At 47.4% G+C, this 260,046-nt stretch overlaps 3 protein-coding genes, 1 long non-coding RNA gene and 1 pseudogene across 19 annotated transcripts; 2 read left to right on the top strand and 3 right to left on the bottom strand.

Moving 5' to 3' along the window:
* Window positions 1-17,527: 17,527 nt before the first annotated feature.
* LOC139253807 (zinc finger protein 239-like) lies at window positions 17,528-52,759 on the bottom strand. 12 transcript variants are annotated; one of them, XM_070873565.1, is made up of 5 exons: window positions 52,619-52,759; window positions 46,876-47,001; window positions 44,002-44,090; window positions 38,396-39,323; window positions 17,528-17,712 (listed from the first exon to the last, which is right to left on the bottom strand). In XM_070873565.1, exons 4-5 carry the CDS (start codon window positions 38,972-38,974, stop codon window positions 17,668-17,670), a joined length of 624 nt encoding a protein of 207 aa, XP_070729666.1. In that variant the 5' UTR covers window positions 38,975-39,323; window positions 44,002-44,090; window positions 46,876-47,001; window positions 52,619-52,759; the 3' UTR covers window positions 17,528-17,667. The 12 variants fall into 12 exon arrangements, with proteins under 12 accessions (XP_070729666.1, XP_070729671.1, XP_070729663.1 ...); XM_070873570.1 differs by lacking the exon at window positions 46,876-47,001 and adding an exon at window positions 44,599-44,759; XM_070873562.1 differs by lacking the exon at window positions 52,619-52,759 and adding an exon at window positions 48,190-48,284.
* A 386-nt stretch (window positions 52,760-53,145) lies between these two features.
* Window positions 53,146-121,416, top strand: LOC139253804 (uncharacterized). Of its 2 annotated transcripts, XR_011591986.1 has the most exons (6): window positions 53,146-53,234; window positions 53,790-53,961; window positions 100,932-101,022; window positions 102,189-102,303; window positions 105,129-105,217; window positions 120,915-121,416. It is a non-coding gene; the product is annotated as an uncharacterized lncRNA (long non-coding RNA). The 2 variants fall into 2 exon arrangements; XR_011591987.1 differs by lacking the exon at window positions 100,932-101,022.
* Window positions 116,239-116,478, bottom strand: LOC139253808 (U2 spliceosomal RNA; annotated as a pseudogene).
* A 2,587-nt stretch (window positions 121,417-124,003) lies between the features above and the next one.
* Window positions 124,004-206,908, bottom strand: LOC139253803 (zinc finger protein 271-like). The gene is made up of 3 exons (XM_070873560.1): window positions 205,974-206,908; window positions 190,282-191,292; window positions 124,004-128,614 (listed from the first exon to the last, which is right to left on the bottom strand). Exons 2-3 carry the CDS (start codon window positions 190,950-190,952, stop codon window positions 127,765-127,767), a joined length of 1,521 nt encoding a protein of 506 aa, XP_070729661.1. The 5' UTR covers window positions 190,953-191,292; window positions 205,974-206,908; the 3' UTR covers window positions 124,004-127,764.
* Window positions 206,909-224,540: 17,632 nt separating this feature from the next.
* Window positions 224,541-247,507, top strand: LOC139253801 (zinc finger protein 432-like). Of its 4 annotated transcripts, none has more exons than XR_011591985.1 (2): window positions 224,541-224,619; window positions 234,537-235,578. XR_011591985.1 is itself a non-coding variant. In XM_070873556.1 (2 exons), the coding sequence occupies exon 2, from the start codon at window positions 246,337-246,339 to the stop codon at window positions 247,372-247,374; it is 1,038 nt and encodes a 345-aa protein (XP_070729657.1). In that variant the 5' UTR covers window positions 224,594-224,619; window positions 246,230-246,336; the 3' UTR covers window positions 247,375-247,507. The 4 variants fall into 4 exon arrangements, 3 of the variants coding, with proteins under 3 accessions (XP_070729657.1, XP_070729656.1, XP_070729658.1); XM_070873556.1 differs by lacking the exon at window positions 234,537-235,578 and adding an exon at window positions 246,230-247,507 and having other exon boundaries at window positions 224,594-224,619; XM_070873555.1 differs by lacking the exons at window positions 224,541-224,619; window positions 234,537-235,578 and adding exons at window positions 238,608-238,804; window positions 246,230-247,507.
* Window positions 247,508-260,046: the final 12,539 nt, after the last annotated feature.

Raw genomic sequence — 260,046 nt, 5'->3', positions numbered from 1 at the left:
GAGGGAAGGAGAGAGGAGGGAGGGAGGGAGGGAGGGAAGGAAGGAAGGAGAGAGGGAGGGAAGGAAGGAAGGAGAGAGGGAAGGAAGGAAGGAGAGAGGGAGGGAAGGAAGGTAGGAGAGAGGGAGGGAAGGAAGGAAGGAGAGAGGAGGGAGGGAGGGAGGGAAGGAAGGAAGGAGAGAGGGAGGGAAGGAAGGAAGGAAGGAAGGAGAGGGAAGGAAGGAAGGAGAGAGGGAGGGAGGGAAGGAAGGAGAGAGGAGGGAGGGAGGGAGGGAAGGGAGGGAAGGGAGGGAGGGAAGGAAGGAAGGAGAGAGGAGGGAGGGAGGGAAGGAAGGAGAGAGGAGGGAGGGAGGGAAGGAAGGAGAGAGGAGGGAGGGAGGGAAGGAAGGAGAGAGGAGGGAGGGAAGGAAGGAGAGAGGAGGGAGGGAGGGAAGGAAGGAGAGAGGAGGGAGGGAGGGAGGGAAGGAGAGAGGAGGGAGGGAGGGAAGGAAGGAAGGAGAGAGGAAGGAGAGAAGGAAGGAAGGAGAGAGGAGGGAGGGAGGGAAGGAAGGAGAGAGGAGGGAGGGAGGGAAGGAAGGAGAGAGGAGAGAGGATGGAGGGAAGGAAGGAGAGAGGAGAGAGGATGGAGGGAAGGAAGGAGAGAGGAGGGAGGGAAGGAAGGAGAGAGGAGGGAGGGAGGGAAGGAAGGAGAGAGGAGGGAGGGAGGGAGGGAGGGAAGGAAGGAGAGAGGAGGGAGGGAGGGAAGGAAGGAGAGAGGAGGGAGGGAGGGAAGGAAGGAGAGAGGAGGGAGGGAGGGAAGGAAGGAGAGAGGAGGGAGGGAGGGAAGGAAGGAGAGAGGAGGGAGGGCGGGAAGGAAGGAGAGAGGAGGGAGGGAGGGAAGGAAGGAGAGAGGAGGGAGGGAGGGAAGGAAGGAGAGAGGAGGGAGGGAGGGAAGGAAGGAGAGAGGAGGGAGGGAGGGAAGGAAGGAGAGAGGAGGGAGGGAGGGAGGGAAGGAGAGAGGAGGGAGGGAGGGAAGGAAGGAGAGAGGAGAGAGGGAGGGAAGGAAGGAGAGAGGAGGGAGGGAGGGAAGGAAGGAGAGAGGAGGGAGGGAGGGAAGGAAGGAGAGAGGAGGGAGGGAGGGAAGGAAGGAGAGAGGAGGGAGGGAAGGAAGGAGAGAGGAGGGAGGGAGGGAAGGAAGGAGAGAGGAGGGAGGGAGGGAAGGAAGGAGAGAGGAGGGAGGGAGGGAAGGAAGGAGAGAGGAGGGAGGGAGGGAAGGAAGGAGAGAGGAGGGAGGGAGGGAAGGAAGGAGAGAGGAGGGAGGGAGGGAAGGAAGGAGAGAGGAGGGAGGGAGGGAAGGAAGGAGAGAGGAGGGAGGGAGGGAAGGAAGGAGAGAGGAGGGAGGGAGGGAAGGAAGGAGAGAGGAGGGAGGGAGGGAAGGAAGGAGAGTGGAGGGAGGGAGGGAAGGAAGGAGAGAGGAGGGAGGGAGGGAAGGAAGGAGAGAGGAGGGAGGGAGGGAAGGAAGGAGAGAGGAGGGAGGGAGGGAAGGAAGGAGAGAGGAGGGAGGGAGGGAAGGAAGGAGAGAGGAGGGAGGGAGGGAAGGAAGGAGAGAGGAGGGAGGGAGGGAAGGAAGGAGAGAGGAGGGAGGGAGGGAAGGAAGGAGAGAGGAGGGAGGGAGGGAAGGAAGGAGAGAGGAGGGAGGGAGGGAAGGAAGGAGAGAGGAGGGAGGGAGGGAAGGAAGGAGAGAGGAGGGAGGGAGGGAAGGAAGGAGAGAGGAGGGAGGGAGGGAAGGAAGGAAGGAGAGAGGAGGGAGGGAAGGAAGGAGAGGAGGGAGGGAAGGAAGGAGAGGAGGGAGGGAAGGAAGGAGAGGAGGGAGGGAAGGAAGGAGAGAGGAGGGAGGGAGGGAAGGAAGGAGAGAGGAGGGAGGGAGGGAAGGAAGGAAGGAGAGAGGAGGGAGGGAAGGAAGTAGAGGAGGGAGGGAAGGAAGGAGAGGAGGGAGGGAAGGAAGGAGAGGAGGGAGGGAAGGAAGGAGAGGAGGGAGGGAAGGAAGGAGAGGAGGGAGGGAAGGAAGGAGAGGAGGGAGGGAAGGAAGGAGAGGAGGGAGGGAAGGAAGGAGAGGAGGGAGGGAAGGAAGGAGAGGAGGGAGGGATGGAAGGGAGGAGTGAGGAGGGAGGGATGGAAGGGAGGAGTGAGGAGGGAGGGATGGAAGGGAGGAGTGAGGAGGGGGGGATGGAAGGGAGGAGTGAGGAGGGAGGGAGGGAAGGAAGGAGAAAGGAGGGAGGGAGGGAAGGAGAGAGGGAGGGAGGGAAGGTAGAGGAGGAGGCTGAACGGCCGGGCCCAAGACTTAGGGCTGGATTTACAGGTAGGTGGCATCGGGTATCGCGGAGCGGATGGGGAGAGGAGAGAGTCAGGGAGCTCCAGAGGGGGCAGCAGAGGTCGGGTCGCCAGGGGGATGGGGGGGGGGCGGGGAAGGGCAGGCGTCGGGTCGGGTGCGATCGGGTGGCAGGAGCCTTATGCACGCAGCCCCAGTGAGGCCATTCGGCCAGGGCTAGGGGCTGCGTGCTTCGGGCCCCTCCCACAGTGCCTGGAGCTCGCATGTGCAGAGGTCCCGGCACTGTTTTCAGCGCAGGGACCTGGCTCCGCCCCCGACAGCTCGTGCTGCGCCGCGCCCAGCTCCAGAGGGCCTGCAGGGAGCCGGAGAATAGGTAAGTTTTTTTTAGGCGCACTTTCTGGCGCTAAAAACGGACGTCCAGGGGCGGCCCGAAACTTGGGCTCATATTGTGAGAAACAGGGAGGCTTCTATGGAGCCGCGGTGACACAAATGCATGGGGATAGGATGAGACCCGTAGCTTACTACTCGACACAGCAATCACCAGTGGCTGCCGGCCTGTCCAGATGCCTGGCCGCACTGGATTGTGCCACTTGGGCAGTCAAAATTAGTGAGTCTGTCATAATGACAGGAGAAATAATACTGCACACAAAACACACACTGGTGGAAATGCTAAATGGGAGGCAGTCCTATTACCACATGATTGGCTTGGATCAAGGGACTCATTTCACGGGTCAAGTGATGAAAGAAACTTGTAGAATATTCGGTATTAAGCAGAAGTTTCACATCCCATATCATCCCTAGACTTCAGCGATGGTAGAGAGAATGAATCGGACCCTTAAAACCGCCGAGTGAGGCAATGAAGGTACCAGAAGGAATAGTGACAGGAGGAGCCGACTTAGGCCCCCTACGAGACAGAATCAGAAAGTATGTGAGGGAATTGAGCGAGCAGTTGAAAGGTATGCGACAGGAGGTCCGAGAAAGGCAGAAGGAGGACGAAGGCAGTGAGATAACCGCCTCGGCTATAATCCCTGAGGTGGGGGCAAAGGTAATGGTTAAGGAGGTGGCAGAGAAACCAGGGTTCGCACCGAGGTGGAGCGGACCATATGAGGTATTAATTAGTGGAGATACGTGTGCTTGCGTTGATATGAAAGGTCGGGGTCGATGGAAACACTGGTCCCAGCTGAAAGAATATAAAGGTACGATAGATGGACTTTTAAGAGGATTAGGATGTATATTTGCAATATTAGGCGTACTGGCTATAATAAAGTGGATCTGGAAAAGGGCACATGCCCGGAGAAACGGTGCAAACAATCCAGTTGAAATAGAAATGGTAACACTAACTAAAAACCTGGAATATCCAGGATGTGTTTTATCAACAGAATACAAACATGATCACCACCGCCCTTCCGATTCTACAAGGACTAGCTACAAGGCTGCCCCTAGGGGGCCCAGAAGCATATACTCACACCAGAGGGTACAACAATTACTTAAAGCAGCCCAGAGTGTCAGGAGCATTTATCTTGAAGCCACAAGATAAGTGGGTAACAAAATGTTACCTGAATATTGTAAACCAGGGGAATTAACCTTGGGAAAGCACGTGGTAGTTAAACCTGGAACAGAAGCAATAGTACATTGTCTGGACCCAGAGAGGGACACGGTCTTAGAGCCGTCCTCGTTAATGGGTGATATGTCAGGAAGAGAGAAAGTATTCAGGTCCAGCAGTGATGATTAATAGTCATGACCCCAGGACCAACAACACTACCACCAATTACTTGACATCCCCTTACTGAAGGCCCGCCCGGCGGGTTGGTGACGAGATCGGAGGGAATGTTGTTATTTGACAATGTGCAGCATGAAATGTTACCTGTGAGCATAAATTTAACAGACCTATAGCTGACAGAAAAGTTTAGCCCGAAGACTAAAGTGCTGTACACACAATTGCTAGACATAATCCTGAGAAAAGCTAGCGACACATCAGGAGCAAGGGAGTATCATAAGCAGCTGAGACACAAAGGAGGGAAGACAGAGGAGATCTATAGGGAATGACGTATTAACTGAAGTACAGGGACCTCGCTAGTAGATGCATTAGCTATACAGGTGATCCAAGCAGGAGCAGATAGTTTGAGGAGAACGATGGAGGTACGATGAGGAAACAGGCCGTGATAGGGATAGAATCTTCAGAGTTAGGATCTAAAACACCCAAAATACTGCTGGAGGGTATATCCATATTGGAAGGCCATGCACGAACAATTAACGAGCTAAATAAGCAGGAATGAGAAGACGATGCCGAGGACAGGAAAAGAGACACATCATGCCTATGGGAGATGGATGATCGGTCAGGTGAGACACAATATGGATCAGATACAAACCGGGCGAGTTCCAGATTGGATAAATAACACCCAGTTGAAAGAAATGGCACAGCACACTGGGCCATTAGACGCCTGCACCCTGAAAGGAATGACTAGGGTGTATGCGGTTACAGGAGGATGTGAGGAGAAACAAACATAATACGAGGGGAAGAGTGCATCTGCGATGGACCAGTAGGAGATTAAAAAGAATGGAAATATAAGGGGAATATCTTTATCCGGATGCCGGAGAGAAGGAAATCTAACTATATGCCCTCACCCAGTGGGAGACTGGAGCAAGGATAGCTGTGGGTTTGACAATACTACGGAAGGATGTGTCATTGGAATAAGCCCTGGCCGAACCGAACCCACACATTAAGCCTATCAAGGGCGAAGAGAATATTGTGTGGTAACTAGCCTGGGAACTTACGATGATGGAGGCTTGACTTGTAACATTACAATGCCTAACTTTTGCTTTACTCCCAGAGTGTTGGTGGTAGTGGGAAGAACACACATGACGTATATAAACGCCAGGAAGACAATATAAGCGATGAGATTAAGCAAGATATTGATGATTACATGGAAGAGCAAGCACCACCAATTCCCGTTACTTGAAGATTTAACTGAGCTCAAAGGACCGTTAAGAAATTACATTATAAGATATTATGAGCTAAAGGATAAAGGCAAAGAACTGGACAGTGAGATAAAGGATAACCTGAAAAACCCGCCTTGATACTTGAGATTATACATCCGTGGATAAGGATCTTTTCACATACCCTAGTGGCAGTACAGGTAGTAATAGCCTTGAGTTGGTTGGTGATGTTATGTAACAAGTGCAAAAACAGGAGAGGCATACCCGAGTAAAATTACAAGATAGGGATTAGAATTATATCCCATGTGTTAGTCCTAGTGCAGCTGATAGTGGTGCTGATACTCCGGGGAGAATGTGCAGGCAGATACAAGAGACGCAGAGCAAAGACGCTGGCCAAGGCCCGTAACCAAGAACGTAGAAAGCCTTTGTTAGATCCAAAAAGGGGTAATCAAACACAAAGACGGCATGAATACCTGATACGAGTCGTGAGTGTCCCAATCCTATCGCCTGATCAACGAGACACACATGACAGGAAAAGGCAGGGAAAGGAAAATTGTTGTTCATGGTGGGTATTAGGGGTTACCACCTGATCAATTGGGAGATTGTAAGAGCGAAAAACCTTAATTAGGGGTAAAGTAATTTGGTGTAATTAAAATAAAGTAAGACTGAAAGTAAGGTTTACAATGTGTTCATGGTAGAATAGCTGAATTAGGCAGAAACACTAAGGTCAGAGAAATTCTCTTAGGAGATAAGAACACCCACAAGATTTATGTAAACAGTGCACAGAAATAATGAGAAGAGGCCACGATGTTCCAGCCACAGGAGATAACAGGGACAATGCCTCTTAAGCAGAGGGTAGCCATATGTCTGCCAAGGACATTAGTCTGAGAATTAGCCTGGGAAGACGTTCCTAGAAATGTAACACATAACCTGTAGGCAGCTATTCCCTAGCAACAGTCGTCAGAACTGAATGTACCAATGGAATCATTAGAAATTACTGTAACCAATAAAATTAATGTAACTGTAGCACCCAATGAGATTGTTGTAACCTGTATTAACCAATGGAACACTTTCCCACATAGTTCCACCATTTTGACTATCTCAACTGTATAAAAATGTAATTACACAGCTTGTCCTGAGAGATCAGCGTTGAGAGCACTCAGTAACGGTACTGATGAGGCCGGATCTCCCTTGATTAATCAGGTTTTAATAAACACTTTTCTCCATAAAAAATCTTTCATGTGAGTGTTATATTTTTTAATACTCCACAACATTAGCTCCAGACCCCCAGACTGAGCATTAATCCAGCCCGGGTAATTGACGGAAGCTCCAGACCAATAGGAAGAGCGGGGTAGTGGCTGGAGGACCGAGCAGGCGGCTGGTCCTCCAAACAATGGGAGTGAGGGGGCGGGGCTTGACACACCCAGTGGGTGGGGCTGAGCATGGATTGGCTGAAATGCTACCCCATTTTTAAAACTGGTTTCTCTCAAACTCCAGCAAAAACTGGACCTTTTGTTGTGGCTTTAGACAGATGGAACTCTGTGGGGTGGAGCAAACATTGCAACATTTGGTAGTGAAATGGGTTCATTCAGGACACACAGCAGGGATTATTTCAGGAAATAACACAGTGCAGTGAGAAATGAAATGCAGTGGATGTTGTGTAGATGGATTGTCAAACAATGTTTGATAAGATGCCGTACAGGAGGCTTGTTGATCAAATTAAGACTCACGGTATTAAATGGAGTGGGGCAGAGTGGAGAGGAAGCTAGGTAAAGAGCAGAAAACAGAGAGTAGTGGTTAATGGATGTTCTTCAGACTGGAGGGATGTAAACAGTGGTGTCCCCCAGGGTCAATGTGGGGACCATTGCTCCTCAATATAGAGAAATGATCTGGACTTGGGTATATGGGGCAAAAGATCAACATGTCCAGATGACGCCAAAAATGGGGAGCGTGGGAAACTGTGAAGATGACTGTAAGTGAGTTCAGTCTGAGTGCACAGGTTTGTAAATGGGGCAGGTAGATGTCAGATGAAATTTAGTGCAGAGAAATCTGATGAGATACATTTTGGCAGGAAGAAAAAGGGAGCAAATGAACATTAAATAGTAAAACTTTAAAATAAGCAGAAGAGTAGAGAGATTTTGGGATCACGAAGACATGGCTCCAAGGTGACCAAGGCTGGGAACTCAACATACAGGGACATTCAACATTTAGGAATGATAGACAGAAAGGAAAAGGAGGTGGGGTGGCATTGCTGGTTAAAGAGGAAATTAATGCAATAGTCAGAAAGGACATTAGCTTGGATGATGTGGAATCGGTATGGGTGGAGCTACGGAATACCAAAGGGCAAAAGACGCTAGTGGAGTTGTGTACAGACCACCAAACAGTAGTAGTGAGGTTGGGGACAGCATCAAACAAGAAATTAGGGATGCGTGCAATAAAGGTACAGCAGTCATCATGGGCGACTTTAATTTACATATTGATTGGGCTAACCAAACTGGTCACAATGCAGTGTAGAAGGATTTCCTGGAATGTATTAAGGATGGTTTTCTAGACCAATATGTTGAGGAACCAACTAGAGGGCTGGCCATCCTAGACTCGGTGATGTGTAATGAGAAAGGACTAATTAGCAATCTTGTTGTGCGAGGCCCCTTGGGGAAGAGTGACCATAATATGGTAGAATTCTTTATTAAGATGGCGAGTGACACAGTTAATTCAGAGACCAGGGTCCTGAACTTAAGGAAAGGTAACTTCGATGGTATGAGACGTGAATTGGCTAGAATAGACTGGCGAGTGATACTTAAAGGGTTGACGGTGGACAGGCAATGGCAAATATTTAAAGACCACATGGATGAACTTCAACAATTGTACATCCCTGAATGGAGTAAAAGTAAAACAGGGAAGGTGGCTCAACCATGGCGAACAAGGGAAATTAAGGATTGTGTTAAATCTAAGGAAGAGGCATATAAATTGGCCAGAAAAAGCAGCAAACCTGAGGACTGGGAGAATTTTATAATACAACAGAGGAGGACAAAGAGTTTAAATAAGAGGGGGAAAATAGAGTACGAGAGGAAGCTTGCTGGGAACATAAAAACTGACTGCAAAAGCTTCTATAGATATGTGAAGAGAAAAAGATTAGTGAAAACAAACGTAGGTCCCTTGTAGTCAGATTCAGGTGAATTTATAATGGGGAACAAAGAAATGGCGGACCAGTTAAACAAATACTTTGGTTCTGTCTTCACGAAGGAAGACACAATTAACCTTCCGGAAATACTAGGGGACCGAGGGTCTAGTGAGAAGGAGGAACTGAAGGAAATTCTTATTAGGTGGGAAATTGATGGGACTGAAGGCCGATAAGTCCCCAGGGCCTGATGGTCTGCATCCCAGAGTACTTAAGGAAGTAGCCCTAGAAATAGTGGATGCATTGGTGATCATTTTCCAACAGTCTATCGACTCTGGATCAGTTCCTCTGGACTGGAGGGTAGCTAATGTAACACCACTTTTTAAGAAACGAAGGAGAGAGAAAAGGGGTAATTATAGACTGGTTAGCCTGACATCAGTAGTGGGGAAAATGCTGGATTCAATTATTAAAGATGAAATAGCAACACATTTGGAAAGCAGTGACTAGATCGGTCCAAGTCAGCATGGATTTATGAAAGGGAAATCCTGCTTGACAAATCTTCGAGATTTTTTTTGAGGATGTAACTGGCGGAGTGGACAAGGCAGAACCAGTGGATGTGGTGTATTTGGACTTTCAAAAGGCTTTTGACAAGGTCCCATACAAGAGATTGGTGTGAAAAATCAAAGCGCATGGTATTGGGGGTAATGTACTGACATCGATAGAGAACTGGTTGGCACACAGGAAGCAGAGAGTTGGGATAAGCGGGTCCTTTTCAGAATGGCAGGCAATGACTAGTGGGATTCCGAAGGGCTCAGTCCTGGGACCCCAGCTATTTACAATATACATTAATGATTTGGACGAGGGAATTGAGTGTAAAATCTCCAAGTTTGCAGATGGCACTAAGCTGAGTGGCGGTGTGAGATGTGAGGAGGACGCTCAGAGGCTGCAGGGTGATTTGGACAGGCTAGGTGAGTGGGCAAATGCATGGCAGATGCAGCATAATGTGGATAAATGTGAGGTTATCCACTTTGGTGGCAAAAACATGAAGGCAGAATATTACCTGAATGGTGGCAGATTAGGAAAAGGGGAGGTGCAACGAGACCTGGGTGTTATGGTACAACAGTCATTGAAAGTTGGCATGCAGGTACAGTAGGCGGCGAAGGCAGCAAATGGTATGTTGGCCTTCATAGCTAGGAGATTTGAGTATAGGAGCAGGGAGGTCTTACTGCAGTTGTACAGGGCCTTGGTGAGGTCTCATCTGGAATATTGTGTTCAGTTTTGGGCTCTTCATCTGAGGAAGGACGTTCTTGTTATTGAGGGAGTGCAGCAAAGGTTCACCAGACTGATTCCCGGGATGGCAGGACTGACGTATGAGGAGGGACTGGATCGACTGTATTCACTGGAGTTAACAAGGATGAGAGGGGATCTCATAGAAACATATAAAATTCTGATGGGACTGGACAGGTTAGATGCAGGAAGAATTAAAGGCAATGTGGAATATTGGCCCCTATGACCCGAGTTCTAGACTCTCGAGCCAAGAGAAACAGCCTCTCAACATTTGAGAGAGGTAGTGCTTCGTGACATCACCCCTGAACGATCTTGTGGTGGACTCCCTCACTAAAGGAAATAGTTTTTCCTTTAATCATCGTAAACATCTTAATTAGGTCAATCATTAATCTTCTATATTCAAGGGAATACAAGCCTAGTCTGTGCAACCTGTCCTCATAATTTACGAAAGTCACCACTGCAAGTACAGGATCATAGAATTACAGAAATTTACAGCACAGAAGAAGAGCATTCGGCTCAACAAGTCCGCCGAATCCCACTTTCCAGCTCTTGGTCCATAACCTTATAGGTTACGGCACTTTAAGTGCGCATCGAAGTACGTTGAGGTATGCGATGAGTGTTTCTGCCTCCCTTTCAGGCGTGAGTTCCAGACTCCCACCACCCACTGCGTGAAAAATTATCTCCTCAAATCCCATCGGAACCTTCTACTGATTACTTTAAATCTATGCCCCCTGGTATTTGACCACTCTGCTAAGGGAAATAGGTCTTTCATATCCACTCTATCGAGGCCCTTCTTAATTCTATATACCTCAAATAGGGCTCCCCTCAGCCTCCTCTATTCCAAAGACCACAACCCCAGCCTATCCAATCTTTCCTCAGTTAAAATTCTCCAGTTGAGGCAGCATCCTCGTAAATCTCCTCTATACTGCACATCATTCCTGTAATGTGGTGATCATAACTGCACGCAGTACTCTAACTGTGGCATAACTAGAATTTTATATAGTTCAAGCATAACCTCCCTGCTTTTATATTCTATGCCTCGGCTAATAACCACCTTATCTACCCGTCCTGGTACCTTCAGGGATCTGTGGACATGCACTCCAAGGTCCCTCTCTTCCTCTACATTTCTCAGTATCCTACCATTTATTGTGTATTCACTTGTCTAGTTAGCCCTTCACAAATGCATTACCTCACATTTCTGCAGATTGAATTCCATTTGCCACTGTTGTGCCCACCTGACCAGTCCATTGATATCTTCCTGCAGTCTACAGCTTTCTTCTTCATTATCAACCATGCGGCCAATTTTCGTATCATCTGCAAACTTCTTAATCAAAACCCCTACATTGAAGTCCAATTCATTGATTATATACCACAAAAAGAAAGGGACCAAGTAGAGCCCTGTAGAACACCACTGGAAACATCCTCCCAGTCACAAAAACATCCATCAACCATTACACTTTGTTTCCTGCCTGAGCCAATTTTGGATGCAACTTGTCACTTTGTTCTGGATCCCATGAGCTTCAACTTTCGTGACCAGTCTGCCAATAGGACCTTATCAAAAGCCTTGCTAAAATCCATATAGACTGCATCAAACACACTACCCCTCATCGACCCTCCTTGTTATCTCCTCAAAAAATTCAATCAATTTAGTCAGACACTACCTTCCCTTAACAAATCCATGCTGACTTTCCTCGATTAATCCGTGACTTTCTAAATGAAGATTTATCCTGTCCTTCAGAATTTTTCCAATAATTTTCCCACCACCGAGGTTAGGCTGACTGTCCTGTAATTACCCCTTTCTCCCTTTTTAATCAATGGTACCACATTTGCAGTCCTCGTGTCCTCTAGCACCACACCGGTAGCCAGAGAGGATTGGAAATGATGGTCAGAGCCTCTGCTATTTCCTCTTTTGCTTCTCTTAACAGCATACATTTCATCCAGGTCTCAGGATTTATCTACTTTCAAAGCTGCTAAACCCCTTAATATTCCTCTCTCACTATGTTTATTTCATCTAATATTTCACACTCATTGTCCCCAATTACAATGTCCACATTGTACCTCTCTTTTGTGAAAACAGACACAAAGTATTAATGAACCATACCAAGCCTTCCCCCTCCACACAGGTTTGCTTTATGGTCCCTAATAGGCCCTTTTGTTATCCTCTTGCTCTTAATGTATTTATAAAACATCTCTGGGTTTTCCTTGCCATTATTTTTTCATGTCCTTTCTTTGCTTTCCTAATTTCCTTTTTAATTTCACCCCTGCACTTTCTACACTCCTCTAGGGGTTCTGCAGTATTGTGCGCTCGGTATCTGTCATAAGGTTGTCTTGATTTCTTTATCCTACCCTATATGCCCCTTATATTTTTGAGAGTGACTTACCCAAGTCTGAAACTAGGGTCTTAAACTTAAATAAAGCCAATTACATAGGTTTGAAGGGCAAGTTGGCCAAGGTAGATTGGAAAAATAGATTAAAAGGTATAGCAGTCAATAAGCAGTGGCTAGTATTTAAATATATAATTCTCAACAAAAATACATTCCATTGAGAAACAAAGGTCTAAGGGAAAAATGATCCGAGCGCACAATACTGCAGAACCCCTAGGGGTATAGAAAGTGCAGGGGGGAAATTAGGAAAGGAAATTAGGAAAGCAAAGAGAGGACATGGAAAAATAAAGGCAAGGAAAACCCAAAGATGTTTTATAAATACATTAAGAGCAAGAGGATAACAAAAGGGCTTGTTAGGGACCATAAAGCAAACCTGTGTGGAGGAGGAAGGCTTGGTGGCTAACTAAAGAAGTTAAATATAGCATTGGATTGAAAGAATGTTGCCAAGAATAAATGATAAGCCTGAGGATTGAGAGTTTCAGAAATCAGCAAAGGATGCCCAAAAAATTGATAAAAAAGGGAAAAAAGGGAAACAAGAGAAAACTAGTCAGAAATATGAAAACAGATTGTAAGGTCTTCTACAAGTATGCAAAAGTGGAATAGAAAAAATAAACATTGGTCTCTTAGAGGCTGAGACAGGAGAATTTTTATTTTTTATTATTCGTTCATGGGATGTGGGTGTCACTGGCAAGGCCAGCATTTATTGCCCATCCCTAATTGCCCTTGAGAAGATGGCGGTGAGCCATCTTCTTGAAATGCTGCAGTCCGTGTGTTGACGGAAGTCCCACATTATTATTGAATTATTATGGGGAATAAGGAAATGACAGAAACATTAAACAAATATTTTGTATCAGTAGAAGACGTACAAAACATACCTACAATGGTGGGGAACCTAAGGTCTAATGAGGGTGAGGAATGGGACTAAAAGCTGACAAATCACTGGACCCAACGGCCTACATCCTCGGGTTCTAAAAGAGATGGCTGCAGAGATAGTCGAGGCATTGGTTTTGATCTTCCAAAATTCCCTAGATTCTAGAACGGTCCCAGTGGATTGGAAATGTAACACCGCTATTCAAGAAATGAGGGAGAGAGAAAACAGGGAACAGGCCAGTTAGCCTAATAGCAGTCGTCTGAAAATACTGGAATCCATTGTTAAGGAAGTGGTATCAGGGCACTTAGAAAATCATAATATGATTAGGCAGAGTCAACATGGTTTTATGAAAGGGAAATCGTGTTTGACAAATTTATTAGAGTTTTTTGAGGATGTAACTAGCAGGGCAGATAAAGGGGAATCAGTGAATGTAGTATATTTGAATTTCTAAAAGGCATTCGATAAGGTGCCACATAAAAGGCTATTGCACAAGATGAGGGCTCATGGGATTGGAGGTAATGTATTCGCATGGATAGACGATTAGTTAACGGACAGAAAGCAGAGTAGGGAAACATAGAAAATAGGTGCAGGAGTAGGCCATTCGGCCCTTCTAGCCTGCACTGCCATTCAATGAGTTCATGGCTGAACATGCAACTTCAGTACCCCATTCCTGCTTTCTCGCCATACCCCTTGATCCCCCTAGTAGTAAGGACTTCATCTAACTCCTTTTTGAATATATTTAGTGAATTGGCCTCAACAACTTTCTGTGGTAGAGAATTCCACAGGTTCACCACTCTCTGGGTGAAGAAGTTTCTCCTCATCTCGGTCCTAAATGGCTTACCCCTTATCCTTCGACTGTGTCCCCTGGTTCTGGACTTCCCCAACATTGGGAACATTCTTCCTGCATCTAACTTGTCTAAACCCATCAGAATTTTAAAAGTTTCTATGAGGTCCCCTCTCATTCTTCTGAACTCCAGTGAATACAAGCCCAGTTGATCCAGTCTTTCTTGATAGGTCAGTCCTGCCATCCCGGGAATCAGTCTGGTGAACCTTCGCTGCACTCCCTCAATAGCAAGAATGTCCTTCCTTAGGTTAGGAGACCAAAACTGTACACAATACTCCAGGTGTGGCCTCACCAAGGCCCTGTCCAACTGTAGCAACACCTCCCTGCCCCTGTACTCAAATCCCCTCGCTATGAAGGCCAACATTACATTTGCTTTCTTAACCGCCTGCTGTACCTGCATGCCAACCTTCAATGACTGATGTACCATGACACCCAGGTCTCGTTGCATCTCCCCTTTTCCTAATCTGTCACCATTCAGATAATAGTTTGTCTCTGTTTTTAACCACCAAAGTGGATAACCTCACATTTATCCACATTATACTTTATCTGCCAAGCATTTGCCCACTCACCTAACCCATCCAAGTCGCTCTGCAGCCTCATAGCATCCTCCTCGCAGCTCACACTGCCACCCAACTTAGTGTCATCCGCAAATTTGGAGATAAACAGGTCCTTTGCAGGTTGGCAGGCTGTAACTACTGGGGTGCTGCAAAGATCAGTGCTGGGGCCTCAGCTATTTACAATCTATATTAATGACCTAGATATATAGATAGATGATGTGAGTGGGCAGTAAGGTGGAAGATGGAGTATAATGCAGGGAAATGTGAGGTTGTTCACTTTAGTAGGAAGAATAGAAAACCATAATATCTTTTAAATGGTGAGAAACTTTTAAATGTTGGTGTTCAGAGAGATTTGGGTATTCAGAGAGATTTAGGTGTCCTCGTGCAAGAAACACTGAAAGCTAGCATGCAGGTACAGCAAGCAATAAAGGCAAATGGCACGTTGTCCTTTATTGCAAGGGATGGAGTATAAGAGTAAGGAAGTCTTGCTACAATTGTACAGGGTCTTGGTGAGTCCACACCTGGAGTACTGTGCACAGTTTTGGTCTCCTTATCTAACGAAGGATATACTTGCCTTGGAGGCGGTGCAACAAAGGTTCATGATTGATTCCTGGGATGAGATGGCTTTCTTATGATGAGAGAGTGTGTAGAATGGGCTTATACGCTCTGGAGTTTAGAAGAATGAGAGGTGATCTCATTGAAACATACAAGATTCTGAAGGGGATTGATAGCATAGATGCTGAGTGGTTGTTTCCCCTGGATGGAACTAGGCCCAAGGGAAAGGCCATTTAAGACGGAAATGAGGAGGAATTTCTTCACTCAGAGGGTTGTGAATCTTTGGAATTCCCTGCTCCCGAGGGCTGTGGATGCTGAGTCTCTGAGTATATTCAAGGCTCAGATATATAGATTTTTGGTCTCTAGGGGAATCAAAGGATATGGAGATCAGAGAGAAAGTGGTGTTGAGGTCAATGATCTTATTGAATGGCAGAGCAGGCTCAAGGGGCTGTGTGGCCTATTCCTGCTCCTATTCCTTATGTTCTTAAATTGACATCCAAGGAGCTCTAGATTTATTAGTCCCATTCTTTTTCTTGAGGGTTCGTATGTTCCCTCACTATCTCCCTCCTTGAATGCCTCTCACTGCTCGGACGCTGATTTACCTTCAAGTTCCTGTTTCCAGTCCACTTTGGCTCAATCACATCTCGGCTTTTCCCAAAATTAACTTTTCCCCAATTGAGAACCTTTATTACTGGTCTATCTTAGTCCTTTTCCATAACTACCCTAAATCTAGCTAAATTATGATCACCAGCACGAAGATGTTGTCCCACTGATACCCCTTCCACCTGCCCAAACTTCATTCCCCAAAACTAAGTCCAGAACTGCGCCCTCTCTTGTTGGGCTTGCTACGTCCTGCCTAAAAAAGTTCTCCTGAATGCATTTTAAGAATTCTACTCCCTCTATACCTTTCACAGTTTATATTAGGGTAGTTGAAATCCCCTAGTATTATTGCCCTATTATTTTTTTTGCTTCGCAGAAATTTGTCTACATATTTGCTCTTCTATCTCCCTCTGACTGTTTGGGGGTCTATAGTACAACCCCAGCAGTGTGATTGCCCCTTTTTTGTTCTTCAGTTCATCCCACATGGCCTCATTTGATGACCTCTCTAACATATCGTCCCTCCTCACAGCTGTAATTGTTACTTTACTCAATATTGCGACCCCCCAACCTCCTTTTTTAATCCCCCTCTCTATCTCATCTTAAAACGCTGTAACCAAGAATGTTGAGCTGCCATTCCTGCAGTTCTTTTAGCCATGTCTCACTAATAGCTACAATATCATAATCACATGTGTCCATCAGTGCCCTCGTCTATCTGCCATCATTCCCTAGACTCCATGCACTGACATTGAAGTGTTTCTGAAGAGGGCTGTCTTATGATTAGAGATTGTGTAGAATGGGCCGAAACACTCTGGAGTTTAGAAGAATGAGAGGTGATCTCACCGAAACATACCGACACTGGCGTTTAGCACTGCCAAACTCCCTTGTTGTCTATTTTCTAGCCTTTGTTTCTTCTGCCTTCCAAACATTAGCAAAATCTCTGGTAAGGATATTGGTCCCGGTCCCGGTTGAGGGGCAACACGCCCGACACGTACAGGTCCCACCTCCTCCAGAAATGGTCCCAAAGCTTCCCTCCTGCACCATCTCTCCAGCCTTGCATTCATCTGCTCTATCTTCCTATTTCTGTACTCACTAGTACGTGGCATCAGGAGTAATCAAGAGATTATGACCTTTGAGGTCCTGCTTTTAATCACTTTCCTAGCTCCCTAAAATCTGCCTGCAGCTGAGCAACCCGTGGTGCATGGACTTGGCGCTGGTTGTACTCCCCAGAGCAAACATCGGGCTCACCAGTATCCAGAACTGAAAACCGGTTAGCAAGTCAGGGGACTCCTGCCCCACCTGCCTGGTCCTCCTTGTCTGTCTGGCGGTCACCCATTCCCTCCTATGCCTGCACACACTTAAGCTGCAGGGTGAACACTCCCTGAAACGTGCTATCCACAAAATTCTCAGCCACACTGATGCACTGTGGTGAGGGTTTCTGAACCTTCCACACTTTCAGGCAGTGAGTTCCATACCCCCACCACCTTCTGGGTGAAGAAATTTCCCCTCAAATCGCTTCTAAACCTCCCCCAAAATTACTTTAACCCTATACACCATAGTTGTTGACGCCTGTGCTGAAGGAAACAGGTCCTTCCTATCCGCTCTATCTAGGCCCCTCAAAATTTTAAAGACCTCATTAAGGTCTCCCCACATACTCCTCTATTTCAAAGAAAACAAACCCAGCCTAATTAAGAGGGTTGGTGGGCAGGAGGAGGTTGCAGAGATAGGGAGGGGCGAGACCCTGGAGAGATTTGAACAAGAGGATGACAATTTTAAAGGCTGATGCCACCAGCCATCTCGCCCAGCACAGAATGTGACGCAGTACCAACAGGAAGGATGTTACTTTAACTACTACAAATGCATAATAAGGGGAAATCAATCACTGTACATTTAACTAACAGCAACATGGAAAGAGGGAATTGAATGACCTTTAAATACCTAAGTTCACTTGGCACTAAAGGAACTCCAGGGACCCAAAATACTGACAAATGTTAAACTGTTTTGTTAAGAAATTGCGATCTAACTTTTTAAAAATAAATAGTTTAATAGAGATTCACACTGACTCACCTGACTGGCCGACTCATGATCCAACCCTCAAGCACCACGACTGGTTGCAGAACATTTTGCTCCCTGGGCCCTCCGGCTTCTGAGCTCTCTTCCTGTTAGTTCCCAGGGCAATCAATCACCACTCGCCAACATTATGCTGCCAGATTAAGTTGAGGGGCTCAGAGAAAGAAAGAAATTGAGGCCATGAATCTGAGTTAAGAAATAAAATTGGAGAAGCATGATTAAATGAACGAAGAGAGGCAATATAAACTAAAGGGTATAATCCTAAAGGGGGTGCATGAACAGTGAGACCTGCGGGTATATGTGCACAAATCTCTGAAGGTGACAAGATTGGTTGAGAAAGCAATTAAAAAAGCTTACGGGATCCTGGGCATCAGAGTACAAAAGCAAGGAGGTTATGATGAACCTTTATAAAACACTGGTTCGGCCTCAACTGGAGTATTGTATCCAATTCTAGGCACTGCACATTAGAATGTGAAGGTTTTAGTGGGTGCAGAAAAGATTTACAAGAATGATTCACGAGATGAGGGATATCAGTTACGTGGGTAGACTAAAGAAACTGGAGCTGTTCTCCTTGGAGCAGAAAAGGTTAAGAGGAGATTGGATAGAGGTGTTCAAAATCATGAGGGGTCAGGCTAGGGTAGAGAAACTGAGGAGGAGAGCTTTAAGGTGAGTGGCAAATGAACCAAAGGCGATGCAAGAAAAACTTTTGTACGCAGCGAGTGGTTAGGATCTGGAATGCACGGCCTGAAAGGGTGGTGGAGGCAGACTCAATCACAGCTTCCAAAAAGGAATCTGAAAGAAAAACATTTGCAAACTCGGGGGAAAGGGTGGAAGTGTGGGACCAGTTGGGAGCTGGCACGGGCTCGACGGGCCAAATGGGCTTCTTCCATTATCTGATTGGGTGAGCAGAACTACTCTGTTCCCTGACTCAATCTAAAGCCTTCCTGATTGTGACCACCTCTTTTAAACCTGCCCTGCACCTTCACTGCTCCAAGGAGAACCACTCCAGATGCTGCAGCCATCATCTTATTGAGTAGCGGAGCAGGCTCCAGGGACCAAATGGCCTATTCCGGCTCCTATTTCTTATATATTCATGTCACTGGTCACCATCCTGTACCTGAGGGCCTCCCTGCACTAAGATGGCCGCCACGCATGCTCCCTGCCCTGCAGCGGGACAAATTATGACGTCAAGAAACGCCTCGTCCCTCTCGCTCCCCGCGCTGCCAAAGATGGGGGCCGCACTCCCCCCGACAAACCGCCATCTCACTCTCCACCCACCAGTAACCAAGGCCCGTCGCCGCCCGAAGCTATCCTGCAACCGCCACCCACCGACGACCCAAACCTCGCCGCCCGCGGCGTCAGTGAGTGTGTGAGGCCGCACGGAGCCTGGGCCGCCCCTACCCCGCGGTGTCAGTGAGAGATAGCCCGCACAGAGCCTGGGCCTGGCCGCTCCTACCGCCGCCCCCCGCGGAGTCACTGAGTGAGACAGTCCGCGCGGCAATCTCCACAACGGCTCTCCGAACATCCGGGCCGCGAGCGGAGCCCGCCAGCCAACCGCTCTCTCGCGCGCCGCCGCCACTCAGCCCGCAGCCAATGGCGAGGTCGCACGGGGCATCAGCTGCTCTGCGCCAATCAGCGGCGGGGCGTGGGGCTACTGTACCAATCAGTGGGTGACCAATACAGGGCGCGCTCTTCCTGAGGGGGCAGGGTCACTGCGCCTGTTTAAAGGGGGCAGGGGCTTCTCTTCTGAGGCAGTCCCTCGGAGTCGAGGATGACTTGCTTCCACATTAAAAATGAATTCTCAGGTGACTGAAGAGTCCAATGCGTGACTTACAGTCTCTTTCACAGGTGGGAACAGATGGTGGTTGAAGGAACGGGTGTCACTGTCGCCTCTTGGCTTCAGCTTGCTCCCGGCGAAGAGACTCGAGGTGCTTAGCGCCTTCCCGGATGCTTTTCCTCCACTTAGGCCAGGGATTCCCAGGTGTCACTGGGGATGTTGCACTTGTTCTGCGTCGGCACACATTCAGAGACTGAACTCCAAGTCATAGTCAACATCTTCACTGAGGCGTAAGAAAGCATCGGCCTGACACTAAACATCCGTTAGACAAAGGTCCTCCACCAAGCTGACCCCACAACACACCACTGCTCTCCCAGTCATCAAGATCTACGGTGGACCATTGCCTAAACCTCGGAGCCTATTATTAGCAAGGGCAGACATCGACGACGAGATTCAACACCGCCTCCAGTGCATCAGCGCAGCCTTCGGGCGCCTGAGGAAAAGAGTGTTCGAAGATCATGCCCTCAAATCTGCCACCAAGCTCATAGTCTACAGGGCCAGTGATACCTGAGACGTGGACCATATACAGTAGACAGCTCAAATCGCTGGAGAATTACCACCAACGATGTCTCCACAAGATCCTACAAATCCCCTGGGAGGACAGACGCACCAACGTTAGCGTCCTCGATCAGGCCAACATCCCCAGCATCGAAGCACTGATTACACTTGACCAGCTCTGCTGGGCGGGCCACATCGTTCGCATGCCTGACAAGACTCCCAAAGCAAGCGCTCTACTCGGAACTCCTACATGGCAAGCGAGCCCCAGGTGGGCAGAGGAAGCGTTTCAAGGACACCCTCAAAGCCTCCATGATAAAATGGAACATCCCCACCAACACCTGGGAGTCTCTGGCCAAAGACCATCCTAAGTGGAGGCAGTGCATCCGGGAGGGTGCTGAGCACTTCGAGTCTCGTCACCTAGAGCATGCAGAAAACAAACTCGGGCAGCGGAAAGAACGTGCGGCAAACCAGTCCCACCCACCCATTCCTTCAACGATTGTCTGTCCCACCTGTGACAGAGACTGTAATACCCATATTAGACTGTTCCGTCATCTAAGAACTCACTTTTAGAGTGGAAGCAAATCTTTCTCGATTTCGAGGGACTGCCTATGATGATGATGATGATGATGATGCACTTGTTCAAGGAGGCTTTGAGGGTGTCACTGCCTGTTTTTAAAGAGACAGTATCCCTGGGATGGTTTAAAGGGGCAGTGTCTCTGAGACTCACAAAGGTGCAGTGTCCCTGTGCCTGTTTAAATGGGCAGTGTCTCTGTACATGTTTAAAGGGGAAGTGTATCTGCGTTTGTTTAAATTTGCAGTGTCTCTGTGCCTGTTTAAAGGGAGAGGGGGTGAAATTTTGCTACTTTGTATCTCCCATTAACACTCCCAGCTGGTGAAATGGGATGCAAATGAGTTTGCGACTGGGCGCAGTGAGAACAGCGCTTTCCGCTAAATTTGCCGGGAGTTTTGCAGCAACGGTAAGACGTTGCACCCCGCTCTGCTGTGCTCCGTGATGCTGACGTCATCACCATGAACAGTGCCCCGGAACAAAAATTGTCCCTCGCCCCCTGGTCCTGCGCCTGGCACTGATGACGATAGCAGTCGGGTTTCAGTCGGATGTCGGCTGGTGGAGCGCTACTTACAGGCCCCAGCATCTGGTTTACTTTTAGTTGGCCAATAATGCTTCTTTCTTAGTTTCACATAGTCTCTGTGCCTGTTTAAAGGGACAGTTTCTTTGGATTCTCTCATTACTTCAAACCGGTATGCCCCGCTTTGTGATTTGGAGAACACGACAGGCAGTGAGGTCAGCACCAGTGATACCGAACCTCAATCCTAATATCAGCATCTTGGAAAAGGTAAGAGGAAGGTTGAAAAGTTCAAGAGGACATTGTTTGAACAGCCAGAGCAAGAGCAAGAGGCAATGGGCAATCCTCATTGGGGACTCCACCATCAGGCACACAGACAGCAGCCTATGTAGAGGTAAGGCTCTGTCAAGAGCAGTCTTCTGTTTTCCAGAGACCAAGGTAACTGATCTCCAGCACCGTGTGGAAGAACTAATGAAAGGTGAGTGCCAAGATATTTAGTAGGTTTACATATTGGAACTAATGATATCATGGATAGAAGTCCATTTGTGATGCAGGATTCCTACAAAAGCCTCATAAATGTCCTTCAGCAAAGGGGTGCAAGGGTAGTAGTCTCCGGACTATGAGGGGGGAAAAGGGTACTGAGGTGAATGATCAGCCATGATCTTATTGAATGGTGGTGCAGGCTCGAAGGGCCGAACGGCCTACTCCTGCACTTATTTTCTATGTTTCTACGTTACCAGTCATGTCCAGATCGATGGAGAGAAATAGCCAAAACCTTGGGATTCAACATCTGGCTTCAGGACCTTTGCAAAAAGAAGCAGCTTCACTTCATCAATAATTGGGAGGTTTTCGCTGGACAAGGTAAGTTGTTTAGGAGAGACAACCTCCATCTTAACTTCTTGGGAGCTAAAAGGTTGGCAGAGGGTGCTGAATTATCCCAGAGTTCAGCAAGGGGATAGTGTAGATAAGTTCAAAGCTAGCCTTACTACGTGAAAATTACATAGAAGCAAAGCATGACGTTAAATCAGTTAGGAAGCAAACAAGAATTAATAACTAAGAAATAGATGGGAGACCTTTAAATTGCCTTCATGTAAATGCAAGGAGTGTTGGAAGCAAATTGTTAGAATTGTAATCCTGTGCTGTGTTGGAGAATTTAGATGTATTGTGTATTTCTGAGACATGACTAGATGACAATGATGGCAGACATTCACCTAAAGGTCTACAATGGTTTGAGAAAGGATAGTGTAGATCAAAGGGGAGCTGGGGTTGCTATTTCAATCAGTGAGAATCGAACAGCTAGAGAGACTTGATATTGCCTCATTAGGCACAGCTGAAGTGATCTGGGTTCAAGTGGACCAAGCTGACGGGCAAGGATTAATTATCGGTACTTGCCTGTATTTTTAATTGCTTACTGCACTCTGGAATGGTTCCTACAGATTGGAAGGAGACTAATGTAGTCCCCATTTTTAAAAAAGGTGACAATGCAGACCCGGGTAGCTATAGGCCCATCAGTTTGACATCAGTAATAGATAAAACTCCGGACCCCATGAAGTCTCATGGCTTCAGGTCAAGCATGGATAAGGAACTATCCTGCTGATTACCACCTACCGCCCTCCCTCAGCTGATGAATCAGTACTCCTCCATGTTGAACACCATGTGGAAGAGGCACTGAGAGCAGCAAGGTCACAGAATGTACTCTGGGTGAGGGACTTCAATGTCCATCATCGAGTGGCTCGGTAGCACCACTGCTGACCGAGTCCTGAAGGACATAACTGCTCGACTGGGCCTGCAGCAGATGGTGAGAACCAACTCGAGAGGAAAAACCTACTTGATGTCATCCTTACCAATCTACTTGTTGCAGATGCATCTGTCCATGACAGCACTGGTAGCAGCGACCACTGCAGAGTCATTGTGGAGATGAAGTCCCGTCTTGATACGGAGGACACCCTCCATTGTGTTGTGTGGCACTACCACCGTGCTAAATGGGATAGATGCAAAACATATCTAGCAGTTCAAAACTGGGCATCCATGAGGCGCTGTGGGCCATCAGCAGCAGCAGAATTGTATTCCATCACAATCTGTAACCTCAAGGCCCGGCATATCCCTCACTCTACCATTACTATCAAGCCTGGGGACCAATCCTGGTTCAATGAAGAGTGTAGAAGAGCATGCCAGGAACAGCACCAGGCACACCTGAAAATAAGGTGCCAACCTGGGGAAACTGCAACACAGGACTACATGCATGCTAAAAAGCAGAAGCAGCATACTATAGACAAGGCTAAGCAATCCCATAACCATCGGATCAGATAAAAGCTCTAGTCCTGCCACATCCAGTCGTGAATGGTGGTGGTCCATTAAACAGTTAATGGGAGGAGGAGGCTCCATGAATATCCCCATCCTCAATGATGGTGGAGCCTAGCAAATAAGTGCAAAAGAAAAAAGGCTGAAGTGTTTACAACCATCTTCAACCAGAAGTGTAAAGTGGTCCATATCGGCTTCCTCCTGAGGTCCCCACCATCACAGAAGCCAGTCTTCAGCCAATTCGATTCACCACGATATCAAGAAAAGGCTGAATGCACTGATACAGCAAAGGTTATGGGCCCCGACAACATCCCGGCTGTTGTGTTGAAGACGTGCTCCAGAACGAGCTGCAACTCTAGCCAAGCTTTTCCAGTACAGCTACAACACTGGCATTTACCCAACATATAGAAAACTGCTCAGGTATGTCTGGTCCACAAAAAGGACAAATCCAATCCAGCCAGTTACCGCCCCATCAGTCTACTCTCAATCATCAGCAAAGTGATGGAAGGTGTCAACAGTTCTATCAAGCAGCACTTACTCAGCAACAACCTGCTCAATGATACCCAGTTTGGGTTCTGCCAAGACCACTCAGTTCCAGACCTCATTACAGCCTTGGTCCAAACATGGACAAAAGAGCTGAATTCCAAAGGTGAGGTGAGAGTGACTGCCCTCGACATCAAGGCATTTGACCGAGTGTGACATCAAGGAGCCCGTGTAAAACTGAAGTCAATGGGAATCGGGGGAAACATTTTCCACTGGCTGGAGTCATACCTAGTATGAAGGAAGATGGTTGTGATGGTTGGAGGTCAATCATCACAGCCCCAGGACATCGCTGCAGGAGTTCCTCAGGGCAGTGTCCTAGGCCCAACCATCATCAGTTGTTTCATCAATGACCTTCCTTCCATCATAAGGTCAGAAGTGGGGATGTTTGCTGATGACTGCACAGTGTTCAGTTCCATTCGCAACTCCTCAGATAATGGAGCAGTCCATGCCCGCATACAGCAAGACCTGGACAACATTCAGGCTTGGGCTGATAAGTGGCAAATAAAATTTGTGTCACACAAGTGCCAGGCAATGACTATCTCCAACAAGCGAGAGTCTAACCACCGCCACTTAACATTCAATGGCATTACCCTCGCCGAATCCTCTACCATTAACATCCTGGGGGTCACCATTGACCAGAAACTTAACTGGATCAGCCACATAAATACTGTGACAACAAGAGCAGGTCAGAGGCTGGGTATTCTGCAGTGAGTGTCTCACCTGACTCCCCAAAGCCTCTCCATCGTCTACAAGGCATAAGTCAGGAGTGTGATGGAATTCTCTCCACTTGCCTGGATGAATGAAGCTCAACACCATCCAGGACAAAGCAGCCCGCTTGATTGACACCCCATCCACCACTTTAAACATCCACTCCCTCCACCACCGGCGCAACGTGGCTGCAGTGTGTACCATCTACAAGATACACTGCAGCAACTCGCCAAGGCTTCTTCAGTAGCACCGCCCAAACCCGCGAACTCTACCACCTAGAAGGACAAGGGCAGCAAGCACGTGGGAACACCACCACCTCCACGTTCCCCTCTAAGTCATACACCATCCTGATTTGGAAGTATATTGCCATTCCTTGATTGTCGCTGGGTCAAATTCCTGGAACTCCCTCCCTAACAGCACTGTGGGAGTACCTTCACCACATGGACTGCAGCGGTTCATGAAGGTGGCTTACCACCATCTTCTCAAGGGCAATTAATGATGAGCAATAAATGCTGGCCTTGCCAGTGACACCCACATCCCATGATCGAATAAAAAACTCGCAGCCCAGCAATGTGTTCAGCACAGAATGATCCCACACAAATCTATTCCCCACTAACACTTTCCACATTCATTCACTAGAAACAGCCCAGTGCCCGCGAGTAACTGCAGCTCTGTGTCTGACTTCAGTTAAACACACAACTCAAAACATTGCAAAGAGAAAACAAACCCCATTATAGTTCAACAGTCTATTCATGAGCAGTGAACCCTTCACCCCAACTCCTCATTCACTCCTACTCTCCAACCTCCTCACCCCAACTTCTCTCTCGTCTTCCATTGACTTGAATGGATCGTATACTGACAATTGATATGTCAGAATTTGAAAGATATTTACAAATGCATCGAGGGGCTTTTAGAGTTTGGATCTTTCTTTATTCTGTCCACTCGAGGAGTTAGATAAACAATTTTCCCCTCTGAATAAAAAGCTGGAGTATTGGGCCATGATGTGTTTACTTGTTCATCTTATTGTCTCTAAATATTTAATCTTGTGGTTTCAGACACAAGATAATCAAGCTCATAATAGATTGTCTTTTACTGATGTTATAAACAGCACTGCAAAATACAGACAGTATAGTTACCTGATCTGGAGAACGGGGATAATACAGTGAATTCAGAGCTCTCTGCTCCCCAGGTCTGTTCTAACAAGCTGCGGCTACACTGGTGATATTTATGTTTACTACATTCATGATCTAACCCTGCTCAAACCATAACCAGGATATCTGTGCATTGTTCTGACTGTGACCACATGGCTGTGTCTCTATCACACACAGACACCGTTTCCTTGTTTTACATCTCCATACACAGACCGTCTCTTTACACATTACACATCACCCAGTCCAGGATGGCCAGCTCTCTAGTTGGCTCTTGATATATTGGTCTAGAAAACCATCCCTTATACACTCCAGGGAATCCTCCTCCACCATATTGCTACCAGTTTAGTTAGCCCAATCCATATGTAGATTAAAGTCACCCATGATAACTGCTGTATCTTTATTGCACACATCCCTAATTTCCTGTTTGATGCCATCCCCAACCTCACTATTACATTTGGTGGTCCATACACAACTCCCACTAGCGTTTTCTGCCCTTTGGTGTTCCACAGCTCTACCCATTATAGATTCCAAATCATCCAAGCTAATGTTCTTCCTTATTCTATTGTATTAATCTACTCTTTAACCAGCAACGCTACCCCACGAGATTCGGCGGCAGTTAGTGAGGCGCGAGTCCGGGGTCGGAGGCCTATAAAAGGCCCAGCGGCAACGAGAGGCGTCGGCAGTTGGTGAGGTGCGAGTCCGGGGTCGGAGGCCTATAAAAGGCCCAGCGGCAGCGAGAGGCGGTGGCAGTTGGTGAGGCGTGAGTCCGGGGTCGGAGGCCTATAAGAGGCCCAGCGGCAGCGAGAGGCGTACTTGTGCAGCTACAGGGAGAAGGCAAAAAAAGAAGTAGAAAGAAACAGAAAGGTGATGTCACAGCCAAGGGGGTAAGTGATTGGCTGGTGATTGGTGAGTAGTTTTTCTTTTTTCTCTTCTATAACAGTAAGTAAACTTTAGCATTGTTGCCTATCTAAGGGTTAAATCATGACAGGACAGCTCGGCCGTGTGTTATGCTCCTCCTGTACCATGTGGGAACTCAGGGACGACTCCAGTGTTCCTGACAACTACGTGTGCGGGAAGTGTGTCTGCCTCCAGCTCCTGACGGACCGCGTTGCGGAGTTGGAGCTGAGGGTGAATTCGCTCTGGAGCATCCACGATGCTGAGAATGACGTGAGTAGCACATGTAGCGAGTTGGTCTTACCGCGGGTGAAGGGTCCACAGCCAGATAGGGAATGGAAGACCAGCAGGAAGAACAGTGCAAGGAAGGTAGTGCAGGGGTCCCCTGTGGTCATCCCCCTGCAAAACAGATACACTGCTTTGAGTACTGTTGAGGGGGATGACTCATCAGGGGAGGGCAGCAGCAGCCAAATTCATGGCATCGTGGCTGGCTCTGTTGAACAGGAGGGGAGGAAGAAGAGTGGGAGAGCGATAGTGATAGGGGATTCAATTGTAAGGGGAAAAGATGCGTTTCTGCGGCCGCAACCGAGACTCCAGGATGGTATGTTGCCTCCCTGGTGCAAGGGTCAAGGATGTCACTGAGCGGGTGCAGGACATTCGAAAAAAGGAGGGAGAACAGCCAGTTGTCATGGTGCACATTGGTACCAACGACATAGGTAAAAAAAAAGGGATGAGGTCCGACGAAACGAATTTAAGGAGCTAGGAGCTAAATTAAAAAGTAGGACCTCAAAAGTAGTAATCTCGGGTTTGCTACCAGTGCCACGTGCTAGTCAGAATAGGAATCGCAGGATAGCGCAGATAAATACATGGCTTGAGCAGTGGTGCAGCAGGGAGGGATTCAAATTCCTGGGGCATTGGAACCGGTTCTGGGGGAGGTGGGACCAGTACAAAGCAGACGGTCTGCACCTGGGCAGGACCGGAACCAATGTCCTAGGGGGAGTGTTTGCTAGTGCTGTTGGGGAGGAGTTAAACTAATATGGCAGGGGGATGGGAATCAATGCAGGGAGACAGAGGGAAACAAAAAGGAGACAAAAGCAAAAGACAGAAAGGAGATGAGGAAACGTGGAAGGCAGAGAAACACAAGACAAAAAACAAAAAGGGCCACTGTACAGCAAAATTCTAAAAGGAAAAAGGGTGTTAAAAAAACAAGCCTGAAGGCTTTGTGTCTTAATGCAAGGAGTATCCGTAATAAGGTGGATGAATTAACTGTGCAAATAGATGTTAACAAATATGATGTGATTGGGATTACGGAGACGTGGTTCCACGATGATCAGGGCTGGGAACTCAACATCCAGGGGTATTCAACATTCAGGAAGGATAGAATAAAAGGAAAAGGAGGTGGGGTAGCATTGCTGGTTAAAGAAGAGATTAATGCAATAGTTAGAATGGACATTAGCTTGGATGATGTGGAATCTATATGGGTAGAACTGCAGAACACCAAAGGGCAAAAAACGTTAGTGGGAGTTGTGTACAGATCTCCAAACAGTAGTGGTAATGTTGGGGAGGGCATCAAACAGGAAATTAGGGGTGCATGCAATAAGGGTGCAGCAGTTATAATGGGTGACTTTAATATGCATATAGATTGGGCTAACCAAACTGGAAGCAATACGGTGGAGGAGGATTTCCTGGAGTGCATAAGGGATGGTTTTCTAGACCAATATGTCGAGGAACCAACGAGAGGGGAGGCCATCTTAGACTGGGTGTTGTGTAATGAGAGAGAATTAATTAGCAATACCGTTGTGCAAGGCCCCTTGGGGAAGAGTGACCGTAATATGGTGGAATTCTGCATTAGGATGGAGATTGAAACAGTTAATTCAGAGACCATGGTCCAGAACTTAAAGAAGGGTAACTTTGAAGGTTTGAGGTGTGAATTAGCAAGGATTGATTGGCGAATGTTACTTAAGGGGTTGACTGTGGATGGGCAATGGCAGACATTTAGAGACTTCATGGATGAACTACAACAATTGTACATTCCTGTCTGTCGTAAAAATAAAAAAGGGAAGGTGGATCAACCGTGGCTATCAAGGGAAATCAGGGATAGTATTAAAGCCAAGGAAGTGGCATACAAATTCGCCAGAAATAGCAGTGAACCCGGAGACTGGGAGAAATTTAGAACTCAGCAGAGGAGAACAAAGGGTTTGATTAGGGCAGGGAAAATGGAGTACGAGAAGAAGCTTGCAGGGAACATTAAGACGGATTGCAAAAGTTTCTATAGATATGTAAAGAGAAAAAGGTTAGTAAAGAGAAAAAGGACCCCTGCAGTCAGAATCAGGGGAAGTCATAACGGGGAACAAAGAAATGGCGGACCAATTGAACAAGTACTTTGGTTCGGTACTCACTAAGGAGGACACTAACAACCTTCCGGATATAAGAGGGGTCAGAGGGTCTAGTAAGGAGGAGGAACTGAGGGAAATCCTTATTAGTCGGGAAATTGTGTTGGGGAAATTAATGAGATTGAAGGCCGATAAATCCCCAGGGCCTGATGGACTGCATCCCAGAGTACTTAAGGAGGTGGCCTTGGAAATAGCGGATACATTGACAGTCATTTTCCAACATTTCATTGACTCTGGATCAGTTCCTATCGAGTGGAGGGTAGCCAATGTAACCCTACTTTTTAAAAAAGGAGGGAGTGAGGAAACAGGGAATTATAGACCGGTAAGCCTGACATCGGTAGTGGGCAAGATGATGGAATCAATTATTAAGGATGTCATAGCAGCGCATTTGGAAAGAGGTGACATGATAGGTCCAAGTCAACATGGATTTGTGAAAGGGAAATCATGCTTAACAAATCTTCGAGAATTTTTTGAGGACAAGGGAGAACCAGTTGATGTGGTATATTTGGACTTTCAGAAGGCTTTCGACAAGGTCCCACACAAAAGATTAATGTGCAAAGTTAAAGCACATGGGATTGGGGGTAGTGTGATGACATGGATTGAGAACTGGTTGTCAGACAGGAAGCAAAGAGTAGGAGTAAATGGGTACTTTTCAGAATGGCAGGCGGTGACTAGTGGGGTACCGCAAGGTTCTGTGCTGGGACCCCAGCTGTTTACACTGTACATTAATGATTTAGACGAGGGGATTAAATGTAGGAGCTCCAAATTTGCGGATGACACTAAGTTAGGTGGCAGTGTGAGCTGCGAGGAGGATGCCGTGAGGCTGCAGAGCGACTTGGATAGGTTAGGTGAGTGGGCAAATGCATGGCAGATGAAGTATAATGTGGATAAATGTGAGGTTATCCACATTGGTGGTAAAAACAGAGAGACAGACTATTATCTGAATGGTGACAGATTAGGAAAAGGGGAGGTGCAACAAGACCTGGGTGTCATGGTACATCAGTCATTGAAGGTTGGCATGCAGGTACAGCAGGCGGTTAAGAAAGTAAATGGCATGTTGGCCTTCATAGCGAGGGGATTTGAGTACAGGGGCAGGGAGGTGTTGCTACAGGGCATTGGTGAGGCCACACCTGGAGTATTGTGTACAGTTTTGGTCTCCTAACCTGAGGAAGGACATTCTTGCTATTGAGGGAGTGCAGCGAAGGTTCACCAGACTGATTCCCGGGATGGCAGGACTGACCTATCAAGAAAGACTGGATCAACAGGGCTTGTATTCACTGGAGTTCAGAAGAATGAGAGGGGACCTCATAGAAACGTTTAAAATTCTGATGGGTTTAGACAGATTAGATGCAGGAAAAATGTTTCCAATGTTGGGGAAGTCCAGAACCAGGGGTCACAGTCTAAGGAGAAGGGGTAAACCATTTAAGATCGAGATGAGGAGGAACTTCTTCACCCAGAGAGTGGTGAACCCATGGAATTCTCTACCACAGAAAGTTGTTGAGGCCAATTCACTAAATATATTCAAAAAAGAGTTAGATGTAGTCCTTACTACTAAGGGGATCAAGGGGTATGGTGAGAAAGCAGGAATGGGGTACTGAAGTTGCATGTTCAGCCATGAACTCATTGAATGGCGGTGCAGGCTAGAAAGGCCGATTGGCCTATTCCTGCACCTATTTTCTATGTTTCTACCTCCTTTTCCTTTCTGTCTATCCTTCCTCAATATTGAATACCCCTGGATGTTGAGTTCCCAGCCTTGGTCACCCTGGAGCCTCGTCTCCGTAATTCCAATTACATCATATCCGTTAACAGCCATCTGCGCAGTTAATTCAGCCACCTTATTACGAATGCTCCTCACATTGAGACACAGAGCCTTCAGGCTTGTTTTTTTTAAAAACACTCTTTGTCCTTTTAGAATTATGTTGTAATGTGGCCCTTTTTGATTTTTGCCATTGATTTCTCTGCCCTCCACTTTTCCTTTTCTCCTTTCTACCTTTTGGTTCTGCCCCCATTTTACTCCCCTCTGTCTTCCTGCATAGATTGCCATCCCTCTAACATATTAGTTTAAACCCTCCCCAACAGCCTGAGCAAACACTCCCCCTAGGACATTAGTCCCGGTCCTGCCCAGGTGCAGACCGTCCGGTTTGCACTGGTCCCACCTCCCCCAGAACCAGTTCCAATGTCCCAGGAATTTGAATCACTCCCTCTTGCACCATTCCTCAAGCCACGTATTCATCTTAACTATCCTGTAATTCCTACTCTGACGAGCACGTGGCACCGGTAGCAATCCTGAGATTGCTACCTTCGAGGTCCTACTTTTAAAATTTAACTCCTAGCTCCCTAAATTCAGCTTGTAGGACCTCATCCCGTTTTTTACCTATATCGTTGGTACCTATATGCACCACGACAACTGGCTGTTCACCCTCCCCCTCCAGAATGCCCTGCAGCCGCTCCAAGACATCTTTGACCCTTGCACCAGGGAGGCAACATACCATCCTGGAGTCTCGATTGTGGCCGCAGAAACACCTATCTATTCCCCTACCACTATAGCTCTCCTACTCTTTTTCTTGCCCTCCTGTGCAGCATAGCCACCCATGGTGCCATGAACTTGGCTGCTGCTACCTTCCCCTGATGAGCCCCCCAACAGTACCCAAAATGGTATATCTGTTTTGGAGGGGGATGACCGCAGGGGATCCCTGCACTACCTACCTTCCTTCCACTGCTCTTCCAGCTGGTCACCCATTTCCTATCTGCCTGTGTAACCTTTACCTGCGGTGTGACCAACTCACTCAACATGCTATTCATGACATCCTCAGCATCGCGGATGCTCCAGAGTGAATCCATGTGCAGCTCCAGTGCCGCAATGCGGTCTGTCAGGAGCTGCAGCTGGACATACTTCCTGCACACATCGTAGTCAGGGACACTGGAAGCGTCCCCGATTTCCCATACAGCAAAGGAGGAGCATGGCAAAGGTAATCATGTTTGAAAAATTTGCTGGAGTTCTTTGAGGATGTAACGAGCAGGGTGGATAAGGGAGAATCAGTGGATGTGGTGTATTTAGATTTCCAGAAGGTATTCGATAAGGTGCCACATAAAAAGTTACTGCACAAGATAAAAGCTCACGGGGTTGGGGGTAATATAATTAGCATGGATAGAGGATTGGCAAACAGTGACTCGTGGTGTTCTGCAGGGATCGGTGCTGGGTCCTCAACTATTTACAATCTATATTAATGACTTGGATGAAGGGACAGAGTGTAATGTAGCCAAGTTTGCTGATGATACAAAGATGGGTGGGAAAGCAAATTGTGAGGAGGACACAAAAAATCTGCAAAGTGATATAGACAGGCTAAGTGAGTGGGCAAAAATTTGGCAGCTGGAGTATAAAGTAGAAAAATGTGAGGTTATCCACTTTGGCAGAAATAATAGAAAAGCAATTATAATTTAAACTGAGAAAAATTGCAAAGTGCTGCAGTACAGAGACCTGGGAGTTCTTATGCATGAAACACAAAAAGTTAGTATGCAGGTAGAGCAAGTAATCAGGAAGGCAAATGGAATGTTGGCCTTTATTTCAAGAGGGATAGAGTATAAAAGCAGAGAAGTCCTGCTACAACTTTACAGGGTATTGGTGAGGCCACACCTGGAGCACTCTGTACAGTTTTGGTCTCCGTATTTAAGGAAGGGTATACTTGCATTGAAGGCTATTCAGAGAAGGTTAACTAGGTCGATTCCAGAGATGAGGGGGCGGACTTATGATGATAGGTTGAGTAGGTTGGGCCTATACACATTGGAGTTCAGAAGAATGAGAGGTGATCTTATTGAAACTTATAAGATAGTGAGGGGCTTGACAAGGTGGATGCAGAGAGGATATTTACATTTATAGGGCAAACTAAAACTAGGGGACATAGTCTGAGAATAAGGGGCTGCCCATTTAAAACTGAGATGTGGAGAAATTTTTTCTCTGAGGGTTGTAAATCTGTGGAATTCTCTGAACCAGAGACCTATGGAGGCTGGGTCATTGAATATATTTAAGGCGGAGATAGACAGATTTTTGAGCAATAAGGGAGTAAAAGATTATGGGGGGCGGGCAGGGAAGTGGAGCTGAGCCCAAGATCAGATCAGCCATGATCATATTGAATGGTGGAGCAGACTCCAGGGGCCAAATGGCCTACTCCTGCTTATGTTTCTTTTGGAAGATCCCTCACCGCCCTGACATTGCCTTTTTGAGGGACTGTGGCCTGGTATGGCTGTGTTAGAGAAATAGGGGCCACGTGCCAGGGAGAGACCATAGAGAGAAAGGAGGAAAGGTAGAGAGGGACAGATGGGTAGAAAGTGGATGACTGTCAGAGAGAGCTGGCTGATCAGAAAAAGGAACAAAAAACAAAGGAAGAGACACACAGATAGAGAGGGAGAAGGGGGCAGAGGTGTCGAGGAGAGGTGACAGGAGAGATGGAAAACACAGAAACAGAAATAGCCAGATCTTATTCCTTGCACATTTTGGCACTCTATAAATTACAGACTGTTTCTATTGTGGCATCAATGAGGTTCAAAGTACTCGGTTACATCACGTCGAGCTCTCTTTATATAATGGGGGTGGAGATCTGCACTTCACCACAGAATCAGTCACAGACTATTTCATAACCAGGTATAGCTTTTGTTTTCCATTTCTGGCAGATAACCAATGAGGAACCATTTTTAGCAATTGATCCAACACAATGCTGATGTCGATGGCAGAATGGATAATTCGTGATGTCCAGCTGTGTCCTCTGGTCACTGGGCGGACTGACCCTGGGTTTTTACCCATACACGTGCTGTGTCCTCTGGTCACTGGGCAGACTGACCCCTGGGTTGTACCTGTAAACCTGCTGTGTCCTCTGGTCACTAGGCGGACTGACCCTGGGTTTGTACCTGTACACCAGCTGTGTCCTCTGGCTACTGGGCGGACTGACCCCTGGGTTGTACCTGTAAACCTGCTGTGTCCTCTGGTCACTGGGCGGACTGACCCTGGGTTTGTACCTGTAAACCTGCTGTGTCCTCTGGTCACTGGGTGGACTGACCCTGGGTTTGTACCTGTAAACCTGCTGTGTCCTCTGGCCACTGGGCGGACTGACCCCTGGGTTGTATCTGTACACCTGCAGTTTGGCTTTACCTATCCTGTTACTTACTGTCATCATAAAATAATAAATAGGAACAGGAGTAGGCCCTTTGACCCCTTGAGCCTTCAATGAGATCATGGCTGATCTTCTACCTCAACTTCATTTTCCTGCACTATCCCCATATCCCTCGATTCCCTTAATATCCAAAAATATATTGATGTCTGTCTTGAATATACATAACTTCTGAACATCCACAGCCCTCAGAGAGAATTCCAAAGATTCACCACCTTCTGAGCAAAGAAATTTCTCCTCATCTCAGTCCTAAATTGCTGACCCCTTGTTCTGAGACTAAGACACCTGGTTCTAGACTCCCTAGCCTGGGGAAACATCCTCCCTACAATTATCCTATCAAACCCTGTAAGAATTTTGCTGGTTTCAATGCAATCACCTCTCATTCTTCTAAACTGTAGAGAATGTAGGCCTAGTCTACTCAATCTCTAATAGGACAATCACCCCCATCCCCCAGAAACAGTCTGATGAACCTTCATTGCACCCCTTCTATGGTAAGTATATCCGTCTTTCGGTAAAGAGATCAAAACTGTACACAATACTCTAGGTGTGGTCTCACCAAGGCCCTATATAACTGCAGTAAGAAGCCTTTCCTCTTATACTTTAATCATCTTGTAATAAAGGCCAACATACAATTTGCTCTCTTAATTGATTGCTTGTTAATTGATGTTAAATTTGTGATTTTTGTACCCAGGTCCCTCTCCTTTTAAAAAATACTCTGCTTTTTTATTTTTCCTACCAAACTGGATATCTTCATATTTCTCCACTATATTCCATTTGTCATGTTCTTGCCCATTAACTTAGCCTGTCGATATCCCCTTGAAGCCTCTTTGTACCCTCCTCACAAATTGTATTCCCACCTAGCTTTGTATCATTAGCAAATGTAGATATACAGGTTGTACTCTCCAGTCTGGGTCTCTTTCGTCTGGAAACATCCTTGGTCCAGCATCAGTCCCGGCGTGGGTGGTGGTTCTGTCTCTCTCTCGGCTCCGTGGCTGAGCTCTCTCCCTGTCTCGCAGCTTCTCTCCCCTCCCCGCCATTTCTCTCCCCATGCATGCACAGAACATGTCTGGGTCGCTGTCAGCAGCTGACCTCCCGAGTACCGGAAAATGCTCTGATCCGGCCCGGTCAGGTCCCAAGGATGCCGGACCAGAGACGTCCAACTGTATAACATTTGGCCCCCTCATCCAAATTACTGATATATATTGTGAATAGCTGAGGTCCTTGGAGTACCCGACCAGTTACAGCCTGCCAACCTGAAAATTAACCGTTTATTCCTACTCTGTTTTCTGTCCATTAACCAATCCTCAATCCATGCTAGTATATTAACCCCCAATCCCTTGAGCCCTAATTTTGTTCAATAACCTCGTGTGACACCTTATCGAATGCCTTCTGAAAATCTAAATACACCACATCCACTGATTCCTCCTTAAATATTCTGCTAGTTACAACCTCAAAAAAGTCTCAACAGATTTGTCAAACATAATTTCCCTTTCATAAAGCAGTGTTGACTCTGCCCAATCTTATTATTTTTCTCTGAGTGCCTGTTACCACATCCTTATAATAGAATTGAGCATTTTCCCGACTACTGAGGTCAGGCTAACTGCTCTGTAGTTCCCTGTTTTCTTTCTCCCTCCTTTCTTAAATAGTCCAGTTACATTTGCCACCTTCCAAACCACAGGAACCATTGTAGAATCTATGGAATTTTGGAAGGTGATAACCAATGCATCCACTATTTCTATAGCTAACTTTTTCAATACCCTCGGATGTGGGCCATCAGATCCAAATGATTTATTGGCTTTCAGTCTCATTATTTTCTCCAGTACCATTTTTCTTTACTAATACTAATTTCTTTCAGTTCTTCATTCTCACTGGACCCTGGGTTCTCCAGTAGTGCTGGCAAATTTTTTGTGCTTTCTTCCATTAAGACAGACACAAAGTATGCATTTAATTTCTCTGCCATTTCCTTGTTCCCCATTATAATTTCTCCTGTCTCAGCCTGTAGGGGACCCACATTTACTTTTGCTAATATTTTCCTTTTCACATACCTATAGAAGCTTTTGCAGTCTGTTATTTTGTCTCTCGATAGTTTACTCTCATATTCTAGTTTCCGTTTCTTTATCAATTTCTTGGTCCTCCTTTGCTGAATTCTAAAATCTTCCCAGGCTTACTGCTCTTTTTGGCAACATTATAAGCATCTTCCTTTCATTTAATACTATATTTAACTTCTCTTGTTGGCCACGGTTGGATAACTATTCCTGTGGGATTTTTGTACCTTAAATTAATGTATGTTTGTTGTAAATTATAACTTAATTCTTTAAATGCTAGCCATTCCTTTTCTACCATCATACCTTTTGACATAGTTTCCCAATCTACTTATCCAACTCTCCCCTCATACCTACACAGTTTCCTTTGTTTAACTAAATCACTTTCAAATTTAATGCAAAATTTTATCATGTTATGGCTACTCTTCCCCAAGGGCCACTTTCCTACATTATTAATTAACCCTTTCTTATTGCACACTACTAGATCAAAAATAGCCTGTTCTCTCATTGGTTCCTCAAAATACTGATCTAGAAAACCATCTTGTATACCTTCCATTAATTCGTCCTCCACACTATTACTGCAAATTTGGTTTGCCCAGTCTATATGCAGATTAAAGTCCCCCATAATTATTGTATTACCTTTGTTACATGCACCTCTAATTTCCTGATTTATACAGTGCCTTACATTACCACTATGGTTTGGGGGCCTATAAACAACTCCCACCAATGTTTTCTGCCCTTGCTGTTTCTAAGCCACACCCAAACTGATCCTATTTCTTGATTTTCCGAGCTAAGACAGTAATCTTTATCCCATCCTTTATTATTAGGGCTACCACTTCTCCTTTTCAATTTTGCTATCTCTTCTAAAAGTTATGTATCCCGGAATATTTAGTTCTCAACCGTGGTCACTTTGCAACCACAGCTCCATAATGGTTATCAGATTAAACCTATTAATTTCTATCTGCGCTATTAATTCATCTATTTTCTTGTGAATACTTCATGCGCTCAGATATAGTGCCTTTAGCTTTGGCTTTTTTCTATTTTTCCTTAGTCAGTAATGCCCGATTACCTTTGTTACTCTCTCTATTCCTTCCTCACCCACTCTGCTTATTTTTACCCAAAACTCTGCTCTAGAGCCTTGACATGTCTCTTGTTGCTTTTTCTCTCGATCTAAACCGTGCTGTACTTTCCTGGATCTCTCCACCCAGCCTTCAATAGTTTAAAGCCCTGTTTACTGCCCTAGTTATTCGATTCGCCAGGACACTGGTTCCTGCCCAGCTCAAGTGGAACCCATGGCAAGGGAACAGCTCCCTCTTTGCCCAGTGCTGGTGCCAGTGCCTGTAAAGAAAAACCCCTGCCTCCCACACCACTCTTTGAGCCATGCATTTACTGTTCTAATCTGCTTATCCCTGTAACAATTGGTGTGGGGCTCAGGTAACAATCCAGAGATTATTACCTTTGACGTTCAGCTTTTTCATTTGAACCCCAACACCTCCATCTCTTTCAGCAGAACCTCATTCCTAGTACTACCTAGGTCATTGGTTCCTACATGGTCCACAACAACTGGAACCTCCCCTTTCCATTCCATGTTCTGCCTCTGATCTGCCCCAGGGAGGGGGCAGTGTGTGATGTCCCTGTGGGATGCAGTATTTTCAGTGTGTGACCCCGAGCTGCTTCAGGATGGGGACAGTGTGTGATGTCCCTGTGGGGTGCAGTATTTTCAGTGTCTGACCCCGAGCTGCCCCAGGGAGGGGGCACTGAGTGATGTCCCTGTGGGGTGCAGTATTTTCAGTGCCTGACCCTGAGCTGCCCTTATTCCTCTTGCTCTAGGGGGCAGTCACGCTCCTCTTAGTTGGAGTTAATAGGAGGGACCGCATCATCTACTGGATACCGGCGGTATTTCAACGCACATCACGTCCGGCTCCCTCCCAGAGAAATCCAAAATCAACCTGCAGATTCAATTCATTTTATTATCAATTGTTAACAACATTTAGCTCCATTTGATGCAGCTTTCAGTATTTGAAGAATCCCTTTAAAGAGTTAAGTATGCAAACACAAATTAGAATTATTTTTATCTGACCCTTTTCCCGTTGATTAATTGGTCAAATATCCAGAATATTAAACTCCAGTCCAGTTAGAGGGGGAAATCACTATCAGCAGAAAGAAACCCCAACTGTCAGAATGGACACAATTCAGTCTGGGGTAACAGCAGAATCCAAACCCTGCAGTCACTTGTGAACTCGCTGATGTCTTACCAGGTTGGATGACCGAGCGTATCCCTTCCCACACACGGAGCAGGTGAACGGCCTTTCCCCAGTGTGAACTCGCTGGTGTATCAGCAGCTGGGATGACTCAGTGAATCCCTTCCCACACTCAGAGCAGGTGAACGGCTTCTCCCTAGTGTGAACTCGCTGGTGTGTCAGCAGATGGGATGACCGAGCGAATCCCTCCCCACACACGGAGCAGGTGACCGGCCTTTTCCCAGAGTGAACTCGCTGGTGAGTTAGAAGGTTGGATGAACAAGTGAATTCCTCCCCACATTCAGAGCAGGTGAACAGCCTGTTCCCAGTGTGAACTCGCTGGTGAGTTAGAAGGTTGGAATAACAAGTGAATCCCTCCCCACACACGGTGCAAGTGTACGGCCTCTCCCCGGTGTGAATTCGCTGGTGTCCCATCAGGTGGCTTGACTGAGTGAATCGATCCCCACACACTGAGCAGATGAACAGCCTCTTCGCAGTGTGACTGCGCCGATGTTTTTCCAGCTCTGACGGATAATTAAATCTCTTCCCACAGTCCCCACATTCCCACGGTTTCTCCATGATGCGGGTGTCCATGTGTCTCTGCAGGTTGGATGATCAGTTGAAGCCTCGTCCACACACAACACGTGTACAGTTTCTCCCTGCTGTGAATGGTGTGATGTTTTTTCAGGCTGTGTAACTGGTTAAAGCTCTTTCAACAGGCAGTGCACTGGAACACTCTCACTCAGGTGTGTGTGTGTCTCGGTGCTTTTCCAGTCACAGTGATGTTTGAAATCTTTTCCCACAGACAGAACAGGCAAACATTTCTCCTTCCACAGTCAAAGGCCGATGACATTCAGGTCCGGAGGAATCGTGTTATTCTGTCAGATCTTGACGTGCTGTTTGGTTTGATTTTCCCATCTGCAAATCCTGCCCTTCTTATACCCTGCAAAAGGAGTTTACAAAAATCATTACTGCAAGTACCAGACACAAATTCAGAACAGACAATTCCAGATTCTATGGAACATTCTTTCCTCTCTCGTTCCTCCAAAGCTGTAAATTCCTGTCCCATACACTCTCTGTCCTCCCTGTCCTGAAATTCAAACACATCGCACGTCTGAAAACAACATGTCCTCCACTCCCAGTTTTCACCATCTACTTTGTCTAGGTTCAGTTCTACACTCACTGGTTCCCCTAACTTCCCCTGAAGGTACGGACTCTGGCTGGGTTTAGTTCTACACTCACTGGTTCCCCTCTCCTCCCCTGAAGGTGCTGACCCTGGGGACCCTGTCGCCCCACCCACACTTTGCTCCTCTGCAAAGATGGCCATACATGCACTCTACGCCTCGATGAATCGTGATGGTGACGCACAAACCTGCAGCTTTCCTTTTGTTAATAATAATTTTTATTTATATAGCAGCTTTAACATAGTACAACGTCCCAAGGCGCTTCACAACAGTGTCACAAGACCAGTTCGCCTAACATCTGTCGCAGGACATTTGGAAAAGCATAATTCAGTCAAGCAGAGTCAGCATGGTTTTGCTCCTGCTACGGCTCCAGTTTCCGGATACACTCTTATGTTTATAGATTCTGTCCCTTCCTGTCACGCTTTGGTTTTCGTTTCCCTCAATGCTACCCTGCTCTATTGCCTTCACCTTGTCCTTTAAGCTTTTAGGTTTCTGCTCACCTGAACCCTGCCCCGCCGTGCCCTGCCCCTGCCCCCACCCCCTCCCCCCGACTGATTAGTTAAAGCTCTCTCTGCAGCCCCAGTTATTCGGTTCGCCAGGACCCTAGCCCCAGTACATTCCAAGTGGAGTCTGTCCCGAATATAATGTGGGAAAATGTGAGGTTGTCAACTTTGGCAGAAAAAATAAAAAAGCAAATTATTATTTAAATGGAGAAAAATTGCAAAGTGCTGCAGTGCAGAGGGACCTGGGGGTACTTGTGCATGAAACACAAAAAGTTAGTATGCAGGTACAGCAAGTAATCAGGAAGGCAAATGGAATGTTGGCCTTTATTGCAAGGGGGTTGAAGTATAAAAGCAGAGAAGTCCTGCTACAACTGTACAGGGTATTGGTGAGGTCACACCTAGAGTATTGCATACAGTTTTAACCTCTGTATTTAAGGAAGGATATACTTGCATTGGAGGCAGTTCAGAGCAGGTTCACTAGGTTGATTGAGGGGGTTGATTATGAAGATAGGTTGAGTAGGTTGGGCCTATATTCATTGGAATTCAGAAGAATGAGAGGCGGTCTTATTGAAACATAAAAGATAATGAGGGGGCTCGACAAGGTAGATGCAATGAGGATATTTCCACTCATAGGGGGAAACTAGAACTAGGGGATGTAGTTTCAGAATAAGGGGTCACCCATTTAAAACTGAGATGAGAGGAATTTATTCTCTCAGGTGGTTGTAAATCTGTGGAATTCTCTGTCCCAGAGAGCTGTGGCGGCTGGGCCATTAAATATACTTAAGGTGAAAATAGACAGACTTTTGAGCATTAAGGGAATAAAGGATTATGGGGAGCGGACAGGGAAGTGGAGGTGAGGCCATGATCAGACCAGCCACGTTCTTACTAAATGGCAGAGCAGGCTCGAGGGGCCAAATGGCGTGCTCCTATTTCTTATGTTCTCATCACACAGTACCAGATCTAAGATAGCCTGCTCCCTGGTTGGTTCCGCAAAGTACTGTTCAAGGAAATTATCCCAGATACACACTATGAATTCTTCCTCAAGGCTACCTTGGCCAATTTGATTTGTTCAATCAATATGAAGATTAAAATTGCCCATGATTATTCCTGTTCCTTTTTTACAAGACTCCATTATTTCTTAATTTATACTCCATCCAATAGTGTAGCTACTGTTAGGGGGCCTATAGACTACGCCCACCAGTGAGTGTAGTATTTATTCTGTATCTGTTAGTCTCTGGTTAGCGAGTGTGGCTTTTCCTTTATACCTGTAAGTTTATGGTCTGGAAGAGAGGTTTTCACTCTGTACCTGTCAATTACTGGTAAGCGAGTGTGGGTTTCATTCTGTATCTTTCATTCTCTGGTATACAAGTGTGAATTTTACTCTGTATATAACAGTTTTTGGTGTGTGTGTGTGGATTTCACTCTACTTGTCAGTCTCTGGTATGTTAGTTTGCGATTCCTCTATTCCAGTCAGTTTCTATTATGTGAATGCGAGCTGTATTCTGTACCCATCGGTTTCTGAAATGTGAGTGCATTTTACTCTGTTCATGTCTGTTTCTACTCTGTGATTGTGGGTTTTCCTCCGGCACTGTCAATTTTTGGTATTTGAGTGTTGATTTTCTTTGAGAGTGCGGTTTTACTCTTTATTTGTCAGTGTTTGATATGTGAGTGTGGGTTGTGATCTGTATCCGTCAGTTACTGGTGTGTGTGTGTGTGGCTTTCACTCTCTACCTTTCAGTCTCTGGTATGTGTGGATTGTATCTGTAAATTTCAATCTCTGGTAGGCGAGTGTGGGTTTTACTCTCGGTCAGTTTCAGGTAATGTGGGCTTTTGTCTGTATCTGTCTGTTTCTGGTATTTGAGTGGGGCTTCATTCTGCAACTTTCAGTTTCTCTGATGTGAATGTGGGTTTTAGCGCTGTACCTGTCAGTTTCAGGAATGGGAGTGTGGGGTTTTACACTGTACCTGTCAGTTTGTGTTACATGAGTAAGTGTTCAATCAGTGCAATAACTCCCAGTTTCTGGTAAGGGAGTGCATATTTAAGTCTGTATCTATCACTCTCGAGGATGTGTGTGTGAGTTTTATTCTTTATCTGTCAGTCTCTGAGATTTGAGTGTGGTTTTTTTCTATCTCAGTTTCTGGTATATGTATTTGGGTATTATCTGTATGTATCAATCTCGGTAACATGATTGTGTATTTTTGTCTATCTTTCACTCTCTGGGATGTGAGTGCAGGTTTTATTCTTGATCTGTCACTCACTTTTTTGTGTGTGTGGATTTTACTCTACAGTGGTCATTCTCTGGGATGAGAGTGTGATCTTCACTCTATCTATTAGTCTTTGGTGTGAGTTTGGGGTTTACTCTGTATCCATCAGTCTATGGTATCTGAGTGTGGGTATTATTCTGTGAATGTCAGTCTATGGTATGTGTATGTGGGTTTTCCTCCTGTCAGTTTCTGTTATGTGAATGTGTGTTTTATTCAAGTGTGTGAATGTGGATTTCACTCTGTACCTGTCAGTCTCTTGTGTGTGAGTGTGGCACTTTTTAGCTGTACCTGTCTGTTTCTGTTATGAGTGGGGTTATATTCTATATGTCACAGTTTCTGTTATGACATTCTACCTGTCTGTCACTGGTATGTTAATGTGTGTATGTTTTCTGTACCCGTCAGTTGCTATTATATGAATGTTGATTTCATTCTGTGCCTTTAAGTGTCTGGTACAGCTGTGGTATTGTGGGTTTGACATTGAATCAGTCAGTCACTTTCAGGTGAGTGTTGATTTTGCTCTGTCACTCTCTGATATGTGTTTTATTCTGTATCTGTCCGTCTCTGAGAAGTGAGTGTGGGTTTCATTCTGTATCTATCGGTTTCTGATATTTGAGTAAGGGTTTTAATCAGTACCTGTAAGATTGTTACAGGAGTGTGGTTTTTAGTCTGTATTTGTCAGTCTCTGGAATGTGAGTGTGGGTATTACTCTGTATCTATCGGTCTCTGGAATGTGAGTGTGGGTATTACTCTGTATCTTTCAGTCTCTGGAATGTGAGTGTGGGTATTACTCTGTATCTATCAGTCTCTGGAATGTGAGTGTGGGTATTACTCTATCTATCAGTCTCTGGAATGCAAAAGTGTTTTTTTTCTGTACCTGTCAGTTTCTGGTGCGTGACTGTGGAGTTCACTCTCCAACTATCTGTCTCTGGTATGTGAGTGTGAGTATTTGTCTGTAGCTGTAGGGTTTCACTGTCAGTCAGGTACTGGAAATGATTGAATGACAGATTGTGATTTTTTTTCAATGTGTCTGAGTGTATGAATCATTGTTTCTCTCAGTCTCTGGTACTGTTTGAGAGTGAGGGATTGATTATGTATCTGTTAGACTGGTGATGTGAGAGAGTGTGGGATTGATTATGTATCTGTTAGACTGGTGGTGTGTGAGAGTGTGGGATTGATTATGTATCTGTTAGACTGGTGGTGTGTGAGAGTGTGGGATTGATTATGTAATTGACAGTCTCTTTACTGAGCTATTCTTGCTCTGTGTGAGTGTTGGATTTGGTTCCGTCTCACCTGCTGTAGGCGGATGATAGTTTGTGATTATCGATGACTGTCTCAGGAGGAGGTTTGATTCAGTCCATTACCTCAGTTTCTCTGCTCTTGTATGTTAGCTGTTGGGTTTGAGAGTCATTGTACAGACACGAGTGTGAATTGACACTGTCAGTGTCTATCTGTTCGTGTGTGTGAGTAAGGGAGTGAAATTGGATCTGCCTTTCAATGAGATATGATTGGACTTTGAAACAACACATTATTGTACTGCTCCAAGTGACTGTGGGATTCAAAATATAATTCTGGGAATTTGGATCACTGTGGGACTGACAGCTTCTGCTGCCTGTGACAATATGATTGAGGTCAGTTCTGTGTCTCTGCGCTCTGAGTGATAATGTACTTACTGTGTGTGAGAAGGAGCTGCCTGCACTGTTCCTTGTGTTCCGGGTTGAGGAAAGATCAAATTTATTCTGGCTTGGTGAAGTATTTTGCTCTGAGAATAATAATAGGAAAACACTTAGTTATGATATGGACAGCCAATGGAGAGATTATAAAAATAAAGTTATAATTCATGTGTTTGTGTTTAATAAAGTAAAGAATCTGGAGAGAGGAATCTGCGATACAAACAGTGTCCTTGTCTGATCTCACTGCAGTACAGCAGCACTCAGGTGTATAGGACGGTTCTATGGTAAGTTATCAGCATCCAGACACAACCCAAACCCAGCACTGGTCCATGAATGGGACCACCCGATTGGCACAGTTCAGGTTGATCTCTCCCGCTTCCATGGGACTACCTGTAAAATTCTGAATTGCTTCCTGGAATATAACCACAGGTACCTGTACAACAATTGTTCTCAGTCTATTGAAACAGAGTTAATGGCCTGTGTCATTAACAGAATGTCACAGTTACCAGATGCTGATGTATCTGAGGGGGTGACAATGTATCGCTCGATCACCAGCAACATGGTTCTGAAGAATTCAATGCACCAAAACAAAATTACCCATTTTTGAAATGTCTCCAATTACATTCCTCTTCTGGTGCCTGCAATAGATGCACTTTGTGACACTCCTCACATCCTCATTCTCAGGCTGTGTTTCCACTATTCAATGTCCAAGAACAACAGACACGGTGAGATTGGAACTGAATCAGGAACATTCACTACTGATTTGGGGAAAGAAAGCAGCACTGATTTGAAAGAGCGAGGTGATTTACTTTCTCTGTTACCTTACACCGTACACACACAGCCCGAGAATGGGCTCCCCCTTCCCCCATCACTCCATGCTCCAAAACTAGTTCCTACTCCACTCTGCCTCTTACAGACAGCCCCCGACTGCCGCTGAACTTATCCCGACTCAAAGCCCATCTGCGGACACAGTCCCAATGTGATGAGCTGCTGTAAGGTGGCTGCTGTTTGCTCCCTTGCTCGGGCCTGGGATATCTCCGCTCCCTGATGTGTTCAACGATCATCAGCCCGGCACAGAGGAAACGGCAGCCGCTGACAGAGCTGGAGGAGGGGAGCTCGCATGGGCCCTTCCTGTCAGTTTAAACACTGTGTGCGGAGGGGAGGAGCAGCATGTATTTAGCGCATGCTCATACCATCTTTTTGTCACAAATTAAATTAGCAAAAATGGGATTGTTTCACAAGTAGCTTTTATCACTAATTAAATGTGCTACATTAAAAAAAACGATTGTGTGAGCCTGACACTGGAGAAAGGGTGCCTAAACTGTTCTACTCGTTCCATCAGTCGCTGGTGTGTGTGTGTTTCCCGGTCAGTTTCCAATAGGCGAGTGTGGGTTTTACTTGCATATTATTGCTCAGATACGTGGGTGTGGGTTTCATACTGTACCTATCAGTTCCTGCTCTGTGCATGTGGGATTTATTCTGTACCTGTCAAGTTTTGATGTGAGTGTAGGTTTTATTCTGTATCTGTCAGTTTCTGGTATCTAAGCGAATCTTTATCATGTACCTGTCAGTTTCTGTTATGTGAGTGTGTCCTTTAACCTATATCATCAGCTTCTGGTATGTGAGTGGATATTGACCAGTATGTCAGTTTTTCGGATCGGAGTGTGCATTTTATTCTGTACCAATCAGATTCCGGTATGAGAGTATGGGGTTGAATCGGTACCCGTCAGTTTCTGATATGTGACTGTGGTTTTAATCTGTACCAGTCACTTTCTGGTATCTAAGTGTGGATTGCATTCTATACCTGTCAGTTTCTGGAATCTGGGTGTTGATTGTATTCTGTACCTGTCAGTTCCTGTTGTGTGAGTGTAGCAATTAATATGTACCTGTCAGTTTCTGGGATGTGATTGTGGGTTTTTTTCTGTACCGTCAGTTTGTAGTAGATGTGTGGGGTGTCAGTTTCTGGTATCTGAGTGTGGATTTTTACCTTTATATGTCAGTTTGTGCAATGTGAATGTGGGATTCATTATAGATCTCTCATTCTTGGGTAAGCGAGTGTGTGTTTCCTCTGTACATGTTAGTTTCTGGTATGAGAGTGTGGGATTTATTCTGTACCTGTTATTTTCTGGTATGAGAGAGTGGGTTTTATCCTATATTTGTGAAATTTACAGATCAGAGATGACCCCAACAGACAATAGTTTTGCACATTATATTGGACGAATGCGATTCAGAAATATTTGGAGTAGAGACGAGCTATTAGTACATTACATAAACCATATCTGTCAGTGATGCAGTGAGTGTCGGATTCATTCTGTATCTGTCAGTCTGTGGTACAGTGAGTGAGTGAGGGATTCACTCTGTATCTGTCATAAATGCAAGTGTTTGTTGTTGCTGTAGAAATGAAGATTTTCAGTTATTCACGTGGTTAACATTTACGCAGAAGAAAATGTCAGAAGCAGCCTCTTGGATAACAGTCGGGAAAGTGCTGTTACTGGTGGGATCACGATTTGCTTGATGCAAACTTGGCTAATAACCCTAGAGGTGATGGAAAAGAAAGCAACATTTTGGGACGTTTGAGTGAGATTATAAAATATAATCAGCGTTAGGAGCGCCGATCAGTGAGCTGGTGCACAAGAAGCATTGAGCTCCTGTTTACTGCCCAATGCTATTTCCAAAACAATGGGGAAGAACAGTCCCTGGATCTGGGAACTTGAGGAGGCCTTTCAGCACATGGAACCTGTTAGAGAAACAGAACTCCCTCCCTAACAGCACTGTGGGAGTACCATCATCACATGGACGGCAGCCGTTGATGAAGGTGGCTCACCACCATCTTCTCCAGGGCAATTAGTGATGGACAATAAATGCTGGCCTTACCAGCGACACCCACATCCAGTGAACAAATTTAAAAAAGGCTGTGTGTGAGGAGGAGCTGGTTGCACTGTTCCTTATGTCTCAGGTGGTGGAAACTTCACATTTGTTCCGGTTCCTTCAATTCCTTGCCTGTAGGAGGAGAAGGTATCTCTGATCATTCAAGAATAAGAGAGGTAGAAAAGACTAAAGTGATGAATGTAATCGTTCAATTAGTAATCATTTTGAACATTCACAAAGGGAAGCCAGCGATACAAACAGTGTCAGTGTCTGACTCCACTGCAGCACTCAGCTTCTACACACCAAGTGTGTTGGGCAGATTTACAGCAATTTACTGACATCCAGACACAACCCAACCCCTGCCCTGCTTCAGGAATGGGACGACCCGATGGAGCACGGACTTTTACACAGCTCAGATTGCTGCTCCCCTCTCCCAGGGCACTAACCGTTCAACCAAAAACAAAGAGCCGCTGTTTAAAACGTGTCCTTTACATTTCTCACCCGGTGCCTGCAATAGATGCTCCTTGTATAAATCCTCAGTGTCCGGCTCTGCTTCCACCGCTCACTGTCCAATGATCATCATCATAGGCAGTCCCTCGGAATCGAGAAAGACTTGCTTCCACTCCTGAAGTGAGTTCTTTGGTTTCTGAACAGTCCAATACGAGAGCCAGAGTCCCTATCACAGATGGGGCAGATAGTCGTTGAGGGAAGTGGGGTGGGGGGGCGAGACCGGTTTGTCGCACGCTCTTTCCGCTGCTTGCGTGTGATTTCTGAATGCTCTCGGCGATGAGAGTCGAGGTGCTCAGCGCCCACCTGGATGCACTTCCTTCACTTAGGGCGGTCTTGGGCCAGGGCCTCCCAGGTGTCAGTGGGGATGGCGTACTTTATCAGGGAGGCTTTGAGGGTGTCCTTGTAATGTTTCCGCTGCCCACCTTTGGTTCGTTTGGGGTGAAGGAGTTCCGAGTAGAGCACTTGCTTTGGGAGTCTCGGACAACAAACACGATGAGACTGGAACTAAAGCAGGAACGTTCACTACTGGTTTGGAGGGAGAAAGCAGCAATGATTGTAAACAGCAGATCCTTCCCATTCTGTCTCCCTTACCCGGGACACACGCTGTCCACACACAGCCCGAGAATAGCCTCTCCCTTCCCCCACTCACTCCACGCACTGAGACCAGTTCTTGCTCCACTCCGCCTGTTACACACAGCCTCCGACTCTCCCTGAACTTCCCCCGGACTCAGTGCTGATCTCTGAGCCCATCTGCGGACACGCTCCCAAAGCGATGTGCTGCTGTAAGGAGGCTGCTGCTCGCTGCCTTACCCCGGGGCCGTGGTGTCTCCATTCCCGGCTGTTTAAACCATCTTCTTCCGCTCACTGAGTGAATGACGATCACAGGCAGAGCTGGGGGAGGGGAGGGCGCATGTGCTCTTCTCACTGGAAATCGACACAGGGGGCGGGGCTTATCCACGCATGCGCAGTCTATAATCAGCAAAGTGAACTTTCCCAATTCATTTTAATCAGAGTATGAGCAAAGGAACTGGGCCTGGGGGAAAAGGACAGAGAATGTTTAAATTCCCTTTGAGATGCTCAATTTGGGATCATTCCGTGCACATTATTTTTCTATTCATGAGCCTGTCCTCACAAAGCAATCCTGCAGAAACATCAGAGGGACGGGGGAAGTAGGAGTGTTTGCTGGGACTGTGCAGGAGTTAATATGACAGAAACTGTCCCAGTTTAGTTTAATCAGAGTGAAACACTGGGTCATACCAAACGGCCCTTAGCTGTAAGATTACAGAGAGTACAACAGGCAAGTGAGGGTTAAATGTGGGACGTTGTTTCTCTCACTCTCTGACACTGTCCCGCAGTGTGGGATTAATAATGTGTCTGTCTGTGGTACAATATCAGTGAGAGACTTTAACTTCTGTCCCTCCAATGGGGACTTTCAGGATAAAAGTAGACTTCACAGGTCAGTCTTGAACTGATACTGTGCATGTTTCTGTGTCTCACCGTCCTGCCTCGATCTCGATCTCTCTTCTCTTTCTCTCTCTCTCTCTCTCTCAATCTCGTACTGTTTGTGAAGGCGGGATACTGTTATTTCACGTGATGTGGACACACTTGTGAGTACAACACTGACACATAGAAACATAGAAAATAGGTGCAGGAGTAGGCCATTCGGCCCTTCAAGCCTGCACCGCCATTCAATGAGTTCATGACTGAACATGCAATTTCAGTACCCCATTCCTGCTTTCTCGCCATACCCCTTGATCCCCCTGGTAATAAGGACTACATCTAACTCCTTTTTGAATATATTTAGTGAATTGGCCTCAACAACTTTCTGTGGTAGAGAATTCCACAGGTTCACCACTCTCTGGGTGAAGAAGTTTCTCCTCATCTCGGTCCTAAATGGCTTACCCCTTATCCTCAGACTGTGACCCCTGGCTCTAGACTTCCACAACATTGGGAACATTCTTCCTGCATCTAACCTGTCTAAACCCGTCAGAATTTTAAACGTTTCTATGAGATCCCTTCTCATTCTTCTGAACTCCAGTGAATACAAGCCCAGTTGATCCAGTCTTTCTTGATATGTCAGACACTGTTTCTCTCTCTGGTGCTATACATGACAATGTGGCACTGTTACTGAGTGTAATATGGAGACACTGATGCCAAGTGTAAGACTGATAATGTGTGTGTCTCTCTCCCCCCACTGGTGTTATACATGAATGTGTGATACTAGTATTGACCCTAATATGCAGACACAGTTCGGGTGTTTAAGGCTGATACTATGCCTGTCTCTCTGCCGCTCACTCTGATAGCTATCTCTGGATGATGAGGATGGGATGGATAGATCACTGTTAAATGTCCCTCAGTTTAGGAGGAGAGAGAGAGAGAGAGACAGACAAAGAAAGGCTGTTGGGGCGGTGAACACAATTTATATTTGCATATATGAAGGGGAAATAATGTTTGACAAATTTGCTAGAATTCTTTGAGGATGTAACGAGAAGGGTGGATTAAGGGGAACCAGTGGATGTGATGTATTTGGACTTCCAGAAGGCATTTAACAAGGTGCCACATAAAACATTACTGCACAAGATAAAAGTTCACGGGGTTGGGGTAATATATTAGCATGGATAGAGGCTCAGCTAACTAACAGAAAACAGAGAGTTGGGATAAATGGTTCATGCTCTGGTTGGCAATCAGTAACCAGTGGCATGCTGCAGGGATCAGTGCTGGGACCCCAACTATTTATAATCTATATTAACTTGGAAGAAAGGACCAAGTGTAATGTAGCCAAGTTTGCTGATGATACAAAGATGGGAGGGAAAAGCAATGTGTGAGGAGGACACAAAAAATCTGCAAAAGGACATAGACAGGAAACGTGAGTGGACAAAAATTTGGCAGATGGAGTATAATGTTGGAAATTGTGAAGTCATGCACTTTGGAGGAAAAAAAGCAAGTTATTTTATAAATGGAGAAAAATTGCAAAGTGCTGCAGTACAGCAGGACCTGGGGGTACTTGTGCATGAAACACAAAAGGTTAGTATGCAGGTACAGCAAGTAATCAGGAAGGCCAATGGAATCTTGGCCTTTATTGCAAAGGGGAAGTCTTGCTACAGTTATACAGGGTATTGGTGAGGCCACACCTGGAATACTGCGTACAGTTTTGGTTTCCTTATTTATGAAAGGATATACTTGCTTTGGAGGCTGCTCAGAGAAGGTACACGAGGTTGATTCCGGAGATGAGGTGGTTGACTTATGAGGAAAGGATGAGTAAGTTGAGCCTCGACTCATTGGAATTCGGAAGATTGAGAGGTGATCGTATCGAAACGTATAAGATTATGAGGGGGCTTGACAAGATGGATGCAGAGAGGATGTTTCCACTGATAGGAGAGACTAGAACTCGGGGGCATAATCTTAGAATAAGGGGCCACCCATTTAAAACTGAGATGAGGAGACATTTCTTTTCTCAGATGGTTGTAAATCTGTGGAATTTGCTGCCTCAGAGAGCTGTGAAAGTTGGGACATTGAATAAATTTAAAACAGAGATACACAGTTTCTTAACCGAGAAGGGAATAGGGGATTATGGCGAGCAGGCAGTGAAGTGGACTTGAGTCCATGATCAGATCAGCCATGATCGTATTAAATGGCAGAGCAGGCTCGAGGGGCCGTATGGCCATACTTTTGCTCCTATTTCTTATGTTCTTATGTAAATTTGAGGTCATCCAAAACTTGGCACGCCATGTCCTAACTTGCACCCCATGTCCTAACTTGCACCAAGTCCTGATCACCCATCACTCCTGTGCTCGCTGACCTACATTGGCTCCCAGTTATGCAACGCCTCGATTTCAAAATTCTCATCATTGTTTTCAAATCCCTCCATGGCCTTGCCCCTCCCTATCTCTGTAATCTCTTTCAGCCTCACAATGCCACGTGATGTCTGTGTTCCTCAAAATTAGCCCTCTTGAGCATTCCTGATTAGAACTGTTCAACATCGGTGGCCGTGCCTTCAGCTGCCTGGGCCCTAAGCTCTGGAACTCCCTCCCTAAGCCTCTCTGCCTCTGGGCATTTCTTTCCCCCTTTAAGATGCCCCTTAAAGCTACTCTTTGACCAACTTTTGGTCATCTGCTGTAATTTCTTCTTATGTGGCTCGGTGTCAAACTTATTTGCTTTGTCTTATAACACTGAAGTGCCTTGGGACATTTTACTCCGTTAAAAGCGGTATATAAATAAAGTTGTTGTTGTTGATAGCAATGGGAGCTCGTACAACCGGAGCTCCCATTATTATCAATGAGAATACTAGATGTTCATTGGTGGTTCAGGCCCACGTGATCCTAGGATACGAAAACATACCTGGAAGACATGTTCCTGTACACTGCACTACGAAACTCTGACTCCGACCGCAATCCTATGTTCCTCTGAGGCCAGGCAATTTTTTTTTAAATTCTGGTCGGCTGCGTTCGCCCAAAAGAAGCCTCCAACCACAATTTTCCACCTAAAGTATTGGTTTAATTTCTCTGCCATTTCCTTATTCCCCATTATAATTTCTCAGCCTGTAGGGGACCCACATTTACTTTTTCTATTTCCCTTTCTTTATCAGTTTCTTGGTCCTCCTTTGCTGAATTCTAAAATGTTCCCAATCCCCAGGCTTACTGCTCTTTTTGGCAACATTATAAGCTTCTTCCTTTTGATCTAAAACTATCTTTAACTTAACTGGTTAGCCACGGTTGGAGCACCTGTGGGGGTTTTGTAATTAGGTATGTAATTATTGTAAATTATGTATTAATTCTTTAAAGCGAGCCATTGCTAATCTGGCTCGATACCTTTTAATGTAGTTTCCTAATCTATCTTAGCCAACTCAACCCTCATACCTTGTTTAAATTTAAGACCCCAGTTTCGGATTTAACAAAATCACTTTCAAACTTAGTGTAACATTTTATATTATGGTCATTCTTCCGTTGCCAGAACGTCCCATGTACAAATAAACAAGACTCACGGTTAAAAGTTGTTGCTGTTAATAATCACAAATCACTTTTTACAAATCACTCCATGGCCGCGTCCATCCCGATCTCTGGAATCTGTTGCAGCCCACAAGATGTCTGCACTCCTCAAATTCTGCCCTTTTGACCATCCCTGATGATAATCGCTCCACCATCGGTGTCCGGCCCTTCAGCTGCCTGGGCCCCGAGCTCTGGAACTCCCTCCCTAAACCTCTCCGCCTCTTTCCTACTTTCAGACCCTCTTTCAAACCTACCTGTTTGACCCAGCTTTTGGTCACATGCCGCAATTTGTTCTTCTGTGGCTCGGTGTGAAATGTATGTGTTGTGTCCTGTAACACTGCTGTGAAGCGCCTTGGGACGTTTTACTACGTTAAAGGCGCTCTATAAAGAAAAGTTATTAATAATATTGCACGAGTGAAGGATTGAGTGAGCTGGGAGTCCGGCGCAGGCGCAATACGAACAACCAAGCCACTCAGCACCAACGCCACTTGTGACGTCACACGCGATGTGGGCGGGGCTGTGACGTCACAAGCGATGTGGGCGGGACTGTGACATCCCCGCCTGGCGCGCGGTGAGGCGGTTGAACGGTTTTCAAATCAGGAGCCACGTGACCCCCGAGCTGCCCTGAGTTCCTTCAACACAGTGGGCGGGGCTCTGTGGCGCTGCCGGTTCCTATTGGTGGGCGTGGCTGGCAATCTGCTGCGTGCAGCCAATAGACGGTCGGGACTATGCACCGAACGCGCTCTGTGGCGGCAGTGCGCATCCTCGGTACCGCCCTCCCCACCCCAAATTCCCGGATGCCGCGCAGTTTGCTGCAACCAGCGGTTGGACAATGTGAGGAACCGGGGGCCGCAGGGAACCGGACTGATGGTGGGCGGCTGGGGCCGGGGCAGAGCGGGCGGGCGCGGTGAGTCTGTGAGGGAAAACACCGGACTGAACACACAGCCCTGCAGCTCAGTGTTTGGGGACATGCGGGAGATAGACTGAAACTTCCAGTGAGATCAGACAGTGTGTAACCCGGGGGCCCAGTGAGATCAGACAGTGTGTAACCCGGGGGCCCAGTGAGATCAGACAGTGTGTAACCCGGGGGCCCAGTGAGATCAGACAGTGTGTAACCAGGGGGCCCGGTGAGCTCAGACAGTGTGTAACCCGGGGGCCCAGTGAGATCAGACAGTGTGTAACCCGGGGGCCCAGTGAGATCAGACAGTGTGTAACCCGGGGGCCCAGTGAGATCAGACAGCGTGTAACCCGGGGAGAATTCTGGTGATTTTCTGTCAGTCCAGATGGGCGGGACAGGAATCTTGAGGAAAAGGATAAAATCAAACAGAAATACTGGACATATACTTTTCTGAAACATTGGAAAAACACTTTACACTACATTCCACTTCACAACATTAATATTCTTCTAATTTTCTGCCCTGCCAGAATTAGATCTCCCGGTGAATGGCGGAGTGATTGAGAAAGTTCCACAGCTGGAAGGAAACCGGGATTGTGGACTGAGGAACAACAGCAGGTGAACCAGCACAGGATTGTGAGAGCACCAACCATGGAGCCCCTTCCGATTGAAAGCGCTTTAATAGATCGACTGGGGAGAAAGGTAAGAGAAAGTGCCATTTACTCAGATACACACCGGTCCTGTAGATAGTACACACAGGTTACAAGGTAAGACAGGAAATGAGACTGGGAGAGTCTGACCACCGAGCACAATTATCCAGCATGAGGCCGTGCAATGGGATGTGAAGTGAGATCACTTTCTGTCTCTGAACACAGTCACAGTGAATCTTGTGTGTGTTTTAGAGTAAAGGGCTTTGATCTAAGAGGTGACTCCAGTTTGAGGCAGAGCCCAGCAGATGGACCCGTCTCTGTACATTCGGTGGGACTGAACTCACACCGACACCATCAGATCTCAATGTTCAAATATTTCCCATCTGGTGAGAAAGCCATTGGAAAGATTGAACCGGAAGCACGTCGTCAATTCACTGATCACGATGCACAGACCAATCTGAAGTCCCAGCATGGTCTATCACTGACAGAATCAATTATTCATTCATGAACATTTAGAATTATAAGAAAATATATTGATAACTACTAATATTGAAGCATTTCCGATTAATTGATCACTAGAGATATGTAGTTTTCTAATATACTGAAACAGAGATACGGAGAGTTACAATTTATTTATTGGCGTTGTACTTGACCCCAAGCTGAGCTTCTGAACCCATATTCCCTCAATCACCGAGTACGCTTACTTCCAGCTCCATAACATCGCCGGTCTCTGCCCCTTCCTCATCCTTGCCTCTGTTACCACAACATTGGACTATTCCAATGCGCTCCTGATCGGCATCACACCACGCACTCTCCGTAAACTTAATCTTATCAAAAACACTCCTGCCCGTATCCTTACTCAGAAACACAAGAAATAGCAGGCATAGGCCATACGACCCCTCCCATCTACTCTGCCATATAGTAAGATCTCTATTCGATAGAGAATTTCAAAGATTCACAACTCTAAGAAATATCTTCTCATCTCAGTCTTAAATAGGCGATCTCATCCTAATACTAGGATCGATCCCTAGTTCAAGACTATCCGGCCCTTGTCAATTCTTCTAAGAATTCTATGTTTCAATGATATCACCTTCCATTCTTCTAAACTCCAGAGAATATAGGCCTATTCTACTCAATCTGTCCTCGGCCCTCTCATCCCAACTTGTATCAATTTCTCTTCACCCATCACCCCTGAGCTCGCTGAACTACATTGGTTCCTGCTCCATCAATGCCTCAATTTCAAAATTCTTATCCTTGTTTTGACATCTGACCAGGACCTTGTCCCTCCCTATTGCTATAACCTCCTCCAACCCTCCAACCCTCAGAGATCTTTCCATTCCTCCAATTCTGGCCTCTTGAGCAGCCCCAATTTTCATCCCTCCAATATTGGTGGCCGTACCTTCAGCTGCTGAGGCCATAAGCTCTGGAATTCCCTCCCTAAACCTCTCTATAACACTCCTTAATACCTACCCTTTTGAACAAGCTTTTAGTCACTTGTGCTAATATTTCCTTACGTGACTGGATGTCAAATTTTGTTTGATAATGGTCCTGTGAATTGCCTTGGGACATTTTACTACTTTTAAGGCACGATATTAATGCAATTTGTTGCTGATAACTGAAGATATTTCGAATTGTAATGACTCTCACTAGGGTACAGTTTCCTCTGGCACTGACTCTCACTGGGTACAGTTTCCTCTGACACCGACTCTCACTGGGGTACAGTTTCCTCTGGCACCGACTCTCACTGGGGTACAGTTCCTCTGACACAGATTTACTGTGTATCTAATTCGTGCTGTCCCTGCCCTGGGACAGTTTAGAGGGAGCTTTAACCTGAAACTGATCAGGAGCTGCGGGTGGAAAGTTCTCAGTGCAGTGACAGATCGTACTGCTGCTGAATTTTAATCGATAAGCTGCCCAGTGCACTCGGGCTGGACACTGAAGTTCGCCCAGTGGCAGTGTAGAGGGAACTTTACTCTGTATCCAACCCATACTCCCCCTAGTCTCTGGGAATTTAATGTGAATTTGAAAGCAACTGCTAGGGTAGATAGCGAGAAATTTATTCTGCTGCTTGGGGTGTCTAGGACAAGGGACATAACCTTAAAATCAGAGCCAGGCCATTCAAAAGAGATGTTAGGAAACATTTCTTCACTCAATGGATGGTTGAAGTGTGGAACTTCCCACAATAAGCAATCGATGTTTGCCCATTGAATAACTTTCGGCCGGTTGTGATTTCTGCCTAATGACCCGTTGCTTGTTCCCTTGGATTGGATCTTTATTTATTCCCTTTGGTTTGTTTTCAGTTTCATTGCTGGACCCACCACTCAAAGCACTTTGTCTGATCTGCCCCAGGGAATGAGCAGACTCCTCCCTCATCTCCCACACTGCACCGTCTCTCCTTCTCTTTCCCCCTTGGTTGTGTTCCACACTCTGGGCCCTGACCATTCCCCGGGGATTCTCAGTATGAACAGCGGGATGTGTGTTGAGACAGGATGTCCCAGCTCTCCACCTTTAAATGGCCCTGCTTTATGACATCACTGCAGTGCCTAGCGACTAACCTCACTGACCCCAGCTCATTATGGGCTGGCAGTGTCTGATGGGACAGTGTAGAGGGAGAAAGACTTGGATTTATTTGGTGCTTTTCACGACCACCAGACCTCTCAAAGCACTTTACAGCCAATGAAGTACTTTTGGATTGTAGTCACTGTTGTAATAAGGGAGATTTACTCTGCATCTAACCCATGCTGTACCTGTCCTGGGAGTGTTTGATGGGATAATGTCGATGGAGTTTTACTCTGTATCTGACCTGTGCTTTATCTGTCCTGCAAGTATTTGATGGCTCATTGCAGAGGGGACTTTACTTTGTATCTAACCCATGCTGTACCTTCCCTGGGAGTGATTGATGGGATAGTGTAGAGGAAGATTTCCTCTTTATCTATCCCATGCTGTACCTGCCCCTGGGACTGTTTGATGGGACAATGGATAGGGAGCTTTACTCTGTAACTAACCCGTGCTGTACCTGCTCTTGGAGTGTTTGATGGGATAATGTAGATGGAGATTTACTGTGTATCTAAACTGCTAACCTAGCAAGTTGTGACGACGACTCCAATAATTTACAAAGGGATATAGATAGGCTCAGTGAGTGGGCAATACTTTGGCAGATGGAGTATAATGTGGGAAAATGTGAGCTTATTCACTTTGGTAGGAGAAATAAAAAAGCAAATTATTATTTAAATGGGGAGAGAATACAAAATGCTGTGTACAGTGGGATCTGGGGATCCTTGTACATGAAACACAAGAATTTAGCATGCAGTTACAGCAATTAATTAGGAAGGCAAATGGAATGGTGGCCTTTATTGCAAGGGGGATGGAATATAAAATTAGGTAAGTCCTGCTGCAAATGTACATGGCATTGGTAAGACCACACCTGGAGTACTGCGTACAGTTTTGGTCTCCTTATTTCAGGAAGGATATACTTGTACTGGAGGCAGTTCAGAGAAGGTTCACGAGGTTCATTGCTGAGATGAAGGGGTTGTCATAATGAGAAAGGTTGGGCCTGTACTCATTGGAGTTTAGAAGACGTAGAGGTGATCTTATTGAAATGTATAAGATTCTGAGGGGGCTTGACAGGGTAGATACAGAGAGGATGTTTCCCCACGTGGGGGAATCTAACACTGGGGGGCATAGTTTCAGAATAAGGGCTCGCTCATTTAAAAGGGAAATCAGGAGCAATTTCTTGTCTGAGGGACGTGAATCTTTGGAATTCGCTACCTCAGAGAGCTGTGGGGGCTGGGTCATTGAATGTATTTAAGGTGGGGATAGGCAGATTTTTGAACGATAAGGGAGTCAAGGGTTATGGGGAGTGGGCGGGGAAGTGGAGTTGAGGCCTGGATCTGATCAGCCATGATCTTATTGAATGGCGGAGCAGGCTCGAGGGGTCAAATGGTCTACTCTGCTCCTATTTCTTATGTTCCATACCTGCCCTTGGAGTGTTTGATGGGACAGTGTAGAGGGAGATTTGCTCTGTACTTAATGCTTGCTGTACCTGCCCTTGGAGTCTCTGATGGGACAGTGTAGGTGGAGGTTTATTCTGTATCTAACCCATGCTGCACCTGCCCTGGGAGCATTTCATTAGACAGTACATAAGAAATAGGAACAGGAGTAGGCCATACGGCCCCTCGAGCCTGCTCCGCCATTCAATAAGATTATGGCTGATCTGATCATGGACTCAGCTCCACTTCCCCGCCTACTCCCCATAACCCCTTATCCCCTTATCGTTTAAGAAACTGTACAATTATGTCTTAAATTTATTCAATGTCCCAGCTTCCACAGCTCTCTGAGGCAGCGAATTCCACAGATTTACAACCCTCAGTGAACAAATTTCTCCTGATCTCCTTTTTAAATGGGCGGCCCCTTATTCTAAGATCATGACCTCTAGTTCTAGTCTCCCCATCAGTGGAAACATCCTCTCTGCATCCACCTTGTCGAGCCCCCTCAAAGTCTTATACGTTTCGATAAGATCGCCTCTCATTCTTCTGAACTCCAATGAGTAGAGGCCCAACCTACTCAACCTTTCCTCATAAGTCAACCCTCCCTCATCCCCGGAATCAACCTAATGAACCTTCTCTGAACTGCCTCCAAAGCAAGTATATCCTTTCGTAAATATGGAAACCAAAACTGCACACAGTATTCCAGTTGTGGCCTCACCAATACCTTGTATAGCTGTAGCAAGACTTACCTGCTTTTATACTCCATCCCCTTTGTAATAAAGGCCAAGATACCATTGGCCTTCCTGATCACTTGCTGTACCTGCATACTACCCTTTTGTGTTTAATGCACAAGTATCCCCAGGTCCCGCTGTACTGCGGCACTTGGCAATCTTTCTCCATTTAAATAATAACTTGCTCTTTGATTTTTTTTTCTGCCAAAGTGCATGACCTCACACTTTCCAACATTATACTCCATCTGCCAAATTTTTGCCCACTCACTTTGCCTGTCTATATCCTTCTCAGATTTTTTGTGTCCTCCTCACACGTTACTGTTCCTCCCATCTTTGTGTCGTCAGCAAACTTGGCTACGTTACACTCGATCCCTTCCTCCAAGTCATTAATATAAATTGTAAATAGTTGGGGTCACAGCACTGATCCCTGCGGCACCCCAGTAGTTACTGGTTGCCAACCAGAGAATGAACCATTTATCCTGACTCTCTGTTCTGTTAGTTAGCCAATCCTCTATCCATGCTAATATATTACCCCCAACACCGTGAACTTTTATTTTGTGCAGTAACCTTTTACGTGACACCTTGTCAAATGCCTTCTGGAAGTCCAAATACACCACACCCACTGGTTCCCCTTTATCCACCCTGTTCGTTACATCCTCTAAGAACTCAAGCAAATTTGTCAAACATGACTTCCCCTTCATAAATCCATGCTGACGCTACCTGACCGAATTTTGCTTATCCAAATGTCTTGCTACTGCTTCTTTAATAATGGACTCCAAAATTTTCCCAACCACAGATGTTAGGCTAACTGGTCTATAGTTTCCTGCTTTTTGTCTGCCTCCTTATTCAAATAGGGGTGTTACATTTGTAGTTTTTCAATCTGCTGGGACCTCCCCAGAATCCAGGGAATTTTGGTAAATTACAACCAATGCATCCACAATCCCTGCCGCTACTTCTCTTAAGACGCTCAGATGCAAGCCATCAGGTCCAGGGGATTTATTTGCCTTTAGTCCCATTATCTTACTGAGTACCACCTTCTTAGTGATTGTGATTGTGTTAAGTTCCTCCCCCCATATAGCCCCTTGACTATCCATTGTTGAAATATTGTGAGTGTCCTCTATCGTAAAGACTGATAGAAAATATCTGTTCAGAGTTTCTGCCATCTCCATGTTCCCCATTACTAATTATCCGGTCTCATCCTCTAAGGCACCAACATTTACTTTAGCCACTCTTTTCCTTTTTATATACCAGTAGAGACTGTTTTTATAGTTTGTGCTAGTTTACTTTCACCTGTATATCATCGGCCTTTGAATGTGGAAGGAGAAACGGTTGTCTGTTCTGTCTGTGAGAAAAGATATTAAACATTAGTGTGACTGGTAAAGCACCGAGACACACACACCCGAGTGAGAGTGTTCCAGTGCAGTGACTGTGGAAAGAGCTTTAACCAGTTACACAGCCTGAAAAAACATCGCACCATTCACAGCGGGGAGAAACCGTTCACATATTGTGTGTGTGGACGAGGCTTCAACTGATCGTCCAACCTGGAGAGACACAAGGACACCCGCACCATGGAGAAACCGTGGGAATGTGGAGACTGTGGGTAGGGATTCAATTGCCCCTCTGCGCTGGAAACTCATCGACGGCATCACAACGGAGAGAGGCCATTCACCTGCCCCGTGTGTGGGAAGGGATTCACTCAGTTATCCAACCTGCTGGTACACAAGCGAATTCACACTGAGGAGAGGCCATTCACCTGCTCCATGTGTGAGAAGGGATTCACTCGTTCATCCGAGCTCACTGAACACCAGCGTGTTCACACTGCGGAGAGGCCGTTTACCTGCCCAGTGTGTGGGAAGGGATTCACTCGTTCATCCGACCTCACTGAACACCAGCGTGTTCACACTGCGGAGAGGCCGTTTACCTGCCCAGTGTGTGGGAAGGGATTCACTCAGTCATCCAACCTGCGGATACACAAGCGAATTCACACTGGGGAGAGACCGTTCACCTGCCCCATGTGTGGGAAGGGATTCACTCAGTTATCCAACCTGCTGGTACACAAGCGAATTCACACTGAGGAGAGGCCATTCACCTGCTCCATGTGTGAGAAGGGATTCACTCGTTCATCCGAGCTCACTGAACACCAGCGTGTTCACACTGGGGAGAGGCCGTTTACCTGTCCCGTGTGTGGGAAAGGATTCACTCGATCATTTGACCTGTTGACACACCAACACGTTCACACTGGGGAGAGGCCATTCATCTGCTCTGAATGTGGGAAGGGTTTCACTCGATCATCCCACCTGCTGACACACCAACGCATTCATACTGAGGAGAGGCTGTTCATCTGCTCTGAGTGTGGGAAGGCTTTCACTCATCATCTTACCTGCTAGCACACCAGCGAGTTCACACTAGGGAGAGGCTATTCACCTGCTCCGAGTGTGAGAAGCATTTCACTCGATCATCCAACCTGCTGACACACCAGCGAGTTCACTAGTGACTGCAGGGGTTGGACTCTGTTGTTATTGTTGCCGTTAATCACATCCAGGACTGAAACATGTTGCCGCTGGTGGAATTAATCCCTATATCTGGGCTGGAGTTTAATTTTCTGGATATCATTGAATCATAGAATGGTCACAGCACAGTAGGAGGCCTTTTGGACCATCGAACCCATGCCGGCTCTCTGCAAGAGCACTTCAGCTAGTCATAAGAACATAAGAAATAGGAGCAGGAGTAGACCACACCACCCCTCGAGTCTGCTCCACCATTCAATAAGATCATGGCTGGTCTGATCGTGGACTCAGCTCTACTTCCCTGCCCACTCCCCATAACCCTTTATCGTTTAAGAAACTGTCTATTTCTGTCTTAAATTTATTCAATGTCCCAGCTTCCACATCTCTCTGAGACAGCGAAGTCCACAGATTTACAACCCTCTGAGAGAAGAAATTTCTCCTCATCTCTGTTTTAAATGGGCGGCTTCTAGTTCTAGTCTCCCGCATCAGTGGAAACATCCTCTCTGCATCCACCTTGTCAAGCCCCCTCATATATGTTTTGATAAGATCAGGTCTCATTCTTCTGAATTCCAATGAGTAGAGACCCAACCTACTCAACCTTTCCTCATAAGTCAACCCCCTCATCTCCGGAATCAACTGAGTGAAACTTCTCTGAACTGCCTCCAAAGTACCCACAGGTCCTGCTGTACTGCAGCACTTTGTATTCTTTCTCCATTTAAATAATAACTTGTTCTTTGATTTTTTTCTACCAAAGTGCATGACCTCAGACTTTCCAACATTACACTCCATCTGCCAAATTTTTGCCCACTCACTTAGCCTGTCTTTTCCTTTTGCAAATTTTTTGTGTCCTCCTCACACATTGCTTTTCCTCTCATCTTTGTATCATCAGCAAACTTGGCTACATTACACTCAGTCCCTTCTTCCAAGTCGTTAATATACATTGTAAATAGTCCCACTCCCTGCCCTTTCCCCGTGGCCCTGCAAATGTTTTATTTCATGTACTTATCAATTCCCTTTTTGAAAGCCACGATTGAATCTGCCTCCACCACCCTTTCAGGCCGTGCATTCCAGATCCTAACCACTCGCTGCTTAAAGAAAAGTTTTTTCTCATGTCACCTTTGGTTCTTTTGCCAATCACCTTGAATCTGTGTCCTCTGGTTCTGAACTCTTCCGCCAATGGGAATATTTTCTCTCTACTCTGTCCAGATCCCTCATGATTTTAGAGCACCTCTATCAAATCTCCTCTCAACCTTCTCTGTTCTAAGAAGAACAACCCCAACTTCACCAGTCTATCCATGTAACTGAAGTCCCTCATCCCTGGAATCATTCGTGTAAATCTTTTCTGCACCCTCTGTCAAACAACTGTCAAATAAATCAGCTTTGTTTCCTACATACAATGTCGATTCCTTGATTTCTCCAAGAGGAGGCTAATTGATGTCCTGTTACCGACTGTCCCATTTTTGAGCCTTTTCACGGCTTCTGTTTTAGTGATGTTGGTTGAGGGATAAATGTGAGCCAGGACACCGGAAATCTCTCTCTTCTTCGAAATAACGTCATGGAATCTTTAACGCCGACTTGAGAGGTCAGATGGTTCTGATTCTTTTTTTTATTCGTTCACGGGATGTGGGCGTCGCTGGTAAGGCCAGCATTTATTGTCCATCCATAATTGCCCTTGAGAAGATGGGGGGGAGCCATCTTCTTGAACTGCTGCAGTGCGTGTGGTGAAGGTACTCCCACAGTACTGTTAGGGAGGGAGTTCCAGGATTTTGACCCAGCGATAATGAAGGAATGGCGATATGCTTCCAAATCAGGATGGTGTGTGACTTGGAAGGAAACGTGGAGGTGGTGGTGTTCCCATGCGCCTGCTGCCCTTGTCCTTCTAGTTGGTAGAGGTCGCGGGTTTGGGATGTGCTGCCGAAGAAGCCTTGGCGAGTTGATGCAGTGTATCTTGTACATGGTAAACACTGCAGCCACGGTACATCGATGATGGAGGGAGTGGATGTTTAAGGTGGTGGATGGGTGCCAATAAAGCGGGCTGCTTTGTCCTGGATGGTGTCGAGCTTCTTGAGTGTTGTCGCAGTTGCATTCATCCAAGCATGTGGAGAGTATTCCATCACACTCCTGACTTGTACCTTGTAGATGGTGGAAAGGGTCTAGGGAGTCAGGAGGTGAGACACTCACCATAGAATACCCAGCCTCTGACTTGCTCTTGTTGCCACAGTATTTATGTGGCTGTTCCAGTTAAGTTTCTGGTCAATGGTAACCCCAAGGATGTTGATGGTAGGGGATTCGGTTATGGTAATGCCATTGAATGTTATGGGGTGGTAGTTAGACTCTTGCTTGTTGGAGATAGTCATTACCTGGCACTTGTGGCGTGAATGTTACTTGCCACTTATCAGCCCAAGCCTGAATGTTGTCCAGGTCTTGCTGTACGCAGGCATGGACTGCTCCATTATCTGAGGAGTTGCGAATGGAACTGAACACTGTGCAGTCATCAGCGAACATTCCCACTTCTGACCTTATAATGGAAGGAAGGTCATTGATGAAGCAACTGAAGATGGTTGAGCCTAGGACACTGCCCTGAGGAACCCCTGCAGCGATATCCTGGGGCTGTGATGATTGACCCCCAACTACCACAACTATCTTCCTTTGTGCTAGGTATGACTCCAGCCAGCATAGAGTTTTCCCCCAGATTCCCATTGACTTCAGTTTTACTACAGCTCCTTGATGCCGCACTCGGTCAAATGCTGCCCTGATGTCGAGGGCAGTCACTCTCACTTTGCCTCTGGAATTCAGCTCTTTTGACCATGTTTGGAGCAAGGATGTGATGAGGTCTGGAGCCGAGTGGTCCTGGCGGAACCCAAACTGGGTATCGGTGAGAGGTTATTGGTGAGTAAGTGCCGCTTGATACCACTGTTGGTGACAACTTCCATCACTTTGCTAATGATTGAGAATAGACTGATGGGGCGGTAATTGACCAGATTGGATTTGTCCTGCTTTTTGTGGCAGTTTTCCACATTGTCGCATCGATGCCAGTGTTGTAACTGTACTCGAACAACTTGGCTAGAGGTGCGGCTAGTTCTGGAGCACAAGTCTTCAGTACAACAGCCGGTGTATTGTCGGAACTCATAGCCTTTGCTGTATCCAATGCATTCAGCTGTTTCTTGATATCACATGGAGTGAATCGAATTGGCTGAAGACTGGCTCCCTTAGGAGGAGGCCGATATGGATCATCCTCTCGGCACATCTGGCTGAAGATGGTTGTAAACACCAGCCTTTTCTTCTCCGAGAAGATCAAGATGTAGAACCAGTTTGTGTCAAGATAAGAAATAATAAGGAAAATAAATCACTGGTAGGAGTAGTCTATAGGCTCCCTAACAGTAGCTACACTGTAGGACAGCATATAAATCAACAACACATGGAGGCTTGTAAGAAATACTGCAATAATCATGGGCGATTTTAATCTTTTTGATTGGACAAATCAAATTGGCAACGGTAGCCTTAAGGAAGAGTTCATAGAGTGTATTCGGGATGTTCTTAGAACAATACGATGTGGAGCCAACCAGGGAGCAGACTATTTTAGATCTGGTAATGTGTAATTAATGATCTCATAGTAAAGGATCCTCTTGGGAAAAGTGATCATAACATGGTATAATTTCAAATTCAGTTTGAGGCTGAGAAATTTGGGTCTCGTACTCGTGCCCTGAACTTAAATAAAGGCAATTACAAAGGAAGGGTAAGATGGTAGATAAGCAGTGACAGACATTTAAGGAGATATTTTATAACTCTCAGCAAAGATATATTCCAGTGAGAAAGAAAGACTCTTAAGAAGAACCAGCCATGGCTAACTAAGAATTTTTTGAGGATGTAACTGGTAGAGTGGACAAGGGAGAACCAGTGGATGTGGTGTATTTGGACTTTCAAAAAGCTTTTGACAAGGTCCCACACAAGAGATTGGTGTGCAAAATTAAAGCACATGGTATTGGGGGTAATATACTGACGTGGATAGAGAACTGGTTGGCAGACAGGAAGCACAGAGTCGGGATGAACGGGTCCTTTGCAGAATGGCAGTGACTAGTGGGGTGCCGCAGGGCTCAGTACTGGGACTCCAGCTATTTACAGTATAAATTAATGATTTGGATGAGGGAATTAAGTGTATTATCTCCAAGTTTGCAGATGACACTAAGCTGGGTGGCAGTGTGAGCTGTGAGGAGGATGCTAAAAGGCTGCAGGGTGACTTGGACAGGTTAGGTGAGTGGGCAAACGCGTGGCAGATGCAGTATAATGTAGATAAATGTGAGGTTATCCACTTTGGTGGGAAAAACACGAAGGCAGAATATTATCTGAATGGTGGCAGATTAAGAAATGGGGAGGTGTAACGAGACCTGGATGTCATGGTACATCAGTCATTGAAAGTTGGCATGCAGGTACAGCAGGTGCTGAAGAAGGCAAATGGTATGTTGGCCTTCATAGCTAGGGGATTTGAGTATAGGAGCAGGGAGGTCTTACTGCAGTTGTACAGGGCCTTGGTGAGGTCTCACCTGGAATATTGTGTTCAGTTTTGGTCTCCGATTCTGAGGAAGGACGTTCTTGCTATTGAGGGAGTGCAGCGAAGATTAACCAGACTGATCCCCGGGATAGCTGGACTGACATATGAGGAGAGACTGGATTGACTGGGCCTGTATTCACTGGAGTTTAGAAGGATGAGAGGGGATCTCATAGAAACATATAAAAATCTGATGGGACTGGACAGGTTAGATGAAGGAAGAATGTTCCCGATGTTGGGGAAGTCCAGGACCAGGGCACATAGTCTACGGATAAGGGGTAAGCCATTTAGGACTGAGATAAGGAGAAACTTCTTCACTCAGAGAGTTGTTAACCTGTGGAATTCCCTACCGCAGAGAGTTGTTGATGCCAGTTCATTGGATATATTCAAGAGGGAGTTAGATATGGCCCTTACGACTAAAGGGCTCAAGGGGTATGGAGAGAAAGCAGGAAAGGGGTACTGAGGGAATGATCAGCCATGATCTTATTGAATGGTGATGCAGGCTCGAAGGGCCGAGTGGCCTACTCCTGCACCTATTTTCTATGTTTCTAAGAAGTAATGGATGGCATCAAATTGAAAACAAAAGCATACAATGTTGCGAAGATTAGTGGAAGGCCAGAAGATTGGGAACTTTTTAGAAAAGAGCAAAAGACGACTAAAAAAGAAAAAAGGGAAAGGAGATAGATTGAGAGTAAACTAGCAAGAAATATAAAAAGAGACAGTAAGAGATTCTATAGGTATATAAAAAGGAAGAGAGTAGCTAAGTTGGTCCCTTAGAGGATGAGACTGGGGAATTAATAATGGAAAACGGAAGTGGCAGAGAATTTGAACAAATATTTTGTATCGGTCTTCACTGTAGAAGACACTAAAAGCATCCCAATAATTGATAATCAAGGGGCTATGGGGAGGGGACAAGGTAGACAAGTCCCCTGGACCTAATGGCCTGCATCCTATGGTATTAAAAGAAGTGGCTACAGAGATGGCAGCTACATTGGTTGTAATCTGCCAAAAATCCCTGGATCCTGGATTTTTGATTGGAAAACAGCAAATGTAATTCCCCTATTTAAGAAAGGAGGGAGACAGAAAGCAGGAAACTGTTAGCCTAACATCAGTCATTGGTAAAATGCTGGAGTCCATTATTGATGAAGTAGCAGCAGGACATTTAGAAGATCATGGTACAGTCAAGCAGAGTCGGCATGGTTTTATGAAAGGGAAATCATGCTTGACAAATTTATTGGTGTTCTTTGAGGATGTAATGAGCAGGGTGGATAAAGGGGAACCAGTAGGTGTCATGTATTTTGGATTTCTAGAAGGCATTCGATAAGATGCCACATAAAAGGTTACTGCACAAGATAAGAGCTCACAGAATTGGGAGTAATATATTGGCATGGATAGAGGATTGGCTAACTAACAGAAAACAGAATTGGGATAAATAGGTCATTTTCAGGTTGGCAAACTAACTAGTGGGGTGCCACAGGGAACTCAACTATTTACAATCTATATTAATGACTTGGATGAAGGGACCGAGAGTAATGTAGTTTAATTTGCTGATGATACAAAGATAGGTGGAAAAGCAATTTGTGAGGAAGACGCAAAGAATCGACTAAGGGATATGGATAAGCTAAGTGAATGAGCAAAAATTTTGGAGATGGAGTATAATGTGGGAAAATTTGAGGTTATCCACTTTGGTATGAAAAATATAAAAGCAAATTTTTAAATGGGAAAAGATTAGAAAATGCTGCAGTACAGAGGGATCTGCGGGTCCTTGTACATGAAACACAAAAAGTTAGCATGCAGGTACAGCAAGTAATTAAGAAGGCAAATGGAATGTTGGCCTCTTTTGCAAGGGGGATGGAATATAAAAGTAGGGAAGACCTGCTACAACTGTACAGGGTGTTGGTGACACCACACCTGGAGTATTTTATACAGTTTTGGTCTCTTTGCATTGGAGGCAGTTCAGAGAAGGTTCACGAGGTTGATTCGTGAGATGAGGGGTTATGAAGAAAGGTTGAGCAGTTTAGGCCTATATTCATTGGAGTTTAGAAGAATGTGAGGTGATCTTATTGAGCACAGGTGAGCACAACAGTGGCAAATGGAATTCCATCCAGAGAAGTGTGAGGTAATACATTTGGAGAGGGCTAACAAGGAAAGGGAATACACATTAAATGGTAGGTCACTGAAAAGTGTAGAAGAACAAAGCAAGTGCATGTCCACAAATCCCTGAAGCTGGCAGGCCAGGTAGATAAGGTGGATAAGAAGGCATACGGAATGCTTGTTTTTATTAGCTGAGGCATAGAATACAAGAGCAGGGGTGATTATGCTTGAACTGTATAACATACTAGTTCGGCTACAGTTAGAATACTGCGTGCAGTTCTGGTCACCGCATTACAGGAAGGATGTGATTGCACTGGAGAGGGTACAGAGGAGATTTACGAGGATGTTGCCAGGAGTGGAGAATCTTAGCTATGAGAACAGATTGGATAGGCTGGGTTTGTTTTCCTTGAAACAGAGGAGACTGAGGTGTATAAAATTATGAGGGGCCGAGATATAGTGAATAGAAAGGGCCTATTTCCGAGCAGAGGGGTTAACAACTAGGTGCATAAATTTAAAGTAATTGGTAGAAGGTTTAGAGGTGATTTGAGGGGAGATTTCTCCACCCAGACGTTATTGGGGGCCTGGAGCTCACTGCCTGAAAGGGTGGCTGAGGCAGAAACCCTCACCACGTTTTAAAAAAGTACTTGGATGTGCACTTGAGGCGCTGTAACCTGCGGACCTAGAGCTGGGAAGTGGGATTAGGTCGGATAGTCTCCTGTTGGCTGGCATGGACATGGCCTCCTTCCGTGCTGTAAATTTCCACGATTCTATGATTGTCAATCTGGTGAGAAAATGATCAGAAAAATAGTCAAACTGCCCCAGGGTCACGTTGTTCAGCCGCCGAATCCATAGAGACTGTGTCCGTAAATGGGCTTTGTGTCGGGGTATCGGGGGCTGTTTGTAAGAGGCAGAGTGGAGCAGGAAGTAGTTTGGGAACATGGAGTGAGTGGGGGAAGGGAGCGGAGATATCCCGGGTTGTGTGTGTACAGTGTAAGGCAACAGAGAAAGTTAATTACCGCACTCTTTCAAGTCATTGCTGCTTTCTTTCACCAAATCAGTAGTAAATGTTCCTGATTCCCAATCTCACCGTGTCTGCTCTTCTTGGACATTGAACAGTGGAAACACAGCTTGACAGTGAGGATGTGAGGAGTATCACAAAGTGCATCTATTGAAGGCACCAAGACAGAAGTGTGAAAGTGGACATTTCAAATTTGGTAATTTTGTTTCGGTGCGTTGAGTTCTCCAGAACCGTGTTGAAGGTGATCGAGAGATACATTGTCGCTCCCTAAGATACATTCTGTTGACTGCACAGGCCCTTAACTTGGTTCCAATAGACTGAGAACAATTGTACCTGTAGTTATAATCCAGAAAGCGATTCAGAATTTTACAGGTAGGCCTGTGGGAGAGGAAGTTATAAATCTCGACTGTATCAATCGGGTAATCCCATTCATGAACCAGTGCCGGATTTGTATTGTGTCTGGATGCTGATAACTTTCTATAAAACCATCCTACACACCTGGTGTGGAAAATCTGAGTGCCGCTGTACTGCAGTGAGGTCAGAAACATAGAAACATAGAAAATAGGTGCAGGAGTAGGCCATACGGTCCTTCGAGCCTGCACCACCATTCAATATGATCAAGTCTGATCATGCAACTTCAGTGCCCCATTCCTGCTTTCTCTCCATACCCCTTGATCCCTTTAGCCGTAAGGGCCACATCTAACTCCCTTTTGAATATATCTAACAAACTGGCCTCAACAATTTTCTGTGGTAGAGAATTCCACAGGTTCACAATTCTCTGAGTGAAGAAGTTCTCTTCTCGGTCCTAAATGGCTTAGCCCTTATCCTGAGACTGTGACTCCTGGTTCTGGACTTCCCCGACATCAGAAATATTCTTCCTGCATCTAACCTGTCCAATCCTGTCAGAATTTTATATGTTTCTATGAGATCCCCTCTCATTCTTTAAATTCCAGTGAATACCTAGTCGGTCCAGTCTTTCTTCATATGTCAGTTCAGCCATCCCGGGAATCAGTTTGGTGAACCTTCGCTACACTCCCTCAATAGCAAGAATGTCCTTCCTTAAGTTAGGAGACCAAAACTGTACACAATACACCAGGTGTGGCCTCAGCAAGGCCCTGTACAACTGTAGTAACACCTCCCTGCCCCGTACTCAAATCCCCTCGCTAAGAAGGCCAACATGCCATTTGCTTTCTTAACCGCCTGCTGTACCTGCATGCCAACCTTCAATGACTGATGTACCATGACACCCAGGTCTCGTTGCACCTCCCCTTTTCCTAATCTGTCACCATTCAGATAATAATCTATCTCTTAGGTTATCCACTTTGGTGGTAAAAATAAACATTTATCCACATTATACTTCATCTACCATGCATTTGCCCACTCACCTAACCTATCCAAGTCACTCTGCAGCCTCATAGCATCCTCCTCACAGCTCACACTGCCACCCAACTTAGTGTCATCCGCAAATTTGGAGATACTACATTTAATCCCCTCGTCTAAATCATTAATGTACAATGTAAACAGCTGGGGCTCCAGCACAGAATCTTGCGGTACCCCAGTCGTCACTGCCTGTCATTCTGAAAAGTACCCATTTACTCCTACTCTTTGCTTCCTGTCTGCCAATCAGTTCTCAATCCACGTCAGCATACTACCCCCAATCCCATGTGCTTTAACTTTGCACATTAATCTCTTGTGTGGGACCTTGTCGAAAGCCTTCTGAAAGTCCAAATACACCACATCAACTGGTTCTCCCTTGTCCACTCTACTGGAAACATCCTCAAAAAATTCCAGAAGATTTGTCAAGCATGATTTCCCTTTCACAAATCCATGTTGACTTGGGCCTATCATGTCACCTCTTTCCAAATGCGCTGCTATGACATCCTTAATAATTGATTCCATCATTTTATCCTCTACCGATGTCAGGCTGACCGGTCTATAAATCTCTGTTTTCTCTCTCCCTCCTTTTTTTAAAAAGTGGGGTTACATTGGCTACCCTCCACTCCATCGGAACTGATCCAGACTCTATGGAATGTTGGAAAATGACTGTCAATACATCTGCTATTTCCAAGGCCACCTCCTTAAGTACTCTGGGATGCAGACCATCAGGCCCTGGGGATTTATCGACCTTCAATCCCATCAATTTCCCCAACCAAATTTCCCGACTAATAAGGATTTCCCTCAGTTCCTCCTTCTTACTAGACCCTCTGACCCCTTTTATATCCGTAAGGTTGTTTGTGTCCTCCTTAGTGAATACCGAACCAAAGTACTTGTTCAGTTGGTCTGCCATTTCTTTGTTCCCCGTTATGACTTCCCCTGATTCTGACTACAGGGAACCTACATTTGTCTTTACTAACCTTTTTCTCTTTACATATCTATAGAAGCTTTTGCAGTCCGTTTTAATGTTCCCTGCAAGCTTCCTCTCGTATCTATTTTCCCTGCCCTAATCAAACCCTTTGTCCTCCTCTGCTGAGTTCTAAATTTCTCCCATTCCCCGGGTTCGTTGCTATTTCTGGCCAATTTGTATGCCACTTCCTTGGCTTTCATACTATCCCTGATTTCCCTTGATAGCCACGGTTGAGCCACCTTCCCTTTTTTATTTTTACGCCAGACAGGGCTGTACAATTGTTGTAGTTCATCCATGCGGTCTCTAAATGTCTGCCATTGCCCATCCACTGTCAAACTCTTAAGTATCATTTGCCAATCTATCCTATACAATTCACACCTCATACCTTCAAAGTTACCCTTCTTTAAGTTCTGGACCATGGTCTCTGAATTAACTGTTTCATTCTCCATCCTAATGTAGAATTCCACCGTATTATGGTCACTCTTCCCCGAGGGGCCTCGCACAACGAGATTGCTAATTAATCCTCTCTCATTGCATAACATCCAGTCTAAGATGGCCTCCCCCCGAGTTGGTTCCTCGACATATTGGTCTAGAAAACCATCCCTTATGCACTCCAGGAAATCTTCCTCCATCGTATTGCTTCCAGTTTGGTTAGCCCAATCTATATGCATATCAAAGTCACCCATAATAACTGCTGCACCTTTATTGCACGCACCCCTAATTTCCTGTTTGATGCCCCCCCCCCCCAAGGTGTGGCCTCACCAAGGCCCTGTACAACTGCAGTAAGACCTCCCTCCTATACTCAAATCCTCTCGCTATGAAGGCTAACATGCCATTTGCCTTCTTCACTGCCTGCTGTACCTGCATGCCAACTTTCAATGACTGATGCACCATGACACTCTGGTCTCGTTGCACCTCCCCTTTTCCTAATCTGTCACCATTCAAATAATATTCTGCCTTCCTGTTTTTGCCACCAAAGTGGATAACTTCACATTTATCTACATTCTACTGCATTTGCCATGCTTTTGCCCACTCACCTAACCTGTCCAAGTCACCCTGCAGCCTCTTAGCTTCCTCCTCACAGCTCACACTGCCACCCAGCTTAGTGTCCTCTGGAAACTTGGAGATATTACATTCAATTCCTTCGTCCAAATCATTAATGTATATTGTAAATAGCTGGGGTCCCAGCACTGAACTTTGCGGTACCCCACTTGTCACTGCCTGCCATTCTGAAAAGGACCCGTTCATTCCTACTCTTTGCTTCCTGTCTGCAAACAGTTCTCTATCATGTCAATATATTAGCCCCAATACGATGTGCTTTAATTTTGCACACTAATCTCTTGTATGGGACCTTGTCAAAAGCTTTTTGAAAGTCCAAATACACCATATCCACTGGTTCTCCCTTGACCACTCCACTAGTTACATCCTCAAAAAATTATAGAAGATTTGTCAAGCATGATTTCCTTTTCATAAATCCATGCTGTCTTGGACCGATCCTGTCACTGCTTTCCAAATGCGCTGCTATTACGTCTTTAATAATTGATTCCAACATTTTCCCCACTACCGATGTCAGGCTAACCGGTCTATAATTCCGTGTTTTCTCTCTCCCTCCTTTTTTAAAAATTGGGGTTACATTAGCTACCCTCCAATCCATAGGAACTGATTGAGAGTCAATAGAATGTTGGAAAAATGACCACCAATGTATCCACTATTTCTAGGGCTACTTCCTTCAGTACTCTGGGATGCAGACTATCAGGCCCTGGGGATTTATCGGCCTTCAATCCCATCAATTTCCCTAACACAATTTCCTGACTAATAAGGATTTATTTCAGTTCCTCTTTCTTGCTAGACCCTCGGTCCCCCAGTATTTCCGAAAGGTTATTTGTGTCTTCCTCAGTGAAGACAGAACCAAAGTATTTGGTCAATTGTTCTGCCATTTCTTTGTTCCCCATTATAAATTCACCTGATTCTGACTGCAAGGGACTTACATTTGTCTTCATTAATCTTTTTCTCTTCACATATCTATAGAAGCTTTTTCAGTCACTTTTTATGTTCCCAGCAAGCTTACTCTCATACTCTATTTTCCCCCTCCTAATTAAACCCTTTGTCCTTCTCTGCTGAATTCTAAATTTTTCCCAGTCCTCAGGTTTGCTGCTTTTTCTGGCCAATTTATATGCCTCTTCCTTGGTTTTAAAACTATCCCTAATTTCCCTTGTTAGCCACGGTTGAGCCACCTTCCCCATTTTATATTTATGCTAGACAGGGATGTACAACTGTTGAAGGTCATCCATGTGATCTTTAAGTGTCTGCCATTGCCTATCCACCGTCAACCCTTTAAGTATCATTTGCCAGTCTATCCTAGCCAATTCACGTCTCATACCATCGAAGTTACCTATCTTTAAGTTCAGGACCCTAGTCTCTGAGTTAACTGTGACAAGGACACTGTTTGTATCATGGTTTCCTCTCTCCAGATACTTTACTTTATTATAAACATTTCCATTCATTACAACTTTATTTTATATTCTCTGCCTCAGTCGTCCATATCATAACTAATATTTTTCTGGTATTATTATTCACAAAGCAAAATACTTCATTGAGCCAGTATAAATCTGATATTTCCTTCACCTGGAATACAAGGAAAAGTGCAAGCAGCTCCTTCTCACAGTGAGTGCATTATCATTCACAGAGCGCAGAGACACAGAACTGGCCTCAATCCTATTATCACAGGCAGCAGAAGCTGTCACTCCAACAGTGATCCGAAGTGGCTGAGTTACATTGTGAATCTTACGGCCACTGGAGCGGTAGGATCCAATGCTGTTTCACCATTGAAACAGATCAGATTCATATATGAGATACTGAAATATACAGAATAAAACCCACACTTGCACACCAGAAGCTGATAGGTATAGATTAAAACCCACACTCATAGACCAGAAACTGTCAGGTACAGATTAAACCACACACTTTTTAGCAGAAACTGATGGTTACATATTAAACCCACACTCATATACCAGAAACTGACAGCTATGGGATAAAACCAACACTCCAATACCAGAAACTAACAGGTACAGATTAATCCCACATTTATTTTACCAGAAACTGACAGATACAGAATAAAACCCACACTCATATACAGAAATGACAGGTACAGATTAAACCCACACTCGTATACCAGAAACTGACAGGTACAGATTAAACACACACTCATTTACCAAAAACTGACAGGTACAATTTAAACACACACTCATATACCAGAAACTAACAGGTACAGATTAAACGCACACTCATATACCAGAAACTGACAGGTACAGGTTAAACCCACATTCATATATCAGAAATTGACAGGTACAGAATATCATGCACACTCACATACCAGAAACTGCCAGGTACAGATTAAACCTCACACTCATATCAGAAACTGACAGGTACAGATTAATCGGCACACTCATATATCAGAAATTGACAGGTATCGAATAAAATACACATATATATTCCAGAAACTGACGGGTCCAAATTAAAACACACACTCACATACCAGAAACTGACAGATATAGATTAAACACACACTCACATCCCAGAGATGGGCAGGTAATAAAATACACACTCATATACCAGAAACTGACAGGTACAGAATAAAATACACACTCGCATACCAGAAACTGGTAGGTACAGATTACACCCCACACTCGCATACCAGAGATTGAAATGTATAGAATAAAATGCACACTCACATATCATAAACTGACAGTTACAGAAAAAAAGAACACACTCACATACCAGAGACTGACAGGCACAGAATAAAATCCACACTCACAAAGCAGCTGACAGGTGCAGATTAACCCCACAGCCATACCAGAGACTAACAGGTACAGAATATTTATTCATAGGCAGTCCCTCAGAATCGAAGAAGACTTGCTTCCACTCTAAAAATGTGTCCTTAGGTGACTGAACAATACAATACGAGAACCACAGTCCCTGTCACAGGTGGGACAGATAGTCATTGTGGGAAAGGATGGATGGGACTGGTTTGCCGCACGCTCTTTCCGCTGCCTGTGCTTGATTTCTGCATGCTCTCGGCGATGAGACTCGAGGTGCTCCACTTAGGGCCATCTTTGGCCAGGGACTCCCAGGTGTCAGTGGGGATGTTGCACTTTATCAGGGAGGCTTTGAGGGTGTCCTTGTAACGTTCCCTTTGTCCGCCTTTGGCTCGTTTGCCATGAAGACATTCTGAGTAGAGCGCTTGCTTTGGGAATCTTGTGTCTGGCATGCGAACAATGTGGCCTGCCCAGCGGAGCTGATAAAGTGTGGTCAGTGCTTCAATGCTGGGGATATTGGCCCAGTCAAGGACATTAACGTTGGTGAGTCTGTCCTCCCAGGGGACCTGCAGGATCTTGTGGAGACATAGTTGGTGATATTTCTCCAGCGACTTGAGGTGTCTACTGTACATGGTCCATGTCTCTGAGCCATACAGGAGGGCGGGTATTACTACAGCCCTGTCGACCATGAGCTTTGTGGCAGATTTGAGGGCCTGGTCTTTGAACACTCTTCTTCAGACGGCCGAAGGCTGCACGGGTGCACTGGAGGCGGTGTTGAATCTCCTCATCAATGTCTGCTCTTGTTGATATGAGGCTTCCGAGGTATGGGAAATGGTCCATGTTGTCCAGGGTCGCACCGTGGATCTTGATGACTGAGGGGCAGTGCTGTGCGATGGGGACAGGTTGGTGGAGGACCTTTTGTCTTGTGGATGTTTAGTGTAAGACCCATGCTTTCGTACTCCTCAGTGAATATGTCGACTATGTCCTGGAGTTCAGCCTCTGTATGTACGCAGATGCAGGCGTCGTCTGCGAACTGTAGCTTGATGACAGAGGTTGGGGTGATCTTGGATTCGCATGCCAGACACAGAATTTCACAGATTCACAACCCTCTGGGAGAAGGAATTCTCCAGAGAATTTCACAGATTCACAACCCTCTGGGAGAAGGAATTCTCCAGAGAATTCCACAGATTCACAACCCTCTGGGAGAAGGAATTTCTTCTCCCAGGGGGTTGTGAATCTGTGGAATTCTCTGCCCAAGGAAGCAGTTGAGGCTAGCTCATTGAATGTATTCAAATCACAGATAGATAGATTTTTAAACAATAAGGGAATTAAGGGTTACGGGGAGCGGGCGGGTAAGTGGAGCTGAGTCCACGGCCAGATCAGCCATGATCTTGTTGAATGGTGGCGCAGGCTTGAGGGGCTAGATGGCCTACTCCTGTTCCTAATTCTTATGTTCTTATGTTGGACCTGGCCTGGAGTTGACGAAGGTTGAACAGGTTCCCACTGGTTCTGTAGTTTAGTTCCACTCTAGTGGTAAGCTTGTTGACTGTGAGGTGGAGCATGGCAGCGAGAAAGATTGAGAAGAGGGTTGGGGTGAAGTCACAGCCCTGTTTGACCCCAGTTTGGACATGGATTGGCTCTGTGATGGATCAGTTGGGAAGGATCACGGCCTGCATCTCGCCGTGGAGCAGACAGAGGATGGTGACTAACTTTTGGGGGCATCCGAAACAAAAGAGAACGCTCCATAGACCCTCGTGGTTGATAGTGTCAAAGGCCTTTGTAAGGTCGAAGAAGGCCATGTACAAGGTACAGAATAAACACCACACTCACATATTAGAGAGTGACAGGTACCGATTAAAACCCACAATCACATAACCGAAACTGAGAGGTACAGAATAACCCCCACAATCATATACCAGTAACAGACGGGTACAGATTAAACGCCACACTCATATACCAGAGATAGATAGGTACAGAATTAAATACACACTCACATACCAGAATCTGACACCATCAGTTCCCGGGAGATCCAGACCGCCGTGCGCCTGCTGCTGCTGCTCAGGGAGCTGGCCAAGCACGCCGTGTCGGAAGGGACAAAGGCGGTGACCAAGTACACCAGCTCCAAGTAAAACTCCTCGCTGTCCTGACAACAAACCCCAAACACAACGGCTCTTTTAAGAGCCACCCACAATCTCTCTGAAAGAGCTGCACAAGCGCATCACCCTTTAGACTCAATTTACTGTAATTATTTCCTGAACATGTGTGTTTGAGAACCTTTGCAGTTCCAGCTGTGGATTTAGTTTTGATTTCTCATAAGCAGCTTCACTGTCCGGTTCGACGTTAGGCCGCTGTTGAATTTCCCGCCATTCAAGCTACAAACACGGTTCCTTGTCGCTCGTTCCCATTTACAGCGCCTGTCGAGGAATTAGGAGCTTGTTTAGGGGATGAGACTCACATTTCAGTCACCTCATTCTCTCGCAAGCCCTTTTCGAGTTTATTTTTCAATTCCTGTTGCGGGTCAATTCGTTTATTGACCCGGGACTCCCCGCAGTGTAAAAACCGAGAATGGGAGTTCGTACAGAGACCAGAACAGGAGCAGTGTGAACACTCTGTCCCTCTTCCCTTTTCACAGAAGGACTTCCAGTTCTGGTCTCACTTTCCCCTGTGCGGAGGATCGATCCATGATCTGTGATTCCCAACTTTTACACAGTTTGAGCTGGAATGTGTCCTGTTACAGAGTCAGTGGGGATTGATTGCCGTCCGTTACAGACAGATTGACAGTGAACGCGAATTTAATCCTGATTGGAACAGCCTGGAATTTGTAAGGGAAATATGGAATAAAATAAAAGGATGTAAAACCTGTTTGTAAACCTTTGGCTAATGGTGAATTTATTAACATAATCCGCACTTAAAAAAATTATTGGCGGTGCTTTTGAAATTAAAAATCGTTCGAGGCCTGACTATTGACAGGAATTTCCGCCCTTGTTTCATTGGTAGTCTCAACTGACAATGGGTAAGGCGAGAGATTAACATTCAGCGGCGGTTTGAGTAAAGAATCACCATGACTGGATGAGGAGGCAAAGGATATAAAAGGGGTCAGAGGGTCTAGTAAGGAAGAGGAACTGAGGGAAATCTTTATCAGTCGGGAAATTGTGTTGGGGAAATTGATGGGATTGAAGGCAGATAAATCCCCAGGGCCTGATGGCCTGCATCCTAGAGTACTTAAGGAGGTGGCCTTGGAAATAGCGGATGCATTGACAGTCATTTTCCAACATTCCATTGACTCTGGATCAGTTCCTATGGAGTGGAGGGTAGCCAATGTAACCCCACTTTTTAAAAAAGGAGGGAGAGAGAAAACAGGGAATTATAGACCGGTCAGCCTGACCTCAGTAGTGGGTAAAATGATGGAATCAATTATTAAGGATGTCATAGCAGTGCATCTGGAAAATGGTGACATGATAGGTCCAAGTCAGCATGGATTTGTGAAAGGGAAATCATGCTTGACAAATCTTCTGGAATTTTTTGAGGATGTTTCCAGTAAAGTGGACAAAGGAGAACCAGTTGATGTGGTATATTTGGACTTTCAGAAGGCTTTCGACAAGGTCCCACACAAGAGATTAATGTGCAAAGTTAAAGCACATGGGATTGGGGGTAGTGTGCTGACGTGGATTGAGAACTGGTTGTCAGACAGGAAGCAAAGAGTAGGAGTAAACGGGTACTTTTCAGAATGGCAGGCAGTGACTAGTGGAGTGCCGCAAGGTTCTGTGCTGGGGCCCCAGCTGTTTACATTGTACATTAATGATTTAGACGAGGGGATTAAATGCAGTATCTCCAAATTTGCGGATGATACTAAGTTGGGTGGCAGTGTGAGCTGCGAGGAGGATGCTATTAGGCTGCAGAGTGACTTGGATAGGTTAGGTGAGTGGGCAAATGCATGGCAGATGAAGTATAATGTGGATAAATGTGAGGTTATCCACTTTGGTGGTAAAAACAGAGAGACAGACTATTATCTGAATGGTGACAGATTAGGAAAAGGGAAGGTGCAACGAGACCTGGGTGTCATGGTACATCAGTCATTGAAGGTTGGCATGCAGGTACAGCAGGCGGTTAAGAAAGCAAATGGCATGTTGGCCTTCATAGCGAGGGGATTTGAATACAGGGGCAGGGAGGTGTTGCTACAGTTGTACAGGGCCTTGGTGAGGCCACACCTGGAGTATTGTGTACAGTTTTGGTCTCCTAACTTGAGGAAGGACATTCTTGCTATTGAGGGAGTGCAGCGAAGGTTCACCAGACTGATTCCCGGGATGGCGGGACTGACCTATCAAGAAAGATTGGATCAATTGGGCTTGTATTCACTGGAGTTCAGAAGAATGAGAGGGGACCTCATAGAAACGTTTAAAATTCTGACGGGTTTAGACAGGTTAGATGCAGAAAGAATGTTCCCAATGTTGGGGAAGTCCAGAACCAGGGGTCACAGTCTGAGGATAAGGGGTAAGCCATTTAGGACCGAGATGAGGAGAAACTTCTTCACCCAGAGAGTGGTGAACCTGTGGAATTCTCTACCACAGAAAGTAGTTGAGGCCAATTCACTAAATATATTCAAAAGGGAGTTAGATGAAGTCCTTACTACTCGGGGGATCAAGGGTTATGGCGAGAAAGCAGGAAGGGGGTACTGAAGTTTCATGTTCAGCCATGAACTCATTGAATGGCGGTGCAGGCTAGAAGGGCTGAATGGCCTGCTCCTGCACCTATTTTCTATGTTTCTATGATTGGGTAAAGGCAGAGTCAAGCGAATCTCGGGCCTGATCTACGAGAAGACCCGCGTGATACTGAAGGTTTTCCTGGAGAATGTGATCCGGGATGCGGTCACCTACACTGAGCACGCCAAGCGCAAGACGGTCACTGCCATGGATGTGGTCTACGCTCTGAAACAGCAGGGCCGCACTCTCTATGGGTTCGGCGGCTGAACAACGCGACCTTTCCCCCAAGCACAACACAAAGGCTCTTCTCAGAGCCACCCACCGCCTCACAGAGAGAGCAGTGACCTGGGGAACGGGGGCGAGATAGTTGATTTACATTTTGTTCTGCATAGTTATGTTTTTTGCCAAAATCTATATTGTGGTGTTAGGTGTTTTAAATCAGCATGTACACGATGGACAGAATATCCTTTCAGTTTTCGAATCATAGACATTTACGGGGCATTCCAGATGAAGGTAATACTGAAACAACTAATGTAGTTAGAACATAAGAACATAAAAACATAAGAAATAGGAGCAGGTGTAGGCCATACGGCCCCTCGAACCTGCTCCGCCATTTAATACGATCAGACTCAGGTCTACTTTCCTGCCCCAGAAACCCTTATTCCCTGATCGTTTAAGAAACTGTATGTTTCTGTCTTAAATTTATTCAATGTCCCAGCTTCCACAGCTCTCTGAGGCAGCGAATTCCACAGATTCACAACCCTCAGAGAAGAAATTTCTCCTCATCTCAGTTTTAAATGGGCGGCCTCTTATTCTAAGATTAAACCCTCTAGTTCTAGTCTCCCCTAGCAGTGGGAACATCCTCTCTGCGTTCACCTTGTCAAGCCCCCTCATAATCTCATATGTTTCGATAAGATCACCTCTCAATCTTCTGAATTCCAATGAGTCGAGGCCCAACCTACTCAACCTTTCATCAGTCAACTCCTTCATTCTGGAATCAACCTTGTGAACCTTCTCTGAACTGCCTCCAAAGCAAGTATATCCTTTTGCAAAATTGCATGCAGTATTCCAGGTTTGGCCTCACCAATACCCTGTACAACTGTAGCAAGACTTCCCTGCTTTTATACTCCATCGCATTTGCAATAAAAGCCAAGATTCCATTGGCCTTCCTGATCACTTGCTGTACCTGCATACTGACCTTTTGTGTTTCATGCACAAGTACCCCCAGATCCTGCTGTACTGCAGCACTTTGCAATCTTTCACCATTGAAATAATAACTTGCTCTTTGATTTTTTTCTGCCAAAGTGCATGACCTCACACTTTCCAATATTATACACAATCTGCCAAATTATTGCTTACTCACTTAGCCTGTCTATGTCCTTTTGCAGAATGTTTGTGTCCTCACACATTGCTTTTCCTCCCATCTATGTATCGTCAGCAAACTTGGCTGTGTTACACTCGGTCCCTTCTTCCAAGTCGTTAATATAGATCATAAATAGTTGGGGTCCCAGCACTGATCCCTGTGGCATCCCATTGGGTACTGATTGCCAACGTGAGAATGAACCATTCATCCCGACTCTCTGGTTTCTGTTCGTTAGCCAATCCTCTAGCCATGCTAATATATTACCCCAACCCCATGAACTTTTATCTTGTGCAGTAAGTAACCTTTTATGTGGCACCTTGTCAAATGCCTTCTGGAAGTCCAAATACACCACATCCACTGCTTCCCCTTTATCCACCCTGTTCGTTACATCCTCAAAGAATTCCAGCAAATTTGTCCAACGTGACTTCCCCTTCATAAATTCATGCTGTTACATCCATGTTACAGCAGTGGCAGATAAGAAAGGCTTTGAATTAAACGATGGGAGGAAGGCAGCATCAGGGCGGAAAGACAGTGAGGGCCCCTTGCCCTCAGAGAAGGACTCCCAAGTCCTGATCAGAAGTGACCCTCAGGCAATCTCGGTTACAAACCGGTCAATGTCTCGAACATATAAAAATCTAGATCGACAAACACAGCAGCGAGTTTGCTGTTCAGATATATATATATAGGAAAAAACGTAAATGAAACTTGCTCATAAGTCCGGCCGTCATTAACCATTTTTACCTGAGAGCAGAACAGAAACATAAAGAACAGAGTACAAATCGGGAGGGGATGCAATTGATGACCTCATTTAAGAATTTGAGATTGTGGTGAGCAATAAATCTGATTGGATGTTTAAAGAGACCAATCAGAGAGATACAGAACAATGGAAATTGACAACGCAACCAATGAACCAATCACAGTCATTGCCTTCACCAATCCCTCATTAGCATAGGGCTGTGGGCGGAGTGTGGGGCTGCCTATATAATGCGAGCCTGGAGCAGAATTTCCTTCATATCTGTGCCCGACTGAACAAGACGATGCCTGAGGAAAAGAAACCAGCTTGACCCATCCACCTCCACGGAGGTGTGTGGGGGACCTGACCCATCCACCTCCATGGCACGAACCTGGTATTGCAGTACTTCCAGGAACGGTGCAGTGGCTCTAGGCCTTTTGGCTAAGAGCATTGGCGCAGAGTGATCCTTGGCGTGTGGAAGGTGACCTCTGGCGTTTGTGATTTGACAAAGAATTGGAACGATTGGCTACGAATTTTTTAAAAAAAAGAAAAGAAACCAGCTTCGAAAAAGGGTGCCAAGAAAGTTATCAAGAAAACACCACCGAAGGGCGGTAAGAAGCGCCGAAAGTCGAGGAAAGAGAGTTACTCCATCTACATCTACAAAGTGATGAAGCAGGTTCACCCCGACACCGGGATCTCCTCCAAGGCCATGGGCATCATGAACTCGTTTGTGAACGATATTTTCGAGCACATCGCGGGTGAGGCTTCCCGCCTGGCCCATTACAACAAACGCCGCACCATCAGCTCTCGGGAGATCCAGACCGCCGTGCGCCTGCTGCTGCCCGGGGAGCTGGCCAAGCACGCCGTGTCGGAAGGGACAAAGGCGGTGACCAAGTACACCAGCTGCAAGTAAAACTACACGCTGTCCTGACAACAAACCCAAAACACAACGGCTCTTAAGAGCCACCCACAACATCATTGAAAGCTGCACAAACACATCTCCCTTTAGACTGAATTTACTGTAATTATTTCCCGAACAACTGTGTGAGAACCTTTGCAGTTCCAGCTGTAGATTTAGATTTGAATTCTCATAAGCAGCTTCACTGAGGGGTTCGACCTTGGTGTCGCTGGAATTTCCTGCAGAGTCAACTACAAACACGTCCCTGGTCGCTTTCCCTTTGTCCTCAGACCCGTTCATTAACAGCGCCTGCCGACGAATTTATTTTGGGGGGCGAGGAAACTCCGATTTCAGTCACATTCTCACTCAAGCCCTTTTCACGTTTTGTTTTATTCCGTTGCGCTCAGTCTGTTTATTAACCCGAGACTCCCCGCAGTGTAACAACCCAGAATGGGAGTTCTTGGAGACTAGAACAGGGGCAGTTTGAACACTCTGTCCCTCTTTTTTCACAGAAGGACTCTCCGTTCTGGTCTCACTCCCACAGCAGCTCCTGTGAAAAGAAGTTCACTTTTACAAAGATGGAGCTGGAATGTGTCCCGTTACAGAATCAGTGGGGACTGAGTCCCGCCCGTTACAGACAGTTTGAAGCTGAAGCCGAATTTAATCTTGATTGTAACAGGCTGGAATTTGCAAGGCAAACATGGAATAAGATAAAAGGAAACAAATTGTTTAGAAATATATGGCTAATGGTGAAGTTACTAACATAATCCGCAATTTTAACAATTATTGGCGGGATTTTTGAATTTTAAAAATCGTTAGATTCTGACTGTTGGGAACCAGTAATTTCCGCCCTCCTTTCATTGGTGGACTAAACAGGCTGTGATTGGTCATCGGAAAAGGCCAATGAAATCCACGACAGAGTGACCAATCCCAAGTTCGCTCCCTGCATCCCTCCAGAAGGTATAAGAAGGGCAGATGTGGGAGAAGTTTCTCATTCTTTGTCTGAACCTGCGGATTGTGGAAATGTCTGGAAGAGGAAAAACCGGCGGTAAAGCTCGGGCCAAGGCCAAGTCTCGCTCCTCCCGGGCTGGACTGCAGTTCCCTGTGGGCCGTGTTCACAGGCTCCTGCGAAAGAGGAACTACGCTGAGCGTGTGGGTGCCGGAGCCCCGGTCTACATGGCTGCTGTGCTCGAGTATCTGACCGCTGAAATCCTGGAGCTGGCCGGCAATGCGGCCCGCGACAACAAAAAGACCCGCATCATCCCTAGACACCTGCAGCTGGCCATCCGCAACGACGAGGAGCTCAACAAGCTGCTTGGAAAGGTGACCATCGCTCAGGGCGGGGTGCTGCCTAATATCCAGGCTGTGCTGCTGCCCAAGAAACCCACCACTTCGTCCAAGAGCAAGTAAAGCAGATAAGATTTAATCTAATAACCCAAAGGCTCTTTTCAGAGCCACTCACAGTATCTGAAAGGGCTGCTTACTGTATTATTGGAGACCTTCAGTTCAGGTACCGATAAATTGGTCTGTTTCAGACCTGTATGCGGGAGTTTTCAGTTCCTGGTATCTGCATTACGGTTCTCTGCTCACCCAAACTGTTCGAGTTAGCAGCTAATAATTAAACTACAGTTGTCAGAGACTCAAAACTTGTATAATTACCGCAACCGGTTCCTTAAATATTCTTTAGTCTATCAATGAAAGCTGTATGAAGAGAGTCGGCTGTTATTAAAAGGGCCTAATTTAATTCTGGTCTGGTTTGAGAGTTTGAATGCTGGCTCTGTTCCCGGGAGCTCCGGCCGTTCCCGGGCTGTGTATTTCTCTTCTTTAGCCGGCCAGTTTAGACCTGCACTGAGCAGCCAAGCGCAAGACGGCCAATGACATGGATGTGGTGTACACTCTGAAACGGCAGGGCCGCACTTTCTATGGATTCAACACGACCCTCTCCCCCAAGCACAAAGCAAAGGCTCGTCTCAGTGCCAACCACCGCCTCACAGGGAGTGGGGGAGGGGGCTGGGGTGGAGGGAGATATCGTTGATTTATATTTTGTTCTGTATAGATAGATATTTTCGCCAAGGTCTATATGTTTTAAATCCGCATATGCACGATGGATGATATATCCTTTTAGTTTCAGAATTATAGACATTTATCATCGAAGCTTCCAGCATGGAAGGAGGCCACTTCGGCCCAGCGTGTCCGTGCCGGCCAACAAAAGGTTATCCAGCCTCATCCCACTTTCCAGCTCCAGCTCCAGGTCCGTAACCCTGCAGGTTATGGCACTTCAAGTGCACATCCAAGTAGTTTTAAATGTGGTGAGGGTTTCTGCCTCGACCACCCATTCAGGCAGTGAGTTCCAGACCCCCAGCCTCTGCGTGAAGAAATTTCCCCTCTAAACCTTCTGCCAATTAATTTAAATTTATGTCCCCTGTGCTAAGGGAAATAGGCCGTTTATGGCACAACTCTTTTGGGGAAAACATAATAAATTAATCCAAGTGCCCCCTGATCTGGGGGACACTCCAAACACTTTTCACGTGCCCTTTTTTTTTTGGTTATTTTTGTGGGGTTTTTTTTGGGCAGAAAAACCATAATTTACAAGTGCCCCCTATAAAAGGGGAGGGGGACACTAAAACCCAGCAATTAAAACAAATTAAACTTTAAAACATATAAAATCATATTAAAATTTGGTGCCGGGGGTGACAATACACTCCAGTCCCTCCGGCGCCCACCTCTCGCGGAAGGCCGCGAGTGTACCGGTGGACACCGCGTGCTCCATCTCAAGGGACACCCTGGCCCGGATGTAAGCATGGAAGAGAGGCAGCCAGTCAGGCTGAACGACCGCCCGCTGCCTGGACCGGCTGATGGCACCCTTGGCCGTGCCCAGGAGCAGTCCTACAAGGAGGCCTTCGGACCTACCCGCTCCCCTCCGCACAGGGTGCCCAAAGATCAGGAGTGTGGAATTGAAGTGCAGCCAGAAATTGAGGAGCAGCCCCTTTTAATAATGGAACAGGGGCTGCAACCTCGTGCATTCACTAAAAACGTGGAACACGGACTCTTCCAGACTGCAGAAATTGCAGGCGGCCTGGGAGCCCATGAACCGACTTAAAAATTTATTGCATGGGACTGCTCCGTGTACCACCCTCCAGGCCAAGTCCCCGATAAATAATGGGAGGACTCCCGCATAGAGTGCACTCCATCGGGGACCCCCGCCTCCTCCGGACAGCAAGATGGTACGCCATGGCGTGTCCGGACAGCAGACGAGGATGGCAAGGTTGAGAGTGTGCAGGAGCAGCCCGTACAGGACCCCCTCCATGCAGAACTGAAAGGGACGGAGGGGATTTCCCCGAGGTGGCTCAAGTTGTGAGGTGCCGGCTCCCGAGGGAGGTTCCGGGGTTTGGCGCCGATGAGGAATTCCGTCCGGACTGGGGTCAGTTCGGACGGGATCTCCTCACGTGCTTGAGCCTCCTCAACACACCAAACGGAGTCAGGGCCCAGAGCTGTTTTTAGCGACTCGATGGCATCGGCCGCGCGGTGGACGTCGGCCGAATTTAGGCGCCGTACCAGCATGTCTGGTGCCATCCAGCCCGCTCCTCCGCCATTGAGCAGGTCCCTGACCCTGGTCACCTCGCCAGCCGCAGCCCTCTCGTCGGACTGCCACCTGAAACTTCGGTCGTGGAGGTACGGATTCCCGAGCAGCGGCTCCTGCAGGACAGCCGCCACTCCAGCCGGTGGAGAGCTGCGCTTGGTGGAGACTTTGTTCCAGACCCTGATGAGTTCCTGGTAAAAGACAGGCAGTCCTGGAAGCCGGTCCTGATGCCCCCCAAGCTCACAAACAGGAGATGCATGTCGTAGTTGAGGCTGTGCTGCTGGCGGAAGAAATAAGTCGCCAGCGCACACCACCTAAGAGGGGGCTCAACGTGAAGGTATCTCTGCAGAGTCTGAAGACGGAAAGTCGCTTGCTGGGTGCTGACGCACACCAACGACTGACCGCCCTCCCTAAGCGGGAGACTCAAGACCGCCGCAGAGACCCAGTGCTTCCTGTTGTTCCAGAAACAGTCCACCAGCTTCTTCTGTATCCTGGCGACAAACGCAGGGGGAGGGGTCAAAGTGACCAGCCGGTACCACAGCATGGCGGCCACCAGCTGGTTTATGACTAGCAGTCGACTCCTGTAGGACAGCATTTGGAGCAGTCCTGTCCAACGCTCTAGGCGAGCGGTGACCTTGGCCTCCAGCTCTTGCCAATTTGCCGGCCAGGCTTCCTCGTCGGGGCTAAGGTAGACTCCCAGATAGAGGAGATGGGTCGTACTCCAGGCAAAAGGCCTGAGCTCCTCCAGCAGGAAATCCACCCACCACTGACCCACCAGGAGTCCGGAACATTTCTCCCAGTTGATCCTGGCGGAGGATGCGGCCGAGTAAATCTCCTTGCACTCACGCATCCTCCACAGGTCAACGGGATCCTCTACCATGAGGAGCACATCATCGACATAAGCCAAGAGGACGGCCTCCATGCCCGGCCCTTGCAGAGCCAGTCCCATCAACCTCGTCCGCAGGAGGCGCAGGAAGGCTGCACGCAGATGGCATATAACTGGCCGGACATGGGGCATCCCTAGCGCACCCCTCTCCTAAAGCGAAGGAGTGCCGTCAAGGACCCATTAACCTTAATCAGATACTCCGTGGCGGCATACAAAAGTCGGATTCGGGTGACAAAATGCGTCCCGAAACCGAAAGCGTGCAGAGTTCCGAAAAGATAGTCATGATCCACCCTGTTGAACGCCTTCTCTTGGTCGCGAGATAGGAAGGCGACCGACAGACCAGCCTCCTGGGAGTGATTGATGATGTCCCGGACCATATGTATGTTATCGTGGATTGTCCGGCCCAGGACCGTGTAGGATTGGTTGGGGTGGATCATGTGGTCCAGCACGGCGCTAAGGCGAGCAGACATCACCCTTGTGAAGATTTTGTAGTCCGTGCTGAGAAGGGAGACTGGGCGCCAGTTCTTAAGTAGGCGGAGATCACCCTTCTTAGGCAGCAGGACGATAACTGCCCTGCACCAAGAGAGGGGCATCTCCCCGGTCGCCAGACTTTCCCCCAGGACCCGCGTGTTGTCTCCCCCCAGGACATCCCAGAACGCCCTGTGGAACTCCACAGTCAGCCTGTCCAGCCCCAGGGCTTTTCCCCTCGAGAGCTGGTCGAGGGCGCCGGTCAGCTCCGCCAGGCTGAGCGGAGCTTCCAGATTTTCGCCCTCCTCTGGGCCGACCTTCGGCAGGTCCTCCCAAAAAACACGATGCGCTTCCTCATTGGACGGCTCCGGAGAGAACAGAGCCCCGCAATATTCTCGGGCCCTGTTGCTGACGCCCTCCGGATCCGAGACGAGAGAGCCGTCGTCGGCCAGCAGCGTCAAGAGCTGCTTATGGACACCCTGTCTTTTTTCCAGTGAGTAGAAATGGTGGGAGTTGCGGTCCAGATCCCGCAGGAACCAGATCCGCGACCTCACGAATGCGCCTCGGGACCCGAGGAACTGCAGGTCCTTCAGCACGGCCTTCTTCGCTTCGTACACCGTCCGCAGGGCCGGGTCCTCGACGACGTGACTGACACGGGATTCCAGGTCGAGCACCTCTTTTTCTAGGCGCCCGACCCTTGGTCGACCCCCTCGCATACTCTTTGCAGAATACACGGACGTGAGCCTTGCCCACGTCCCACCATAACCTCAAGGAGGGGAAGCCCCCCTGCTTCCTTCTCCAGTCGGCCCAGAAAAGATGGAACGAGTCCTGGAACCGCTCATCCTCCAGCAGCTGGTTGTTAAAATGCCAGTACGCGGACCCTGTCCTCGCGCGGAGCGAAGCGAGCTCCGCCCACACCAGGTGGTGGTCCGAACACGGCACCGGCCGCATGGAGGCCAGAACATAGGAAACGTATGCCCGAGACGCGTAAAGGCGGTCGATTCTGGACGATCCTACTCCAGGCCTCACCCAAGTAAAGGTGCTGGAGTCGGGATGGAGATTTCACCAGACATCCACCAAGTCGAAGGACCCGACCAGGTCCCTCAACTTCTCGATCGCTGTCATGCACTGCGGGGCACCGGAGCGGTCCCTCGCCTCGAGGGTGCAGTTGAAATCCCCTCCGAGGACAATGCAGTTGCCGACATCGACGGAGCCAAGAAGAGCGGACACTTCTTCGAAGAAGCGCGTTTGCTGCGGGCCAGGCTGAGGGGTGTACACATTCAGGAGATGGAGCGGCACGTCCCCCAGGTGAACCATGACGTGCAGCAAGCGGCCTGGCACGTGCTCCTCGACCCCAAGATCTCCGGCTGAAAATGCGGGGCCAGCAAGTTGGCCACCCCACAAGAAGTGGCAGTGAGGTGGCTCATGCGGACCTCTCCTTGCCATTCCAGGAGCCACGTGGCTTTGTTTCCCGGAATGGTGTGGGTTTCTTGCAGAACGCACACCGCATATTTCCCCTCCCGCAGGAGCAAAATTTTGTTAAATCTATGGAGTGCCTCTCTGCCGCCATTGATGTTGAGGCTGGCTATGGTTATCTTCATGACAAAAGCACAGTGCAACCTTTACTTAATCTATTGTGGCGGGGGAATGGAGTCATGTGTTGACCTCCACTCCCTCAGCAGCCCAGCGAGGAACGTTTTGAACTGGCGCAGCTCAAGGCTTTGCGCCTTTGATAAGGGCCCACCCGCAGCCATGGTTTTAGCGGCAGCGCGGACGGACCTGATGAGGAGCGCCAGCTCGGACCATTTTTCCAGGGGCAGGTGGGCTCGGTTGCGGTGACCCTGGCTCTGGATCATAAAGTCCCGGAGCTCCTTTACAGGAATGAGGGGGGTACTCAGCAGCGGGCACGAGGAGATCCACCACCTCACTGGCGATGGACTCCAGATCTTCACCCGCGCCCTCCACCGAGTCCCCATCTCCCTCCGGCAGGTCGCCGCCAGCAGCTGGTCCATCAACCACCCAAGGTACAGCAAATGGCCCGGCCACTCCATCAGCCCCTGGCTCAGCCCCGATCCCACCCCCAGGATCGTCGGCAGAGGAGTCCCTACTGGGCTCTTTTAATTGTGATGCTGGGTCAGGAAGCGGCAGCAGTAGGCACCGGGGAACATGGAGAGACCTGGTTGAAGAACCGCTCCAGGTCCTCCAAGTCCCCCAGCTCCAAAGTTGGGGGCGAGGGTTGGTGTTCTTCCCCCTTCCCCCCCGCCAGCCCCCAGCGCAGCGTGTGTAGGTTCTTTAAAATTATAAAAATTTTCTTTATCTGCCAGATCGAGCAGATCCCGGGAGATGTTGTATATTGGCTGGGCGGGCTCAGGTTCGGCCTTTTCAGCCCCGCCCGCCTCAGTCCCTGGGACGCCCGACCCGGCGGCGACGCATTCCTCCGCCGGCCCCAGGCCCCCACAACAGGTAGATCTTCCTCGCCATCCCCGGGAGGCAGAGGCTGGGCAGCCTCGACTGTCTGACCCTCCCTGGGGACAGATTCCCCCCGCCTACGGTGCGGTTTGGGGGCGCTGGTGGGGGACGCAGGACATGCGGCAGGCATCGACTTCTCCGTGGAGGGATGTTGTTCTCCCTCTGCCTCATTGGAGCGGCGCCTCCTTTTTTGTCTGAGGGGGATGCGGAGGCAGGGAGACCTCCATGTGTGCCGAGGCCTCCCGCTCTGCTCCCCCCTTTTGTTTTTCTTGCCCGCGCCCGAGCCTCTCTGCAGAATTGGTCGCTTGCCGGTGACGACGGGTAGGCCGAGCGTGGTGATCGGGCTGTCCGGCGCACTGAGGGGACCCGTCTCGAGGTATTTCACCTTCCTCCATGCCTTCCTTCCGCCCGGACGCTCACTCTACCCCCCGCCGGAGGCCATGAAGACAAAGGCCTCCGACGATGTCCGCGCACCCACGCGGAGGCTACTAGGGGGAGGGGTGGCGGCGGCGCCAGCCTTGGCCGCCTTTGGTGTTTTGGCAACCTTGGAGGTGGGGCAGTTCTTACGAACATGCCCCACCTCCCTACAGGCATGGCACCGCACGCCGTCCGACATCCAAAAGACGCGGTAGGCAGTCCCCTCATGCACCACGTTGAAGGTGCCCTCCGTCGTCTCCTCCCGCACCAGCCGGACAAAAAGCTGGCGGCGGAAGGAGAACACGTGACGCAGGCTGGTCTCCCTGAGGCCGAGCGGTATCGGGTTAATCCCCGACCTTGCCTCACCCAGTTGATGTAGGTGGGGGAGCAGGAGCTCAGCAGGAACAAAGGGCGGGACATTCGAAAGAATGACACTCTGCGCGGTGGCCTCGAGAGGGTCCACCGGCTGGAATGTCCCGCCCACCATGAGCCCCTTTTCAGGGCCAGGGACACCGCCCGCTCCGACCCCAGGAAGAACACAGCCTTCCCGGACATCATGGAGGCCACGATTATGGCCGAGGGGCCGACTACCCCAGCCATCACCCGCACGCACTCCTTGATGCTCATAGTGGGGTGAGTGTAGCTCTTGACCCCATGTTTTTTAGTTATTAATCTAAATGGTGGCAGGGCAGCAGGAGGCGTAGGAAGCGCCGTGGCTACGGATGCCGCTTGCGCGTAAGTCTTAACTGGCCCTGCCACCGACGTGGATGGGGTCGCCATCACGGGGTCCCTTTAAGGGCTACACTTACCCCAGAGTCACAGACCTTAATTGTCTTAATAGGCCTTGTTAAATATGTGAGCAGAGGGAGCTCTTAATGAGGCACACCTCTCCCCTAGTTAACGATTGGGGAGGGGCCTTGCTCCCTCTGCTCAGTTGTCTTGATTTTTTAATTAGGAGGAAAGTGCTCTCGGAGAGAGGGGAGAGACAGACAGAGAGAGAGAGAGAGAGAGAGTGAGGGGGTGGGAAAGAGGGAAGCTGTGAGGGCAGGTCTCCCCTCACAGTGCTGGGTGGGTGTTTTGCTGGGGTGCACTCCCCAGATGGCAGAAGAACACAGTCTTATTAGGTGGTCTTCGGGTGGGTGGGTTTTCTGCCTCGACCACCCATTCAGGCAGTGAGTTCCAGACCCCCACCCTCTGCGTGAAGAAATTTCCCCTCTAAACCTGCCAATTACTTTAATTCCCTTGTGCTAAGGGAAATAGGCCGTTTACGGCACAGAAGGTACGGCATATTCCAGTGAAGGTAATACTGAAACAACTAATATAGTTACAGCAGTGACAGATAAGAAAGGTGTGGGAGGAAGGCAGCATCAGGGCGGAAGGACAGTGAGGGTTTTTTGCCCTCACAGAAGGACTCCCAAGACCTGACCAGAAGTGACCCTCAAGCAATCTCGGATACAAACCGGTCAATGTCTGTCGAACATGTTGACATCTAGATCGATAAATAACAGAATATGGCTCGGGAGGGGATGTAACTGATGACCTAATTCAAGAATTTGAGATTGTGGCGAGCAGTAAATCTGATTGGTCTCTTTAAATATCCAATCCGAGAATTACAGAACAATGGAAATTGACAACGCAGCGAATGAACCAATCACAATCGTTGCCTTCACCAATCCCTCATTAGCATAGGGCTGTGGGCGGAGTGTGGGGCTGCCTATATAATGCGAGCTCCGAGCTGAGTTTACGTCATGTCTGGGTCGGATTGAACAAGGCGATGCCTGAAGAGAAGAAATCAGTTACTGCCAAGAAAGGCGCCAAGAAAGTGATCAAGAAAACGCCACCGAAGGGCGGCAAGAGGCGCAGGAAGTCGAGAAAGGAGAGTTACTCCATCTACATCTACAAAGTGATGAAGCAGGTTCACCCCGACACCGGCATCTCCTCTAAGGCCATGGGCATCATGAACTCCTTTGTGAAGATATTTTCGAGCGCATCGCGGGTGAGGCTTCCCGCCTGGCCCATTACAACAAGCGATCCACCATCAGCTCTCGGGAGATCCAGACCGCCGTGCGCCTGCTGCTGCCCGGGGAGCTGGCCAAGCACGCCGTTTCGGAAGGGACAAAGGCGGTGACCAAGTACACCAGCTCCAAGTAAAACTCCACGCTGTCCTGACAGAACAAACCCCAAACACAACGGCTCTTTTAAGAGCCACCCACAACGTCTCTGAAAGAGCTGCACAAACACATCACCCTTTAAACTCAATTTACTGTAGTTATTTCCTGAGCAAGTGTGTTTGACAACATTTAAAGTTCCAGCTGTAGATTTAGATTTGAATTCTCAGATAAGCGGTTTTACTGTCCGGTTCAATCTTAACTTCGCTGATGAATTTCCCTCCCAGTAAACTGCACACACTGTCCGTGGTCGCCTGCCAATGAATTATGATCTTATTTTAGGAGGTGAAACTCAGACTTTAGTCCCCTCATTCTCTCTCAAGCCCTTTTAAATATATAAAAAAAATCTAGTTCGGCTCAACCCGCTTATTAATCCGAGACTCCGAGTGCAACGGCCCAGACTGGGAGTTCTTACAGAGACCAGAACAGGGAGTTTGAACCCTGTGCCCCTCTTCTCTTTTCACAGAAGAACTCCCAGTTCTGGTCTCACTCCCGCCTGTGCGGAGGATCGATCCATGATCTGTGATTCCCAAATTGTACAAAGATTGAGCTGGAATGTGTCCCGTTACAGAACGTTTGAAACTGGGCCCGAATTTCATCTTAATTGTAATATCCTGGAATTTGGAAGCAATATGGAATACGACAAAAGGAAATAAAAAGTGTTTGGAAATCTTTGGCTAATGGTGAATTTATTAACATAATCCGCATTGTAAAAATTATTGCCGGGGTTTTTGAAATTGAAGATTCGTTGGAAGTCGAACAGTAATTTTCGCCCCCTTTTCATTGGCGGGCTAAACAGATGGTAATTGGTCAGCGGAAAAGACCAATGAAATCCACTTCAGGGCGACCAATCACAGGTTCGCTCTCTGCATCCCTCCAGAAGCTATAAGGAGGGCTGATGTGGGAGGAGTTTCTCATTCTTTGTCTGAACTTGTGGAAATGTCTGGAAGAGGAAAAACCGGCGCTAAAGCTCGGGCCAAGGCCAAGTCTCGCTCCTCCCGAGCCGGACTGCAGTTCCCTGTGGGCCGTGTTCACAGGCTCCTGCGAAAGGGGAACTACGCTGAGCGTGTGGGTGCCGGAGCCCCGATCTACATGGCTGCTGTGCTCGAGTATCTGACCGCTGAAATCCTGGAGCTGGCCGGCAATGCGGCCCGCGACAACACAAAGTCCCAGACACCTGCAGCTGGCCATTCGCAACGACGAGGAGCTCAACAAGCTGCTGTGAAAGGTGACCATCGCTCAGGGTGGAGTGCTGCCGAATATCCAGGCTGTGCTGCTGCCCAAGAAAACCACCACTTCGTCCAAGACCAAATAAAGCGGACAAGATTTAATCTAATAACCCAAAGGCTCTTTTCAGAGCCACCCACAGTATCTGTGAAAGGGCTGCTTACTGTCTTAATGGAGTCAGAGCCCTTTAATTCATGTACCTAGAGATTGGTCTGTTTTAGACCTGTAAACATAGAAAATAGATGCAGGAGTAGGCCATTCGGTCCTTCGAGCCTGCACTACCATTCAATAAGATCATGGCTGATCTTTCACCTCAGTACCCCTTTCCTGCTTTCTCTCCATACCCCTTGATCCCTTTAGTTATAAGGGCCGCATCTAACTCCCTCTTGAATATATCTAACGAACTGGCATCAACAACTCTGCGGTAGGGAATTCCACAGGTTAACAACTCTTGAGTGAAGAAGTTTCTCCTCATCTCAGTCCTAAATGGCTTACCACTTATCCGTATGGGGGAGTTTTCAGTTCCCAGTCTCTGCATTACGGTTCTCTGCTCACAGATACACTCTTCCAGTTAACAGCGAATAATTGAACTACAGTTGTCACTCAACAATTGTATAAATACCGCCACCGGTTCCTTAAATATTCTTTAGTCTATCTGAAAACTAGAGAGTCGGCGGTGATGAATTAATGTAGTAATAAAAGGGCCTAGTTTAATTTTGGTCTGGTTTGAGATAGTTTGAATGCTGCTTCTGTTCTCGGGAGCTCCGGCCGTTCCCGGGCTGTGTATTTCTCTACTAAGCCAGTCAGTTTAGACCGCACTGGAGCAGCGAGCGATGTACACACACACGACCTGGGTCAATTGCAGTGCTTCCCAGATCTGCCTGTCCCCATTCTCCGGCAACACCGAATGGGGAAATCTGTGCTCTGCCCCGGGGAACTCGAGGTCAGAGCGACGCAAAGCCGATGTCAGTTTCTGAAAATATTAAAGGGTTCATTAGTTAATCGTCAATAACTGCTATGTGAACGGAGCTGGTATATGAACACACGATCTGCAATCAGTCCCTCACCCTCTGCCCGTCCCTACAATGGGTTAATAAACAACACGAAGCTCTGGTTACAGGAGATCGCAGCTCTTTCCTTTGCTGATTTGGTGGCTCTGAAAAGAGCCGTTGTTGCACTTGGTGCTGAAGCTTCGAGCCGAGGCAGGGGGAGTCTAGGCGCGCTCCCCGCGGATGCGGCGGGCGAGCTGGATGTCTTTGGGCATGATGGTGACTCGCTTGGCGTGAATGGCGCACAGGTTGGTGTCCTCAAAGAGCCCCACCAGGTAAGCCTCGCTGGCCTCCTGCAGGGCCATGACGGCCGAGCTCTGGAAGCGCAGGTCGGTCTTGAAGTCCTGAGCGATCTCCCGCACCAGGCGCTGGAAGGGAAGTTTGCGGATCAGCAGCTCGGTGGATTTCTGGTATCGGCGGATTTCCCTTAGAGCCACGGTGCCGGGTCTGTAGCGATGAGGCTTCTTCACTCCGCCCGTGGCCGGAGCGCTCTTCCGGGCCGCTTTGGTCGCCAGCTGTTTGCGAGGAGCTTTCCCTCCGGTGGATTTGCGCGCTGTCTGCTTGGTCCTGGCCATTTTCTGAACGGATCTCAACACAAAAAAAAATCTGGGACACAGGGACTGTTAATGTGGGGCCTCCTTTTAAAGTGTGTGAGGGTCCGCCCCAAGGGCTGTGATTGGCTGCAGCCCGACCGCCAATCAAGTTTGAACCAAGCACCGAGAGTGAAAATGAAGGGCGGGGATTACTGGGCCTTGATTGGCTGAACTGAAACTGACAGTTGGTCAATTTCAAAAAGCCCGCCAATTTCACAGTATCAACCAACAGAGATTAAAGAAACTCTAATTTCCCGCCAGCAATTTAAAAATCCCGCTCTTTATAACGGCGATTGTGCCCCATTATAAGTCACCAAGTCCATTTCTCTGTAACATTCCGGTTTGAATTCTGTTCCATTCCCTAATCGGTCTGTACCGGGCGGGAATAAATCCCCGGTCACTGCTTCCTGTAAACATAAAGTCCCGCATCGATCCCGCCAGTGCCGTCCCATTTAACCGATTCTCACAGAAACCTCACATGACAGGAATTATCCGTGAGGGAAGACTGTAATGTCTGGGTAAAGGGGACTGTGTATCCCACCCGGTAATTGTGACTGTCAGCCGAAATTTCTGATCTCTCACATTTACAATACTTGTAAAATATTTAATAATTCCCATATTCCTACAGCGACTACACTCCAAAAGTACTTGATTGGTCTTGAGGCGTTCGGTGGTCGTGAAAGGCGCTATATAAATCCAAATATTTCTTTCCATTAATTAAACAGCCAAAACCATTTCCCAACCAAATTGTCCACGCTCCCATCCCCAGGCCACTGCTCTCTCTGTGAGGCGGTGGGTGGCTCTGAGAAGAGCCTTTGTGTTGTGTTTGGGGGAGAAGGGTCCAGTTAATCAGCCGCCGAATCCATAGAGAGTGCGGCCCTGCCGCTTCAGAGCGTACACCACATCCATGGCAGTGACCGTCTTGCGCTTGGCGTGCTCAGTGTAGGTGACCGCATCCCTGATCACATTCTCCAGGAAAACCTTCAGCACCCCACGGGTCTCCTCGTAGATCAGGCCTGAGATCCGCTTGACACCGCCACGGCGAGCCAGGCGGCGGATAGCTGGTTTGGTGATGCCCTGGATGTTATCACGGAGCACTTTACGGTGCCGCTTTGCTCCGCCTTTACCCAGTCCTTTACCACCTTTACCTCGACCAGACATAATGATTCTTCACTCAGACAGCCGCTGAATGAGAAGCGAGCTCCTCCCGGCTCCATTTTATAGAGCCGGAGCCGACCTGACTGAGAAAGCGCAGAGTGAGAGAGGCGGGAAGGGGAGGAGACAGAGTCAAGATTGACAGACAGAGCAGAGAGCGGCCTCTGGTCTTCCAGCTCCGCCTCCAGCTTTCTGCAGCCGCCAATTTCAAACCGTTTTCCCACAATAGAACCGAAACACAGCGCTCCGCACAAACCCTTACAGACTCGGAATTCATCTTCAAGGCTTCCATGAACCAGAAGCTTTTAAATAAAGTCCCGTTACAATCAACAATCGCGAATATTCCCGCCTATATACAGCCCCTTCCCTGTCAATCTCAGACCTTATTTCATCTCCCCACACTTCCTCTCAGAGACGGGTTCAGCAGTTTACAAACACCTTATTCCAGCTGATTTGGAGAATGTGGTGTTTGGGGTTTGAGTTGTGAGGAGGGGTATCTCCGCCAGTATCACCGTCTCAGACTCTCCCACTGAATCTGTGAAATGACAATGACCAGGAACTGAGACTGGAGCCGAACACATCCCCAGTTACAGTGAGGCCCGGGCCGGACATCCCATTCTGTGGGTTTTATTGCAGACACTGGGGGGAGGGGTGGGTGCAGCCAATATCAGCGAGTCACCAGGTATCCTGGCTTCATGTTCAATGATTTCTGTCTGAAATCTGAGCCCGGCCCCGGGACAGGGATCATTTGATTCGGGGATCAGCTCTTTTCTGAGAGGCGTGTGTGGCTCTGAGAAGAGCCTTTGGGTTCAGATGTTTACAAATTGCACTTTTTATTTACTTTTTGGGCGCTGCTTTCTTGGGTTTTGCTGATTTGGCCTTGGCCCTCGGTTTTTCCACCTTTTTGGCCGCCTTTACCTTTGCGCCTGAGGTCTTCTTCGTCACCAACTTCTTCCCAGCCGCCGCTTTCGGTGTCTTTTTTACTGTTAGCGCCTTCTTGGCTGCTGGTTTCTTGGCCGGAGATTTCTTGGCTGCTGGTTTCTTGGCCGGAGATTTCTTGGCTGCTGGTTTCTTGGCTGGAGATTTCTTGGCTGCCGGTTTCTTCACCTCGCTTCCCACTTTCCCCTGGTTTTCCTTCTTAGCGACTTTGAAGGAGCCCGAGGCGCCCGTGCCCTTGGTCTGCACCAGGAAGCCATTTGTCACATTCCTCTTGATACTGAACCTGATCTGGGACCCGCGCTTCTCCACATCCACGCCTTTGGCCGCCAGAGCCTTCTTTATCGCGGTCAGGGACATCCCCTTGCGATCGCTGCCATCGGCCACAACCTTGAGGATCTGTTCGCCCAACGTGGGACCGGCTGGCTTGGAGCGGGGAGCCGCCTTCTTCTTCTTACTGGGAGCCTTGGTTTGAGCGGCGGCGGCAGGAGGGGCCGTTTCGGCGGCTGCAGTGTCAGTCATGTCCGCGACTCTGTGGAAAATCTCTCTGACAGTCAGAGATCGGTCAGAAATGAAACGGGAGGCGGCGGCACAGAGCAACTTAAAGGCAGCGAGCGGACGGGGCGGAGACATCCTGCTGTCAGCTCCCCGCCCCTCCAGCCTCTCTGTGTTTCTCTCTCCTCATTAACTGTCCGATTCCAATTCAACCCGGGCCCTCCAGAGTCCCAGACTGGTCTCTTTCTGTCCCGAAGACCGGGATGTTTGTTGTCGAAAAAGTTTCATCCGAATTGAAGGCAGCAATTTGGATTTAAACCCGTTTCATTGCTGCACTGATCGCGCTCTCTCACCCGATCGCGGACATTTTCTCTGTTTTTCGACTGAAATTTGAAATCACATCAAACTTGACGTTTAATTCCCACTTTAGACCTGAGCAGGGCAGCAGGGCGATCCTGTGACAGGGAAATCTTTGAATTTTACACAAGAGGGACTCTGGAATCCGGCGATGAGACGGACACACAAACACAGTGACATTAATCTCACCGGGCCGTCCCTTTAACACACTCTCGCTCACACAATGTTCACAATCTGCACATTCACAACACAAACTGTCCCAGATTTACAGCTCCCAGCACAGGGTTTCCTCTCCGCTCGGCCTGTGCTGCCGATTCTCGGGATTAGTTGTAGTTTCCCAGCTCACTAAGTGTTAAACACTCTGAGACTGGCGCTCCTCACAGTGCCTGTTCCAGATTCAGGGGCAGGAGCCAATCACAGCAGAGGCTGGCTTAACCCATATCTGCTGTTAAGTTGTTGTATTGTTCGCACGCAGAAATATGTTTGCTTAACGTGAAAATATAAATTATGTGTTCACCGTCGCACCAGCCTCTTTGTGTGTCTCTCTCTCCTCCTAAACGGAGGGACATTTAACTGTAACTGGTGTCCTATCCATCTCATACTCAACACCCAGAGATGGCTATCAGAGAGAGCGACAGAGACACAGTACCAGTCTTAAACTCCCTAACTGTGTCTGCTTATTACGCTCTATGATACTATCACACATTCATGTACAGCATCAGCGGAAAAGAGAGAGAGACAGGCACAGTATCAGTCTTACATTGTATATCAGTGTCTCCATATTACGCTCAGTCACAGTGCCACACCGTCATGTATTGCACCAGAGAGAGAAACAGAAACATTCTCACTGTTGTACTTCCAACAGTGTTTCCACATCGCGCTAAATAACAGAATCCCGCCTTAACAGACAGTTCAAGAGAAAGGGGGATAGCGGCAGAGAGAGAGTGGGCTGAGAGAGAGAGAGACAGGGGAGGCAGGGCGGTGAGACACAGAAACATGCACAGTATCAGTTCCAGACTGATCTGTGAGGTCCGGTTTTATCCTGAAAGATCCCATTGGAGAGACATAAGATGCAGTCCCCTCTCTCACTGATATTGTACCACAGACAAACACATTATTAATCCCACACTGCGGGACAGTGTCAGAGAGTGAGAGAAACAAGGTCCCATATTTAACCCTCGCTTGCCTGTTGCGCTCCCTGTAATCTTGCAGCTCAGGGTCGTTCGGTATTACTCTCAGTGACTGAGTGTTTCACTCTGATTAAACTAAACTGGGACAGTTTCTGTCAGATATTAACTCCTGCACAGTCCCAGCAAACACTCCTACCCCCCCCGTCCCTCCGATGTTTCTGCAGGATTGCTTTGTGAAGACGGGCTCACGAAGTGAAATACACCCTGCACGGAATGATCCCAAATTGAGCATCTCAAAGGGGCAAGGCCCCCAGCTTTAAACATTCTCTGTCCTTGTCCCGCAGGCCCAGTTCCTTTGCTCAGATTCTGATAAAAGTAAATCGGGAAAAGTTCACTTTGATTTCTAAAGGCCGAATTATTGCAGAGAGCTGCGAATGCGGGGATAAGCCCCGCCCCCGTGTCGATTTCCAGTGAGCAGAAGAGCGCATGCGCCCTCCCCTCTCCCAGCCCTGCCTGTGAGTGCCATTCACTCAGTGATTGGAAGAAGGTGGTTTAAACAACCAGGAATTGAGACACCGCGGCCCCGGGGTAAGGCAGCGAGCAGCAGCCTTCTTACAGCAGCACATCGCTTTGGGCAGATGGGCTCAGAGATCGGCACTGAGTCCGGGGGAAGTTCAGGCGGAGTCGGGGTCTGTGTGTAACAGGCGGAGTGGAGGAAGAACTGGTCTCAGTGCGTGGAGTGAGTGGGGGAAGGGAGAGGCCATTCTCGGGCTGTGTGTGGACAGCGTGTGTCCCGGGTAAGGGAGACAGAATGAGAAGGATCTGCTGTTTATAATCATTGCTGCTTTCTCCCTGCAAACCAGTAGTGAACGTTCCTGCTTTAGTTCCAGTCTCATCGTGTTTGTTGTCATTGGACAGCGAGCAGTGGAAGCAGAGCCGGACACTGAGGATTTATACAAAGAGCATCTATTGCAGGCACCGGGTGAGAAATGTGAAGGACATGTTTTAAACAGCGAATCTTTGTTTTTGTTTGAACGGTTAGTGCCCTGGGAGAGGGGAGCAGCAATCTGAGCTGTGGTAAAAGTCCGTGCTCCATCGGGTAGTCCCATTCCTGAAGCAGGGCAGGGGTTGGGTTGTGTCTGGATGTCAGTAAACTGCTGTAAATCTGCCCAACACACTTGGTGTGCAGAAGCTGAGTGCTGCAGTACTGCAGTGGAGTCAGACACTGACACTGTTTGTATCGCTGGCTTCCCTTTGCGAATGTTCATAATAAATATTAATTGAACGATTACATTCATCACTTTAGTCTTTTCTACCTCTACTGTTCTTGAATGATCAGAGATACCTTCTCCTACAGACAAGGAATTGAAGGAACCGGAACAAATGTGAAGTTTCCTCCACCTGAGACATAAGGAACAGTGTAACCAGCTCCTTCTCACACACAGTAGGTACGGTACCTATCACAGTGTGTGGATACACAGACAGGTTATCCAAATTAAACATGTTTGTGGTGCTGAATGGCTTCCTCCTATTCCTGTGTAACAGGCCTGAGGGGGCTGATGTCCACCTCCTGTTCCAATTTAACAGACTGGAGATACTGAGTGGCCTTCTCCTGTTCCTAATGTAATAAACACGAGGGGCTTAATGGCCTCCTCCTGTTCATATGTAACAAACTCTAGGGGCAGAATGACTTCCCCCTGTACCTATGTATCAGGCTAGAATGCGTTGAATGGTCTCCTTTAATTCTGATGTAACAGGTTCCAGGGGCTGAATAGCCACTTCTATTCCTGTGTAACAGACTCTAGGGGCTGAATGGCCTCCTCCAGTTCCGATATAACAAGCTCGCAGGTCTGAATGTCCTCCTCCCGTTCCCATGAAACAGTCCCGCGGGGATGAATGCCCTTGTCCTATTCCTAATGTAACAGACCTGAGGGGCAGAATTGTGTCATCCTATTGCTTTCTAACTCCAATTGCTGAATGGCCCTCTCCAGTTCTTAATGTAATAGGCTCGAGGAGCTGAATGACCCTCTCCAGTTCCAAATGTAATTGGCTCGAAGAGCTGAATGGCCTTCTCAAGTTCCAACTGTAATAGGCTCAAGGAGCTGAATGGCCCTCTCCAGTTCCAAATGTAATAGGCTCGAGGAGCTGAATGGCCTCCTCCTGTTCCGATATAACAGTCTCGAAGGGTTGAATGGCTTTCTCCTGCTCCCATGTCACAGGGCCAAAGGGCTGAATGGCCTGCTTGTGATCCTAATTTAACATGCTTGAGGGGCTGAATGTCCTCCTCCAGTTCCTATATAACATGCAGGAGGGGCTGAAAGGCCTCCTCCAATTCCACTGTAACAGACTCGAGGGACTGAATGGCCTCTTCCTGTTCCTTATGTAACAGGCTCAAAGGGATGATTTGCCTCCAAGTTCCATGTGCTGAAAGGCCTCCTCAAGTTCCCAGATCCAGGGACTGTTCTTCCCCGTTGTTTTGGAAATAGCATCGGCATTAAACAGGAGCTCAATGCTTCTTGCCCGCCAGCTCTCTGATCGGGCTCCTCGCACTGATTATGTTTTCTCATCTCACTCAAACATCCCCAAATGTTGCTTTCTTTTCCATCACCTCTAGAGTTATTAGCCAAGTTTGCATCGAGCAAATCGTGATCCCAGCAGGAACAGCACTTTGCCGACGGTTATCCACGAGGCTGCTTCTGACATTTTCTTCTGCGTTAATGTTAACCACCGTAAGTAACTGAAAAGCTTCATTTCTATAGCAACAACAAACACTTGCATTTATGACAGATACAGAATAAATCTCACATTCACTCACTGTACCCCTGACTGACAGATGCAGAATGAATCTCTCACTCACTCACTGTACCACAGACTGACAGATACAGAGTGAATCCCACACTCGCTCACTGTACCACAGACTGACAGATACAGAGTTAATCCCACACTCACTCACTGTACCACAGACTGACAGATACAGAGTGAATCCCACACTCACTCACTGTACCACAGACTGACAGATACAGAGTGAATCCCACACTTACACACTGTACCACTGACAGTTATGGTTTATATAATGTACTAATAGCTAGTCTCTACTCCAAATATTTCTGAATCGCATTTGTCCAATATAATGAAAAACTTTTGTCTGTTGAGTTCATCTCTGATCTGTAAATTTCACAGATATAGGATAAAACACATTCTCACATACCAGAAACTGACAGATACAGAATAAAACCAACACACAGATACAAAAACTGACAGGTGCAGAATAAATTCCACACACACATACCAGAAACTGGCAGGTACAGAGGAAACACACACTCACACACCCCAGAATGAGAGATACAGAATGAATCCCACATTCACATTGCACAAACTGACATATAAAGGTAAAAATCCACACGCAGATACCAGAAACTGACACCCCACACTTCTACCACAAACTGACAGGTACCGAAAAAAACACAATGACATCTCAGAAACTGACAGGTACATATTCATTCCTACACTCACACAGCAGTAACAGAATAAAACCCACATTCACATAGCAGAAACTGACAGGTACAGAATGCAATCCACACTTAGATACCAGAAACTGACAGGTACAGATTAAAACCACAGTCACACATCAGAAAATGACAGGTCTCGATTAAACCCCATACTCCCATACCGGAATCTGACAGGTACAGAATAAAATCCATACTCCAATCTGAAAAACTGATGGATACTGGTCAATATCCACACTCACATACCAGAAGCTGACGATACAGGTTAAAGTACACACACTCATATCAGAAACTGACAGGTACATGATAAAACACACACAGACATAACCGAAACTGACCGATACAGATAAAGACCACACTCACCAGAAACTGATAGATATAGAATAAAACGCACACTCACACATATCAGAAACTGATAGGTACACAATAAAACCCACACTCACATATAAGAAATTGACAGGTAGACAATAAAACCCAAACTCACATCTCAAAATTTGACAGGTACACAATAAATCCCAACTCACATAGCAGAGACTGACAGGTACAGAATAAATCTCACATTCACTTCACAACAACTGACAGGTACAGAATAAAACACACACTCAGATACCAGAAACAAAGAGGTACAGTATAAATCCCACATTCACATCGCAGAAACGGACGGGTACAGTATGAAACCCACACCCATGTATCTGAGCAATAATATGCAAGTAAAACCCATACATGCCTGTCAGAAACTGACAGGGAAACACACGCCAGAGACTGACGGAATGAGTAAATAGTTTAGGCACTCGTACTCCAGTGTCAGGCTCACACAATCATTTTTTCAGTAATTCAGATGATAACTAACATGCTCGCAATGTGGCCCATTTAATTAGTGATAAAAGCAACTTGTGAAATAATCCCATTTTTTCCAATTTAATTTGTGACAAAAAGATGGTCTGAGCATGCGCTAAATACACGCTGCTCCTCCCCTCCCCACACAGTGTTTAAACCGACGGGAAGGGCCCATGTGAGCTCCCCTCCCCCAATTCTGTCAGCGGCTGTCGTTTCCTCTGTGCTCGGCTGATGATCATTGAACACATCAGGGAGCGGAGAAATCCCGGGCCCGAGTAAGGGAGCAAACAGCAGCCTCCTTACAGCAGCTCATCGCATTGGGACTGTGTCCGCAGATGGGCTTTGAGTCGGGGTAAGTTCAGCGGCAGTCGGGGGCTTTCTGTAAGAGGCAGAGTGGAGCAGGAACTAGTTCTGGAACATGGAGTGAGTGGGGGAAGGGGGAGCCCATTCTCGGGCTATGTGTGTTCAGTGTAAGTTTAACAGAGAAAGTAAATCACCTCGCTCTTTCACATCATTGCTGCTTTCTTTCCCCAAATCAGTAGTGAATGTTCCTGATTCAGTTCCAATCTCAGTGTCTGTTGTTCTTGGACATTGAACAGTGTAAACACAGCCTGGATGTGAGGAGTTTCACAAAGTGCATCTACTACAGACACCAAAAGAGGAATGTGATAGGAGACATTTCAAAAATGGGTTATTTTGTTTCGGTGCGTTGAATTCTCCAGAACCATGTTGCTGGTGATCGAGAGATACATTGTCGCCCCCTCAGATACATCAGCATTTGGTAACTATGACATTCTGTTAATGACACAGGCCCTCAGCTCGGTTTCAATAGACTGAGAACAATTGTTGTACAGCCCAGGTACCTGTGGTTATATTCCAGGAAGCGATTCAGAAATGTACAGGTAGTCCCATGGGAGTAGGAGATATAAACCTGGACTGTGCCAATCGGGTGGTCCCATTCATAGACCAGTACTGGGTTTGGGTTGTGTCTGGATGCTGATAACTTTCTATAGAACCGTCCTATACACCTGGTGTGGTGAATCTGAGTGCTGCTGTACTGCAGTGAGATTGGACAATGACACTGTTTGTATCACAGATTCCTCTCTCCAGGTACTTTACTTTATTATACACAAACACATGAATTATAAATGTATTCTCTCCATTGCCTGTCCATATCATAACTAATAGTGTTCTCCTATTATTATTCTCAGAGCAAAATACTTCACCAAGCCAGAATAAATTTGATCTTTCCTCAACCCAGAACACAAGGAACAGTGCAGGCAGCTCCTTCTCACACACAGTAAGTACATTATCACTCTCAGAGCGCAGAGACACAGAACTGACCGCAATCATATTGCCACAGATGTCAGTCCCACAATGATCCAAATTCCCAGAGTTATGCTATGAATCCCACAGTCACTTGGAGCAGTACAATAATATGTTGTTCCAAAGTCCAATCATATTGCATTGAAAGGCAGATCCCTTACTCAGACACATGAACAGATAGACACTGACACGGTGTCAATCCACACTGGTGTCTGTACACTGACTCTCAAACCCAACAGCTATCATACAAGAGCAGAGAAACAGAGGTAATGGCCTGAACCAAACCTCCTCCTGAGACAGTCATCGATAATCGCAAACTATCATCCGCCTACAGCAGGTGGAGAAGGAACCAAATCCAACGGACACACAGAGCAAGAATAGCTCAGTACAAGAGACTGTCAATTACATAATCAATCCCACATTCTCGCACATCACCAGTCTAATAGATACATAATCAATCCCACACTCACACACATCACCAGTCTAACAGATACATAATCAATCCCACACTCTCACACATCACCAGTCTAACAGATACATAATCAATCCCACACTCTCACATCAGCAGTCTAACAGATACATAATCAATACCACACTCACACACATCACCAGTCTAACAGATACATAATCAATCCCACACTCTCAAACAGTAACAGAAACTGACAGCTACAGAATTAATCCCACACTCTCAAACAGTACCAGAGACTGGGATTAACATAATGATTCATACGCTCAGACACATTGAATGACAGATTGAGAAAGAATCACAATCACCTCCAATACCTGAGATTGTCTGACTGATTGAGAGTGAAACCCACACTCTCCTACCAGGCCCTTACAGCTACAGACAAATACTCACACTCACATACCAGGGACAGATAGTTAGAGTGAACTCCAGTCACACACCAGAAACTGAGAGGTACAGAAAAAAAACACTTCTGCATTCCAGAGACCGATAGATACAGAGTAATACCCACACTCGCATTCCAGAGACCGATAGATACAGAGTAATACCCACACTCGCATTCCAGAGACTGATAGATACAGAGTAATGCCCACACTCACATTCCAGAGACCGATAGATACAGAGTAATACCCACACTCATATTCCAGAGACTGATAGATACAGAGTAATACCCACACTCACATTCCAGAGACTGATAGATACAGAGTAATACCCACAATCACATTCCGGAGACTGATAGATACAGAGTAATACCCACACTCTCATTCCAGAGACTGCTAATTACAGAGTAATACCCACACTCACATTCCAGAGACCAATAGATACAGAGTAATACCCACACTCACATTCCAGAGACTGATAGATACAGAGTAATACCTACACTCACATTCCAGAGACTGATAGATACAGAGTAATACCCACACTCACATTCCAGAGACCGATAGATCGAGTAATACGGACACTCACATTCCAGAGACTGACAAATACAAATTAAAAACCACACTCCCATAACAGAAACCTACAGGTACTGATTAAAACCCTTACTCAAATATCATAAACGGATAGCTACAGAATGAAACACACACTCACTTCCCAGAGAGTGAAAGATACAGACAAAAATACACATTCATGTTACCGAGATTAACACTTGCAGATAATACCCAAATCCATATACCAGAAACTGACAGATACAGAGAAAAATTCACACTCAAATCCCAGAGACTGACAGATAGAGTAAAACCCACTCTCACATACCATAGACTGACAAATACAGAGTAAAACACACACTCACATACCATAGACTGATGGATAAGAGTAAAACCACACTCACATACTATAGACTGATGGACACAGAGTAAAACCCACACTCACGTACCATAGACTGACAAATACAGAATAAAACCCACACTCACATACCAGAAACTGACAGGTACAGATTAAAGCCCACATTCACATCAGAAAAACTGAAAGGTACAGAATGAAGCCCCATTCAAATACCAGAAACAGACAGGTACAGACAGAAGCACACATTACCTGAAACTGACCGAGAGTAAAACCCACACTCACCTACCAGAGATTGAAATTTACCGATACAATCCACACATATACCAGAGACTGACAAGTATAGTGTGAAATCCAAACTCACACTCCGAAAACTGTTATATACAGAGTAAAATTCACACTCACATACCATAGTCTGAGAGATAAAGTAATACCCACACACAAATATCAGAAACAGACACAGGTAAAACCCACACTCACATATCAGAAAATGACAAGGACTGTGTAAATCCAACACTCACATACCAGAGAATGAACGATACAGAATGAAACCCACACTCACTTACCAGTAATTGACAGGTACAGAGTGAAAACCTCCCTTCCATACCATAAACTTACAGGTATAAAGGAAAAGCCACATTCGCTAACCAGAGACTGACAGATACAGAATAAATACTACACTCACTGGTGGGCGTAGTCTATAGGCCCCCTAATAGTAACTAAACTGTTGGATGGAGTATAAATCAAGAAATAATGGAGGCTTGTAAAAAAAGGAACCGGAATAATCATGGGCAATTTTAATCTTCATATTGATTGAACAAATCAAATTGGCCAAGATAGCCTTGACGAAGAATTCAGAGAGTGTATCTGGGATAGTTTCCTTGACAGTACTTTGTGGAAACAACCAGGGAGCAAGCTATCTTAGATCTGGTACTATGTAATGAGAACATAAGAACATAAGAAATAGGAGCAGGAGTAGGCTACTTGGCCCCTCGAGCCTGCTCTGCCATTTAGTAAGCACATGTCTGATCTGATCATGGACTTAGCTCCACTTCCCTGCCCGCACCTCATAACCCTTTATTCCCTTATCGCTCAAAAAATCGGTCTATCTCCGTCTTAAATATATTTAATGGCCCAGCCACCACAGCTCTCTGGGGCAGAGAATTCCACAGATTTACAACCACCTGAGAGAATAAATTCCTCCTCATCTCAGTTTTAAATGGGTGACCCCAATTCTGAGACTATGTCCCCTAGTTCTAGTTTCCCCTATGAGTGCAAATATCCTCATTGCATCCACCTTGTCGAGCCCCCTCATAATTTATATGTTTCAATAAAACCACCTCACATTCTTCTGAACTCCAATGAGTATTGGCCCAACCTACTCAACCTCTCATCATAAGTCAACCCCGTCATCTCCGGAATCAACCGAGTGAATCTTATCTTATCCAGTGCAAGTATATCCTTTCTTAAATAATGAGACCAAAACTGCATGCAGTACTCCAGGTGTGGCCTCACCAATACCCTGTAAAGTTGTAGCAGGACTTCTCTGTTTTTATACTCTATCCCCTTGCAATAAAGGCCAACATTCCATTTGCCTTCCTGATGACTTGCTGTACCTGCATACTAACTTTTTGTGTTTCATGCACAAGGACCCCCAGGTCCTTCTGTACTGCAGCACTTTGCAATTTTTCTCCATTTAAATAATAATTAGCTTTTTTATTTTTTCTGCCAAAGCAGACAACCTCACACTTTCCCACATTATACTTGGGATGGACTCCACTTGGAATGTGCTGGGGTTAGAGTCCTGGTGAACCGAATAACTAGGGCTGCAGAGAGAGCTTTATTAATCAGTGGTGGGTAGGGTTCAGGTGAGCAGAAACCTAAAAGCTCAAAGAACAAGGTGAAGGCAATAGAGCAGGGTAGCATTGGGGGAAACAAAAATGTAACAGGAAGGGACAGAATCTATAAACATAAGTGTGTATCAGAAGCTGGGGCCATAGCAGGAGAAAAACCATGCTAACTCTGCTTGACTGAATTATGCTTTTCCAAATGTCCTGCGACAAATGTTAGGCTAACTGGTCTTGTAACATTGTTGTGAAGTGCCTTGGGACATTGTACTACGTTAAAGGTGCTATATAAATAAAAGTTATTATTATAGGAAAGCTGCAGGTTTATGCGTCGCCACCGAGATTCATCGAGATGTAGAGCGCATGCGTGGCCATCTTTGCAAAAGAGCAAAGTATGGGCGGGCTACAGGGTCCCAGTGAACCCAGCCAGAGTCAGCACCTTCAGGGGAGGAGATGGAGAGGAACCAGTGGGTGTAGAACTGAACCCAGCCAGAGTCAGCACCTTCAGGGGAGGAGAGGGAGGGGAACCAGTGAGTGTAGAACTGAACCCAGCCAGAGTCAGCACCTTCAGGGGAGGGGAACCAGTGGGTGTAGAACTGAACCCAGCCAGAGTTAGCACTTTCAGGGGAGGGGAACTAGTGAGTGTGGGACTGAACCCAGACAGAGTTGATGGTGAAAACTGGGAGTGGAGGATACGCTGTCTTCAGACGTGCGATGTGTTTGAATTTCAGCACAGGGAGGACGGAGAGTGCATAGGACAGTGATTTACAGCTTTGGAGGAAGAATAAGGGGTAAGCCATTTAGGACTGAGATGAGGAGAAACTTCTTCACTCAGAGAGTTGTTAACCTGTGGAATTCTCTACTGCAGAGAGTTGTTGATGCCAGTTCATTGGATATATTCAAGAGGGAGTTAGATATGGCTCTTAAGGCTAAAAGGATCAAGGGGTATGGAGAGAAAGCAGGAAAGGGGTACTGAGGTGAATGATCAGCCATGATCTTATTGAATAGTGGTGCAGGCTCGAAGGGCTGAATGGCCTACTTCTGCACCTATTTTCTATCTTTCTATGTAACAAGAGAGGAAAAAATGTTCCATGGAATCTAGACTCGAAGAGCTCAACGTCCTCCTGGATGTACTTTCTCCACCTCGGGCGGTCTGCCGCCGGGGTCTCCCAGGTGTCAGTGGTGATGTCGCACTTTAACAACGAGGCTTTGAGGGTGTCCTTATAATGTTTCCGCTGTCCTCCTTTGGCTCGTTTACCATGGAGCAGCTCCGCATAAAGCATTTGCTTAGGGAGTCTCATATCTGGCATGTGTACTATGTGGCCTGCCCAGCGAAGCTGATCGAGTGTGGTCAGTGCTTCAATACTGGGGATGTTAGCTGGTCGAGGACATCGCTGTTGGAGCGCCTGTCCTCCCAGGGGATTTGCAGGATCTTGTGGAGACATCTATACTTCACTCTTTAAAGGGATTTCTTCAAGTACTGAAAGCTGCAACAAATTGAGCTACACTTTGTTAAACAATTGATAAAATTAATGGAATCTGCAGGTTGGCTTTGAATTTCTCTGGGATGGCGCTGGACATGATGTGCCTTGAAATACCTCCTGTGTCCAGTAGATGACGCTGTCCCTCCAATTAACTCCGACTGAGAGGAGCGTGACTGCCCCCTCGAGCAGGAGGAACGAGAGCAGCTCAGGGTCAGACACTGCACCCCACAGGGACATCACACACTGCCCCCCTCCCTGGGGCAGCTCAGGGTCAGGTACTGAACATACTGCACCCCACAGGGTACATCACTCACTGCCTCCCTCGCTGGGCAGCTCAGGGTCAGACACTGAACATACTGCACCCCACAGGGACATCACTCACTGCCCCCCTCGCTGGGGCAGCTCAGGGTCAGACACTGAACACACTGCACCCCACAGGGACATCACTCACTGCCCCCCTCCCTGGGGCAGCTCAGGGTCAGACACTGAACACACTGCACCCCACAGGGACATCACTCACTGCCCCCCTCCCTGGGGCAGCTCAGGGTCAGACACTGAACATACTGCACCCCACAGGGACATCACTCACTGCCCCCCTCCCTGGGGCAGCTCAGGGTCAGACACTGAACATACTGCACCCCACAGGGACATCACTCACTGCCCCCCTCCCTGGGGCAGCTCAGGGTCAGACACTGAACATACTGCACCCCACAGGGACATCACTCACTGCCCCCCTCCCTGGGGCAGATCAGAGTCAGACCTTGGAGTGGGAAAGGGAGGATGCAGTTGTCGTGGACCATGTAGGGACCAACGACATAGGTAGGACTAGGTTCTGCTGAAAGAGATGGAGGAGTTGGGGTCCAAATGAAAAAGCTGAACCTCAAAGGTAATAATCTCTGGATTGTTACTTGAACCCCACACTAATTGTTACAGGGATAAGCAGATTATAACAGTAAATGCATGGTTCAAAGAGTGGTGTGGGAGGCAGGGGTTTTTCTTTACAGACACTGGCACCAGCACTGGGCAAAGAGGGAGCTGTTCCCTTGCCATGGGTTCCACTTGAGCTGGGCAGGAACCAGTGTCCTGGTGAATCGAATAACTAAGGCAGTAAACAGGGCTTTAAACTATTGAAGGCTGGGTGGGGAGATCCAGGAAAGTACAGCACGGTTTAGATAGAGAGAAAAAGCAACAAGAGACATGTCAAGGCTCTGAAGCTGAGTTTTGGATAACAATAAGCAGAGTGGGTCAGGAAGAGACAGAGAGAGTAACAAAGGTAATAAGGCATTACGGACTAAGGAGACATCAAGGAAAAATAGAAGAAAGTCAAGCTAAAGGCACTATATCTTAATGGACAAAGAATTCTCAACAGAATAGCTGAATTAGTAGAACAGATAGAAATTAATAGGTTTCATCTAATAGCCATTACGGAGACGTGGTTGTAAAGTGACCACGGTTGGGAACTAAATCTTTCAGGATACATAACTTTTAGAAGAGATGGCAAAATAGAAAAGGAGAAGAGGAAGCCCTGATAATAAAGGATGGGATAAAGACAGTAGAGGGAAAGGATCTTAGCTCGGGAAATCCAGAAGTAGAATCAGTTTGGGTGGAGCTAAGAAACAGCAAGGGGCAGAAAACATTGGTAGGAATTGTTTATAGGCCCCCAAACCGTAGTGGTAATGTAAGGCACAGTATGAATCAGGAAATTAGAGGTGCATGTAACAAAGGTAATACAATAATCATGGGGGACTTTAATCTGCATATAGACTGGGGAAACCAAATTTGCAGTATTAGTGTGGAGGACGAATTCATGTAAAGTATACAAGATCGTTTTCTAGATCAGTATGTTGAGGAACCAACTAGAGAACAGGTTATTTTAGATCTAGTATTGTGCAATAAGAAAGGGTTAATTAATAACGTTATAGTAAAGGAGCCCTTAGGGAAGAGTGACTATAATATGATAGAATTTTACATTAAGTTTGAAAGTGATTTAGTTAAATCTGAAACTTGGGTCTTAATTCTAAACAAAGGAAACTATGTAGGTATGAGGGGAGAGTTGGTTAAGGTAGATTGGGAAACTACATTAAAAGGTATGATGGTAGAAAAGCAATGGCTATCACTTGAAGAATTAATACATAATTTACAACAAACACACATTCCTTTTTGGCACAAAAATCCCACAGGAATAGTGGTCCAACCGTGGCCAACAAGAGAAGTTAAAGATAGTATTAGATGACAGAAAGATGCTTAGAATGTTGCCAAAAAGAGCAGTAAGCCTGAGGATTGGGAAGATTTTGGAATTCGGCAAAGGAGGACCAGGAAATTGATAAAGAAAGGGAAAATAGAATATGAAAGTAAACTAGTGAGAGACAAAATAACAGACTGCAAATGCTTCTAGAGGTATGTAAAAAGGAAAAGTTTAGTAAAAGTAAATGTGTTTCCCCTACAGGAGACAGGAGAAATTATAATGGGAACAAGGAAATGGCAGAGAAATTAAATGCATATTTTGTGTCTGTCTTCATGGAAAGTGGTGCAAAAAACTTGCTGGATCTACTGGAGAACCCAGGGTCTAGCGAGAATGAGGAACTGAAAGAAATTAATATTCATCAAAAAATGGTACTGGAGAAATTAATGGGACTGGAAGCCGATAAATCCCCTGGACCTGATAGCCTATATCCTAGGGTATTGAAAAGGGTAGCTATAGAACTAGTGGATGCATTGGTTGTCATCTTCCAAAATTCCATAGAGTCGAGAATGGTTCCTGTGGTTTGGAAGATAGCAAATGTAACTGAGCTATTTAAGAAAGGAGAGAAGAGAGAAAGCGGGGAACTACAGAGCAGTTAACCTGACATCAGTAGTAGGGAAAAGCTCGATTCTATGATTAACAACATGGTAACATGCACTTAGAGAATAATAAGATTGGGCAGAGTCAACAATTCGGTCGGCTGCAGCGATCTTCCAGAGAAACATGGAGAGCCTACTCAAGTCGGTACCAAGCACGGTGGTTTTTCAGGACGAAATATTGGTCACGGGTCGGGACATCGTCGAGCACCTACAAAACCTGGAGGAGGTCCTCCAGCGACTGGATCGCGTAGGGCTGCAGCTGAAGAGGTCAAAATGCATCTTCATGGCAACAGAAGTGGAGTTTTTGGGGAGAAAGATCGCGGCGGATGGCATTCGGCCCACATACGCCAAGACAGAGGCTATCAGAACATCACGGAGCTGCGGTCATTCCTGGGACTCCTCAACTATTTTGGTAACTTCCTACCGGTGTTAAGCATCCTCTTAGACCCTCTACATGTGTTATTGCATAAAGGTGAGAATTGGGTATGGGGAAAAAAAACAAGTAATTGCTTTTGAGAAAGCCAGAAACATTTTATGCTCCAACAAGCTGCTTGTACTGTATAACCCGTGTAAAAGACTTGTGCTAGCATGTGATGGGTCATCATACGGAGTTGGGTGTGTATTACAACAAGCTAACATTGCGGGCAAATTGCAACCAGTCGCGTATGCCTCCAGGAGCTTGTCTAAGGCCGAGAGGGCCTACAGCATGATTGAGAAAGAGGAATTAGCGTGTGGGTTCGAGGTAAAGAAAATGCATCAGTGGCTGTTTGGCCTCAAATTTGAGCTGGAAACCAATCACAAGCCCCTCATATCCCTGTTTGCTGAAAACAAGAAGATAAATACTAATGCCTCAGCCCATATACAAAGGTGGGCACTCACGCTATCAGCGTATAACTATACCATCCGCCACAGGCTAGGCATCGAGAACTGTGCAGATGCTCTCGGTTGGCTACCATTGTCCACCATGGGGGTGAAAATGGCGCAACCTGCAAACTTGTTGATGGTGGCACAGCCCGCAGACTTGTTGATGGTCATGGAAGCGTTTGAAAATGATGAATCACCTGTCACGGCCCGCCAGATTAGGACTTGGACCAGCCAAGATCCTCTGCTGTCCCTAGTAAAAAAAACTGTGTACTGCATGGGAGCTGGGCCAGCATCCCCATTGAAATGCAAGAGCTAATCAAGCCATTCCAGCAATGAAAGGACAAGCTGCCCATTCAGGCAGACTGCCTGTTGTGGGGTAACCGCGAAGTGCTACCCAAAAAGGGCAGGGAGACATTCATCTCGGATCTCCACAGCACACACCCGGATATAGTAATAATGAAAGCGATAGCCAGATCCCACGTGTGGTGGCCCGGTATCGACTCTGACTTAGAGAACTGTGTACGGCAATGCCGCATGTGTGCTCAGTTGAACAACGTGCCAAGAGAGGCACCACTAAGTTTGTGGTCCTGACCCTCCAGGCCATGGTCGAGGATCCATGTCGACTATGCGGGCCCGTTTCTCGGTAAAACGTTCCTGGTGGTGGTGGATGCTTTTTAAAATGGATTGAATGTGAAATAATGTCGGGAAGCACTGCCACCGCCACCATTGAAAGCCTGAGGGCCATGTTTGCCATTCACAGCCTGCCTGACATACTGGTCAGTTACAATGGGCCATGTTTCACCAGTGCCGAATTTAAAGAATTCATGACCTGCAATGGGATCAAACATGTCACCTCGGCCCTGTTTAAACCAGCCTCCAATGGGCAGGCAGAGCGGGCAGTACAAACAATCAAACAGAGCCTTAAATGAGTCACAGAAGGCTCACTCCAAACCCGCCTGTCCCAAGTACTGCTCAGCTACCGCACGAGACCCCACTCGCTCACGGGGGTGCCCCCGGCTGAGCTACTCATGAAAAGGATACTTAAAACCAGACTCTCGCTGGTTCACCCCAACCTGCATGATCAGGTAGAGAGCAGGCGGCAGCAACAAAATATAAACGATGGTCACGCCATTGTGTCACGGGAAATTGATCTAAATGACCCTGTGTATGTGCTAAACTATGGACATGGTCCCAAGTGGATCGCGGGCACAGTGATAGCCAAAGAAGGGAGCAGGGTGTTTGTAGTCAACTTAGACAATGGATAAATTTGCAGAAAGCACTTGGACCAAACGAGGCTGCGGTTCACAGACTGCTCTGAACAGCCCACAGCAGGCACACCTTTTTCGAGCCCACAACACACACCCAAAGGATCAACGACACCACCCCGGACCAGGAAATTGGATCCATCATGCCCAACAGCCCAGCAAGGCCAGGCTCACCCAGCAGCCGTGCAGGGCCAACAACACGCCAGCCCAGCGAGGGCACAGCCAACACACCAGAACAGACATTTGAGCACTGTATATAAGCCGGCCCCTAAGGCCTGTTCCTCACTCTGGAGTGTCTTAATAAAGACTGAGGTCACTGTTACTTTAACCTCCCTATGTGCAGTCTCATCTATGTTAGGAAATGTTTAACTGCACATCGAAGTATTTTTTAAATGTGGTGAGTGTTCCTGCCTCTACCACCCTTTCAGGCAGTGAGTTCCAGAGCCCCACCACCCTCTGGGCAAATCAATTTCCCCTCATATTTCCTCTAAACCTCATACCAATTACTTTGAATCTATGTCCCCTGGTTGTTGACCACCTCTGCCAAGGGAAACATGTCCTTCCTATCCACTCTATCCAGGCTCCAGATAATTTTATAAACCTCAATCAGGTCTCCCCTCAGCCTCCTCTGTTCCAAAGAAAACAGACCCATCACCTCCAATATTTCCTCATAGCCAAAATTTTCCAGTCCAGGCAACATTCTTGTAAATCTTCTTCACACCCTTTCCAGTGCACTCACATCTTTCCTGTAATATGGTGACAAGAACTACACGCAGTACTCCAGCTGCAGCCTAACCAGTGTTTTGTACAGTTCAAGCATACCTCCCTTTTTTTTTTTGAAATTCGTAGCCAATCGTTCCAATTCTTTGTCAAATCACAAACGCCAGAGGTCACCTTGCACATATCAAGGATCACTCTGCGCCAATGCTCTTAGCCAAAAGGCCTAGAGCCACTGCACCGTTCCTGGAAGTACTGCAATACCAGGTTCGTGCCATGGAGGTGGATGGGTCAGGCCCCCCACACACCTCCGTGGAGGTGGATGGGTCAAGCCACCCCACCCACCTCCTATTTCCAAAAAAAGCAAGCATATACCTTCCTGATCCAGGGAGAACCACCTTGGGGTTATGGTGGTTACTCCCCTGTCAGGTCAGTTACACATGATCTTAGCCAAAAGGCCGAGAAGCGATCCTCCCTGCTCTTGTATTCAATGCCATGACTTATAAAGGTAAGTATTCCATATGCCTTCTTAACCACCATATCTACCTGGCCTGCTACCTTCAGGTATCTGTGGTCCTGCACTCTAAGGTCCCTTTGTTCCTCTACACTTTTGAGTGTCGTGCCATTTAATGTATATTCCCTTGCCTTGTTAGACCTCCCCAAATGCATTACCTCACACTTATCCTGATTGAATTCCATTTAACACCGTTCTTCCCACCTGACCAGTACATTGATATCTTCCGGCAGTCTGCAGCTTTCTTCTTCATTATCAGCCACACAGCCTATTTTAGTGTCATCTGCAAACTTCTTAATCATACCCCCAACATTTAAGTCTAAGTCATTGATATATATTGTTCAGAACATGACAAATGGAATATAATGTTATCCACTTTGGTAGGAAACACAGAACAACAGAGTATTTTTAAATGGTGGGAGATTGGGAAATGTTGGTGTTCAGAGGGACCTGGGTGCCCCTTGTACATGAATAACTGAAAGTTAACACCCAGGTACAGCAAGCAATTAATAAAGCAAATGGTATGTTGGCCTTTATTACTAGAGGATTTGAGTATAAGAGTAAAGATGTTTTACTGTAATTATATAGGGCCCTGGTGAGACTGGACCTGGAGTATTGTGTACAGTTTTGGTCTCCTTATTTAAGGAAGGATATACTTGCCATAGAGGGAGTGCAACAGAGGTTCACCAAACTGATGCTCTGAAAATGGGGATCGTCCGATCACGAGAGATTGAGTGGATTAGGCCTATATTATCTAGAGTTCAGAAGTATGAGAGGTGATTTCATTGAAACATACAAAATTCTTACAGGGTTTGACAGGGTAAACAACATACAAAATGAACTTACAGTCCGCAAGTGTGACCGAGCTTCCAGTCGCCTGTCACTTTAATTCTCCACTCCACTCCCACTCTGACCTCTCCATCCTTGGTCTCCAACAAAGCTCAACGCAAGCTTGAGGAACAGCACCTCATCTTTCGTTTAGGCACTTTACAGCCCTCTGGACTTAACATCGAGTTCAACAATTTCACAGTGTAACCGCTGCCAATTTTTGGCTCCCTCCCACCTCCCCCCGTGCCCCACCCCACCCCCCACCCAGCCAGAGCCTGTTTTGTTTCCTTTCTCCTTGTCGCTGATTGGATTTTTTGTGGAGGTAACCAAGAGGGTTGATGAGGGTAGTGCACACGATGTAGTACATATGGACTTTAGCAAGGCATTTAATAAGATCCCACATGGTATACTGGTCATGAAGGTTAAAGCCCTTGGGATCCAGGGCAAAAAAGCAAGTTGGATCCAAAATTGGCCGCGCCGGCCGACAAAGAGCCGCGCAGCCCTTGGGCAGCAGCCCTAAAGGTTACATATAAACCTATGAACAATGACAGAAAGGCAAAGAGTACCCATCCCAATCAGTACACCTCACACAACTGCGCTATCTCTTATACTGAAACATTCCAAACTCCACCCCCAATGCCATGTGATCTCCTGGGAGAGGCTAAAACCAGATAAAAATCCAGGCCAATTTAGGGAGAAAAAATTACAAAATTCCTCTCCGACCCATCCAGGCGATCGAAACTAGTCCAGATCATGACCCTGGCAGTATTCTATTCCCTGCAATACTTACCATTATATCTGCACCATCCAACAAAAGGTCATCCAGTCTAATCCCAATTACCAGCTCTAGGTCCGTAACCCTGCAGGTTTAAGTGCCTATCCAACCATCTCTTAAAAGTGGTGAGGGTTTGTGCATCCACCATTCTTCCAGGCAACGAGTTCCAGATCCCCACAACCCTCTGTGTAAAGAAGCCCCCTCTCAAATCCCTCTAAAGCTTCCACCAACCACCTTAAAACTTTACCCTCTCGTTATAGACTCCTCCACCAATGGAAATAGGCCCTTACTATCCACCATGTCCAGGCCTCTCAATATTTTGTACACCTCAATGAGGTCTGCTCTCAATCTCCTCTGTTCTAATGAGAACAAACCAACCCAGCCTATCCAATCTGTCCTTATAACTAAGATTCTCCATTCTAGGCAGCATCCCAGTAAATCTCCTCTGCTCCCTCTCTAGTGCAATCACATCCTTCCTATAATACGGCAACCAGAACTGCACGCAGTACTCCAGCTGTGGCCTAATCAAAGTATTATACAATTTAAACATAACCTCCCTGCTCTTATATTCTGTGCCTCGACCAATAAAGGCAAGTATTCCATATGCCTTCTTAACCACCTTATCCGCCTGACCTACTTTTAGGAATCTGTGGACAAGCACTCCAAGGTCCTTTTGTTCATCTACACTATTAAGTGGCCTACCGCTTAATGTTGATACCCTTTCTTTATCAGCCCTCCAAAAGTACATCACCTCACACTTCTCTGAATTAAATTCCATTTGCCACTGCTCTGCCCACCTGACCAGTAGATTGATATCCTCCTGCAGCCCATGACTTTCCTCTTCATTATAACCACACAGCCAATTTTAGTGTTGTCCGCAAACTTCTTAATCATACTCCCTATATTCAAATCTAAATCATTGATATATAAAGCACAAAAAGTAAGGGACCCAGTACTGAGCCTTGCGAAACCCCACTGGAAACATCCTTCCAGTCACAAAAACATCCATCAATCATTACCCTTTGCCACTGGACCAAGACCTAGCTCTGTCAAGCCCGTGTGGTGGCTGGTGTGCAACGTTCAGCACACGTTAATCCACACACAGGCATCTTCCACCCCCTCAATTGGAGTTCAGGACTGGAACATCGGGTCCTTCATTGAAACATCTGTGACCTCGTGTGGAAGCAAGTTATCCTGGAAGAAGGGACCGCCTATGATGATGATGAAAGGAAAGCTCCGGGTCTGTATGGTGCCATTGTGACACATCGACACGTACCGCGCATGCGCGTCCATCTGTGCGCAAAAATGTCTTCCCCGCCCGCGCATGCTCAAACAGTGAGGGAGATCCGGGCTCAGCCCCGCCCACTGGGAGCTGCAAGCTCCGCCCCTCACACACTCCGATTGGTTGGAGGACCAACCGCCCGCTCGGTCCTCCAGTCCCACCCCCGCTCTTCCCATTGGTTGGGAGCTGCCGTCAATCACCCGGGCAGTGTGAGCTGAGCATGTGCGGGCTGCGGGAGGTGGAGTGGCGACAGCGGGTGAGAGATGGGCGGAGGGAGGGAGCAGGTTAATAAACTCCACGGGCTTCACATACACCGAGTGTGGGCCCAGGCCCGAGAGACAACACTCTGCATTATCCGCTTCACACACACCCGGTGCTGGCCTCAGGCCCCGAACAAGAACCTGCGGCTCCGGCCTTTCCCCGAGCGGGGTCCCCGGCAGTTGCGGGGCTTTCTCCCGGTGACAGGCCCCAGGGGGGCAGTAGGGCGCATGCGCGGCCTTTCCCTGGGCCAGGAACCAGGAGGAGAGAATGTTGAGAGTCTCTATCCTGGACTCACAGTCAGGGCTTTTGTAAACTGCTGTTCCAGGCTGGGGTTTAACATTCTGCATAAATAGCTGATTGGCTTATCGGGCCGCAGTGTTTGTTTCAGAACCGCTGTCTGATCTGTCCCCTTAATCAAGGGATGGTTAGGGATTAAAAAGAAGATATTCGTGTGGAGGCAGAGGGCATGGTTGAGGTTTTAAATGAGTACATTGCTTCTGTCTTCACTACAGAAGAGGATTCTGCCAATGTAGCAGCAAACAAGATAGTATCGATATTACTTGGGATAAGAATTATCAGATTGTGGGTGCAGGGGATGGATTGGTCCTGTGGGTGGGTTTAGAAGCTTTATAAACACCTGGTGTGGGCCTGAGGTGCCAAATAAGAGCCCACAGGCCCCGTGTTTACCTCCCGGTGGGGGCCCTGTCAGTGACCGCCCGGGAGAGCGGGCTCACAGGCCGCCAGCTTGGACAGGGCGGGGCTCACTACGACTGCGCAGTACTTTGGGCAGGAACAAAGAGTGGGCGGGGCTTCAGGGTCTCTGTCACTTTGATTGGACGACATGTTTCTCCCCATATTAGTGGCCCCTGAAAGGAAGCCTTGTTCTGATTCTTGTCTGGTGACCCTGGGGTAACACAGTATCACCCTATTGGTCCATCAAAATAAGCCCAGTGTCCAGCAGAGAAAATCATCAGTTCATTGCTTTTATTCTCATTCTGCACACAGGAGCTGTAGAGCTGAATCCAGCCAGAGTAGAGGGAGGGAGAAAACTGGGAGCGGAGGATAAAATGATGGAGATGGTGCGATGGGTTTGGAGTTTAGCACAGGGAGGAGGGAGAGTGTGTGGGATGGGGATTTACAGCTTTGGGGAACAAGAGAGTAAAAAATGTTCTGTAGAAACTAAAATTGTCTGTTCTGAATTTCTATTAATAATTACAGTGATGTATTTTGTAAACTCCCTTTACAGAGAATCAGAACGGGATGATTTGCAAACGAGAAACACAAACAAAACATCACCTCATGTTCTGACCGAGTCACTCGATTCATCAAGACCTGACTATCATCAGACTTTGCATGTGGAAGAATAAATGTTTGTCTGTGGGAAAAGATTTCAAAGATCAGTGTGACTGGAAAAGCACCGAGACACACACACACACCCGAGTGCACTGACTGTGGAAGGAGCTTTTACCAGTTACACATCCTGAAAAACAGCGCACCATTTACAGCGGGAGAAACTGTACACGTGTTGTGTGTGTGGACGAGGCTTCAACTGATCGTTCAACCTGAGATACAAGGACACCCACACCACGGAGAAACCGTGGAAATGTGGGGACTGTGGGAAGGGATTCAATTAACTATCCCGCTGAAAACTAGGGAGAGGCTGTTCAACTGCCCCTTATGTTGAATGTGATTCAATTGTCTAGCATGCTGACATGCCAGCGAGCTCGCAATAAAGACCATTCACCTGCTCCGTGTGTGGGAAGAGATTCACTTGTTCATCCCAACTCACTACAGACCAACTTGATCACACTGATGAGAGACCTTTTAAATGTTCTGAATGTGGGAACTCCACTTTCCTGCCTGCTCCCCATAACCCTCGATTCCCCTATCGTTCAAAAATATGTCTATCTCAATCTTAAATATATTCAATGACCCAGCCTCCACATCTCTGTTTCAAATATCCGACCCCTTACTCTGAAACTATGCCCCTTAGTTCTAGATTCCCTACGAGTGGAAACATTTTGTGAAGCCCGCTCAGAATCTTATATGGTTCAATAAGATCACCTCTCATTCTTCTAAACTTCAATGAGTATAAACCCAACCTGCCCAACATTTCATCATAAGACAACCCCTTCATCTCAGGAATCAATCTAGTGAACCTTGTCTGAATTGCCTCCAATGCAAGTATATCCCTCCTTAAATAAGGAGACCAAAACCGTACGCAGTACTGCAGGTGTGGTCTCACCAATGCCCTATACAGTTGTAGCAGGACTTCCGTGCTTTTATACTCCATCCCCTTGCAATAAAGGTGAACATTCCATTTGCCTTCCGAATTAATTGCTGTATCTGCATGTGAGCTTTTTGTGTTTCATGTAGAAGGACCTCCAGATCCCTCTCTACCGCTGCATTTTGTAGTCTCCATTAAAATAATTTTTATTCTTCCGACCAAAGTAGATAACTTCACATTTTCCCACATTATACTCCAGTTGCCAAATTTTTGCCCACTCACTTAACCTATCTATATCCCTTTGCAGATTCTTTGTGTCCTCTTCACAACTTGCTTTCCCACCTGTCTTTGTATCATCAGCAAATTTGGCTACATTACACACGGTCCCGTCATCCAAGTCATTAATATAAAGTGTAAATAGTTGAGCTCCCAGCACTGATCCCTGTGGCACTCCACAAGTTACAGTTTGCCCATCTGAAAATGATCCATTTATCTGGACTATTCTTGGGTGAGGGGGTACACTGACCACGAATAGATTCTGCTAACTATAATGAGGTTTGTTTACTCTTTACAATGTTTTGAATTGTGTGTTTAACTGAAGTCAGACGTTGGGTGGTTACCCACGGGCACTGGGCTGTTTCTGGTGAATGAATGTGGACAGTGTTAGTGGGGAATAGATTTGTGTGGGATCATTCTGTGCGAAACACTTTGCTGGGCTGTGGGTTTGCCTCAGTCCCAGTGAAGAAGTGCTGTTAAATCACAAACCCGCCAGAGATTTAAACCCCATGGACAATCTCTGTGACGTCATTGTGGCTGGGGGAAAGATTCCTTCTAGTCTGTCTAGGACCACTTACACTGAGACACCAAATCCAGGGACCACTAACACTGAGACACCAAATCCAGGACCACTTAACTGAGACACCAAATCCAGGGACCACTTACACTGAGACACCAAATCCAGGGACCACTTACACAGACACCAAATCCAGGGACCACTTACACAGAGACACCAAATCCAGGGACCACTTACACTGAGACTACAAAATGGGAATGGGAGAGCCTCAGTATGGGGAATGGTTGTGGTTGTGAATCCAGCTGTAGTGAGGGCGGAAGATGGGTAATGGACGAAGTTGTGACGGTGGAATTAGACGGGGACTGGTGGGGCCTGGTGACAGGTTATTGTCAGAAGCCCTTTTCAGACAGGCCAATAATTGGATGTAACCAGCACAACATCTGGATCTGACTGTTCTTGTCCCAAAATCCCAAAGTCTAATGTCCCTGATGTTTTTTTCTGTCGGAAATGTCGAGATGTGAAAGAATTGGAGGAAAGTGGACTCGGTCAGAAAGAAGGTTCCTGGAATGAACAATTCATGAGGCTGTTTTGTGACTTGTCTGCGTGAGGTTTAAAAAAAATGAAATTAAAATCGATGCGTCTAGTAACACGGTGCTGTCAATTGTGGTTTCTAACCTTAATCACTAACTCGTAAACCGAACATCGTATTGACTATCCACAAATAGCCCCAACCACTAACCCTAAACCTACACCCAAACCCCAGCCTGAACCAAGGTTTATTGACATGGATCAATGGAGGATCTAATGACCTGATAAAGGAAGTATTTGAAACAATGATCTTGATTAAAGAAATAGTGCAAGGTATGTTAGTAACAAGAGATTCAATCATTCCAGATCAGCAATGAGAGTTACAAAGATCAGAACATTTCAAAGGGTCTCACATGCAATATGTGTGGAGGAGTTTAAAAAAAAATCAGATCCAAAAAGGGTTAAATGGTACAGAAAATAACAGATTTAAAATCTTATGCAAGATAGGTCTACAAAGGATAGATCAACAGAACTTCAGAGGAGTGTAAAGTGAGACACTACAGTTCAGTCTCTCACACCCACAACAAGCTTGGGATTTGATGTGGTAGAATGAGAACTAGATGACAACTGAAATAATCTAGAGTAAGAAAAGGTCCACAAATGGAACAGTGGGTAACAGAACATCAATTAGTCTCTTATCATGGAGAAATCAAATATTCAACACACGGTTTGAAAAAAAGCTGATTTATTTAATATTTAAACAGAATATTAAACTCAAGCCCAGTTATAGGGGTTATTAATATCAGCAGAAATAAAGCATGATTTCCATAGTGAGCATGATTCAGTCCAGGATGTGATTAACAGCAGCAAAAAACAGCAGAATCCAAAATGCTGCAGTTAGTTGTGAACTCGCTGGTGTCTCAGCAGAGAGCATGTTTGAGTGAATCCCTTCCCACACATGGAGCAGGTGAATGGTCTCCTCAGTGTGAATTCGCTGGTGTCTGAACAGAGAGCATGACTGAGTGAATCCTTTCCCACACTCTGCAGGTGAATGGTCTCCTCAGTGTGAGTACGTGGTGCATCAGCTGATCCTTTGTGCTTTTAAAGCTCTTCTCACAGTCAGAACATTGAAATGAAGTCTCAACAGTGTGAATAAGTTGGTGTGTCAGAAGATGGGATGATTGAAGTCATCCCTTCCCACACTCAATGCATGTGATCGGTCTCTCCCCCGTGTGAACTCGCTTGTGCGTCTGGAGCTTGGATAACAGAGTGAATCCCTTCCTGCACATGGACCAAGTGAGTGGCCTCTCCCCAGTGTGAATACGTCACTGAATATCCAGCTGGGATGGGTAATTAAACCCCTTTCCACATTCCCACGGTTTCCCTGTGGTACGGGAGTCCTTGTCTCCAGATTGGATGATCAGTTGAAGCCTCATTTTTGTTAGGCTGCATAACTGGTTAAAGCTCTTTCCACAGTCAGTACACTTGAACAATCTCACTCGGGTGTGTGTCTCGGTGCTTTTCCAGTCACACTGATGTTTGAAATCTTTTGCCATGGACAGAACAGACAAACATTTCTCCTTCCACATTCAAAGACTGATGATATTCAGGTCCTGCTGAATGGAGTGACTGTCAGATCTTGACATGATGTTTGCTTTGATTGTAGCTAATACCATGTTTAATTAATTAGTAGGTTTGAGACTATCAGCAACATTAATACCTTATTAAGAAATATATGATGAACAGATTCTCTGTCCTCTTCCATATCTTGTATTGATCCATCAATCAGAGTAAACATGCAAGTCCCGCGTGTCCACAGTAACTGACACGAGATCAGCCCACTGGATGGAACCTCGGGTGCCCAGAATTTGATCTCTGGTGTCTCCAGTCCTGACTGCTCCCTTACATCAGTCTCCCCTCACTTTTATACCCTGCAGTGATCCACCTCTGGCATTGACTCTTCTGTGTCTTCTCTGCTGGGTTTGGGCAGGAAGCTGGGAAAGGACAGCTGGAACTTCTCTAATCTGTGATTTACAAGAACACTTTCCCTGGTTCCCAGTGGTTACTTTTCTTCAATAATTTTCTCATTAACCCTAAACTACCCTGCCTGCTGTTAGTTGTTATTTCTTATAGTTTCACAATTATAGATCTACACATCACACATTCTAATCTAACCTATTCTATTCCTCACTCTGGTTTAAGCTTATATTGTGGTTACTAACAGACAAACCTGTTCTTTCCCCTGATCTGATTACAGATTCCAACAAATGGGTTCAGTAAATGGAATGTCTTATCAGTGTTGCCATGGTGACCTGTCTGCAGTGAATCGATTGTTTGAGTTTCTAACTTAGACTAAACTTCTCTTTCCTATAATACACATTTAAGTCAATGTATTTTAGCCATTTTATGTTGATAAAGTGGTTAAAAAAGCACATGATCCTAGGTTTTATACATAAGGGTGTAGTGTATAAATGGGCAGAGGATATGTAAACCTGAACAAATCATTGGTTAGGCTGCAGTTAGAATATTTTGTCAGTTTTTGTACATCTTACACCAGAGGGATGACGAGGCCATGGAGAGGGTGCGGAGATTCACTGAGATGTTACCAGGGAAGAGAGGCTTTAGTTATCGGGAGAGATTGGAGAAACTGGGATCTTTTCATTAGAACAAAGGTTATTCTCATGTACAAAGCCCAGCTCCCCATACCTTCCCAGAGTGTCTCTCCTAGCCTTGGTATCCAGGAAAGGTATTGGTAACAAGTCCCTGATAACTAAATAATTTAATTTGTGATCTGAGGGAGGTGTTCAAGATGTGATCAGGTAAATGAGGAAAACTATTTCCACCAGTCGGTGAGTCAGTAACTCGATGGCATCAAATTCAAATCATCACCAAAAGGCTCAGACCCAGGGAGGAACTATCGAGCACACTGTACAACAATGTTCAGGACACTCACTGTTCCTCCGGATCTGTGTCCGGGGGAGGAACTGATGGGTTTCTCTTATCTTTGGGTTAAATTATGTTCTCATCGAGGTGGTGGATATCAGCATTGGGGATTGGGGTATTCTGAGCATCTAGTGTCTGCCTGAGGCACTCTCCAGTCAGTTACAGCATGGATTAGATTCAGATTAAAGCTCCCTTTACACTGTGTCATCAAACACTCCCAGGGCAGGTACAGCAAGGGTTAGATACAGAGTAAAGCTCCCTCGACACTGTCCCATCAAACACTCCCAGGGCAGGTATAGCATGGATTAGATACAGAGTAAAGCTCCCTCCACACTGTCTCATCAAGCACTCCCAGGGCGGGTACAGCACGGGTTAGATACAGATAAAGTTCCCTCTACACTGTCCCATCAAACACTCCCAGGGCAGGTATAGCATGGATTAGATACAGAGTAAAGCTCCCTCCACACTGTCTCATCAAGCACTCCCAGGGCGGGTACAGCACGGGTTAGATACAGATAAAGTTCCCTCTACACTGTCCCATCAAACACTCCCAGGGCAGGTACAGCACGGGTTAGATACATAGTTAAGCTCCCTCTACACTGTCTCATCAAACACTCCCAGGGCAGGTACAGCACGGGTTAGATACAGATAAAGTTCCCTCTACACTGTCCCATCAAACACTCCCAGGGCAGGTACAGCACGGGTTAGATACAGAATAAAGATCCCTCTACACTGTCTCATCAAACACTCCCATGGCAGGTACAGCACGGGTTAGATACAGAGTAAAGATCCCTCCACACTGTCCCATCAAACACTCCCAGGGCAGGTACATGGATGTGTTACCGATACCTTCCCTGGATACCAAGGCTAGGAGTGACAATCTGAAAGATATAGAAATCTAGGGTTTGTCCATGAGAGTAACCGAAGGAATGAGAACTGAAATAATCGTGAGTAATGATCGGGTGTCAGTTGTGGCTCAGTGGTAGCACTCTCGTCTCTGAGTCAGTAGGTTGTGGGTTCAAGTCCACCTGTAGATACTTGAGCACAAAATCTAGGCTGACATTCCAATGCAGTACTGAGGGATTACTGCACTGTCTGTGTTGCCATCTTTCGGATGAATTGCTCAATTGAGGCTCCATCATCCCTCAACCAATATCACTAAAACAGATTATCTGGCCAGTATCACATCGCTGTTCGTGGCAGCTTGCTGTGTGCAAATTGTCTGCTGCACTTCCTACATTGCAACAGTGAACGCACTTCAAATGTACTTTGATGTTGTTGTATCCTATTGGCTGCAAAGCACTTTGGGAGGTCCTGAGGTCATGTGAGGTGCTACATAAGGACAAGTCTTCATTGAACAAAGGAGATAAGGCCCAAAAATGGAACAGTCGGTAACAGGATATCGATTAGTCTCCTCTTATCTTGGAGACATCAAGGAATCAACACACTGTGTGTTTGAACCAAAGCTGATTTATTTGTCAGATATCCATAAAATTAACCTCCAGCTCAGTTCCAGGGAAAACAAAGCCCAACAATCAGAATGAACATGGTTCAGTCCTGGATGTGATTAACAGCTGCAATAAGAGCAGAATCCAACCCCTGCAGTCACTTGTGAACTCGCTGGTGTCTCAGCAGGTGGGACGATCGAGTGAATCCCTTCCCACACATGGAGCAGGTGAATGGCCTCTCTCCAGTGTGAGTGCGTTTGTGTCTCATCAGATCATTTCTGCTTTTAAATCTCTTCTCACAGTCAGAACATTTAAACGGTCTCTCATTGGTGTGAACAACTTGGTGTGCAGTGAGGCTGGCTGACTCAGAGAATCCCTTCCCACACACAGAGCAGGTGAACGGCCTCTCCCCAGTGTGAGTGCGTTGGTGGGTCAGCAGGTTGGATGAACTAGTAAATCCCTTCCCACACATGGAGCAGGTGAACGGCCTCTCCCCAGTGTGAATGCATTGGTGTACCATCAGATCATTTCTGCTTTTAAAGCTCTTCTCACAGACAGAACATTTAAACGGTCTCTTATTGGTGTGAACAAGTTGGTGTGCAGTGAAGTGGGATGACTGAGTGAATCCCTTCCCACACTCAGAGCAGGTAAACGGCCTCTCGACAGTGTGAACTCGCTGGTGAGCCAGAAGGTGGGGTGAATTAGTGAATCCCTTTCCACACACGGAGCCGGTGAATGGCCTCTCGACAGTGTGAGTGCGCTGGTGTCTCAGGTGGTGAGATGATTTCATGAATCCTTTCCCACACACAGAGCAGACGAACGGTCTCTCTCTGGCGTGATCTCGCTGGTGATCAGTGAGGTGAGATGAACAAGTGAATCCCTTCCCACACATGGAGCAGGTGAACGGCCTCTCCCCAGTGTGAACCCGCTGGTGTACAGTGAGGTTGGATGAGTGAGTAAATCCTTTCCCACACATGGAGCAGGTGAACGGCCTCTCCCCAGTGTGACTGCGTCGATGAATTTCCAGTTGAGATGGGTAATGGAATTCCTTCCCACAATCCCTACATTTCCACAGTTTCTCCGTGGTGCGGATGACCTTGTGTCTCTCCAGGTTGGATGATCAGTTGAAGCCTCTTTCACACACAGAACACGTGTACGGTTTCTTCCCGCTATGAATGGTGTGATATTTTTTCAGGCTGTGTAACTAGTTAAAGCTGTACAGTCAGTGCACTGGAACACTCTCACTCGGTTGTGCATGTCTCGGTGCTTTTCCAGTCACACTGATGTTTGAAATCTTTTCCCACAGACAGAACAGACAAACATTTCTCCTTCCACATTCAAAGGATGATGATATTCAGGTTGTGGTGAATCGAGTGACTGTTACATCTTGATGTGATGCTTGGTTCGAGTTTCCCATCTGCAAACCCTCCCCTTCTAATACCCTGTAAAAGGAGTTTCCAAAATCATCACTAAGGACAGGATAGAAATTCAGATCGGACAATTCTAGTTTCTATGGTACACACATTCCTCTCTGGTTTCTCCACAGCTGTAAATCACCGTCACACACTCTCCCTACTCCCTGTGCTAAAATTCAAACCCATTATACCACCTCCAACACTTTTTCCTTCTCACTGAAGATGCTGACTCTGGCTGGGTTCAGTTCTACACTCACTGGTTCCCCTCCATCGCCCTCTCCTCCCTTGAAAGTGCTGACTCTGACTGGGTTCAGTTCTACACTCACTGGTTCCCCTTCCTCTCCTCCCCTGAAGGTGCTGACTCTGGCTGGGTTCAGTTCTACACTCACTGGTTCCCCTCCCTCTCCTCCCCTGAAGGTGCTGACTCTGGCTGGGTTCAGTTCTACACTCACTGGTTCCCCTCCCTCTCCTCCCCTGAAGGTGCTGACTCTGGCTGGGTTCAGTTCTACACTCACTGGTTCCCCTCCCCTGAAGGTGCTGACTCTGACTGGGTTCAGTTCTACACTCACTGATTCCCCTCCCTCTCCTCCCCTGAAGGCGCTGACTCTGGCTGGGTTCAGTTTTACACTCACCAGTTTCTCTCAAATATGTGACCCATGTGCCCAATCTCTATGCGTGAACCTCGACAGTGAGTGTCGACGGGCTATTCCACTGTCCTCACCTGAGGCCTCACACGTGCATTTTCCAGCAGGGTAACTGGAGCCTACTCCCAATGACTCAGTGGGTAAAGGCACCGCCCAATGTGACTGAGTCCTAGGAACAGGAAGGACCCAGGTTTAATCCTGTCTGCATATCCTCCCCTTCCAAAAAGCTGTTTACAAAAGTCATCACTGTAAGTAGGAACATAGGAACAGGAATAGGCCATTCAGCCCCTGGAGCATGTTCCACCATTCAATTCGATCGTGGCTGATCAGTATTTTAACTCCGTCTACCTGCCTTGGTTCCATCGCCCTTAATACCCTTGCCTAAGAAGAATTCATCAATCTCAGTTTTGGAATTTTCAACTGGCCCCCAGCCTCAATTTTAGGGGAACAGAGTTACGGATTTCCACTACCCTTTAAGAACATAAGAAATAAGGGAAAGAGTAGGCAATATGGCCCCTCGAGCCAACTCTACCAGTCAATAAGATCAAGGCCGACCTTCGACCTCAACTCTACTTTCCCGCACTATTCCCAGATCCCTTGATTCCTTTAAAATCATAGAACCTTACAGCATGGAACGAGGCCATTTCGGCCCATCGTGTTTGTGCCGGCCAACAAGAGGCTATCCAGCCTAATCCCACTTTCCAGCTCTAGGTCTGCAGGTTACGGCACTTCAAGTGCACATCCAAGTACTTTTTAAATGTGGTGAGGGTTTCTGCCTCTACCACTCTTTCAGGCAGTGAGTTCCAGACCCCCACAACCCTCTGCGGGAAGAAATTTACCCTCAAATCCCTTCTAAACCTTTAGAAATTACGTTAAATTTATGCCCCCTGGATGTTGACCACTGCTGAGGGAAATAGGCCCTTTTTATGCACTATATCGAGTCCCCTCATAATTTTATACATCTCAATGAGGTCTCCCCTCAGCATCCTCTGTTCCAAGGAAAACAAATCCAGTCTATCCAATCTGTCCTCATAGCTAAGATTCTCCACTCACAGCAACATCCTCGTAAATCTCCTCTGTACCCTCTCCAGTGCAATCACATCCTTCCTGTAATGTGGTGACCAGAACTGCACGCAGTACTCTAACTGTGGCCTAACTAGTGTTTTATACAGTTCAAGCATAACCCCGTTCTTGTACTCTGTGCCTCGGCTAATAAAGGCAAGCATTCCGTATGCCTTCTTAACTGTCTTATCTACCTGGCCTGCTACTTTCAGGGATCTGTGGACATGCACTCCCAGGTCTCTTTGTTCCTCTACACTTCTCAGTGTCCTACCATTTAATGCGTATTCCCTTTCCTTGCTAGCCCTCCCCAAATGTATTACCTCACACTTCTCTGGATTAAATTCCATTTGCCACTGTTCTGCCCACCTGACCAGTTGATTGATATCTTCCTGCAGTCTGCAGCTTTCTTCTTCATTATCAGCCACACAGCCGATTTTAGTATCATCTGCAAACTTCTTAATCATATCCCCTATATTCAAGTCTAGATCATTGATGTATACCACAAAAAGGAAGGGACCTAGTGCTGAGCCCTGGGAGTCCCACATGAAACATCCTTCCAGTCACAAAAACTCCCATCAACCATTACCCTTTGCTTCCTGCCTCTGAGCCAATTTGGATCCAACTTGCCACTTTTCCCTGAATCCCATGGGCTTTTACTTTCATGACTAGTCTGCCATGTGGGACCTTATCAAAGTGTCAAAATGTCTATTGATCTCAGCCCTGTTAATACTCAAAGACTGAGCATCCACAGCCCTCTGGGATAGAGAATTCCAAAGATTCACAGTGAAGAAATTCCTCCTCATCTCAATCTTAAATGACCGACTCCTTATCCTGAGACTATGACCCCCTAGTTCGAGACTCTTCAGTCAGGAGAAACATTTGTGTGAGGAAGTGCTTCATGGCATCACCCTTAATCGGCCTAGCTCTAATTTTAAGGTTCTGTCCCTTTCACCAGAGGAAATCGTTTCTCTAGCTACCCTGTTCACTGAACTAAAAAGGAAATAAATGACTTTTAAACACCTGGTCCACATGGCACTGAAGTGTCTGAAACTCATGATAGGAACTCCAGGAAAACAAAATACTGACAAATGTTAAACTGTTTTGTTCACAAAAGAAATCTCAATTTAACTATTAAAAGATAAATTGTTTAACAGGGGTTCACATTGACTCACCTGTCAGGCCGCCCCTCGAGCACCACGATTGGTTGCAGAACACGCCGCTCCCTGAGCCCTCCGGCCTCTGAGCTCTCTTCCTGTTGGTTCCCAGGGCAATCAATCACCCCTCGCCAACATTACGCCGCCAGATGAAGTTGAGGGGCTCAGAGGAAGAAATAAAACGAGACCGTGAATCTGAGTTAATAAATAAATTAGAGAAGCGTGACTACATTTATAAATTTAACGATTTAAAGTCAAGTCAAATGAATTGTTACAATTAATATATTCCTTTTGCACCAAGTGGGAAACAAGTGATGTGTGGGCTGTGCAGAGTGTCTGTGCCCAGTTACACAGTGTGTCCCTGTCTCATCGCTCCAAATACACATGTTTCAGCTCACATCCAACTGACTGGATAAACCTCGCCCGTCTAAACTCCATCACAGAAATATCAGCATTTGATGTTTAGTTATACTAAACCTTTATAAAACACTGGTTAGGCCTCAGCTGGCACATTGTGTTCGATTGTGGGCACCACACTTTCAGAAGGATGTATACACTTTAGAGAGGGTACAGAAGAGATTTACTAGAATGGTATCAAGGATGAGGGACCTCAGTTATGTGGCAATACTGGAGAAGCTGCAGTTATTCTCCTCAGAGCAGAAAAGTTTAAGAGGAGATTTCATTAAAGTTCTCAAAATCATGAACAATTTTAACAAGGAGAAACTTTTCCAGTGGCAGAAGGGTTGGTAACCTGAGGAGACAGAATAAGGTGATTGGCAAAAGAAGCAGAGGCGACATGAGGAAACATTTTATAAGCAGCGAGTTGTTGCAATCTGGAATGCACTGCCTGAAAGGGTGGTGGACACAGATTCAATAGTAACTTTCAAAAGTGAATTGGATAAATACTAAAGGGACAATATTTGCAGAGCTATTGGGAAAGATCAGGGGAGTGGAACTAACTGGCTAGATCTGCCATAGAGGTAACTGGGAGGGTCGATGGGGGTAGTGCATTTGATGGAGTGTATATGTATTTTAACAAGGCTTTTGATGAGGTCCCACATGCCAGACTGGTCACCAAAATAAAAGCCCATGGGATCCAAGGCAAAGTTGGATCCAAAATTGGCTCAGAGGTAGAAAGCAAAGGGTAAAGGGCTGCAGGAAGATATCAATGGACTGGTCAGGTGGGCAGAACAGTTACAAATGGAACTTAATCCGGAGAAGTGTGAGGTAGTGCATTTGGGGAGGGCTAACAAGACAAGGGAATTCACATTAAATGGTAGGACATTGAGAAGTGTAGAGGAACAGAGGGACTTTGGAGTGCATGTCCACAGATCCCTGAAGGTAGCAGCACAGGTGGATAAGCTGGTTAAGAAGGCATTTGCGATACTTGCCTTTATTAGCCTAGGCACAGAATGTAAGAGCAGGGAGGTTATGCTTGAACTGTATAAAATACTATTTAGGCTACAGCAAGAGTACTGCGTGCAGTTCAAGTCACCACATTACAGGAAAGATGTGATTGCACCAGAGAGGGTAAAAACATTTACGAGGATGTTGCCTGGAATGGAGAATTTTAGCTATGAGGAAAGATTGGATAGGCTGGGGTTGTTTTCTTTGGAACACAGTATGTAGAGGTGGAACCTCATTGAGGTGTATAAAATTATGAGGGGCCTGAATAGAGTGGATAGCAAGGACCTATTTCCCTTAGCAGAGGATTCAGCCATGGCTCAATGGGTAGCACTCTCACCTCTGAGTCAGAAGGTTATGAGTTCAAGTCCCGCTCCAGGGACTTGAGCACAAAATCTAGGCTGACACTCCAGTGCAGTGCTGAGGGAGATGCTATCTTTCCGATGAGACATTAAACCAAGGCACCTCCTGTTATCTCTGGTGGACGTAAAAGATCCTATGGCACTATTTTGAAGAAGAGCAAAGGAGGTATCCCTGTTGTCCTGGCAATATTTATCCATCAATCAACATAACAAAAACAGTTTATCTGGTAATTATCACATTAACAACATAAGAACAAGATACGAAATAGGAGCAGGAGTAGGCCATTTGGCCCCTTGAGCCTGCTCTGCCATTTAATAAGATCAAGGCTTTTCTGATCATGGACTCAGCTCCACTTCCCTGCCAGCTCCCCATAACCCTTTATTCCCTTATCACTCTAAAATCTGTCTATCTCCGCCTTAAATATATTCAATGACCCAGCTTCCACAGCTCTCTGGGGCAAAGAATTCCACAGATTTGCAACCCTCAGACAAGAAATCCCTCCTTATCTCAGTTTTAAATGGGTGGCCTCTTATTCTTAAATTGTGAGTGGAATTATCCTCACTGCATCCACCTTGTCAAGCTCTTATAAGTTTCAATAAGATCACCTCTCATCCGTCTGAACTCCAATGAGTACAGGCCCAACCTACTCAACCTATCTTCATAAGTCAACCCCCTCAGCTCCAGAATCAACCTAGTGAACCTTCTCTGAACTGCCTCCATTGCAAGTTTATCCTTGCTTCAATATGGAGACCAAAACTGTACACAGTACTCCAGGTGTGGCCTCACCAATACCCTGTACAGATGTAGCAGGAATTCTCTGGTGTACATTTAATGCAAGGGGAATACTATATTCCCCTTGCAATAAATGCCAACATTCCATTTGCCTTCCTGATTACTTGCTGTACCTGCATACTAATTTTTGTGTTTCATGCACAAGGATCCCTAGGTCTTTCTGTACTGCAGCACTTTGCAATTTTTCTCCATTTAAATTATAATTTGCTTTTCTATTTTTTCTGCCAAAATGGATAACCTCACATTTTCCCACATTATACTCCATCTGCCAAATTTTTGCCCACTCACTTAGCCTGTCCATATCCCTTTGCAGATTTTATGTGTACTCCTCACAACTTGCTTTCCCACCCATCTTTATATCATCATCAGCAAACTTGGCTACATTGCACTCGGTCCCTTCATCCAAGTCATTAATATAGATTGTAAATAGTTGAGTGTGGGATTAATCGTGCTTTAATCGGTATTTGCCACTTAATGCAAGTGTTGACTTCGTTCAATGTCTGTCAGCTTCTGGTATAGTTTGTGAGTCTGGGATTCATTCTGTATCTCTCAGTCTCTGGTACGGTGAGTGAGTGTGGGAGTCACTCTGTATCTCTCAGTATCTGGTACAGTGAGTGTGGGATTCATTCTGTATTTCTCAGTCTCTGGTACAGTGAGTGAGTGTGGGATTCACTCTGTATCTCTCAGTCTCTGGTACAGTTTATGGAGGTGGTATTGATTCTGTAACTCTCAGTCTCTGATACAGTGAGTATGGAATTCATTCTGTATCTCTCATTCTCTGGTACAGGGAGTGAGTCTGGGATTCATTCTGTATCTCTCAGTCTCTGGTACGGTGAGTGCGGGATTCATTCTGTATTTCTCAGTCTCTGGTACAGTGAGTGAGTCTGGGATTCACTCTGTATCTCTCAGTCTCTGGTACAGTGAGTGAGTCTGGGATTCATTCTGTATCTCTCAGTCTCTGGTACTGTTAGTGATTGCGGGATACATTCTGTATCTTTCAGTCTCTGGTACATTGAATGTGGGATTCACTCTGTATCTCTCAGTCTCTGGTACAGTGAGTGTGGGATTCACTCTGTATCTCTCAGTCTCTGGTACAGGGAGTGTGGGATTCACTCTGTATCTCTCAGTCTCTGGTACAGTGAGTGTGGGATTCACTCTGTATCTCTCAGTCTCTGGTACAGTGAGTGTGGGATTCACTCTGTATCTATCAGTCTCTGGTACAGTGAGTGTGGGATTCACTCTATATCTATCAGTCTCTGGTACAGTGAGTGTGGGATTCACTCTGTATCTATCAGTCTCTGGTACAGTGAGTGTGGGATTCACTCTGTATCCATCAGTCTCTGGTACAGTGAGTGTGGGATTCACTCTATCTATCAGTCTCTGGTACAGTGAGTGTGGGATTCACTCTGTATCTCTCAGTCTCTGATACAGTGAGTGTGGGATTCACTCTGTATCTGACAGGCTCTGGTACTGTTAGTGATGGCGGGATACATTCTATATCTTTCAGTCTGAACCTTATGATGTGGATTTATTCTATACCTTTCAGATACTATTTGTCTATTCTCTCTGATAGTTAATTTGTCACTATGGCTGCACTATTGTGAGATTAACATTGTGCCTTTCAGGCTGATAATGAGTGTGTATTTTGACTGGGATTGATGTATCTACCTGTGAACAGTACTGAGTTATGGTGAAATGTTAACAACTTCTGTCTCTCCTGCTCTGTTTGCTTGCTAGATTGAAAATGTATATCTGGAAATTGGGATCATTGCGGGACTGACTACTTCTGCTGTCTATGAGTGTGGAATTGATATTAAGAACATAAGAAATAGGAACAGGAGTAGGCCATACGGCCCCTCGAGCCTGCTCCGCCATTTAATACGATCATGGCTGATCTGATCATGGACTCAGGTCCACTTCCCTGCCCGTGCCCCATAAGCCCTTATTTCCTTATCGGTTAAGTAACTGTCCATCTCTGTCTTAAATGTATTCAATGACCCAGCTTCCACAGCTCTCTGAGGCAGCAAATTCCATAGATTTATAACCCTCAGAGAAGAAATTTCTCCTCATCTCAGTTTTAAATGGGTGGCCCCTTATTCTAAGATTATGCCCCCTAGTTCTAGTCTCCCCTATCAGTGGAACCATCTTCTCTGCCCCCTCATAATCTTATATGTTTTGATAAGATCACCTAAATTCCAATGAGTAGAGGCAAACCTACTGAACTATCCTCATAAGTCAACGCCCTCATCTCCGGAATCAACCTAGTGAACCTTCTCCTTTCTTAGATATGGAAACCAAAATTGTACACAGTATTCCAGGTATGGCCTCACCACTACCCTGTATAACTGTAGCAAAACTTCCCTGCATTTATACTCCATCCCCTTTTCAATAAAGGCCAAGATCCCATTGGCCTTCCTGATCACTTGCTGTACCTGCATACTAACCTTGTGTTTCATGCACCAGATCCTGCTGTACTGCAGCACTTTGCAATTGTTCCCCATTTAAATAATAACTTGCTGTTTGATTTTTTTTTTTTGCTAAAGTGTATAACTTCACACTTTCCAACATTATACTCCATCTGCCAAATTTTTGCCCACTCACATAGCCTGTCTATGTCCTCCTCATGCATTGCTTTTCCTCCCATCTTTGTATCATCATCAAACTTGGCTACGTTACATCCAGTCCCTTCTTCCAAGTCATTAATATAGATTGTAAAAAGTTGGGGTCCCAGCACTGATCCCTGCGGCACCCCACTAGTTACGGGTTGCCAACCAGAGAATGACCACTTATCCCGACTCTCACTTTTCTGTTAGTTAGCCAGTCCTCTATCCATGCTAATATATTTCCCCCAATCCCATGAACTTTTATCTTGTGCAGTAACCTTTTATGTGGCATCTTGTCAAGTGCCTTCTGGAAGTCCAAATACACCACATCCACTGGTTTCCCTTTATCCACCCTGTTCGTTGCATCCTCAAAGAACTCCAACAAATTTTTCAAACATGACTTCCCCTTCACAAATCCATGCTGACTCTGCCTGACTGAATTATGCTTTTCCAAATGTCCTGGTACCGCTTTAATAATAGACTCCAACATTTTCCCAACCACAGATGTTAGGCTAACTGGTCTATAGTTTCCTGCTTTTTGACTGCCTCCTTTTTCAAAAAGGGGTGTTACATTTTCAGTTTTCCAATCTGCTGGGACCTCCCCAGAATCCAGGGAATTTTGGTAAATTACAACCAATGAATACACTATCCCTGCCACTACTTCTCTCAAGACCCTAGGATGCAAGCCATCAGGTCCAGGGCATTTACCACCTCATTAGTGATTGTGATATAGCCCCCACCCCCCATAACCCCTTGACTATCCACTGGTGGGATATTTTTAGTCTCCTCTCCCGTAAAGCCTGATTCAAAATATTTGGTCAGAGTTTCTGCCATCTCCATGTACCCCATCAACAATTCCCTGGTTTCGTCCTCTGAGTAATACCGTACCTACTGTGTGTACAAGGAGCCAGTTGCACTGTTCCTTATGTCTCAGGTGGCAGAAACTTCACATTTGTTCCTGTACCTTCAATTCCTTGCCTGTAGGAAGAAATGGTATCTCTGATCATTCAAGAACAGGAGAAGTAGAAAATACTAAAGTGATGAATGTAATTGTTCAATTAATATTCGTTATGAACATTCACAAAGAAAAGCCAGCGATACAAACAATGTCAGTGTCTGACTCCACTGCAGTACTCAGCTTCTGCACACCAAGTGTGTTGGGCAGATTTACAGCAATTTACTGACATCCAGACACAACCCAACCCCTGCCCTGCTTCAGGAATGGGACGACCCGATGGGGCACGGACTTTTACACAGCTCAGATTGCTGCTCCCCTCTCCCAGGGCACTAACCGTTCAACCAGAAACAAAGAGCCGCTGTTTAAAACGTGTCTTTCACATTTCTCACCCGGTGCCTGCAATAGATGCTCCTTGTATAAATCCTCAGTGTCCGGCTCTGCTTCCACCGCTCACTGTCCAATGACAACAAACACGGTGAGACTGGAACTAAAGCAGGAACGTTCACTACTGGTTTGCAGGGAGAAAGCAGCAATGATTGTAAACAGCAGATCCTTCCCATTCTGTCTCCCTTACCCGGGACACACGCGGTCCACACACAGCCCGAGAATGGCCTCTCCCTTCCCCCACTCACTCCACGCACTGAGACCAGTTCTTGCTCCACTCCGCCTGTTACACACAGACCCCCACTTCCCTTGAACTTCCCCCGGACTCAGTGCCGATCTCTGAGCCCATCTGCGGACACGCTCCCAAAGCGATGTGCTGCTGTAAGGAGGCTGCTGCTCGCTGCCTTACCCCGAGACCGCGGTGTCTTCATTCCCGGCTGTTTAAACCATCTTCTTCCGCTCACTGAGTGAATGGCGCTCACAGGCAGGGCTGGGGGAGGGGAGGGCGCATGTGCTCTTCTGCTCACTGGAAATCGACACGGGGGCGGGGCTTAACCGCGCTTGCGCAGCTCTCTGCAATAATTCAGCCTTTAAAAATCAACGTGAACTTTTCCTGATTTACTTTTATCAGAATCTGAGCAAAGGAACTGGGCCTGGGGGGCAAGGACAGAGAATGTTTAAAGCTGGGGGCCTTGCCCCTTTGAGATGCTCAATTTGGGATCATTCCGTGCAAGGTTTTTTTCTCTTCGTGAGCCCGTCCTCACAAAGCAATCCTGCAGAAACATCGGAGGGACGGCAGAGTAGGAGTGTTTGCTGGGACTGTGCAGGAGTTAATATCTGACAGAAACAGTCCCAGTTTAATTTAATCAGAGTGAAACACTCGGTCACTGAGAGTAATACCGAACGGCCCTGAGCTGCAAGATTACAGAGAGTACAACAGGCAAGCGAGGGTTAAATGTGGGACCTTGTTTCTCTCACTCTCTGACACTGTCCCGCAGTGTGGGATTAATAATGTGTCTGTCTGTGGTACAATATCAGTGAGAGAGGGGACTGCATCTTCTGTCTCTCCAATGGGATCTTTCAGGATAAACCGGACCTCACAGGTCAGTCTGGAACTGATACTGTGCATGTTTCTGTGTCTCACCGCCCTGCCTCGCGCTCCCCTGTCTCTCACTCAGTCCTCTGCCCCACTCCCCGCTCTCCCCACTCCCCCCTCTCCCCATCTCTCTCTGTGTTGCTATCCCCCTTTCTCTTGTACTGTTTGGCAAGGCGGGATATTGTTATTTAGCGTGATGTGGAAACACTATTGGAAGTACAACCCTGATACTGTCTCTATTCTCTCCCTGGTGCTACACATGACAGTGTGGCACTGTTAATGAGTGTAAGACCGGGATACCAATACAAAGTGTAAGATTGATACTGTGCCTGTCTCTCTCTATCTTTCGCTGAAACGGTACATGAATGCGTGATACAAGTATTGAGCGTAATATGGAGACACAGTTCGCGTATTTAGGGTGTCTATATCTGCCGTTCTCTCAGATAGCAATCTCTGGGTGATAAGGATGGGATGGATAGGGCACCAGTTACTGTTAAATGTCTCTCAGCTTAGGAGGAGAGAGAGACAAAGAGAGGCTGGTGGGGCAGTGAGCACATAATATATATTTTCAGAAAAATCAAACATATTTCTGCATGCGAACACTATAACAACTTAAAGCAGATATGAGTTTAGCCAGCCTCTGTGGTGAGTGTTCCCCAGATTCAGGGGCAGGAACCAAACACTGTAAGGAATGCAAGCCTCAGAGTGTTTAACATTTACTGAGCTGGGAAACTACAACTAACCCCGAGAATCGTCAGCACAAGCTGAGCGGAGAGGAAACCCTGTGCTGGGAGCTGTAAATCTGGGACAGTTTGTGTTGTGAATGTGCAGATGTCAACATTGTGTGAGTGATAATGTGTGTCTACTGTATATGGTCCACGTCTCTGAGCCACACAGGAGGGCGGGTATCACTACAGTCCTGTAGACCATGAGCTTGGTGGCAGATTTGAGGGCCTGATCTTTGAACACTCTTTCCCTCAGGTGGCTGAAGGCTGCACTGGCGCACTGCAGGCGGTGTTGAATCTTGTTGTCAATGTCTGCCCTTGCTGATAATAGGCTCCCAAGGTATGGAAAGTGGTCCACATTGTCCAGTGCCGGAGCGTTGATCTTGATGGAAATCGCTGGAGAAATGCCACCAATGTCTCCACAAGATCCTGCAAATCCCCTGGAAGGACAGACGCATCAGTGTTAGCGTCCTCAATCAGGCCAACATCCCCAGCATCGAAGCAATGACCACACTCGACCAGCTCCGCTGGGCAGGCTGTTAAGTCCTGACTCTAATGTACTGACTTGCACAAGACATATGCTGAAGTCAAGGTCACTCAATAACCTGCACCTTTAATTCACAGCTCTCCAGTGCTGCGCTTGCCTGAGACCTCCCTTTATATACCTCAGTGGGACAGGTGTGGAGTGTCTCCTGCAAGTGCACCCCTAGTGGTAAGGTATGCTTATTGTTACAGGTCATATCCAGTTACAGTCATGTATAGCATGGTAAGATACAGTTATATACAGTAATGTGAGATACATGACATCACCCTCCCCCAAGGTCTTATTGCCTTTATAGATTCAGTCTCTCAGGTGGTCTGCACTCTCACGTGGAGCGTCTTAGTTGTGGTTCAGTTGTTTGCCTTGGTGCCTGTGTTCGTTAGGTGCGATTGCTGGTATCTCGCCTGGGCTGTCTGTTTCATTCGGCGTGATTGCTGGTATCTCGTCTGGGCTGTCTGTTCAGACTGCCCTTTCCTCAGGTTGTTCCACCTGTCTGTCCACTAGGTGTGGTGTGAGTTCCACATTGTAGTCTGCCTCTGGTTCTTCAGTGTTATCAGTGAATCTACTTTTTACTTGGTCAACATGCCTCTGGCAGGTTTGGCCATTGTCCATTTGTATAACCAGCAGCCTGTTTCCCTCTTTGTCTGTTACTGTCCCTGCAAGCCATTTGGGACCCCGGCCATAGTTTAGCACAAACACTTTGTCCCCTATCTCATTCCACCTCCCCCTCGAATTTCGGTCATGGTACTCAGTTAGCTTTTGATGCTCAGCCTCAACAGTTTCATGCATGTCTGGGAGGACTAACGAGAGCCTGGTCTTTAAGGTTCATTTCATCAATAGTTGCACGAGGGGAACCCCAGTCAATGAATGCGGACGAGATCTGTATGCCAGCAGCAGTCACGACAGGTGGCTCTGCAGCATGGCACTTTGGATTCTGAGCATGCCTTCTTTAATGATCTGCACTGCGCACTCCACCTAGCCATTGGAGGCTGGCTTAAAAGGTGCCATCTTAACGTGATTTATACCGTGGTCAACTATAAAATTGTGAAATTCTGCACTGGTGAAGCACGGACCATTATCACTGACCAATATGTCAGGAATGCCGTGCGTTGCAAACATGGTTCTAAGGCTCTCCACAGTGGTGGAGTTGGTGCTCGAGTTTAAAATGGTGCACTCGATCCATTTTGAAAATGCATCAACGACTACAAGGAACATTTTGCCCATGAATGGGCCTGCATAGTCCACATGCACCCGTGACCACGGTTTGGTGGGCCAGGGCCAGGGGCTAAGGGGGGCCTCCCTGGGGGCATTACTGAGTTGGGCACAAATGGTGCACCAACGGACGCAGAGCTCCATGTCTGCATCAATGCCAGGCCACCAGACATGAGATCTGGCTATGGCCTTCATAAGGACGATCCCCGGGTGTTCACGATGGAGCTCCTGGACAAATGCCTCCCCACCTCGTAAGGGTATAACTACTCAGCTGCCCCACATCAGGCAGTCTGCCTGTATTGAGAGTTCATGCATGCACCTATGGAAGGGTTTGACCTCCTCAGGGCAGGCATCGCGAGCCTCTGCCCAGTCACCAATTAAAACGCATCTTTTAACTAGACATAACGTGAGGTCGCTGGTCATCCAGGCTCTGATTTGGCGAGACATCATGGTCGAACCTGTGGATTCAAAGGCATTGATGCCATGACCATCTCACAGTCCTGTTCGTCGGACCCTTCTATGGTTGCCAGGGGTAGCCTGCTAAGCACGTCGGCACAGTTGTCTGTGCCTCGTCTGTGCCCTATCGTGTAGTCGTAAGCTGCCAGCATGAGTGCCCACCGCTGAATGCGCACCGAGGCATTGCCGTTGATTGCCTTGCACTCCGATAGTAGGGACTTGAAGGGTTTGTGGTCGGTTTCTAATGCAAACTTGGCCCCGAAAAGGTATTGGTGTATCTTTTTGACACCGTACATGCACGCGAGCACCTCCTTCTCAACCATACCATACCCGCGCTCCGCCCGCAAAAGTGACCTGGAGGCATAAGCAACGGGCTGCAATTTACCCGCATCATTGACGTGCTGTAAAATGTACCCGACCCCGTACGCTGATGCATCACAAGTAAGGACTAACTTTTTACCTGGGTTAAAAAAAGCTAAAACACTCTTGGAACATAGAAGGTTGTGTGCCTTATTGAAGGCGCGTTCTTGGGTGTCCCCCCAAAACCAATCGCACCCCTTTCTGAGTAGCACATGGAGAGGCTCCAGCAGTGTGCTCAAGTTCTGCATAAAGTTCCCAAAGTAATTGAGTAGCCCAGAAAGGCGCGCAGTTCTGAGATATTCCGGGGCCTGGGTACTAGGTGAATCGCTTCAGTTTTGGATTCGGTTGGGCGGATTCCATCAGCGGCAATCCTTTTGCCCAAAAATTCAACCTCAGGTGTGAGAAACAGACACTTGGGTTTCTTAACTCTTAGGCCTAGCCGATCCAATCGACTTAGTACTTCCTCAAGATTGCGGAGATGAGAGTCGGTGTCCCTGCCCGTGATGAGTATGTCATCTTGAAACACAACCGTCCCCGGAATGGACATGCGCAGACTCTCCATGTTGCGCTGGAATATAGCAGCTGCCGACCTGATGCCGAATGGGCATCGATTGTACCCAAAAAGGCCTCGATGTGTGTTGATGGTGGTGAGTAACCTAGACTCTTCGGTCAGTTCTTGCGTCATATATACAGATGTGAGGGCAAGTTTCGAGAAAAGTTTTCCTCCAGCCAACGTGGCAAATAGGTCCTCCGCTCTGGGAAGTGGGTATTGGTCCTGTAGGGAGACTTTGTTTATGGTAGACTTGTAATCCCCACAGATTCACACGGATCCATCAGGCTTCATGACGGGGATGATGGGGCTTGCCCAGTCGCTGAATTCCACGGGAGAAATTATGCCTTCTCGCAGAAGCTGGTCCAGGTCATTTTCAATCTTTTCCCTCATCACATAAGGTACAGTTCTAGCCTTGTGATGGACCAGTCTGGCATTCTGTGTGATGTAAATTTTAACTTTACCCCTTTGAAGGTGCCCACACCTGCTGAAAGAGATGTTCAAAACGGCTTAGAACTGTTGAGCAGGAGGTTCGTTCCTCTGACGACATGGCGTGAACATCATCCCATTTCCAATTAAGTTCTGCTAGCCAGCTTCTCCCTAACAAGGCTGGGAGATCCCCAGGGACAATCCACTGGGAAAGTCGATTCACCATCCCTTTGTGTGTGACCGAGAGCATGGCGCTGGAAAGGACTGGGATGATTTATTTACTATCGGTCCTTAGTTTGGTGTCGATCTTTGTGAGTTTTGGTCTGTTGCTTTTGTGCGGCCACAGCTGTTCAAATTGTTGAACGCTCATGAGGGATTGACTGGCCCCTGTGTCCAGCTCCATGTTGACGGGTATCCCATTGAGTAGAACCCTCATCGTAATTGGAGGCAACTTGGTGTAAGAACAGTGGACATTGATCATGTTAACCCGCTGTACCTTGGCGTCCCGTGCACTATTCCAACCATCTTCTGGTCCGCTTTTCGACCTTTCCAATTTGCATACCAGCTGAGCTGCTGTTTTTCTGACATGCGAGCCAATGTAGTTGCAGTTTCTGAAAACAGCATGCTGAAATCGACACACCCTGGTTGAGTGCCTTCCCCCACATCTCCAACACAGACCGTTTCCATTGTTTCCGAAGGATGAGCTGCGTCTGGCTGATCTCCCTTGAGCTTCTCTCAACCTGTTGTTGATTGCTTGCATTGTGGATTGATGAGGTGTGATCGGCCGTTCAAGTGGCCCTTGATTTTGATGGCTTCTGGCACCACTGTCTGCTGTTGAAGGCCTGCTCTCATGCCTTTGTCTGTGTGTGGGGGTAGCAGTTTGTTTCACAATGTGAATCCCTTGTTCCGATGCCTCGTTGGTTGTACTACCCGAAGTATAGATCAGCTTCGTTTCTTCTTCGCCTGCCAAGAATGTCTATGAGACCAATGTTGCTGCCTCTAGAGTCAAGTTCTTAGTCTCTATAAGCTTTCGGAATATGCCTGCATGGCCTATTCCTTCAATAAAAAAGTCTCTCAGTACTTCTCTCCTTAGTTCATCAGGGAACTCACATGAACTAGCCAGCCTCCGAAGTTCCGCCATCAAGTCGGGTATGTTTTGGTCCACACAGCATCTGTAGTTGTAGAACCTGTGTCTGGCCATGTGTAGGCTGCTCGCTGGCTTCAGGTGGTCTCGCACCAGTGTGCTCAACTCCTCAAACAACTTGTTTGCTGGTTTCTTCGGTGCCAGCAGGTTTTTCATTAAAGCATATGTTTTCGAGCCACAGCTGGTCAAGAGATGGGCTCTTCTCTTGTCTGCCTTATCGTCGCCCAGCCAGTCTTTGGTCACAAAGCTTTGCTGGAGCCTTTCTATAAAGTCATCCCAATTGTCTCCAGCATTGTATTTCTCATCTGAGCTGTTGGTAGCCATTCTGTGGATTCTGTGATCCTGTAACTAGTCGCCACTGTTAAGTCCTGACTCTAATGTACTGACTTGCACGAGACGCATGCTGAAGTCAAGGTCACTCAGGACCTGCACCTTTAATTCACAGCTCTCCAGTGCTGCACATGCCTGAGACCTCCCTTTATATACCTCAGTGGGACAGGTATGGAGTGTCTCCTGCAAGTGCACCCCTGGTGGTAAGCTATGCTTATTGTTACAGGTCATATCCAGTTACAGTCATGTATAGCATGGTAAGATACAGTTATATACAGTAATGTGAGATACATGACAGAGGCCACATTGTTCGCATGCCTGACACAAGACTCCCAAAGCAAGAGCTCTACTCAGAACTCCTACACGGCAAGCAAGCCCAAGGTGGGCAGAGGAAACGTTACAAGGTTACCCTCAAAATCTCTCTGATAATGTGCAACATCCTCACCGACACCTGGGAGTCCCTGGCCAAAGACCGCCCTAAGTTGAGGAAGTGCATCCGGGAGGGTCTGAGCGGTCGAGTCTCATCGCCGAGAGCGTGCAGAAAATAGGCGCAGGCAGCGGAAAGAGCGTGCGGCAAACTAGTCCCACCCTCCCTTACCGTCAAAGACTAACTGTCCCACCTGTGACAGAGACTGTAATTCCCGTATTGGACTGTTCAGTCACCTAACAACTCACTTTCAGAGTGTGATGAGAGTGTGTTAAAGGGGCGGGCCGGTGAGACTAATGTCACTGTGTTTGTGTGTCCGTCTCATCGCCGGATTCCAGAGTCCCTCTTGTGTAAAATTCAAAGATTTCCCTGTCACAGGATCGTCCTGCTCCCCTGCTCAGGTCTAAAGTGGGAATTAAACGTCAAGCTTAATTCAAATTTTAGTCGAAAAACAGAGAAAATGTCCGCGATCGGTTGAGAGAGCGCGATCAGTGCAGCAATGAAACGGGTTTAAATCCAAATTGCTGCCTTCAATTCGGATGAAACCTTCTCGACAACAAACATCCCGGTCTTCGGGACAGAAAGAGGCCAGTCTGGGAATCTGGAGGGCCCGGGTTGAATTGGAATCGGACAGTTAATGAGGAGAGAGAAACACAGAGAGGCTGGAGGGGCGGGGAGCTGACAGCAGGATGTCTCCGCCCCGTCCGCTCGCTGCCTTTAAGTTGCTCTGTGCCGCCGCCTCCCGTTTCATTTCTGACCGAGCTCTGACTGTCAGAGAGATTTTCCACAGAGTCGCGGACATGACTGACACTGCAGCCGCCGAAACGGCCCCTCCTGCCGCCGCCGCTCAAACCAAGGCTCCCAGTAAAAAGAAGGTGGCGGCTCCCCGCTCCAAGCCAGCCGGTTCCACGATGGGCGAACAGATCCTCAAGGTTGTGGCCGATGGCAGCGATCGCAAAGGGATGTCCCTGGCCGCGATAAAGAAGGCTCTGGCGGCCAAAGGCGTGGATGTGGAGAAGCGCGGGTCCCAGATCAGGTTCAGTATCAAGAGGAATGTGACAAATGGCTTCCTGGTGCGGACCAAAGGCATGGGCGCCTCGGGCTCCTTCAAAGGCGCTAAGAAGGAAAACCAGGGGAAAGTGGGAAGCGAGGTGAAGAAACCAGCAGTCAAGAAATCTCCAGCCAAGAAACCAGCAGCCAAGAAATCTCCAGCCAAGAAACCAGCAGCCAAGACATCTCTGACCAAGAAACCAGCAGCCAAGAAATCTCCCGCCAAGAAAACGAGCACCAAGAAGGCGCCAACAGTAAAAAAGGCAGCGAAAGCGGCGGCTGGGAAGAAGGCAGCGGCGCAGAAGCCCAAGAGCCCCAAGAAGGCCTCAGGCGCAAAGGTGAAGGCGGCCAAAAAAGTGGAAAAACCGAGGGCCAAGGCCAAATCAGCAAAACCCAAGAAAGCAGCATCCAAAAAGTAAATAAAAAGTGCAACTTGTAAACACCTGAACCCAAAGGCTCTTCTCAGAGCCACCCACGCCTCTCAGAAAAGAGCTGATCCCCGAATCAAATGATCCCTGTCCCGGGGCCGGGCTCAGATTTCAGACAGAAATCATTGAACATGAAGCCAGGATCCCTGGTGACTTGCTGACATTGGCTGCACCCACCCCTCCCCCAGTGTCTGCAATAAAACACAGAGAATGGGATGTCCGGCCCGGGTCTCACTGTAACTGGGGATGTTTTCGGCTCCAGTCTCAGTTCCTGGTCATTGTCATTTCACAGATTCAGAGAGAGCCTGTGAGACGGTGACACTGGCGGAGATACCCCGCCTCACAACTCAAACCCCAAACTCCACATTCTCCAAATCAGCTGGAATAAGGTGTTTGTAAACTGCTGAACCCGTCTGTGAGAGGAAGTGTGGGGAGATGGAACAAGTTCTGAGATTAACAGGGAAGGGGCTGTATTTAGGCGGGAATATTCGCGATTGTTAATTGTAACGGGACCTTATTTAAAAGCTTCTGATTCCTGGAAGCCTTGAAGATGAATTCCGAGTCTGTAAGAGTTTGTGCGGAGCGCTGTGTTTCGGTTCTATTGTCGGAAAACGGATTGAAATTGGCGGCTGCAGAAAGCTGGAGGCGGAGCTGGAAGATCAGAGGCTGCTCTCTGCTCTGTCTGTCAATCTTAACTCTGTCTCCTCCCCTTCCCGCCTCTCTCACTCTGCGCGTTCTCAGTCAGGTCGGCTCCGGCTCTAAAAAAAGAGCCGGGAGGAGCTCCGTCTTATTCAGCGGCTGTTTAAGTGAAGAATCATTGTGTCTGGTCGAGATAAAGGAGGCAAAGGACTGGGTAAAGGCGGAGCCAAACGGCACCGTAAAGTGCTCCATGATAACATCCAGGGCATCACCAAACCAGCCATCCGCCGCCTGGCTCGCCGTGGCGGTGTCAAGCGGATCTCAGGCCTGATCTACGAGGAGACCCGCGGGGTGTTAAAAGGTTTTCCTGGAGAATGTGATCAGGGATGCGGTCACCTACACTGAGCACGCCAAGCGCAAGACGGTCACTGCCATGGATGTGGTGTACGCTCTGAAACGGCAGGGCCGCACACTCTATGGATTCGGCGGCTGAATAACGCGACCCTTTCCCCCAAACACAACACAAAGGCTCTTCTAAGAGCCACCCACCGACTCACAGAGAGAGCAGCGACCTGGGGATTGGAGCGCGTACAGTTTGGTTGGGAAATGGTTTCGGCTGTTTAATTCATGGAAATAAATATTTGGATTTATATAGCGCCTTTCACGACCACCGAATGTCTCAACAGCAATGAAGTACTTTTGGAGTGTAGTCGCTGTAGGAATATGGGAATTATTAAATATTTTACAACTATTGTAAATATGAGAGATCAGAAACTTAGGCTAACAGTCACAATTACCACCGGGCGGGATATACCGTCCCCTTTACCCAAACATTACAGTCTCCCCTCACAGATAATTCCTGTCATGTTGTGAGGTTTCTGAGATTCGGTTAAATGGGACTCTGGCGGGATCAATGCGGGACTTTGTGTTTATAGGAAGCAGTGACCGGGGATTTATTCCCGCCTGGTACAGACCGATCAGGGAATGGTACAGAATTCAAACCGGAATGTTGCAGAGAGTGGGATTGGTGACTTATAATGGGGCACAATCGCCGTTATAAAGAGCGGGATTCTTAAATTGCTGGCGGGAAATTAGAGTTTATTTACTCTCTGTTGGTTGATATTCTGAAATTGGCGGGCTTTTTGAAATTGACCAACTGTCAGTTTCAGTTCAGCCAATCAGGGGCCAGTAATCCCTGTACTTCATTTTCACTCTCAGTGCTTGGTTCAAACTTGATTGGCGGTCGGGCTGCAGCCAATCACAGCCCCGGGGCGGACCCTCACACACTTTAAAAGGAGGCCCCAGAGGAGTCTCCGCATTAACAGTCCGTGTGTCCCAGATTGTGTTGAGATCCGTTTAGATAATGGCCAGGACCAAGCAGACAGCGCGCAAATCTACCGGAGGGAAAGCTCCTCGCAAACAGCTGGCCACCAAAGCGGCCCGGAAGAGCGCTCCGGCCACGGGCGGAGTGAAGAAGCCTCATCGCTACAGACCCGGCACCGTGGCTCTGAGGGAGATCCGCCGCTACCAGAAATCCACCGAGCTGCTGATCCGCAAACTGCCCTTCCAGCGCCTGGTGCGGGAGATCGCTCAGGACTTCAAGACCGACCTGCGCTTCCAGAGCTCCGCCGTCATGGCCCTGCAGGAGGCCAGCGAGGCTTACCTGGTGGGGCTCTTTGAGGACACCAACCTGTGCGCCATTCACGCCAAGCGAGTCACCATCATGCCCAAAGACATCCAGCTTGCCCGCCGCATCCGCGGGGAGCGGGCCTAGGCTCCCCCTGCCTCGGCACCAAGTGCAACAACGGCTCTTTTCAGAGCCACCAAATCAGCAAAGGAAAGAGCTGCGATCTCCTATAACCAGAGCTTCGTGTTGTTCATTAACCCACTGTAGGGACGGGCAGAGGATGTGGGACTGATTACTGATCGTGTGTTCATATACCAGCTCCGTTCACATGGGAGTTATTGACTAATATTAACTAATGAGCCCTTTAATATTTTCAGAAACTGACATCGGCTTTGCGTCGCTCTGACCCCGAGTTCCCCGGGGCAGAGCACAGATTTCCCCATTCGGTGATACCGGAGAATGGGGACAGGTAGATCTGGGAAGCACTGCAATTGACCCGGGTCCTGTGTGTGTACATCGCTAGCTGATGCAGTGCGGTCTAAACTGACCGGCTTAGCAGAGAAATATACAGCCCGGGAACAGAAGCAGCATTCAAATTATCTCAAACCAGACCAGAATTAAACTAGGCCCTTTGATTACTATATTAATTCATCACCGCCAACTCTCTAGTTTTCACAGACAGACTAAAGAATATTTAAGGAACCGGTGGCGGTATTTATACAATTGTCGAGTGACAACTGTCGTTCAGTTATTCGCTGTTAACTGGAAGAGTGTATGTGTGAGCAGAGAACCGTAATGCAGAGAACGGGAACTGAAAACTCCCCCATACGGATAAGGGGTAAGCCATTTGGGACTGAGATGAGGAGAAACTTCTTCACTCAAGAGTTATTAACCTGTGGAATTCCCTACGGCAGAGTTGTTGATGCCAGTTCGTTAGATATATTCAAGAGGGAGTTCGATGTGGCCCTTATGGCTAAAGAGATCAAGGGGTGTGGAAACATAGAAAATAGGTGCAGGAATAGGCCATTCGGCCCTTCTAGCCTGCACCGCCATTCAATGAGTTCATGGCTGAACATGCAACTTCAGTACCCCATTCCTGCTTTCTCACCATACCCCTTGATTCCCCTAGTAGTAAGGACTTCATCTTACTCCTTTTTGAATATATTTAGTGAATTGGCCTCAACAACTTTCTGTGGTAGAGAATTCGACAGGTTCACCACTCTCTGGGTGAAGAAATTCCTCCTCATCTCGGTCCTAAATGGCTTACCCCTTATCCTTAGACTGTGTCCCCTGGTTGTGGACTTCCCCAACATTGGGAACATTCTTCCTGCATCTAACGGTCTAACCCCGTCAGAATTTTAAACGTTTCTATGAGGTCCCCTCTCATTCTTCTGAACTCCAGTGAATACAAGCCCAGTTGATCCAGTCTTTCTTGATAGGTCAGTCCCACCATCCCGGGAATCAGTCTGGTGAACCTTCACTGCACTCCCTCAATAGCAAGAATGTCCTTCCTCAGGTTAGGAGACCAAAACTGTACACAATACTCCAGGTGTGGCCTCACCAAGGCCCTGTACAATTGTAGCAACACCTCCCTGCCTCTGTACTCAAATCCCCTCGCTACGAAGGCCAACATGCCATTTGCTTTCTTAACCGCCTGCTGTACCTGCATGCCAACCTTCAATGACTGATGTACCATGACACCCAGGTCTCTTTGCACCTCCCCTTTTCCTAATCTGTCACCATTCAGATAATAGTCTGTCTCTCTGTTTTTACCACCAAAGTGGATAACCTCACATTTATCCACATTATACTTCATCTGCCATGCATTTGCCCACTCACCTAACCTATCCAAGTCGCTCTGCAGCCTCATAGAATCCTCCTTGCAGCTCACACTGCCACCCAACTTAGTGTCATCCTCAAATTTGGAGATACTACATTTAATCCCCTCGTCTAAATCATTAATGTACAGTGTAAACAGCTGGGGCCCCAGCACAGAACGTTGCAGTACCCCACTAGTCACTGCCTGCCATTCTGAAAAGTCCCCATTTACTCCTTCTCTTTGCTTCCTGTCTGACAACCAGTTCTCAATCCATGTCAGCACACTACCCCCAATCCCACGTGCTTTAACTTTGCACATTAATCTCTTGTGTGGGACCTTGTCGAAAGCCTTCTGAAAGTCCAAATATACCACATCAACTGGTTCTCCCTTGTCCACTCTACTGGAAACATCCTCAAAAAATTCCAGAAGATTTGTCAAGCATGACTTCCCTTTCACAAATCCATGCTGACTTGGACCTATCATATTACCTCTTTCCAAATGCACTGCTATGACATCCTTAATAATTGATTCCATCATTTTACCCACTACCGATGTCAGGCTGACCGGTCTATAATTCCCTGTTTTCTCTCTCCCTCCTTTTTTAAAAAGTGGGGTTACATTGGCTACCCTCCACTCCATAGGAACTGATCCAGAGTCAATGGAATGTTGGAAAATGACTGTCAATCCATCCACTATTTCGAAGGCCACCTCCTTAAGTACTCTGGGATGCAGTCCATCAGGCCCTGGGGATTTATCGGCCTTCAATCCCAAGAAAGCAGGAAAGGGGTACTGAGGTGAAAGATCAGCCATGATCTTATTGAATGGTGGTGCAGGCTCGAAGGGCCGAATGGCTTACTCCTGCACCTATTTTCTATGTTTACAGGTCTGAAATAAGCCAATCTATCGGTACATGAATTCAAGGGCTCTGACTCCATTAAGTCAGTAAGCAGCCCTTTCACAGATACTGTGGGTGGCTCTGAAAAGAGCCTTTGGGTTATTAGATTAAATCTTGTCCACTTTACTTGGTCTTGGACGAAGTGGTGGTTTTCGTGGGCAGCAGCACAGCCTGGATATTCGGCAGCACCCCGCCCTGAGCGATGGTCACCTTTCCGAGCAGCTTATTGAGCTCCTCGTCGTTGCGGATGGCCAGCTGCAGGTGTCTGGGGATGATGCGGGTCTTCTTGTTGTCGCGGGCCGCGTTGCCGGCCAACTCCAGGATTTCAGCGGTCAGATACTCGAGCACAGCAGCCATGTAGACCGGGGCTCCGGCACCCACACGCTCAGCGTAGTTCCCCTTTCACAGGGAACTGCAGTCCGGCCCGGAAGGAACGAGCCTTGGCCTTGGCCCGAGCTTTACCGCCGGTTTTTCCTCTTCCAGACATTTCCACAATCCACAGGTTCAGAAAAAGAATGCGAAACTCCTCCCTCATCTGCTCTTCTTATATATTCTGGAGGGATACAGGGAGTGAACTTGTGATTGGTCGCTCTGCGGTGCATTTCATTGGTCTTTTCCGATGACCAATCACCATCTGCTTAGCCTGCCACTGAAAAGAGGGCGAAAATTATTGTTCGACTTCCAACGAATCTTCAATTTCAAAAACCCCGCCAATAATTTTTACAATGCGGTTATGTTAATAAATTCATCATTAGCCAAAGATTTCCAAACACATTTTATTCCATATTGCCTTCCAAATTCCAGAATGTAACAATCAGGATTAAATTAGGGTTCACTTTCAAACATTCTGTTACGGGACACATTCCAGCTCATTCTTTGTACAATTTGGGAATCACAGATCATGGCTCGATCCTCCGCACAGGCGGGAGTGAGACCAGAACTGGAAGTCCTTCTGTGAAAAGAGAAGAGGGACAGAGTGTTCAAACTGCAAAGTTCTGGTCTCTGTAAGAACTCCCATTCTGAGTTGTTGCACACGCAGGCCCCGGGTAATAAGCGGGTTGACTAACTAGATTTTTTTTTTGAAAAGGGCTTGAGAGAGAATGAGGTGAGTAAAGTCTAAAACAAGTCCATAATTCGTCGGCAGGCGACCAGGGAGTGTTTATATTTTACTGGGAGGGAACTTCATCAACGAAGCTAAGGCTGAACCGGACAGTAAAACCGATCATCTGAAAATTCGTATCTAAATCTACCCTGGATCTTTAAATGTTGTCAAAAACACTTGCTCAGGAAATAAGTACAGTAAATTGAAATTAAAGGATGACGCGATTGTGCAGCTCTTTCAGAGAGGTTGTGGGTGGCTCTTAAAAGAGCCGTTGTGTTTGGGGTTTGTTTCGTCAGAACAGCGTGGAGTTTTACTTGGAGCTGGTGTACTTGGTCACCGCCTTTGTCCCTTCCGACACGGCGTGCTTGGCCAGCTCTCCGGGCAGCAGCAGGCGCACGGCGGTCTGAATCTCCCGGGAGCTGATGGTGCAGCGCTTGTTGTAATGGGCCAGCCGGGAAGCCTCACCCGCGATGCGCTCGAAAATATCGTTCACAAACGAGTTCATGATGCCCATGGCCTTGGAGGAGATGCCGGTGTCGGGATGAACCTGCTTCATCACTTTGTAGATGTAGATGGAGTAACTCTCCTTCCTCGACTTTCTGCGCCTCTTGCCGCCCTTCGGTGGTGTTTTCTTGATCACTTTCTTGGCGCCTTTCTTGGCAGTAACTGATTTCTTCTCTTCAGGCATCGTCTTGTTCAATCCGACCCAGACATGACGTAAACTCAGCTCGGAGCTCGTATTATATCGGCAGCCCCACACTCCGCCCACAGCCCTATGCTAATGAGGGATGGGTGAAGGCAACGATTGTGATTGGTTCATTCGCTGCGTTGTCAATTTCCATTGTTCTGTAATTCTCTGATTGGATATTTAAAGAGACCAATCAGATTTACCGCTCGCCACAATCTCAAATTCTTGAATTAGGTCATCAGTTACATCCCCTCCCGAGCCATACTCTGTTCTTTATCGATCGAGATATCTACATGTTCGACAGACATTGACCGGTTTGTAACCGAGATTGCCTGAGGGTCACTTCTGGTCAGGACTTGGGAGTCCTTCTATGAGGGCAAAAGATCCTCACTGTCCTTCCGCCCTGATGCTGCCTTCCTCCCACCGTTTAATTCAACACCTTTCTTATCTGTCACTGCTGTAACTATATTAGTTGTTTCAGTATTACCTTCACTGGAATATGCCATAGCTTCTGTGCCGTAAACGGCCTATTTCCCTTCGCACAGGGGACATAAATTTAAAGTAATTGGCAGGTTTAGAGGGGAAATTTCTTCACGCAGAGAGTGGGGGTCTGGAACTCACTGCCTGAATGGGTGGTCGAAGCAGAACCCCCCCCCCCGAAGACCACCTAATAAGACTGTGTTATTTTGCCACCTGGGGAGTGCACCCCAGCCAGCACTGTAAGGGGAGACCTGCCCTCACAGCTTCCCTCTTTCCCACCCCACACCCTCTCTCTCTCTCTCTCTGTCACTCTCTCTTTCTCTCCCCTCTCTCCCGTGAGCTCTTTCCTCCTAATTAATAAATCAAGACAACTGAGCAGAGGGAGCAAGGCCCCTCCCCAATCGTTAACTAGGGGAGAAGTGTGCCTCATTAAGTGCTCCCTCTGCTCCCACATTTAACGAGGCCTATTAAGACCATTAAGGCCTGTGACTTTGGGGTGAGTGTAACCCTTAAAGGGACCCCATGATGGCGACACCATCCACGTTGGTGGCAGGGCCAGTTAAGACTTACGCGCAGGCAGCTTCCACAGCCACTGCGGCCTCCTGCTGCCCTGCCACCATTTTGATTAATAACTAAAAAACATGGGGTCAAGAGCTACACTCACCCCACTATGAGCATCAAGGAGTGCGTGCGGGCGATGGCTGGGGTAGTCGGCCCCTCGGCCATTGTCGTGGCCTCCAAGATGTCCGGGAAGGCTGTGTTCTTCCTGGGGTCGGAGCAGGCGGTGTCCCTGGCCCTTGAAAAGGGGCTCACGGTGGGCGGGACGTTCCAGCCGGTGGACCCTCTCGAGGCCACCACGCAGAGGGTCATTCTTTCGAATGTCCCGCCCTTTGTTCCCGCTCCTCCACCTACATCAACTCGGGGAGGTAAGGTCGGGGATTAACCCGATACCGCTCGGCCTCAGGGAGACCAGCCTGCATCACGTGTTCTCCTTCCGCCGCCAGCTTTTTGTCCGCCTGGCGCGGGAGGAGATGACAATGGGCACCTTCAAAGTGGTGCATGAGGGGACTGCCTACCGCGTCTTTTGGACGTTGGACGGCGTACGGTGCCATGCCTGTAGGGAGGTAGGGCACGTTTGGAAGAACTGCCCCGCCTCCAAGGCCGCCAAAACACCAAAGGCGGCCAAGGCTGGCGCCGCCATCACCCCTCCCCCTAGTAGCATCCGCGTGGATGCGCGGACATCGTCAGAGGCCTTTGTCTTCATGGCCTCCGGCGGTGGGGAGGGAGAGTGTCCGGGTGGAAGGAAGGCATGGAGGAAGGTGAAATACCTCGAGGCGGGTCCCCTCAGAGCACCGGACAGCCCCATCACCGCGCCCGGCCTACCTCTGTCACCGGCGAGCGCGGGGTGCCCTGAGCCCGTGCCCAAGCCCTCGACCAATACCACAGAGGGGCTTGGGCGCGGACAAGAAAAACAAAAGGGGGGAGTGGAGCGGGTGGCCTCGGCAGTCATGGAGGTCTCCCTGCATCCACGCCACCCCCTCAGACAAAAAAGGAGGCACCGCTCCAATGAGGCGGAGGGGGAACAATATCCCTCCATGGAGGAGTTGGTGCCCGCCACATGTCCCGTGTCCTCCACCAGCGCCCCCAAACCGCGCCGTCGGCAGGGGGGAATCTGTCCCCGGGGAGGGTCAGACAGTCGACGCTGCCCAGCCTCTGCCTCCCAGGGATGGCGAGGAAGATCTGCCTGTTGTGGGGGGCGTGGGGCCGGCGGAGGAATATGTCGCCGCCGGGTCGGGCGTCCCGGGGACTGAGGCGGGCGGGGCTGAAAAGGCCGAACCTGAGCCCACCGAGTCAATATACAACATCTCCCGGGATCTGCTCGATCCGGCAGATAAATAAAATTTTAATAATTTTAAAGAACCTACACACACTGGGCTGGGGGGGTGGCGGCGGGAAGGGGGAAGAACACCAACCCTCGCCCCAAACTTTGGAGCTGGGGGACTTGGAGGACCTGGAGCAGTTCTTCGACCAGGTCTCTCCATGTTCCCCGGTGCCTGGGGCGGAGGGGGAACCCCTTCCGCTGCCGCTTCCTGACCCAGCACCACAATTAAAAGAGCCCAGTGGGGACTCCTCTGCCGATGATCCTGGGGGTGGGATCGGGGCAGAGCCAGGGCCGGATGGAGCAGCCAGGCCGTTTGTCGACAGACCGGCTGCTGGCGGCGACCTCCCGGAGGGGGATGGGAACTCGGTGGAGGGTGCGGGAGAAGATCTGGAGTCCATCGCCAGTGAGGTGGTGGATCTCCTCGTGCCCGCTGCTGAGTCCCGCCTCATTCCTGTAAAGGAGCTCCGGGACTTTATGGTCCAGAGCCAGGGTCGCCGCAACTGAGCCCATCTGGCCCTAGAAAAATGGTCCGAGCCGGCGCTCCTCATCAGGTCCGTCTGTGCTGCTGCTAAAACCATGGCTGCGGGTGGGCCCTTATCAAAGGCGCAAAGCCTTGAGCTGCGCCAACTCAAAACGTTCCTCGCTGGGCTGCTGAGGGAGTGGAGGTCAACAAACGACTCCACTCCACCCCCCACAATAGGTTAAGTAGAGGTTGCACTATGCTTTTGTCATGAAGATAACCATAACCAGGCTCAACATCAATGGCGGCAGAGAGGCACGCCGTAGATTTAACAATTTTTCGCTCCTGCGGGAGGGGAAATACGCGGTGTGCTTCCTGCAAGGAACCCACACCATTCCGGGAGACGAAGCCACGTTGCTCCTGGAATGGCAAGGAGAGGTCCGCATGAGTCACCACACTGCCACTTCTTGTGGGGTGGCCATCTTGCTGACCCCGCATTTTCAGCCGGAGATCTTGGGAGTCGAGGTGCCCATGCCAGGCCGCTTGCTGCACATTACGGTTCACCTGGGGGACGTGCCGCTCCATCTCGTGAATGTGTACGCCCCTCAGCCCGGCCCGCAGCAAACGCGCTTCTTCGAAGAAGTGTCTGCTCTTCTTGGCTCCGTCGACATCGGCAACTGCATTGTCCTCGGAGGGGCTTTCAACTGCACCCTCGAGGCGAGGGACCACTCCGGTGCCCCGCAGAGCATGACAGTGATCGAGAAGTTGAGGGACCTGGTCGGGTCCTTCGACTTGGTGGACGTCTGTCGAAATCTCCATCCCGACTCCAGCGCCTTTACTTGGGTGAGGCCTGGAAGAGGATGGTGCAGAATTGATCACCTTTACGTGTCTCGGGCATACGTTTCCTGTGTTCCGGCGGCCTCCATGCGGCCGGCGCCGTGTTCGGACCACCACCTGGTGTGGGCGGAGCTCGCTTCGCTCCACGTGAGGACGGGATCCACGTACTGGCATTTTAACAACCAGCTGCTGGAGGACGAGCGGTTCCAGGACTTGTTCCGTCATTTCTGGGCCGACTGGAGAAGGAAGCAGGGGGACTTCCCCTCCTTGAGGTTATGGTGGGACGTGGGCAAGGCTCACGTCCGTGTCTTCTGCCAAGAGTACGCGAGGGGGTCGACCAAGGTGCGGGCGGCCAGGGTCGGGCACCTAGAAAAAGAGGTGCTCGACCTGGAATCCCGTCTCAGTCAAGTCGTCAAGGCACCGGCCCTGCGGATGCTGTACGAAGCGTAGAAGGCCGTGCTGAAGGACCAGCAGTTCGTCGGGTCCCGAGGCGCGTTCGTGAGGTCGCGGATCCGGTTCCAGCGGGATCTAAACCGTGGCTCCCCCTTCTTCCACTCGCTGGAAAAAAGACAGGGTGTCCGTAAGCAGCTCTTGACGCTGTTGGCCGACGACGGCTCTCTCGTCTCGGATCCGGAGGGCGTCAGCAACAGGGCCCGAGGATATTACGGGGCTCTGTTCTCTCCGGAGCCGTCCAGCGAGGAAGTGCGTAGAGTTTTGTGGGAGGACCTGCCGAAGGACGGCCCGGAGGGCACCGAAAATCTGGAAGCTCCGCTAAGCCTGGCGGAGCTGACCAGCGCCCTCGACCGGCCCTCGAGGGGAAAAGCCCCAGGGCTGGATGGGCTGACCATGGAGTTCCACAGGGAATTCTGGGACATCCTGGGGGGTGACCACGCGCGGGTCCTGGGGGAAAGTCTGGCGACCGGGGAGATGCCCCTCTCTTGGTGCAGGGGAGTCATCGTCCTGCTGCCTAAGAAGGGCGATCTCCGCCTACTTAAGAACTGGTGCTCAGTCTCCCTCCTCAGCACGGACTACAAAATCTTTGGCAGGGTGATGTCTGCTCGCCTTGGCACTGTGCTGGACCACATGATCCACCCCGACAAGTCCTACACGGTCCCGGGCCGGACAATCCACGATAACATCCATCTGGTCCGGGACCTCATCCATCACTCCCAGAAGGCTGGTCTGTCGGTCGCCTTCCTATCTCTCGACCAAGAGAAGGCGTTCGACAGGGTGGATCACGACTATCTGTTCGGAACTCTGCGCGCTTTCGGGTTCGGGACGCATTTCGTCGCCCGGATCCGACTTTTATACACCACCGCAGAGTGCCTGATTAAGGTTAATGGGTCCTTGACGGCGCCCCTTCGCTTTAGGAGAGGGGTGCACCAGTGATGCCCCATTGTCCAGCCAGTTATATGCCATCTGAGTGGAGCCTTTCCTGTGCCTCCTGCGGACGAGGTTGATGGGACTGGCTCTGCAAGGGCTGGGCATGGAGGTCGTCCTCTCAGCTTATGCCGATGACGTGCTCCTCACGGTAGAGGATCCCGTTGACCTGTGGAGAATGCGTGAGTGCCAGGAGATTTACTCGGCCGCATCTTCTGTCAGTATCAACTGGGATAAATGTTCCGGACTCCTGGTGGGTCAGTGGTGAGTGGACTCCCTGCCGGAGGAGTTCAGGCCTTTTGCCTGGAGCACGACCATCTCCTCTATCTGGGAGTCTACCTTAGCCCCGACGAGGAAGCCTGGCCGGCAAATTGGCAAGAGCTGGAGGCCAAGGTCACCATTCGCCTCGGGCGATGGACAGGACTGCTCGGAGTGCTGTCCTACAGGGGTCGAGTGCTAGTCATAAACCAGCTGGTGGCCACTATGCTGTGGTACCGGCTGGCCACTTTGACCCCTCCCCCTGCGTTTGTCACCAATATACAGAAGAAGCTGGTGGACTTCTTCTGGAACAACAGGAAGCACTGGGTCTCTGCAGCGGTCTTGAGTCTCCCGCTTAGGGAGGGCGGTCAGTTGTTGGTGTGCATCAGCACCCAGCTAGCGACTTTCCATCTTCAGACCCTGCAGAGATACCTTTACATTGAGCCCCCTCCTAGGTGGCGTGCGCTGGCGACGTATTTCTTCTGCCAGCAGCACAGCCTCAACTATGACATGCAGCTCCTGTTTGTGAGCTTGGGGGGCATCAGGACCGCCGTCCAGGAGCTGCCTGTCTTTTACCAGGAACTCATCAGGGTCTGGAACAAAGTCTCCACCAAGCGCAGCTCTCCACCGGCTGGAGTGGCAGCTGTCCTGCAGGAGCCGCTGCTCGGGAATCCGTACCTCCACGACCGAGGTTTTATGTGGCAGTCGAACGAGAGGGTTGCGGCTGGCGAGGTGACCAGGGTCAGGGACCTGCTCGATGATGGAGGAGTAGGCTGGATGACGCCAGACATGCTGGCATGGCACCTAAATTCGGCCGACGTCTGCCGCATGGCCGATGCCATTGAGTCGCTAAAAACAGCTCTGGGCCCTGACTCCATTAGGTTTGTCGAGGAGGCTCAAGCACGTGAGGAGATCCCATCCGAACTGACCCCCGTCCGGACAGAATTCCTCATCGGCGCCAAACCGCGGAACCTCCCTCGGGAGCCGGCGCCTCGGGGGAATCCCCTCCGTGCCTTTCAGTTCTGCATGCAGGGGTTTCCTGTACGGGCTGCTCCTGCACACTCTCAACCTTGCCATCCTCGTCTGCCGTCCGGACACGCCATGGCATACCATCTTGCCGTCTGGAGGAGGCGGGGATCCCCGATGGAATGCACTCTATGCGGGAGTCCTCCCATTATTTATTGGGGACTTGGCCTGGAAGGTGGTACACGGAGCAGTCCCATGCAATAAATGTTTAAGTTGGTTCACGGGCTCCCAGGCCACCTGCAATTTCTGCGGTCTGGAAGAGTCCGTGTTCCACGTTTTTAGTGAATGTACGAGGTTGCACCCCCTGTTCCATTATTTAAAGGGGCTGCTCCTCAATTTCTGGCTGCACTTCAGTCCCACATTCCTGGGACGCTGTGCGGAGGGGAGCGGGTAGGTCCGAAGGCCTCCTTGTAGGACTGCTCCTGGGCACGGCCAAGGGTGCCATCAGCCAGTCCAGGCAGCGGGTGGTCGAGGGGGTCGTTCAGCCTGACTGCCTGCTTCTCTTCCGTGCTTACATCCGGGCCAGGGTGTCCTAGAGATGGAGCACGCGGTGTCCACCGGTACACTCACGGCCTTCCGCGAGAGGTGGGCGCCGGAGGGACTGGAGTGTAGTGTCACCCCCGGCACCAAATTTTAATATGATTTTATATGTTTTAAAGTTTAATTTGTTTTAATTGCTGGGTTTTAGTGTCCCCCTTCCCTTTTATAGGGGGCACTTGTAAATTATGGTTTTTCTGCCCCAAAAGAACCCCACAAAAATAACCAAAAAAAAAAGGGCACGTGAAAAGTGTTTGAAGTGTCCCCCAGATCGGGGGGCACTTGGATTAATTTATTATGTTTTCCCCAAAAAAGTTGTGCCGTAAACAGCCTATTTCCCTTAGCACAGGGGACATAAATTTAAATTAATTGGCAAAAGGTTTAGAGGGAAAATTTCTTCACGCAGAGGCTGGGGGTCTGGAACTCACTGCCTGAATGGGTGGTCGAGGCAGAAACACTCACCACATTTAAAACTACTTGGATGTGCACTTGAAGTGCCGTAACCTGCAGGGTTACGGACCTAGAGCTGGAAAGTGGGTTTAGGCTGGATTACCTTTTGTTGGCCGGCACGGACACGATGGGCCGAAGTGGCCTCCTTCCGTGCTGGAAGCTTCGATGATAAATGTTTATAATTCTGAAACTAAAAGGATATACCATCCATCGTGCATATGCTGATTTAAAACATAGGGACCTTGGCGAAAATATCTATCTATACAGAACAAAATATAAATCAACGATATCTCCCTCCGCCCCCCTCCCTGTGAGACGGTGGGTGGCATTGAGAAGAGCCTTTGCTTTGTGCTTGGGGGAGAGGGTCGTGTTGAATCCATAAAAAGTGCGGCCCTGCCGTTTCAGAGCGTACACCACATCCATGGCAGTGACCGTCTTGCGCGTGGCTGCTCAGTGTAGGTCGAAACTGGTCGGCTAAGGAGAGAAAGACACAGCCCGGGAACGGCCGGATCTCCCGAGAACAGAGCCAGCATTCAAACTCTCAAACCAGACCAGAATTAAACTAGGCCCTTTTAATAACCGCCGACTCTCTTCATACAGCTATCATTGATAAACTAGAGAATATTTAAGGAACCGGTTGCGGTATTTATACAAGTTTTGAGTCTCTAACAACTGTAGTTTAATTATTAGCTGCTAACTAGAACAGTTTGCGTGAGCAGAAAACCGTAATGCAGATACCAGAAACTGAAAACTCCTGCATACAGGTCTGAAACAGGCCAATTTATCGGTACCAGAACTGAAGGTCTCCAATAATACAGTAAGCAGCCCTTTCACAGATACTGTGGGTGGCTCTGAAAAGAGCCTTTGGGTTATTAGATTAAATCTTGTCCGCTTTACTTGCTCTTGGACGAAGTGGTGGTTTTCTTGGGCAGCAGCACAGCCTGGATATTAGGCAGCACCCCACCCTGAGCGATGGTCACCTTTCCCAGCAACTTGTTGAGCTCCTCGTCGTTGCGGATGGCCAGCTGCAGGTGTCTGGGGATGATGCGGGTCTTCTTGTTATCGCGGGCCGCGTTGCCAGCCAGCTCCAAGATTTCAGCGGTCAGATACTCGAGCACAGCAGCCATGTAGACCGGGGCTCCGGCACCCACACGTTGAGCGTAGTTCCCCTTTCGCAGGAGCCTGTGAACACGGCCCACAGGGAACTGCAGTCCGGCCCGGGAGGAGCGAGACTTGGCCTTGGCCCGAGCTTTACCGCCGGTTTTTCCTCTTCCAGACATTTCCACAATCCGCAGGTTCAGACAAGGAATGAGAAACTCCTCCCATATCTGCCCTTCTTATAGCTTCTGGAGGGATGCAGGGAGCGAACTTGTGATTGGTCACTCTGTCGTGGATTTCATTAGCCGTTTCCGATGACCAATCACAGCCTGTTTAGTCCACCAATGAAAGGAGGGCGGAAATTACTGGTTCCCAACAGTCAGAATCTAACGATTTTTAAAATTCAAAAATCCCGCCAATAATTGTTAAAATTGCGGATTATGTCAGTAACTTCACCATTAGTCATATATTTCTATACAATTTGTTTCCTTTTGTCTTATTCCATGTTTCCCTTGCAAGTTCTGGCCTGTAACAATCAGGATTAAATTCGGCTTCAGTTTCAAACTGTCTGTAACGGGCGGGACTCAGTCCCCACTGATTCTGTAACGGGACACATTCCAGCTCCATCTTTGTAAAAGTGAACTTCTTTTCACAGGAGCTGCTGTGGGAGTGAGACCAGAACTGAGAGCCCTTCTGCAAAAAGAGAAGAGGGACAGAGTGTTCAAACTGCCCCTGTTCTAGTCTCTAAGAACTCCCATTCTGGGTTGTTACACTGCGGGGAGTCTCGGGTTAATAAACGGACTGAGCGCAACGGAATAAAACAAAACGTGAAAAGGGCTTGAGTGAGAATGTGACTGAAATCAGAGTTTCCCCGCCCCCCAAAATAAATTCGTCGGCAGGCGCTGTGAATGAACGGGTCTGAGAGCAAAGGGAAAGCGACCAGGGACGTGTTTGTAGTTGACTCTGCAGGAAATTCCAGCGACGCCAAGGTCGAACGTCAGTGAAGCTGCTTATGAGTATTCAGAACTAAATCTACAGCTGGAACTGCAAAGGTTCTCACACACACTTGTTCGGGAAATAATTACAGTAAATTGAGTCTAAAGGGTGATGTGTTTGTGCAGCTCTTTCAATGATGTTGTGGGTGGCTCTTAAAAGAGCCGTTGTGTTTGGGGTTTGCTGTCAGGACAACGTGGAGTTTTACTTGGAGCTGGTATATTTGGTCACCGCCTTTGTCCCTTCCGACACGGCGTGCTTGGCCAGCTCTCCGGGCAGCAGCAGGCGCACGGCGGTCTGGATCTCCCGGGAGCTAATGGTGGATCGCTTGTTGTAATGGGCCAGGCGGGAAGCCTCACCCGCGATGCGCTCGAAAATATCGTTCACAAACGAGTTCATGATGCCCATGGCCTTGGAGGAGATGCCGGTGTCGGGGTGAACCTGTTTCATCACTTTGTAGATGTAGATGGAGTAACTCTCCTTCCTCGACTTTCGGCGCTTCTTGCCGCCCTTTGGTAGTGTTTTCTTGATAACTTTCTTGGCACCCTTTTTCGAAGCTGGTTTCTTTTCCTCAGGCATCGTCTTGTTCAGTCAGGCACAGATATGAAGGAAATTCTGCTCCAGGCGAGCATTATATAGGCAGCCCCACAGCCCGCACACAGCCCTATGCTAATGAGGGATTGGTGAAGGCAATGACTGTGATTGGCTCATTGGCTGCGTTGTCAATTTGACATTGTTCTGTATCTCTCTGATTGGTCTCTTTAAACATCCAATCAGATTTATTGCTCGCCACAATCTCAAATTCTTGAATGAGGTCATCAATTGCATTCCCTCCCGATTTGTACTCTGTTCTTTATGTTTCTGTTCTGCTCTCAAGTAAAAATGGTTAATGACGGCCGGACTTATGAGCTTCACGTTTTTTCCTATATATATATCTGAACAGCAAACTCGCTGCTGTGTTTGTCGATCTAGATTTTTACATGTTCGAGACATTGACCGGTTTGTAACCGAGATTGCCTGAGGGTCACTTCTGATCAGGACTTGGGAGTCCTTCTTTGAGGGCAAGGGGCCCTCACTGTCTTTCCGCCCTGATGCTGCCTTCTTCCCATCGTTTAATTCAACACCTTTCTTATCTGCCACTGCTGTAACATGGATGAAACAGCACGAATTTATGAAGGGGAAGTCATGTTTGACAAATTTGCTGGAATTCTTTGAGGATGTAACGAACTGTGTGGATAAACGGGAAGCAGTGGATGTGGTGTATTTGGACTTCCAGAAGGCATTTGACAAGGTGCCATATAAAAGGTTACTTACTGCACAAGATAAAAGTTCATGGGGTTGGGGGTAATATATTAGCATGGATAGAGGATTGGCAAACGAACAGAAACCAGAGAGTCGGGATAAATGGTTCATTCTCACGTTGGCAATCAGTACCCAATGGGATGCCACAGGGATCAGTGCTGGGACCCCAACTATTTATGATCTATATTAACGACTTGGAAGAAGGGACTGAGTGTAACACAGCCAAGTTTGCTGACGATACATAGATGGGAGGAAAAGCAATGTGTGAGGACACAAACATTCTGCAAAAGGACATAGACATGCTAAATGAGTGAGCAAGAATTTGGCAGATGGAGTATAATATTGGAAAGTGTGAGGTCATGCACTTTGGCAGAAAAAAATCAAAGAGCAAGTTATTATTTCAATGGCGAAAGATTGCAAAGTGCTGCAGTACAGCGGGACCTGGGGGTACTTGTGCATGAAACACAAAAGGTCAGTATGCAGGTAGAGCAAGTGATCAGGAAGGCCAATGGAATCTTGGCCTTTATTGCAAATGGGATGGAGTATAAAAGCAGGGAAGTCTTGCTACAGTTGTACAGGGTATTGGTGAGGCCACACCTGGAATACTGCATGCAGTTTTGGTTTCCATATTTACAAAAGGATATACTTGCTTTGGAGGCAGTTCAGAGAAGTTCACAAGGTTGATTCCGGAATGAGGGAGTTGACTTATGAGGAAAGGTTGAGTAGGTTGGGCCTCGACTCATTGGAATTCAGAAGATTGAGAGGTGATCTTACCGAAACATATAAGATTATGAGGGGGCTTGACAAGGTGAACGCAGAGAGGATGTTCCCACTGCTAGGGGAGACTAGAACTAGAGGGCTTAATCTTAGAATAAGAGGCCGCCCATTTAAAACTAAGATGAGGAGAAATTTCTTCTCTGAGGGTTGTGAATCTGTGGAATTCGCTGCCTCAGAGAGCTGTGGAAGCTGGGAGATTGAATAAATTTAAGACAGAAACATAGTTTCTTAAACGATAAGGGAATAAGGGTTTATGGGGCAGGGAAGTAGATCTGAGTCCATGATCGTATTAAATGGCGGAGCAGGCTCGAGGGGCCGTATGGCCTACACTGCTCCTATTTCTTCTGTTTTTATGTTCTTATGTTCTAACTACATTAGTTGTTTCAGTATTACCTTCATCTGGAATACCCCGTAAATGTCTATGATTCGAAAACTATGAGTATATGCTGATTTAAAACACCTAACACCACAATATAGATCTTGGCAAAAAACATATCTTTGCAGAACAAAATGTAAATCAACTATCTCGGCCCCGTTCCCCGGGTCACTGCTCTCTCTGTGAGGCGGTGGGTGGCTCTGAGAAGAGCCTTTGTGTTGTGCTTGGGGGAAAGGTCACGTTGTTCAGCCGCCGAACCCATAGAGAGTGCGGCCCTGCTGTTTCAGAGCGTAGACCACATCCATGGCAGTGACCGTCTTGTGCTTGGCGTGCTCAGTGTAGGTGACCGCATCCCGGATCACATTCTCCAGGAAAACCTTCAGTATCACGCGGGTCTTCTCGTAGATCAGGCCCGAGATTCGCTTGACTCTGCCTTTACCCAGTCCTTTGCCTCCTCATCCAGTCATGGTGATTCTTTACTCAAATCACCACTGAATGTTAATCTCTCGCCTTACCCATTGTCTGTTGAGACCACCAATGAAACGAGGGCGGAAATTCCTGTCAACAGTCAGACCTCGAACGATTTTTAATTTCAAAAGCACCGCCAATAATTTTTTTAAGTGCGGATTATGTTAATAAATTCACCATTAGCCAAAAGTTTACAAACAGGTTTTACTTCCTTTTATTTTATTCCATATTTCCCTTATAAATTCCAGACTGTTACAATCAGGATTAAATTCGCGTTCACTGTCAATCTGTCTGTAACGGACGGCAATCAATCCCCACTGACTCTGTAACGGGATACATTCCAGCTCAAACTGTGTAAAAGTTGGGAATCACAGATCATGGATCGATCCTCCGCACAGGGGGAAGTGAGACCAGAACTGGAAGTCCTTCTCTGAAAAGGGAAGAGGGACAGAGTGTTCACAGTGCTCCCGTTCTGGTCTCTGTACGAACTCCCATTCTCGGTTTTTACACTGCGGGGAGTCCCGGATTAATAAACGGATTGGCCCACAACAGGAATTGAAAAATAAACTCGAAAAGGGCTTGCGAGAGAATGAGGTGACTGAAATGTGAGTCTCATCCCCTAAACAAGCTCCTAATTCCTCGACAGGCGCTGTAAATGGGAACGAGCGACAAGGAACCGTGTTTGTAGCTTGAATATCAACAGCGGCCTAACGACGAACCGGACAGTGAAGCTGCTTATGAGAAATCAAAACTAAATCCACAGCTGGAACTGCAAAGGTTCTCAAACACACATGTTCAGGAAATAATTACAGTAAATTGAGTCTAAAGGGTGATGCGCTTGTGCAGCTCTTTCAGAGAGGTTGTGGTGGCTCTTAAAAGAGCCGCTGTGTTTGGGGTTTGTTCTGTCAGGACAGTGTGGAGTTTTACTTGGTCACCGCCTTTGTCCCTTCCGACACGGCGTGCTTGGCCAGCTCCCTGAGCAGCAGCAGGCGCACGGCGGTCTAAATCTCCCGGGAACTGATGGTGTCAGATTCTGGTATGTGAGTGTATATTTTATTCTGTACCTGTCTATCTCTGGTATATGAGTGTGGCGTTTAATCTGTACCCGTCAGTTACTGGTATATGATTGTGGGGGTTATTCTGTACCCCTCAGTTTCGGTTATGTGATTGTGAATTTTAATCGGTACCTGTCACTCTCTAGTATGTGAGTGTGGTGTTTATTCTGTACCTTGCACATGGCCTTCTTCGACCTTACAAAGACCTTTGACACTATCAACCACGAGGGTCTATGGAGCGTCCTCCTTTGTTTCAGATGCCCCCAAAAGTTAGTCACCATCCTCCGTCTGCCCCACGACGAGATGCAGGCCGTGATCCTTACCAACGGATCCATTACAGAGCCAATCCATGTCCAAACTGGGGTCAAACAGGGCTGCGATTTCAGCCCAACCCTCTTCTCAATCTTTCTCGCTGCCATGCTCCACCTAACAGTCAACAAGCTTACCACTAGAGTGGAACTAAACTACAGAACCAGTGGGAACCTGTTCAACCTTCGTCGACTCCAGGCCAGGTCCAACATAAGAACATAAGAATTAGGAACAGGAGTAGGCCATCTAGCCCCTCGAGCCTGCTCCGCCATTCAACAAGATCATGGCTGATCTGACCGTGGACTCAGCTCCACTTACCCGCCCGCTCCCCGTAACCCTTAATTCCCTTATTGTTTAAAAATCTATCTATCTGTGATTTGAATACATTCAATGAGCTAGCCTCAACTGCTTCCTTGGGCAGAGAATTCCACAGATTCACAACCCTCTGGGAGAAGAAATTCCTTCTCCCAGAGGGTTGTGAATCTGTGGAATTCTGTGTCTGGCATGCAAATCTAAGATCACCCCAACCTCTGTCATCAAGCTACAGTACGCAGACAACGCCTGCATCTGCATACATACAGAGGCTGAACTCCAGGACATAGTCGACGTATTCACTGAGGAGTACGAAAGCATGGGCCTTACACTAAACATCCGTAAGACAAAGGTCCTCCACCAACCTGTCCTCACCGCACAGCACTGCCCCTCAGTCATCAAGATCCACGGCACGACCCTGGACAACATGGACCATTTCCCATACCTTGGAAGCCATATCAACAAGAGAAGACGATGAGATTCAACACCGCCTCCAGTGCACCCGTGCAGCCTTCGGCCGTCTGAAGAAGTGTTCAAAGACCAGGCCCTCAAATCTGCCACAAAGCTCATGGTCGACAGGGCTGTAGTAATACCCGCCCTCCTGTATGGCTCAGGGACATGGACCATGTACAGTAGACACCTCAAGTCGCTGGAGAAATATCACCAACTATGTCTCCACAAGATCCTGCATGTCCCCTGGGAGGACAGACTCACCAACGTTAATGTCCTTGACCGGGCTATCCCCAGCATTGAAGCACTGATCACACTTTATCAGCTCCGCTGGGCAGGCCACATTGCTCGCATGCCAGACACAAGATTCCCAAAGCAAGCGCTCTACTCAGAACGTCTTCATGGCAAACGAGCCAAAGGCGAGCAAAGGGAACGTTACAAGGACACCCTCAAAGCCTCCCTGATAAAGTGCAACATCCCCACTGACACCTGGGAGTCCCTGGCCAAAGACGGCCCTAAGTGGAGCACCTCGAGTCTCATTGCCGAGAGCATGCAGAAATCAAGCACAGGCAGCGGAAAGAGCGTGCGGCAAACCAGTCCCATCCATCCTTTCCCACAATGACTATCTGTCCCACCTGTGACAGGGACTGTGGTTCTCGTATTGTATTGTTCAGTCACCTAAGGACACATTTTTAGAGTGGAAGCAAGTCTTCTTCGATTCCGAGGGACTGCCGATGAATAAATATTCTGTACCTGTTAGTCTCTGGTATGGCTGTGGGGTTAATCTGCACCTGTCAGCTGCTTTGTGAGTGTGGATTTTATTCTGGGGTTCCTCTTGGTTCTGCTATATAAATGTGGGTTTAATATCTAACTGTCAGTTTTTGGTATGTGAATGTGAGGTTTAATCTACACGTATCAGTTTCTGGTATGTGAGTGTGGTCTTTAATCTGTACCTGTCAATGTCTGGTATATGACTGTGGGCTTTATTCTGTACCTGTCAGTTTCTGATGTATGCCTGTGGGGTTAATCTGGAACTGTCAGTTTCTGGTATGTGAGTGTGGGTTTCTATTCTGCAACTGTCGGTTTCTGCCATATGTGTGTGGGTTTAATCTGTACCTGTCGGTATCTGATGTGTGAGCGTAGGTTTTATCCTGTACCTGTCAGTGTCTGGTATGTGAGTGTGGGGTGTAATCTGTACATATCAGATTCTAATATGCGAGTGGGTATTTTAATCTGTACCTGTCAGTTTCTGATATATGAGTGTAGGGTGTAATCTGTACCTGTCAGTATCTGCTATATGAGTGTGGGTTACTATTCTGTACCCGTCAGTCTCTGGTATGTGAGTGTGTTCTTTTTTTCTGTAACTGTCAGTTTATGATATGTGAGTGTGCATTTTATTCTATACATTTCAATCTCTGGTATGCGAGTGTGGGGTTTAAGCTGTACCTACTGTGAATGTTCCACTCCTGGTACCAAGAGATCCTATCTAATTGTTGGTTGCCTTAACCTTTGTTGTAAAGTAATGATGGCAAGGTTAGCAAACCCTCTTGTGGTCAAGGGCTCCCAAGTTATGATCCAACGAACTAAAGAACTACTCGACACAACAACAATATGATTCAGGAAATAGAGTGTGAACGGATGAATGCGAAACTCCTAGAATGATCCTAAGTGTTATCATGGAATGATAAAAGCGGGGAATGTGAATGTTTAAAAATGTATAGAGACATTGAAGTTGAGAACGTGGGAATTGTATAGGGACAGTATAAGCTGACAAAGAATTCACGGAGGAATAGCCATGACATCTCAGACTCGAGACTGCGAAATGTTACAACACTAACACATATTGAAACAAAACCCACAGCTTGCAGAAAAACCTCAAGGTCTTATTAAATCATGTTATTAACCTGAAACATTAACAGAAGGTCTTTGTTTAAAATCAGACCATACTTAGGTCGGCTTATGAGTGGACAAAGGGAAAGAGGGATCAAAAGGGATAGGCTGGACTAGGATGTCACTCTAGCCCTATCTTGTTATCTTTTGCCGAAAATGTATAACCATCGTCCCTTTACAATGTAATGTCACTTTGTCCGTAGGAAGTGGGTGCGTTCGAACACACTTGCATTCCTTCTGTCTGATAAGGTCCCCGATCGGGATTTGCTTTTTAAATAAAAGCTTGCTTTGTTTAAAGCACAAACGGTATTCGTTTCAGTAATTTTGCTGAACCAGATTGAGGTAAAAGAATCCAAGAATCAACACTACCAGTTTCTGGTATGCGAGTGTGTATTTTATTCTGTACCTGTCAGTTTCTGGTACATGAGTGTGTATTTTATTACCTGCCCATCTCTGGGATGTGAGTGTGTGTTTAACCTATACCTGTCAGTTTCTGGTATGAGTGTGTAAGTTTTAATTTGGACCTGTCAGTTTTTAAAGCACAAACGGTATTCGTTTCAGTAATTTTGCTGAACCAGATTGAGAGAAAAGAATCTTCATTTACATTTGGTGTCAGAAGTGGGACCGAAAACTTGCGAATTAAGAGCCAGACTAGCCTTGGACGAGACGAGGGGAAAGTGGCCACTGGAGTGAGTATGATTTCAATACTGCTCCAGTTTCCCCCGGTTTCAAAAGTCTGAGGAAAGTTTAGCCACTCGCTGGTTCTCAGGTCGTGTCTGAACGAGATCCAGGACAATCTGTTGAATACCTTTCAAACTTAGAATAGGGATTGAGATAGGGAAATTGTGCGGTGACGCAAACCAAGCGGCGACTTGGAAAGATAGGTTAGAATAGGTAAGTATTGCGTGGTGACGCAAACCAAGCGGCGACTTGGAAAGAGTAGATCCGTGCGGCGACACGGAAAGTAGGGATAGTTAGAGCTAGATAGGGATAGATGATCAATCATGGATCCAAAAATTAATAGGAAAGAAATAGATACTCAAACAAAACAAATTGAAGAGTTAAAAGGCTAAGATAAATAAGCTGAAAGGGATCCACAAACCCAACTTAACCCTGACCTCCGATTTCACGGAGTGACCTCGACATGCATGGATATAATGCAGAATCAAGGGACCTGTGGGCCCTGGTAAAGCAAACCCTGAGCCCAACTGAGCATGCCCGATTTCTAACTCACCTAGGACGTGCTACTCATGATGCATTGGTGGTTGCTCACCCTAACGATGTCCAGGATCGCCTAAACGCTATCTTTAATGCTCTCACCACGACCCTTCAGAAGCCCATCAGTATGGAGCCGCCTCGGGTGGAAGGACCAAAACCTGAGCCAAGGAGATACCAGATGGAACTGCAGTATTGCGTGCAGGGTTGGGTGGATAAACAGGGATACGGTTATATCAAACACCCAAATGGCCCGGGCCCTGCTAATTACGGACCGCCCTACTGTCTCCGGCCTGGTATGGGAAGAGGTCGGGGCTGGGAAAGACGAGATGGATGCTTTATTTGTGGGCAAGGACATTGGAATAGAAATTGTCCCTCCCGTCAGCACAAAAAAGGAAGAGGAGGAAGGCAAGGGGGGAGAGGACGGGGATCTTACACTAACTTCTCCCAGAACAACCCCTTTGGCCAACCGTCCCCCGATTCGTATGGACTACGCAGGGACCCTCCCCGGACGACGAACCGATGATATTGTTAAAATATTCGGAATGAGTGGCAACCCTTCTTGATAGATACGGGAGCCTTCATGTCTTCTGTACAATCAAAGCTTAAACTCCCCACCTTCACTGAAACACAGGGACTGTCAGGATTCCTGGGACAAGTCTCTACATTCCTGGTGTCAGAAACGGTTAAAATGGGTTACCAGGAAGAATCGGTGGAACATCGATTTGTTATCACAACCAATCTGGACTGTAACTTGATGGCTAGAGACCTCCTCTGCAAATTCCAGTTGCATTTGGAGTGTGGAGATGATGGGATTATTGTAAAACAGGGAACCCTTAAGCGGCAGTATACCACTAGAACCCCTCAGTGGTGGTCTCTGGACCTGCCACAGGCACCCTATCACGTGACCCTAGCATACGATCCCAGTGGAAATGGGAAGACCTCTTCACTCCAGCAATCGATGTCCCCTATGCTCAGAGGCAGAGCAAAATCTCACCTTTGCTTGGGCCAGGCACCAGAGAACAGATCAGTGCAGCACCTGAGGCACAGACCATCCATCACGACTGCGTGGCAATGATCCGACTGGAACGATCTAAAAATACCTTCCCAGCTCCAGTGGCAGGACTCCTGGGGAAGAAGATCAATTTCATAGGTACCCTTCCAGCGGTTGTGGCAGAATCGCGGAAGAGAAGGATCAAGGCAGTCGACCTCGAGGACAGAGGCAAGATGGCGTTCCTGCTGCAGCGAGGGGCAGCGTGGTTGAAAAAAGAGCCCCACCACGCTAAAGATTTGGGAGTTATGGTGCGCCAGGCGATAGACGAGGCTGACCCTACCAGCCGGGATGTGCAAATTGTAAAACATGGCCGAACAGTCCAATTCCACGGGGACCCCGAGAAGGTCTTAACGACTCTGCAGCATCATACTGGCTCTGGCATACCTGACTATGTGGATTCTCATGTGTGGGCAGAGGACCCCTCCCAAGTGTATTATACTCCCATTGATCCGATTGAGATCCCACTGCAGGGCAATGTGGACTGGCCCTCTATCCGACAGTACCCACTGAAATCACAGGCAATCCTAAACTGACCTTTCGGCACTGTACTGCAATTAATCCGGCCTGTTTTCTTACTGAGCCACCCCAAGATGAGGAACAACCCAGTCATGATTGTTTATCTTTAATTTAAGAGGCCACATCAGTCAGGGAAGATTTTGTTGATGTACCAATTGAAGATCCAGACTGTATTATGTATGTTGACGGAATTAATCCAGAAGGTACACGAATCTCAGGATACGCCATAGTAAACCAGGAGAATCAAGTCTTGGAATCTGCCGCTTTTGAAACTGCCTATTCTGCCCAACAAGCTGAACTATTCGCCCTCACCCGAGCCTGTATCTTGGCCAAAGATCTCAAAGTCAATATCTATACCGACTCTAGGTATGCCTTTGGGGTGGCCCATGATTTCGGACAATTATGGAAAAATAGGGGATTCCTAACCTCACAGGGGAATGAGATATCCCATAAGCAACTAGTATCTGATTTGTTGCAAGCCCTCATGCTCCCCAAGCACATTGCCGTTGTTAAATTACCGCCCACACCACCGGAAAATCCCCGGTTGATATAGGGAACCACTGTGCTGACAAAGAGGCTAAACAGGCCTCTCGTGACCAACAGATGGTAGTGCCCAAAATGATGAGTCAGACTAAAAATCCTGCGAAGGATAAGTTAGCCTCGGAAAAACCAATGCCAACCATCCAAGATGTTATAAAAGCACAGGAGGACGCTCCTGAAAAAGATAAACTGTTGTGGAAATATTATGGATGTACTTATGACAATGTTTCTAAACTCTGGACCACTCCCGCGGAACAGACTTGCATGACTGACGAGTTGGCTCTATGGGTTATTGATTGTATGCATTTTGCTACTCATTGTGGAGCAAGAACCACGAGTGATACACTTTTGGCTACTTGGTGGCACCCTAGACTCCAGGCACTCACCCAGAACATCAGTAGTCGTTGCCTGGTTTGCCAGCAACATAATCCAGGGAAGGGAGTCCCCTGTGATTGGGGTAAAACGCTCCTACCTGAAGGTCCCTTTGAGACATTTCAGTTGGACTACATTGAATTGCAAAAAGTTCAGTGTTACAAATATGTGTTAGTAATAGTAGATGTGTTTAGCAGATGAATTGAAGCCTACCCTAACCTGGACAATAAGGCTCAAACTGTTGTTAAGGTGTTAATGAGGGAAATTGTTCCTAGATCTCAGCTCGACTGATGACCACCTATGTTCTTTCTCTGACTCAGGCTCTGCGACTAGCTCACAACCAGGTTCAAGATGCTCACCTCGACCTCCCAGTTTTACCCGAATTGTCCCTCGTGGCACCAGGGAAGTATGGATTCGGAAGGGATTAAAGCCACAATGGGAGGGGCCTTTTCAGGTGTTACTCACTACCCCCACTGCAGCCAAGGTTGAGGGGAGGGGTGCCTGGGTTCACCTGCACCACTGCAAGCTCACCACCCTCTAACGGACCTATTTTACTGGTTATTCTAATTCCTGTTTCTGTTCCAGACTTCCTCTTCTCCATAGCTGAACAAGGCTGTTGGCATCCTAATTGGAACGTGGACCAGTTTGAACTTTTACCCGTAGTGATAGACAGCCAGCTACACCGACGGTGACCTAAGAAGAGAGACGGGAAAACTGAACTCTTTTAATCAGCAAAATAATTGGACTATTTATCTGAATCCTGAGCCATAAGATGAAACTGTCTGTATGCCACATTCTGTATAATAGTGTTGATATATGACAGTTTCGGCGCATGGGAGGGGAGACAAAGATGAGAGCTCCATGTAAACACCTTTTTGTACATGTCTTATGTTTATGCGCAAAATGGGAACTTTTCTAGACGTTGGGTGTGTTCACATTCCCTATACATTCCAAAGGGAGAATTCCTTTGCGCCCCGTTCCACTAACCCTAACTGAGACTGTCAGATGGATTCAGAGCCAAACTATCACGAGAGGAGGGGGCCAATACAATACTGCTGAAGCTCTGGAGGGCATCACAGCTGAAATGGTAGCAATAAGGATCGTAGCATTACAAAACCGAATGGCCCTCAATTACCTGTTAGCTGAGAAAGAGGGAACGTGTGCCGATAGTGCAACATTCAGATCCTTACATTCCTGATAGTTCAGAAAACATAACCAATCTCGCTGATCACATAAGAAGGGAGGTGAAGAAGTTATCCACACCAGCAGAAGGATCTAGCTGATTTGATTGGCTATCAGATGGATCTTGGAGATCCTATCTAATTGTTGGTTGCCTTAACCTTTGTTGTAAAGTAATGATGGCAAGGTTAGCAAACCCTCTTGTGGTCAAGGGCTCCCGAGTTATGATCCAACGAACTAAAGAACTACTCGACACAACAACAATATGATTCAGGAAATAGAGTGTGAACGGATGAATGCGATACTCCTAGAATGATCCTAAGTGTTATCATGGAATGATAAAAGGGGGGATTGTGAATGTTTAAAAATGTATAGAGACATTGAAGTTGAGAATGTGGGAATTGTATAGGAACAGTATAAGCTAACAAAGAATTCATGGAGGAATAGCCATGACATCTCAGACTCGAGACTGCGAAATGTTACAACACTAACACATATTGAAACAAAACCCACAGCTTGCAGAAAAACCTCAAGGTCTTATTAAATCATGTTATTAACCTGAAACATTAACAGAAGGTCTTTGTTTAAAATCAGACCATACTTAGGTCAGCTTATGAGTGGACAAAGGGAAAGAGGGATCAAAAGGGATAGGCTGGACTAGGATGTCACTCTAGCCCTATCTTGTTATCTTTTGTCAAAAATGTATAACCGTCGTGCCTTTACAATGTAACGTCACTTTGTCCGTAGGAAGTGGGTGCGTTCGAACAGACTTGCATTCCTTCTGTCTGATAAGGTCCCCGATCGGGATTTGCTTTTTAAATAAAAGCTTGCTTTGTTTAAAGCACAAACGGTATTCGTTTCAGTAATTTTGCTGAACCAGATTGAGGTAAAAGAATCCAAGAATCAACACTACCAGTTTCTGGTATGCGAGTGTGTATTTTATTCTGTACCTGTCAGTTTCTGGTACATGAGTGTGTATTTTATTACCTGCCCATCTCTGGGATGTGAGTGTGTGTTTAACCTATACCTGTCAGTTTCTGGTATGTGAGTGTGTGTTTTAATTTGGACCTGTCAGTTTCTAGAATATGTATGTGTATTTTATTCGATACCTGTCAGTTTCTGATATATGAGTGTGCTGATTAATCTGTACTTGTCAGTTTCTGATATGAGCGTGAGGTTTAATCTGTACCTGGCAGTTTCTGGTATGTGAGTGTGCATGATATTCTGTACCTGTCAGTTTCTGATATATGAATGTGGGTTTAACCTGTACCTGTCAGTTTCTGGTATATGAGTGTGTGTTTAAATTGTACCTGTCAGTTTTTGGTAAATGAGTGTGTGTTTAATCTGTACCTGTCAGTTTCTGGTATATGAGTGTGGGTTTAATCTGTACCTGTCATTTCTGCATGAGTGTGGGTTTTATTCTGTATCTGTCAGTTTCTGGTAAAAAAAATGTGGGATTAATCTGTACCTGTCAGTTTCTGATATTGGAGTGTTGGTTTTATCCCATAGCTGTCAGTTTCTGGTATATGAGTGTGGGTTTAATATGTAACCATCAGTTTCTGCTAAAAAGTGTGTGGTTTAATCTGAACCTGACAGTTTCTGGTCTATGAGTGTGGGTTTTAATCTATACCTATCAGCTTCTGGTGTGCAAATGTGGGTTTTATTCTGTATATTTCAGTATCTCGTATATGAATGTGATCCGTTTCAATGGTGAAACAGCATTGGATCCTACCGCTCCAGTGGCCGTAAGATTCACAATGTAACTCAGCCACTTCGGATCACTGTTGGAGTGACAGCTTCTGCTGCCTGTGATAATAGGATTGAGGTCAGTTCTGTGTCTCTGCGCTCTGTAAGTGATAATGCACTCACTGTGAGAAGGAGCTGCTTGCACTTTTCCTTGTATTCCAGGTGAAGGAAATATCAGATTTATACTGGCTCAATGAACTATTTTGCTTTGAGAATAATAATACCAGAAAAATATTAGTTATGATATGGACAACTGAGGCAGAGAATATAAAATAAAGTTGTAATGAATGGAAATGTTTAGAATAAAGTAAAGTATCTGGAGAGAGGAAACCATGATACAAACAGTGTCCTTGTCACAGTTAACTCAGAGACTCGGGTCCTGAACTTAAAGAAAGGTAAGTCGATGGTATGAGACGTGAATTGGCTAGGATAGACTGGCTAATGATACTTAAAGGGTTGACGGTGGATAGGCAATGGCAGACACTTAAAGATCGCATGGATGACCTTCAACAATTGTACATCCCTGTCTAGCGTAAAGATAAAATGGGGAAGGTGGCTCAACCGTGGCTAACAAGGGAAATTAGGGATAGTTTTAAAACCAAGGAAGAGGCATATAAATTGGCCAGAAAAAGCAGCAAACCTGAGGACTGGGAAAAATTTAGAATTCAGCAGAGGAGGACAAAGGGTTTAATTAGGAGGGGTAAAATAGAGTATGAGAGTAAGCTTGCTGGGAACATAAAAAGTGACTGAAAAAGCTTCTATAGATATGTGAAGAGAAAAAGATTAATGAAGACAAATGTAAGTCCCTTGCAGTCAGAATCAGGTGAATTTATAATGGGGAACAAAGAAATGGCAGAACAATTGAACAAATACTTTGGTTCTGTCTTCACTAAGGAAGACACAAATAACCTTTCGGAAATACTAGGGGACTGAGGGTCTAGCAAGAAAGAGGAACTGAAGTAAATCCTTATTAGTCAGGAAATTGTGTTAGGGAAATTGATGGGACTGAAGGCCAATAAATCCCAGAGTACTGAAGGATGTGGCCCGAGAAATAGTAGATACATTGGTGGTCATTTTCCAACATTCTATAGACTCTCAATCAGTTCCTATGGATTGGAGGGTAGTAATGTAACCCCAATTTTTAAAAAAGGAGGGAGAGAAAACACGGAATTATAGACCGGTTAGCCTGACATCGGTAGTGGGGAAAATGTTGGAATCAATTATTAAAGACATAATAGCAACGCATTTGGAAAGCAGTGACAGGATCGGTCCAAGACAGCATGGATTTATGAAAGGGAAATCATGCTCAACAAATCTTCTAGAATTTTTTGAGGATGTAACTAGTAGAGTGGACGAGGGAGAACCAGTGGATATGGTATATTTGGACTTTCAAAAGGCTTTTGACAAGGTCCCATACAAGAGATTAGTGTGCAAAATTAAAGCACATCGTATTGGGGCTAATATATTGACATGATAGAGAACTGGTTTGCAGACAGGAAGCAAAGAGTAAGAATGAACGGGTCCTTTTCAGAATGGCAGGCAGTGACAGTGCTGGGACCCCAGCTATTTACAATGTACATTAATGATTTGGACGAAGGAATTGAATGTAATATCTCCAAGTTTCCAGATGACACTAAGCTGGGTGGCAGTGTGAGCTGTGAGGAGGAAGCTAAGAGGCTGTAGTGTGACTTGGACAGGTAGGTGAGTGGGCAAATGCATGGCAAATGCAGTATAATGTAGAAAAATGTGAAGTTATTCACTTTGGTGGCAAAAACAGGAAGGCAGAATATTATTTGAATGGTGACAGATTAGGAAAAGGGGAGGTGCAACGAGACCAGAGTGTCATGGTGCATCAGTCATTGAAAGTTGGCATGCAGGTACAGCAGGCGGTGAAGGCGGCAAATGGCATGTTAGCTTTCATAGCGAGAAGATTTGAGTATAGGAGCAGGGAGGTCTTACTGCAGTTGTACAGGGCCTTGGTGAGGCCACACCTTGGGGAGGGCATCAAACAGGAAATTAGGGGTGCATGCAATAAAGGTGCAGCAGTTATTATGGGTGACTTTAATATGCATATAGATTGGGCTAACCAAACTGGAAGCAATACGATGGAGGAAGATTTCCTGGAGTGCATAAGGGTTGGTTTTCTAGACCAATATGTCGAGGAACCAACTCGGGGGGAGGTCATCTTAGACTGGGTGTTATGCAATGAGAGAAGATTAATTAGCAATCTCGTTGTGCGAGGCCCCTTGGGGGAAGAGTGACCATAATATGGTGGAATTCTACATTAGGATGGAGAATGAAACAGTTAATTCAGAGACCATGGTCCAGAACTTAAAGGAAGGTAACTTTGAAGGTATGAGGCGTGAATTGTGTAGGATAGATTGGCAAATGATACTTAAGGGGTTGACAGTGGATCGGCAATGGCAGACATTTAGAGACCGCATGGATTAACTACAACAATTGTACATCCCTGTCTGGCGTAAAAATAAAAAAGGGAAGGTGGCTCAACCGTGGCTATCAAGGGAAATCAGGGATAGTATTAAAGCCAAGGAAGTGGCATACAAATTGGCCAGAAATAGCAACGAATCCGGGGACTGGGAGAAATTTAGAATTCAGCAGAGGAGGACAAAGGGTTTGATTAGGGCAGGGAAAATGGAGTACGAGAAGAAGCTTGCAGGGAACATTAAAACGCACTGCAAAAGCTTCTATAGATATGTAAAGAGAAAAAGGTTAGTAAAGACAAACGTAGGTCCCCTGCAGTCAGAATCAGGGGAAGTCATAACAGGGAACAAAGAAATGGCAGACCAATTGAACAAGTACTTTGGTTCGGTATTCACTAAGGAGGACACAAACAACCTTCTGGATATAAAAGGAGTCAGAGGGTCGAGTAAGAAGGAGGAACTGAGGGAAATCCTTATTAGTCGGGAAATTTGGTTGGGGAAATTGATGGGATTGAAGGTTGATAAATCCCCAGAGCCTGATGGTCTGCATCCCAGAGTACTTAAGGAGGTGGCCTTGGAAATAGCGGATGCATTGACAGTCATTTTCCAGCATTCCATAGAGTCTGGATCAGTTCCGATGGAGTGGAGGGTAGCCAATGTAACCCCACTTTTTAAAAAAAGGAGGGAGAGAAAACAGAGATTTATGGACCGGTCAGCCTGACATCGGTAATGGGTAAAATGATGGAATCAATTATTAAGGATGTCATAGCAGCGCATTTGGAAAGAGGTGACATGATAGGCCCAAGTCAACATGGATTTGTGAAAGGGAAATCATGCTTGACAAATCTTCTGGAATTTTTTGAGGATGTTTCCAGTAGAGTGGACAAGGGAGAACCAGTTGATGTGGTGTGTTTGGACTTTCAGAAGGCTTTCGACAAGGTCCCACACAAGAGAATAATGTGCAAAGTTAAAGCACATGGGATTGGGGGTAGTATGCTGACGTGGAATGAGAACTGATTGGCAGACAGGAAGCAAAGAGTAGGAGTAAATGGGTACTTTTCAGAATGGCAGGCAGTGACTAGTGGGGTACCGCAAGATTCTGTGCTGGAGCCCCAGCTGTTTACATTGTACATTAATGATTTAGACGAGGGGATTGAATGTAGTATCTCCAAATTTGCGGATGACACTAAGTTGGGTGGCAGTGTGAGCTGCGAGGAAGATGCTATGAGGCTGCAGAGTGACTTGGATAGGTTAGGTGAGTGGGCAAATGCATGGCAGATGAAGTATAATGTGGATAAATGTTAGATTATCCACTTTGGTGGTAAAAACAGAGAGACAGACTATTATCTGAATGGTGACAGATTAGGAAAAGGGGAGGTGCAACGAGACCTGGGTGTCATGGTACATCAGTCATTGAAGGTTGGCATGCAGGTACAGCAGGCGGTTAAGAAAGCAAATGGCATGTTGGCCTTCATAGCGAGGGGATTTGAGTACAGGGGCAGGGAGGTGTTGCTACAGTTGTACAGGGCCTTGGTGAGGCCACACCTGGAGTATTGTGTACAGTTTTAGTCTCCTAACTTGAGGAAGGACATTCTTGCTATTGAGGGAGTGCAGCGAAGGTTCACCAAACTGATTCCCGGGATGGCAGGACTGACATATGAAGAAAGACTGGACCGACTAGGTATTCACTGGAATTTAGAAGAATGAGAGGGGATCTCCTAGAAACATATCAAATTCTGACAGGATTGGACAGGTTAGATGCAGAAAGAATGTTTCTGATGTTGGGGAAGTGCAGAACCAGGGGTCACAGTCTCAGGATAAGGGGTAAGGCAATTAGGACCGAGAAGAGAACTTCTTCACTCAGAATTGTGAATCTGTGGAATTCTCTCCCACAGAAAGTTGTTGAGGCCAGTTCGTTAGATATATTCAAAAGGGAGTTAGATGTGGCCCTTACGGCTAAAGGGATCAAAGGGTATGGAGAGAAAGTAGGAATGGGGTACTGAAGTTGCATGATCAGACTTGATCATATTGAATGGCGGTGCAGGCTCGAAGGACCGTATGGCCTACTCCTGCACCTATTGTCTATGTTTCTATGTTTCTGACCTCACTGCAGTACAGCGGCACTCAGATTTTCCACACCAGGTGTGTAGGATGGTTTTATAGAAAGTTATCAGCATCCAGGCACAATACAAATCCGGCACTGGTTCATGAATGGGATCACCCGATTGATACAGTCGAGATTTATAACTTCCACTCCCACAGGACTACCTGTAAAATTCTGAATCACTTTCTGGATTATAACTACAGGTATCTGGGCTGTACCACAATTGTTCTCAGTCTATTAGAACCAAGTTAAGGGCCTGTGCAGTCAACAGAATGTATCTCAGGGAGCGACAATGCATCTCTCGATCACCTTCAACATGGTTCTGGAGAACTCAACGCACCGAAACAAAACGGAATGTCCACTTTCACACTTCTGTCCTGGTGGCCTGCACTTTGTGACACTCCTCACATCCTCACTGTCAAGCTGTGTTTCCACTGTTCAATGTCCAAGAGCAGACACGGTGAGATTGGGAATCAGGAACATTTATTACTGATTTGCTGAAAGAATGCAGCAATGACTTGAAAGAGTGCGGTGATTAACTTTCTCTGTCGCCTTACACTGTACACACACAACCTGGGATATCTCCGCTCCCTTCCCCCACTCACTCCATGTTCCCAAACTACTTCCTGCTCCACTCTGCCTCTTACAAACAGCCCCCGATACCCCGACACAAAGCCCATTTACGGACACAGTCTCAATGCTGGAAGGAGGCTGCTGTTTGCTCCCTTACTCGGGCCCGGGATATCTCCGCTCCCTGATGTGTTCAACGATCATCAGCTAAGCACAGAGGAAACGGCAGCCGCTGGCAGAGCTGGGGGAGGGGAGGTCGCAAGGGCCCTTCCCGTCGGGTTAAACACTGGGCGGGGAGAGGGTGCCGGGAAGGAGCAGGCAAGTATTTCAATGCTGGAGCGTTAAGTCTGGAGGCAGATCTGGAAGTTCAGAGGCCGCCGTCTCTGCTCAACCTGTCACCCTGATTCTGGTTCCTTCTTGCCTCTCTCACACTCGCCTTCCTCAACCAGGTCCGGGCTGGCTTCAAAAACACATCTGGATGGCGAGTGTTTATCATTCAATTTATGTCCCTGTGAAGAATTATGATGTCTGGCCGAGGTAAAGGAGGCAAAGGACTGGGTAAAGGCGGAGCCAAACGCCGCCGTAAAGTGCTCAGTGATAACATCCAGGATATCACCAAACCTGCCATCTGCCAACTGGATCGCTGTGGCGTCGTCAAGTGGATCTCGGGCCTGATCTACGAGGAGACCCGCGGGGTGCTGAAGGTTTTCCTGGAGAATGTGATCAGGGATGTGGTCACCTGCACTGAGCACACCAAACGCAAGACGGTCACAGCCATGGATGTGGTGTACGCTCTGAAGCGGCAGGGCCGCACTCTCTGTGGATTCGGCGGCTGAACAACGTGACCCTGGGGCAGTTTGATTATTTTTCTGATCATTTTCTCACCAGATTGACAATCATAGAATCATGGAAATTTACAGCACGGAAGGAGGCCATGTCCATGCCAGCCAACAGGAGGCTATCCGACCTAATCCCACTTCCCAGCTCTAGGTCCGCAGGTTACAGCGCCTCAAGTGCTTTTTAAAAACGTGGTGAGGGTTTCTGCCTCAGCCACCCTTTCAGGCAGTGAGCTCCAGACCCCCAACACAGTCTGGGTGGAGAAATCTCCCCTCAAATCACCTCTAAACCTTCTACCAATTACTTTAAATTTATGCACCTAGTTGTTGACCCCTCTGCTCAGAAATAGGCCCTTTCTATTCACTATATCTAGGCCCCTCATAATTTTATACACCTCAGTCTCCTCTGTTTCAAGGAAAACAAACCCAGCCTATCCAATCTGTCCTCATAGCTAAGATTCTCCACTCCTGACAACATCCTCGTAAATCTCCTCTGTACCCTCTCAAGTGCAATCACATCCTTCCTGTAATGCGGTGACCAGAACTGTGGCCTAACTAGTATTTTATACAGTTCAAGCATAATCACCCCTGCTCTTGTATTCTATGCCTCAGCTAATAAAAACAAGCATTCCATATGCCTTCTTATCCACCTTATCTACCTGGCCTGCCAGCTTCAGGGATTTGTGGACATGCACTTGCTTTGTTCTTCTACACTTTTCAGTGACCTACCATTTAATGTGTATTCCCTTTCCTTGTTAGCCCTCCCCAAATGTATTACCTCACACTTCTCTGGATGGAATTCCATTTGCCACTGTTGTGCTCATCTGTGCTCAATAAGATCACCTCACATTCTTCTAAACTCCAATGAATATAGGCCTAAACTGCTCAACCTTTCTTTATAACCCCCTCATCTCACGAATCAACCTCGTGAACCTTCTCTGAACTGCCTCCAATGCAAAGAGACCAAAACTGTATAAAGTACTCCAGGTGTGGTGTCACCAACACCCTGTACAGTTGTAGCAGGTCTTCCCTACTTTTATACTCCATCCCCCCTTGCAAAAGGGGCCAACATTCCATTTGCCTTCTTAATTACTTGCTGTACCTGCATGCTAACTTTTTGTGTTTCATGTACAAGGACCCGGAGATCCCTCTGTACTGCAGCATTTTCTAATCTTTCCCCATTTAAATAATTTGCTTTTATATTTTTCATACCAAAGTGGATAACCTCACATTTTCCCACATTATACTCCATCTCCCAAATTTTTGCTCACTCACTTAGCTTATCCATATCCCTTTGTAGATTCTTTGCGTCTTCCTCACAAATTGCTTTTCCACCTATCTTTGTATCATCAGCAAATTAAACTACATTACTCTTGGTCCCTTCATCCAAGTCATTAATATAGATTGTAAATAGTTGAGTTCCCAGCACTGATCCTTGTGGCACCCCACTAGTTAGTTTGCCAACCTGAAAATGACCTATTTATCCCAATTCTGTTTTCTGTTAGTTAGCCAAACCTCTATCCATGTCAATATATTACTCCCAATTTCGTGAGCTCTTATCTTGTGCAGTAACCTTTTATGTGGCACCTTATCGAATGCCTTCTAGAAATCCAAATACATGACACCTACTGGTTCCCCTTTATCCACCCTGCTCATTACATCCTCAAAGAACACCAATAAATTTGTCAAGCATGATTTCCCTTTCATAAAACCATGCTGACTCTGCTTGACTGTACCATGATCTTCTAAATGTCCTGCTGCTACTTCATCAATAATGGACTCCAGCATTTTCCCAATGACTGATGTTAGGCTAACAGTTTCCTGCTTTCTGTCTCCCTCCTTTCTTAAATAAGGGAATTACATTTGCTGTTTTCCAATCAAAAATCCAGGATCCAGGGATTTTTGGCAGATTACAACCAATGTAGCCACCATCTCTGTAGCCACTTCTTTTAATACCATAGGATGCAGGCCATTAGGTCCAGGGGACTTGTCCATCTTGTCCCCTCCCCATAGCCCCTTGATTATCCATTACTGCGATGCTCTTAATGTCTTCTACAGTGAAGACCGATACAAAATATTTGTTCAAATTCTCTGCCACTTCTGTTTTCCATTATTAATTCCCTAGTCTCATCCTCTAAGGGACCAACTTAGCTACTCTCTTCCTTTTTATATACCTATAGAATCTCTTACTGTCTCTTTTTATATTTCTTGCTAGTTTACTCTCAATCTATCTCCTTTCCCTTTTTTCTTTTTTAGTCGTCTTTTGCTCTTTTCTAAAAAGTTCCCAATCTTCTGGCCTTCCACTAATCTTCGCAACATTGTATGCTTTTGTTTTCAATTTGATGCCATCCATTACTTCTTAGAAACATAGAAAATAGGTGCAGGAGTAGGCCATTCGGCCCTTCGAGCCTGCACCACCATTCGATAAGATCATGGCTGATCATTCACCTCAGTACCCTTGTCCTGCTTTCTCTCCATACCCCTTGATCCCTTTAGCCGTAAGGGCCATATCTAACACCCTCCTGAATATATCCAATGAACTGGCATCAACAACTCTCTGCGGTAGGGAATTCCACAGGTTAACAACTCTCTGAGTGAAGAAGTTTCTCCTTATCTCAGTCCTAAATGGCTTACCCCTTATCCGTAGACTATGTCCCCTGGTCCTGGACTTCCCCAACATCGGGAACATTCTTCCTTCATCTAACCTGTCCAGTCCCATCAGATTTTTATATGTTTCTATGAGATCCCCTCTCATCCTTCTAAACTCCAGTGAATACAGGCCCAGTCAATCCAGTCTCTCCTCATATGTCAGTCCAGTTATCCCGGGAATCAGTCTGGTTAATCTTCGCTGCACTCTCTCAATAGCAAGAACGTACTTCCTCAGAATCGGAGACCAAAACTGAACACAATATTCCAGGTGAGGCCTCACTAAGGCCCTGTACAACTGTAGTAAGATCTCCCTGCTCCTATACTCAAATCCCCTAGCTATGAAGGCCAACATACCATTTGCCTTCTTCAGCACCTGCTGTACCTGCATGCCAACTTTCAATGACTGATGTACCATGACATCCAGGTCTCGTTGCACCTCCCCATTTCTTAATCTGCCACCATTCAGATAATATTCTGCCTTCGTGTTTTTGCCACCAAAGTGGATAACCTCACATTTATCCACATTATACTGCATCTGCCACGCGTTTGCCCACTCACCTAACCTGTCCAAGTCACCCTGCAGCCTTTTAGCGTCCTCCTCACAGCTCACACTGCCACCCAGCTTAGTGTCATCTGCAAACTTGGAGATATTACACTTAATTCCCTCATCCAAATCATTAATTTATACTGTAAATAGCTGGAGTCCCAGTACTGAGCCCTGCGGCACCCCACTAGTCACTGCCATTCGGCAAAGGACCCGTTTATCCCGACTCTGTGCTTCCTATCTGCCAACGTTCTCTATCCACGTCAGTATATTACCCCCAATACCATGTGCTTTAATTTTGCACACCAATCTCTTGTGTGGGATCTTGTCAAAAGCCTTTTGAAAGTCCAAATACACCACATCCACTGGTTCTCCCTTGTCCACTCTACCAGTTACATCCTCAAAAAATTCTTAGTTAGCCATGGCTGGTTCTTCTTAAGAATCTTTCTTTCTCACTGGAATATATCTTTGCTGAGAGTTATAAAATATCTCCTTAAATGTCTATCACTGCTTATCTACCATCTTACCCTTTCTTTGTAATTGTCTTTATTTAAGTTCAGGGCACGAGTACGAGACCCAAGTTTCTCAGCCTCAAACTGAATTTGAAATTATACCATGTTATGATCACTCTTCCCAAGAGGATCCTTTACTATGAGATCATTAATTACACATTACCAGATCTAAAATAGTCTGCTCCCTGGTTGGCTCCACATCGTATTGTTCTAAGAACATCCCAAATACACTCTATGAACTCTTCCTTAAGGCTACCTTTGCCAATTTGATTTGTCCAATCAAAAAGATTAAAATCGCCCATGATTATTGCAGTATTTCTTACAAGCCTCCATGTGTTGTTGATTTATATGCTGTCCTGCAGTGTAGCTACTGTTAGGGGGCCTATAGACTACTCCTACCAGTGATTTCTTTCCCTTATTATTTCTTATCTTGACACAAACTGGTTCTACATCTTGATCTTCTGAGAAGAAAAGGCTGGTGTTTACAACCATCTTCAGCCAGATGTGCCGAGAGGATGATCCATATCGGCCTCCTCCTAAGGAAGCCAGTCTTCAGCCAATTCGATTCACTCCACGTGATATCAAGAAACAGCTGAATGCATTGGATACAGCAAAGGCTATGGGTTCCGACAATACACCGGCTGTTGTGCTGAAGACTTGTGCTCCAGAACTAGCCGCACCTCTAGCCAAGTTGTTCGAGTACAGTTACAACACTGGCATCGATGCGACAATGTGGAAAACTGCCACAAAAAGCAGGACAAATCCAATCTGGTCAATTACTGCCCCATCAGTCTATTCTCAATCATTAGCAAAGTGATGGAAGTTGTCACCAACAGTGGTATCAAGCGGCACTTACTCACCAATAACTTGCTCACCGATACCCAATTTGGGTTCCGCCAGGACCACTCGGCTCCAGACCTCATCACAGCCTTGGTCCAAACATGGTCAAAAGAGCTGAATTCCAGAGGCAAAGTGAGAGTGACTGCCCTCGACATCAGGGCAGCATTTGACCGAGTGCAGCATCAAGGAGCTCTAGTAAAACTGAAGTCAATGGGAATCTGGGGGAAAACTCTACACTGGCTGGAGTCACACCTAGCACAAAGGAAGATAGTTGTGGTAGTTGGAGGTCAATCATCACAGCCCCAGGACATCGTTGCAGGAGTTCCTCAGGGCAGTGTCCTAGGCCCAACCATCTTCAGTTGCTTCATCAATGACCTTCCTTTCATTATAAGGTCAGAAGTGGGAATGTTCGCTGATGACTGCACAGTGTTCAGTTCCATTCGCAACTCCTCAGATAATGGAGCAGTCCATGCCTGCGTACAGCAAGACCTGGACAACATTCAGGCTTGGGCTGATAAGTGGCAAGTAACAGTCACGACACAAGTGCCAGGCAATGACTATCTCCAACAAGCAAGAGTCTAACCACCACCCCATAACATTCAATGGCATTACCATAGCCGAATCCCCTACCATCAACATCCTTGGGGTTACCATTGACCAGAAACTTAACTGGAACAGCCACATAAATACTGTGGCAACAAGAGCAAGTCAGAGGCTGGGTATTCTATGGTGAGTGTCTCACCTCCTGACTCCCCAGAGCCTTTCCACCATCTACAAGGCACAAGTCAGGAGTGTGATGGAATACTCTCCACTTGCTTGGATGAATGCAACTGCGACAACACTCAAGAAGCTTGACACCATCCATGACAAAGCAGCCCGCTTTATTGGCACCCATCCACCACCTTAAATATCCACTCCCTCCATCATCGATGTACCGTGGCTGCAGTATTTACCATGTACAAGATACACTGCATCAACTCGCCAAGGCTTCTTCGGCAGTACCTCACAAACCCACGACCTCTACCAACTAGAAGGACAAGGGCAGCAGGCGCATGGGAACACCACCATCTCCACGTTTCCTTCCAAGTCACACACCATCCTGATTTGAAAGCATATCGCCATTCCTTCATTATCACTGGGTCAAAATCCTGGAACTCCCTCCCTAACAGTACTGTGGGAGTACCTTCACCACACGCACTGCAGCAGTTCAAGAAGATGGCTCCCCACCCCCCCATCTTCTCAAGGGCAATTATGGATGGACAATAAATGCTGGCCTTACCAGCGACGCCCACATCCCGTGAACGAATACAAAAAAGAATCAGAACTATCTGACCTCTCAAGTCGGCGTTAAAGATTCCATGACATTATTTCGAAGAAAAGAGAGATCTCCGGTGTCCTCGCTAACATTTATCCCTCAACCAACATCACTAAAACAGAAGCCGTGAAAAGGCTCAAAAATGGGACAGTCGGTAACAGGACATCAATTAGCCTCCTCTTGAAGAAATCAAGGAATCGACTCACTGTATGTAGGAAACAAAGCTGATTTATTTGACAGTTGTTTGACAGAGGGTGCAGAAAAGATTTACAAGAATGATTCCAGGGATGAGGGACTTCAGTTACATGGATAGACTGGTGAAGCTGGGGTTGTTCTTCTTAGAACAGAGAAGGTTGAAAGGAGATTTGATAGAAGTGCTCTAAAATCATGAGGGGTCTGGACAGAGTAGAGAGAAAATATTCCCATTGGCGGAAGGGTTGAGAACCAGAGGACACAGATTCAAGGTGATTGGCAGAAGAACCAAAGGCGACATGAGAAAAAACTTTTCTTTAAGCAGCGAGTGGTTAGGATCTGGAATGCACGGCCTAAAAGGGTGGTGGAGGCAGATTCAATCGTGGCTTTCAAAAAGGGAATTGATAAGTACATGAAATAAAACATTTGCAGGGCCAGGGAGTGGGACTATTTACAATCTATATTAACGACTTGGAAGAAGGGACTGAGTGTAATGTAGCCAAGTTTGCTGATGATACAAAGATGAGAGGAAAAGCAATGTGTGAGGAGGACACAAAAAATTTGCAAAAGGAATAGACAGGCTAAGTGAGTGGGCAAAAATTTGGCAGATGGAGTGTAATGTTGGAAAGTCTGAGGTCATGCACTTTGGTAGAAAAAAATCAAAGAGCAAGTTATTATTTAAATGGAGAAAGATTGCAAAGTGCTGCAGTACAGCAGGACCTGTGGGTACTTTGGAGGCAGTTCAGAGAAGTTTCACTAGGTTGATTCCGGAGATGAGGGGGTTGACTTATGAGGAAAGGTTGAGTAGGTTGGGTCTCTACTCATTGGAATTCAGAAGAATGAGACGTGATCTTATCAAAACATATATGAGGGGGCTTGACAAGGTGGATGCAGAGAGGATGTTTCCACTGATGCGGGAGACTAGAACTAGAGGCCGCCCATTTAAAACAGAGATGAGGAGAAATTTCTTCTCTGAGGGTTGTAAATCTGTGGACTTCGCTGCCTCAGAGAGATGTGGAAGCTGGGACATTGAATAAATTTAAGACAGAAATAGACAGTTTCTTAAACGATAAAGGGTTATGGAGAGTGGGCAGGGAAGTGGAGCTGAGTCCATGATCAGACCAGCCATGATCTTATTGAATGGTGGAGCAGACTCGAGGGGTGGTGTGGCCTACTCCTGCTCCTATTTCTTATGTTCTTATGACTAGCTGAAGTGCTCTTGCAGAGAGCCGGCATGGGTTCGATGGTCCAAAAGGCCTCCTACTGTGCTGTGACCATTCTATGATTTAATGATATCCAGAAAATTAAACTCCAGCCCAGATATAGGGATTAATTCCACCAGCGGCAACATGTTTCAGTCCTGGATGTGATTAACGGCAACAATAACAGCAGAGTCCAACCCCTGCAGTCACTTGTGAACTCGCTGGTGTGTCAGCAGGTTGGATGACTGAGTGAATCCCTTCCCACACTCAGAGCAGGTGAATGGCCTCTCCCCAGTGTGAACTCGCTGGTGTGCTAGCAGGTAAGATGATCGAGTGAAAGCCTTCCCACACTCAGAGCAGATGAACGGCCTCTCCCCAGTATGAATGCGTTGGTGTATCAGCAGGTGGGATGATCGAGTGAAACCCTTCCCACATTCAGAGCAGATGAATGGCCTCTCCCCAGTGTGAATGTGTTGGTGTGTCAACAGGTCAAATGATCGAGTGAATCCTTTCCCACACACTGGGTAGGTAAACGGCCTCTCCCCAGTGTGAACACGCTGGTGTTCAGTGAGCTCGGATGAACGAGTGAATCCCTTCTCACACATGGAGCAGGTGAATGGCCTCTCCCCAGTGTGAATTCGCTTGTGTACCAGCAGGTTGGATGACTGAGTGAATCCCTTCCCACACACTGGGTAGGTAAACGGCCTCTCCGCAGTGTGAACACGCTGGTGTTCAGTGAGGTCGGATGAACGAGTGAATCCCTTCTCACACATGGAGCAGGTGAATGGCCTCTCTCCGTTGTGATGCCGTCGATGAGTTTCCAGCGCAGAGGGGCAATTGAATGCCTTCCCACAGTCTCCACATTCCCATGGTTTCTCCATGGTGCGGGTGTCCTTGTGTCTCTCCAGGTTGGATGATCAATTGAAACTTCGTCCACATACACAATATGTGTACGGTTTCTCCCCGCTGTGAATGGTGCGATGTTTTTTCAGGCTGTGTAACTGGTTAAAGCTCTTTCCACAGTCACTGCACTGGAACACTCTCACTCGGGTGTGTGTGTCTCGGTGCTTTACCAGTCACACTAATGTTTAATATCTTTTCTCACAGACAGAACAGACAACCGTTTCTCCTTCCACATTCAAAGGCTGATGATATACAGGTGAATCGAGTGACTGTGATTGGTTCGAGTTTCCCATCTGTAAATCCTCCTTTTCTAATATCCTGTAAAAGGAGTTTACAAAAGTCAGCACTGAGGACAGACAATCCCAGTTTCTATGGAACATTCTTTCCTCTCTTGTTCCCCAAAGCTGTAAATTCCCATCCCACACACTCTCCCTCCACCCTGTGCTGAAATCCAAACTCATCGCACCACCTCCATCATTTCTTTCCTCCATCTGCAATTTTCTCACTCCCTCTTCTCTGGTTGGGTTCAGTTCTACATCCCTAGTGCACAGACTGAGAAGAAACAAGGAAATTATTTTCTCTCCTGGTCACTGGGACCCTAAACCCCACCACCCTCTGCTCCTGTACCAAGATGGCCGCGCAGGCGCCCTGATCCTGTCCAAGAATTCAGCTAGTTACCCCGAGCGGTCGGGTCTATCATCGCAGGTCAAACATGGAGCCTGCGGGCTCATATTCGGGGCCTGAGGCCTGCAGCAGGTGTTTATGAAGCTGCCCAGCCCACCCAGGGATCCAATTCCTCCGCTGAGCTCACAAGCTCCTACTGACTCGCGGAATGTCTCTTCCGCCTCAGACCACCTCCACCACTGGTACTGCGCCTGCTCAGAGCACAGCCTGGTCCCGTGTCTGGGCTCCTGGTGTCATTGATAGAGCACTTTACCCCTGCGCGGGGGATTCTAACTACAGAAGTAAACGTTGCAACATTTGTAGTGAAATGATTAAGTCAGGACAGACAGCAGGGATTATTGCAGGAAATAACACAGTGCAGTGAGAAAGGAAATGCAATGGATGTTGTGCAGATGGATTGTCAAAAGGTGTTTGATAAGGTGCCGGACAGGAGGCTTGTTGATCAAATTAAGGCTCACAGTATTAAAGGGAGTGGGGCCGCGTGGAGAGGAAGTTGGGTAAAGGGCAGAAAACAGAGAGTAGTGGTAAATGGATGTTCTTCAGACTGGAGGGATGGAAACAGTGGTGTCCCCAGGGTCAGTGTTGGGACCATTGCTCTTAATATAGAGACAGGATCTGGGCTAGGGAATAAGCACATAAGAATTAGAAGCAGGAGTAGGCCATTTGGCCCCTCGAGCCTGCTCCGCCATTCAATAAGATCATATTGATTCATCAATTGATCCACCGCTACGAAAAACAATAATAAGAATAAAACCGGACGTACCACCTGGCATCGACCTCAGCACTGGCTACGGACCCGACAACGGCCCACCCAGCCCAGTCTTTCTCACCAACATCTGGGGACTGGTGCCAAAATTCGAAGAGATGGCCCAGACTAGTCAAGCAACAGCCTGACATAGTCATACTCACAGAATCATACCTTTCAGCCAATGTCCCAGACTCCTCCATCACCATCCCTGGGTATGTCCTGTCCCACTGGTGGCGATACAGTAGTATACATTCGGGAGGGTGTGGCCCTGGGAGTTCTCAACACTGACTCCGGACCCCATGAAGTCTCCTGGCTTCAGGTCAAGCATGGGCAAGGAAACCTCCTGCTGATTACCACCTACCGCCCTCCTTCAGCTGATGAATCAGTACTCCTCCATGTTGAACACCACTTGGAAGAAGCACTGAGAGTAGCAAGGTGCACAGAATGTACTTTGTGTGGGGGACTTCAATGTCCATCAAGACTGGCTCGGTAGCACCACTACTAATCGATCTGGCAAAGTCCTGAAGGACATAGCTGCCAGACTGGGCCTGCAGCAGATGGTGAGAGAAGCAACGCGAGGGGAAAAACCTACTTGCGCCCCTCTCTTCGGAAAGGGCACGAGAGCGGGAGCAGCGGCAAGCCTACAAAGGGCGTGAGTTAGCCGAGCAGACAGCCGAAACAGCACCACGTGACCTGGGAGGATAAGAAGTAAAAAGATTCAAAATGTGATGTCACAGGAAAGCAGGGAAGTGATTGTGTTATAGAAACATAGAAACATAGAAAATAGGTGCAGGAGTAGGCCATATGGCCCTTCGAGCCTGCACCGCCATTCAATAAGATCATGGCTGATCATTCCCTCAGTACCCCTTTCCTGAACGTATCTTCCATTGCTTGGCCTGGAGCAGGAGGAGGGAGTTCGGCTACAGTGGGTACACTCGTCCTCACAGCCAACCAAGTCCAGATGAATGGTAACAACCTCACTGCGTATTAACTAGGGGCCTTAACAAATTCAGGAAAACCCATTGTATCTTTACAGATCGCTTGTAACTGACCAGATCTTGATTAACCCGATGGCGACAATGCATACAAGACCGTAAGCACTGCCAAGCATCAGCCAGTAACGGGGGACCCCCTGACTTGGGGGACCCGCTGAAACCGTGCGCAGGGAGGCTGGAGAAATTAAAACCCCTGAAGAGGCTGCCACACAGAGACCCGGGAGTGGGGGGTATCACTTTTACCAAACTCGCCGGGCAGGAATCACCATAGGATGGGATGGGACGCCAGTATTACCCCCCTCCCGATACTGACTCCGGGCTGTAAAGTCAGCGCTGGCCCCCCCATCCGTCCATCCCGGCAGTTCCCTGCGGGGGTAGGGCGGCTCAGGATAAAATTGCCCCCCCCCCACCGTTCAAAGACTTGTCAGGCTATGTCACCAATTGCTTTGGTAATCAACACGAGAACAATTCATGGGAAAATACTCCAGCAGATCAAAGGGGCTGTATTAACTTTGGGACAGTTTTTGGGATCGGCTCCTCTAAACAGTCTGTTGCCAAAACTGTTGGTGTCACAGTCGACATCTCTCCAGTTCCATCAAAGGTTAGTAGTAAAGACAAATATGTCAGTATGGCACTGACTGGGTCATCAAGGACCCTTAGGTCGACACAGTGACAAACCTTAAATCTCTTACCTGGCATTGCTCAATTGGGCACATTCAAAGCATTACTTCCAACTGGCAGGGTGGGGGGGGAAGAGAGCCAAACAGTTCTTTAGCTCAGAGTAAGTGCTACGCAAGCATTAACATTTGACACAGATCACACATGACACAATTCTGTTCAGGAACTATGGTTACAAGCTGTCCTGGCTGTAAGTACCTAGGTAACGCTAATGACCCCTCTCCTCAAACATTCATATTCTATCCGGGCCAAGTTTAGAACTGTTTCAAAAAAATTCATTCACGGGATGTGGGCGTCGCCGGCAAGATTTCTCTCTTTTCTTGGGCATTGGTTTAAATTAAGAGCTGGGATTAAAAATCTAAACTTTCAAAATGTGAAAAATTAATTAAATACATTAGAGATGTCAGGGCAAGCGATGTATAAACATAGAAAATAGGTGCAGGAGTAGGCCAATCGGCCCTTCGAGCCTGCACCACCATTCAATAAGATCATGGCTGATCATTCCTTCAGTACCCCGTTCCTGCTTTCTCTCCATACCCCTTGATCCCTTTAGATGCAAGGGCCATATCTAACTCCCTCTTGAATATATCCAATGAACTGACATCAACAACTCTCTGCGGTAAGAAATTCCATAGGTTAACAATTCTCTGAGTGAAGAAGTTCCTCCTCATCTCAGTCCTAAATGGCTTACCCCTTATCCTTAAGACTGTGACCCCTGGTTCTGGACTTCACCAACATCGGGAACATTCTTCCTGCATCTAACCTGTCCAGTCCCGTCAGAATTTTATATGTTTCTAAGAGATCCCCTCTCATTCTTCTAAACTCCAGTGAATACAGGCCCAGTCGATCCAGTCTCTCCTCATGTGTCAGTCCTGCCATCCCAGGAATCAGTCTGGTGAACCTTCGCTACACTCCCTCAATAGCAAGAATGTCCTTCCTCAGATTAGGAGACCAAAACTGAACACAATATTCCAGGTGGGGCCTCACCAAAGACCTGTACAACTGCAGTAAGACTTCCCTGCTCCTATACTCAAATCCCCTAGCTCTGAAGGCCACCATTTGCCTTCTTCACCGCCTGCTGTACCTGCATGCCAACCTTCAATGACTGATGAATCATGACACCCAGGTCTCGCTGCACCTCCCCTTTTCCTAATCTTCCGCCATTCAGATAATATTCTGCCTTCGTGTTTTTACCTCCAAAGTGGATAACCTCACATTTATCCACATTATATTGCATCTGCCATGTATTTGCCCACTCGCCTAACCTGTCCAAATCGCCCTGCAGCCTCTTAGCATCCTCTTCACAGCTCACACCGCCATCTGCAAACTTGGAGATATTACACTCAATTCCATCATCCAAATCATTAATATATATTGTAAAGAGCTGGGGTCCCAGCACTGAGCCCTGCGGCACTCCACTAGTCACTGCCTGCCATTCTGAAAAGGACCCGTTAATCCCGACTCTCTGCTTCCTGTCTGCCAACCGGTTCTCTATCCACGTCAGTACATTACCCCCAATGCCATGTGCTTTGATTTTTCACACCAATCTCTTGTGTGGGACCTTGTCAAAAGCCTTTTGAAAGTCCAAATACACCACATCCACTGGTTCTCCCCTGTCCACTCTACGAGTTACATCCTCAAAAAATTCCAGAAGATTTGTCAAGCATGATTTCCCTTTCATAAATCCATGCTGACTTGGACCAATCCTATCACTGCTTTCCAAATGTGCTGCTATTTCATCCTTAATGATTGATTCCAACATTTTCCCCACTACTGATGTCAGGCTAACCGGTCTATAATTACCTGTTTTCTCTCTCCCTCCTTTCTTAAAAAGTGGTGTTGCATTAGCTACCCACCAGTCCATAGGAACTGATCCAGAGTCGATAGACTGCTGGAAAATGATCACAAATGCATCCACTATTTCTAGGGCCACTTCCTTAAATACTCTGGGATGCAGACTATCAGGCCCTGGGGATTTATCGGCCTTCAATCCCATCAATTTCCCGATCACAATTTCCCACCTAATAAGGATATCCTTCAGTTCCTCCTTCTCACTAGACCTTCGGACCCCTAGTACATCCGGAAGGTTATTTGTGTCTTCCTTTGTGAAGACAGAACCAAAGTACTTGTTCAATTGGTCTGCCATTTCTTTGTTCCCCATTATAAATTCACCCGAATCTGACTGTGTTACTGCTGTTGCAGGTGGGAGCTGGTTGACCCCATTGAGGTCCACGGCGACCACATCTGCAGTAAATGTTGGTTTCTTGAGGAACTTCAGCTCCGCGCTGATGAGCTGGAGTCCGAGCTGCAGACACTGCGACACATCAGGGAGGGGGAGAGTTACCTGGACGCTGTGTTCCAGGAGGCAGTCACACCCCTTAGATTAATTAATTCAAATTTGGTCCATGGTTAGGGACAGGAGGGTGTGACTATGAGCGAGGCAGCTGTGGGGACCCTGGAGGTAGTGATGGAGGAGCTTCAGCTCTTGCAATTGTCCAACAGGTACGAGATTCGTGCTCCCTGCTTGGACGAGGGCAGGGACTGCAGGGAGGATGAGCAAACTGACCACAGCGCCGTGGTACAGGAGGACATTCAAGTGGGGGGAGTAAAAAGAAATGTTGTAGTGATAGGAAAGAGTATAGTTTCGGAGATATATACTGTTCTCTGCAGCCGAGAGCGTGAGTCCCGAAGGCTGTGATGCCTGCGACGTGCCAAGGTTCAGGACATCGCCTCTGGGCTGGAGAGGAACTTGGAGTGGGAGGGGGAAGATCCAGTTGTCGTGGGCCACGTAGGTACTAATGACATAGGTAGAACAAAGAAAGAGGTTCTGCTGAGGGAGTTTGAGTAGCTAGGGGCTAAATTAAAAAGCAGAACCATGAAGGCAATAATCTCTGGATTACTACCTGAGCCACGTGCAAATGTGCATAGGGTAAATAAGATCAGAGAGATGAACACGTGGCTCAAAGACTGGTGTGGGAGAAATGAGTTTCGATTCATGGGGCACTGGCACCAGTACCGGGGCAAGAGGGAGCTGTTCCGTTGGGATGGGCTTCACTTGAACCAGGCTGGTGCTAATGTCCTGGCGAAGCGAATAACTAGGGCTGTAAAGAGGGCTTTAAACTAAATAGGTCGGGGGGGGGGGGGGGAGCGGTGAGCGGTGGATGGGGGGGGAGGGTTCAGGTGAGAGGAAATTTAAAAAGTCAAAGAGCAAGGAGAAGGCAATAGAGCAGGGTAGTACTGTGGGAAATGAGAATCAGACTGTGACAGGAAAAGACAGAATGTATAAAAATAAGAGTGTAACAGAAAGTAGGGTCAAAGCAGGGGAAAATGGTAAAAAGTCAAAATTAAAAGTTCTTTATCTGAATGCACGCAGCATTCGTAACAAGATAGATGAGTTGGCGGCACAAATAGATACAAATGGGTATGATCTGATAGCCATTACAGAGACGAGGTTGCAAGGTGACCAAGGCTGGGAACTAAATATTCAGGGGTATTTAACAATTCAGAAGGATAAGACAGAAAGGAAAAGGTGGGGTAGTTCTGTTAATAAACGATGGGATCAGTGCAGTGGTGAGAAATTATTTGGGTTCAGAAGATCAAGATGTAGAATCAATTTGGGTATAGATAATAAATAATAAGGGGAAGAAGTCACTGGTGGGCGTAGTCTATAGGCTCCCTAACAGTAGCTACACTGTTGGATGGAGTATAAATCAAGAAACACTGGAGGCTTGTAAGAAAGGTACGGCAATAATCACGGGCGATTTTAAGTTTCATATTGATTAGACAAATCAAATTGGCCAAGGTAGACTTGAGGAAGAGTTTATCAGAGTATTGGCCCAAGTTTCCACATGATTTGCACCTGATTTTTAGGAGCAACTGGTGGAGAACGGACTATCTTAGAAATCGCAATTCTCCACATTTTTTTTTCTGCAGTTCTAGTCAGGTAGAACAGTTCTACTTTGGAACAGAATTTTTTCTGCAAAAGGGGGCGTGTCCGGCCACTGACGCCTGATTTCAAAGTTTCCACAGTGAAAACGTACTCCAAACTAAGTTAGAATGGAGCAAGTGAAGATTTTTGTAGAACTGAAAAAACCTGTTCTACACATTAAAAAATCAGGCGCAGGTTACAAATTAGGCATCCAGAACGAGGTGGGGGGGGGGGAAGGGAAGTCATTAAATTCTACAATAAATCCTTATTTATACTTCTACAAATATTATACAAATAAATCCAACCTGAATAAACATTTATAAGCAATAAGCAAAGAAAAGATTAAATAAACCATCTTCCTACCTATGTGAAAGTGCTTCTGGAGAATGCTGCAGTCAGCCTGAGGCGCCCGTTCTTCCCGTGGCGGGGGGGAGGAGGAGGTGCCCGTTCTTTCCCGCCGGGGGGGGGGGGGGAACAGTGAGAAGGCTGCAAGTGCTGATGGCAATGTGCTTTTATTAAAAAAATGTTCAAAAATTAAACAGCTATAAAGAACTACAAAAATGGCCGAGTGCCAATGTTTTTTTCACACTGCGCGTGCGCGAACGCTCCAACACGCATGAGCAGCGTTGCTGGCAGGAAAAGAACTAATTTAAATAGTACCCGCCCCCTCCCGCTTACAAAATCGGCGCGAGTGTAGGCTCCGCCCCCCCTGGGCGCCGCGCCAAACAGACAAGGAGCTGCAAAGCGCTCCAGAATCGCAATTTTTTTTTTAGGTGCCGTTTTAGGCGCGAAAAACGGGCGCCCAGCTCGGAGGGGCGCCCGTTTTTTATCGTGTGGAAACTTGGGCCCTGTATCTGGGATGGTCTCCTTGAACAGTACGTTGCAGAACCAACCAGGGAGCAGGCTATCTTAGATCTGGTATTGTGTAATGAGACAAGATTAATAAATGATCTCATAGTAAAGGATCCTCTGGGAAAAAGTGAACATAACATGGTTGAATTTCAAATTCAGTTGGAGAGTGAGAAAGTCAGATCTCAAACCAGTGTCCTGATTCTAAATAAAGGCGACTGCAAAGCTATGAAAGCAGAACTAGGGATGTTCGCTGATGACTGCACAGTATTCAGTTTCATTCGCAACTCCTCAGATAATGGAGCAGTCCATGCCCGCTTACAGCAAGACCTGGACAACATTCAGGCTGGGGCTGATAAGTGACACAGAAACATAGAAAATAGGTGCAGGAGTAGACCATTCGGCCCTTCGAGCCTGCACCACCATTCAATAAGATCATGGCTGATCATTCCCTCAGTACCCCTTTCCTGCTTTCTCTCCATACCCCTTGATCCCTTTAGCCGTAAGGGCCATATCTAACTCCCTCTTGAACATATCCAATGAACTGGAATCAACAACTCTTTGCGGTCGGGAATTCCACAGGTTAACAACTCTCTGACTGAAGAAGTTTCGCCTCATCTCGGTCCTAAATGGCTTACCCCTTATCCTTAAGACTGTGACCCCTGGTTCTGGACTTCCCCAACATCGAGAACATTCTTCCTGCATCTAACCTATCCAATCGTCAGAATTGTATTTGCTTCAATGAGATCCCCTCTCATTCTTCTAAATTCCAGTGAATATAAGCCTAGTCGATACAGTCTTTCGTCATATGTCTTTCGTCCTACCATCCCGGTAATCAGTCTGGTGAACCTTCGCTGCACTCCCTCAATAGCAAGTGTAAAAGAAGATAGCCATCCATGGCTAACTAAAGAAATAAAGGATGGTATTCAATTAAAAACAAGGGCATACAAAGTAACTGAAACTAGTGGGAGGACAGAAGACTGGGAAGCTTTTAAAAGTCAGCAAAGAATGACTAAAAAAATGATTAAGAAAGGGAAGATAGACTATGAAAGTAAACTAGCACAAACTATAAAAACAGTCTCTATTGGTATATAAAAAGGAAAAGAGTGGCTAAAGTAAATGTTGGTGCCTTAGAGGACGAGATCGGGGAATTAGTAATGGGGAACATGGAGATGGCAGAAACTCTGAACAGATATTTTCTATCAGTCTTTACGATAGAGGACACTAACAATATTCCAACAGTAGATAGTCAAGGGGCTATATGGGGGGAGGAACTTAACACAATCACAATCACTAAGAAGGTGGTAATCAGTAAGATAATGGGACTAAAGGCAGATAAATCCCCTGGACCTGAAGGCTTGCATCTGTGGGTCTTAAGAGAAGTAGCGGCAGGGATTGTGGATGCATTGGTTGTAATTTATCAAAATTCCCTGGATTCTGGGGAGGTCCCAGCAGATTGAAAAACTGCAAATGTAACACCCCTTTTTGAAAAAGGAGGCAGACTAAAAGCAGGAAACTATAGGCCAGTTAGCCTAACATCTGTGGTTGGGAAAATTTTGGAGTCCATTATTAAAGAAGCAGTAGCAGTTCATTTGGATGAGCAAAATTGGTCAGGCAGAATCAGCATGGATTTATGAAGGGGAAGTCATGTTTGACAAATTTGCTGGAGTTCTTTGAGGATGTAAGGAACAGGGTGGATAAAGGGGAACCAGTGGATGTGGTGTATTTGGACTTCCAGAAGGCATTTGACAAGGTGTCACGTAAAAGTGTCAAGATAAAAGTTCACGGTGTTGGGTGTAATATATTAGCATGGATAGAGGATTGGCTAACTAACAGAACAGAGTCAGGATAAATTGTTCATTCTCTGGTTGGCAACCAGCAACTAGTGGGGTGCCACAGGGATCAGTGCTGTGACCCCAACTATTTACAATTTATATTAACGACTTGGAGGAAGGGATTGAGTGTAACGTAGCCAAGTTTGCTGACGACACAAAGATGGGAGGAAAAGCAATGTGTGAGGAGGACACAAAAAAATCTGAGAAGAATATAGACAGGCAAAGTGAGTGGGCAAAAATTTGGCAGATGGAGTATAATGTTGGAAAGTGTGAGGTCATGCACTTTGGCAGAAAAAAAATCAAAGAGTAAGTTATTATTTAAATGGAGAAAGATTGCCAAGTGCCGCAGTACAGTGGGACCTGGGGATACTTGTGCATTAAACACAAAAAGGTAGTATGCAGGTACAGCAAGTGATCAGGAAGACCAATGGTATCTTGGCCTTTATTGCAAAGGGGATGGAGTATAAAAGCAGGTAAGTCTTGCTACAGCTATACAAGGTATTGGTGAGGCCACAACTGGAATACTGTGTGCAGTTTTGGTTTCCATATTTACGAAAGGATATACTTGCTTTGGAGGCAGTTCAGAGAAGGTTGATTCCGGGGATGAGGGAGGGTTGACTTATGACGAAAGGTTGAGTAGGTTGGGCCTCTACTCATTGGAGTTCAGAAGAATGAGAGGCGATCTTATCGAAACGTGTAAGACTTTGAGGGGGCTCGACAAGGTGGATGCAGAGAGGATGTTTCCACTGATGGGGGAGACTAGAACTAGAGGTCATGATCTTAGAATAAGGGGCCGCCCATTTAAAAAGGAGATTAGGAGAAATTTGTTCTCTGAGGGTTGTAAATCTGTGGAATTCGCTGCCTCAGAGAGCTGTGGAAGCTGGGACATTGAATAAATTTAAGACAGAAATAGACAGTTTCTTAAACGATAAGAGGATAAGGGGTTATGGGGAGTAGGCGGGGAAGTGGAGCTGAGTCCATGATCAGATCAGCCATAATCTTATTGAATAGCGGAGCAGGCTCGAGGGGCCGTATGGCCTACTCCTGTTCCTATTTCTTATGTACTGTCTAACGAATCGCTCCCAGGGCAGGTGCAGCATGGGTTAGATACAGAGTAAACCTCCAACTACACTGTCCCATCAAACACTCCAAGGGCAGGTATGGAACATAAGAAATAGGAGCAGAGTAGACCATTTGACCCCTCGAGCCTGCTCCGCCATTCAATAAGATCATGGCTGATCAGATCCAGGCCTCAACTCCACTTCCCCGCCCACTCTCCATAACCCTTGACTCCCTTATCGTTCAAAAATCTGTCTATCCCCACCTTAAATACATTCAATGACCCAGCCCCCACAGCTCTCTGAGGTAGCGAATTCCAAAGATTCACGTCCCTCAGACAAGAAATTGCTCCTGATTTCCCTTTTAAATGAGCGAGCCCTTATTCTGAAACTATGCCCCCCAGTGTTAGATTCCCCCACGTGGGGGAACATCCTCTCTGTATCTACCCTGTCAAGCCCCCTCAGAATCTTATACATTTCAATAAGATCACCTCTAAGTCTTCTAAACTCCAATGCGTACAGGCCCAACCTGCTCAACCTTTCTCATTATGACAACCCCTTCATCTCAGCAATGAACCTCGTGAACCTTCTCTGAACTGCCTCCAGTGCAAGTATATCCTTCCTGAAATAAGGAGACCAAAACTGTACGTAGTACTCCAGGTGTGGTCTTACCAATGCCATGTACATTTGCAGCAGGACTTACCTAATTTTATATTCCATCCCCCTTGCAATAAAGGCCACCATTCCATTTGCCTTCCTAATTAATTGCTGTAACTGCATGCTAAATTCTTGTGTTTCATGTACAAGGATCCCCAGATCCCGCTGTACACGGCATTTTGTATTCTCTCTCCATTTAAATAATAATTTGCTTTTTTATTTCTCCTACCAAAGTGAATAATCTCACATTTTCCCACATTATACTCCATCTGCCAAAGTATTGGCCACTCACTGAGCCTATCTATATCCCTTTGTAGATTATTGGAGTCCTCGTCACAACTTGCGAGGTTAGCAGTTTAGATACACAGTAAATCTCCGTCTACATTATCCCATCAAACACTCCCAGAGCAGGTACAGCACGGGTTAGTTACAGAGAAAAGCTCCCTCCAAACTGTTCCATCAAACACTCTCAGGGCAGGTAGAGCAAGGGTTAGATACAGTGTAAATCTCCCTCTAAACTGTCCCGTCAAACTCTGCCTGAACAGGTACAACATGGGTTAGATACCGCGTAAAGCTCCCTTTACATTGTCCCGTCAAAAACTCCCAGGGCAGGTACGGTACTGGTTAGATACAGAGTAAAGCTCCATCTACACTGACCCAACAAACAGTCCCAGGGGCAAGTACAGCACGGGATAGATAAAGAGGAAATCTTCCTCTACACTATCCCAACAAACACTCGCAGGGAAGGTACAGCATGGGTTAGATACAGCGTAAAGCTCCCTCTACACTGTCCCATCAAACACACCCAGGGTAGGTACAGCATGGGTTAGATACAAAGTAAAGTCCCCTCTGCACTGAGCCATCAAATACTTGCAGGACAGGTAAAGCACAGGTCAGATACAGAGTAAAACTCCATCGACATTATCCCATCAAACACTCCCAGGGCAGGTACAGCATGGGTCAGATGCAGAGTAAATCTCCCTTATTACAACAGTGACTACAATCCAAAAGTACTTCATTGGCTGTAAAGCGCTTTGAGAGGTCCGGTGGTCGTGAAATGCACCAAATAAATCCAAGTCTTTCTCCCTCTACACTGTCCCATCAGACACTGCCAGCCCATAATGAGCTGGGATCAGTGAGGTTAGTCACTAGGCACTGCAGTGATGTCATAAAGCAGGGCCATTTAAAGGTGGAGAGCTGGGACATCCTGTCTCAACACACATCCCGTCTCAACACACATCCCGCTGTTCATACTGAGAATCCCCGGGAAAGGGCCAGGGCCCAGAGTGTGGAACACAACCAAGGGGGAAAGAGAAGGAGACGGTGCAGTGTGGGAGATGAGGGAGGAGTCTGCTCATTCCCAGGGGCAGATCAGACAAAGTGCTTTGAGTGGTGGGTCCAGCAATGAAACTGAAAACAAACCAAAGGAAATAAATAAAGATCCAATCCAAGGGAACAAGCAACGGGTCATTGGGCAGAAATCACAACCGGCCGAAAGTTATTCAATGGGCGAACAACGATTGCTTATTGTGGGAAGTTCCACACTTCAACCATCCATTGAGTGAAGAAATGTTTCCTAACATCTCTCTTGAATGGCCTGGCTCTGATTTTAAGGTTATGTCCCCTCGTCCTAGACACCCCAAACTGCAGAATAAATTTCTCGCAGTTGCTTTCAAATTCACATTAAATTCCCAGAGACTAGGTGGAGTATGAGTTGGATACAGAGTAAAGTTCCCTCTACACTGCCACTGGACGAACTTCAGTGTCCACCCCAAGTGCACTGGGCAGCTTATCAACTAAAATTCAGCAGCAGTACGATCTATCACTGCACTGAAAACTTTCCACCCGCAGCTCCTGATCAGTTTCAGGTTAAAGCTCCCTCTAAACTGTCCCAGGGCAGGGACAGCACGAATTAGATACACAGTAAATCTGTGTCAGAGGAACTGTACCCCAGTGAGAGTCGGTGCCAGAGGAAACTGTACCCTAGTGAGAGACATTACAATTCGAAATATCTTCAGTTATCAGCAACAAATTGCATTAATATCGTGCCTTAGAAGTAGAAAAATGTCCCAGGCAATTCACAGGACCGTTATCAAACAAAATTTGACATCCAGTCACGTAAGGAAATATTAGCACAAGTGACTAAAAGCTTGTTCAAAAGGGTAGGTATTAAGGAGTATTATAGAGAGGTTTAGGGAGGGAATTCCAGAGCTTATGGCCTCAGCAGCTGAAGGTACGGCCACCAATATTAGAGGGATGAAAATTGGGGCTGCTCAAGAGGCCAGAATTGGAGGAATGGAAAGATCTCCGAGGGTTGGAGGGTTGGAGGAGGTTATAGGGAGGGACAAGGTCCTGGTCGGATGTCAAAACAAGGACAAGAATTTTGAAATTGAGGCACTGATGGAGCAGGAGCCAATGTAGTTCAGCGAGCTCAGGGGTGATGGGTGAAGGGAAATTGATACAATTTGGATGAGAGGGCTGAGGACAGATTGATTAGTATATTCTCTGGAGTTTAGAAGAATGGAAGGTGATATCATTGAAACATAGAATTCTTAGAAGAATTCACAAGGGCTGGATAGTCTTGAACTAGGGATCGATCCTAGTATTAGGATGAGATCGCCTATTTAAGACTGAGATGAGAAGATATTTCTTCACTTAGAGTTGTGAATCTTTGAAATTCTCTATCGAATATAGATCTTACTATATGGCAGAGTAGATGGAAGGGGTCGTATGGCCTACGCCTGCTATCTCTTGTGTTCCTGAGTAAGGATACGGGCAGGAGTGTTTTTGATAAGATTAAGTTTACGGAGAGTGCGTGGTGTGATGCCGATCAGGAGAGCATTGGAATAGTCCAATGTCGTGGTAACAGAGGCATGGATGAGGAAGGGGCAGAGACCGGCGATGTTATGGAGCTGGAAGTAAGCGTACTCGGTGATTGAGGGAATATGGGTTCAGAAGCTCATCTTGGGGTCAAGTACGACGCCAATAAATAAATTGCAACTCTCCATATCTCTGTTTCAGTATATTAGAAAACTACATATCTCTAGTGATCGATTAATCGGAAATGCTTCATTAGTAGTTATCAATATATTTTCTTATAATTCTAAATGTTCATGAATGAATAATTGATTCTGTCAGTGATAGGCCGTGCTGGTATTTCAGATTGGTCTGTGCATCATGATCAGTGAATTGACGACGTGCTTCCAGTTCAATCTTTCCATTGACTTTCTCACGAGATGGGAAATATTTGAACATTGAGATCTGATGGTGTCGGTGTGAGTTCAGCCCCACCGAATGTACAGAGACGGGTCCATCTGCTGGGCTCTGCCTCAAACTGGAGTCACCTCTTAGATCAAAGCCCTTTACTCTAAAACACACACAAGATTCACTGTGACTGTGTTTAGAGACAGAAACTGATCTCAATTCACATCCCATTGCACGGCCTCAAGCTGGATAATTGTGCTCGGTGGTCAGACTCTCCCAGTCTCATTTCCTGTCTTACCTTGTAACCTGTGTGTACTGTCTACAGGACCGGTGTGTATCTGAGTAAATGGCACTTTCTCTTACCTTTCTCCCCAGTCGATCTATTGAAGCGCTTTCAATCGGAAAGGGGCTCCATGGTTGGTGCTCTCACAATCCTGTGCTGGTTCACCTGCTGTTGTTCCTCAGTCCACAATCCCGGTTTCCTTCCAGCTGTGGAACATTCTCAATCACTCCGTGATTCACCGGGATCGAATTATCACAGGGCATAAAATTAGAAGATTAATGTTGTGAAGTGGAATGTAATGTAAAGTGTTTTTCCAAAGTTTCAGAAAAGTATATGTCCAGTATTTCTGTTTGATTTTATCCTTTTCCTCAAGATTCCTGTCCCGCCCATTTGGACTTACAGAAAATCACCAGAATTCTCCCCGGGTTACACACTAACTGATCTCACTGGAAGTTTCAGTCTATCTCCCGCATGTCCCCAAACACTGAGCTGCAGGGCTGTGTGTTCAGTCCGGTGCTTTCCCTCACAGACTCACCGCGCCCGCCTGCTCTGCCCCGGCCCCAGCCGCCCACCATCAGTCCGGTTCCCTGCGGCCCCCGGTTCCTCACATTATCCAACCGTTGGTTACAGCAAACTGCGCGGCATCCGGGGACTGGGGGTGGGGAGGGCGGTACCGAGAATGCGCACTGCCGCCACAGAGCGCGTTCGGTGCATAGTCCCGACAGTCTATTGGCTGCACGCAGCAGATTGCCAGCCACTCCCACCAATAGGAGCCGGCAGCGCCAAGGAGCCCTGCCCACTGTGTTGAAGGAAACTCTTTTGAGTTTACCTGCGAAAACATAAAACATTAAACGGTGCCACCCGACCTGGGTGACACACCAGACATTTACAAGGCCCTTTTTTTTTTTTCCCCTTTTTTAGTTTTTTTTTGTGTTTTTCTTTTTTTTTTTTTTTGGGGCACTAAAATCACAATTTTCCCCAGTGCCCCCTATAAAAGGGAAGGGGGACACTAAAAGCACCGGCAATTAAAACAAATTAAACTTAAAAACGTAAAATCAAATTAAAATTTGGTTGCCGGGCGTGATGATGCACTCCAGTCCCTCCGGTGCCCACCTCTCGCGGAAGGCCACGAGCGTACCGGTGGACACCGCGTGCTCCATCTCCAAGGACACCCTGGACCGGATGTAAGAGCGGAAGAGAGGCAGGCAGTCAGGTTGAACGACCCCCTCGACCGCCCGCTGCCTGGACCGGCTGATGGCACCCTTGGCCGTGCCCAGGAGCAGTCCTACGAGGAGGCCTTCGGACCTACCCGCTCCCCTCCGCACAGGGTGCCCAAAGATCAGGAGAGTGGGACTGAAGTGCAGCCAGAATTTCAGGAGCAGCCCCTTCAAATAATGGAACAGGGGCTGCAACCTCGTGCACTCAATAAAAACATGGAACACGGACTCCTCCAGACCGCAGAAATTGCAGGCGGCCTGGGAGTCCGTGAACCGGCTTAAAAATTTGTTGCACGGCACTGCTCCGTGCACCACCCTCCAGGCCAAGTCCCCGATGAATAGTGGGAGGACCCCTGCGTAGAGTGCCCTCCATCGGGGACCCCCGCCTCCTCCGGACGGCAAGATGGTACGCCATGGCGTGTCCGGACGGCCGGCGAGGATGGCAAAGTTGAGGGTGTGCAGGAGCAGCCCGTACAGGAAACCCCTCCGCGCGGAACTGAAAGGCACGGAGGGGATTTCCCCGAGGCGGCTCAAGTTGTGAGGCGCCGGCCCCCGAGGGAGGTTCCGGGGTTTGGCGCCGATGAGGAATTCCGTCCGGACGGGGGTCAGTTCGGACGGGATCTCCCCACGTGCTTGAGCCTCCTCGATGCACCTAACGGAGTCAGGGCCCAGAGCTGTTTTTAGCGACTCGATGGCATCGGCCGCGTGGCGGACGTTGGCAGAATTTAGGCGCCGCGCCAGTGTGTCTGGCGCCATCCAGCCCGCTCCTCCGCCATCGAGCAGGTCCCTGACCCTGGTCACCTCACCAGCCACAGCCCTCTCTTCCGACCGCCACATAAAACCTCGGCCGTGGAGGTAGGGATTCCCGAGCAGCGGTTCCTGCAGGACGGCCACCACTCAAGCCGGCGGAGAGCTGCGCTTGGTGGAGACTTTGTTCCAGACCCTGATGAGTTCCCTGTAAAAGACAGGCAGCTCCCGGAGGGCGGTCCTGGCACCCCCCAAGTTCACAAACAGGAGCTGCGTGTCATAATTGAGGTCGAGCTGCTGGCGGAAGAAATACCTCGCCAGAGCGCACCACCTAGGAGGGGGCTCGACGTAAAGGTATCTCTGCAGGGTCTGAAGACGGAAAGTCGCGAGCTGGGCGCTGACGCACACCAACGACTGACCGCCCTCCTCAAGCGGGAGACTCAAGACCGCGGCAGAGACCCAGTGCTTCCTGTTGTTCCAGAAGAAGTCCACCAGCTTCTTCTGTATCTTGGCGACAAACGCAGGGGGAGGGGTCAAAGTGACCAGCCGGTACCACAGCATTGCGGCCACCAGCTGGTTTATGACTAGCGCTCGACCCCTGTAGGACAGCACTCGGAGCAGTCCTGTCCAGCGCCCTAGGCGAGCGGCAACCTTGGCCTCCAGCTCCTGCCAGTTCGCCGGCCAGGCTCCCTCGTCGGGGCTAAGGTAGACTCCCAGATAGAGGAGATGGGTCGTGCTCCAGGCAAAAGGCCTGAGCTCCTCCGGCAGGGAGTCCACCCGCCACTGACCCACCAGGAGTCCGGAACATTTCTCCCAGTTGATCCTGGCGGAGGACGCGGCCGAGTAAATCTCCTGGCACTCACGCATCCTCCGCAGGTCAGCGGGATCCTCTATCGCGAGGAGCACGTCATCGGCGTAAGCCGAGAGGACGACCTCCACGCCCAGCCCTTGCAGAGCCAGTCCCGTCAACCTCGTCCGCAAGAGGCGCAGGAAAGGCTCCACGCAAACGGCGTATAACTGGCCGGACATGGGGCATCCCTGGCGCACCCCTCTCCTAAAGCGAAGGGGCGCCGTCAAGGACCCGTTAACCTTAATCAGAGACTCCGCGGCGGCGTACAAAAGTCGGATCCGGGCGACGAAATGCGTCCCGAACCCGAAAGCGCGCAGAGTTCCGAGCAGATAGTCGTGATCCACCCTGTCGAACGCCTTCTCTTGGTCGAGGGATAGGAAGGCGACCGACAGACCAGCCTCCTGGGAACAATGGATGAGGTCCCGGACCAGATGGATGTTATCGTGGATTGTCCGGCCCGGGACCGTGTATGACAGGTCGGGGTGGATCATGTGGTCCAGCACGGCACCAAGGCGAGCAGACATCGCCCTGGCGAAGATTTTGTAGTCCGTGCTGAGGAGGGAGACCGGGCGCCAGTTCTTAAGGAGGCGGAGATCGCCCTTCTTAGGCAGCAGGACGATGACTGCCCTGCGCCAAGAGAGGGGCATCTCCCCGGTCGCCAGACTTTCCCCCAGGACCCGCGCGTAGTCGCTCCCCAGGACGTCCCAGAACGCCCTGTGGAACTCCACGGTCAGCCCGTCCAGCCCCGGGGATTTTCCCCTCGAGAGCCGGGCGAGGGCACCGGTCAGCTCCGCCAGGCTTAGCGGAGCTTCCAGATTTTCGGCGCCCTCCGGGCTGACCTTCGGCAGGTCCTCCCACAAAACTCTACGCGCTTCCTCGCTGGACGGATCCGGAGAGAACAGAGCCCCGTAATATTCACGGACCCTGTTGTTGACGCCCTCCGGATCCGAGACGAGAGAGCCGTCGTCGGCCAGCAGCGTCAAGAGCTGCTTACGGACACTCTGCCTTTTTTCCAGCGAGTAGAAGAAGGGGGAGCCGCGGTCCAGATCCCGCAGGAACCGGATCCGCGACCTCACGAACGCGCCTCGGGACCCGACGAGCTGCAGGTCCTTCAGCGCGGCCTTCTTCGCTTCGTACACCGTCCGCAGGGCCGGGTCCTGGACGACTTGACCGAGACGGGCTTCCAGGTCGAGCACCTCTTTTTCTAGGCGCCCGACTCTGGCCGCCCGCCTCTTGGTCGACCCCCTCGCGTACTCTTGACAGAAGACGCGGACGTGAGCCTTGCCCACGTCCCACCATAGCCTCAAGGAGGGGAAGCCCCCCTGCTTCCTTCTCCAGTCGGACCAGAATCGACGGAACAAGTCCTGGAACCGCACGTCCTCCAGCAGCCGGTTGTTAAAGTGCCAGTACGCGGACCCCGTCCTCGCGCGGAGCGAAGCGAGCTCCGCCCACACCAGGTGGTGGTCCGAACACGGCACCGGCCGCATGGAGGCCGCCGGGACGCAGGAAACGTACGCCCGAGACACGTAAAGGCGGTCGACTCTAGACCATCCAACTCCAGGCCTCACCCAAGTAAAGGCGCTGGAGTCGGGGTGGAGATTTCGCCAGACGTCCACCAAGTCGAAGGACCCGACCAGGTCCCTCAACTTCTCCATCGCCGTCATGCACTGCGGGGCACCGGAGCGGTCCCTCGCCTCGAGGGTGCAGTTAAAATCCCCCCCGAGGACAATGCAGTCGCCGACGTCGACGGAGCCAAGAAGAGCGGACACCTCTTCAAAGAAGCGCGTTTGCTGCGGACCGGGCTGAGGGGCGTACACGTTCACGAGATGGAGCGGCACGTCCCCCAGGCGAACCGTTACGTGCAGCAAGCGGCCTGGCACGGGCTCCTCGACCCCCAAGATCTCCGGCTGAAAATGCGGGCCCAGCAAGATGGCCACCCCACTAGAAATGGCGGTGAGGTGGCTCATGCGGACCTCTCCTTGCCATTCCAGGAGCCACGTGGCTTCGTCTCCCGGAACGGTGTGGGTTTCTTGCAGGAAGCACACCGCATATTTCCCCTCCCGCAGGAGCGAAAAATTGTCAAATCTACGGCGTGCCCCTCTGCCGCCGTTGATGTTGAGGCTGGCTATGGTTATCTTCATGGCAAAAGCATAGTGCAACCTCTACCTTAACCTATTGTGGGGGAGGGAGCGGAGTCTTTTGTTGAACTCCGCTCCCTCCGCAGCCCAGCGAGGAGTCCCTCGAGCTCGCGCAGCTCAAGCTGTTGCGCCTTTGTCAAGGGCCCGCCCGCGGCCAAGGTTTTGACGGCGGCGCGGACGGACCCCTTGATCAGCTCTGGCTCGGACCATTTTTCCAGGGCCAGTCGGGCTTGGTTGCAGCGACCCCGGCTCTGGGCCAAAAAGTCCCGGAGTTCCCGTGCAGGAATGAGGATGGTCTCGGCGGCGGCCGCGAGCAGATCCACCGCCTCGCTGGCGGTGGTCTCTAGGTCTTCACCCGCGTCCCCCACCGAGTCCCCGTCCTCCTCCGGGAGGTGGCCGCCAGCAGCCGGCCCATCGACCGCACAAGATACGGCAAATGAACCGGCCGCTCCAACCGGCCCTGGCTCTGCCCCGATCCCACCCCCAGGATCGTCGGCAGAGGAGTCCCCACTGGGCTCTTTTAAAAATGGTGCTGGGTCGGGAAATGACAGCGGAAGGGGTTCCCCCTCCGCCCCAGGAACTGGGGAACAAGGAGAGACCCGGCCATAGGAAATCCCCAGGCTCCCCAAGTGCACCAGCTCCAAAGTAAGGGGCGAGGGTGGGCGTTCCTCCCCCTCCCCGCTGCCACCCCCCGGCCCAGCATCTACAGTTTCATTAAAATCAGTAAATTGTGTTTCTGCCGGGTCGAGCGACTCCCGGGGGAAGTTGGGTATTGGCTGTGCGGGCTCAGGTTCGGCCTTTTCGGCCCCGCCCGCCTCAGTCCCCGGGACGCCCGGCCCGGCGGCAATGCATTCTTCCGCTGGCCCCACGCCCCCCACGACAGGCAGATCTTCCACTCCATCCCCAGGAGGCAGCGGCTGGGCAGCCTCGACTGCCTCACCCTCCCCGGGGACAGACTCTTCGCGCCTGCAGCGCAATTTGGGAGCGCTGGTGGGGGACGCGGGACACGCGGCGGGCACCGACTCCTCCGCGGAGGGATGTTGTTCCCCCTCCGCCTCATCGGAGCCGCGCCTCCTTTTGTTCCTGGGGGCGCGCGGAGGCAGGGAGACCCCCATGTCTGCCGAGGCCTCCCGCTCCGCCCCCCCCTTTTCCTTTCCTTTCCCGCGCCCGGGCCCCTCTGTGGTGTTATTCAAGGGCTCGGGCACGGGGCACCACGCGCTCGCCGGTGACTGGGTTGGGCTGAGCGCGGTGGTCAAACTTTCCGGCGCACTGAGGGGACCCGCCTCTAGAGGTCTCGTCTTCTTCCGCGCCTTCCTTCCGTTCGGACGTTCTCCCTACCCCCCGCCGGAGGCCCTGAAAACAAAGGCCCCCGACGATGCCCGCGCACCCATGACTCCCGGCACGCGGACGCAACTCGGGGGAGGGGTGGCGGCGGCGCCAGCCTTGGCCGCCTTCGGTGGTTTGGCGGCCTTGGAGGCGGGGCAGTTCTTGCGAACGTGCCCCACCTCCTTGCAGGCATGGCACCGCACGCCGTCCGACGTCCAGAAGACGCGGTAGGCAGTCCCCTCGTGCACCACATTAAAACTTCCCTCCGTCGTGTCCTCCCGCGCCAGCCGGACAAAGAGCTGGCGGCGGAAGGAGAACAAGTGGCGCAGGCTGTTCTCCCTGAGGCCGAGCGGTATGGGGTTGATCCCTGACCTTACCTCCCCCAGTTGTTGTAGGTGAGGGAGGAGGAGCTCAGCGGGAACAAAGGGCGGGACGTTCGACACGATGACCCTCTGCGCGGTGGCCTCGAGAGGATCCACCGGCAGGAACGTCCCGCCCACCGTGAGCCCCCTTTCGAAGGCCAGGGACACCGCTCGCTCCGACCCCAGGAAGAACACAGCCTTCCCAGACATCTTGGAGGCTGCGACAATGGCCGAGGGGCCGACTACCCCAGCCATCGCCCGCACGCACTCCTCGATGCTCATTGTGGGGTGAGTGTAGCTCTTGACCCCGTGTTTCCTGGTTATAAGTCTGAAAGGTGGCAGGGCAGCGGGTGGCGCAGGAGGTGCCGTGGAAGCGGTTGCCACCTGCGCATACGTCTTCGCTGGCCCTGCCACCGGCGTGGATGGGGTCGCCATCACGGGGTCCCTTTAAGGGCTACACCCACCCCAAAGTCACAGGCCTTAATGGTCTTTAATGGCCTCGTTTGGTTTGACTGAGCAGAGGAGCTCTTAATGAGGCACCTCTCCCCTAGTTGGTAATTGGGGAGGGGCCTTGCTCCCTCTGCTCAGTTGTCTTAATTGTTTTTTTTTAAATTAGGAAGAAAGGGCTCTCAGAGAGAGAGGGGAGAAACAGAGAGTAACGGAGAAAGAGAGAGGGGGGTGGGGGGGGTGGGGACTGCGAGGGCAGGTCTCCCCTCGCAGCTGTGGGTGGGTGCACTCCCCAGATGTCAAAACACACAAGCACAGTCTTTGGGTTGGTCTTCAGGTGGGGGGAGAAGACGTCTTCACCTGGGGTAGCTAGAGCCACCAGGCACACACTCCTAACGATGTTAATTGGTGATTTAAAGAATCTTCAGCCTGGTAGCTCCAGCTATCCCAGGCTAGGCAAATGTGGGGGGGGTTCCAATTGTGGGGGGGGCCTAGTTGTAAGCACGGCCCCCACGCACACTACCACACACACACACACACACACACACACACACACACCCCCCGCGATGTTCCGGCCCTCAGTGGTCTTCTTTCCTCCCCCCACCGATACAACAAAGTCTTTTTGGGAAATGCACCCACACCCACCTGTATAAATGTAGAGTCTCCCTCCTTCCACACTGGTTTGTTGTTGGTTTTTCCCCCTCTCTCCAACTCCTTGCAGAAATGGTAAAGTTGTAAAAAAGTTTTCTTTTCTCCTCCTCTCCCTCTGGGTGAAAGTTGGTGGTGAAGCCCCTTCCCTCCTTCTCTTCCTGGGCTGGTCTCAGGGCTCTCCAGGCAGGAGCAAAAGTTGCTAGCTGCTTCTCTCACTGCTCACAGCTCCAACTGAGCAGGACACGCCTCCACTGCTCCACGATTGGTCCTTGTGCATGAATGACAGCGATAAGATCACAGTTATAAACGAAGTCAGACACCTTATCCTTTAGTCCACGCGACCGCTACTAGCCTACTGCACCTGGTGTTCCCACCCCGGGACACTCTCCCTCGGCCCCCTCTCCCCCCCGAGACACTTTCCCTGGGCCCCCTCTCCCCCCAGGACACTCTCCATCGGCCCCCTCTACAACCCGGGACACTCTCCCTCTCCCCCCGGGACACTCTCCCTCGACTCCCTCTCCCCACGGGACACTCTCCCTCGGCCCCCTCTCCCCCCAGGACACTCTCCCTCGGCCCCCTCTCCCCCCCAGGACACTCTCCCTCGGCCCCCTCTCCACCCCGGGACACTCTCCCTCTCCCCCCGGGACACTCTCCCTCGGCCCCCTCTCCCCCCGGGACACTCAGCTCCGCTCACTTTCCGCCATCTTGTTTAACTTCACCAACGGCCGGCCTCCGGGCTCCCTGGACATGCGCAGTGCCGCCTCACGGCGCGCTCAGGGAGGCGTTGTCCACCCCTGCAATTGGCTGATTGACTTGATTGACAGGCCGTCCACCAATCGCAGCCCAGTATCTTCCATTTCCCCCGCCCACTCCCACATTCGGAGGCGGTGCCGCTCACTCAGCGCCAGTGACGTCACCAATCCGGCAGCGCAAGCTGCGTGACGTCATCAACCCAGCAAGAAGGGGTGTGTGACATCAGAACCCCAGCAACGTGAGCTGTGTGACATCAGTAACCTGGCAACGCAGTCTGTGTGACGTCATGTAGCCTGGCAGGGAGGACACAGACCCCACAGATTAGCCGTGCACCGAGTCTGGCACCAGGGGAGGGCACCCACCCCACAGAATGACCGTGTACCGAGTCTGGCACCAGGGGAGGGCACCCACCCCACAGGATGGTGTATACCAAGCCTGGCACCAGTGGAGGGCACCCACCCCACAGGATAGCCGTGTACCGAGTCTGGCACCAGGGGAGGGCACCCACCCTACAGGATGGTGTATACCGAGCCTGGCACCAGGGGAGGGCACCCACCCCACAGGATGGCCGTGTATTGAGCCTGGCACAAGGGGAGGACACAAACCCCACAGGATGGCCGCGTATTGAGCATGGCACCAGGGCAGGGCACAAACCTCACAGGATGGCCGAGTTCCGAGCCTGGCAGCAGGAAAACCATGGGCCCATTGGTTGTCACGTGTGTGTCCTGTGGGACGGGAGCTGTGGGATTTATCATCAGTGACAGGCCCAGATTACCCGGGTGTATCAGCGCTGCATGGCCCACAGGACAGGAACAAGAAGGAGAGAATGTTCTGAAGTTCTATCCTGTACTTACAGTGACGACTTTTGTAAACTCCTTTTAAAGGGTATTAGAAGAAGAAGATTAGCACACGGGAAGCTCAAACCTAAAGATCACATCCATATCTGCCAGAGTCAGTCGATTCATCAAGAGCTGATTATCATCGTCCTTTTACATAAGAACATAAGAAATAGGAGCATGAGTAGGCCATACGGCCCCTGGAGCCTGCTCCACCATTTAATACAATCATGGCTGATCTGATTATAGACTCAGGTCCACTTTCCTGCCCGCTCCCCGTAACCCTTTAATCCCTTATCGGTTAAGAAACTGTCTACCGCTGTCTTAAATTTATTCAATGTCCCAGCTTCCACAATTCTCTGAGGCAGCGAATTCCACAGATTTACAACCCTGAGAGAAGAAATTTCTCCTCATCTCAGTTTTAAATGGGCGCCCCCTTATTCTAAGATTATGCCCCCAAGTTCTAGTCTCCCCTATCAGTGGAAACATCCTCTCTGCATCCACCTTGTCAAGCCCCCTCATAATCATATACGTTTCGATAAGATCACCTCTCATTCTTCTGAATTCCAATGAGTATAGGCCCATTCTACTCAACCTTTCCTCGTAAGTCAACAACCTCATCTCCGGAATCAACCTAGTGAACCTTCTCCGAACTGCCTCCAAAGCAAGTATATCCTTTTGTTGTAAATACGGAAACCAAGGCAGTATTCCAGGTGTGGCCTCACCAATACCCTGTAAAACTGTAGCAAGACTTCCCTGCTTTTATACTCCATCCCCTTTGCAATAAAGACCATGATACCATTGGCCTTCCTGATCACTTGCTGTACCTGAATATTAAACTTTTGTGCTTCATGCACAAATAACCCCAGGTCCCGCTGTACTGCAGCACTTTGCAATTTTCCTCCATTAAAATTTTAACTTGCTCTTTGATTTTTTTTGCCAAAGTGCATGACCTCACACTTTCCAACATTACACTCCATCTGCCAAATTTTTGCCCACTCACTTAGCCTATCTATGTCGTTTTGCAGGTATTTTGTGTCCTCCTCACCACACATTGCTTTTTATCCCATCTTTGCATCATCAGCAAACTTGGCTATGTTACACTCGGTCCTTTCTTCCAAGTTGTTAATATAGATTGTAAATAGTTGGGGTCCCAGCGGCACCCATTTATCCCAACTCTGTTTTCTGTTAGTTAGCCAATCCTTTATCCATGCTATCTATTACCCTCAACCCCGTGAACTTTTATCTTGCGCAGTAATCTTTTATATGGCACCTTGTCAAATGCCTTCTGGAAGTCCAAATACACCACATCCACTGGTTCCCTTTTCTCCACCATGTTCGTTACATCCTCAAAGAATTCCAGCAAATTTGTCAAACATGACTTCCCCTTCATAAATCCATGCTGACTCTGCCTGACCGAATTATACTTTTCCAAATATCCTGCTACTGCTTCTTTAATAATGGACTCCCAACCACAGATGTTAGGCTAACTGGTCTAGTTTCCTGCTTTTTGTCTGTCTCCTTTTTAAATAGGGGCGTTACATTTACCGTTCTCCAATCGGCTGGGACCTCCCAGAATCCAGGGAATTTTGTGAAATTATAACCAATGCATCTACTATCCCTGCTGTTACTTCTCTTAAGACCATAGGATGCAAGCCATCAGGTCCAGGGGATTTACCCGCCTTTAGTCCCATTATCTTACTTCTTAGTGATTGTGATCAGTTCCTCCCCCCCTATATTCCCTCGACTGTCCACTGTTGGAATATTGTTTGTGTCCTCGACCATAAAAACTAATACAAAATATTTGTTTAGAGTTTCTGCCATCTCCATGTTCCCCATTACTAATTCCCGTTCTCATCCTCTGAGGGACCAACATTTACTTTAGCCATCTTTTCCTTTTTATATACCTATAGAAACTCTTGCTATCCATTTTTATATTTTGTGCTAGTTTACTTTCATAGTCTATCTTCCCTTTCTTCATGATTTTTTAGACATTCTTTGCTAGTTTATAAAAGCTTCCCAATCTTCTGTCCTCCCACTTGTTTTGGCCACGTTGTATGCCCTTGTTTTTAATTGGATACCGTCCTTTACTTCTTTAGTTAGCCACGGGTGACTATTTTTTCTTTTACACCCTCAATGGAACTGGAACTGGATTGCAGTGGGACTTACAGGAGAATATTAAAGTTAGCACCACAGAAATAATTACATCTGAGCGTCGCCATCAGGGCAACCTAGTCCCGGGGCATTCATTCATCGTGGGCCACCCTGACCTGCGAGAGGACACCACCGCAGGTCGGGAGGATAAAAGAGCAGCGAGGGTCCTGGAACATTGTGGGTCATCCCGACCTGCGAGAGGACATATTCTCATCCGTTCCGTGTACTGCTTTCATCTGCATAGTGCTACATGTAACATGATTCGTGATCGGTATTGAAATGTATCCTGGAATGTAATGTAAACCTGTTATTATCTGCTCCATGTAATACCCTTATTTGCACAGTACTACATGTAATGTGATTTATGGATTGTACTAAACTGTACCCTGAAATGAAATGCACGGTAGTGCATCGTATGGAACTGCTGTCAGCATCTAAATGAATTGTATGGAATTGTTGACCGCAATGTATTGAACTATTTTCCAATGTATTGTGAAAATTTTATATGAATAAAGTATATTTTTGAAGAAAAAAAAGCCACCATGGGTCAGGAGGATAAAAGAGCATACCACTGCAGCTTCCAGAGTGAACTGCTACAAGTGTGCGACAGCTTCAAGGTGGGTGACTGGATGACATCATCAAAACCCAGGTCGCAGTTTGGTGCGTGGGCAGGAACATCGGCGGGGTGCAGGTACAGCGGAGAAGCGGGAAGGTCGGGGCGGATGAGCGGTGAGAGATCGTGGCGGAGGAACGGTGAGAAATCGTGGCGGGGGTGCGGTGAATGAGGGTACGGTGCCCAGAAGAGCCGAGGGCCCAGGGGCAGCACGGGCCTGCCCACACTGTGTGCGCACTAGATCCTTGCAGCAGAGCAGGTCTCCTGCCGTCCTGGTTAACCCTTGCCGCTGGATAAAGGCCGAGCTCTGTCAATCACAAATTAAAACAAACCAGGCACAGGCATCTTCCACCCTTCCATTGGAGTTCAGGACTGGAATATCGGCTCCTTCATTGAAACAACTGCAAACCCATGTGGAAGCAAGTCATCCTGGTTCCAGGGACCGCCGATGATGATAAAGACCATTGTTGGGGAGATTGCGGGTATTCCCGGGATTCTGTAGATATTGTGGGAGGCCGATTCGGTGACAATCGCAGATCCACCCCGGAATAGACAAAACAATCTGTGACCCTCCTGTGAAGTGCCTGTGGACCTTTTACTGCGATAAAGCCGCAATATAAAGACAAGTTGTTGTTATTGTCCCGCCAATCCCTCTTTTTTTTCATAGGCAGTCCCTCGGAATCAAGGAAGACTTGCTTACCCTCCTAAAATATGAGTTCTTTAGTGGTTGAACAGTCTAATACGAGAGCCACAGACCCTGTCACAGGTGGGACAGATATTCGTCGGAGGAAGGGGTGGATGGCACTGATTTACCACATATTCCTTCCGCTGCTTGCACCTGACCTCTTCACGTTCGCGGCGTTGAGATTCGAAGAGCTCAACGCCCTCCCGGATGCACTTTCTCCACTTCGAGTGGTCTTCGGCCAGGGTCTCCCAGGTGTCGGTGGAGATGTTGCACTTTATCAGGGAGGCTTCAAGGGTGTCCTTGTAATGTTTCCTCTGCCCTCCTTCGGCTTGTTTGCCGTGACGGAGTTCCGGTTAGAGCGCTTGCTTTAGGAGTCTCATGTCTGGGGCATGCGGACAATGTGGCCTGCCCAGCGGAGCTGATCGAGTGTGGTCAGTTCTTCGATGCTGGGGATGTTGACCTGGTCGAGGACGCTAACGTTGGTGCATCTGTCCTCCCAGGGGATTTATAGAAACATAGAAACATAGAAAATAGGTGCAGGAGCAGGCCATTCAGCCCTTCTAGCCTGCACCGCCATTCAATGAGTTCATGGCTGAACATGAAACTTCAGTACCCACTTCCTGCTTTCACGCCATACCCCTTGATCCCCCGAGTAGTAAGGACTTCATATAACTCCCTTTTGAATATATTTAGTGAATTGGCCTCAACTACTTCCTGTGGTAGAGAATTCCACAGGTTCACCACTCTCTGGGTGAAGAAGTTTCTCCTTATCTCGGTCCTAAATGGCTTACCCCTTATCCTTAGACTGTGACCCCTGGTTCTGGACTTCCCCAACATTGGGAACATTCTTCCTGCATCCAACCTGTCCAAAACAGTCAGAATTTTAAACGTTTCTATGAGGTCCCCTCTCACTCTTCTGAACTCCAGTGAATACAAGCCCAGTTGATCCAGTCTTTCTTGATAGGTCAGTCCCACCATCCCGGGAATCAGTCTGGTGAATCTTCGCTGCACTCCCTCAATAGCAAGAATGTCCTTCCTCAAGTTAGGAGACCAAAACTGTACACAATACTCCAGGTGTGGCCTCACCAAGGCCCTGTACAACTGTAGCAACACCTCCCTGCCCCTGTACTCAAATCCCCTCGCTATGAAGGCCAACATGCCATTTGCTTTCTTAACCGCCTGCTGTACCTGCATGCCAACCTTCAATGACTGATGTACCATGACACCCAGGTCTCGTTGCACCTTCCCTTTTCCTAATCTGTCACCATTCAGATAATAGTCTGTCTCTCTGTTTTTACCACCAAAGTGGATAACCTCACATTTATCCACATTATACTTCATCTGCCACGCATTTGCCCACTCACCTAACCTATCCAAGTCACTCTGTAGCCTCATAGCATCCTCCTCGCAGCTCACACTGCCACCCAACTTAGTGTCATCCGCAAATTTGGAGATACTACATTTAATCCCCTCGTCTAAATCATTAATGTACAATGTAAACAGCTGGGGCCCCAGCACAGAATCCTGCGGTACCCCACTAGTCACTGCCTGCCATTCCGAAAAGTACCCATTTACTCCTACTCTTTGCTTCCTGTCTGACAACCAGTTCTCAATCCACGTCAGCACACTACCCCCAATCCCATGTGCTTTAACTTTGCACATTAATCTCCTGTGTGGGATCTTGTCGAAAGCCTTCTGAAAGTCCAAATATACCACATCAACTGGTACTCCTTTGTCCACTTTATTGGAAACATCCTCAAAAAATTCCAGAAGATTTGTCAAGCATGATCTCCCTTTCACAAATCCATGCTGACTTGGACCTATCATGTCACCATTTTCCAAATGCGCTGCTATGACATCCTTAATAATTGATTCCATCATTTTACCCACTACTGAGGTCAGGCTGACCGGTCTATAATTCCCTGCTTTCTCTCTCATTCCTTTTTTAAAAAGTGGGGTTACATTGGCTACCCTCCACTCGATAGGAACTGATCCAGAGTCAATGGAATGTTGGAAAATGACTGTCAATGCATCCGCTATTTCCAAGGCCACCTCCTTAAGTACTCTGGGATGCAGTCCATCAGGCCCTGGGGATTTATCGGCCTTCAATCCCATCAATTTCCCCAACACAATTTCCCGACTAATAAAGATTTCCCTCAGTTCCTACTCCTTAATAGACCCTCTGACCACTTTTATATCCGGAAGGTTGTTTGTGTCCTCCTTAGTGAATACCGAACCAAAGTACTTGTTCAATTGGTCTGCCATTTCTTTGTTCCCCGTTATAACTTCCCCTGATTCTGACTGCAGGGGACCTACGTTTGTCTTTACTAACCTTTTTCTCTTTACATACCTATAGAAACTTTTGCAATCCGCCTTAATGTTCCCTGCAAGCTTCTTCTCGTACTCCATTTTCCCTGCCCTAATCAAACCCTTTGTCCTCCTCTGCTAAGTTCTCAATTTCTCCCAGTCCCCAGGTTCGCTGCTATTTCTGGCCAATTTGTATGCCATTTCCTTGGCTTTAATACTATCCCTGATTTCCCTAGATAGCCACGGTTGAGCCACCTTCCCTTTTTTATTTTTACGCCAGACAGGAATGTACAATTGTTGTAATTCATCCATGCGGTCTCTAAATGTCTGCCATTGCCCATCCACAGTCAACCCCTTAAGTATCATTAGCCAATCTATCTTAGCCAATTCATGCCTCATACCTTCAAAGTTACCCTTCTTTAAGTTCTGGACCATGGTCTCTGAATTAACTGTTTCATTCTCCATCCTAATGCAGAATTCCACCATATTATGGTCACTCTTCCCCAAGGGGCCTCGCACAATGAGATTGCTAATTAATCCTCTCTCATTACACAACACCCAGTCTAAGATGGCCTCCCCCCTAGTTGGTTCCTCGACATATTGGTCTAGAAAACCATCCCTTATGCATTCCAGGAAATCCTCCTCCACCGTATTGCTTCCAGTTTGGCTAGCCCAATCTATGTGCATATTAAAGTCACCCATTATAACTGTTGCACCTTTATTGCATGCACTCCTAATTTCCTGTTTGATGCCCTCCCCAACATCACTACTACTGTTTGGAGGTCTGTACACAACTCCCACTAACGATTTTTGCCCTTTAGTGTTCTGCAGCTCTACCCATATAGATTCCACATCATCCAAGCTAATGTCTTTCCTAACTATTGCATTAATCTCCTCTTTAACCAGCAATGCTACCCCACTTCCTTTTCCTTTTATTCTATCCTTCCTGAATGTTGAATACCCCTGGATGTTGAGTTCCCAGCCCTGATCATCCTGGAGCCACGTCTCCGTAATCCCAATCACATCATATTTGTTAACATCTATTTGCACAGTTAATTCATCCACCTTATTGCGGATACTCCTTGCATTAAGACACAAAGCCTTCAGGCTTGCTTTTTTAACACCCTTTGTCCTTTTAGAATTTTGCTGTACAGTGGCCCTTTTTGTTCTTTGCCTTGGGTTTCTCTGCCCTCCACTTTTCCTTATCTCCTTTCTGTCTTTTGCTTTTGCCTCATTTTTGTCTCCCTCTGTCTCCCTGTATAGGTTCCCATCCCCCTGCAATATTAGTTTAACTCCTCCCCAACAGCACTAGCAAACACTCCCCCTAGGACATTGGTTCCGGACCTGCCCAGGTGCAGACCGTCCGGTTTGTACTGGTCCCACCTCCTCCAGAACCGGTTCCAATGCCCCAAGAATTTGAATCCCTCCCTGCTGCACCACTGCTCAAGCCATGTATTCATCTGCGCTATCCTGCGATTCCTACTCTGACTAGCACGTGGCACTGGTAGCAATCCCGAGATTACTACTTTTGAGGTCCTACTTTTTAATTTAGCTCCTAGCTCCTTAAATTCTTTTCGTAGGACCTCATCCCTTTTTTTTACCTATGTCGTTGGTACCAATGTGCACCACGACAACTGGCTGTTCTCCCTCCCATTTCAGAATGTCCAGCACCCGCTCTGAGACATCCTTGACCCTTGCACCAGGGAGGCAACATACCATCCTGGAGTCTCGGTTGCGTCCGCAGAAACGCCTATCTATTCCCCTCACCATCGAATCCCCTATCACTATCGCTCTCCCACTCTTTTTCCTGCCCTCCTTTGCAGCAGAGCCACCTACGGTGCCATGAACTTGGCTGTTGCTGCCCTCCCCTGATGAGTCATCCTCCCCAACAATACTCAAAGCAGTGTATCTGTTTTGCAGGGGGATGACCACAGGGGACCCCTGCACTATCTTTCTTGCACTGCTCTTCCTGCTGGTCTTCCATTCCCTATCTGGCTGTGGACCCTTCTCCTGCGGTAAGACCAAGTCACTACACGTGATACTCACGTCATTCTCAGCATCGTGGATGCTCCAGAGTGAATCCACCCTCAGCTCCAATTCCGCAACGCGGACCGTCAAGAGCTCGAGGCGGATACACTTCCTACACACGTAGCGCCCAGGGACACCGGACGTGTCCCCGAGTTCCCACATGGTACAGGAGGAGCATATCACATGGCCGAGCTCTCCTGCCATGTCTTAACCTTAGATACCCTTAAATTGGTAATAACAATGTTACAGTTCACTTCCTGCTATAAAAAAGAAAAGAAAAGCTACTCACCAATCACCAGCCAATCACTTACCCCATTGGCTGTGACGTCACTTTTTGATTACTTTCTACTTCTATTTTGCTGGATCTCGATCTCCCGCTGGGCTTTTGACAGGTCGCTCCCCTCTCACCAACTGCCGCTGGCTCTCGATCTCCTGCTGGGCTTTTGACAGGTCGCTCCCCTCTCACCAACTGCCGCTGGCTCTCGATCTCCCGCTGGGCTTTTGACAGGTCGCTCCCCTCTCACCAACTGCCGCTGGCTCTCGATCTCCTGCTGGGCTTTTGACAGGTCGCTCCCCTCTCACCAACTGCCGCTGGCTCTCGATCTCCCGCTGGGCTTTTGACAGGTCGCTCCCCTCTCACCAACTGCCGCTGGCTCTCGATCTCCCGCTGGGCTTTTGACAGGTCGCTCCCCTCTCACCAACTGCCGCTGGCTCTCGATCTCCCGCTGGGCTTTTGACAGGTCGCTCCCCTCTCACCAAATTTGTAGGATCTTGCGGAGACATCATTGGTGGTAATTCTCCAGCGACTTGAGGTGTCTGCTGTACATGGTCCATGTCTCTGAGCCATACAGGAGGGCGGGTATTACTACAGCCCTTAGACCATGAGCCTGGTGGTAGGTTTGAGGGCCTGGTCTTTGAACACTCTTTTCCTCAGGCGGCCGAAGGCTGCACTGGCGCACTGGGGGCGGTGTTGGATCTGGTGGTCAATGCCGGCCCTTGTTGATGAGAGGCTCCCGAGTTTTGGGAAATGGTCCCCGGCCGGTGTCCAGGGCCCACGCCGTGGACCTTGCTGACTGGGGGGCAGTGCTGCGCGGCCTGGCCCGGCGGGGACAGACTGCTGGAGGACCTTTATCTGATGGAGGTTTAGTGTAAGGCCCGAGCTCTGGGAGCCTCAGTAAATACATCACAATGTCCTGGAGTGGGACCCAGGGGCAAAGGTCACCGCCCGTTAAACATTCAACATTTAAACCCAACCACCAAGCTCCGAGCGCGAGCCTCGCTCAACCCACATCAGCGCCTCAGGGGCGGCCCCGTGCGGGGCTCTCCGGGGATGCGGATTGGTAGGAGCGCCTGTCACTCAGAGTATGGGAGGCGGGTTTCCGGAGCGGAGCAGTCCTGGAGAAGGGGATTGGCCAGCGCGCCTGTCACTTAGAGTGAGGGAGGCGGGTTGTCGGGGCTGGGCTCTCCCGGGGGAAGGTGATTGGCCCGAGTGCCTGTCACTCAGAGTGAGGGAGGCGGGTTTCCGGGGCGGGCCCGGGCCTCAGTGGGACTCGGAGGTCGAGCAGTGTGTTTGGGCCGGGCGCTAGTGACGCTGCGCTGGGCTCTTGTGTCGGTGAGTTGGAGCCGGTGGGAGCGGCTGAGAGCGGTCGCCTGGTTTTATGCTCCGGGGGGTGGGGGGATATAGATATGTGAAGAGAAAAAGGTTAGTAAAGACAAACGTAGGTACCCTGCAGTCACAATCAGGGGAAGTCATAACTGGGAACAAAGAAATGGCAGACCAATTGAACAAGTACTTTAGTTCGGTATTCACTAAGGAGGACACAAAAAACCTTCCGGATATGAAAGGGGTCAGAAGGTCGAGTAAGAAGGAGGAACTGAGGGAATTCCTTATTAGTCGGGAAATTGTGTTGGGGAAATTGATGGGATTGAAGGCCGATAATTCCTCAGGGCCTGATGGACTGCATCCCAGAGTACTTAAGAAGGTGGAAATAGCGGATGCACTGACAGTCATTTTCCATCATTCCATAGACTCTGGATCAGTTCCTATGGAGTGGAGGGTAGCCAATGTAACCTCACTTTTTAAAAAAGGAGGGAGAGAGAAAACAGGGAATTATAGACCGGTCAGCCTGACCTCAGTAGTGGGTAAAATGATGGAATCAATTATTAAGGATGTCATAGCAGCGCATTTGGAAAGAGGTGACATATGTCCAAGTCAGCATGGATTTATGAAAGGGAAATCATGCTTGACAAATCTGGAATTTTTTGAGGATGGTTCTAGTAGAGTGGACAAGGGAGAACCAGTTGATGTGATGTATTTGGACTTTCAGAAGGCTTTCGACAAGGTCCCACACAAGAGATTAATGTACAAAGTTAAAGCACATGGGATTGGGGGTAGTGTGCTGATATGGATTGAGAACTGGTTGTCAGACAGGAAGCAAAGAGTAGGAGTAAATGGGGACTTTTCAGAATGGCAGGCAGTGACTAGTTGGGTACCACAAGGTTCTGTGCTGGGGCCCCAGCTGTTTACATTGTACATTAATGATTTAGATGAGGGGATTAAATGTAGTCTCTTCAAATTTGCAGATGACACTGAGTTGGGTGGCAGTGTGAGCTGTGAGGAGGATGCTATGAGGCTGCAGAATGACTTGGATAGGTTAGGTGAGTGGGCAAATGTATGGCAGATAAAGTATAATGTGGATAAATGTGAGGTTATCCACTTTGGTGGTAAAAACAGAGACAGACTATTATCTGAATGGTGACAGATTAAGAAAAGGGGAGGTGCAACGAGACCTGGGTGTCATGGTACATCAGTCATTGAAGATTGGCATGCAGATAAAGCAGGTGGTTAAGAAAGTAAATGGCATGTTTGCCTTCATAGCAAGGGGATTTGAGTACAGGGGCAGGGAGGTGTTGCTACAGTTGTACAGGGCCTTGGTGAGACCACACCTGGAGTATTGTGAACAGTTTTGGTCTCCTAACCTGAGGAAGGACATTCTTGCTATTGAGGGAGTGCAGCGAAGGTTCACCAGACTGATTCCCGGGATGGCGGGACTGACATATCAAGAAAGACTGTATCAACTGGGCTTGTATTACTGGAGTTCAGAAGAATGAGAGGGGATCTCATAGAAACGTTTAAAATTCTGATGGGTTTCGACAGGTTAGATGCAGGAAGAATGTTTCCAATGTTGGGGAAGTCCAGGGGTCACAGTCTAAGGATAAGGGGTAAGCCATTTAGGACCGAGATGAGGAGAAACTTCTCCACCCAGAGAGTGGTGAACCTGTGGAATTCTCTACCACAGAAAGTAGTTGAGGCAAATTCACTAAATATATTCAAAAAGGAGTTAGATGTAGTCCTTACTACTGGGGGGATCAAGGGGTATGGCGAGCAAGCAGGAATGGGGTACTGAAGTTGCATGTAAAGCCATGAACTCATTGAATGGCGGTGCAGGCTCGAAGGGCCGAATGGCCTACTCGCTGCACCTATTTTCTATGTTTATATGGGGGGTGAGGGCCGGGGTAAGGGGGATGAAGGTGAGGGTTGGGGTATGGGGGGCGAGGGCTGGGGGATGGTGGTGAGGACTGGGGGGAATGGGGGATGAGGAGGAGGGGGAAATTGGAGGGTTAGGATGGGGGGATGAGGGTTGGAGTGAGGGCTGGGGTAAGGGGGGGTGGGTGTGAGGACTGGGGGGAATGGGAGGGTTAGGATGGGAGGGATGAGGGTTGGAGTGAGGGCTGGGGTAAGGGAGGGATGGTGGACGAGGGCTGGGGTAAGGGGGGGATGGTGGGTGAGGGCTGGGGTAAGGGGTGGATGGGAGGTGGGGGCTGGGGTAAGGGGTGGATGGGAGGTGGGGGCTGGGGTAAGGGGTGGATGAGGGGTGGATGGGAGGTGGGGGCTGGGGTGATGGGGGGTGAGGGCTGGGGTAAGTGGGGGTGGTGGGTGAGGGCTGGGGTAAGGGGGGATGGGAGGTGAGGGCTGGGGTAAGAGGGGGATGGGAGGTGAGGGCTGGGGTAAGGGGGGGATGGGAGGTGAGGGCCGGGGTAAGGGGGGGATGGGAGGTGAGAGCTGGGGTAAGGGGGGGATGGGAGGTGAGGGCTGGGATGAGGGGGGGGTTGGGAGGTGAGGGCTGGGATGAGGGGAGGGGAGATTGAAGAGGAGTGGGGGGGGGATGTGTTTGCTCCAGTCTGTACTATATATAAAACGTGTTTAATTTTGTTTTGGATCGTTACAGAGGGGAAACTCATTGAAATTGTGTTTGCAATGACAGGGTCTGCTGCCTAGTGAGTGAGCCACAGTCCTGGCTAGTGGGTACAGGATGTGCTGCAGAGGGGACAGATCGAATGTTTAATCTATTGGAAGGAAATGCACCTAATTACGTACCTGCCAAGTCTGTTATTTGGAATGGGCACAATATAACGTATAATTTTTAAATTAACAAAACGCAGCCGTGCCTTCAGCTGCCTGTACCCTGAGCTCTGGATTCTCTCCCTAAGCCTCTCTGCCTCTCTACCCCTCTCCTTTAAAGCGCTCCTTAAAACCTACCACTTTTCGCAGCTTTTGGTCACCTGTCTTAATATCTCCTCATGTGGCTCAGTGTTGACACCAATTCGATAAAGAAGTGGGGTGAAATGAAACTTTTTTTTAAACACAGCGAGTTGTTGTGATCTGGAACTACTTTTGAAGTGTACTTGTGGTTGTAATGTGGGAAACATGGCCGTCAATCTGCACACGGCAAGCTCCCACAAACAGCGACCAAATAATATGTATTTGTTGATGTTGGTTGAGAGATAAATATTGGCCAGGGCATTGTGGATAACTTCCCCTGCTTTTCAAAATAGTGCCATGAGATCTTTTACATCCACCTGAGGGGGTAGACGGGCGCTCAGTTTAAGAGTTTATCCGAAAGACGGCACCTCCGACAGTGCAGTGCTCCCTCAGCACTGCATTGGTGTGTCAGCCTAGATTTTGTGCTCAAGGTTCTGGAGCAGGACTTAAACCCATTACCTTCGGAGTCTTAAAAAAAACAAATTGGTAATACGGAAACATAGACAGGAGGAGTTGGGGGCAAGTCTTGGTGCAATTACCTCCCTCCTGTCACACTCTATGAAGGCACAGTTTTAAGAGGATAACTTCTTTACCCAGAGAGTGTTGAGAATGTGGAATTCGCTGCCGCATGGAGTTGTTGAGGAGAATAGCATAGATGCAATTAAGGGGAAACTAGGTTCTTTATTATTCTTTATTGTCATCCTTTATTATCAGGGTCCCCCCCCCCCCACCCTCCTTACCATTCGAGCCTGCTCCCCCGTTCAATAAGATCATGGTTAATCTTTGACCTTAACTCTACTTCCCCGCCCAATCCCCATATCCCTTGATTTCCCCCAGAGTCCAAAAATCTATCAATCTCAGCCTTAAATATACTCAGAGACTCGGCATCCATAGCCCTTTGGGTTAGAGAATTCCAAAGATTCAAATCCCTCTCAGCGAAGAAATTTCTCCTCATTTCGGTCTCAAATGACCGACCGCTTATCCTGAGACTATGTCCCCTGGTTCTAGACTCTCCAGACAGGGGAAACAACCTCTCAGCATCTACCCTGTCAATCTCCCTCAGAATCTTGTGTTTCAATGAGAACACCTCTCTTTCTTCTTAACTCCGGAGCGTATGGGCCCAATGTACATTGGGGAAGGGGGATGGGATGAGGAGGGGAAATGGTGAGGTGGAGGAGGGATGCAAATAATCCCCATAATATAATGGAGGGTAATCTTAGTCATGGGTTAAAGACAATCTGTGCGTGGGATCTTCTGTTTTTGTGAGGAGGGCTGTCATCTATTGTAAGGTGTGTATGTGTGTGCTTAAATTAGACTTGTAGTGTGAAGAATCTGCTCGTAGCTGGAGTATGGGTAAGAAATGATGGAGTCAGCAACAACAGGAAATGATGCTGTATCAGGACTATCTCAGTCACACACTGTCGCTGACTTGTGTCTGACAGTTTCTAACAGAGGACATGTCATGCTGCAATAATGGTGTGTGTTAATCCCGTAGAAAGAAAGACTATATCGTGTTTTTCACAAGCTCAGGACATCCCAAAGTGCTTTACAGCCAATGAAGTACTTTTGAAGCGTAGTCAGTGTTGTAAAGTAGGAATGGCAGCAGCCAATTTGCGCACAGCAGGATCCCACAAACAGCAATGTGACAATGACCAGCTCATCTGTTTTAGTGATGTTGGTTGAAGGATAAATATTGACCCAGGATACTGGGGAGAACTCCCCTGCTCTCCTTCCCAGTAGGAAACTTGGTGTTGCCTGACTTTGCATTTTATTTAAATTTCAGGATATCTTGTGAGCTGGAGGAGGGCAGGAATCTTACTGTGAATCTAATGTTGTTGAAGTATAGAAAGCTCAGTACTTCTGTTCATAGTTCAGCTGATTCTGCATGACTTAACTCAGTATGTCCTGGCTCAGTGTGATTGGGACAGTCATGCCACATACTGTGTTGATGCAAAGTAGTTTGAGATTGATGGCGAGGGGAGATGTGCAGAGTAACTTTGAAGATCAATAGTTTCCATTGACCGTGGGCCAGGAGAGAGTTTGACTCCACTTCAGCTTTGTATCAACTGCACCATTATGAAGTGAGGTTAAAACAGTTGGTCCAGCTAAGAATTTATTTTAAAATTCACATTTTAATCCTTCTAATTTTAACAGAGCCCCGACTCTGCTGTCAGCACCTAGAATCGTAGAAAAACACAACACACGAGGAGGCCATTCGGTCCATCGTGCCTGTGCTGGCTCTTTGAAAGAGCTGTCCCATTAGTCTCACTCCCCTGCTCTTACTCCAGAGCCCTGTGAATGTCTCCTAGTCAACAATTTATCCAATTCTCTATTGAATCTGCTTCCACCACCCTTTCAGGCAGGGCACTCCAGATCACCATAACTCGCTGTGCAAAAATGTATCCCCTCATTTACACCCTAAACTCACTGCCTCAGAGAGCTGTGGAAGCTGGGATATTGAATACATTTAAGACAGAAATAGACAGTTCCTTAAACGATAAGGGAATAAGGGGTTATGGGGAGCGGGCAGGGAGGTGGACCCGAGTCCATGATCAGATCAGCCATGATATTGAATGGTGGAGCAGGCTCAAGGGGCCGTATGGCCTACTCCTGCTCCTATTTCTTATGTTATACCAGACAAGAGTACACGTAAATATTATTCATATGGACTTCAAATAAGAAGATAAATGAAATGAAAGCATGTAATGTTTGATGCAGGACTTAATGCAATTATCAAATAATAATCATGACTATTGTAAAACCAATCGACCAATCTATTCAATTCATTAGTAAGAAAAACTGATGTAAATAATTAACCTGTTAACCTGTGGATTCTTTCATGGCATAAAACTGGAAAATTAATGCACAAGGTTATTCACAACTGATTTTACACAGGATGTACGGCACAGAAACAGGCCTTTCGGCACAACTAGTCCGTGCTAGCGTTTATGCTCCACTCGCACCTCCTCCTGTCTTTCCTCATCTAAATCTAACAACATAATCCTCTGCTCCCTTCTCCCTCTTATGGTTGTCCTGATATTAATATCGCATTTCTTGTATCGTCCTTGTAAATCTTCTCTGCGCCCTCTCCAGTGCCTCTATATCCTTTTTATAATCTGGTGACCAGAACTGCACGCAGTACTCTGCAAATATGGTCTAACCAAGGTTTGATACAGGTTCAGCATAATGGCCCTACTTTTCAATTCTATCCCTCTAGAAATAAAGCCTAGTGCTTGGTTTGCTTTTTTATGGCCTTGCTAACCTGTGGCACAACTTTTAGTGATTGGTGTATCTGTACTCCAAGATCCCTTTTTTCCTCTACCCCACCCAGACTTGCACCTTCCAAGTAATAAGTGACCTTCCTATTCTTCCTACCAAAATGTACTACCTCGCATTTATGTGTTGAACTTCATTTGCCAATTATTTGCCCATTCTGCAAGTTAATTAATGTCCTCCTGTAATTTGTCGCATTTCTCAGTATTCACTCTTTCCCCCCCCCCCCCCCCCCCAAATTTGGTACCATCCGCAAATTTAGAAATTGTGTTTTTGATTTCAAAGTCTAAATGGTTAATGTGAACAGCAGTGGTCCCAGCCCTGATCCTTGTGGAAGACCATTACCCACCATCTGCCACTGTGAATAGCTACCCTTTACAGCCACTCTCTGCATTCTGTCTTGCAGCCAGCTTGCATCCCATTTTGCCACTTGTCACGTGACATTCTATTGTCTGACCTTATTCATTAGTCTATTATGGGGTACCTTATCGAAGGCCTTTCAAAAATCTAGATAAATTAAACCTACTCCATTACCATTGTCTACTCTCTCTGTTACTACTTTAAAATATTCAATAAGTTTGGTCAAGCAGAGTTTTCCCTTTTTTGAAATCCATGCTGACTATTCATTATTATACTTTTTATTTCTAGACGTTCTATTTTCTCCTTTAGTAGGGATTCCATTATTTTTCCAACCACCGATGTTAAGCTGACTAGTCTGTAATTATCTAGACATGTTCTATTCTCCTCCTTAAATATAGGTACTCCGTTAGCTGTTTGCCAGTCCTCTGGCAATACACCTTTTTCTGAAGAATTATTAAATATGTGCAGTAATGTCTCTGATATCTCTTCCTTAGATTCTTTTAAAATACGTGGATGCCAGGGATTTTATCCTGAGTTTGATTAGTTTATTTAATGTATCCCCTTTCTTTATTTTAAATGCACTTCTCATTACTCATGTCATGTCCACCTGTTCTATCTAAATACCGAAGCAAAATAATGATTTAATATTTCTGCCATCCCGCTATCGTTACTTGTGGCCTTGCCTGTCTATCCTTTAGTGGCCCTATTCTCACCCAACCTTCCTTTTCTATTACCTTCCTGTAAAATATTTAATTTTGTTTTATGTTCCTTGATAATTTCACTTCATATTTCCTCTTTGCCTTCCTAATTTTTTTTTTTTTTACTTCTCTCCTGATCTCCTTTGTATTCTCCCTTATCATGCCCTACCCTGTTGTTTATCTACTTAATGTATGCTTCTTTCCTTACCCTCAATTGGTCAAATCACTTTCAATCACCTGATGCCCCAAATCATTTCCACCATCTACAAGGTACAAGTCAGGAATGTGATGGAATACTCTCCATGTACCTGGATGAGTGCAGCTGCAGCACCACTCAAGATGCTCGACACCATTCAGGATAAAGCAGCCGCTTGATTGGCACCCCACCCACCACCTTCATCATTCACTCCCTTCACCACTTTCGCACTGGGAGGGAGGAACTATCACTAAAGTAGTAGTACTCGGTAAAATAATGGGACTAAAGGCGGACAAGTCTCTTGGACCTGATGGCTTGCATTGTAGGGTCCTAAAAGAAGTGGCTGCAGAGATAGTGGCGGCATTGGTTGTAATCTACCAAAATTCCCTGGATTCTGGGGAGGTCCCAACGGATTGGAAAACCACAAATGTAACGCCCTATTTAAAAAAGGAGGCAGACAAAAAGCAGGAAATATAGACCAGTTAGCCTAACATCTGTCGTTCGGAAAATGTTGGGAGTCCATTATTAAGCAAGCAGTAGCAGGACATTTGGAAAAGCATAATTCAATCAAGCAGAGTCAGCATGGGTTTATGAAGGGGAAATCATGTTTGACAAATTTGCTGGTGTTCTTTGAGGATGTAACGAGCAGGGTGGATAAGGGGGAACCAGTGTATTTGGATTTCCAGAAGGCATTTGATAACGTGCCATGTAAAAGGTTACTGCACAAGATAGAAGTTCCCGGGGTTATCATGGATTGAGGATTGGCTAACGAACAGAAAACAGAGAGTCGAAATAAATGGATTATTTTCCGGTTGGCAAATGGTAACTCGTGGGGTGCTGCAGGGATCGGTGCTGGGGCCTCAACTATTTACAATCTATATTAATGACTTGGATGAAGGGACCGAATGTAATGTAGCCAATTTGCTGATGATACAAAAAGGATGGGAGAGCAAATTGTGAGGAGAGGAGACACATGAAATCTGCAAAGAGATATAGACAGGCTGAGTGAGTGGGCAAACATTTGGCAGGTGGAATACAACGTGGTACAATGTGAGGTTGTCCACTTTGGCAGAAAAAATAGAAAAGCACATTGCAATTTTTCTCCATTTAAATTGTAGAGTGCTGCAGTACAGAGGGACCTGGGGTCCTTGTGCATGAAACGTAAAGTTAGTATGCAGGTACAGCAAGTGATCAGGCAGGCAAATGGAATGTTGGTCTTTATTGCAAGGGGGTTAGAGTATAAAAGCAGAGAAGTCCTGCTACAACTGTACATGGTATTGGTGAGGCCACACCTGGAGTACTGCGTACAGTTTTGGGCTTCGTATTTAAGGATTATACTTACATTGGAGGCTGTTCAGTGAAGGCTCACTAGGTTGATTCTGGAGATGAGAGGGTTGACTTATGAAGGTAGGTTGAGTAGGTTGGGCCTATACCCATTGGAGTTTAGAAGAATGAGAGGTGATCTTATCGAAACATATGATATGAAGGGGGCTCGACAAGGTGGATGCAGAGAGGATATTTCCATTCATAGGGGAAACTAAAATTGGGGGACATAGTCTTAGAATAAGGGGCCACCCATTTAAAACTGAGATTAGGAGGAATTTCTTCTGAGGGTTGTAAATCTGTGGAATTCTCCATCCCAGAGAGCTGTGGAGACGGGGTCATTGAATATATTTAAGGTGGAGATAGACAGATTTTTGAGTGATAAGGGAGTAAAAGATTATGGGGAGTGGGCAGGGAAGTGGAGCTGAGTCCATGATCAGATCAGCCATGATCTTATTGAATGGCGGAGCAAGCTCGAGGGGCCAGGTGGCCGACTCCTGCTCCTATTTCTTATGTTATGTTCTTAATTAGAGACCCTGTCCCTTTTATTGATGAATTTAAAATGTCTATATTAAAATGTGAGCCAGTGGGTTGTGAGCCCCAGAGCCTTGTGTCCACTAAGGGCAATAAAGGCCCCCAGCCTCCCCTGGCCCCAGGCACTGAATAAGGGACTGCACAAAGTCGTGCGCTGCAGCTCAGACAATCAGCGGCTCAAGTCCCGCCCCTCGGGCTGCCCGATTGTTGGTTGGAGGACCCGCTGGCTCGCTGCTCCAGGCCGCTCCACTCGCTCCCCATTGGTCGGAAGCTCCCGTCAATCAGGCCGTTGTCCCATGACACGTGTCCTTCGAGCGCGCTCCGTCAAACTGGTGGAAACTGGTCTCGGGACCCGGATGTACGGACTATCGGGTTTGGATTTCCCTTTATTCTCTCCCTATCTCCCCCATCAAGAAGGAAAAAATGTTGGAGATGATGTAATGGGTTTGTAATTTAGCATGGGGAGTAGGGATAATGTGTGTGATAGGGATTTACAGCTGTGGGGACACCAGAGAGGAATGTGTGTACCATAGAAACTAGAATTGACTGTTCTGAATTTCTATCCTGTCCTCAGTGATGATTTTTGTAAACTCCTTTTACAGGGGATTAGAAAGGGAAGATTTGTAGATGGGAAACTCACACCAAACATCACCAAGATCTGACAGTCACTCAATCCACCGCAACATGAATATCATCGGCCTTTGAATGTGGAAAGAGAAATGTTTGTCTCTTGTCTGTGGGAAAAGCGTGAGCCGATCAAGTGGCAGTAAGGAATGCAAAATTCCAAAGGGGCTTTACCCGCTGCCCGAAACACCAACAACAACCTCAAAAAAACACTATCAGATTTGTCAAGTACAATTTCCCCTTCATAAATCCGTGTTGATTCTGTCCAATCCTGTTATTACTTCCGAAGTGCCCTGTTACCACGTGTTTAATAATAGATTCCAGCATTTTCTCTACTACTGATTTCATGGCTACTGGTACTGCACGGCTTAGATACAGAGTAAATCTCACTCCATCCTATCCCAAACAATACCAGGGTTGATACAGAGTAAATCTCAGTCTACAATATCCCAAATACTCCCAGGGCACGTACAGCATGGGTTAGATACAGAGTAAAGCTCCGTCTACACAGTCCCATCAAACACTCCCCAGGCAGGTACAGTACAGGTTAGACACAGAGTATATCTTCCTCTACTCTGCCTCAAGTACTCCCAGGACATGTACAACACGGGTCAGATACAGAGAAATCTCCACCCATGACTAGACCACACCCACTGACTGCTTAACCAGAAGGCAATGCAGGTCAGCGAGCACAAGGGTGATGGGTGAGCTTGACTTGTTGTGAGTTAGGGCATGGGCAGCCAAGTTTTGGATCAACTCTAGTTTATGTCGGGTAGAATGTGGGAGGAGTGCGTTAGAATCGTCATGTCCAGAGGTGACAAAGGCATGGATGATGGCTTCAGCCGTGGATGACCTGAGGCAAGAGTGTAGACGGGCGATGTTTCAGAGGTGGATTAAGCAATCTTAGTTATGCTGCGCATAGGATATGTGGTCAAAAACTAATTTCGGGGTCAAGTATGACACCAAGGTTGCGAATAGTCTGGTTGAGCATCAGACAGAAGATGGAGTCGGTGGCTCAGGAACGGAGTTTGTGACGATGACAATTACAAATATTAAAATATTTCACAGGCTATCACGTGCAAAATGTGTGGACGAGTTTTTAAAATGAAATCGGTTCCAAAAATAGGTTAACTGATACAGAAAGTAACGGATTTCAAATATTATGCAAGACAGTCCAATAAAGGGATGGTTCAAAGGATTTCCGCTGAGTTTACAGTGAGGCACTGCAGTTAAGTCCACTACAACCACAAGTCATGTACTCAAACGGAACAAGTTTGAGGTTTGATATGATAGAAGGCGAACTAGGTGAGAAGTGATATAAGTTAGAGTAAGAAAAAGCACTAAAATTGAACAGTCGGTAACAGAAAATCAACTACTCTCCTCTGATCACGGAGAAACATGGAAACATAGAAAATAGATGCAGGAGTAGTCCATTCGGTCCTTTGAGCCTGCATCACCATTCAATAAGATCATGGGTGATCCTTCACCTCAGTACCCCTTTCCTGCTTTCTCTCCATACCCCTTGATCCCTTTAGCCGCAAGGGCCATATCTAACTCCCTCTTGACTATATCCAATGAACTAGCATCAACAACTCTCTGCGGCAAATAATTCCACAGGTTAACAACTCTCTGAATGAAGAAGTTTCTCCTCAGCTCAGTCCTAAATGGCTTACCCCTTATCCTTAGATTATGTCCCCTGGGGTCCCAGCAATGAGCCTTGCAGCACCCCACTAGTCACTGCCTGCCATTCTGGAAAGGACCCATTAATCCCGACTCTCTGCTTCCTGTCTGCCAACTAGTTCTCTATCCACGTCAGTACATATCCCCCAATACCATGTGATTTAATTTTGCACACAAATGTCTTGTGTGGGACCTTGTCAAAAGCCTTTTGAAAGTCCAAATACACCACATCCACTGGTTCTCCCTTGTCCACTCTACGAGTTACATCCTCAAAAAATTCTAGAAGATTTCTCAAGCATGATTTCCCTTTCATAAATCCATGCTGACTTGGACCAATCCTGTCACTGCTTTCCAAATGCGCTGCTATTATTTCTTTAATAATTGATTACAACATTTTCCCCACTACTGATGTCAGGCTAACCGGTCTATAATTCCCTGTTTTCTCTCTCCATTCTTTTTTTTTTTAACGTGGTGTTACATTAGCTACCCTCCAGTCCATAGGAACTGATCCAGTGTCGATAGACTGTTGGAAAATGATCACCAATGCATCCACTATTTCAAGTGCACTTCCTTAATTACTCTGGTATGCAGACTATCAGGCCCCAGGGATTTATCGGCCTTCAATCCTATCAATTTCCCTAACATAATTGCCCACCTAATAAAGATTTCCTTCAGTTCTTCCTTCTCACTAGATCCTCTGTCAGCTGGTATTTCCGGAAGGTTATTTGTGTTTTCCTTCGTGAAGACAGAACCAAAGTATTTGTTCAATTGGTCTGCCATTTCTTTGTTCCCCATTATAAATTCACCTGAAGCTGACTGCTAGGAAACCTACGTTTGTCTTCACTAATCTTTTTCTCCTCACATATCTATAGAAGCTTTTGCAGTCAGTGTTTATGTTCCCAGCAAGCTTCCACTCTACTCTATTTTCCCCCTCCTAATTTAACACTTTGTCTCCTCTGCTGGATTCTTAAATTTCTCCCAGTCCTCGGGTTTGTTGCTTTTTCTGGCCAATTTATATGCCTCTTTCTTGGATTTAACACTATCCTTAATTTCCCTTGTTAGCCACGGTTGAGCCACCTTCTCCGTTTTATTTTTACACCAGACAGGGATGTACAATTGTTGAAGTTCATCCATATGATCTTTAAATGTTTGCCATTGCCTATCCACCATCAACCCTTTAAGTATCATTAGCCAGTCTATTCTAGCCAATTTACGTCTCATACCATCGAAGTTACCTTTTCTTAAGTTCAGGACCCTCGTCTCTGAATTAACTGTGTCACTCTCCATCTTGATAAAGAATTCTACCATATTATGGTCACCCTTCCCCAAGGGCCCTCGCACAACAGGATTGCTAATTAGTCCTTTCTCATTACACATTACCCAGTCGAGGAAGTCCAGCCCTTTAGTTGGTTCCTCAATATATTGGTCGAGAAAACCATCTGTAATACACTCCAGGAAATCCTCCTCCACTGTATTGCTACCAGTTTGGTTAGTCCAATCTATATGTAGATTAAAGTCGCCCATGATAACTGCTGTACCTTTATTGCATGCATCCCTAATTTCTTGTTTGATGCTGTCCCCGACCTCACTCCTACTGTTTTGTGGTCTGTTCACAACTCCCACTAGCATGTTCTGCCCTTTGGTATTCCGCAGCTTCACCCATACAGATTCGACATCATCCAAACTAATGTCCTTCCTTACTATTGCGTTAATTTCTTCTTCAACCAGCAACGCTACCCCAGCTCCATTTCCTTTCTGTCTATCCTTCCTGAATGCTGAATATCCCTGGATGTTGAGTTCCCAGCTTTGGTCACCCTGGAGCCATGACTCCGTGATGCCAATTATATCATATTCGTTAATTGCTGCCTTCGCAGTTAATTCGTCCACCTTATTACGAATACTCCTTGCATTGAGGCGCAGAGCCTTCAGGCTTGTCTTTTTAACACACTTTGCCCCTTTAGAATTGTGCTGCAATGTGGCCTTTTTTGATTTTTGCCTTGGGTTTCTCTGCCCTCCACTTTTACTTTTCTTCTTTCTCTCTTTTGCTTCAAATATTCGACACACTGTTTGAAACAACGCTGATTTATTTCATATTTATACACAATATTAATCCCTAGCTCATATATAGGGGTTATTAAGATCATCAAAAACAAGCAATAACTGCCAGAATGAACATGGTTCAGTGTCCAATGCAATCACAGTAAATCCTGCTCCAGTCACAAATTCAGACTGGCAATGGCGGCGCTTTTGGTCAGCATGCCCCGCGGGGAGAATGTGCCGCACCGAGACACAGGAAGTCAGTGCGCAGGCGCGGATCGAGGCTGGGTTTGGAGCATGCGCGATCCGTGTAATGGCGGAAGAGACACGTTTCGAATTGGCTGCTCAGAATTGTCATTTTCAGCGGGTTGGAGGGGAGCAATGGATCAGCGGGGAGCTGAGGAGGCTTCATAAACAACCGGTGCCCGCCGCCATCCCGGAATAATAACCGCAATATCGGCGGTTGCATCTTCGGGGCTTTCTCCCGCTCGCAAACCCAGGCTAACGGCGGCCATTTTGGTGCAGGAAAGTAGGTTCAGCGCTCCGCCATCTTGATTCAGTGTGTAGCACAGCGCGTGTGTAGCCATCTTGGTACAGGAACAAAGTGAATTATGTCAGTGTCTGTTTCCAACCGGGTCCTCATGGGGAAAGAAATGGCTGAGATATTTTATTCTCAGTCTCCACACCTCGGATTTCTCACCATCTCCCCTAAAGGCAATGCTCAGTTCTGAGCTTACGGTTTATGTTTACACAATTACATAAGAACATAAGAAATAGGAGCAGGAGTAGGTCATTTTGCCCTTCGAGCCTACTCCGCCATTCAATAAGATCATGGCTGGCCTGATCATAGACTTAGCTCCACTTCCCTGCCCGCTCTCCATAACCCTTTACTCCCTTATCGCTCAAAAATCTGTCTATCTCCACCTTAAATATATTCAATGACCCAGCCTCCACAGCTCTCTGGGGCAGAGAATTCCACAGATTTACAACTCCCTGAGAGAAGAAATTCCTCCTCATCTCAGTTTTAAATGGGCGGCCCCTTATTTTAAGATGATGTCCTCTAGTTTTGGTTTCCCCTATGAGTGGAAATATCCTCTCTGCATCCACCTTGTCGAGCCCCCTCATTATCATTAAGTTTCAATAAGATCACCTCTCATTCTTCTGAACTCCAATGTGTATAGGCCAACCTACTCAACCTATCTTCATAAGTCAACCCCCTCATCTGAATCAATCTAGTGAACCTTCTCTGAACTGCCTCCAATGCAAGTATGTCCTTCCTTAAATACGGAGATCAAAACTGCACACAGTACTCCAGGTGTGGCCTCACCAGTACCATGTACAGTTGTAGCAAGACGTCCCTGCTTTTGTACTCTATCCCCCTTGCAATAAAGGCCAACATTCCATTTGCCTTCCTGATTACTTGCTGTATCTGCATACTAACTTTTTGTGTTTTCATGCACAAGGACTCCCAGGTCGCTCTCTAATGCAGCTCTTTTCAATTTTTCTCCATTTAAATTATAATTTGCTTTTCTATTATTTCTGCTAAATTGGATAACCTCACATTTTCCCACATTATACTCCATCTGCCAAATGTTTGCCCACTCATTTAACCTGTCTATATTCCTTTGAGTCCTCACAATTTTTGTATCAACAGCAAACTTGGCCCCTTCATCCAAGTCATTAATATAGATTGTAAATAGTTGAGGACCCAGCACCGATTCATACTAGTCATATTTGCCAACAGGAAAATGACCCATTTATCCCGACTCTCTGTTTTCTGTTTAGTCAATCCTCTATCCATGCTAATATATTACCCCCAACCATGTGAGCTTTTATCTTGTGCAGTAACCTCTTATGTGGCGCCTTATTGAATGCCTTCTGGAAATCCAAACACACCACATCCACTGCTTACCCCTTATCCACCCTGCTCATTACATCCTCAAAGAACTCCAGTGAATTTGTCAAACATGATTTCCCTTTCATAAAACCATGCTGAATCTGCTTGATTGAATCATGCTTTTCCAAATGTCCTACTACTGCTTCCTTAATAATGGACTGCAGCATTTTCCCAATGAGAGATGTTAGGTTAACTGGTATATAGTGTCCTGCTTTTTGTCTGCCTCCTTTTTCAAATAGGGGCGTTACATTTGCGATTTTCCAACCTGTTGGGACTGCCCTAGAATCCAGGAAATTTTGGTAGATTATACATAGAAACATAGAAATTAGATGCAGGAGCAGACCATTCGGCCCTTCGAGCCTGCACCGTCATTCAATAAGATCATGGCTGATCATTGAACATCAATACCCCTTTCCTGCTTTTTCTCCATATCCCTTGATCCCTTTGGTCATAAGGGCCATATCTAACTCCCTTTTGAATATATCTAACGAACTAGCCTCAACAACTTTCTGCGGTAGAGAATTCCACAGATTAACCACTCTCCGAGTGAAGAAGTTTCTCCTCATCTCGGTCCTAAATGGCTTACCCCTTATTCTTAGACTGTGAGTCCTGGTTCTGGAACTCCCCAGCAACAGGAACATTCTTCCTGTCTCTAACCTGCACAATCCCATCAGAATTTTATATGTTTCTCTGAGATCCCCTCTCTTTCTTCTAAACTCCAGTGGATACAAGCCCAGTTGATCCAGTCTCTCCTCATATGTCAGTCCTGCCATCCCGGGAATCAATCTGGTGAACCTTCGTTGTACTCCCTCAATAGCAAGAATGTCCTTCCTCAGATTAGGAGACCAAAACTGAACACAATATTCCAGGTGTGGTCTCACCAAGGCTCTGTACAACTGCAGTAAGACCACCCTGCTCCTATACTCAAATTCTCTCGCTATGAAGGCCAACATTCCATTTGCCTTCTTCACCGCCTGCCGTACCTGCATGCCAAACTTCAATGACTGATGTACCATGACACCCAGGTCTCGTTGCACCTCCCCTTTTTCTAATCTGTCACCATTTAGATAATATTCTGTCTTCCTGTTTTTGCCACCAAAGTGGATAACCTCCCATTTATCCACATTATACTGCATCTGCCATGCATTTTCCCACTCACCTAACCTATCCAAGTCACCCTGCAGCCTCTTAGCATCCTCCTCACAGCTCACACCGCCTCGCAGCTTAGTGTCATCTGCAAACTTGAATATATTACATTCAATTCCTTCATCTAAATCATTGATGTATATTGTAAATAGCTGGGATCCCAGCACTGAACCCTGCGGCACCCCACTGATCACTGCCTGCCATTCTGAAAAGGACACGTTTATTACAACCAATGCATTCACTATCTCTGCAGCCACTTCTCTTAAGACCCTAGGATGCAAGCCATCAGGTCCAGGGGACTTGTCCGCCTTTAATCCCATTATTTGATCTAGTACTACGTCATTAGTGATAGTGATTGTATTACGTTCCTCCCTACCTATAGCCCCTTGATTATCCACCATTGGGATGTTTTTAGTGTCTTCTACCATGAAGGACTCTTACTATCTGTTTTTATATTTTGTGCTAGTTTACTTTTATAATCTATCTTCCCTCGCAATCATTTTTTTAGTTGTTCTCTGCTGGCTTTTTAAACATTTCATAAATCTCTAGCCTCCCACTAGTCTTGGCCACACTGTATGCCTTTGTTTTCAATTTGATACCTTCCTTATTTCCTTAGTTAGCCACGGATGGTTATCCCTTCTCTTACAGTCTTTCCTTCTCATTGGAATATATTTTTGTTGCAGTTTATGAAATATCTCCTTAAATGCCTGCCACTGCTCATCAACTGTCCCATTCTTTAATCTATTTTCCCAGTTCACTTTTGCCAACTCTGCCCTCATACCATTGTAGGCTCCTTTAATTTAGCTTAGGACTCTGGTTTGAGAACCAACTTTCTCACCCTCCAACTGAATTTGAAATTCAACCTGTTAGCGCGAGCGAAATCCTGGAAGAATCACTCGTCACCCTGGGTTGGTTCCAAACATCAAAACGGTCTTTATTACACCGGCGGGGAGAAAGCTCTGGGTTACTTCAGGCACTGCTCTCCGCCGAACAAAGAAATTCATCGATATTTATATGTTTTACAACAGTTTATTACAATTACTCAGCCCATGTCGGTTGGACACAATCCAAGCATAACTATTATAAATTACAAATCGGTTTTTTTGGGCCAATGGCATTGGCCCCCAGGCACCAGGGTACTGCGTGATCATTTCATGTTTAACTGGGGCTTACTCATGGCCTCATGATATTCTCCAGACCCGCTTATCTCTGCTGTCCTTGGGTTCTGCCTGCACCTAACCTTATCTTAACCCAGTTACAGGAATTCCTTTGTTCAGTATTCTGCTAGGACATCTTGTCTGGTGGTTGCTGATTAGAGGCATTCTGCTGAGCTCGCCCTTTCCAGTGTTCCTGTACACGGAACTGCAGTGTCATCAGCTACCCAGAAATTTAGTCAAGCTGGTTAGCTGAATTCCCCTCGTGCTTTGCGGAATCCCTGGCAGCCATTTTATATCTGGCTGCCATTTTACACATACATACATACATATATTCAGCAGGTATCTTTGCCTTTGGAAGTGCCCTACAACAAACCATATTATGGTCACTCATTCCGAGAGGATCTTTTACTACGACATCATTTATTAATCCTGCCTCATTACACAGTACTAGATCTAAGATAGCCTGATCCCTGGTTGGTTCTGCAATGTACTGTTCAAGGAAACTATCCCGGATACACTCTATGAACACCTCCTCAAGACTACCCTGACCAATTTGCCTTGTCCAATCAACATGAAGTTTAAAATCACCCATAATTATTGCCGTTCCTTTATTGCAAGCCTCCATTATTTCTTGATTTATACTCCGTCCAACAGTGTAGCTACTGTTAGGGGGCCTATAGACTACGCCCACCAGTGACTTTTTCCCTTTATTATTCCTTATCTCCACCCAAACTGATTCAATATCTTGATCCTCTGAGCAAATATAATTTCTCACTAATGCACTGATCCCATCCTTTATTAACAGAGCTACCCCACCTCCTTTTCCTTTCTGTCTGTTCTTCCGAATTGTCAAATACCCCTGAATATTCAGTTCCCAATCCTGGTCACATTGCAACCACATCTCTGTAACGGCTATCAGATCATAACCATTTGTATCTATTTGTGCCGTCAACTCATCTATTTTGTTATGAATGTTATGTGCATTTAGACAGAGAGCTTTTAAATTTGTTTTTTTACCCTTTTTTCCTGCTTTTTTCCTCTGTCCTTCAAACTCACTTTCTACATTTTTGCTTTCTAATTCCAGCTTTACTTCCCTCCCTAATGAATCTATTTTCAGGTGCCCATCCCCCTGCCAAGCTGGTTTCATCCCTCCCCAACAGCACTAGCAAACGCCCCCGCGAGGATGTTAGTCCTGGCTCTGTTGAGATGCAACTCGTCCGGTTTGGACATGTCCCACCTCCCCTAGAAGCGGTCCCAATGCGTCAGGAATCTAAAGCCCTCCCTCCTGCACCATCTCTCCAGTCACGCAGTCATCTGCTCTATCTTCCTATTTCTGTACTCACTAGCTCATGTCACCGGGAATAATTTTAAATATTACACTAGACCCTGTCACTGTTTATAATTACACAAGACCTTGTCTCGGTTTATATTACATTCGACCCTGTCTCTGTTTATATTACACTAGACCCTGTTTTTGTTTATATTCCACTAGACTCTGTCCCTGTTTATATTACACTAGACCCTGTCCCTGTTTATATTACACTGGATCCTGCCTCTGTTTATATTACATTAGACCCTGTCCCTGTTTATATTACACCAGACCCTGTCCCTGTTTATATTACATTAGACAGTATCTCTGTTTATAAATAGAAGTATAGAGTACGAAAGTGTGGATATTATGATGAACTTGTACAAAGCACTGGTTCGGCCTCAACTGGAGTATTGTGCCCAATTGTGGGCAACACACTTTAGGAATAATGTGAAGGCCTTAGAGAGGATGCAGAAAAGATTTACGAGAATGATTCCAGGGATGAGGGACTTCAGTTACCTGGACAGACTGAAGAAGCTGGAGTTGCAAGGGGGTTAGAGTATAAAAGCAGAGAAGTCCTGCTACAACTGTACAGGGTATTGATGAGGCCACACCTGGAGTACTGCGTTCAGTTTTGGTCTCAGTGTTTAAGGAAGGATATACTTTCATTGGAGGCAGTTCAGAGAAGGTTCACTAGGTTGATTCCTGAGATGAGGGGGTTGACCTATGAAGAAAGGTTGAGTAGTTTGGGCCTATACACATTGGAGTTCAGAAGAATGAGAAGTGATCTTATTGAAACATAAAAGATACTGAGGGGGCTTGACAAGGTAGATGCAGAGAGGATGTTTCCACTCATAGGGGAATCTTGAACCAGGGGGCATAGTTTCAGAATAAGGGGTTGCCCATTTAAAACTTAGATGAGGGGGAATTTCTTCTCTTGAGTGTTGTAAATCTGTGGAATTCTCTGCCCCGGAGAGCTGTGGAGGCTGGGTCATTGAATATATTTAAGGTGGAGATAGACAGATTTTTGAGCGATATGGGAGTAAAGGTTTATGTGGAGTGGGCAGGGAAGTGGAACTGAGTCCATGATCGGATCAGCCATGATCTTATTGAATGGTTGAGGACCAGAGGACACAGATTTAAGGTGATGGGCAAAAGAACCAAAGGCGACACAAGAAAAAACCTTTTTGCATAGCGAGTGGTTAATATCTGGAATGCACGGCCTGAAAGGGTGGTGGAGGCAGACTCAATCACGGCTTTCAAAAGGGAGTTGGATAAGTGCCTGAAAGAAAAACAGTTGCAGGGCTGTGGGGTAAGAGCGGGGGAGTGGAACTGGCTGAGGTGCTCTTGCAGAGAACTGGCACGGGCTCGATGGGCCAAATGGTCTACTTCCATGCTGTAACCATTCTCTGATTCTATGTTTCTAACTCTATTAGAATAAGCCTCTTCCCTTCTCCCTCATTTGCTGATCTTAAGTGCATCGATACTGGAAGCACAGAGCAACCAATCCAGAGCCGCTCTGTATCAGGGTGGGCGCTGGATGCGGAAGTCGCTCCCTGGCCTCCTGTGTGGGTCTGTTTGTTGCATCAGTTTGAGCTGGAGTGGAGAGGGAGGGGTGAGGGCGGGGGAGGGGGGTTAGAAGCTGCTGGGTTTAATCCCCAGTACCTCTGAGCCCAGTCGGGTACCCAACAATTTCCGATGAGAGACTGTCAACGGCGGTGGATTCTAGGGGAGATTAGGTTGCGAAACAGACACTAGGTTCCGCACAATGTGGAAGAGTATTGGTTTAGGAACAAGTACATCTGTAGAGGCTTTCAATGTATAGATTTGTTTTAATCCATTCTTGGGATGTGGGTGTCGCTAGTAAGGCCAGAATATATTTCCAATTTCCATTTGCCCCTTGACAAGGTGATGGTGGGCCTTCTTCTCGAACCGCAGCAGTCCGTGTGGTGACGGTCCTCCCACAATGCTGTTAGGTGAGGAGTTCCAGGATTTTCACCCAGTGACAATGTAGGAACGGTGATATATGCCCAAGTCAGGATGGTGGGAGACTTGGAGGGGAACTTGGAGGTGATGGATTTCCCAAGCACCTGGTGCCTTGGTCCATCTAAGTGGGAGAGATTGTGGGTTTGGGAGGTTCTGTCAATGTTCTGGTCGAGTTGCAGATGTATAAAGTCCCTCCCCTTCACCCCACCCACCTCTCCCTCTATCCATCGAGGCCAGAGTCTTGTGTAGGCCCAGACCAGGTGGTGGGTTCCCGTCCCTGAAGGACATCAGTGACCAGTTGGGTTTTTATGACAATCCGACAGCTGTCATGGTCACTTTTTTTCTGCTGATGGCCGCACAAATAGCCAGGTTCATTCAGCTCAATTTCACAACCTGCCTTAGTGTTTTTGTGGGTTTTCTTTCACCCAACCTTTTTCCTGTTTGAAATTCATTTTACAGGGTATTAAACGGGGAGGATTTGTCGACCGGAGGCTCAAACCAAACATCACATTAAGATCTGACGGCCACTCGAATCATCGGGACCTGAATATCATCGGCCTTTGACCATGGAAGCAGAAAACACTGTTCACAGCGGGGAGAAACGATACACATGCTCTGTGTGTGGACAAGGCTTCAGCCTATCATCCAACCTGGAGAGACACAAGCGCAGTCACACTGGGGAGAAACTGTGTAAATGTGGGGATTGTGGGAAACGTTTCAAATGCCCGTCCCAGCTGGAAACACATCGGCGGGGTCACACTGGGGAGAGGCCGTTCACCTGCTCCGACTGCAGGAAGGGATTCACTACATCTTCCGACCTGCTGAGACACCAGCGAGTTCACACTGGGGAGAGGCCGTTCACCTGCTCTGAATGTGGGAAAAGATTCACTCAGTCATCCAACCTGCTGATACACCAGCGAGTTCACACTGGGGAGAGGCCGTTCACCTGTTCCGACTGCGGGAAGGGATTCACTCGGTCATCCAGCCTGCTGGAACACCAGCGAGTTCACACTGGGGAGAGGCCGTTCACCTGCTCTGAGTGTGGGAAGGGATTCACTGCATCATCCCACCTGCTGACACACCAGCGAGTTCACACTGGAGAGAGGCCGTTCACCTGCTCTGAGTGTGGGAAGGGATTCACTACATCATCCCACCTGCTGACACACCAGCGAGTTCACACTGGGGAGAGGCCGTTCACCTGCTCTGAGTGTGGGAAGGGATTCACTGAGTCATCCAACCTGCTGATACACCAGCGAGGTCACACTGGGGAGAGGCCGTTCACGTGCTCTGAGTGTGGGAAGGGATTCACTCAGTCATCCAACCTGCTGATACACCAGCGAGGTCACACTGGGGAGAGGCCGTTCACCTGCTCTGAGTGTGGGAAGGGATTCACTCAGTCATCCAACCTGCTGAAACACCAGCGAGTTCACACTGGGGAGAGGCTGTGCACCTGCTCCGATTGTGGGAAGGAATTCACTGAGACATCCAGCCTACTCTCACACCAGCGAGTTCACATTGTGGAGAGGCCGTTCACCTGCTCAGAGTGTGGGGAGGGATTCACTCGATCATCCCACCTGCTGACACACAAGCGAGATCACAAGTGACTGCAGGGGTGGGATTCTGCTGTTATTGCTGCTGTTAATCACATCCCGGGCTGAATCGTGTTCATTCTGAAAGTAGGGGTTTGTTTCCGCTGATGTTAATAACTCCTGTAACTGGATTGGAATTTGATATTTAGGATATATATAAATAAATTAGAGTTGCTTTCAACACATTTCTGTAGATTTTTGACTTTCCCGCCCGAGTATTTAGCATCACCTGGCTGGATCTCAGAGAGGACAATCTGGGGGGAGGATTGTATGGGGGGAGAACTTCAGCCTGGACACAGTCCTTCAGGGCCACACTGAGAGGGGCAAACGGCACTTTGGTCTTTTTCATCTCTCTTCACTGACAGCAAAGTCACCGTGCGGGTTAATCTTGACAGGTGTAAGGTGCGGATGTTATCCACCCAAGGGTGTTTAAAGAGATGGGACGGGTGCTCTGTCAGCCCCTTGCCCATATCTCCAACAGCTCAGTAGAGTCATGGGTTGTTCCCTGAGATGGAAGGCAGCACACGTAGTTTCCATTTTGCAAATTAGGCACAAATCAGAGCTCGGGAACTGAAGGCCCATCAATGTGACCTCGATCACCGGGAAGATACTTGAAGGGATCCCGAGAGATGCTGTTTTCGATCATGGGGTAAGGGAAGAAGCCATTAGAGATACTGAACACGGATTCCAGTAAAAAAGGTCATGTCTTACAAACTAGCTTGAGTTTGTAAAGAAGTTGTTAGGTTGGTGGATAGGGGAATCCGGTTGACATTGTCTACCTCAGGGGTGTCAAACTCATTTTCTATGGTGGGCCTGATCCAATATCCTGACACTTGGTATGGGCCACATTCAGCAAAAGCTATTAAAATAGGAATAAATGAAGATAAACTACATCAGAATTTACATTTAGATTGTATTTACTGCTGCTGCTGCCGATCCCTGGCACCCCTTAGCTCGAGCATTGGTGAACTGACCTGCTCAAACCATAACCACAAGGATATCGGTGCCTGGTTCTCCCTGTGACCACAAGGCTGCGTCACTGTCACACACAGAGATACCGTTTCCTTGTTTCACATCTCCATACAAACACCATCACTTCACACATTCCCTTTCTACACAACTGCAGCAGACATGAGCAAGGACGTGAGGCTTGTTAAAAACACATTTCATTACAGCAAAAGTTACACTGGGAGAAATGTTCAGTTATTTCCCATTACAGGCAAAATGCCAGGCAAACCAGCAGCATGCTGGCACCTGAACAGTTTCTCATCGGCCAACAGACTTTTCTTAAATATATTTGCTGCGTGGATATAAACTTAAACCAGCTTTGCAGGCATGATGCTCTATTCACACATTGAAGGTGGAAGAGATGCTCTGGGGCACAAGCTAAGTCCAGTAGCTGAAAGTGATCAACAGACTGGGTTTTGTGTTTAGTCATAGAAACATAGAAAATAGGTGCAGGAGTAGGCCATTCAGCCCTTCGAGCCTGCACCGCCATTCAATGAGTTCATGGCTGAACATGCAACTTCAGTACCCCATTCCTGCTTTCTCGCCATACCCCTTGATCCCCCTAGTAGTAAGGACTACATCTAACTCCTTTTTGAATATATTTAGTGAATTGGCCTCAACAACTTTCTGTGGTAGAGATTTCCACAGGTTCATCACTCTCTGGGTGAAGAAGTTTCTCCTCATCTCGGTCCTAAATGGCTTTCCCCTTATCCTTAGACCGTGACCCCTGGTTCTGGACTTCCCCAACATTGGGAACATTCTTCCTGCATCTAACCTCTCTAAACCAGTCAGAATTTTAAACGTTTCTATGAGATCCCCTCTCATTCTTCTGAACTCCAGTGAATACAAGTCCAGTTGATCCAGTCTTTCTTGATAGGTCAGTCCCGCCATCCCGGGAATCAGTCTGGTTAACCTTCGCTGCACTCTCTCAATAGCAAGAATGTCCTTCCTCAAGTTAGGAGACCAAAACTGTACACAGTACTCCAGGTGTGGCCTCACCAAGGCCCTGTACAACTGCAGTAACACCTCCCTGCCCCTGTACTCAAATCCCCTTGCTATGATCCCAGGCGTGTTACCAATACCAGCAAAATCGAAGCCCATGGAATAAAAGGGACAGTGGCAGCATGGATACTCAGTTGGTTAAGTGAGAGGAAACAGAGCATTGTGGGGAAAGGTTGTTTTTCAGACTGTAGGAAGGTACACGGTGGTGTTCCCCAGGGCTCGGTACTGGGGCCACTGCTTTTCCTGATCAATATTAATGACACAGACCTGGGTGTACAGGGCACAATTTCCAAATCTGTAGATGGATCAAAACTTGGAAGTATAATGAATGGTGAGGGGATGGTGATAGACTTCTGGAGGACACAGACATGTTGGTGAAATGGGTGGACACAGTACAGTGAATGGTGAAGAGGATGGTGATAGACTTCAGGAGGACACAGACAGGTTGGTGAAATGGGTGGACACAGTACAGTGAATGGTGAGGGGATGGTGATAGACTACAGGAGGACACAGACAGGTTGGTGAAATGGGTGGACACAGTACAGTGAATGGTGAAGAGGATGGTGATAGACTTCAGGAGGACACAGACAGGTTGGTGAAATGGGTGGACACAGTACAGTGAATGGTGAGGGGATGGTGATAGACTACAGGAGGACACAGACATGTTGGTGAAATGGGTGGACACAGTACAGTGAATGGTGAGGGGATGGTGATAGACTACAGGAGGACACAGACATGTTGGTGAAATGGGTGGACACAGTCCAGTGAATGGTGAGGGGATGGTGATAGACTACAGGAGGACACAGACAGGTTGGTGAAATGGACAGACACGTGGCAGATGAAATTTAACACAAAGGTTTGAAGTGATACATTTTGGTAGGAAGAATGAGGAGCGGCAATATAAACTAAAGGGTACATTTTTAAAGGGGGTACATGAACAGAGAGACCTAGGGGTCTATGTGCACAAATCGTTGAAGGGGGCAAGGCAGGTTGAGAAAGCAGTTTAAAAATGCTTACAGGATCCTGGGCATCATAGAGGCATAGATTACAAAACATGGATATTATGATGGACCTCTATAAAATACAGGTTCGGCCTCAAACATAGAAACACAGAAAATAGGTGCAGGAGCAGGCCATTCGGCCCTTCGAGCCTGCACCACCATTCAATATGATCATGGCTGATCATGCAACCTCAGTGCTCCACCCCTGCCTTCTCTCCATACCCCCTGATCCCTTTAGCCATAAAGGCCACATCTAACTCCCTTTTGAATATAATCTAATGAACTGGACTGAACAACTTTCTGTGGTAGAGAATTCCACAGGTTCTCAACTCTCTGGGTGAAAAAGTTTCTCCTCATCTCGGTCCTACATGGCTTACCCCTTATCTTTAGACCATAACCTCTGGTTCTGGACTTCCCCAACATCAGGAACATTCTACCTGCATCTAACATGTCCAGTCCCGTCAGAATTTTATAAATTTCTAAGATATCCCTTCTCATTCTTCTAAATTCCAGTGAGTATAAGCCTAGCCGATCCAGTCTTTCCTTGTATGTCAGTCCTGCCGTCCCGTGATCGGTCTGGTGAACCTTCGCTGTACTCCCTCAATAGCAAGCACGTCCTTCCTCAGATTAGGAGACCAAAACTGCACACAATACTCAAGGTGTGGTCTCACCAAGGCCTTGTACAACTGCAATAAGACTTCTCTGCTCTTATACTCAAATCTCCTCGCTATGAAGGCCAGCATGCCATTTGCTTTCTTTACTGCCTGCTGTACCTGCATGCCTATCTTCAATGACTGATGTACCATGAAACCCAGGTCTCTTTGCACCTTCCCTTTTCATAATCTGTCACCATTCAGATAGTAATCTGCCTTCATGTTTTTGCCACCAAAGTGGATAACCTCACATTTATCCACATTATACTGCATCTGCCATGCATTTGCCCATTTACCTAACCTGTCCAAGTCCGCCTGCAGCCTCTTAACATCCTCCTCACAGCTCGCACTGCCACCCAGCTTCGTGTCATCTGCACTATCTGCAACTGGAGTATTGTGTCCAATTCTGGGCACCGCATTTTCGAAAGTATGTGGAGGCCTTGGAGAGGGTGCAGAAAAAATTTACAAGATTGATTCCAGGGATGAGGGACTTCAGTTACTTGGATAGACTGGAGAAGCTGGGATTGTTCTCCTGAGAGCAGAGATTGAGAGGAGATTTGTTGGTTTTTAAAATCATGAGGAGTCTGGACAGAGTTGATAGAACCTGTTCCCATTGGCGGAAGGGTCAAGAAGCAGATGACACAGATTTAAGGTGATGGGCAGAAGAACCAAGGGCGACGTCAGAAAAGCCCTTTTTACGCAGCGAGTGGTCAGGATCTGGAATGCACTGCCGGAAAGGGAGATAGAGGCAAACTCAATCAAAGCTTCCAAAAGGGAGTTGGGTAAGTACAAGAAGGAGAGAAGTTTGTGGGGCTACGGGAAAGGGTGGGGAGTGGGACCAGCTAACCAGAGCCGGCACGGGCTCGATGGACCAAATGGCCTCCTTCCGTGCTGTAACCACTCTCTGATTGTAAAGGTGATGATAAAGCTCTTGTCCAGGACGCTGCATCTCCCAGGCACTGGGACCCAGTGAGGAACAGAGACCCTGAAGCCCCACCCACTGGGGAGCCCAAGCCCCTCCCACCCAGGCTCAGCCCCGCCCACTGGGGGGAACCACAAGCCCCTCCCACCCGGGCTCAGCCCCGCCCACTGGGGAGCCCAATCCCCACCCACTTGGGGCCCAAGCCCCTTCCACCTAGGCTCAGCCCCGCCCACTGGGGGCCCTAGCCCCTCCCACCTGGGCTCAGCCCCGCCCACTGGGGGCCCAAGCCCCTCCCACCCTGGCTCAGCGCCGCCCACTGGGGGCCCAAGCCCCTCCCACCCTGGCTCAGCCCCGCCCACTGGGGGGGCCACAAGCCCCGCCCCTCACACACTCGAATTGTTGAGAGTTTCGATGAGGGACTCAGTGAGGGCTTTTTTCAACTGGTATTCCAGGCTGTGAGAGAAGGGGAGCAGCATTTACAGAGCAAAGTCCCAGTCCACATCACACCCAGGTCAGACACAATCACTGCATTCATCAGAGCCCCAATATCATCGGGCTCTGAGTGTGGAAGGGCAAATGTTTGTCTGTTCTGTGTGTGGGCAAAGATTTCAAACATTCAAACATCAGTGTGACTGGAAAAGCACCAACTCGAGTGAGAGTATTCCAGTGCACCGACTGTGGAAAGGGCTTTTACCAGTTACACAACCTGAAAAAACATCGCACCATTCATAGCGGGGAGAAACCGTACACATGTTGTGTGCGTGAACGAGGCTTCAACTGATCGTCCAACTATGGAGAGTCACAAGGACACACACCATGGAGAAACTGTGTAAATGTGGGGACTGTGGGAAGAGATTCAATTCCCCCTCCCAGCTGGACACTCATCAACGCAGTCACACCGGGGAAGCCGTTCAGTTGCTCTTGCTGTCTGAAGACTTTCAAAGAATCATCAAACCTGCTGAAATACCAACAAATGTTCACTGACGAGGGATCATTTAGGTGCTGTCACTGTGCAAAGACATTTGCTCACTCGTCCAACCTACTGAAACACCAGTGAGTTCACATCAGGTAAAGGTTGTTCACCTGCTCCGTATGTGGGAAGGGAGTCACTCGTTCATCGAAACTGCTGACCCACAAGTGAGTTCACACTGGGAAGAGGCCATTCTCCTGCTGCATGTATGGGATGAGATTCACTCCGTCATGCAACCTCTGGACACACCAGCTTGTTCACACTGATAATAGATCTTTGAAATGTTCTGACAGTGAGAAGAGCTTTAAAAGCACAAAGGTTCTGCTGACACACCAGCGAATTCACACTGCGGAGATGTTGTTCACCTACCCCGAGTGTGCAAAGGGACTCACTAATTTATCCAACCTGCTGAGGCACCAGCAAGTTCACAAGTGAGTACAGGGATTGGATTTTGCTGTTAATCATATCCAGGACTGAACCATGTTCATTCGGGCAGTTGGGGTTTGGTAAAACTGATGTTAGTAACCCCAATAACTGGGCTGGAGTTTAATCTGTATCAATGTCCAATAAATCAGGTTTGTGTCCCACACACACAGTGTGTCAGGTCCTTGATTTCTCGACAATAAGCCAAACTGATTGCACACTTGTTACAAATTGTGTGGAATACATCTGAGAACTGAGTTCTCACAACTTTTTTAAAGATGGATCTACCAGGTGTCCAAGTCTGACAGGAAATACATTTCTATTATATCACAGGTCCAGTCCAACTATCCAGGGCAGTGAGTCCCTGTAATATTGTTTTTTAACCTATGGGAAATATTCTGATAATCTGTTATTGTCACAGGGCAAAGCAGTATTTTTAGTTTAACATCAATTTAATCAAACTCAATGGGCAATTGATCTTCAAAGGGACAGTGTCGGCAGTTCTGAAGCTCATTTCTCTCTGTGAGTAAGTCAGAATGAGAAGCTGATGTTTCACAAAGGGAGACCTCGCCAGACAAAAGGACATTGGTGGCGTTTAACAGGCTGTTTGTGTCACTGGGCTACAGGAGGCTATTTGTGACATAAGGAAAGCTGGTCACAGCAAACAAACAGTTTACCGGCCTGTCCAGGGCCCACTCAGACCCCACCTTCTCTCTCTCACTATTGGTTGTGCTGCAGCAATTGCTCCTCTGACCTTTCCTCTCTTGTCCCTCCTACACCCCTAATACACGGCCCTACACAATCTCCCTCCCCCTACATCCTCACTGTGCTGGAACCCACACCAGTCTTCCCATCTGCTCCTTGTTCTCTCCCTGGATCCTGAAACTGCAGAACTAACTCTTCCTCTCCTGAAGTCTACAGGCTCTAAAACTGAAGCTTGGTGGCCCTCAGTCCCTACTCCGTGATTTACCTCCCCTTCTCTCCTCCTCTTTCCCCCTTGGTTGTGTTCTACACTCTGGGCCTTGGCCTTCCCCAGGGATTCTCAGTATGAACAGGGGGATGTGTGTTGAGACAGGATGTCCCACCTCTCCACCTTTAAAGGGACATGGAGAGGACCCACTGGGCTGAATGGCCCTGCTTTATGACATCACTGCAGTGCCTAGCAACCACCCTCCCTGAGCCTTGCTCATTATAGAAACATAGAAACATAGAAAATAGGTGCAGGAGTAGGCCATTCGGCACTTCGAGCCTGCACCGCCATTCAATGAGTTCATGGCTGAACATGCAACTTCAGTACTCCATTCCTGCTTTCTCGCCATATCCCTTGATCCCCCTAGTAGTAAGGACTACATCTAACTCCTTTTTGAATAAATTTAGTGAATTGGCCTCAACAACTTTCTGTGGTAGAGAATTCCACAGGTTCACCACTCTCTGGTTGAAGAAGTTTCTCCTCATCTCGGTCCTAAATGGCTTACTCCTTATCCTTAGACTGTGACCCCTGGTTCTGGACTTCCCCAACATTGGGAACATTCTTCCTGCATCTAACCTGTCTAAACTCGTCAGAATTTTAAACGTTTCTATGAGATCCCCTCTCATTCTTCTGAACTCCAGTGAATACAAGCCCAGTTGATCCAATCTTTCTTGGGCTGGGTTGAGCTCAGTGCTGTTACAGGAAGGGAAACAGGAACAGGATTTGGCCCGTGTGGAACCCAGGATTAATGGGGAGAGGTACAGGATCAATTTATACCTTATTGAGTGAGAAATGTCAGTGTCCCGGACACTCCCTGTCCCTCAGTATCTGTGTCGGGGAGCGACCGATGGATTCACTCTGTATCTAGCCCGTGCAGTGCCCGACTGGAAAGTGGTTGATGCTGGCACGAGGTGCTTAGCTCAATGAACACAACATTTAACCCAAAGATGATCAGATTAACCCATCAGCTTCTCCCCTGGGCACAGGTCCTGAAGGACTGGGAGTGTCTCTAATAATTTGGCTGGTGTCCTTAATCAAATTTAAACACCTCACTCATCACTTTTTAAAATTCCTTCATGCGATGTGGGTGTCGCCTCTCACCTCTCATTCTTCTAAACGCTAGAGAATATAGGCCTGGTCTACTCAATCTCTCATAGGACAACCCCCCAATCCCAGGAATCAGTCTGGTGAACCTTCATAGAAACATAGAAACATAGAAAATAGGTGCAGGAGTAGGCCATTCGGCCCTTCTAGCCTGCACCGCCATTCAATGAGTTCATGGCTGAATATTCAACTTCAGTACCCCATTCCTGCTTTCTCGCCATACCCCTTGATTCCCCTAGTAGTAAGGACCTCATCTAACTCCTTTTTGAATATATTTAGTGAATTGGCCTCAACAACTTTCTGTGGTAGAGAATTCCACAGGGTCACCACTCTCTGGGTGAAGAAGTTCCTCCGCATCTCGGTCCTAAATGGCTTACCCCTTATCCTTAGACTGTGACCTCTGGTTCTGGACTTCCCCAACATTGGGAACATTCTTCCTGCATCTAACCTGTCTAACCCCGTCAGAATTTTAAATGTTTCTATGAGGTCCCCTCTCATTCTTCTGAACTCGTTGCACTCCCTCTGATACGTTCGTAATAAACTGAATACTGTGTACAATGAGCAAGTGTGACCTTAGCTCCTTTAATAAGATTCCAGAGTGCAGGTACCGTGTGGGTGGCCTGCTTATATACTGTGCTCCCAAGAGATGCTGGGATCCCTTGGGACTCCAACAGGTAGACCCTCTGGTAGTAGTGTAATACAGGTTACAAGGGGTTAAATACATAACATCACTCCCCCGTGAAGTCAATAGTACACTTATTTACAAGGTGAGATGATCTGGGGCTTTTCACTCCCTTGTCGATTGTCTCGGTACAAATGCGAATGTGGATGAGGTGGTTAGTTCTTCACTGGGCTGTTGGGGATGGTGAGTTCAGCTTCATGGTCAACCATGATGTCAGTTGCCACTTGTGTGTGTGTTGGAGGGTCAAAGTTGGTGGTGTCTTCTTTGGGTTGTTCGTAGCTGTTGGTGAACTGTTAATTGATTTGGTCCAAATGTTTTCTGCATGTTAGTCCATTGGCCAATTTGACCTGGAACACCCTACTCCCCTCCTTGGCTATGACCGTGCCAGCGAGCCATCTGGGACCCTGTCCATATTTGAGTACAAACACAGGATCATTGATCTCAATATCGCATGACAAATTTGTGCGGTCATGGTACATACTTTGTTGATGCCGCCTGCCCTCCACGTGATCATAGAGATCAGGGTGGACAAGAGAGAGCCTTGTTTTGAGCATGCTTTTCATGAGCAGCTTGGCTGGGGGAATGCCGGTGAGTGAGTGGGGTCTGGTGCGGTAGCTGAGCAGCACTCGGGATAGGCAGAACTGCAGGGAGCCTTTCGACACGCATTTCAGGCTTTGCGTGATGGTCTGAACTACCCACTTTGCCTGGCTGTTGGATGTGGGCTTGAATGGGGCAGATGTGACGTGCTTGATCCCATTGCAGGTCATGAATTCCTTGAATTCAGAACTGGTGAAACACGATCCATTGTCGCTGATCAGGACATCAGGAAAGCTGGGCAAGGCAAACATGGCTCGTAGGCTTTCAATAGTGGCCGTGGACGTGCTTACAGACATTATTGCACATTAAATCCATTTTGAGTAAGCATCCACGACAACCAAAAACATTTTGCCTAGAAATGGGCCCGCGTAGCCCACATGGATCCTCAACCACGGTTTGGAGGGCCACGACCACAAACTTAGCGCTGCCTCTCTGGGTGCATTGCTCAGCTGAGAGCAAGTATTGCACTGGCGCACGCATGACTCTAAATCTGAGTCAATGCCGGGCCACCACAGATGGGATCTGTCTATGGCTTTCATCATTACAATGCCTGGGTGTGTGCTGTGCAGTTCACAAATGAACATATCTCTGCCTTTCTTGGGCAAGACCACACGATTGTCTCACAACAGACAGTCCGCCTGCAGGGACATTTCGTCTTTGTGCCTGTGGAATGGCTTAATCGCCTCCTGCATCTCCGCTGGGCACCGGACCAGCTTCCTGGAGGATAGTTTTTTTTACCAAGGACAGTAAAGTATCGTGGCTGGTCCAGGACCTGATCCAGCGGGCTGTAATGGGGGACTTTTCATTTTCGAATGCATCCATTACCGTGAGCAAGTCCGCTGGCTGTGCCATTTCCACCGGTGGTGGGCAATGATAGCCGACTGAGAGCATCAGCGCAGTTCTGTGTGCCCGGTCTGTGGTGGATTACTTAGTTGTATGCTGACAGCGTGAGCGCCCATCTTTGGATGCGGGCAGAGGCATTGGTGTTAATCCCTTTACTCTCAGAGAACAGTGATATGAGTGGCTTGTGGTCAGTTTCAAGTTCAAACTTGAGGCCAAATAAGTACTGGTCCATTTTCTTTACCCAGTAAACGCACGCTTTTTCAATCATGCTGTAGGCCCTTTCGGCCTTGGAAAACCTCCTGGATGCATAAGCGACCGGTTGCAAAATCCCCGATTCGTTAGCCTGTTGTAACACACATCCGACCCCGTATGACGACACATCACAAGCTAGCACTAATCTTTTACAAGGGTTATACAGGACAAGCAGTTTGTTTCAACACAACAGATTTCTGGCTTTCGGAAAGGCAGCCTCTTGTGAATTCCCCCATACCCAGTCGTCTCCCTTGCGCAGTAGCACATGTAGGGGTTCTAGCAGGGTGCTTAACCCAGGCAGGAAATTACTGAAATAGTTAAGGAGTCCCAGGAACGATCGCAGCTCCATCACATTCTGTGATCTCAGCGCGTTCTTGATGGCCTCCGTCTTGGCATCGGTGGGTCTGATGCCATCTGCTGCAATTCTTCTTCCCAGGAACTCAACCTCCTGTGCCAGGAAAATATATCGAGCATTTCAACCTGAGTCCCAACTGACTAAGAACCTCTTCCAGATTCTTCAAGTGCTCGATGGTGTCCTGACCTGTAACCAGGATATTGTCCTGGAAAACCACAGTGTGAGGAACTGACTTTAGCAGGCTCTCCATGTTCCATTGGAAGATTGACGCAGCCGACCGAATCCTGAACGGGTATCTGTTATAGATGAACAGACCTTTGTTCATGCAGTTGAGGCCTTTCGAAGACTTCTCCAGCTCCTGTGTCATGTAGGCCGAGGTCAGGTCCAGCTTGGTGAATGTCTTTCCTCCAGCCAGAGTCACAAATAGGTTGGATGCCTTGGATAGCGGGTACTGGTCCTGTAGCGAAAACCGGTTAATCGTTACTTTATATTCCCCACAAATTCTGACCGTGCTGTCTTCTTTAAGTACTGGGACAATCAGATTAGCCCACTCAGTGAATTCCACTGGCACGATGATGCCTTCTCGCTGCAGCCTGTCCAGCTCAATTTCCACTTTCTTATGCATCATATATGGTACTGCCCATGCCTTGTGGTGGATGGGTCGTGTACCGGGGATGAAATGGATTTGCACTTTCACCCCTGAGAAGCTTCCAATGCCTGGCTTGAACAACGATGGGAACCTGCTCAAAACCTGGGCACATGAGGCGTCGTTGACGGACGAAAGCGCTCGGATGTCTTCCCAGTTCCAGCGGAATTTTCCCAGCTAGCTTCTGCCAAACATTGTGGGGCCATCCCCTGGCACAATCCACAGTAGGAGTTCGTGTTCTGCTCCATCATAGGAGACTTTGACTTCTGCACTTCCAATTACAGGGATTATTTGCTTGGTGTAAGTCCTTAGTTTGGTGTGAATGTGGCCGAGCTTGGGCCTGTGTGTCTTTTTGCCCCACTGCCTGTCGATAGCCTTTTTACTCATTATCGACTGACTCGCACCCGTGTCCAGTTCCATAGATACTGGAATTCCGTTCAGTTCAACTTTCAACATTATTGGTGGATATTTTGTGGTGAATGTGTGCACCCCGTACACTTCTGCCTCCTCGGTATGAGTTTCCAATTCAGCCTGATCCACAGCGGATCGATCTTCCTCTGCAACGTGGTGGTTTGCAGGGTTTGCAGTTCACCTGCACATTCACTGGAGGTGTCCCATTGTTCTGCAACCATTGCATGCATAGTGTTTGAAGTGCCATTGATGGGGCCAATGATCATCTCCACAGCACCAACAAGGTGTTAACTGCCTCGCATTAACCATTGATGGTGGACTCTGGGTCATCTGAGGTCGGGCAGCAACAGCCGGCGTGTACGTTCTGCCATGTATATTTCTGCTCGAAAACAGCATTACTTTGTGCACAGTACTGGTCGAAACGTCTTTACTCTGCGAAATCTGTTTGCTGTTGTCGCTGGTAGACATAAGTGCCTGGGCTATTGTTATGGCTTTACTTAGATTCGGAGTTTCAACAGTCAATAGTTTGCGAAGGATTAGCTCATGGCCAATGCCCAGTACAAAAAAGTCTCTAAGCATTTGTTCTAGGAATCCCTCAATTCACAATATCCTGTGAGGCGCCTTAGTTCGGCGACATAGCTCGCCAATTACTGGCACTCTGACCGTTGACATGTGTAGAATTGATATCTCGCCATAAGAACACTTTCCTTACGATTTATTTGCTCCTGGACCAGCGTACACAATAATTCATAAAATTTAGCTGTTGGTTTTGCCGGAGCTAGGAGATTCTTCATGAGGTCATAGGTTGTTGCCCCACAGACAGTTAGGAGGATCGCCCTTCATGTGGC

The sequence above is a fragment of the Pristiophorus japonicus genome, unplaced genomic scaffold, assembly GCF_044704955.1.
Source record: "Pristiophorus japonicus isolate sPriJap1 unplaced genomic scaffold, sPriJap1.hap1 HAP1_SCAFFOLD_512, whole genome shotgun sequence".
Lineage (NCBI taxonomy): Eukaryota > Metazoa > Chordata > Chondrichthyes > Pristiophoridae > Pristiophorus > Pristiophorus japonicus.
This window is presented reverse-complemented; position numbering and strand designations above follow the sequence as displayed.

Coding starts and splice junctions, on each gene's coding strand:
- LOC139253807 (XM_070873565.1), bottom strand. CDS start 38,974: ATGGACACCCGCATCATGGAGAAACCGTGGGAATGTGGGGACTGTGGG. Junction 17,713..38,395: donor ACGCTCGGTCATCCAACCTG/GTAAGACATCAG, acceptor TTCTTAACTCAG/ATTCATGGCCTCAATTTCTT.
- LOC139253801 (XM_070873556.1), top strand. CDS start 246,337: ATGGAAGCAGAAAACACTGTTCACAGCGGGGAGAAACGATACACATGC.
- LOC139253803 (XM_070873560.1), bottom strand. CDS start 190,952: ATGGAGAAACCATGGGAATGTGGAGACTGTGGGAAGGCATTCAATTGC. Junction 128,615..190,281: donor ACACACCAGCGAGTTCACAA/GTGACTGCAGGG, acceptor TCATCGACGCAG/TCACACTGGGGAGAGGCCGT.